The sequence below is a fragment of the Choloepus didactylus genome, chromosome 22 (assembly GCF_015220235.1).
Source record: "Choloepus didactylus isolate mChoDid1 chromosome 22, mChoDid1.pri, whole genome shotgun sequence".
Taxonomy (NCBI): Eukaryota; Metazoa; Chordata; class Mammalia; order Pilosa; family Megalonychidae; genus Choloepus; species Choloepus didactylus.
The window spans coordinates 42,440,126-42,725,869 of NC_051328.1; the positions used below are offsets into that span (position 1 = coordinate 42,440,126).

The 285,744-nt window shown below is 52.5% G+C and overlaps 3 protein-coding genes and 1 long non-coding RNA gene across 7 annotated transcripts; 2 read left to right on the forward strand and 2 right to left on the reverse strand.

Moving 5' to 3' along the window:
* Positions 1 to 10,683: 10,683 nt before the first annotated feature.
* On the forward strand, positions 10,684 to 88,405 carry JPH3 (junctophilin 3). Its single transcript, XM_037816425.1, is given in 7 exon segments — positions 10,684 to 11,110; positions 36,024 to 36,325; positions 36,328 to 36,429; positions 36,431 to 36,807; positions 73,093 to 73,217; positions 80,351 to 81,243; positions 86,906 to 88,405. Coding segments are annotated over 7 exon segments (2,262 nt in total). The 5' UTR covers positions 10,684 to 10,728; the 3' UTR covers positions 86,987 to 88,405.
* An 8,420-nt stretch (positions 88,406 to 96,825) lies between these two features.
* KLHDC4 (kelch domain containing 4) lies at positions 96,826 to 214,006 on the reverse strand. 4 transcript variants are annotated; one of them, XM_037816429.1, is made up of 12 exons: positions 213,822 to 214,006; positions 200,479 to 200,570; positions 198,692 to 198,770; positions 197,745 to 197,843; positions 166,777 to 166,913; positions 127,620 to 127,712; positions 123,194 to 123,353; positions 102,864 to 102,939; positions 100,282 to 100,490; positions 98,462 to 98,864; positions 97,535 to 97,633; positions 96,826 to 97,098 (listed from the first exon to the last, which is right to left on the reverse strand). In XM_037816429.1, the coding sequence occupies exons 2-12, from the start codon at positions 200,508 to 200,510 to the stop codon at positions 97,052 to 97,054; spliced, it is 1,434 nt and encodes a 477-aa protein (XP_037672357.1). In that variant the 5' UTR covers positions 200,511 to 200,570; positions 213,822 to 214,006; the 3' UTR covers positions 96,826 to 97,051. The 4 variants fall into 4 exon arrangements, with proteins under 4 accessions (XP_037672357.1, XP_037672354.1, XP_037672356.1 ...); XM_037816426.1 differs by lacking the exon at positions 213,822 to 214,006 and adding an exon at positions 205,861 to 206,077; XM_037816428.1 differs by lacking the exons at positions 127,620 to 127,712; positions 213,822 to 214,006 and adding an exon at positions 205,861 to 206,079.
* LOC119518965 lies at positions 206,081 to 210,179 on the forward strand. Its single transcript, XR_005213905.1, has 3 exons — positions 206,081 to 206,240; positions 209,618 to 209,696; positions 209,851 to 210,179. It is a non-coding gene; the product is annotated as an uncharacterized LOC119518965 (long non-coding RNA).
* Positions 214,007 to 256,429: 42,423 nt separating the features above from the next.
* SLC7A5 (solute carrier family 7 member 5) lies at positions 256,430 to 283,565 on the reverse strand. Its single transcript, XM_037816164.1, has 10 exons — positions 282,950 to 283,565; positions 272,277 to 272,402; positions 265,305 to 265,410; positions 264,213 to 264,257; positions 262,874 to 262,997; positions 261,830 to 261,933; positions 261,216 to 261,312; positions 260,192 to 260,341; positions 258,308 to 258,485; positions 256,430 to 257,081 (listed from the first exon to the last, which is right to left on the reverse strand). Exons 1-10 carry the CDS (start codon positions 283,479 to 283,481, stop codon positions 257,026 to 257,028), a joined length of 1,518 nt encoding a protein of 505 aa, XP_037672092.1. The 5' UTR covers positions 283,482 to 283,565; the 3' UTR covers positions 256,430 to 257,025.
* Between the last annotated feature and the right edge of the window lie 2,179 nt (positions 283,566 to 285,744).

Genomic DNA, 285,744 nt, shown 5'->3' on the forward strand with positions numbered 1-285,744 from the left:
TGACGGGAGCAGAAGGGAGGAGCATCCTCCCCGGCCCTGCATGGGTGGGGGCTGGGTGGGCTTCCTGGAAGGAGAGTCACTGCGCTGAGCCCTGGAAGAAGGCACCGGGTCGAGGGAACAGAACGTGTGAAGGCAGAGGCCGCCGAGCAGAGTGGGAGGGGGTGAAGAGGGGTGGGGGCTGGGGCGGGATATAAAAAGCCACCAGACGGGACAGGAGGTGGGCACCACATGTGGGGCGGGGCTCGGATGCCCGGCCGTGCCCTCTGGACTCACCTCTGCATCCTCGGAGCCTTTTCCTGCTGGCTTAGACCCTCGGATACACCCGCCAGCCTGCAGAAGCTCACCCCCTTCTCACAGCCCCTGGCCCAGATCCCCCAACTCTCAGCATCTTGGATGAACCCACAGACTCACACTCCCCTTTCTAGCACGCGCCCTGCTCACCCTGGTGGACGAATTGGACAGACAGTTGATAAGAAGAAGCCCGAGGAAACCACTAGCTGCCGTGTCCTGATGAGGTCTAATCACACTTATTAGCCTCGGGAGGCAGACGAGGGGGGAATAATAAAAGCTGCCCGGCTAGGGAGCGCGGTGGTGGATGTTCTCGTGCAGTGGACGCCGTCTGCTGGGCAGGAAGGAGTGAGCTGCCTGTCCACGGCGTCCCCATGTGCCGCGACTGGTGATAACTGGTGTCAAATGAGGTCCAGACAGGGATCAGAAACAGCCGCAGCTGAGCGAGGGGCTAAGAGCCCCTCCAGGCTCCATGATTCATTTTATGTGGCAAGTTTCGATTCAACCAACATCTGGGAACTCCTGCTCATTCCTTGATTCATTTGTTCATTCCCTCCTTTACCCGCATGCAATGCTTGCACCCCTACTATGTGCCAGCCGCTACGCTAGCCGCTGAAGGGGAGGGGAGGGTCCAAAGGTGTCCTGCTTTGCACCCCCGAGACCCCGGTTGGGAGAGGGGTCTGGGCTGTAATGGGGGCGGCATGGGGCCCTGACAAAGTCCGGAGAAGACAACCCTAAACCCGCCTCTGGGATCCAGGAAAGGGAGGTTCAGGGGAGTCCTGAGAGCAAATAAGCCTTCCTGGGTAAAGAGGGGGATGCACACATTCCAGAATACAGACATAAGAAAGTCAGCGCAGTGCCGCTTTTCCTAGCCCCAAACCCAAACGTCCATGTACGGTGGAGCGTACGAGTAACTTTCGGTGTCTTCACGTAATGGAATATTAGACAGCTGAGGGAACGAACAATCCCCTGCAGCACACAGCCATGTGCACGAAGCTCGAGCACCACACTGGGTCCAAAGAATGCATCGAGCGTGATTCCAGCCACATGAAGTTCAGTAATAGGCAAAACTAAACTACAGTGCTTAGGAACGCTTATATAAAAGGAACAAAGCTAAAAAGAAAAAGGAAAAACAAAAGACAATCACAAATTCAGGTTAATGTTTCTGTGCTGGGAAGGAGGAGAAGGTCTGACTGGGGAGGTACACGTACGGTTGGGGATGCTGATAACTTTACATTTGCTTGACCTGGGGGTCGTTCCACAGGCATTTGCTAAACAACTCTTCACTAAATTGTACAAATATGTTCTATGCAGTTTCTGTATGTATGTATATTTCACAATGAAAAATGGATCATCATTTTTCAGGCAAAGGAGTTTGGAGGAGGAGGAGTAGTTTCAGGAACCAGAAACAGGACACTTAAAGACCCGGAGGGGAAAAACAGGTTGGCCTATTTGGGGGAAACTGTACTCAGTTTGGTCTGGTTGAGACTTGCCGTGGGGCAGGGGTGGGAGCGGGGTGGGAGGTGGAAGTGAGAGAGAGAGAGGAGGCTGGAGAGCAGCCAGGCAGCACGGCACAGCGCGCAGGCCATGCAAAGTTACGTGAAGAGCGATGGGGAGCCACTGGAGATCCTGAGCAAGAGAGCAACGTGATCGTGGAATCTTCCGATGCAGGGAGGATCTCTGAAGCCTAACTTTCCAACCTTGTCCTGGCCGCTGGAAACCAGCATGCTCCAGGCCTGATAATGTTCCCAGACCCAGTCCTTCCAAGAGTGGTGCCAGTCTACCCCCTCTTACCCACCCCTCTCAGGGACTTCATTCTGTCCTGATCCTGGCTGGCTGGCTTGATCATACACAACAACTCATCCTCCCCAATGAGGGGACATTTAGACACTTGAGGCAAAAGGATGTGGTGTTTGCAAGCCGTGTTCTGCTGTCAGCTGCTTGGCTCATTTCCCCCTTGGGCAAGTAACTTGCCCTGTCTAACCCCAGGTTTCCTTATCTGAAAAAATGGGGATAATAATAGCACCAGTCTTAAAAAGTTGTTTTAAATTAAGTTATTTTAATTAAATGTGGTAATGAATGTAAAGTACTCAGGACAGAACCAGGCACTCAAATGTAATACTTTGTCATCATCATCATCATCATCACCATCACCACCACCATCAGCATCAGCATCATCATCACCACCATTATCGTCATCATCATCACCATCACTGCCATCATCATCACCATCATCATCGTCATCATTATAATCACATCACCATCACCATCATCTCCATCATCCTCATCATTATCATCACCATCACCACCACCACCATCACCACCATCATCACCCCCACCATTACCATCACCATCATCCTCATCATTACCATCACCATCATCACCATCACCACTATCATCATCACCATCATCATCAATGCCACTATCACCCATCCTCATCACCATCATCACCACCATCATCCACATCACCTGCATTACTATCATCACCACCATCATCACCACCATCCTCATCACGACCATCACCATTATCATAGTCACCATCATCATCACCATAACATCCTCATTGTCACCACCATCCTCATCATCACCATCATCATCATCACCATCATCATTGTCACCAGCACAGCCTTCTTTTCCCTTCTTGATAATCCATCCAAATCACTTCTGCTTTCTCCTCTTCCTCCTTCCTTCCTTCCCCTCTCATTATAACTGACTTCATCTTAAAATTGAATGATCATAGGAAGTAAAATTATGTCCACTATTTTTTGAAACTCTTCAATTGTCAATTTCAAATCATCTCTCCCATCAGCAGAACAGAAGTCCTATTTTTTTTTTTTTTTTTTTGCTTAGAATGTGCTTCCTCAACTGACACTAGAGACGCCAATCATATCTTCTTCCTCTCTTTACAAGGCAGGACCCCATTCTCTAACCACAGCTGATTGGGCCAGGGGGGACGACTAACCCAAGCTGATCCAAGCTGAATGCCTCTCCTAGGAATTAGAAATTGACCCAGAGAATCCAGGCTAGTGGCTGTCAAGTTGCTGGAACTGAGAGGTGTTGGAAAGAGGAGATTGCAGCAGAGAAAGCTGGCGCACAGAGCACAGAAAACATAAGGCAGACAATCAAAAGGAGAGGCTGTAGGGCCCAGGGAAAGGGGGAGACGGGTTCTGATTTTCCAGCTCCTGGTTCTGTTCAGGAAGTGTGCTTTCACTTCCAGGTCTCAGGGACAGAGAGATCCCCCTCTCTTCCAATGACTCGCCACATCCACATCCCTGCTGGCCCGTTATTATATAACACTTTTCTTTAAATGGACCCCAGCTTTATTTTTTTATTTTTACTTGGATAGGTTGGGTTTTAGAGAAAACTTTACATTAGTACTCTAAATAGAAAATCAGTAGCATATGATATTCTCAGACAGAGACTGTAAAAAATAAATACAACAAAAATCAAATAATAATAATAGATACAAACATTAAAAATGAAAACTAAAGTGTGAAATATAAGTAAAATAAACCTAATCTATTCACAAAGTTAAAGTGCCTACCTAAGAAATGCAAATTAAAACCACAATGAGATGCTACTACATCCCCGCTAGTGGCTAAAATTAAAAACACAGATGTTATTGAGTGTTGGCGAGAATGTGGAGCAGCTGGAACGCTCTCCTTCCGCTGGTGGGAGTGCAAACTGGTTCAACCACTTTGGAAAACTATGCACTAAAATTAAATATACAGCTATCTGAGGTCCCAGGAAGTTCACTCTTAGGTACGTACTCAAGAAAAAGGAGTGTCTACTGGAAGACACATAAAAGAATGCTCATACCAGCTTTCTTCAAAACAACTGGACACTAGAAACAACCCAAATGTTCATCAACATTGATGTTTATCTTTATCAACAGAATAGATAAAGAAATTGTAGTGTATTCATACAATGGAATACTACACAGCAATAAAAAGAACCAACTACTGTTCAAACAACATAACAGACCAATCTTAGACATAGTGTTGAATTAAAGAAGCCAGGCAAAAAATCGTGTAAATGGTATGATTCCATCTACATATGAAGTTCAAAACAAGGTGAAACTTATCTCTGGAGATGAAAGTCAGAATAGCTGTTACCCCTTGGTGGGTGGAGGGGAATATTGATGGGACGGGAATATTGATGACCGAGGCTGGCAGGTAAAGCACACAGACACGTAAACGTGTGTCTTCCCAAGAAGACCTTTCACCTTTCTGACTCCGGATTCGTGTTAGTTGAAATTCATGGTACTGTTAAGTGTCAACAATAGCATCATCTTGTTGACATAGAACCTCATCCTTGTCTTAAACTTCCAAACCAGATAGTCCTATAGTGCTGATTGATCAAAAACTTTCCATCTTCTTACTGATCAAGGTACAGAACACACATATTTAAAGTGCACAAATCTTAAGGGTACAGTGCAAGGCATTTCTGTATGTGTAAACACCCCCATAACCACCATCCAGCTCAAAATATAGAGCATCTCCAACATCTCAGAATCAATATACTGGGGGTTCCGGCCCATTGTCTACACATGAGATTTCAATCAGGATTTACTCCCACATGCTTTGTCTGGTGCACTCTGAACAGAGACAGACATGGGTTTATCTTTGGGAGACAAGGAGGTAACACAGCCCCGTGCTTTGCTGTCTGAGCCTCTTTTCTCTGCCTCGGCCAGTTGTCACACTCCTTTCTAAGTTTAGATCGACTCCAACATTTTATCCTTTGCACTTTCAACATTGTGAAATATCTCTCTGTTGCTTGAAGTGGGGCCTGAGAAGATGCTTTTCTCCTGACCCTTTACTTGTGCAATGGAGTTTATAATGCAGAAAAGCTTTGGAAGTGTTTGACATGGGCGAGCTTTAGAAATTAGTCCCAAGCAGATGTACTGGAAGAATGCCAAGAAAGCAATATTCCGGATGAGGAAAGCAATATTCCAGATGAGTCTCCCTGAGGCTTAGGGAGGTTCAGCAAACTTGATTAAGGTTACCAAGCACCGGAAGCACTGGGGTTCCCATAGGCGATGTCTGCTTGCCATGGCACCCAAGGACACAGGTCTGACGGCTTCTCCGGAGCAACAACACAAGAAGACCTGATTTATGCCATTTTCCAATTTCTGTGATAGAAATACGCCCAAGCTCCGGTGTGGCATCAGGAATGGGGAGTTGGGAAGAGATGCAGGCAGTGGCTCTAACTGGCTGGACTGAGCTGTCTGTAGTACACCCTGCCGCCTACCAAAATTTAGAAAGCTGCTCCTGGACACAGAGGTTGTAAAGGTAACAGTTAATATGTTTATAGTATTTACTCCAAGCCAGACACTGCTTTATCACCAAAAATATATACAGGGAGTTCTCATTTTGCACAGTTGTGGGAGCCATAAACATGACCAAACCATCTGAAACCTGGAAAATCACCTTAACTAATGGGAATAATTATGATCATTCTGTGGCACTTACAATTTTTTAGTGAAAATGTTAAAACCTCTCTTACCGTCAGTTACAAATACATATGGAAATAAAATCATTGTAAAGCTAAATTATTTAGTACACTGCCATTTAAAACAGGAACACTGAGAATTAAGGTGTTTATTGCTTTATGAGTTATCAGTAGTTTCAGCAATGTTTGCCCTCTCACTGTATAATTTATGGTACAGGTTGAGCCTCTTTTCTCTGCCTCAGCCAGTTGTCACACTCCTTTCTAAGTTTAGATCGACTTCCAACATTTTATCCTTTGCACTTTCAACGTTGTGAAAGATCTCTGAGAGTTCCTTTCATGTGAGGTTTTGCAGATTCACTTCCTCTGGGACACTGTCATCCTTTTCACCACAACCTCATTTCTCCCTTATGTCGATGGATTCACCTTCACTAAGCTCCTGGGCTGCGTCTCTGGGATCCCTCCCATGCAGCGGTGGTGGTGGGTCAACGTCCCCACAGTCAGCTGTTCCTCCTATAACTCCATATACATTCAATTCTCACTTTTACTTTCTTTGCTGCACTTTCATCTTTACTGGTCGTTTCCCTCTTTCGATTTCCCATTTGGGTGAACTACCATGTGGGTTTACCCCTGGGAGACAAGGAGGTAACACAGCCCCCTGCTTTGCTGTCTGTGCGTGAACTGAGCGGTGTGCCCAGCGGCCAGTCACCAACAGACTTTGAAAGAAGTGGCACAATTGGCCACTGATCATGCTGCGCATCTGTTATTTACATGGTGATTGGGGGACTGAGGAGCACTGGCAGCCAAGCCTGTATTTTGTGCAGTGAGTCACAGTTAATCTACAGTGTCACACTGAAATGTGAACGTGTTGCTGGGGGACTGGAGTTATTTAACTGCAATGCACGCCTATCAGGTATGTGCAAAGCGAGGGCTCCCTGAGCTTATGGAACCCTGTGGGGCAGGAATTACAATTATCCTCATTTGCTTGATGGGGAAACTGAGGCCCAGAGAAGTTGAGGAACCTGGGTTTGAATCTGGGCAGTGATGGCTCTGAGTCCGTGAGCCTTGCACTCTTCTGTGTTGTGCAAGGCCTTCTGTGGTGTTGAATGCACTGGTCCAGTCTGGGATCTGTGAGCTCACACTTAACAATACTAGTTATCCAGGCTCATCCTATAAACCAGTGTTGCCGTGACTGCTGCTGCAGCTCGTGGGGGCGCTGGGCAGGGCGGAGCGGTGGCTGCCACGGTAAAGTGCTGTCACGACGTTACAGATGCTGGCTCTGGGTTGCACGACTCCAGCTGCTGAGCTGGAGAAGGGCAGTTAGGTATGAAGCCGAGGGGACAATGCAGGATGGCAAGTTGGGAATGGGTGTGGCCCTGGGGCCACGTGCCTGGAATCACATCCAAATTCTGCCACTTCCTGGAACACTCACTCATCCACCCCTGCCTCCACTCCCTCCTCTGGAAGAAGGCGCCCGCCCTCGGGGCTGGCATGGGCTCCAGGGAGGTAGAGGTTGCAGGCCCCAAGTAAGCCCCCACTGGCTGTCCTTACGAGGAAGGGGCAGCTGGTAGAGGGTTCTGGCTTCACTAGTGGAGGGGACAAATAGTTTGGATGCATCTAGAAGGACTTGAACTTGTAGCATCAAGCTTGGAGAGCTATATGCCAATCCATATCCATATGCTAATAATTTATCTGCCCTCTGCCTCGGTTTCTTCTTCTGCACAATGGGGATAATAAGACCCTATGGGGCCCACTTCCTGGAGCTGTTGTGAGGAGTCAACAAACCAACAGCTGGGAAGTGCTGGAAGAGAGCCTGGCACCCAGCAGCCCTCAACGTTAGCCACTGTTGGCACCACACCCCTGGGACCTGGCAGCCCAAGGGCAATGGAAGAAGACTTGCCCGGCAGGGTGTCTTAGAGTTGAATTTCCAAGTTTGAATTACCTTTTCCCCCTAGCCAACTTTTTGCCCTGGTGGGCCAGTAACTAATCACGGACAGAGTATTCCTCCATTACAACCATCGCACAGCTCTGTCCCTGCGGTCGCCTGGCCTGAAGGACACTGGAGTGAAAAACAGGACCACTGATGAGCAAGGGTGTCCCCCAGTGTCCTCGCCATTCTGGACCAAGCCCTGGGCTGGCACCCGCTAGCCGCACATGCTCCTGGCTCACTCGCTCCACCTGCTGAGCCCTGGTTTCCCTATCTTCAGCCTTCAGTCCGGAACCCTAAGGTTGAGCTGAGACTTAGATGAAATAAGACCGTCGAGGTCCTAGCTCAAAGAAAGGGGCACACAGATATCCAATAATTCTGATTATTCCTCATTTCGTTGTCACCCGATTTGGCTCCCCAGGGCTGGCTTCTTCTTCCTATGCCTCTGGTTTGGGGAGAAGGAAGAGTCTTCAGGGCCATCTTCAGGTTTCAACCCTCCTGGGCAACTTGGAGCAATAGTCGCCTGTTCCCTGGGGCCTGGGTGCCGGCAGCTAGAGAGCCAAATCGGCAGCTGAATGGTGGCAACGGAGCGCAAGACGCGGGAGGGGTGAGACAGAGCGGGGCACCTCCAGTACCCAGAGGGGTGAACTGTGTGCCGGGTACTGTGGATTCGATAGTGGCTGTGCTAGTTTGAGTCTGGTTTGGTACCCCAGAAAAGGCCGTTCTTTTAATCCATTCCTGTGGGTGCAGATCTGTTGTGGGTGGGACCTTGCAATTAGATTGTTTCAATTGAGACCTAACCCAGCTATTCAAGGTGGGTCTTGATCCCCCGGCTGGAGTCCTTTATAAGAAGATAAAAGACAGAGAAAAGCCCCAGAGAAGTTTAGAATAAAGCCCCACACAGAAGCTAAGAGACACAGAAGCTAAAAGACAGAAACAGGCAGAAGTGCAGAGAGGAAGCCACTGAAGCCAGAAGCCGGAAGCAATGAAACCTGGGACAGAAGGGCCAGCAGATGCCATGTGCCTTGCTATCTGACAGAGGAGCCCAAGCTCGCCGGTAGCCTGTCTTCAGAGAAGGTATCATCCTGTTGCTGCCTTAACTTGGACATTACCACCACCTTAGAACTGTAATCTTTAAGCTAATAAATCCCCATGGTTAAAAGCCAATCCATTTCTGGTATATTGCATTTTGTCATCTTTAGCCAACCAAAACAGTGAGCAAGACAGATGTGGTTCCTTTCTGCATGATGCTTACAGTCTGTTCTGGGTTCTGCTGCCATGTAACAAAACATCCCCAATGGATTCCACCGCTGGGTGGTTGGAGAAACCTCACAGATGAGACACAGGCTGGGAGGTAGTGGAATCATTGTAAATACAAAACAAAACAGCCACCAACAATTGAGAACCCCCTAAACATCCCTCTACAGGGACGTGGGGAAAGCAGGTTCCTGTTCTCTAGCTGGGTGATTATTTAGGAAGGATACTTTGGGAACCAGGGCAAGACAGGAGGCTTTGTGGGGTTTGGTTTAGCTCTGGGACTTGCAGGGGGCTGGGATTCCCAGGCAGGGTCTGTTTAGCCAACAGTGGGTGTGAGCAGGGCCCCAGGCTTCACCTTACACCTTCAGTGTCTTCAATCTCCGGCTCTGAGGCCTAAGGGGTAGTTCCTCGCTCAGCGCCCCCTCCCCCCAGTCACCCTGGCTCCACTCCAGTTAGCCGGGACCCTGGCCCTGGCGGCCTCCCCGTCCGCAGTCCACTGCCCTCCTCGGGTTTACCATGCAGAGTCGGGAGAGCTGGGAATGCGGGCTTCTGCCTGCGGACTGATGGCCCAGGAAATGCATTTCAAACTCGTCCCAGGATGCTTCCACGGAGCAATCACGCGCCACCTCTTGGGGGTGGGGGTGCAGACAGGCCTAGCCCCGGTGGCCTCCTACTTTGCTCCCCTGAAGTGCGGCCGCTCCGGGGTGGGGCTCCCTGTGGTGCGGCCGGACCTTCTGCGCCCCGCTTAATTTTCAGAAGTGTGTGTGGGTGTGTGTGTGGGGGGGGTATTCGCCGAATCAATGTTTTCCGAGGCGAGCCGGCCTCCCCCCGCCAAGTTGGACCCAAACTGCCCCGAAGGAAAAAGGAGGGAATTATCCGCCTGGGAAAAACCACCTGTGGTTTGGAGCCTCCTGGGGCGAGGCGGGGGGAGGGCGGGAAATATTCGGGGCGTCCTGGCGCGGAGGCGGGGGCTCCCCGGCGCGCCCCGGGTGCGCGGCACCTTCCCGTGGCGCAGCTCCTGTCCCTTTAAATCCGAGACCTGGAAATGGGGGGCTGGGGCGCCCTGGCTGCGCCCCTATTTCCAGGCCGGCTGGAGCCGCGGGTGGGCGCCCCGGGGGCGGGGGAGGCGGGCGCGGGGGCGCGCGGGCGGGGGCGCGGGCGGGGACGCGGGCGGGGGCGCGCGCCGCCCCGAGAGCGCGAGCCTGCCCGGTGCGCCCGCCGCCGCCGCCGCCGCCCTCGCCGCCCGGGCCCCGCCGCATTGCTGCTGCCGCCGCCGCCGCCGCCCCGCGGGCCCCGAGATGGTGCGGCCGCCCGCGCCGCCGCCGCCGCCCTGCGGGCCCCGCCGCCGCCCTCGGCCGCCCGCAGCGCGGCAGCCGCAGGTGGGGGGCTGCGGCCCGGGCCTGAGGCGCCCCGCGGGGCTGCCCCGCGCCCCCGCGCCCCCGGCCGCCGCGCCCGCCCGCTCCCAGGGCCCCGGCGCCGCGGCTCTGCCCCCCCGGCGCCCGCCCGCCCCGCGCGCCGCCTCCGCCCCCGCCCCTCCGGTCCCGGCTCCAGCGGGAGCGCGAGACGCTGGCCCGGCCCCGCGGCGCAGCTCGGGCAGGCACGGGCGCCCCGATCCGCTCCGACGCCCCCGAAGCCGGCGCCGCCGCCGCCCGCCGCCCCGCACCCGCCGGCCGCCGGCCCCGCGTCCCCCTCCCTCCCCGGGAGACCCGGCCGCAGCCCACCCGCCCGGCGGCCCGCGTGCGGGGCGCCTGGCTTTTTTTTTTTTTTTCCCCCCACCGTTTGCGGGATTTGCAAACCGAGTTACATGCATGTCCAGTGGGGGTAGGTTTAATTTTGACGATGGAGGCTCCTACTGCGGAGGCTGGGAGGACGGCAAGGCGCACGGCCATGGCATCTGCACCGGCCCCAAGGGTCAAGGCGAATACACCGGCTCGTGGAGCCACGGCTTCGAGGTGCTCGGCGTCTACACCTGGCCCAGCGGCAACACGTACCAGGGCACCTGGGCGCAGGGCAAGCGCCACGGCATCGGCTTGGAGAGCAAGGGGAAGTGGGTGTACAAGGGCGAGTGGACGCACGGATTTAAGGGGCGCTACGGGGTGCGGGAGTGCACGGGCAACGGGGCCAAATATGAAGGCACCTGGAGCAACGGGCTGCAGGACGGCTACGGGACCGAGACGTACTCGGATGGAGGTAGGTGGGCCGCTGGTGGGCGCGCGGGGGGCTCGGCCACAGCCGTCTCCCTCCTCTCTGGTTCCTGCTGTTTATCTCTGGGGAAGTTGAGCTGCTCCCTCCAGCTGGGCCTTGGGCACAGGGGGGCATTTCCTGGGGTTCCTTGGAAGGCCGCCCCTGACCCCGGCCACAGGTTGCCCCACTGCTTGGTGGGGGATGGTGCCCCTGTGCCAGCCAAAGGGTGGCAGGGGGTCTTCCCGGAGCAGAGCTGGCGGGGCCTGGGGAGCTGCCGAGCCCTGCCGAGCTCCGGGGCCTCGGTGCCAGCAGGCCAGAGGCTGCTGGGAAGGCCAAGCTGGGCCAGTGGCTGTGTCCAGGGCCCCCCAAGGGCAGAGTGGATGTGGGAGCAGCCCCCTCCCCTTGTTGGCAGAGCCCCCTTGGTGCTGGTTTGTGAGTCAGGTGCCAGCCTGGCTTGTGTGTTTTCACGCAGTGCCCGAGAGCCTCCCTTAGAACTGATCAATGCAAGCCAATGGACAGGGAGCCACCCGGAGCGCTGAGGGTGGGGGATGCCAACATAAACCAAAACAAGGAGGTGAACTTCTGGGTGGTTGATGCAGGCTCATGCTCGGAAGTGGGCTCCTGGGGTGGGGGCTTGGGGGGCATCTGTTTAGCCAGAGCCCCTAATCTTAGGTTTAAGTGGCTGAATCATTTTCACCAGTGGTTTCGGGAAGCATTCTGTGCCTCCTTTCTAAGATGCCACCACATTTGGGACAGAGCCCAGGGGCTGCAAGCCAATGAGCTGCTGGACTGTCGCTGCCATTAGGTGATTTCTGTGCTGGGAACCGTGGTCGGGTTTGCAGCCGCCCCGTGACCTGGACACCCAGACGTCCACCCCTAGGGACAGCCGAGGCGCACGGAGCGTTTATGGCTCCTGGAAGCCAGACCTGAAGCGAGCTGGCTTTGGAGAGGCCCCCGCCCCGCCCCACCCCCATCCCTGGAGCTGATCCTCAAAAGGGGCTCTCTTGCCTCCCCTTTGGCAGCTCGGCTCTTTTTTAGGCATGGATGCCTGGGAAGGAAACGAGACGCTGCAATTTGTGTATGTACGTGTGGCCCCCTCCTCCGGCTGCCTTCCTCCGAGTCTCGGGAAGAAATCTCCAAACACCTGCTCCTGGCCGCCTTTGGGAGTGACGGAGGGCTGGAGAGTAATTATTATTTTGGCTTATGCAACCGAAAGGCAGGGTTCATTCTTGCCCAAAGAGGAGGCGGAGGCTGGGGCAGTTAATTATATAATGCTCCTGCCTGTCAAGGCCCGGTCGGCCCCAGGCGGCCTTTTCTGAGCTGTTGTTGTTTTCCTAGAGCAGGTTGGGGAGCTTCCCTGACCCTGGGGTGTGGAGGACGGGGCTGGAGCAGACGGCCCTCCCTGGGTTCTGGGCTGTGGGCCTGTGTGTGCATGTGTGTGCGTGTGCGCGCGTGCGGGCGTAGCGAGGCCTGGGGAGCAGATGTGGTTGCCTACAGAGGGCGGTGAGCAGCTTGGCGCGCCCAGCTGGGCTGTTTGTCAGCCCGGGGGCAGTTGCGTCCCCAGGGCTCCGGCCTGGCTGCTCTGTGGAGCCATCTTTCCAGAGGTGTTCCCAGCTCTGCCTGCACCAGGAGAGCTCTGCCCAGCCCTCTGCGGGCTTTCCTCACCTGGGAGCACCTCACCTGGGCCACCCTCATCTGGGAGCATCTCACCTGGGCCACCCTCACCTGGGAGGTCCGTGAAACTTCCCGGGACGTTTAACATGAGGCTGACACCCCAACCTGCCCCTCTCCCGGATGTTTCTGGTGGCCTGCAGAATTCTTGCTTTCGTTCAGCAAATATTGACAGATCACTTACTTCGTGCCGGTGCCCTGGGCTTTGGGCAAGCAGTGGTGAACAAGACAGAGAGAAGTCTGTGCCCTCACGGAGCTTACCTTCTAGTGGAGGTGGGTGGGGGTGATTGTTAGTCAGGTGATTGAGATTCCTATTCTTAATCAAGAAGGAAGGCTCTGATTCTTGGCCGGCCAGTTTAGGTCTGAAATGTCGGTCTGAGAAGTGTTTCTTCGGTGGGTTTGCTTCCTTGGGCTCTCTGCCCTCCATCTTTCCCTCTTTAAAGGCCCCCCACTCCCCCCCACACCAGCCCCTTGTGCGATGGTGGGTCAGGAGTTGTGCCCATTTTACAGGCGAGGTCACTGAGACCCAGGAGCCCCCGGCCCATGGCAGCAGAGCTAGGGTTTGACCCCAAATCGGCCTGGGGCCGAGTCCACTTTCCTCCTCATCACAGGCCCGAAAAGAGCCCAGATTGTCCAGCTTTCCCGTAGGGAACTGAGGCTGGCCTGCAGCCGTGGGGCCCAGCTCAAGCCGTGCCATTTCAGTGGGCAGCGTGGCAGGACAGGAAATCAAATGGCCCCCGGCCTGTGATGATCAGGCCCAGGGATCCGGGGCCGCTTTGCTGGAACACGCCCCCACCGCTCACTTGGAAGAAGGCGACTGAGAGCTGCGGTCCCAGCAGTCCTTCGGGCGGGCAGAGACATACTGGGGTGTCATAATCTGCCAGAACGCAGGTGAATAGTGGCGCCTCGAGCAGGCAGCTGGTGTTGGGGACGGATGGTGCACTGGAGTGGGCAGGCAGAGCTCCGTGGGTCCCTGGTTCTGACTCCAATCTGACTTTTCCTCTGCACGATAGATGGGAAAATCGGGCAGGCATCAGCAAAGCTTCCGAACTTGAGCCCGGCTCCCAGTCTGACTCGGAGAAACAGTGTATCTCACGAATAACGTACCCACAGCAAGTGTACTCGACGTTTAGCAGGAATTGGTGTGGAATCCATGTCAACTGGGGACACTTCTGCCAACTTCTCCCCCAGGTTCACCCTCACCCGGGCAGGTGTGGCTCAGTGATGAGAGCTCAGTGGCTTCCACGGTCTTGGGGTGACACTGCCGAGATGATGAGGCCGGGGGACGTGGGGTGGCAGGAGCATACGCTTTGGAGGTGACCAGCTGGGCCTGAGTCCAGCTCTACCACTGCCCCTGTCTGCGACGGTCGGCGGGTTACTTCACTTCTCTGAGCTCCTGTTTCCTTACCTGTACTTGGGGCTGATGATACCACAAAATGGGTTAGTGTATCTTGCTGTTTCTGTTAGTACAGTTCACATACAACAAATTTCACTTCCAGTGATCATTACTGTAACCAGTAATCCCAATTGGTAATGGTGATAATGAAAATGGTGACAAGTGGCAACATTACGCTCTGGGCCAGGCCTGCAGTGAGTGGTTCCGTGAATCCCAGCACTTGGTTCTTACAGCTCTGTAGGGTTAACTTTACCCTCATTCCCACTTCACACCTTAGGAAGTGGAGGCTCAGAGAGGTGGGACGAGCTGTTGGATGAGCTCTGGGTGGGAGCAGATTCGTGCTCAGGACAGGATTCCAGAGCGTCTCTCTGTTACGTCTCTGTCTAAACTGCCTCGTGGAAAAATACCTCCCTGCTTCTTCCTCTCCTTCCACCCCCATTCTTTGGGGTAAAGCAGCCCAGGGTTGTAGCCAGACGCACCCCGGAGCACACACCCACTGCACACTGCCCACCCCTGCTCTATGTGCCCTCTCTCCCACCCTCAGGACCCCTGCACACTGCCCCGTGGGCAACCAGAGCCCCTCAGACCAAAGGTTACCCCCTCCAAATAAACCCACCTACACCCTGAAAGATGTGAGTCATCTCACACACCCGGCATCTCCCCCTCATACACAGATTCCATCCCCGGCCCAGATCGCTCAGCCCACACGATCACACACACCCACAGGCAAAGTTCAGATCCTCCCCAGGTGCCTGCGCACATGCGCAAAAGACACCTGTCACCCGGAGAGATTTTCTATCCCAGTCCCCAAAACACAGCCACGTGCATCCTCCCAGCTCTGTCCACCCGTTCCCTGATCTCCACGCACTGGGCTCTCAGAGGAGCCCTTCTCCCGAGAAGCCTGGTCATCTGTGGAAACGGAAGCAGGTTCGGATTGTAGACACGACATTATGCTTTGTTTCCATCATAAATACATGTGTAAACTGTTAGTGCCCCTTTTAAGGGCAAAAAAAACCCATCAGAACAAAGTGAACTACCATTGGGCGCGTTTTTGTTGCTTGACTGTGAAGACGTCAAATAGTAGTGTCTTTTTTTATCCAAATACCCAGGTTAGGAGGGGCCAGTCCGTCACCTCAGACGTTACACGGGTAGAAACTCATTTCAGGAGCAAAAAGACGCGAGTGCTCAGCCATTGGAAATAAAGCAGCTCCCTCAGCCACTTGTGGGGAGAAAGGCTCCATAAGGTGAAAGGAGCCCAGAAAAAGCAAATAACTAGTTCTTTGTTGCCAATTATAGCTGAATAAAGAGTGTTACTGAAAAGCGTCCCCTCACCCCAAACGCATTCCTCCATCTACTTGATGTGCTTTATATCAGGAAACCAGCACAGGCTGGTGAGAAAGGAAGGCCAGCGTTCTCCCAGGATAACTGGTCCCTGGGTGGTTAGCGAGCAGGCCTGGCTGATAGTGACGATTAATGCAGGGAACCCCAGGAAAGAGCTGGAGGCCCCTCCTTTTCTGAGAGAAAGGAAGAGAGAGGAAGACTCCAAAAGCAATGGTGATCATGGCAGTAGAGCAAGGGCCAGGGGGCTCTGCCAAGGTCCCTTGAGGCTTTTTCTTCCTCAGTTTCCCCCAGGCCTCCACAGCTCTGCATATAACTGGCCATCAGCTAAGCGGGTGATTTTGTGAGCAGACCAGGCTACAGATAACACTTCTCATGTCCTTAAATGATAAAATGTGAGTCCTGGCAGCAGGAGTGCAGCTGTTTAAGTTTTCCGCCACGGTCCGTTCCTCTTTGTCTCTGCTGTCCCCAGTTTGTGGTTGGGTGGCTTGTGGAGGCCACGTGGGGGGAGGGGCGCAGGGCTTGGGGAGGGGGGTGCTGGCCTTGCGGCCGACGGGTCTGTGGAGGTGGCACAGGGTGGGCTCGGGTCGGCCCCTGGCCCCCTTTTGGGAGAGGGGGCTCCTCTGGCTGCAGAAGTCGGCGCTCTGCATCTTCAGCACCTTGGAGAGCGCCGCCCACCGTACCTTGGAGAGCGCCGCCCACCGTGGCCGGCTCTGCTCCAGCGCCCTCGTGGCACCTGCTTCTAGCCAAACCACATCTCCTGGCGGGGGACCGCCTGGCCAGGAACCCCCAGCACCGGAATATCCCATGTTTGTCCATTCCCGCTCTGTCCCTGCCATTGTTAAAGTTACTTTTGGTCCTTTCACCCCAATATCGCTGCTCCTTTCCAAAAGAGACGAGTGCCTTCCGGGTGCCAAGCCACCTCCCGGGGAGCTGAGAGCCGGAGAGCGTCTCCCAGCCAGTGGGGGCTTCGGTGGGGTTGGGGGGCTTGAGAGAGGTGGGCGGAAGCGTCTCTCGGGTCTCAGGTTTGTTTCCGCCTCGGGTTACGTGTGTTCAGTTCCCATGGTGTGTGACGGGGTTGTAAGTGCACACCCAAGGCAAGCAGAGGAGTGATTACTGTCTGTAGCAGCCAAAGGAAGAGGGTTTTGTTCTAATCACCTAGACCTGTCCTGCCTGGTGCCACGGCCACTGGCCACGCGTGACTGCTTAAATTTAAATTAATAAAAATTAAATATAATTAAAAATTCGGTTCCTCAGTCACACCAGGCATTTTAGGTGCTCAGTAGCCACATGTGACTAGAAGCTACCTCACTGGACAGTGAAGATATAGGATGTTTTCATCCTCACAGGCGTTCTCTTGGACATGCTGGTCTAGAATGTAAGTTTAGGGTCAGAAGTGTTGGTCATTGCTGCCTGTCTAGGGGCTAAAATAGTGCTGGCAGATGGTGGTCACTCAGTTAATAACTGTGGAATGAATGGACAGTGCAATACGTAGAGTGGTATTTGTTAATTTTGTTCACCACCTATCATTTCACGTGTCCGTTTCCTTGCAAGAACTTGGAACTGGACAAGACAGTTAAAGGGAATCTTTTCCCTAAGACCCTCCTGTCAAAAGGTCAACTACACTTTAAAATTCTCTTTAAAGCATCACCATTATGATTTCCTCATCAGCTGTGTTTTGTTGTTGGCTTCATTGTTGCTTGTAAGAGACTCTGCCGAAGTTTTCCGTGAGTGGGACGAGTAGTATAGAATAAAGTGAGTAGTAGTCGTGTTCTGGGAGCTCGTGATCGTGGCCGGGAGGCGCCTGGGGAGCAGGGTTTGGGGAGCAGCCTGCCTTGCAGGGTGCTGCAGAGCCCAGCTAGGGCCCTCCGCTCCAACCAGTTCTCCCTCTACTGCCGCCTTGGTTCGTTCCACCATTCAGGAGGCATTTATTGAGCTTCTACTATGTTCAAAGCCCAAAGACCCGTAAACTGGGACCCAACTTCAGTGACTCAACCATGAATATTTACCAAGCCCTCACTGTGCGTACGCAGGGCACGTAGTGTGGGGTAATAGCGGGAAAACAGTCACAGATGAAAAAGAAAATACTAGACATAAAATGACATAACTTTACCCAAAACACTCTGCAGCCTGGAGAGGGCCACAGAACTAAAATATGTGAAATAATTAGGGGTTTCTTGCGCCAGACCCTGGGGATGCCAGTTGGAACACCACGAGTGAGAGTTCTGAGAAGGGAAGGGAGAGCTCCGGGGGGCGGCATGGCAGAGCTGGGTCTGGGGGTGTCAGCAGAGGGGCTGTTCCCCCGGGACCCGAGCTCCCTTGACTTGGTTTTCTGGCCACTGTGATGGGATCACAGCACTTCTCTCCTTTCTTCTTGTGACATCGTCTTCCTTCCCAGGAATGTCGCAGGTGTTGGATGGAACCCAGAGAGAGTTCCGTGGTGGGAGAGCTCTCCCAAGCATCGAGGGTCGGTGTCTCTGCTGCTGGTGGAGCTTAAGGGTTGGCAGGACGTTGAGCTGTCACTGTCTGTTATTCTTGGCCACTGTGTCCCAAACTTGAGTGTGTATCAAAATTGCTTGGGGGGGCAGGGTTAAAACTCAGATTTTTGCCCCCTGCCCTCACTGGTTCAGGCGCCACACTTGGAGAACCATGCCCTGGGCTCGTCCCTCTTTACTCTGGCTGCACCTTAGAGTCACCAAGTATGGTCCCCAAACAGGCATCCCTGGGAGACTGTTGGAAATGCCGGCCCTCAGGCCCACCCCAGACCTCCAGAATCAGAAGCCGCCAGGTCCAGACACCCGGTGGCTCACATTACGTTCAAGGGGAGGAATGCTGGAGCACACGCCTTTCAGCTCCTGGGGTGATTTGGGGAGGTTTTAAAAACACTGATCCTGACTGAGTGGGTTTGGGGTGCAGCCTGGGCTTTGGGATTTTAAAAAAATCTCTCTGAGTGATTCTGCTGTGTAACTGAGGTTGAGAACATTGCCCCAGAGCTGGGGTCCAGAGCCGCCACTGCACGTTGGGGTCACTTGGAGGGCCCAAAACCTCGAGCGTCGGGGCCCCATCCCTCCCTCTCAGTCCAGAATTGAGCACGGCAGAGGAAGCCTCATTGGAAACGGCCGCTCCTGGCAGACTTTCTCCCCTGTGGGTCAAGCAGCTAGTGCCTCGTTTATAGAAAACGAAATAGGGTGGGACATTTCGAAGCACGGTGCCCCTGTCCAGCAGGGAAGAGAACTGACGTGTGAAACGTTTGTTTCAGTTACACACGCATGTGTGACAATAGCGGTCAGCCACCCAGCCTCCCAGCACCCGGTGGGCGAGGGTATGAGGTGTGTTTCTTCCTAGGAGCTGGGAGGAAAAACTCTGGAGAACGCTGTGTCTGGAATGGGGGACGTGCCTGTGTGTGTTTCCTCTTGCTGCTGGTACAAACTCCCACAGACTCGGTGGCTTAAAGCAGCTGGCATTCATCCTCTCACAGCCCTGGGGCCGGACGTCCGAGGGGCTCCTGGGCGCTCCGAGGAGAGGGTCCCAGGCCTGTCTCCTGGCCCCGGGCCCTCCGTGGGGTCCACGGCTTGTGGCTGCATCGCTGCGCTCTCCGCCTTCACCTGCCCTTCTCCAGGCGTCTCTCGGCCTTTCCCTCCTCTCCTGAGGACGCTGGTTATTGGATTTGGGGCCCACCCTGAGTCCAGGATGATCTCTCTAGAGCCTTAACTTGGTGACGTCTCGGAGACCTTTTCGGCTGATGAGGGTGCGTGCGTGGTACTAGGGTGTGGACACGCCTTTCTGGGGGAGCCACCTTGTCCCACTGCAGTGTCTGAGTGACTTCCGTTTGAAAGTGTCCCAAGCCCGTGTGTGACAACCCACACCTGAGCGCCGGGACCTGCCCTTGCGGGAAGGACGGGCAGGTTTTCTGAGCGTCTGCCCTGATCCGAGCGCTGTGCTCAGCCATTTGGGGCTCCGGGCCGCTTCCTTTAAAGACGAGGACAGCCAGGCTCCCGGGGTTGGGGTTCTCTAGGCCCCCTGGCTGGCGGGCAGCAGGGCTGGGCTGGCTCCAGAACCATCTCCAGTGCCCCAACGATAACATTTCCCAATGGAACAATCATCTTGGCCACCCCTGGCTTTACAGATGGGGAAACTGAGGCGCAGACGGGAGGGGATTTGCCTGCGGCCTCACAGTGAAGCTGAGGCAGGAAGGGATAAAACCATGGTATCTGGGGGCCTGGCCTTTGGGGGGGGCCTCTGCCCAGCAATTCACGAACTTGTGGGGGTATCCTGCACCCCTCAAAGTGTGGCAGAGCTGTGCACCATCGCCAAGGAAAGATGCAAGGCTCTGCATGCACACCATGTTTAGAGAGCACTTCTGGGGGTCCGCAGACACCCTGAAACTCACATCTGTGTTCCCCCAATAAAGAAACCCTCCGTCTCTGTGGGTGCCGAAATGCTGAAACTTGTCAGGATCTGTTGTCAGTTAGCACAGTGAGTTGGACGGTCCGGTGGGTGAGAAGTGAAGGCAGGGAGCAGGAGGGGCCGTTGCTCTCTCCTAGACCCCCCACCAGGAGGACCCCCTCTGCTCTCCAGGGGCCCCAGTGCCCCCATTTCTCCAGGAGGACTCACAAGCCCCCTTCCAGGGAACATTCTGGACTCAGAGCTCCTCTCTGGCTCTGCCCCTCTCCTGGCTGCAGCCCCATGCCCCCCAGTGTCCGGCATGGCCTGGAGCCCCTGTGCTGGGTCCCATTTGGTCCCCCCGTGAAGGGGCGTTGCACCCCATTTTATGAAAGGGGAACTGTGGCTTAGAGAGGCAGCAGCACTCAGAAATGCCAAGACGCTGTGCACATTGGAATCGGCTAGAGTCGGAATGCAGATTCCGGGGTGCTGGCCTGGACCCCCTGACCTGGGTGTTCGGAGGAGAGCCTGGACTCGGCAGTAGGGTCCCACACCCCGGCCCCCCGACACCCGCCGTCCCAAGGGCCACCTCTGAGGAGCACCAGCCTCCCGTCTGCTTCCTGCTACCCCGATTTGTTCCCTGCTCGGGTACCGACGAGGCACTGGGAGGAAACGAGGCCTTTCCGAGTGAGGGTGTGCCCACGTGGAGAGACTCGGAAGGCTCTTCCGTGGGGAGGGGTCTCGAGGGGTGAGGGAGGACCAGGTGCGGCCCACCTTGTGGGCAAGTTTCCTCCACCTCCGTGGCTTCCTCGTGGGTGGTGGCTCTTGGGGCCGTGGAAGCAACGCCCAGGGGCCACGACCTGGGGTCTCGCTGCCCGCCAGGGGCGTCAGGACAGCTCTCGTGCACCGTCCGTTCTGGTGGCCCTGCCCGCTGTTCGGCTGCCTGTCGGTGAGCCCGAAGGTTTGGCAGCTCACGGGTCGCTCGGGGAGATAGTTTTGTGCTAGAAAAAAATCAGTGGATGCTTCCGGTGAGAAGGGCGTGGAGTGACTGGTGGGTGGGCCGGGGGCAAGGCCCCTCCCTCAGCGTCCCGGCCCTCCGTCAGCGTGCAGGCCCCTGTGGTCGCTCACGGCCCTGGCGCTCTCCTCCCCTTAGAAGCTCCGTGAGGGTAGAGGCTGAGTCTGTCAGGGTCGCCCTGGGGTCCCACCCCGGCGTGTGGGTGGAAGTGGGGGCCTGACTGACCTGAGGATGGGAGGGGTCAAGTGGAGCGTGCGAGGAAAAGCATTGCAGGGGGGAACGGTGTGCGCAGAAGCTCAGAGGCCGAGAGGAGCCCGGCATGTTCCGAGAACCCGAGGAAGGCCTGTGCAGCCGGAGCCGACCACGGGGTCCAATCCCGGAGAGCTGACAGGCCTGGGAGAGGCTGTGCCTTCCCCCCCAACCAAGGAGGGTCAGGGAATGATTTTGAGCAGGTCGGCAGCATGGGCGGAGTGTGTTTTTAATTAAACTTTTTACTTTGAGGTGATTGTGGACTGGCATGCCATCGTAGGAAGTAACACAGAGTTCCTCGATGCTTCACCCGGCTCCCCCCATGGAAACATGTCCCACCTAGGACGCAGACGGGGATACAGTGAGGCCACGGAACGTTCCGGCACCGGGAGGGTCCCACCCGTGGCCCCTTTGTAGCCACGCCCCACCCCCGTAACCACTGACAACCACTCACCTGTTCTTCGTTTCTGGGTTTTGTCATTTCAAGAACGTTATATAAGTGGAGTTGCACCGACTGAATTTGGGGGACGGCTTCACGCAGCACCAGTCCCCGGAGAGTCACCCCGGCTGCCCCGCGTGTCGCGTTGCTCCTTTGCTGGGTGCCAGCACGTAGCATGGCAGGCTGCTCACCTGCTGCAGGACACCTGGGTGTTTCCAGTTCAGGGCTATTCTGCCTGGAGCTGCAGCGAGCCTCTGTGCAGAGGTTTTCGTGTGCGTGTGTGCCCATGCACGCCCATGCACGCCCACGCACGCCCACACATGCCCACGCACGCCGTTTCTCTGGGCTGAGTGAGCAGGAGGACAGGCCTGGGTGCGTCTGGTGGTTGGATGGGTGCTGCGTGGAGAAGGAAGTGGGGGGCAGAGCGCAAGCTGGTGGCGCAGCTGGCCAGGGGCGAGGACACGGGGTGGTGGGAGGTGAGCTGGACCCTACAGAGTCTGGGGTGGGCTGAGTGGGGGGAGGGGTGCAGGAGTCGGGGGTGGGGACCCTGGGGGGCATGTGGGCAGTGGGGCCTGCATGTGCCTGCAGTACCCTCTGTGTGGAAGCGGCTTGGCAAGTGGGCAGAGAGCATACTTGGTGTGGGGGGAGGCCTCCAGGAGCCCCAGGCCCAGAAGACGGAGGAGGAGGGCAGGAGGGGCCGGGAGGCAGCTCAGGGGGCTGGGCTGGCAGGATGGAAGCTGCCAACCGGGGCCAGCCCTGCGGTGCACGCCCTCTGGGTCCCCTCACTGTCCCGAGGGGTCTGTCTGCACAGCCTGGGACCCGTTTTACAGGCCGGGGACCTCGGTGGGGGAGGGAGTGCCTCGCCCAGAGCAGCGTAGAAGATTCTGGACCGGCTCACACACGGTCATGGGGCGGCTCAGCCCCAGCTGCCCTCCTGGGGCTCCCCCGGGGTTGCGTGCGGAGTGTTTGGGGGTCTTGTGGCATCTGTGCTGGGGACACGGAGACGCCCGGCGGGCACCAGCTCCGCTTACCTGTGTGTTGGCGCTCTGCCCCGTGCTGCACCTGGGGTTGGAAGTCGGGCTGGGAGCACGGCCGCCACCTCTGAGCAGGACAGATGGCAGCATGCTGAGCCGTAGTTCACCCAGCACACAGTTCACCTGTTGACAGTGTACAATTCCATGTTTGTTTTTTCTCAGTGGTTTTTATTATATTCACAGGGTTGTGCGGCATTCCCCACCAGGTAATTTTAGAACAAATGAGAAGAAACAGCTCAAGCAGGCGCTCGCCCCTGCCCCAGCCCCGGGCAATCCGTGGCCTCTTTTTTTTTTTTTTTTAAATTCAGTTTTATTGAGATATATTCACATACCATACAGTCATCCATGGTGTACAATCAAACGTTCGTAGTACTATCATACAGTTATGCATTCATCACCCCAATCTATTTTTTGAACATTTTCCTTATATAAGAAAGAATAAAAATAAGAATAAAAAATAAAAGTAGAAAAGAACACCCAAATCACCCCCCCCCATCCCATCCTATTTTTCATTTAGTTTTTGTCCCCAGTTTTCTGCTCATCCATCCACACACTAGATAAAGGGGGTGTGATCCACAGAGCTTTCACAATCACACTGTCACCCCTTGTAAGCTACGTGGCTATACGATCGTCTTCAAGAGTCAAGGCCACTGGGTTGGAGTTTGGTAGTTTCAGGTATTTACTTCTAACTATTCCAGTACACTAAAAATGAAAAAGTATTATGTATATAGTGCGTAAGAACGTCCACCAGAGTGACCTCTCGACTCCATTTGGAATCTCTCAGCCACTGAAACTTTATTTCGTTTCATTTCACATCCCCCTTTTGGTCAAGAAGAACAGATGTGGCCTTTTGCACCTGCTTCCTCCCCTCAGCGTCGTGTCCTCGTCCACACTGAACACGCATCGAAACTTCATTCCTTCTCACGGCTGAGTAGTACTCCAGTGTGCACACATCCACGTGTCGCTTTCCGTGCCCCTGTGGACGGACGCTTGCTCTCTCCCTTCCTGGCTGTGGTGAAGGAGCAATGGACATCTGAGCACATGATTCTGCAGACACACGTTTTCATTCCTCTCGGCATCTACCTGGGAACACAGTGTCTGGGCCACGTGCTAGCTCCACGTCTCACTTTTGGAGGAGCCGCCTGACAGTTTTTTATGCAGTTGCCCCGTTTTACATTCCTGTGAGCAGTGGGGAGGGTTTGGGTTTCTCCACATCCTTGCCAACACTTGTTAATTTCTGTTTTTCATTTTGATTTTTTTGTAGCTGGCTAAGTGGTGATTTTGATGTGCATTTCCCTGGTGGCTAACGCTGCCAAGCGTCCTCTCGTGTTCTCGTTGGCCATTTGCGTATCTTCTTTGGAGAAATGTCTCTCCAGGTGTTCGGCTGTTTTCCCACTGGGCTGTTTGTCTTTCGGTTGTGGGCTGTGCGAGTTCTGTGTGTATCACAGTGACCTGTTGGCTGCCCCTCGGCCTCCTGACCAGCCCAGCACCTGCTGTGTGACTGCCTGCCCTGCGTGCCGGGCTCCTCGGACACGGGCCGGCAGAGCAGGGTGCCCTTCTCCTGCCCCCAAGCGAGACCGAGCAGGGACGCTGCCCAGCCCCATTCAGCAGCTCTGGGGGACGGAGCGAGGGGACAGCTTGGCCGTTGGGGGTGGAACAGCTGTGGGGGTGGGGAGGAAGCTGGGACCCACCTGGGTATTTATTGAGCGCCGCCTGTGTGCGGGTATTGGGCTGGCCCTGCTCCCACCCTGTCCCCACCCTGCCCTGTCCGGGAGACCCTCGCCAGTGTCCCGTGACCTGGCTGGTCAGTTAATGCCGTGGGGTCCAGGCTGGGGGTCGTGGAGGGAGTGTGGGTGACGGGGGTTAGGGGGTGGGGGGCTGGGCCGTGGGGCAGCAGGAGGAGGGAGAGGCAGTGTCGCCGGCCCCCCCGGACGAGCCTTGGTGGGTGCAGGAGCAGAGGGAGGGGCCGACGGGGCGGGGAGGCCCGGGAGGCAGCCAGGGGAGCGGAGGCCGCTTGGCCTTTGGGGTCTGCACTTACCAAGTGGTAAGAGAAACGGGAGCCCGGGGGCCGGGCCTGGGTGTCTGTCCCTGTGCCGGGACCCGCGGCCAGCCTGGAGCAAACCGACTGTGCGTTCCCGAGGGAATGCGGCAGAAATACCGCCGAGGTCAGGGATTTCTCGGGGCTGAAATGGGCCGCGGTGACAGCAGCCACGTGGCGCTCACAGGTGCGGGGTGTCTGCTAGCCGGAGCCCGGGCAGGAGGAGAGGTGAGGAGGGAGGAGGAGGGGGACGGGATGGCGGGGTGGGGGGCATAAACTGGGGGAGGGGAGAGAGCCCAGGGTGGGAGTGGATTCCTGGCTCGGGTGCCACGTCGCTTCTCACCCCGCCGTTTGTTTCCTAAGCACTTCTGGGGCACTGGCTGCCAGTAGCTCGCCGAGCCCTTCTGAGACTTGCCGTGAAATCCACACAGGGACCATAGGAGATATCACCCCACGTACTGGGGAGGGCCCAGGTGAGGGGTGGAGAGCCCACCACCCACGGGGCCACCGTGGGGCAGGTTCCGGCCCGGCTGGGCAGACCTGCAGCCCATCAGCACGCCAGGGCCCAGCTGCCCAAATGCTGTGGGCACGTGTCCCCTGCCTCAGTTTCCCCCCATGGCCTGAGAGGAGCGTGAGCTGGAAGCTGGGTCCCCAGGGTGCTGCAAGGTGGCTCTCGGCCCCAACCCCGTCTCTTCCCTCAGCCCCGGTGCCGTCCCATCCCTGGTCCCGACGCGCCTCACCCAGTTTGAGCTTGCTCGTCTGAAACGCCATTGGACAAGCCTCCGACCCGGGGACACCCTGCTGCCCTTTGACCCAGGCGGGATACAGCCATTCTGGAAACCCATTGGGAAGGAGCAGCCAGGGGGCTCGTCTGCGGCGTGTCCGGTGCTGACACAGGCCCCGGGAATGTCCAGCCGGGCACTCAGAGCTTCTGCAGAAAGGCCCGTGTCCCCGTCCTCAGGCCAGGCCACCATGGGGTAGGGGAGACATCCCTGAGGGGACTGTGGGGGTCACAGGAGAGGGTGTGAAGGAGCTGAAAGATTTGGGCCTGGCTGGGTTACCTAGGGGTCAGCCTCTGCCGGGCCATGCTGGACACGACTGGTGCTTCAGGGAAGGCTGAGGCCCTCCTGCTGTCCAGCCCCTTCCCCGGAGATGCCGCGGAGCCCTCCGTGTCCCCCCTGCACAGGCATGACGGCTGGCCGCTCTGAGCATCCTCATCCCCGGCCTGGCTCAAGGCTGGGCCCAGTGTCCAGGGATGTGGCGGGGTGGCCTGGGGGTGCGGGCTCTCATGTCCCCGGCTGGCTGCTCTGACATCCGGCAGGGTGAGTGGAGGTGACTCCTGAGCTGCCAGGCGTTGCCGTGGATCTTGGGGCGTTGCGACCCCAGGATAGTCACGATGACTGTAAAGGGACGTGCGGCTTCTCCTGGTGGCAGGGTCACGGGTCCGGCGAATGGTGCTGTGGTTTGCTGCCAAGAATCGCTGTGAGAATAATGCGAATTTCACGTGCAGTTAGTGCAAGTGAGATGTAACTTTTCCATCTGGTTTATGAGCCCTGATTCCGTCCCTGGGCCCCTTGGGCGTCCACAGACCCCAGGGCGGGAGCCCGGCCCGAGCCTCTCCCTCGCAGAGCCGCCAGGGTCCTCGGGGCAGATTCCGGGGCTCTCTGGAGCTCTGGGACACAACTTGGAGGCAGCCCGGGCTGTGAGGTCACCCCTGGGGCCGTAAAGCCGGACACCTTCCAGGAGGGCCTTGGGATCCGGGGCCGGGCTCCGCCGTGGGGTGATGCTGAGGTGTGGGCTCGGGGCCGACAGGAGCTGGGGTGTGGCCCATCGCCGAGCGTGGACGGGGCGGCCGCGTGCTGCCAGGAGGGGGCTGCTCCCCGTTCCCTCCTGAGCGCAAGGAGGCCGAGGCAGCCCCCCGAGGCCTGGACGGGACTGCCCAGCTCCAGCCCACGAGGGCTCGTCCCCTGTTCCCTGAGAAGGGGTTCCACCCACCCGTGGCGGCTGCTGCTGCTTTTTCTTCTTTTTTATTTTATTGAGATATAATCCACCTGCCACACAGCACCACATTTAAGGTGAACATTCCAGCGGTTTTTAGTATATTCAGAGTTGTGCAGCCATCACCACAACCCATTGTAGAATTTCTTTCTGGATTTTCTAGAATTTCATTCTCTCAGAAAGAGACCCCAGACCCATTAGCAGTCACACCCCATTCCCCCGTCCCCAGCCGCTGGCGACTGCCCATTGGATTTGCCGCTTCCGGACGTTTTCTGTGAGTGGGCTCTGGCAGTACGTGGCCCTGGTGTCTGAGTTTGTCCACTCGGTGAGTCCCCTGGGCCCACCCAAAGCAGACCTCGGCGCATTGACCTGGGCGCATGGTGCCTTCTTAGGCCGAGTAACCATCCCTCGCGTGCACGCGCCGCGTCGTTCACCTGCCCCTGCGCGCTGGGCTCTTGTCCGCTACCCTGCAGGGGGGGGTGAGGATTTTCTTGCAAAATGTGTTCCCTTCCACCCACATTTCAAAACTTGAATCTTTGTCAAGAGAACACGTGCTGCTAATAAGAAGTTCAGATAGTGCTAAAAACAAAATAATGCTTAGAACAAAAAGATCGGCAGGCCCCTGACACCCCCCACTCAGAGCTGCAGCTTTGACCCCTTTGGCTGGGTCTCCGGAGGTTCGCCCCCGTATTTCTAAGTACTGGCACTCGCTGCCTTCTGGGTTTGCCCCTCTCAGCCCTCAGGTGTTGATTTCCGCCCCGTGGTGAACCAAGGTTCTCAGTCTCTTAGAGCCTCTCAATCCATCCCAGTGTCGCTGTGTCACAATTTTTTTTGTTAAATCCATTTTCATGTTTTTCATTATTATGATGATGAAAGTAGTGCGTGTTGCTGTGTCTAGCAGCACACTCTGATTATATACACTTTTCAGATACAACCTGCATCAGTAATTGCCTCATTTTCTTCAACTGCTGAATTTTCTTTAATCACTGGTTAATTCTTTCTCCACTTTCCAGATACTCAGCAAAACACCTCTTAATGCAGCTTTTCACATGATCAAACCCATCCGATTCTCTATCAGTTTTGTATGTGTTTATTGCCCTTCCTCCTGTTCTCCCCCTCCCCCAACACAACAACTTCCTGGAAACTCCTCCTCTCTCCTGTGTCAGCTCTCCCTGTATCTTCCTCTTTCTTGGTTTACTCCCTCATTTTGGTGGAGCACATCCTTTGGTAGCTTCCTGAAAAAGGATGCATGGGACATAAGGTTTCTGTGGCTTGATTCCTTGATTGCTAGATTAGTTGCCTATAGAATCCTGGATTGAAAATCATTTATCCTCGGAGTTTTGGGGTCAGTTTGCCATTGACTTCTAGGTTAGCTGTTGAGAAGTCCAGTGCCATTCTAATTCTTAGTCCTTTGTGTGTGGTCTGGTTTTTCTTTTTCCCTCTGGGGACACTTACGGTCTTTATTCATTGGAGTTCTGAAATTTCTCTGCGCTACGTGTGGTGTGGGAGCCCTTTCAGTCTGCGTATCACATCCTTCAATTTTGGGTCACTTTTCCGTTTTAAATATTTGGTAACTTTCTTCGATGTTTTCCTGAACTCGTAACATTTTGATTTGGGGCCTTCTGGATTAATCCTCTAATTTTCTTTTCACTACTTTCCCCACCTCTTCTTTTTGTTCTAGTTTCTGAAAGATTTTCCTGAATTTGTCTGCCAACCCATTTACCAAAATTTTTATTTTAACCATTGTATTTTTAATTTGAAGAGTTCTTTCTTTTCCTCTAATTTTTCCTTTTTTACTGCATTGTAATCTTGTTTTGTGGGTGATGTGTCCCATCTCCCTGGGGATCTGAATTCTGGTTTCTTTGGTGTCTTCTTCCACTCCCTGTGTTGTTTCATGTTTCCTTAGTCCCTGTTTACTTGTATGTTGGGTCTTTCTCCTTCCAGTGGGAAGTTTTCTCCGAACGTTTGATGATCCCTGGACGTTCACTTTGTTGAAGCAAGGGGCCAAGACGCTGGTTGACGGTTCCCCTCCCAGAACTGGGCGCTTGCAGCTGGCCTCACGTGGTTTCTTTTGAGAAATTCTCTGTCCCCCACTGCCCAGGTCTCGGGATCACGGCTGCCAGCCCTGGGGATGGTGGGGAAGGGGCAGGGTCTCTGTCAGAGTGACGACCACCGGCCACGTGCCACACCCCACCCTCCCTTCCACTGCTCCAGAAACTTCTCTCCTGTGTCCTGCATTCTCTCTTTAGAATGCATTATTCATAGGACTGTCATCTACTTACTTATTTTGTAACATATAAATTTTATGATATTTATAAGTAATCTATAAATTCATAATTTTATAACTGTACATAACGTGTATGGTTTTATATTATTATATAATTTTATTTATACTTTTCAGGAATCTAGCTTTTTATCCTTTTTTCTTTTCTTGGTTTATCCTCCTTTTCTTACTTCTATAGTTATGCCACCTGGCTAGAGATTAAAAATTCCAATAGCCATCGCTATCCAGAGCCCGGCTGAAACAGATTGTTAAAGATGATCCCGTTTGGCGTTGTGAGGATTTTGGGAAATGATCACTCTTGCAGTCTTTTCTGAGGGAAATTTATCAAAAACCAACCCCAGAACCCTTCCTTTTGACCAGTTTCATTCTGGGAATTTGTCCTCAGGAAATAATTTTGTGCACAGAGATCAGCCTGCCCTGGCTGTCCTGCCGAGCAGGATTGGGTGTCGTTGCATGAGTGTGGGAGCTGAGCCCGCGCGGGGATGGCAGGCCCTCGAGGAGGTGGGGCCCCGTCCGGGGGTGGGGGGGTCTCTGCCGTGTTCCTCGGCCGAGGGAGGCCGTGGCCCCCAGGAAGGAAGAAGACGCACTGGCGTGTGGTTCCTGGACTGGCCAGAGTGGGGGGTGCCGTGCGAGGGCGGCTCAGTCTCCCCAGATCTGGACCCCCCAAGTTGGATCATGGCCAGGTGGCTTTGGAGCCACCTCGACCCAGGTGCAAATCCTACCATCCATCTAGGGGCTATTGGGGGGTACTGACTCTCTCTGAGCCTCGGTTTCCCTCCCTGTACCTTGGGGCACAATGAGAGCCCTGGCCTCGCCTGACCCTCTGGGGGCGTGTCCGTCCCGCTCCCCGTCAGTGCCGTGTGGGATGAGGGCTGTGTCCCCCTCAGGTCTGCGGTGGGCTTCCCCCTCCTCCCCAAGGGATGCCCTGTGGAGGTGTCCGGTTCGGCCGGCGGCTCCTTGCTGACACGGTCGAGCCCTGGAGTGGCCGACCACGGTGGGGGCTGCCTTTTCCTCGGGTGGTCCCCTGGGCCTGCAGTCACTGCCTCGGGAGGCCTTCGGCTGACGGCCGGGGCTTCAGCGGAGGGAGATGAAGGTGTACGTGTGCCTGCGTTTAGGTGTGTGCGTGCGCCTGGGTGTGTGTGTGCTCACATGTGTGTGTGTGTGTGTGTGTGTGTGGGGCCTACTAGGCCCTGGCAAGGCGCGGATAACCCGACAGGAGCAGCCTGTCGGTGCCGCCCAAGATGCCAGCAGCCGGGGCAGGGGCAGCGGGAGCCGAGGGGGCGCGGGGCTGGGGCAGCAGGGCTGCAGCTCCTCCCGGGGCTCTGGCTTCCAGACAGCTGCCGGTGCCTGCGGCGACCGGGGCCCGGTGGGTCTCGAGGGGGGACCCAGAGGCAGCGTCAGCATCACCCGGGAACGTGCCGGGAAGGCAGATCCCCAGGCCCTGGCCCTGCTGGGGCAGACCCTCTGCGTTTCCACCCGCCCTCGGGGGCGCTGCGTGCTCAGCCTGAGCCATCGTGTCCTCCCTCTCATCTTCCCAAGAGCTTGCGGAGCTAGCCGGCCTCTCCCAGGTGCGGCTTAGGGAGCAGCTTTCCTCACCTGAGGTCCCGAGGCAGGTGGGGTGGGGCCAGCGCAGACCTCCTGGCTCCAGGTCCCACAGAGCTCAGCCTGGGGAGGGCAGGGCGCTCCATCAACCCCACGCTTGGCTTGCGGCCGGGTGAGGGGCGGGCCAGGTGAGGGGCGGCCAGGTGAGGGGTGGACCAGGTGAGGGGCGGGCCAGGTGAGAGGCCTTGGGGTGAGCACCTGCACTGGGAGGTGGATCCTGACACCTTCCATGACCTGCAGTCCTGGAGGGAAGTGGGGTGCCCCACCTGGCCCCCAACAGGGGAGGGGCCGGGCTGTCTGGCAGGCGTTACCTGGCCCCGGGGGCTGCTCTGACTTGCACACAGCCCTGCAGGTGTCCTCTCTTTCCTTGGCATTCCCTGTCTGGCCTCTGTCTTCACACTCGAGCCACTCGCAGTGTTAGAAAAGCGTTGGATTCCGTGTGCTGCAAATGAGCAGTGGGGTTCAGTCAAACAGCCTCTGCCAGTCCATGTCTTGATTCAACCTTTTGTTTCACCCTCCCCGCCAGCTACTTTGGGTGAGAGCGTCTAGGCCTTAGAGACGGGCCCTCGCCAGCCCTGAGCCCTAGAACTTTCTGCCATCATGCTCTGTGTTTGTGCAGTGCGGCGCCGCGTGGCTGTGGTTCTCCCAAAATGCAGCCGGCACGACCAGGGGACCGAGTCTTACTCGCGTTACTACTGATTTAAGTAGCTGCACGCAGCGAGCGGCGACCGTCCTGGACACCCAGGGGTGTGATCTGAGTGGCCCCTTAGTGATGAAAATGTCATGATTGAGCCGCCCAAGAAGGAAGGAGGGAGGGAGGGAGAGAAAAGAACGCGGAGCCCTGGCTTGGCCTGGGGAGGGTGATGGCTGCGAGGTGCAGGATTTGCTGGCGGGTCCCCCTGGGGCAGTGGGCTCCAGCGCTGAGCTGCTCTGGGTCTTTCACTCTCTCAGCCCTTCCCGTTGGGGTGTCGCGGCCCAGGTGCCCAGGCAAGTCCTTGCAGAACTGATTCTCGGGTGTGTTTCTGAATGTTGAAATCTGCTTTTTGGGTGATGTGTGTTATAAAACCAGAGCTAAGTTCCTGCTGGGCCCCAGATCCAAGTACCCTGAATGGAGAAGTCCAGGCAAGGAGGGTTCGGCCAGCGTGTCTGGCTGTGTGCCGGGAGGCCGTGTGTCCTGGCCCAGCATTCAAACCTGCAGGTGGCTGTGGCTGGCGACCCTGTCACAGACGAGGACCGAGGTCCGAGCAGGCAGTGCAGCGGCAAAGCCAGGGGTTGGACTCGGGGCTGCCCGGCTCCGGTGCACGCTCCCAGCCCTGCCCTGCACCCCCGGCCGCGGGGCAGCCTCAAGGCCCCTGGAGCTTGACCAGCCCTTCTTTTGTCTCGGTGGGGAGATTGTAAAGGGATATTTGTCTCTCTCCTCGCCTCTGCCCTCGTCTGTGCCCTTTACACCACCCAGCTTTGGTAGTCTCTCAGGACTCCGGAGTCCCTGAATATAAGAACAGCCTGTGGAGTGGTCCCCCCACCCCACTGATGTGGAAACTGGGGCTCAGAGTGGGTCTCGATTTGTCCTGGTCACTCGGCTCATGGAGGACGGGTCGGGTGAGACCCGGGGACCCCAGGCCTGCGGCTCTTGCTTCCGGAGGCCTGGACCTCTGAGGGGGCCCTTGGGGCCTCGTGGGGGGCCCCGCGGCCTGTGCATGCTGGTGGGAGGAGGTGGACACCAGTCTCCTGCCAGCCGGGGACCCCAGATGTGGTGCTTCCAGTGCTCCCCACACGGAGCCAGTCCCGCAGCCAAGCAGTAACCCCGGCACCCCCGGGCCACACATGTTGGGGGTCGGGGCTCTGTACAGTCTTCCGGAAGCTGTTCTATTTTTCCACTGGCTCCACGGCCCCCACAGACACAGGTCCTGCCCTCATGGAGCCGGCCAGGGAGGTGATGCAGAAGTGGGCAGCACAGACGAGCCTGAACCCAGTGTGGAGTGTTGAGAAGGGGCAGAGTGAGAATGGGGTGGGGACGCACTCAGTGAGACCCCCAGAGGTGACCACGCCGAGACCTGCGGGCTGCCGAGGCTGAGTCGGGGAAGGGGCAGCGCAGTGTGTGGTCCGCACCTGTAAAGCCCTGAGGCAGGAGCAGCAGGGGCAGCCCCCTGTGGGGAGCCCTGCTCTGCCCACGGGCCGGCCAGGGACAATCTGGGGGCTGCCTCTGGCTCCACGTTCGTCAAGCGTTCTCTGTGCCCCTCTCCTGAAAAATGGGTGCAAGTGTGCCGAGGGTGATCGTGTGGGCTCAGTGGTGGGACATGGGGAGGGTGACACGAGCCCCTGCCCCTTTACCCAGGAGCTGGGAGCTGCCTGCAGAGCAACCAGGACACCAGGGCGGGGTGCCCAGCCCAACCAGCCCCCCGGGCTCTCCAGATCTGGGGTGGGCAGCAGCTCATTCTGCACTAGGCAGGGGTCAGCCTTGCAGCCTGGGGAGGAGGCCCCGGGCCGAGCTCTGCCTCCAGGCCGCGGCCCTTGGTCCGGCTCCCCGTAGCTCTTCTCCCCTGGGGAAGGAGGCGCGTGTGCTCTCCGTGGTCCTGACAGCGGGTCACGGTCGTTACTGCTGGGCCTCAGCCACCTTCAGCGCTTTCGCCAGGTGGATCGTTCAGCTCACACGACTCCCTTCCGCACAGAGATGGCCCAGCAGACGCCCCGAGGCCCCGGGTCCAGGGAGCGTGAGGCTGGGGCTCGCATCTCGGCCACTGGCTCCCGGCTCTGCCCCGAGCCCTGAGCCCTGCTGCCTCCGCCCGTGGGTGTGGGAGCGAGACCCTGCGTTGGGACCCCGTGTTGGGACCCCGCGTTGGGACCCTGCCTTCAGAGTGTCTTCACTTTTTAACTCGTGAGCACGAGCCCTCCTTGAGGTAGAAGGTGGCTGGAGGAGTGAGCGGCTCTTTCCTTCCAGGGGAGACCCTCAGGTGTGCAGGGGGCTGCCCTCCTGGGCTCAGCTGAACCAGGGGTGCCATCCTGGAAGGTCCAGCAAGGTTCCTGGAGGCACCAAAGGGCTGCCCAGCCCAGTCGGAGTTTCACATAGCCAAGGAGCACCTTGTTCATCTGAATCTCACGTTTAGCTGAGCACCCTGTAGCTCACGGGCAGCCCCTCCCCAGCCCACAGAGGGGGTGTCGTGGGTTGCATTTGTTTGCCCTGGTTCCTTGGCGGGTGGCCTTCTTTGGAGATAGTCTTTGCAGATGGAGCTGTTAGGGTTCGGGGGGCTCTGCCTGGGCCCTCGTGAGGAGGGAGAGGAGACCAGGGAAGTTGTCTGTGCGAGTGAGGAGGCAGCCACAAGCCAGGGGACCCCGGGGCGGGCAGCGAGCACCCCAAGTTAGACGAGCCGAGGAGGAGCCACCCTGGAGCCGGGGAGGGGCACACCTGCGCGCCCCTGATTTCAGGCTCAGCCCCGGAGCTGCGAGAGGGTGGACTTCCGGGGCTTTAAGCCGTGCGGTTTGTGGTGCTTTGTCACAGCAGCCCCGGGACGCGGAGACGGGCCGGTGAGCCGAGGGTGAGGGTGTGGGCTGCGAGTCCTGCCGTGGCAGCCCCTTCCTGCCTTCAGCGGCCACACGAAGCCGCTGCCCCAGCAGCCCGGGCCCACACAGGGTGGGAGTGGACGCCATGGGGCCCTCTCCCACTGGGGCTGGAGGAGTGTGTGCAGCCTGGGACAGGCCATGGGGGGTCCCCTCACCTGTCCTCACTCCTGCCCATGCCCCCGGCCACCTGGGCTCCAAGCCGGCATTACCACATCCCCCCCCGGATGCCGGCAGGGAGTGCCGAGGCCTCTGGGGGACAGGGGCCGGGCACCAGCTCCTTCTGGTGGTCCCCCACTGTGGGTGCCCCTCGCCATCTCGAGGGGAGGGCTTGGCTGGTGTTCAGCCTCTGGGGGCAGCAGGCACAGATGAAGGACCGGAGGGTGCATCACCCCTCCCGGTTCTCCCCTCTGAGAACGGAGGCAGCCACCCGTGGCCGAGCGCCCCACCTCCAGAACTGCGCAGGGAGCCGTCAGTCCAGAGCCCCAGCGTGCTCAGCTCCATCCCCCCGCACCCCCTGCTCCTGTGGGGACACCCCCTCCCCCCACAGCAAATCACACCGCCGGGACCCCCACCCGTGGGAGGCTGCCGAGGCCCTGGCTGCATGGGTCACGCGCTGAACGGGGAGGCGGAAGCATGCGGAAGGCACCGTGTGCTCTCGGCGTGAAGGGCTCTCCGGGGTCCTTGTCCGGGGGCTGTGGCCAGTGCGGCGTTTTCTGCACAGCTGGCACATGTCAAGCGGAGACTGAATCGTCTGGGACCAGGGTTAGTTTGCTCTCGGGAGCTCGTGGTCCAGCAAGCAGGGAGGATGCACCCTGGGGTGCAGTGGTCAGGGAGGGCATGGTGGGGGATGGGGTGCAAGCCAGATCGAGTTGGGTGGGAGGTAGTGGGGACCCTGGTGACCCAGAGGGGCCGCCCTGTCTGGGTGGGGCAGCCCCTGGCCTCCCGTCACTTCTGCTGTCTGAAAGGGATGATACAGAGCTTCCGGATCCTCTGATTTTGGGGCTCTCCGGGGTCCTTGTCCGGGGGCTGTGGCCAGCGCGGCATTTTCTGCACAGCTGGCACATGTCAAGCGGAGACTGAATCGTCTGGAACCAGGGTCAGTTCGCTCTCAGGAGCTCATGGTCCAGCAAGCAGGGAGGATGCACCCTGGGGTGCAGTGGTCGGGGAGGGCATGGTGGAAGAAGGGGTGCAAGCCGGCTTGGGTGGGAGGTAGTGGGGAGCGGTGGGGACTCTGGCGACCTGGAGGGACCACCCTGTCTGGGTGGGGCAGCCCCTGGCCTCCCGTCACTTCTGCTGTCTGAAAGGGATGATACAGAGCTGCCGATCCTCTGATTTTGGGGGCACCCTCCAGATCTGAACATTGGTGTGAAATCTCTTGACTTTGAAATGTTGGCTGTTAATTCCAATTTTATATAAAAACTCTGTGGGATGAGTAAAACCTGCCTCCTGGTAAGATCCGGCCTCTGGCCCTGGCCGGCAGCACTGTTGTGAGTTGGAAGCATGAAGTGACAGCCCCCCACACTGCCCCCCCAAGTCCTTACCGGGGTGGTGGGTCCTGTCCCCGCACGGCACCTGCTGACCCTGTTCTGGGCAACAAGTGAGGCTCATTTGGGTTTCACAGTGGCCTGCAGTCCTTTCTGTGGATGGGGTAACGGGGGGCAGAGCAGGCTGGAACCCCAGCTGCTAAACAGGGCAAGTGTGCTGATGTTGGTGCTTCAGAGTGGTTTTCTCACCCCTCGCAATGCACCCGAATCTCTTCTGTGGTGCTCCCACCCCATGGTTTCCAACTGCTCCTTGGATGCCCCTAGAAACAGGGAGCTCACTGCCTCGCAGTGCAGCCTGTTCGGTACCCTTTAGAGCCCAAATCTGTGTCCCGGTCGCTGCCATGCGCTCACCCGTCATTTGTCTCCCCAGGGACGTACCAGGGCCAGTGGGTCGGCGGCATGCGCCAAGGGTACGGCGTGCGGCAGAGTGTCCCGTACGGTATGGCGGCGGTCATCCGGTCGCCCCTGAGGACGTCCATCAACTCGCTGCGCAGCGAGCACACCAACGGCACCGCCCTGCACCCGGAGGCCTCCCCTGCCGTGGCGGGCAGCCCGGCCGTGTCCCGCGGGGGCTTCGTCCTCGTGGCCCACAGCGACGCCGAGATCCTCAAGAGCAAGAAGAAGGGGCTGTTCCGGCGCTCGCTGCTGAGCGGCCTGAAGCTGCGCAAGTCGGAGAGTCCAAGAGCAGCCTGGCCAGCCAGCGCAGCCGGCAGAGCTCCTTCCGCAGCGAGGCGGGCATGAGCACGGTCAGCTCGACGGCCAGCGACGTCCACTCCAACCGTCAGCATGGGTGAGGGGGAGGCCGACCGACGGTCGGTCATCGAGGACGACGTTGACGCCACCACCACCGAGACCTACATGGGCGAGTGGAAGAACGACAAGCGCTCGGGCTTCGGCGTGAGCCAGCGCTCGGACGGGCTCAAGTACGCGGGCGAGTGGGCAGGCAACAAGCGCCACGGCTACGGCTGCATGACCTTCCCCGACGGCACGGAGGAGGAGGGCAAGTACAAGCAGAACGTCCTCGTCAGCGGCAAGCGCAAGAACCTCATCCCGCTGCGGGCCAGCAAGATCCGCGAGAAGGTGGACCGGGCGGTGGAGGCAGCCGAGCGGGCGGCCACCATCGCCAAGCAGAAGGCGGAGATTGCAGCTTCCAGGTAGGGGCAGGGGAGTGGGTGCGGGTGGGGGTGGGAGGACGGGGACTTGGCCGCCCGCCGGCGTTCGCAGTCCCGGCTGGTGACTCCTCCTGGACCTCCAGGCTTGGGCCGTGCCCAGGGCTCAGGCTCCCCGGGTGTTTCTCAGACCTGTGCCCCACGGAACCCTGGGGTTCCTCGGAAAGACTTGGAGGCAGGCAGGGGTGGGACAGATGAGAGTTGATTTGAAGGGTGCTGGGCCCTAAGCGTCTTCCCAACCAAAGAGAGGTCTCTATTGTTTTATTGTTGGTGTTTGATGTAAGTGTTTGGCGGGTGCAACAGTGGACCGGTCTGCTGTAAATCGTCAGGACAGCTGCTGGCTAAGCGCCAGGTGTCGTGCTGCCCTGACTGCGTGCCCAGGCGAGCATGGGACGCCCAGCACTGCCGGCGTGGTGGAGGGTGGACGCTGCCCGGCCTCCCAGATCCGTGGCCACGAGAGGCTGCTGGGGACCCCAGGCGAAGGGCTCACACAAGCCTTGGGGCTTGGTGCCAATAGGTGTTCTGATCGGGATGCGGCACTTTCTGAGTTTGGGGTTCTGCAGGGCCCTGAGCGAAGAGCGCAGAGTAGACAGTTGGTGCGGTGCCACCCTGGGTTCCGAGGCGTCTTTGGGAGCTTGTGCAGGGTGGGAGCTTGCGAGCCAGAGGGAAGACATCTGGCATCTGGCTCGCTGGGAGCTGGGGGGTGAGTGTGGAGCCAGCTTCTGAGCCGAGGCAGTGGACCCGTGAGGTACCAGGGCCAGCCAAGGGCCTCAGCTGGGCCTGTCTCTCGGCCTGAGTCTCTGAGCCACTTGCTGGTTTTGCTGAGACTGAAGGGTGTCCAGACATCTCAGCATCTGTGGCTCCTGCCCTCGGTGTGCTTTCCGGGGTCGGGTCGGGCCTCAGAGGTGGCCTGGAGACTGTGGGGACTTGGGGTGAGGGTCTGGGAACGGCTCTGGGTGTCTCTGGTGGCCCAGACAGGAGGCTCCCCTGGGACAGATCTGGGTCTTTCTCTGTGACTTGTCCCCAGCAGGGGCCAGGCCCTGGGGTCAGCCCAGGCTCGTCACACGCAAATCTTCCCATCCTTGTCACCGATCACCATCTTAGTCCACTTGGTTCTGATTTTAAATGACTTGATCTGCAGTGAAGGAGCAAAAACAGTGGCTGTGGTTTGCTGGCAGAATATCTGCCACTGACATCATCCGAGGGTTTACAGGGAAATGAAAACCGTTCCAAGGAGCTGCAAAAAAGCTGGAATTACTATCTGAACCTGGAGGTCCCCACCTGCTCCACTGACCCCCTCTCTACTCCCCCAAAATGCTCAGACAGGGAGATAAATAGCAGCATGCGTGTCTATTACCTGGTATTTTAAGAACAAATTAAGTTCGATAGTTATTTTTTCCATTATAAGTGTAATACTTGCTCTGTATAGAAAAATTGAGAAATGGAACTTGAAAGCAAGAAGACACCTGGGCAGTGGCCTGGTCTATCTCATCAGCATTTTGACGTATTTTTTTCCTTCCAGTTTTCCTCCTCCTCCTTTTTTTTTAATCTCCCATTTTTCTGGCTGTTGTGCTGACCCTGCGGAAAGAGGCAGCTCAGGGGCCAGGGGACCCGCCAGGGCTCCGAGCCGTGGAGGGTTTGTGAGGCAGAAGCCTGAGGATTTAATGGAGACTCTTGTGCAGAACCAGTTTCATTTTAAAGACCCACCAACCAGGGCCTGAGGACGGGCGAGTTTTCTGACACTTCCCACAAGAATTGGGGGAATCTTGTCCCCATGGGGAGGGACGTGGTGGTGTGGACGGAGCCTTGCATCCACAAGACATGGCGCGCCCTGGGGCTGGTCTGCGCCTCCCAGTGCCTCGGTTTCCTCGTCGGCGAGATGGGGGTGACGGCACCCGTCTGGGAGGCTCGTGAAGGCCTGGGGTAGCTGCCCCAGTGGTGGGTGCTGGGTCTCGGCGCCGCTCGTGGCCTGCCTTCCCCTCTGGGTGGGGGGCACCAGCAGGAGGGGGCTGTGGGGGTGGCCGAGGCGAGAGGGACACCAGCCCCTCCGGGCCATCCGTGGCTTTGGTGTGCTTAGCGGAGGGAGGGACTGGAAGAGCGGGGAAGGGGGAAGGGGCCGGTGTGCATGTGGGGGTGCATGTGCATGTGCAGCTGTAAACAGACTGATAGAAACCCCCAGTTCCCTTCCCAGGTCCCCTCCACACAGGTGCGCCCAGGTGCACAGGTGCGCGTGGTCCCCCCCACCCCGGCCTGCATGGCCTGCCTCCGAGCGGGTTTTCCACAGGGGGCCGTTGGCAGGAGGAAGACACAGGTAGCAGGTGTGGTGGGTGCTGAGTGCGAGTTAAACGGGCTCCTGGTTCCAGACGGCCGGCTGGCTAGGAGGGCCCCACTGTGCACACACACACACGCACACACACACGCCCGCGTCTCACACCCGCACACATGCACACACACGCAGGCACTCCCACACACTCGGCTCTCTCCTTTCTCACCCATGTGTTCACACAAGTCAGACCGTCTGTCATGCAATCACACACATACACGCTCTTGCACACACAGAGACACGGGCAGCCTGGGGGCCGGCTGACCTGAGGCCTGGACACGTGCAGAGCTTGGGAAGGGCTGCAGTGTCCCCGCTGTCCCCTGTCCCCTCCTGGGTGGGCCTCCCGGTCCCTCCCAGTGTCATGCTAAGTTGCATGGCCCAGCAGGTGACGTATGCCCGAGAGGAGGCTGCGGAGCCCTCGCTGCCAAGTTGCTGCACCTCTCTGGGCGCGGGTTTCCCCAGGAGCCGAGCTGTCCTCGTCCCCCTTTCCTCCCAGCCCCAGGGGGGCATGTGGATACCTCACTGGGACCCTGAGCTGTGGCCTGGCCTTCCTGGCGTGGGGGTCATCTGGGTCGCCCGCAGAGCTGAGCAAGCACTTGGCAGTGTCCTCGGCCCCTGCGACAGGTGGTGGCACTGAGCCTCCGTCCCCGGCCGTGCTGGCCAGAGCTACACTCAGCTTCATTTTCCCAATGGGCTTGAAATTTGTAAAAAAGGAAGATAAGGAGAAAAGAGAGGAGCGTGAGGAATGGCTGGGCCAGGGCGGCCGCGAGGGCCAGGGGTTCCTCTGGGCATGGAGGCGGCTGTGGTCACTGTCGTGGCCGAGGTGGGGAGGCGGGAGGGGCCTCGGGTCACCGCGCGGCTGGTGCTTATTCAGCCCAGTGACCGTGAAGCTGCCTGGTGGGTCCTCACCAGAGCCCCCCAGGACCCCACCCTGATTGCAGCAAGGAGGGGGTGTGGGTGGGAGACGGGGTCACCGCAGCTTCCACTGCCCTGGTCACCCGAGAGGTGGTCCGTAGACCCCACTTCACAGGGAAGCCTGAGGCCCAGAGCTGCTTGGGGGCCAGAGCTGGGGCCACACAGCTAGGAGGGGGCTGGGATTCCCTCAGGGAGGGGTCTGCAGCCCACCACACCCTGGAATCCCCGCAGGAGGGGTTTAAAACCTGACAGGTCCAGGCCCACCCCAGAGGTGCTGATTTAATTCCGGGGAGAGCTCTCCAGGGGATTCCAAGGCGCAGGTAGAATTGTCCAGAGAGCTTGTGAAGGTGCAGATGGCTGGGCCCAGCCCAAGTGTTTGATTCAGCTGGTCTCACCGGGACCCGAGACTCTGCATTTCCCGTGTGTTCCTGGGGTGCGGTGCTGCTGGTTCGAGGCCCACTGGCCGTTCCATCTCCCCGTCCTGCTTGGATGCCGTCCTCCAGAAGCCTCCACCCAGGGGGCGATGAAACTCTAACCAAGGCCCAAGATTGGGGGTTGCCCAAGGAGGCACGTCTCCAGTAGGAGATGAGGTGCAGGGACGGAGAAGATGGTTCCAGGCGGGTCTGTCTGGGTGAGACTTGCTGCTGCCAGGAAGGAGAGTGCGGGAGGAGCCGGTGGCCCTGCGAGCGGAGCTCAGTGTACAGGGTGCTGCCGTCCCTCCTTTGTGGCCGGGCGGGAGGCTTTGGGAGGACCCTGAGGAAGTGCTCCTCCTGTAGGGTCCTCGTCCCCCACTGTGACGGACCCTGCCCTGCCACCTCACCTAGCGGTCATCGCAGGAGAAGGGAAGGTGTCGGGGTGTTCTCTCAGTGACCCTTGATCTAGGCAGCTTGCGTTCCGATGGACCACGGGAAACGGGCCTCTCCTGCCTTTGTACACCTGAGACGTTTCTGTCACACGTCCTTCACCAGGGGGCAGACGGGTCACCTCCAGGCCTGGCCTCCGCTTCTCCACCTGCACCTGTGGCAGACATCACTGATCGATCCCAGCACACATTCTCTCAGCAGCCAGAGTCGGCCCTTGATCTGTGGCTGCTCAACAGAGGGCCTTGCTCTTTCCAGGGAGCCCCTGCAGTCTGGTCGGGAGTCAAAATATAAATGCATCCACCCACACTAGAGATCAGAGGGGCTCGGAGAAGTCCTCGTCCAGCACAGACCCCATTGTTTGCACAGACACTTGCACGGTTCCCCAGAGCATAACTCAGATAGAGGTGGGGAGGCCCTCGTGGAAGCCGAGCTGGGGTAGGGGCCTGTTTACCCACTCCTTGTCCCCCTCCCTGTGGGAGCCCCTGGGACGCTTGAGCAGAACTCTGGATTGATTGTTCATGGCTGCCCAGCAGGTGTGGGAGAGTGTGCTGGGATCAACTCGCCATGTCTGCTGAGGGCGAGGGAGGAGCGGGCAGTGGGCTGCTTGAAACTGGTGGCCCCCTGACCTCGGAGACCCGGTGGGCTCCGTGGGGCCCTCTCTCAGCTCAAGTAAATATCGCTGTGAAGAGATGCTGGAGGGTTTCACACAGCACCAGATCGAGCTGGGAGGGGGGGTTTCGTTGACCTGCGTCCTCCTGGGCTGCGGGAGGTGGCGGCCGGCCTGGTCGTTCCTCCCGGTCCCAGGGCCTGGGGCTGTGTGCGGCACCTGTCGTCTCTGCACAGGAACCTCGTGAGTGAGTGAATGCATGCATGAATGAATGAATGCTTAGCCCCCACTCCCTTTCTTCACCAGGCTACCTGGCCCTTCCCGCAGGACCCTGCCAGGTCTCCTCTTTGTCCCAGGGACCAGGAGGCTGTGGGGAAGGGGCTGGCCGAGTTCCCTGGGGACGAGGGAGTGGGGTTGCCCACAGATGCTGTTCCTCGGAAGCACCTGGGGCCACAGCCAGGGGTTCGAGACTTGTGAGGGGGCCCCCTGAGTCCCCCCGAGGCAGCAGCTTCCAGCATTAGTGGAGAGATGCCTGCTGGTCTCCCTGCCTAGTTTTGCAGGGCCGGGGCCCTGGGGTCCCGCAGACGAGGGTGTGGACCCTCGTGCACATTCTCGCCGTGTGGCCTGGGCAGGCCCCTGACTCCTGAGGATGGGGGAGTACATTCCCCTGGGGAGGTTGTGCATTGCACACGGTGGTGTCTGCAAAGCACTTCTACCCGCCCACTGCAGGGGGTGGGGGCTTGCAATGAGGAGGACGACTGGCCTCATGTGACACACGTATGCACATGCACACGGCACATACAAACACACACCTGAAAATGTGTGTGCACATGTGAAACACCAGGCAAACACGTGTGTGCACACCCGGTGACTATGCATGTGTGCACATGCACACAGCACATACAAACGCATACCTGAACACGTGTGCGGACACGTGAAACACCAGACACACGTGTGTAGACACGACGACCATGCATGTGTGCACACACACATGCACCAACTAACACGGGCACACACAGATGTGTATGCATACCCACAGTGCACCTGTGAACACACGTGCACCCCTTGCACATCCGTGCACATGCACATGCGCACACCTGGGCTGAGATGGGCTCAGAGAGACCCTGCAGGGGAGCTGGGTTTGCTCCTAAACGCATCAGGCTGACTGTGACGGGGGAGGGGAGGGGCCCGACCACCTGAGCCCCTGGGCGGGCACCCCACCTTCCACCTCTTGGTGGGTCTCCCCTTTGGTGCTAAATCTGGAACCTTGGACCTGGAGCCAACTCTGCTTCCTGGGGGTGACCTCCACTTGGGGGTGAGGGGCTGTGTGGGCCGGGGGTGGCCGTGGCCTTGTGAGGCTCTCTCGCTGCCTTGGAGCAGCCCTGGTGTGGGGTGATGGGGTGGGCTGGGCTTCCGAGGCTGTGGGGCGCAGCTGGGAGGCCCCTGGGTCGGGCAAGGGCTCTTGTAGGATCTGGGGGGGCAGTGAACAGGCTGCAGTGGGGAGGCGTGTGGGGGCCTTCCCCGAGGGGGTGCAGTGGGGGCTGCCACCTGCTCCTGAGTTGAGACGGTCACCAGGAATGGAGGCAGGTCCCCGGCCAGCAGCTGACAGCCCTGCCTGGGCTGCTTTGCTGAGTGTGGAATTGGGGGCAGGCCGGGGGGGCCACTTCTGGGCACGGAGATCAGTGGTGACAAGTTCTTGGCCCCGTCCTCCCTGCCCGCACCCATGGCAGACATGGCTGATTGATCACCAAGGCCGAGTCAGCCTCAGAATCTTCCCTTGGGGGAGCCTTCGGATCCCTCGGAGTGGTCCCGACGGGCACAGCGGGACAGGGAAACCTGCGGGCAGAGCCTCGACTGGAGACGGGAAGCCACGGCCCCGCGTGCGAAGGAAAGCAGCTCCCCGGTCTCACACCCAGGCTGGGGTGCACACCGGGGGCCCCCTTCTTCCCTGCTCCATCTCTCTGATCCCCGGTCATAAGTGGGGATGGCAGCCGGCATCCCTGAAAGGTCCATTAAATGCAGCGTTGCCCCGGTGAAGATTTGCTGCATAAATCTTCAGACGAGGCCCCTCAGGAAGGGGCGCTCCGAATCCCACCCGTTTATTGAGCGCCTGCTGCGTGTGCACCCTGAGCCGGTGTCTCCAGCTTCCGGGTGACCTCAGGGCTTGGGGCTTATTTCCCTTCCGCTCCCTGTAGAGTGGCTTCCCTGCTCCAGAAGGTTCTGTAGGTTATTGCCCTCCAGCAGACCACTTCCCCAAGTTGTGGGTGGGGGGACATGCAGGGGCCCCCGTGGAAGGAGCCTGGGGTCTCTTACTGGCTGGTTGGGAAACAGCGCCTTTTAACATTATTGTTTGTTACAGTTATAACAGTACATCCTGGTAAAAATTCTGTAGCAAGACAGACTCAGAGAGTAACCCGTGGGCCACCCTGCACCGTCCACCTCAGAGATCATTGCAGCATTTCCACATCTTTCTGGGCGTGTATACGTGTGTCTCACACGCACATCGTCTCCTTTTACACAAAGGGAGTTGTAGCGCGTGCACGATTTGGAGCGTGTGTTTCTGTTTTACCTTTGCTTGTGCCGTGGATGTCTTTCTGTGCCTTGTTTCATAGCAGCTGCGTGATGCTCCGTGGTGTGGACGTGCCCCGTTTGGCCCTTGTTGTTGGTTCACGCGTGTTCCGTGTGTACTGGTCTTTCCGTCTTGCTGGAGAGGCTGCGAAGTCTGTCCTTGCACGCCCAGCTGTGCTGCCGGGTCCGTTTCTGGCGGTGGCATGGCCGGAGGGTGTGTCCGTGCTGGGCCGGTTGACCCTGGGGGGCCGGGGACAGGCACCGGTGGCTTCCTGTGGTCGGCTGAGTAACAGCCCCGAGATGTGCAGCCCCCTCCCCGGGACCCGTGGTGAAGGGGCTTTGCAGAGGGGGTGGAACAAAGGACCCGGGGGACCCTGTCGTCACAGGATTTAGGAGCAGGGGCAGGGGTCAGAGTCGGAGGGGAATGGGAGCGGCTGTGCTGCCGGCTCCGGGGGAGGAGGACGGGCCACGAGCTGCGGGGGACGGGGTCCCCGGGAGCCCCCAGGAGGGACCAGCCAACACCCTGACCTCAGCCTCCATCTCCCCCAGGACTGCTGACGTCCGGAGCCGGCGGGGACAGGTCTGCGTGGTTCTAGGCTCTGGGCATGTGGCATTTGTTACAGCAGCCACGGAAGCTCACACACTCCCTGTCCTGGCCGGGGGGTTCTCCTCTGGGGTCCCCCCAGAAGGCATGTGCCGTCCTGCCCGCCTGGGGGCCTGTGGGGTTGCGCCCCCTGTGCTGGGTGCCCGCCCGGCTTCCTGCGGGCCAGGAGGTGGGCACATACCAGCCCGGGCCTCCCAGTGGGCGACGGTCTCCTGCTCTGACCCCGGCCTTCCCGTGTGAAAAGAAACAGCCAAGGGGGAGCTAGGGAGTGGGGTGCCAGCGTCCCCGGGCTCAGGACCAGCTGAGAGATCTCTGGGGGCGAGAGGTGGCTGCGTCACTTTTGGGGGCTGGCTGCCTTGGGGGTCCCAGGCACCCACACACCCTTGGGCAGCTTCCGAGGGGTCCAGGGGATCTTGGTCAGCAGCTCCCCCACTGCTTCCCAGCGTCCGGCAGCTGAGGGGTGCCCTGGGCTCTGGGAGCCGCCTCCGTCCCGCCCCTCCACAGTCCCCCGTTCCCACCCCACGGGTCCCGCCTTCCTTGCTGACGGGGTCAGGAGGCTGCTGGAGGGGACTGGCCCCTGCTTGCTTCCCTGTGGGCCCCGAACCGAACCTGTCACCTGCCAGACTGGAGAGCAGGGGACCCTCTGCCTCCTCGCCGTGTCCCCACCTGGCACACAGGAAAGCGCCTCGGGCGGCTCGGGGAGCCAGGCACCCAGCCCCGGGCAGCCATGCTGTGACCCGGGGCCCAGGGCAGGCCGGGGCCGGGCGGCTGTGTCACCCATCCCGGGCTGGGAGGCCCGGCCCCCGAAATCGAATTCTTCCAAAGAGAAAGCGGCATCTGCATTTTCAAGTCCCCAGGGAAGGAGAATCCAAATGTTCTCCATGATCCGCCCCAGGATCTGGAGCTGCCAGGAATGGTTTTTCCTCTAAACCTAACCCCAAACCCCCAGTTGCCACAGGAGCCCGTTTCTTCTCTGTCTCGGAGAGAAAGAGGGCGTGAGGGGCTCTGCCATGTGTGAGCCGCATGGCCCGGGCGCTGCCGCCCTGTCTGTAAAGTGGGTTGGTGACAGGGTGCCCAGTGGGTTGTGTGACGAGGAGACGCAGTGACTCGCAGGCCGGGCCGGGCGCTGGGCCGCTCGCTGCATCATGGCCCTTAAGACTAACGATGTCAATGCTAGGTCTGACAAGCCGCATGGGCCTGGGCACCGATCCCGCAGGCCTGGCAGCAACCCACAGGGTCTGCTCGCGTCTCTCTGTCCCGGAGCCCCCGGCATCCGTGAGCACCTGCTGGGTGCCCAGCACTGGTGTGGGAATGCCAGCCTGTCTTACCACAGCCCGGGCTCCATGGTCCTCCCAGGGAGACCCCTCCGTGATGCGGGCCCCTCATTAGGGCAGGCAAGGGAGATGGACATGGGGACAGCATCCTCTGCCCCGTGGCCCCTTGGTGGCAGCCTGTTTCCCATCTGAGGTGGAGTGGAACAAAGCACACCTGGAGCTGGGTGCAGCCGCATGCTCGCCTGGCCGGGTCTGAGGGGCTTGCCTGATGTCACTGAATCACGTTTCGGTCCAGCCTGGAGCCCACGTGTCCACACCCCCTGCCGTGGACTTTGCAGTCCCTCCCACTGGTGACGTGGCCGTGTGGTTGGTTTGGTCGTTGGAATGGGGTGCGAGTGACAACGCACAAGTTCCAGCCCCTCAGAGGCCTCGTGCGGATCTGCTCATCCTCTCGGGCTTCTCCAGATGCCGTGAGAACCGGCCCTGGGACGAGAGACCCCTGGAGAAGATCTGGTCACACGAGTGAGATTAAATGATGGTTTTAAGCCACCGAGTTTGGGGGGCGTAGTTGTTACGCAGCATTGTTGTGGGAATGGCCGACTGATACAGCTCTCAGTGTGTATTTCTTGAAGGAAGAAAGTATCTTCATGGACTGAGCCCCACACCCCATAGCTCCAGCCACGTTGGGCCGTTGGTCCTTTCTGGAACACTCTCGTGGCCCTGCTGCAGCCCAGGCCGTGCCCTTGGTTTGGTATGCCTCTCTTCTTCTTTGCCTCGACTCTGCTGAAAGCTAGAGCCCCCCGGCCTCTGGAGTCGAGCCTGCCCTGCAGATGCTTTGTTCGGGACTCAGCTTGGGTAACCTGGATGTCAGCCGTCGTCCCTAAGCCCACATTTCCCCGCTCTCCGCGTTCCTCCTCGTACTTGTGGGGCACACTCCTGCGTACGCTGTGACGGTCTCGGTTTCCTGGCTTTCTGCTGGTCATGACAGTTTCCCGGGAAAACTGCCTACATAAGGCATGCGTGAGAGACACCCTATCGGGAACCACCTGTCACAGTGGGTGGCGCGACGGGGGTTATCTCATTGACGGAAGGACCAGCCTCTGCTTGTGGGTGTCGCTGTCCCGAGAGGCCTCTGCCCTCCTCCAAGGTGAGCTCCCGCCTTCGGCTGGGCGTCCGGCTTCCCCTCACTCCCACCCAGTGCTGCACCCCCAGACTCAGCCCTGGCCCCCTCTGCATTTCCAAAGATAGGAACGGGCTCCGCCCAGCCATGGGCCACCCCCCAGGCCCCCTCCCCACCAGCCTTCGGTATCGGGGGGAGTCCGTGCCCGCCCCTGCCCCTGGTGGTCGCCCAGCTGACAGGATTTGCCTGTTCTGGGCATTGCACATGGATGGAAAATCTCATACGTGGTTGTTTGTGACCAGCTTTGTTCACTCAGCCTCACGGGTTCAAGATCCATCCATGTCGTAGCAAGTTCCAGACTTCATGCCTTTTTACGGCTGAATGATATTCCATTGTATGGGTAGACCATATTTCAGTTATCCGTTGATGGACCCATGGGCTGTTGTTACTTTTTGACTACTACGAACGAGGCTGCCCTGGACATTTGTATACCTTCTTTGTGTGAGCAGTGTTTTCAGTCCTCTCAGGGATATACCTAGTGTGCTGGTGTGGACGTATTATGCCCTCAAGCGCCATGTTCTTTGATGCAGTCTTGTGCGGGCAGACGTATTAGTGTTGGTTGGGTTGGAATCTTTGGATTAGGTTGTTTCGATGGAGATGTGACCCACCCAACTGTGGGTGATAGCTTTGTTGAGATTATTTCCAGGGAGCTATGGACCCTCCCCCCATTCAGGGTGGGTCTTGGTTTAATCACTGGAGTCCTATAAAAGAGCTCACAGACAGGAGGAGCTCAGAGCAGCTCAGAGGGACGTTCTGGACAGCTGCTCAGAGAGACATTTAGGAGACAGCTGCTGAAAAGACTTTTGCTGACAATTTGGGGATGTGAGCCCAGAATTGCTCCAGAGAAGCAAAAAGAGGACAAAACGCCCCAAGAGCAACATTTTGAAGAACACAGAGGAGCTGAGAGAGGAGCTGGAACACAACCCGGGATCAGCAGACGCCAGCCATGTGCCTTCCCAGCTGACAGGGGTTTTCTGGATGCCATTGGCCTTCCTTTGATGAAGGTAAACTCGTGTTGATGCCTCAGCTTGGACACTTTATGGCCTTCAGACTGTAGCTTTGTAACCAAATAAACCCCTGTTATAAAAGCCAATCCATTTCTGGTGTTTTGCATAATGGCAGCATTAGCAAACTGGGGCAACTAGGTTTGGAGTTGCTGGGTCATATGGTAATTCTATGTTTAACCTTTTGAGGAACCACCAAACTGTTTTCCACAGCGGCGGCACCCTTTCCAGTCCCACCAGCAGTGTGTGAGGGTTCCGATTGCCCACATCCTTGTCAACACTTATTATTGTCTGTTTTTAATTGTTTGTAGCTGTCCTGGTGGGTTTGAAGGGGGATCTCATCATGATTTTGATTTGCATTTCCCTGGTGGCTAACGACCCTGAGCATCTTTTCATGTGCTTAGGGACCATTTGTGTCCTACAAGACACCTACAGTTTGGTTGTTAATAAATATTTTTATCCTGTCCCACAGTAAATATGCTTATTTGCAGGCAGCCAGCCTCCCCTGCCTGAGCCAGGAGCTCCAGGAAGGCAGGGGTCCTCCAAGGACTGTGCTCAGGAGAGAATTTGGGGGGCTGGGGAGCAGTGAGGGGGGGATCTTTGTGGGAGCGGGGCTGTGCCACTGGCCCCCAGTGCTGGCCCGTCCCTCACTGTCTTGCAGGTGAGGTGGAGTCCAGCCCTGGGGACAGGACCTTGGGGTCCACGCTGCTGGGAGGGGGGAGGACTTGGGGAGGACGGGGGAGGCAGTAGGGCCCATGCAGCTGGAAGGGCCGCTGGCTGCTTTTGCCGGCATTACCAGGGAGGCCGTCCCTGCGGCCCCAGAGCCTTCGGTAAGCTTGTGCCCTGGGGGTTGCTGCAGAGCCTGCCCTGGCTCCGGGGAGGGAGAGCCCGGGGAGCAGCAGCATTGCCGGGGAAAGCGGGGGGATGTCTGCGCTCGCCCCGTCCCCACTCCCTGCCCTGGATTCCTGGGGTGGGGGAGGGTGAAAATAGCCTAACACCTGGCCTCAGTTTCCCCACCATCAGGGCTCCCGGGAACCTGGAGCGGGTGGCCTGGTGCCTGTCGTGCTGTGGGCTCGAATCCAGGTCCGTCATCACTGTTGTTACTTCGTTTTTGTTGCCGTGGCTTTCTCCGTCCCGAGGGCCTCGGTTTCCCCCGCCGTGGAGGGGGGTGCTCATCCCTTCCCCTCGGGGACATGGGGCTTGCGACCGGGCAGATCCGTCACCTCTCTCTGTTGGAAACTGCCTTGAATTTTTCTGGGGCAACAGACAATTTAAAAACAAAACAATTCTGTGTGCTCACAAATTTGGTAACTTAGGTTATGTAGATCAATTCTTGGAAGACACAGTCTACCAAAATACACACAAGGAGAGAGACACTGGGATTAGGCCTGTATCTGTTACAGAAATTAAATTAGTTAATAACCATCAAAACCAGATAGCCCCTCCCAGACGGCGTCACGGGTGAATTCAGCAAACACTGAAGGAAGGGATGATGCCGTTTTGTCACAGTCTCCTGCAGAGAACAGAAGCCGAGGGAATGTTTCCTAAGTCACTTTATGAGGCAGCACTACCTTGAAACAAAAACCCAAAGACGTTACCAGAAAGGAAAATTACAGACCAATTCTCTCCTGAACAGAGATGCAGAACTCCTCAACCAAACATGAGCAAATCAAATCTAGCAATGGAAAAGGAATTGTGCACCACGAGCAAATGGGATTTACTCCAGATGCACAAGGCTGGTTCAGTGTTTGAAAACCACCCTATATAATCCTCCACACCCACAGGCAGAAGACGGAGTCATACGAGTGTATCCAGGAGATGCAGGAAAAGCGCTCGGCAAAGTCCAACACCCACTGATGACACAGACGTGCCCGATGGTTGGGGGTTCAGTGTGACCGGGTTGGCGCCAACAGGCTGCCCCCCAGCCGCTTCCATTGCCTCCTGGAGCGTGGGGGTCCCACAGCTGGAGCACAAGGGTCCCACGGCTGGAGCGCAGGGGTTCCCCGCTGGAGTGCAGGGTCCCACGGCCGGAGCGTGGGGTCCCATGGCTGGAGTGCAGGGTCCCACGGTCACCACGGCGTGGCTGAATGCCCGGGCACGAGACGGCAAAGAGTGAGTGCGGGTGAGATGGACCTGCCAGGAGGGCCCAGGAGCTCCCCGGGAATCCCCAGCTCTTTCCCCAGCTTCGCCCAGACACGCGTGGGCGCCTGGGAGGGGGGCGTCGAGGATGGTGGAGCCGCACTCTCACGGCGCTGGGCCCCAGGTCGCCACATGGCAGGGGTCGCCCACCCGCTGGGAACACGCAGGCGCTTCTACTTTACTGTTTATTTAGGGGAAGCTTCAAGCATGGATGGAAGTGGAGGAGAGGGTAGCAAATATCCAGGCTGCTCACCTGGCTCATCTTGTTTCATCTGAACCCCGACCCGCTCCCTCCCCCAGAGGTTATTTTTATTTTTATTTTTATTTTGTGCGTTTTTCATTTCGAATTAACATGTACATAACAGTGATAATTTTCAAAGTACTGTTTAACAAGAAGTTAGAGAGCAAATTTCAAAGAATGTCACAGGTCATAGTTTCACAATTTCAGTTATTTCCTTTATTGTAAAATGTAACATATACAGAAGGATGTTAACTTTCAAAATACAGCTCAACAAGCAGTTTATAGATAATTTAAAAACCAAGATTATTTTGGAAGCAAATCCCAGGCATGATATCATTTTGTCTATAAAAGTAAAAATTATTTTTTAGAAACATAAGCTCAATATCATTGTCCCACCTGAAAAAAACACTGATACCTTAACATCAGGCTTCTTATTCTCCTGTTGCTTCTTTTTAAAATTAGTTTGTTTATTTAAATCAGGATTAAAAGAGGATCTATATGTTGCAACTTCTTGATGTGTCTCTTAAGTCCCTTTTAACCCAGAGGCTCCCCCTCCCCCTCCCTCCCCCTCCCCTCCCCTCCCCCCCTCCCCCTCCCCCTCCCTCCCCTCCCCTCCCTCCCCTCCCTCCCTCCCCTCCCCTCCTCCCTCCCCCTCCCTCCCCCTCCCTCCCCCTCCCTCCCCCCTCCCCCCCCCTCCATCCCTCTTTTCCATTATAGTTCATCGGTGGGCACATCAGATTGTCCTGTAGAATATTCTCAGAGCCCGGAGTTTGCCATGTGTATCCTGGGGTGGGTTTAATATGTTCTCTGATTCCTGTATTTCCTGACATTGGTAATGAGATTGATCAGATGTTGGGTGATGATTATTACCACCTTTTTGGAGGACTCGCAGGTGGTGCTGGGTAATTCTGACGACCGTTGACACTGAAGGCCGTTGTCTCTGTAGCATCCTTCTGTGGCACTGCCTGGAGCCGTTGTTTCAGGAACACCTGGGTTTGACTTTACGAGAATAAGAATGGGACTTTGTTCTGTGTGAGCCCTTATGTGGTGCCGGGTCTGTTTGTTACAGCAGCCAGCGCAGCCTGACTCACACACCGACTGCTCAAACCAGCTGCCCCTGGCCCGGCAGGTGCGGGGACTCCCGGCCCCAGGCCCAGCCCTCGGGGAGGCCGGTGGGCAGCTACGAGGTCACTGACGCTCCCCAGAGTGCTGGAGACGGGCAGCACCTCCCTCTGCTGCCCACCGCCAGGCCCCCTCGGACCCTGGTCTCCCTGGAGCCTTGTACTGGGCCGGGCTGACCCTTTGTTTCAGCAAAGCAGGGGCTTGACCCGTGTGCGCCAGGCCTGCGAGTGCTGGGCAGCGACCCGGGGCAGCCGGGGGGCAGGGGAGAGGCTGGTGGGAACGTGGGGAGGGGGCTCTCCGTCCTCCCAGGCTGAGCACTCCCCCCTCACGGTGGCTCTTGACGTGACTCTTTCTTCTTTTTATCAAATTTGAGAATCAGGTAAACAAACAAAAGTCTCCGAATCCCACCGCCCCAAGAAAGCCACTGGGTATTTTAGGGTAGTGGTTGAAGGTTTTTTCCTGTGCATTTAAATACAGATGCCATCTTAGAAGGAATGCTTGGCAGCGGCTGTGATTCTGAGGATGTAAACACTCTTATTCAGATGCTTTCTGAGTGCTTCTAGGTGCCTGGTGTGGAGACACAAAGACCGATTAGACACACTCCTCCCCAGGGCAGAGGTGCCTTCTGAGACGCTCTGGACGGAAGGCTGAAGTGAAAAATAGGGCTGTAAAAGCGTACGTGTGATATGATCCTATTTTTGAGGAAAAGAAAGGACTTTAAAAAGTGTGTGTGTGTGTGTGTATATCTAGACACTTGAACTCTGGCCGCGTGGCCGAGTGGGTTCTTTTTTCCAGCCCCTGACTTCACCTGCCCGTACCCCGGTGGCCTTGAGCCCACCTGGGCCAATGCCTGCCCGAGAGTGTCCCCTGCACTCGGCCACGCTGTGGTGGAGTGGGGATCTCAGCTCCCCACCGGCGGGGAGCCCCAAGGAGCGCCAGGTGCCCATGCCCTTCCCAGGCTGCACAGTGCAGGTGGGGGCCCAGGGGGCTCAGCCGGGGGCCCTGGAGGCATCTCCTGCCGCTGTGGGTGCCCCAGCTTGGCAGGCTGTGTATCAGGGTCTGCCGGGTGTGCGCCCCGCAAGGCGCTGCATCCCTGTGGGCAGCACGTGGGCAGTCCGGGAGCCATCCTGGTCAAACCCCACAGAGGCCTGTTCTATCCTGCTAAGGCTGGGCTGCCCACTGGCCCTCCTGAGCCCTGATGGAGACCCAGAGGGCCTGGGCCAGCGGTCTGCTCCGTACAGGAAGCAGGGGCCCGAGAGCTTCAGAGCCTGCAGGGTGGGGACCAGCCCAGCCTCTAGGGAGAGGCTGTCCACACAGGTGCAGAGAGGAGAGTGATGGGTGACTGGGTGGGTGGGGGACCCCTGCTCGATGGTGCCCTCCTCTGAGAGCTGCCGTCCTCCATGACTCACCTGGTCATTCTCTGCAGCTGAGCCACTGTGCATAATAGCATGCTGATCGCTTTATTCCAACACTTAAAAGCTTCCCCGGTAACGTCCAGCCTCCCATGTTCTGGCCTTGAAACCCACTGACCCCTGGCCTGGATCTGCCTTGCCACCCCATCACCCTCTGGGCATGAATTCCCTGTGCCTTTGTCTTTGCACACACGTCTTCCCTCTACTTGGAATGCCCTTCCTTCCTCTTAGCTTGGCAAACTCCTGCACATCCCTCAAGACCCTCTTCCTCTTAGCTTCACAAACTCCTACACATCCCTCAAGACCCAATTCAGATGTACCTCTCTAAATTCATCCCAGACTCCAAGAGAATGTTGGCTGCTCCTTTTTTGATCCGAAGGCACTTTCTTTTTCCACTTTGGCATGTGGCACAGGAGTTTTTATTTACTTGTTGGGATTGTGAGCCCCCTGAAGTTACAACAGTCTCCTTCTTGGCACCTAGCAAGTAGAGAAGTGAGGAGGGGGAAGGAGGGGCTCTTTCTAATCAAGATGAATCCAGTTGAGTTCTTAAGTGTTGGGGGCTGCGGGGTGAAACCAGCCTGTGTCTGCTGTGCTCGTGTAAGCCTTCACCTCTCTGAGCCTCAGTTTCCTCACCTGCACTTCAGGAATAATAGCGCCCACCTCCTGGGGCAGCTGGGGAAGGGACGCCCTCGGGATTGTAACAAGCAGCCTCATCATTTTCCCCTCGGGACCCTAAGAGGCAGGTTGTCAGGCCCGACAAACTCAGCAGTCGCTGGCAGGGGCCTTCCGGGGTGCCACCAGCCCCGACCCCTCAGAGCTGCCCTCCGTGAGTTCTGATGCCCGTGCCGCCCTCTCCTTGCCAGAAGCAGTGACCGCCCGGCCCGAGTGTGACCGGATACGCCCACTGGATGTCACGAGGATGCGTGACAAGTTGCCTTCCGAGTTTGGCTCCAGGAAACATTTCACCACCTGCGAGTGGTCTGTTGCTGCCCAGCACCCACAGGGTGGGACCCGGCGGGTCTCCGACGTCCACTTCATTTTCCAGGGGCCGTTCGGTCTGCCTTGGGGGTCAGCGGGAGGCGCCATGAGCTCAGCACTGCACCCCGGGCTCGCTGTTCCTGTGTGGTGGGAGGGGGATGGCCCCCTGGAAGCAGCCGCCAACATGTGGTCCCAGCCTCACGCCCACTCGCCTCGTCACCGCCACCTCGGGAAAGTCGCCTCTCCTCGCCGTTGAGAGAATGGGGATGCTTTTCTGTTTCCATTTTAATTTCCTACTTGTCTGGAAGAGCAGTAACTCTTCCCTGGGGTGATGTTCGAAATATTCTGGAATCGATTGGTGCAGGCCCTGCCTGGACGGCCGGCTCGGCGGCACCAGCTCCCACCTGTTCAGCCTGACGGTGCCCCCTCCCCAAGCTGGTCTCTGCACCTTCCCATCTGGTCCTCTCAGGTGCAAGGGGCCCTTAGACCCATTGCCCAGATGGGCGGACTGAGCCTCCCTCGTTCCCGGAGCCCCGGGTCCCTCTCCCGGTGCACTCGCCCCTGCCCTTGGCCTGGTGGTTTGGGGGATGAGACCAGGGGGGTGTTTGTTTCTCCAGATAAGACCCCAGGCAGGTGCACTCTGCTCCGTGAGGCCGCTGGCCTCCCGCACCGGCGGGGGTGGCCCTCGGAGGTCATTTGGCTGCAGGGCAGCGAGGGGTGCTCAGTGTTCCTTCTGGGGCCTCACGTCCGGCTTGCGGCGGGAGCTGGTGCGGGTGGGAGAGGCGGGCGGCCTGACCGTTCCGCAGCCAACCTTGAGGACCTAATGACGCCTTCCCCTAAATGCTCGGCCGTCGAGGCCCGAGACGCTGCCCGTTTGTTCGCTGCTGGGTCTGCTGTGCCTCGTGCCAAACCCAGACCCAGGAGCTGCTCGGCCGACGTGTGCCGAGACCGGAAGGCTGGAGAGGCCTCGCGGGATCCCGGAGGCGTTGGGCGGGCCACGCGAATTCGAACCCGGTCCCCGGTCTGCTCGGCTCCCGAGCTCAGCGCATCCCGGAGGGAACTCTGTGTTCTCCGCCATCCCGGGTCGAATCGTGTCCCCCGAACAAAACACGTCCAAGCCTCTGACCTTTGGAAATAGAGTCATTGCTGATGGAATTGGTTTAGTTAAAATGGGGTCACACTGGCGTTCGGGGGCCCCAAGTCCATGAGTGCAGGTGTCCTGTAAAGAAGCAGGAAAGACGCGGAGGCAGACGCCCGGGGAGGAGCGCGGGGCGAGGGGCGGCGATGGGGGACGCGGCCGGAGCCCCCACCGGGAGCCCCCCGAGGGACCGCGGCTCTGCTGACACCTGGGTTTCGGACCTCTAGCCCCAGGGCCGAGGGACAGCGGGCTTCTGCTCTTCGCAGCTGCCCGGATTGCTCCGGCAGCCCCAGGAGGAAGTCGGCGCCGTCCAGTGGGAGCTCGGGGAGTCAGGCAAGGCCGCATTCTCGCTCTCCTCCTCCTGTCTCTCTCCACCTCCTGGGGCCCCAGTTGGTCCTGGGAGGCCTGGCCAGGGTGGGCGGTGAGGAGAGAGAGACCCGGATGACTCCCAGGATGTACAGGGGTGGGATGGCCGGAGGGGGTCTCCTGGCGGGAGGAGGGGAAGCAGCTTCTCCCCTGGGTGGGGGGCTGGGGAGCCCCTGAGCCCTGAGCACAGCCTGGGGGAGTCTGGGGCATCCGGGCTGGCGCCAACGCAGCCCCTATGTCTCTGCCTTTCCAGCCTAACAATCCCTGATTGGGTATTTGCCCAGTGCCGCCCGTGGGGTGGTTCGTGAAGCGTCTGAACGAGGAGCTGCTGGCTGCCAGGGTGCCGGGCTCGCTGGGACCTTCCTCCACCCACAGCGGCGCCCACGGTGCCCGTGGGGTGCACCCGTGGCAGAGGACTGCGGGGCGGCTGCGCCTCAGGTCTGGGGCCTGGTGCTTGTTTACACTAGTGACGGGGGCAGCTCTCGGGGCCACTGGGCACTGCTGCCCTTGGCTGACTGGCAGCGGCTGCCGGAGCGTTGCTGGAGCAGGATTCTGAGATGAACCCCAGGCTCGGTGGAAGGAAGCCGTGCTCGGACAGTGACGTCTGCCAAGGGTCCAGGAAGGGCACGTGTGTTTCCACCCCCCGGCTGTATCCGAGGGGTACACTCAGGAGAGCAGAACGCAGGTTTTCCAGTTTGTGGATCTGAAATTCTGTAGAGTGAGTGGCTCACCCTCTAGGCCATGGGGACTGTGGCGTTTTGTTTCAGCCCCGTTACGTCCGGTTTCCCCATCTCCACCTGACCGAGGGCCGGAAACCCGGACACTCCTGGCTGCCCCCTCTTTGCCCACCTCCCCACCATCCAGGGCCAGGTCCCGCCGGTTCCCAGTGCTTCACTGCTCTCCGAGCTCCCCACCTCCCCAGAGCAGCCACACATTGCCGGCCCCCGTGGGCAGCCCCCACCAGACTCTCTGTGCCCCCCCCCGACCCCCAGGCCGTGCTCTACGGGGCCCAAGGCGCCTCTCCAGGCTTAGAGCCTTCCCAGAGGACGGTGCACAGCCCGAGTGAGTGGCCTCTCCCATCGGCCAGCCTCGGCCCAGCCCCACCCTGCCCAGCACTCCCCCAAGCCGCAGCACCCCAGTTCCTCGCAGTTTCCTCCATGAGGTGATTTCCCTGCAGCCCTGCTGAGGTGCTGTCTAATGCTCCTACGTGCAAAAAGGCCTGGGCGCACCTCACAGAGAAAACGCATATGTGAGATGAACTTCCTTCATTCAGATGCTCTGTTAAATCAGGAGTCTCTAAGCAGAAACACACATCAAACACAGTTACATGTCGGTAACAGCTCTCAGGGACCCGGGTCAACATTGGCTCCTTCCGCGGCCCCAGAGGCTTTCCAGCACTTCATTCACTCCTAGGTGGACACTGCTTCTCTCTGCAAACACCGAGGCCGGACGCCGGCGGTTTAGAGGAGCTCTCTTCTCCATACACTCATTCTCCTGGCTTTTGGGGTCTCTCAGGGCTCAGTGGCCGCCTCTGCGTTCTCTAATGTTTCCTTCCTATCCTTCATCCTCTCTCCCTGCTCTGGGCCCTCCCTGCCCTCCTTCCCGTGGCACTGGCCTCTTCACAGCACCGGAGACATTTCAAGACGGGCCCCTCCAGTCTATTGCTTTATCTGACACGTAGCGCCCTGCTGCTCAGTTGATAGTCGATCACGTTGCCACATCTTGCAATCATTTTTTTGCTTGATTTGTGGGTGTTGTCTGGGCCCGTCCATTACACACAAGCTCCTGAAGACAGATTGCTTGTGTCTGTCCCAAACCTCTCTGGAAACGCCCTTCAGTGCAAAGCCTGGCCCTGCTCCTGGGACCTAGGGCAAGTCAGTCTGTCAGTGTGGCTGAGCCCTAATCCCCTGGTTAAACAGAGCCCTAATCCCCTCAGCATACTGGTCCTGCATCCTGTGGAAGAACGACGCCCCGGCCCTGCCGAGTGTCTGGTGAGCAGATGGGGGCCAGAGCCTCGTGGGGTCGGGCCCAGCAGGGTGGGTGGTTTGTTGGACCCGTGCGTTTACCCGTCACAGACCAGAGCACTGGACTCCAGAGCATCCCACCCGCCCACCTTCCTGGAGATGTGGGAAGGGCCTTTCCGAGGAGCCCCAGCTGGGGCCGGGCCTCTGTACCCCTCTCTGAGCCCCTGCCCGGACCCCGATCTCTCCTGCCGCCTCATCCCATGAGCTCAGGGTTGCTTCTCTGGCGGCTTCTTGCCCACTCCTGGAGCTGGTCTCCAGGGAGCTCCAACACTTTACAAACATCTCGTTAATCCTCCCTGCGGACCCAGGGGTGAAGCTCCCGGCGCTGCTGCCCTCGCAGAACTAAAAATCAGCAAGGAAACCTCTCCCAGGATGCCGGGGGTGCGGGGGGGCCTGAAGCTGGGGGATCAGCCCTGGGCCGCGCGGAAAGTCACCCTCACCAGCAGGGGCCAGCCGAGAGCCCCTGCCCCCCAATTCTTTTTTAAACTGTGGTGAAGTTCCCATCACATAAGACTAACCGTACTTTTTCTGAATAATGTTAGAGAACTTGCAGCTTTACAGAAATTATGCATAAAATATATAAAATGCTTAGCTCCCATATACCACCCTGTTATTAACATCTTGTGTTAGTGTGGTATGTTTGTTAGAGTTCATGAAAGAACATTTTTATAATTGTACTACTAGCTGTAGTCCATAGTCTAAATAGGGTTCATTGTATTGTACAGTCCTATGTTTTAATTTTTATTCCAGTAACATGTAAGACCTAAAATTTCTCCCTTTTAATTACATTTACATATATATCTCACTGTTGTTAATTGCACTCACAAAGTTGTGCTACTTTCCCTGTAAAGTTTTAATCCAAATAGAAACTGTACAATTCAAGCCTTAACTCCCCATTCACTACCCCTTCCCAGCCCCTGGTAACCTGTTTTCTAGATTCTGACTCTGAGAGTTTACGTATTCTAATTATTTTGTATTAGTGAGGTCGTACAGTGTTTGTCCTTCTGTGCGGGCTTATTTCACTCAGCATAATGTCCTCAAAGTTCATCTGTGTAGTCGCACAAACCAGAACTTCATTCCTTCTAAATACTGGATAATATTCCATCGAGTGTGTGTACTACATTTATCCATTCATCAGTTGATGGACACTCAGGTTGTTCCCCTCTTTGCGCTATTGTGATTGATGCCGCTAAGGACATCAGGGTGCAAATACCTGTTCGAGTCCCTGCTTTCAATTCTTCTGGTTTCTACCTGGAAGAGGGGTTGCTGGCCCACATGGCAGCTCTGTGCTTGGCTTCCTGAGGAACCGCCAAACCGTCCTCCACGGTGGCTGCACTGCGTTACGTCGCCACCGGCAGCGAATGAGGGATTCTGTTTCTCCACATCCTCTCCGAGACTTGTAGCTTCCTGTTTGTTTAATAGTAGCCATTCTGGTGGATGGGAAATGGTAGCTTATTGTGGTTTTGATTTGCATTTCCCTAATAACTGGTGATGTTGAGCATCTTTTCCTATGCATTTAGCCATCTGTATTTCCTCTTTGGAGAAATGTCTATTCAAGTCTTTTGCTCATTTTTAAACTGGGTTGTTTGTCTTTTTATTGTTGAGTTGTGAGGATTTCTTTATAAATTCTGCATAAACTCTTACTGGATATGTCGCATCCAAATAATTTCTCCACTGAGAGATTGCTGTTTCACTTTTGTAATAAAGTCCTTTGCACAAAAGCTTTAAGTTTCAATGAGATCCCATTTATTTATTTTTTCTTTTATTGTTTGTGCTTAGGGTGTAAAGTCTAGGAAACCATGGCCTAATACTAGATCCTCAAGGTGCTTCCCTGCATTTTCTTCTAGGAGTTTTATAGTTATGGTTCTTATAGTTAGGTCTTTGATCCATTTGGAGTTAATTTTTGTGTATGCTGTGAGATAAGGGGCCTCCTCCATTCTTTTACATATGGAAATCCAGTTCTCCCAGCACCATTTGTTGGAGAGGCTATTCTTTCCTGGTTGAGTGTTTTTGGCAGCCTTGTCAAAAATCAGTTGGTCATAGATTGATGGTCTACTTCTGAAGTGTCATTGTGAATTCATTGATCTGTAGATCTGTCCTTGTGCCAGTGCCATGATGTTTTGACCACTGTAGCCTTGTAATAAATTTTAGAGTCAGAAGTGTGAGTCCTCCACTTTCTTCTTCTTCAAAATGGTTTTGGTTGTTCAGGGCCCCTTACACTCTAAATAAATTTGATGATTGACTTTTCCATTTCTGCAAAGTAGGCTGTTTGATTTTTGATTGGCATTGTGTTGAATCTTTAAATTATTTTGGTTAGAAATGACATCTTAACATAGAATGTACTTCCATTTATTTAGATCTTCTCTGATTTCTTTTAGCAAATTTTGTAATTTTCCCTGTATAAGTCAATTACATCTTTGGTTAAATTTATTTCTAGTTATTTGATTCTTTTAGTTGCTATTGTAAATGGAATTTTTTTTCTTGATATCCTCTTTAGATTGCTCATTACTAGTGTATAGAAACACTAATGATTTTTGCATGTTATTCTTGTATTGTGTCACTTTGCTGAACTCATTTATTAGTTCTAGAAGCTTTCTCATATTTTTTTCAGTGCTTTCTAAATATAGGATCATGTCATCTGCAAACAGTAAAATTTTTACTTCTTCCTTTCTGATTTGGATGTGTTTCATTTCTTTTTCTTGCCTAGTTGCTCTAGTTAGAACTTTCAGTACAATATTGAATAACAGTGGTGACAGTGGGCATCCTTGTCTTGTTGCTGATCTTAAAGGGAAGACTTTCAGTCTTTCACTATTGAGTATGATGTTAGCTGTGGGTTTTCATATATGTACTTTATCATGTTGAAAAGGTTTCCTTTTATTCCTATTTCTATAAGTGTTTTTATCAAGAAAAATGCTGGATTGTGTCAAATGCCTTTTCTGCATTAAATGAGATGATCATGTGGTTTTTTTCCTTTCCTTTTGTTAGTGTACTGTAATACATTACTTGATTTTCTTATGTTGAACCACCCTTGCATACCTGAGTTAAATCCACTTGATCATGTGTAAACTTCTTTTAATGTGCAGTTGGATTTGATATGCAAATATTTTGTTGAGGATTTTTGCATCTATATTCGTAAGAGGTACTGGTCTGTAATTTTATTTTCTTATAGTGTCTTTATCTGGCTTTGGTATGGGAGAGTTCTATTTTGCTAATGCTGCAGGAATGCAAAACACCAGAAATGGATTGGCTTGTATAAAAGGGGTTTATTTGGTTACAAACTTACAGTCTTAAGGCCATAAAGTGTCCAAGGTAACGCATTAACAATTGGGTACCTTCACTGGAGGATGGCCAATGGTGTTCGGAAAACCTCTGTTAGCTGGGAAGGCATGTGGCTGGCGTCTGCTCCAGAGTTCTGGTTTCAAAATGGCTTTCTCCCAGGACGTTCCTCTCTAGGCTGCAGTTCCTCAAAAATGTCACTCTTAGTTGCTCTTGGGGTGTTTGTCCTCTCATAGCTTCTTCAGAGCAAAAGTCTGCTTTCAACGGCCATCTTCAAACTATCTCTCATCTGCAGCTACTCTCTCAGCTTCTGCGCGTTCTTCAAAGTGTCCCTCTTGGCTGTAGCAAGCTCACTCCTTCTGTATGATCTTATATGGTGCTCCAGTAAACTAATCAAGGCCCATGCTGAATGGGTGGGGCCACACCTCCATGGAGATTATCCAATCAGAGTTATCACCCACAGTTGGGTGGGGCACATCTCCATGGAAACCACCTAATCCAAACATTCCAACTTAATCCACACTGAAATGTCTGCCCCCACAAGACTGCATCAAAGAACTTGGCGTTTTGGGAGAAAATAATACATCCAAACCAGCACAGGGAGTGATGTTGGCCTCAGAATGATTTAGGTAGTTTTCCCTCCTTTTTTGGAAGCGTTTAAGCAGGATTTGTGTTAATTCTTCTTGGAATGATCAGTAAAATTCCCCTGTGAAGCCACCTGGTCCTGGGCTTTGCTTTGTTGGGAGGTTTTTCATGACTGATTCAATCTCGTTACTTGTAATTGGTCTGTTGAGGTCCTCTATTTCTTCTAGACTTTTTTGCGTTTCTAGGAATTTTGTCTAGTTCATCTATGTTGTCTAATTTGTCGGCATGCATTTGTTTATTGTATCTTCTTATGATCTTTTTTATTTCTGTGGGGTCAGTAGTAATGTCCCCCTCTCATTTCTGATTTTATTTATTTTTGTCTTCTCTTTTTCTCTGTCAGTCTGAAACTAATCATTTTAAAGTGAATAATTTGGTGGCATTTAGTAGTCTCACAATGTTGTGCAACTATCATGTCTATCTGGTTCTACATTTTTGTCACCCCCAAAGGAAGCCCCTTGGCCATCAGCTGTCTTCTCCCTCCCCGACTCCCACCCCCTCTCCTGGTGACCACCCATCTGCCTTCTGTCTCTGTGGATTCACCTGTTCTTATGGACTCACATAAATGGAAACATACAACATTTGTCCTTTGGGTTTGGCTTATTTCACTTAGCATAATATTTCAGGGTTCATATATGTAGCATGTATCAGAATTTCATTCCTGCTTTTTAAATTAAATTAAATTAAATTAAATTTTTTTATTTTCCCTGTGTTTTTATTGTGGTAAAATATAACAGATTTTGCCATTTCAGGCATTTTTAAGTTTATGACTCAGTGGCATTAATTACATTCACAATGTTGTGCAACCACCACCCCATTTCCAAAAGGTTCCTTCCCCCCAAGTAGAGGCTCTGCCCCCCTTAGAAACTGCTCCACCCCACCCCGCCCCAGCCCCTGGTAACCTCTGGTTGACTTTCTGTCTCTGTGGGTTTCCCTGTTCTAGTTATTTCACGTGCATGAGATCGTACGTGTCTTGGCCATTTGCATCTGGCTTATTTCCCTTGATGTGACATCAGGATTCATCCAGGTTGTGGTGAGCCTTGGGGCTCCGTCCCTTTGTGTGGCTGTGTCGTCATCCATGGTGTGGGGGGAGCAGTGTGTGCTTCTCCCCCATCCTCTGATGGACCCAGGGGTCTCTGCCTTTTGGCTGCTGTGAGCCCCTTCTCTGCCCTTGCGGGGACCCTGCCGAGGCCGGGGTTGGGGTGCAGGGACTCGGGATGCCTGCCTGCGGGGTGGACGGGCAGCATGAGGCTGAAGCCTCAGACCTCGCTCGTGCAGGAGCCCCACCGAGGAAGGGGAGTTGGTCACGTTGGGCTGAAACCTGCCCCCCAATGGGGGGATGGACAGGGAGGGTCGTCCTCATTGCGTCTTCATCTTGGTGTGCTGTGTGGTCCACTGGGTTGAAGGAGCCGGCACCAGAGGCTCCGAGCCTTGGGTCACCGTGTTCCCAACCCCTGGCAGGGTCTCGGCTGCTCGCCCTGGCACCCCAGGGCCCAGCTGGCCTCCCCTTTGTTGTCCGGGGCGCTGTGCCGGGTAGGGCCTGGGTCACGTGAGTGGAGGGATGTCCCGCTCCACGGGTGCCCTCACCTTGGGTCACCAACCTGGGGGGCTGGAGGGTTGGGGGGGCTCGCCTGTCTGGCTGGCAGGGCCACAGCAAGCTCGTGGGCAATGTCAGGCACCCCTCAGCCAGCACATTGGGTCGTGGCCTGGAGGTCGCCATTCCTGGGTTGCCTGTCAACGTGGGAAGGGAAATCAACTCCCAGGGCCATGTTTTCATCTGGTGCGGGGCCCCGCACAGTCCGCGCTGGCCCTGGTGTGAGGTGACAGCCCCTGCCCCGCAGCCCACCCGGCACGCCCCTCCCAGGCCGCTCTCCCTGGAAACTCCCAGTTCTGTGGGCTCCTCCCCTCGGCCTCCCGCTGGCCCAGACCCCCTAGAGACTCGCCGGATCCTTCCCCCCTTCCCCATGTTCTGGGCACTGTGGAGCTGAACGTCCTTTCTAGATGGAATCGAGTGGAGTTATCTCACGATAACTGTCGGGGTGGACCAGGTGGGGCGCGAACCTGCTTCTTAGGTAACCGTGAGACCGCGTTCCACCCCAGCCTTGTGCCTGAGCACGGTCTCCGCAGCCAGGTTTGTCTGTCCTGCCCTTGGGCCAGTCGCCACTGGCCGCGCACAGGCCCCCCACATCCACCAGCTCCTGCCGTGCCCCGTGGGCGCCACGGCTACTCCTGGGCACCGTTCGCTATTCCCGGTGTCTGGGGGCATGGGGTGTGGGGTGCGAGTGGAGAAGAGGGCAGTGTTCATAATCCTTTGTTAAATCCTATCTTGTGTGTTGCTGCCCCTTCCTCTTGTTTAATCACTTTCTCAATCTTCAGGGGGTCTAGGCAGTGACCACCCTAACTTGTTCATATTGAAAAGGGGTGTTGACTTTATGGGGAAAGGGGCTGCATCTGTTTGTTGTTCCTCAAGAGGCTGTTGCCTCTGGGATTTGGGACTTAGCCGGCATAGGAACACTCTGGAGGAGTTAAGTTTCTGAAAAATAAATTTACTGACTGAAACTTTTATAGAGTCTCAGATAGGGACGTAGGTATTTTGGGACTCCTGTTGGTTAGGGCTTGGCGTACCATGGCCATTTCGGATATCTAGCTGGAACTTGCATGAAAGTAACCTCCAGGACAGCCTCTCGACTCGATTTGAGATCTCCAAGCCACTGAAACCTTATTTTGTTACCTTTATTTTCTTTCTTTTGGTCAAGAAGGCATTTTCAATACCTCAAATGCCAGGGCCAGGCTCGTTCCTGGGAGATATGCTGCACGTCACCAGGGAGATTCACTCCCCTGGGAGTCATGTCCCACATAAGGGGGAGGGTGATGAATTTATTTGCAGAGTTGGACTTAGAGAGAGAAAGGCCACATCTGAGCAACAAAAGAGGTTCTCTGGAGGTGCCTCTTAGGCATAATTATAGGAAGGTTCAGACTCCCAATTACAGCCCTGAGTTTCATAAGAGCACGGCTCAAGATCGAGGGCTTGACTTATTAAGAAGGGGGTTCCTAATTTCACATAGCGTAAATTCTGTCCAAGATAAACAATCAGTGACTCATGTTATCTTCCCTTAGTTGTATGATCATCATCACTCTCAACTTTAAACAATTATCATAACACAAAACACCCCAAAGCTCTTATCAGTCCCTGATTATTCATCCCTAGTATTAGTTGTGGTGCTATTAAAGTATTCCTGTTAGATATAGCCTATAATATGCAATGGGTAGCTTTTTCATATACTACTCCGTTGTTAACTCTTTGTACCGGTGTCATACCTTAGAAGATCATGCAAGCACCTGTCTACATTTGTAGTGCTACTCTGTGGGATACATGCCTTTAAACTACCACTTTTGATCATGTTCACCTTCAGTGCAGCTCTGATACTTATAATCCCATTAACGAACATCACCACCCCTGTCCGTTCCCAAACCTTTAAGTTCACCTTCATTGACATGTCTGTACCCATTAGATGATTATTCCCCTTTTACTAGCTTCTATCCCTAGGTCCTCTACATTCTGCATTATAATTTACGTTGTTAGGAAGCTCCTATTGGTGGTAACATACAACATCTCTCCTTTTGTGTCTCACCTATCTCACTCAGCATTATGTCTTCAGGTTTCATCCATGTTGTCATGTTTCACACCTAGTTCCTTCATACTGCTGTGTAGTATTCTATCGTGTGTGTAAACCACATTTTGTTTATCCACTCATCTGTTGAAGGACATTTGGATTGTTTCCGTCCCTTGGCAATTGTGAATAATGCTGCTGTGAACATCGGTGTGCAGATATCTGTCCGTGTCACTGCTTTCAAATCTTCTGGGTATATGCTGAGAAGTGAAATTGCTGGATCGAAGGGTAACTCTATATCTAGTTGTTTAAGGAACCGCCAGACTGTCCTCCAGAGTGGCTGAACCATTGTACAGTCCCACCACCAGTGAATAAGAGTTCTGGTTTCTCCACATCCCCTCCAGCATTTATAGTTTCCTGTTTGTTTGATGGCAGCCATTCTAATCGGTGTGAGGTGATACCTCATTGTGGTCCTGATTTGCATTTCCCTAATAGCTAGTGAAGATGAGCATTTTTTCATGAAAACATAGGAAATTATCCTCTCAGCTCTGAAACCCTGAGTTGTGGGGCCTGCTCCCTCTGGGGGCCCAGGGAGCCCCTTCCTCTCTCTTCCGCTTTCGGCGGCTCCGGCCATCCTGGGCATCCCTGGTCCCCACGTCCCACTCCTGGTGCCGCCGTCTCTGTGTCCTCTTCTCACAGGGACCCCAGCCCCGGCTGGGGCCCATCCTCATCCACCACGACCCTATTGTGCCCGGGTCTCACCTGCAGAGGCCCCATCTCTGAGGCTCCGGGGGCCGTGGTGACCCCACGAGGCCGCCCCCCCACCTCCCTATATACCCTCTGCCCCCCACTTCCCCAGTGCATGAACCCCTCTCTCACCCAGGGCCTTTTGCACTTGCCGTCCCTTCAGCCCGGGACCCTCCCCCTCCAGGACCCTTGGGCTTTGGCCCACACCTGCCTCCCTGGGATGCCCTGGACGTGTTCGGATCCACTGGGTCCACCCCAGAGTTCTGCTGACACCGTGGCTCCCACGATGCCGTGCAGAACAGCCCCCCGTGGCCCACGCTTTCCCTGGTGCCCACATGTGCCCAGCTCGCCGTCCTGCTCAGCCCTGGGGTCTCTGCATGCCCCTTCGGTGTGCATTTTCTTAAATGCAGCTTTACTGAGATATATTCACACACCATACAATCCACCTTACAATCACCGGCTCGTAGTATCAGCTCATGGTTGTGCATTCATTGCCATGGTCAATTTTAGAACATTTCACTACTTCAGAAAAAAATAAAAATGAAAAAGAAAACCCAAAACATCCCTTACCCCTTATCCCCCATTCTTTTTTTAAAAAACAGCTTTATTCACACACCCCACAATCCATCCTGAGTGAGCAGCCAGTGGCTCTTGGCATGATCACATAGTTAGGCTCTCACCACCACAATCTCCATGAGGATGTTTCCCTTTCTTCCACAGAGAAAGGAGGAAAAAAAGAAAAAGAATTTAGAAAAAGTATGCAAAAAGGAGAAACAACCACAAAAACACCAAGAACCCCACACCCCTCCCTTGTATCCCCCTTACTGACATTTAGCTTTGGTATTTTGCCTTTGCTACAACTGGTGGAAGATATTACAGCGTTATGTTCACTACAGACCTGGGTTTGCATTGATTGTATTTTTCCACATACTGTCCCATTTTCAACACCTTGCTGGGGTGATAGTCGCTTTTTCTCCCTCATGTAAAAACGTGTATTTGCACATTTACTCACCATCATTGTCCACTCCAGGCTTCACTAAGGTACACAGCCCCTGTTCTTATCTTCTGTTTTTCCTTCTGGTGTCACACGTGCCCCAGCCTTCCCCTTTCAGCTCCGTTAACTACCCTCACGGCGCCGTGCCCTGTCACACAGCATCGTGCGCTCCATTCATGCACCTTTGCAGTCCACCTTATCGAACATTCTGTGCCCCTGAAGCATCGGTTGCCCGATCTCTACCTTCTTCCGCTCTACTGTAGCTGTGCTCTTGAATCTAACTCTCAGTGCTTGCTCATTATCCCTTCTGTGTGTTTTACTTTTTTTTTTTTTTTAACCCCAGAGGGTTGTTTCCTAGAGTTTCATCCTTTTTTTTTTTTTTTCAAATCAGAGATGTTAATAGGTTTACAGAAAAATCATGCAGAAAATAGAGTTGCCATGTTACCCCCATTAGGAACACCTTGCGTTTGTGTGGGACATTTGTTTCAGTCAATGAAAGATCATTATGGTAATTTGATAACTGTACCACGACCCGTAGTCCGTGTTTACATTAGGGCCCACCGAGTCGGACAGTCCTTGGACTTTTAAATTGTTTTTTATTCTAGTAACATGTGAGAAACAAACACTATTTTTAAAAAGGAATAAACACTCACCCAGTTGTGGAGAAGAAAAGAATTTATTCACGGTCTTGCAAGAACGGGCACCCAACCAAAATGTGGGGGTTGGCGCACAGAACAATAGACCCAGCAGCATTTATTCCCTAACCCTAACCGCAAGTCCCTCCCCTGTTTCTCCATTGGCTGATACTCCAGAGGTTACGTTCTATTCGACAAGCCTAACTAGCCCACCCAAATTTGAAACATGCAGCCCGCCCAAATTGGAAACATTTGAAATACTTTTCCAGCACAAATTTGCAACATTAGGAACCTTTGGAACAAATCTCCACCCCTGACTATAATGGTTATGCCCAGGCCTCTTTAGAGCCAGTGGGGGCTAGTTTGGTAACAAGTTATGAGGCTATTTTGAGAACCTCTATTCCAAGGCTCCACCCTGCAAGGATAATAGACAGTGGGCGGATAAGCAGGGGGACTGACTGTGGATAGTGGGCGGATAAGCAGGGGGACTTACTGTGGCTTACAGTTTGTCTTTTTAACCTTCTACCAATTTCTTAACTGCCCCACCCTGCTAGGCACACCTGTCCTGTGTGAAAGCTGAACTTAACCTCATTCTCGCACATATATGCCACCTACGATTTCCCTTTTACCCACTCTACGTATACAATTCAGTGCTGACTGTGTTCTCAGTGTTGTGTTCCCGTCACCCAAGGGGAACCCCGTCTGCCTTATGCTTCATCCGCAGGATCTGAGGGCAGGAGCACGGGCGGGTGAGCTGGGCTGCGGGGCTGGCACTGGCCCTTGAGGGCCCCTCTGGCCTCGGCTCTGTGCACGTCCACACCTCCCCAGAGGATGCAGACTTGGCGGCTCGAGCCCCCCAGCCCCCGCTCCCTCGATCCTCTGGAGGAAACGCTTTAAATCCTGCAGCGAGCGGCAGGCAGGGGTGCGGGTGCCAGGGGCCAGCGGTGAGGGGCGAGCCGCTGCGGGTGGGTGCGGGGTTTCTTTCTGGGGCTGTGAAAATCTTCTAAAATTAGATCACAGTTGCACAGCTCTGTGAGTATACTGAAAACCTTTGAATTGTACCCTTTACATGGGAGAATTTTATGGTGTGAAAATATCTTAATAAAGCTGTAAAAAATTAAACTCACCCACGAAATACCCAGTAAGAGCAGCACGGGCCGCGGGGTGCAGCTGCCATCTCTCGTGAGTCTTGGCGACGGCCCTGACAGCCCTCGTCCCCACATGTGCTTTGTGAAAGCCGCACACCCTGATTTCCACAGACCTGGTGGCTGCTGGACCGTGCACCCCGAGGCCTGACAGTGTGGGGGTGCTCAGTGAACATGACAGTGCCAGGCCCATCCCCACCCTCCAGATCACTGAGGCTGGGTGCACAGGGCAGGGGGCGTTTGTGGGGGGCTGGGGGGTGTGTGAGGGGTGAGCCATGAAGCGGGCACAGGGGACCCAGCTGCAGGGCCAAGACCCTCCCTCGGGAGCTTCTGCAAAGGGGTGACGTGGCCACCGCTGCACCCCAAGAGGCTCGTTAGAGTCACCCTTCCAGCACGCTGGGAGCTTTTTCTGTATTAAATGCGTGTTGCTGACTTGTTTTATTTTAGGGCTGGCACAGCATATTCTTTTTATAGATGTGTGAACATACATATGTAAATATATGTATGATGTTGGTGAATTAGCGTTTGTGGTATTTTTACTAAGCAAGAAGGTGGGAACCAAACAGTGGCCCCTCCAGGGAGCCTCCCCCAGGCACACGGGGGCAGTCGGCGCGGCCGAGGGTGCGGTAGGCCGGAGGACACGCGTGGGGACGCCGTCTCGGGACTGTGTGTGGCCGTGACGGTCAGTCCAGGGTGAGCTCCACAGAAGGTGCCACGGGACGGTGGTGGACGAGAGCAGGTGAGGGGCCGGCCTGCAGGGTCTCTGGGTGTGGGGTGACCGGCCGCCTCCACCTCGCTCGGGGGGGCCACAAGGACCGAGGTTGAGGGGCTGCAGGGATGGTGTCCACTCTGTGAATGGCAGGTGCCCTCCCTGGGAGCGGGTCCCCCTGCCGGGTGGTTTGTCTCACCCCCCAGCTCCCCAGGCAGGCGGTTCTGGGGCACCCAGAGGCCAGAGGGCAGAGGGAGTTGGCGTTTGTTCCCTGCGGGCTCAGAGCTTTCCCGAAGCACCAGCCTCGGGCAGCGGGGCCAGATCCCTCCCGGGAGAGCTGTGGTGGTGGGGCAGGGCCATGGGCACACGGGCTCTCAGGGCTCAAGAGGGACAGTGGACAGGGGACAGCGGGAGCCCAGTTATTTCACGCGGCAGCTCGTACAGCGGGAGCCCGTGGTGGGCAGATAGGAGTGTGTTCAACTCGGAAACCAAAACCCCCAGGACTGGGATGGGGCATGAGGGGTGATGGCTGGTGGGTGCAGGGCTTCCTTCTGGGGTGCTGAGAATGTTCTAGAACTAGATAGAGGTGGTGGATCTACTAAATGCCACTGAATTGTTCATTTAAAATTGCTTAGTGTTATGTGAATTCAACTGAAAAAAGAAAAAAAGGAAAGGAAAACTAGAAAGAAAGCAGCTGGGCCTGCAACTTCCAGATTAGCCAAATTTATCGATTTGGGAGGCAGACTAGTGGTTGTCTGGAGCTGCTGGGGGTGGGGGGAGATGGGGAACGATGCCGGATATGGGTTTCTCCTTGGGGTGGGGAGATGGGCAGTCGCTGTGCCGAGTTGGCCCGACTGAAAACACTGCAGCCGCTGGACCGGACGCCCCGGTGAGTGAGTTCTGGGGTGCGTGGGTTCTGGGTGCCACCTCGGGGGCTTGGACCCCGGTGCAGCTCTCGCCGACGGCCGGGGCCGCACACCCCACCCTGGCAGGTGAGGGGGAAAGGCTGAGAGACTGCGCAGGGCCTGGGCCCACCGGCCTCTGCAGGGCTTCTGGAAGCTTCCTCAGGAAGGAGCCTGTTCCCCGCGGACAGTGCAGGGGCCCGAGCACCGCCTTGGAGGCTCGGCTTTCTGCTTGGCCAGACGCCAGCCCCCCGTCCTTCCCTCTTCCGTCTCCAGCTGCGCGTCTGTCCCCAGGAGGGGCAGGGACTTGGGGGGCAGGAAGGTGAACTGTTAACCGGTGAACTGTGTCCCCCAAAAGATACTTTGTTCCGACGGGGACCTTTCTTGGCTTTGGGGCCTGGGTGGATGGACTCAGCGGGGAAGAGGGTCTCACGCCAGCGGACGGGGTCCTCCTGGAACGGGCACAGGGGGCCGCGTGGCGAGGGCAGAGCGCCGAGGTCGCCGGGAGGGGCCGGGATGCCCTGGCTTTTGGGTCCCAGCCTCCGCCCCCACGAGAGCAGCGTCGCTGGCTTTCAGCCCGTCCGTGGCGCTCTCTGACGTCCCGGGACCCGGCAGTGCCGGCCGGGGTGCTGCTGACCAGGGGTCGGGTCGGGATCTGCTGGAAGGTCTGTTTCCCGAGGTGCCCCTGCTGCTGGGGCGGGGGGTGCCGGGGGCTCCAAGGACCCCATTCAGGGGATCCTGTCGCATGCCTGGGTGCAGCGCGGGTCTGCAGCTAGACTGGGTGGCGGTGGCTTCTCCCCAATTTCCAGAAAATGAAACTTATGTGAAGGACAGAATTTCCTCAGTGTTGAAATTTTGCACATGCGTTTTTCTTAAAGCGTTTGGGCGGCCGATGATGGGATGGACGGACAGACGCCTGGAAAGCGAACCTGAGAGGGAGCCTGGGCGCCGTCGACGGGCCCCGTGGCCCTCACGTCCATTCCTGGGCCGTGTGCATGGTTGCGGCTTCCGTGGTCCTGCTTCACGCCGCAGGCCTGTTGCCTTCTAGTGAAATTGCTCCCGGTGGGTGCGGTGGGCTCTCGAGGAGCTCGGGGGTCTCCAGGTTGAGCACGTGGGTGTCACTGGAGATGAGATGGGGTGTCTTGGGTGGAGGTTCCCCTGTTGTCTCGGGAGCCCCCTGTTGTACCCCGTTTTCCTCAGTGTCTGGGGACAGGGACACCGGGTATCAAGAAACGCAAAAGCGCAGGTGGGGGGATGCTCAGAACCCTCGTGTCGAGACCCCGTTTTACAAAGGGGGAGGGTCTCTTGCAGGGACTCAGCCAGGGGAGGCATGAGTGACCCCTGTCACTGTCTCCGCTCTGCCTCCCAGGCCCAGGTTCCATCTCGGAGTCACTGGGCCCGTCCTGCTGGGCACCGTCAGGGCCGGTCACCCAGGCCCGGGGTTGCCGGACGGCCAGCTGGGGTGTGGCGTCTCCGGGGGCCTGTGTGCTGGGTGCTTGCCCACGAGAGCAGACCTGCTTTCCAGGGCCCTGTGCTACACGACCCCATCGTGTGCCCCCGCCCCACCCCAGGAGGACACCGAGGCAGGAGGGGTCACGTGACCTGGGGCGCCCGGCCCCCACGCTCAGATGTGGGCTCGGACCTCGGACCTGCGCCAGGGGCCACAAGGTCATGTCTGGCCCATCTTCGGGGCTGGGGCCCGTGGGAAAGCCCACACCTTTCTCAGCAACCCGGAGAATGCAGTTCTGGTGGCTTCTGGAAGCTTCTCAGGCTCCCTGAACTTGGTGCCTCCTCCTCAGTGGGCAGGGATTCCAGGTCCCAATGGCGCTGGCGAGGGCCGGAGGAGACGGTGGCCGTGCCCCCCAGTCAGCACCCAGCTCAGAGGGAGCGGGTCGTGACCCCAGACAGGTCCGGCCCCCATCCCCTGCCCTGGAAGATGCTGTTGGTTAAAACGAGGCTGGACCTAACTGTGGGGGGCTCAGTCCCGTCTGACTGGGGCCATAAGCCGAGGAAACTCGGACATGGATGCAGAAGCCCGGGAGGGGGTGGCCGCTGGGGGACAGCCCGATGGCCAGCAACCACCCCCAGAAGCCAGGCTTTGGAGAAGGCGCCTCCATTTTGGACTCTTGATGCTGAACTGCAGCCAGTAATTCCTGGACGTTGAAGCCAGCCGGGGCGGGTGTCGGTCCCAGCACTTTCGTCAGGCGTCACCAGCAGCCACCTCAGGACTCTGCTCGTGCCTCCTTCCCGCCCCCAGGAACGGGGCTCTGGGGCGCCTCTGCTCACGGGTGCTGCCCTCGGACCCGACGCCCAGCGGGAGGCTTTCCTGCTGCGCTGAGCTAGGCCACACTCACGGCTGGGAGGATGGAGGCTCGGGGCTCACGGGCGTCTGCAGGCTCCCTTGGGGGGACCCCGGATTGGTGAGGGAGCAGGCCTGAGTCCTCCACAGGCTGCACACAGCTGGCCGAGGGCCCCTTCTTCGGGTCTGAGTCGAGCTGGGCATCGGGGAGGCGGGTGTCATTCTTCAGGGCCCCCCCCCCCGGGCCCTCCATGGTGAGCTCAGCGTCCCCCGATGGTCCCACAGAGGCCTGGCCCTGATCGTCCACCCTGGAGAGGGGCCGCAGGAGCAGCTCCCGCCCAGCCGTGCAGACCTGGCCGGGCCCAAGGACGCCACTCGGCCTCCGCTCCGGGTGGGGAGGGTGGGCCAGGCAGCCGGGCCCTGGATGGCACGAAGATGCAGCCCCCAGCCCCTCAGTGGACTGTCCCATCCCCGAGTGGGGGCTGCCCTCGGGCTCTGTCACCTGCGACCCTCGTGCCCCCTGCTGCTCACGCTCCCCCTCTCTCCGTCCAGGACCTCCCACTCCCGGGCCAAGGCTGAGGCGGCCCTCACGGCGGCTCAGAAGGCCCAGGAGGAAGCCCGCATCGCCAGGATCACTGCCAAAGAGTTCTCCCCCTCCTTCCAGCACAGGGAAAATGGTGAGTGCGTGGGGCGGGGGCTCTGCCGAGGGGCTGGGGTGGCCGTCAGGCGTGCCCCGAGGACCTCACCTGGCCGGCTCGGGCGTCCCCGGCCATCGGGCGCTGCCTGCCTCCCTGCCCCCTGGAGGCCCTTGTCCCTGTCTCGGGCGCCTTGGCATTTCTCCGTCCTGCTCTCCCGGAGGTGTCTGCCGGTGCGTGTGGCTCCTCTCCTGATCCTGGCCCTTCCCTGGTGCTGTTCCAGAACGTTCTGTGATGACAGAATATCTGTACCTGCCCAGTCCCACATGGCGGGTGCCAGCCACACAAGACAGAGGAGCGGAGTCTGTAGCTTTATTTGGTTACTCTACATTTAAGTGCAAACGGCTCTGTGTGGCTGCGTTGGACAGCGATGCCCGGCACGGTGACAGGAAGGAGCGGGAAGGAGCTGGAAGAGCCGGGTGCTGTGGCCCATCAGCCCTGTTTGCCTCTTCCCCTCCTCCAGGGGGACGGGGCCACAGCTGTGCGGTGCTTTCCTGGAATTTGGGCGAGGACGGAGATGGACAGTGTGTGGGGCTTGAGAGGGCTCGGGCTGTGGTGACGGGGTTGGGGGCAGTGGGGGCCATCGCTGTGGTCGGCTGGAGGTGTCCCTCTGCCATCTGCCCATTGGCATCCTGCGTCCCCTTCCCCTCGGACTCTGCCCAGACGGGTCTCATCGTGAGCCGGGTTCCGAGGTGGAGCAGGTATGCACACGGTGCAGCGGGGCCACGGGGCGGATGGGGCTGTCCAGGACGGCCGAGTGTAACCAGAGGTGCCTGGCCCCCTCCAGGCCGGCAGCAGAGTGCGTGGGGACAGGTGGGTCCTGGGTCCGGCCCCAGGCAAGAGCCGCACGTTCTCATGCTGGCCCTGCCCCAGCCGACCCCACTCCCTCAGGCCTGTCCCGGCGCCTCTCGGAGCCTCAGTTTCCCCACCTATAAAGGAAGGGGCCTAAAGCGGCAATCCCAGTCCACGGTGAACCCCAACAGAACTGTAGAGAGGCACAGGCACACACACGGACACCTGCATTCATCGCAGCGCTGTTTGTGGCAGACGGCGGGAGCAGCCCAGGGTCCATCAGCCAGCGGAGCACAAACATCACACGGCGGATCCACGCGGCAGGTGCTGCTCAGCCGGAAAAGGAGCGAAGCCCGGCTCGTGCCAGGGGGGACGCGCCCTAAGACGCCACGGGCACGAGACGAGCCGCCCGCGGCAGGACAAGCACTGCAGGACTTCTCTCCTTGAAACACGCAGAGCAGCAGGTTCACGGAGGCAGGACACACAACGGCGGCCAGGGCCGGGCGGGGGCTGCTGTTGGGAGAGGAAGTGTGGGTTTGGGATGACGAAGTAGTGGAATTTACACAGGATTGTTGATGTACTTCACATCAGACTTGTCCGCTTCAAATGGGTAAACTGGGTTTATTAGGAATATTGTACCACAATTAAAATACATTTCAGAAAGATGCAGTGGGGCGACTTGTGCTCCTGGAGACACAGCCCCCAGCAGCCCACGTGGACAGAAGCCTTTGCAAGAGCTGGTTAAGGATCTCGAGAGGAGCTCATCGTGGTCTAGGGCCCCTGAATCTAGTGAGAGTCCTCGTGAGAGACAGAAGAGGAAAAGCACAACACGGGGAGACGGGAGCTGAGGAGCGTGGGGCTCCCGGAGCCATGGGGGGAGCCGTCCACGTGTGCGGCCCCAGGCCTCGGCCCCTCGCTGGGCAGTGCAGTGGTATTGGCTCCCTCCAGCCCCCGTCGAGAGCCAGGCCGTGGAGTGGGGCCCGCTGGGCCGCGCTCGTGGCCAAGGGTCCCGCACAGATGCCTCGAGCTGATGTTTTAAATGCACAAGCTGCCTCCTTGAAAAGTCTCTTCTTGATTTAAAGAGTGGCGTCTCCATTTGGGTGATGAAGGGCACCCATCTCCACGAAGGCCATGGAGGGCGAGATGAGTGCTGGGGGACGGGCAGAGGCTACCGCGTCGGGACCACTGGGCAGTCGGCCGCGGGCTTGGAGACGGTTGGCCCCGCTGCCAGCCTGATGTGTCCTCGGGACCTTGCCCACTCCAAGGAGCTCCGGGTGCCCCGGCTCCCAGCTCCTGTTTGCTCACCTCCCGGGAGGCCGGCCCTCCACAGCGTCTCCTCCAAGAGAGCTGAGCTCACGTGTCGTGTTAGCTGATGCTGGCAGTCGACCTGTTCTGAGATTTGTCTTCCCGACATATGGGCATGTTCTAGTTGCTAATGCTGCAGAATGCAAAACACCAGAGATGGATTGGCTTTTATAAAAAGGGGGTTTATTTGGCTATACAGTTACAGTCTTAAGGCCATAAAGTGTCCAAGGTAACACATCAGTAATCGGGTACCTTCACTGGAGGATGGCCAATGGCGTCCGGAAAACCTCTGTTATCCGGGAAGGCACGTGGCTGGTGACTGCTCCAAAGTTCTGGTTTCAAAATGGCTTTCTCCCAGGACATTCCTCTCTAGCAAGCTTGCTCCTCTTCAAAACGTCACTCACAGCTGTACTCCCTTCAGTCTCTTTGAGTCAGCTCATTTATATGGCTCCACTGATCAAGGCCCACCCTGAATGGGTGGGATCACACCTCCATGGGAGTATCCCACCAGAGTCACCACCCACAGCTGGGTGGGGCACATTCCAAGCAAATCTAACCAGCACCAAAACGTCTGTCCCACAAGACCACAAAGATAATGGCATTTGGGGGACACAATACATTCAAACCGGCACATTCCACCCCCTGGACGCCAAAATGACATTATCTTTCCAAATACAAAATACATTCATTCCATCACAATATCACAAAAACCCAAATCATTTCAGTAACAAAAGTTAAGTACAAAATCCCATCAAAATCAATTTAGGCATGGCCAGTCCTAAGGCATAATTTTTCTTTAGCTGTGGATCTGTGAAAGTAGAACAAATTATGTGCTCCCAATATACAAAGGACAGACATTCATAGGATAAACATTCCCATTGCCATAAGGAGAAACAGTAAGGAAAACAGGGTTAACAGGAACAAAACAGTTCCTAAACCCACAGGACAAACTCCATTAGATTTCAAAGTCTGAGAGTCATTAACAGAACAACATTGCATCCTTGGGGCTTGAGAGAGTGGGAGCCTAACCCTTCCTAAGGGCCTTTTCGGCAGCCGTTTCCTCTCCAAATGCTTGGGTGAGTGCTCCAACATATCCACACATTGGGGAGACCACCTTCTCAGCCCCACCCTCCTCAAACATCGGGGCAGCTCCTGGATTCCCTTCCATCTCCAGGGCACACACTCAACACCTTCAGAACAGTGTGGTGGCAGCCAGGCTCTCCCCAATTCCCTGGGAATGTGCTCCACCCTCTTTGGGACCTCGGGTGGCAAAACTCTTCCAGAGCATCGAGGCGGAAAGCCCGCCCTCGACCTCCGGGGCAAACTCACCCTTTCCATGTGTGTGGGCTGCTCCGCTCTCCCAGCCCCAAACCTCTTGACTCCAGACCTCAACCTCCATGGCTCTGTCTTTGAAGAAATTTTTCCTGCAATTTGTTCCTTGTCTGTCTCCTCCAGTCCAGACTGGCAGCGGCTCTGTCTATAAAGTTCTCGCAAAAATTCTGTTGGCTTTGCATGAAGCACACAGGCGTCAAAGCCATCAGACAATAGGAGTTTCCACAAATCCTTTCTGGATAATTCCATCTCCAATCTTGGCTTGTACTGAAATGGTGCCTGGGTTCCATGTTTGGTTACATCCTCACGTTGGGCTGTAGCTTCTGGGATTCCACCCCCTGGAAGCTCATAATTTTCCAAGCCATCAGCTTCTGGTTTCTTTGAACCCAAGAGTTCAGTCCTAAGTTTATCTCTCTCTGCTTGCATTTTACTATAAGCTGCAAGGAGAAGCCAGGATACATCCTCCACACGTAGTCTGGAGATCTCCTCAGCTAAGTATTCCAGGTTGTCACTTTTAAATTCTTCCTTCCATCTGACACCAGGACTCAATTTTGACAAATTCTCTGCCACTTTAAAACAAGGTTCGCCTTTCTTCCAGTTCTCAACAACACATTGATCATCTCTGTTCAAGGCCTCATCAGAAGTATCTTTAGAGTCCGTATTTCCACAAACAGTCTCTTTAAAGCAGTTTTGGCCTTTTCTATCAAGCTCCTCACAATTCTTCCAGAAACTTCCCCTTATCCATTTAAAAAGCCATTCCAACATGTTTGGTATCTGCAAACTCAGCAGCAAAAGCACCCCACTTCTCTGGTAACAAAATCTGTTTTAGTTTGCTAATGCTGCAGAATGCAAAACACCAGAGATGGACTGGCTTTTACAAAAAGGGGGTTTATTTGGCTACACAGTTACAGTCTAAAGGCCATAAAGTGTCCAAGGTAACACGTCAGTAATCAGGTACCTTCACTGGAGGATGGCAAATGACGTCCAGAAAACCTCTGTTAGCTGGGAAGGCACGTGGCTGGCGTCTGCTCCAAAGTTCTGGTTTCAAAATGGCTTTCTCCCAGGATGTTCCTCTCTATCAAGCTTGATCCTCTTCAAAACGTCACTCACAGCTGCACTCCGTCCGGTCTCTTTGAGTCAGCATGTTTTATATGGCTCCACTGATCAAGGCCCACCCTGAATGGGTGGGGTCACACCTCCATGGGAGTATCCCACCAAAGTCACCACCCACAGCTGGGTGGGGCACATTCCAAGCAAATCTAACCAGCACCAAAACGTCTGTCCCACAAGACCACAAAGATAATGGCATTTGGGGGACACAATACATTCAAACCGGCACAGGGCATTTTCCACTTCTGCTGAGGATGCACTAAGGCAAGCCTTCCCAAACCAGGAATAGCAGAGGCGACTTGGCCACCTGGGGAGGGGCGGGGATGGGACAGTGCACCCAGCATCCTGCTCTTCAGGGCTGGGAGCTTTTGTCCCCTCCTGACAGATAACAAAAATGCAGCAGAACTGGGCCGGCTCCAAAGCCCGCGTGTGGTGCCCGTTTCCAAAGGTGAACTTTTACATGATGTTTCAGTGGGGAGAGCGTCGTGGCCTCGAGGGCCCGTGGCAGTTTCTGGAGGCCAAGTGCAGGCCACACGGCCACATCCTGGGGGCCTCAGAGCCCCATTCCCGCCTAGCACCACCTCACTCCTCCTGGGGTCGCTAGGGCCAGGACTCAGCCAGGGGGGCCGTGCCCACTTCCAGAAGGCAGCAGGACTCAGGGGGCCTGGGCCTGGCCTCAGAAACCCCACAACCCGAGCCGGGGAGCAAAGCCCTGGAGTCTAGCCACGATGCTCCATGTTCCGCTCTGCATTTCACCAGGATTCTTCCAGGAAGGCCACATGCTCAGGAGCTAATTTTATCTGGGAACAATCTCCAGCGCAGGGGGGTGCTGATGGCTGGTGCTGGGGACCAGTGGGAGGCCTGGACCCCCCGGAAGGAGGAACGCAGGGCCTGGCTGGGGCTCACAGAGGGGCCAGGGGCCGGGCTCCCCAGTGCACCTGGCGTCTGGGTTTGGGGACCCAGATCTCGGACATCCCAGTCCCAACCAAGGGGCCAGTGGTGGGGAATTGGCAGGAAGTACCAAGCAGAGCAGAACGGGGTTCATGGGGGGGTCTCATCTCCCTATCGGGTACCAGAGGGGTCCTGTCGTGGGGTGGACTATGTCCCCCGAAGAGACGTTCGAGTCCTGACCCCCACCCGTGGGGGGACCATATTTGGAAACTGAGTCTTGGACGATGTGAGGTGGTAAGATGAGGCCACATTGGACTGGGGGTGGATCCGATAGTGGGGAGAGAAGGACAGACAGCCTGGGAGACGGCCTGTATGACGGAGAAGGTGGGAGGCTGGGAGAGGAGGCAGCTCGGCCCACACCTTGATTCTGGACGCCTCCAGGGCCGTGAAAACAGTTTTCCCTTGCTCCACCCAGTCTGTCACTTTGCTGTAGCAACGCCCAGGGAACCAGGCGGCCTGGGGAGGCCGGTGCGGTGGCAGCCTGGGTCTCCATCCCTCGGCTGTGGGGAGGCGGGAATGGAGAGGACCCCAGCCCCTGGCCACACCCCGCATCACTGAGGAGGGTGCAGTCACGAGCGCTGACCGCTGGTGCGAGCCTCCACTGCATGCCCAGCCCAGCCCTGCCCTCCTCGTGGGTGGCTCTGAGCCCAGGATGGGGCCTTGTGCAGGGTCAGCAGGGACAAGGACATGGATTTCTGGAAGCTTCCCTGCAGGATCACCGTGGCCCCCCTGCGTCCACGGGCAGCTCCACGGCACGGGAGCAGCAGGTGCAGGAGCCGCTCTGCCTTCCGGGCCCCGGGCACACAGTGGGCTCCAGGAGGGCAGTGCCAGGCAGGTGGAGGCGCCCGTCCTCTGCGACCCCAGGGAGACCCCAGTGGCTGCTCAGCTCGGGCAGGACAGGGTTAGGGTCCTACGGGCCGGGATGCTCAATTTGGGGACAGATGCAACCCCTAAAAATTAATAAGATGTGAAGGAAGTGCCAGGTGCTTCAGTTTTTCCAAATTGAGTGAACTCTGGCCCAGCCCCGTTCCCCTGGGCTCGGTTGTTTTTTGGGGAGTTCTCCCCTCTCCCCAAGGGGGGTTGCCGCAGCTGGGCCCCTCCTCAGCCACGTGGCACGGGGACCAGGCTTGGGTTGAGAGCTGGAGCCAAGCCACCCCCTCCAGGCTGGACAGGAGCCGCTTACAGGGACCCCACCTGTGACGCCCGCTCTCTTGGCTGCCTGTTCTGTTTCCGGAATCAAGCTCCTTAAGCCCCTTGCAGGTGGGGGGAGAAGGACCAACTCGGGGTTCACTGGAGACTTCTGCCCCGGACAGGGTTCCCGGGTGGTAGGTCAGCTGCCGCTGTGATACTCTGGTCCTCAACCTCCTGTCCCCACCCGCAGAGGGTCTCCCGGGCGGCCGTGGGCCTGGGGCTGGGGGGCTGAGAGCACACAGAGCAGGCAGCTGGCCCCTGCTGCCCACCAGGACCTGGGGGCCACCGGTCATCCCGTGTGGGCAGCAGGGCCTCGGCTGCCACGGTTTCTGCCTGTGGCCGGATGATCTAGTCCTGACTCACGGCCCCATTTAAGACGGGCCCACTGTGGTCTGTGCCCAGTAATCCCAACTCTGCTTTCTCCTCCCTCCAAGGGCTTGAGTGCCAGAGGCCCAAGCGCCAGAACTCCAGCGGGGACGTGGAGGTGCTCTCGGCGGGCACGCCCCTGCAGCAGGAGAGCCCCGAGCTCTACCGGAAGGGCACCACCCCGTCCGACGCGACCCCTGACGACAGCCCCCTGCAGAGCTTCCCCGCCAGCCCCTCGGCCAGCCCGCCGCCTGCCCCCCGGAACAGGGCTGCCCACTTCTCCCGGCAGGTCTCAGTGGACGAGGAGCGGGGCAGGGACATCCAGATGCTTCTGGAAGGCAGGGGAGGGGACCACGCCCGCAACAGCTGGGGCGAGGAGAAGGCCGGCGGCTCGAGGGGCATCCGTGGGGGGGCCCTGCGCAGCTGCCAGGCCGCGGACGAGCACCGGGTCCGGGGCTCAGGCCACAGGCAGCCCGGGAACCCCAGGCCGCGGGAGTGGCGGACGGGGTCCCCCCCGACGTTCTCGTGGACTTCGCGCCCCCGGGCCGGCAACCCCGGCTCAGGGAGCACCAGGCTGGCCGAGCTGGACGAGGAGAAGCTCAGCAACTACGAGATGGAGATGCGGCCCCTCCTGAGGATGGACTCCTACCTGCAGGAGGTGCAGCCCCCAAAGAGACGCTTCGGCAAGGGGGGGCCCTGCCGGGGCCTGGTGGAGGAGCACCCCCCCGAGGACCGGGCCTTCGGGCTGCAGCGGCTGCGGGCTAAGGCCCAGAACAAGGAGGGCCTGCGGCCGGTGGTGCCCACGGAGCCCGCCGTGCAGAAGCTGGAGAGCCTGCGGCGGGCGGCCCCGGCCGGGTCCCGGCTGCTGCGCTGGGACCTGACACTGTCACCGCCCCAGAGGTCCTCGCCCGTGGCCCCGGAGCCCGACGAGGAGAACGGGCGTGAGCTCAAGCCGAGCGTGGTGAGTGGGTGCGCGGGCGGGGAGGGCGGGCAGGGCCCCCAGGCCACCCCCAGGACGGTGAGGGCCACGCGCCCTTCAGACTTGCTCCTTTCAGGGGAGGGCTTTGGGTGGTCTTGAAAGCTCCTAAAAAGACACTGGCCCTTTTAGCAGCGCAAACCTTCCCCGACTTGCTAAAACCACCCAGCTCCTCAGGAGGGTCCCCCCTTCCCTGGAGAGCTTCGCCCCAGAACAAGGCTGTTCGCTCACCCATGCTTACAGGCCTGTAGGCAGGGTCTTGGGCAAGGACCCCGGCACTGGGCCCGGTGCTGGGGGTCCCGCCGCCTCACAAAGCTAGTGTGTGCCCCAAGCCGTTCCAGGGGAGACCCGGGGGCGTGGTCCGCAGGCTTCCGCCCGTGACCTCCTGGCCCATGAGGGTTTGTCAGGTCTGGGGTGCTCCTAGGGACTTGTCAGAAATGCCGGTTCTCAGGCCTTCTGGGGTGGGGCCCAGCAACCTGGATTTTATCACGGCCCCCGGGGGTGCTGGGGCTCACATGGGGGACCCCACATTAGACTTGCTGAGCCTCACCCAGCCATCCCTAGATTCACTCCCCGGGCAGACGGAGCGTGCGGGCTGTGGTGTCCTGCTGTCACGCGGGGCCGGGCGGGGCCGGGGAGAGCCCGAGCCGGAGTCACTGACCTCAGGGGCCCCCCGTCGCCCACTGGCTGCCCCTGGGAGAGACCCGTGGCTTCCAGGTGCCTTGTTCCCGCTTGTAGGAAGGAAGTGAGGATGGTGCTTGTCAGAATTCGTGCCCTTGGACACTGGGGGCACGTGGAGGGCACTCAGAGCTCTGGCTTTGCCGCCGGGGCCCGAGACCCTTCACCCTTGCTCCCGGCCAGGCCAAGGCATGCAGGGGCCCTTGGGGGATTTACTGTTCTCGCAGCACTGGGCCTGGGGCCCTGTGATTCTGCGCGCCCTGGGGTGCCCCTGGGGAAAGGTGCCGGGCCTGGGACACCTGCTCCCGCCCCCCCTGGAAACCACCGCGTCTGTCTCGTTTGCGGGTTGGCTCATTCCTAAAATGCTCCCCACCCAATACTCACCCCAGAAAGTGGCCCCGTGTGCTCCTGCTGGGACCAAAACACCAGCTTACTTTTACAACTTATTTTTCCTCATCGCAGCAGTCAGACCATGCATGTGTGCCTGCGGGCAGGCGGTTATCTTAGGAACCGCCGGGCGAGGATGGGGGCGGGATGCAGGAATGCACGCCATTCTGCCCTCCGTGACGGTGCTGGCATTTCGGGGTGCTTTAAATGAGGCTCGCTGGGGTGGATGTAGTGAGCGGACAGATGCACCACCCGGTGGCCTTCGGGGGGCAGCTGCAAATGTGTAGCGTGCGGCTGTCACTGGGGAGAACAAGGAGCTGCCAGCAGGATCCCGTCCCCTCCAGAGAGCTCTGGCCAGGGCTGAGGTCAGGGGTCCCCGCCACTCCCAACCTGAGGGCTGAGGCCAAGGCCAGCACCCAGCCCCTTCCTCTTGGCCTGTGCGGGGCCATCTGGGCTCAGTGGGAGCTTGGCGGCAGCTGCTGCTCTTGAGTGTGGTCTCAGGCACCCATTCGTGCACTTGTCACGCTGATGGGGTCGTGGTGTCTGCTGGTCTTCTTGGGGGCCCAGGAAGAGGCATGTACCCCACCCTGCTCTGCACCCCCAGCGGGGTTTGGGCCATTCAGGTGGAGGGTGGGGGTCTCGCCTGTCTGTTGCTGTCACCCGTCAACACAGGGTCAGGAGAGGGGTGCTCTGGGTGGCATCAGGCCATTTCCACCTCCTGGTGGGAGCAGGGTCTGTGGGCTGGGCATGCCAAGAGCCCTTCCCCGCTGTTGCTGCCTGCTGCAGAGCCGAGGGGTGTCGCCCCAGCCCCAGCCCTGGGAGCAGGTCCCCACCGTGGGGCAGCCGAGGAAGAAAGAAACCCTAAGGGGCAGGCAGTGGCCCCAATGTGCAGAGTCCATGGGTTACTGGTTCCGAGACCTGGCTGCTCCAACCCAGACACAGTTCCATCTCCGGCTCTGCCAGCAGACAAGCCTTTGCCCCCGCCTGGGACACCAGAATCCGGCCCACCAGAATCCGGCCTACCCAGTGAGGGGGGTTTCAGGCCTGGGTGGGACCCTGTGCCCCCAGGGACGTTCAGGCCCATGCTGTCCCCATCCTGAGGCTGCTGGGGCCGATCGGCAGAGCCCATTCCCTGCTGCCAGCTCCCAGTGGCACAGCCTGCAGGGCCTGTGCTTTCTGGAGACCAGCTCCTCTGTTGTGCAAACTTGGTTCTCTTGAATCATTTCTGAAGCCAGTGTTCTGGCAGGGAGTTAACTAACCCCCACGTAATGGGTGTTGCTCAGCCCGGGAACTGCTGATGGCAGGGACGTGGGCCAGGAGGGGTGGGAGCCTGGCCGGTGGGGCCACCCAGTGGCTCATGGGCCGCCTGAGCCTCGGTTTCCCCCGGTACTGGAGGTGGGGAGGGACACTCTGGCTTGCTGCTTAGGCAGAATGTGCCAGGCCCGGCCAGCTGATGGGGTCTGCAATGGGGCTGCCGTCTTTGAAGGGAGCCGTGTGGAAGCAGGGAGCGTGGCACAGCCTTGCAAGGCAGCGGAGTAGCAACGCTGCAGGAGGGCACTGTGTGTCACAGGTTCCAGCAGGAGGGAGGTGGCCGTGGGCTGGAGTCTTCACGGGACAGGAATGAGCCGAGGGGGGCTTCCAGGGTTGGGGGAGATGTGAGGTGGGGACGTGGAGGGAGGTGTGCTGTCGGGGTCCATGTGTCATCCCTGTGCGGGAGAGGGAGAGGCACGCCCGGCTGCTGAGGGCTGAGCTGGTGGCATCCTTGGTTCCTGGAGCACCCGCATGTTTTCATTATCACACTGAGACGGAACTCACACCATCCTGGTCGGCTTCCTCTCGGTGTACAGCTCAGGGGCTTTTATGTATTCACAGAGCTATGCGAGCATCACCTCTGTCAAGTTTTAGAACATTTTCATCGCTCCAAAAAGAAACCCTGTACCCCCTAGCATCACAGCCCAGAGCCCTCCTCGCTGTGCGGACTTGCCTGTCCTCACGCTCTGGTCTCTGTGACTGACGGCATCACGTCTCCCAGGTCAGCCGCGGTGTGGCCTGTACGGGAGCTGATCCGTTTTGATGGCTGAGTAATAGTCCACTGTAGGGACAGATCACGTTTGCTTTACCTACTCGTCCATTCACAGACACTTGTGTTGCTCCCACTTTTCGGCTGTTCTGCAGAATGCTGTGAACTGGAGCATACAGTACTGAGCACACAGTGTGAGTAGCTGAGTCCCTGCTTTCACCTCTGCGCGGTGTCTAGTTAGGAGTCGAGTTGCTCAGTGTAACTTTTCATTAAACTTCCAGACTGTTCTCTGAAGTGGCTGCACCTGCTTATATTCCCACATAAACAAGAGGCTCTGATTGTGCCTGTAGCCATCCTGGTGGGGATGAAGTGGGACCTCACAGTGGGTGGGGATTGCATTTCCCTGATGGCTTTTCATGTGCTTTTTGGCTTGTTGTGTGTCTGCTTTGCCCATTTGTGGATTGGCTGTTCTGTCTTCTGGATGCTCGACCCTTATCAGATACGTGGGTTGCAAATATTTGCTTCCAGTCTGTGGGTCCTGTCTTCACTGCCTGTGCCATTTGCAGCACAAAAGTGTATTTCCATGAAGCGCGAAGGCTCTCCTCCTCTGGGTCCCCGTGCTGAGCCTCTGCCCTGGCAGGCTGTTTTCGGGGGGCCCTCGGGGCTCCTCCCATGCTGAAGGTGGCACGGAAACTAGCAATGGGGGCTCCAGGGCTTTCTCTCTGTGCTGTCTGTGTCGCTATGGAAATAGTCACCGCTCTGGCGGTGACAGACATCCCCGGGCATGATGCACACCGCACAGCCAGTTTCTGGAAGGGACTCCAGTGTACGGATTCCTGGCAGTAGGAGTTGCCTTCTGGGGAGGGGCAGGGAGGGGGGTTTGAGGTGTCTCTCACTCCCTCTGTGGCTTCGGGGGCCCTTTCCCTAAACAAACAGTCCAATCCATAGGCGCAGGTCGCTGAACTGTGCCACCAGAAACCAGCATGCCCAGCTCAGAGAACAGGGCTTAGAAGTTTTCATAAACTGGGGGGGCCCTCGGCCCTGAGGTCCCTCACGTGCTCCAGGGAGGGGTCTCCGCTCCCACGCCCACCTGGTAACTGGCCGCAGGGCCTGGCACAAGGCCATTGGCCTTCTCAGGTCAGAGCAGCCCTCGGCACCTTGGTTTTCAGAGATGATGTTGGGACTCTGAAGTGACCCACCATAACCACGGTCCCTTCCCCGGGACCGAGGGCTGAGAGTGGGGGCAGGACACAGCCTCTCCGCATCCTGCTGGGCTCCCCACCCCAGTGTGGTGGGACGACCCCCTTGGAAAAGCCTAGGCTGGTTCCTGGCGATCCCCGGCTAGCTGTGACTGTCCTCTCGCCTTCCACGGACTTGCTGCTGCCTGACGCTACAGCTCGATCGAGTCTGCAAAAACTAGCCAAGCAGTGAGGTCTTTGAAATTGGCCATAAGGGGACCGGGTTTGGGGGGACTAAAAGAGGGTGAACTGAAAACCACCCTCCAGTGTGCGGTTCCGGGATCCAGGTGGGGCAGTGGTTGCCCCCAGACAGTGCATCCTGTGACCTTCAATCCAAGCCCCTGCTCCCTTCCATGGGCCTCGCTCCCCTGTGGCAGCCCCAGGGCCCAGCGGGGGCACCTGCCAGACACTGCTCCTTCTCTGTAAGTGGCTGCTGGGTCAGCCGAGCCCCCCCCCCCCCCGGAGCTGCTGGGCTGCCTTGTGACCGAGGCCCGGGCGAATGAGCCTCGGGGGCAGCCGAGCCGAGGTGGCCGGCCCATCCACAGTCCCCAGGCACGCCACCAGGTGCAGAAGGCAAGCCCAGATCAGGGCACCCGAGCTCCTGGTGCACTGTGGCCTGGGCCAGCCACCCCAGTCCTTGCTGGGGAGAAGGTATGGGCCCTCTCTGGTCTGCAGCCCACACACCCATCTTCGTCCGGGTGTGTGTATGTGTTGGGGGGGGGTGTAGGCCTCACAGCCAGCTCCGGAGGTTGTGGCACCTGGCCCCCGGGGTCATCTCTGCCGTGGCACGTGTGCCTGGCTGCACACTTCTGCGGGGCCCATCTCAGAGGTCTCGCCGTCCAACAGCAGCCGCCAGGGAGGGGAGGCTGTGGCTGGAGTGCCCGCAGCAGGGGTCTGGCACTTTGCTCCAGGGAGGAAGCCGGGAACCCTGGTGGGAAGGTGCTTCTGCTTGTTCCGGGAGGGTGGGTGGGAGACAGCGGCAGCGGTGTGCAAGCACCGGGCCCTCGAGTGCAAACCCTGGTGGCTGGGCGGGAGGGCGGCAGGTCTGTCCCGGGTGGGGGCTCAGTGACCGTGCGCAGCAGTGCCTGGCAGGGATGGGGCAGGCGTGCACAGGCCGTCTCTGTAACAACCTGCCTTGTTCTTGACAAGCCCCAAGGAATTCCAGACCTGCAGCTTGAGACTTCTGAGCAAGCGGGGGGCTCCTCTCCGTTTAAGCTCTGAAGAGTATCTGACGGTTTATTAAATGATCTGTTCCCCTTCCCTCTCTGGGGGTGGGGTGTGGCCACCGGTGACCTTACAACCCACCTCTCCTTTTCTCTCCTAGGGCTCGGCCCCCGTGCTGGTGGCCATGGTGATTTTGCTGAACATCGGAGTCGCCATCTTGTTTATTAACTTTTTCATCTGAGATTGTCACGGTAGCAAAATCAACAGTGTGTACAAAAGGGGGAAATAATGCAAAACAACAAGAAGGGAACAGTCCAACAAAACTTCCAAGTCTTTTCACAGGAGAACATGATTGGGTATTACTCACAGTTTGCCTTTTTTTCTGGGTAATGTTTTTTGGATTTTAGCCAAAATTCTCTGCTTGTGTAACCCTCCGCTGTGTGGCATGGCAGAAGGTGGCCAGCACGCCGACCCTCCCAGCTTGACGAGGAGAGAGAAGGGATCCGGCACGTCACCGTCATCCTCACGGTCCCTGTCTGGGACATGGAAGGAGGCAGCAGCCAGTGCAGAAGCTCAGGAAACCTGCATCCAGCTGTGCCAGGCACAGATGTGAAAAGTCGACTGTTTTCCTCTGCGTTCTGGAATGGTCCGGTGACATGTCTGGGCATAAGGCAGGGGGCAGGGGCTGTCCCTCCCAGCCGGTGGCAGACCAGGCCTTCTGGGTTCATTCTGCCCTGCAGATTTCCGGCGGAGAGAGAAACACGCCTTCTCTTCCCCATCCAACCAGATGTTCGCCAGGCCCTGTCTTTCCTCAAGAAGCCCAATCCCCACCCTTGGGTTTTTAAACAAAGCAAAATCCTGATTTGTCCCAGGTCTTTCTCCAACTCGTGTGTCTGCCCCGTCCCATCTGCCACCAGCCACTGGGGGAGCTGTGCCGTGAGGCCAGCGGGCTGTCCGAGGTCAGGCCAGGTGTGGGGGCAGGTGGGGCTCACCTGGCCACAGCCAGCCTCCGCTCTCATCCCTGGGCTCTGAGCATGTGGCACTTCTGCACTTTGTATGCAGGATGTAATGCAGGCTTCCCGAGGCCCCGGGTAGACGGCAGCCCCTTGGTGATGCATTTCTTCCTGCGGAGTCGCTGGACTCTGCCAGTTTTAATTTCTTTGTACCGTGCCTGCCTGGCCCTGCCCGTGACAGGCACATGCCATTCAGGTGCCTCGTTCCCACCCCATGCCAGAGGACAGGAACGTGGTTGACACTCAGTGGCCTGAAACTTCCTGAGCAACTGTGGCGTACCCCTCCCCACCCCCAGATTGTCCATCATAACTCATTTCAGTCAGATGAAAACAGATTCCTTCTGTACCAGCGCTGTCCCACCCTCCCGCCGAAACGAGGCATGCCAGAATGTCTGCGTGGCCTGCGTGCCGAGCCGTGGGGACAGCTGGCCCCGGTGTGTGCTCAGTGCCCAAGCCCACGCCCGGGAAGGCCCTCAGGGCGGTTTCTCACAGTCTTTGGGTGCAGCCCGGCTCACAGATCTGCCTTGCTTTGCTTATGTTTAGCTGTTTCTCTGCTACCTTTCGAGCAGATTTCTTTACCACACTGCACTGGATTGCTATATTTTTAACCAGAAATAAACTAAAGATTAGAGCATGTTCCAGTTAAATTCAGTTTTTTTTTTTTTCGTTATACGTTCAACTCCCCGTCTCTTCTTGGTTTTAGCTGGAGGGTCTTTTTTGGGAGGCGGGGGACACAGGCAAGGGAGGCTCAGTGGGTGATGCAGATACGCTTTCTAAAGGGATATTTTTTTGTACATCTTTTCTGTTCTTTTTTAATACTGAGTGGTTGCTGCAGACCTGAAGTGAACCAAATGCAGATCCCTGTTCCCTGCAGCTCTAAGAACCACCCGTGCTGGGAGACTTTGTAATTCTGTTTGCAACTCTTTGTAAAGATTCTAGAGACTTCTTTTGTACATTCCGGTACTGCATGACACAAAACTGCACTGCAGACACAGGTCACACATTTACTTGCAAACACACCAGGAGAGACCAAGATGTCCACAAGCCACAGCACAAAATGCATCTTGTTAAATAGAGGCTCTAGTGGTTTCATGGCTAGGGGTCACCCAGTACCAGCCAGGTCCCCTCACACCTTGCCCAGCGGCCAGTAGGTACAGCGGTGACAGCCAAGTTGGCCCCAGCTGCCCCTCCTGCTGGCAGAGCTGCTACCCCACGCTCCCAGCACACGCGGATAGGTTCAGTCGAGACTAAGATGCCAGGGAGTGTTTGCAGATGGTGTGACGACAGGTGGGCTTTGCTCCGCTCTCCTGCCCTCCCTACCTTGCAGGACCCGACAAGCGTGTGGCCGCCTTCTCCTGCTGCCCTGCTTCTCTCCGTCAGCCTTCCCGGTGGGCACCAGGTGGAGCTGGACAGGGAACCAGGACGGTCAGGCAGATCGGATGTGCTCAACGCAGCTCCCAGTTCATGAGTTCTAATTAACACCCAAAGCCGTACTGTAACAGTCATGTTCTCCCCGAGCAGTCTCCTCTGGGTTCCAGGCTTGATACACTGAGAGGCAGAGAAATTAAGGGGCTTCTCAAAGTGCCCAACTGCAGCCCAGGCCCCTGGGCACTCACCTCCCACCACCCTCCAGTCTGGGAAACCCGCACGCACACTTTGTCCTAAGAGCTGGAAAAGCCCCTGGGCCCCAAGGGCCTCGGGTAACGTCGTACCTGTGGTTTACCTGTTTCATTCATGAAACACTGAGGACACTACAAATGTCAGGTTTACTTCTGCTTTCTGAGGGTCATTTAGTGCATATGAAATGCTTGGATAATTCCTGACAACTGAAAAATTCCCCTTATCCATTCTTTTGTGTTTAAGTTTTGTGATCATTGGCACACAAGCTCCCCGGAGATTTAGGGCTGCATGAATACCTCAACTGCAACAACGGACAAGTAAAACTGTACATGTAGAAAAATGTAGTGGAGCCACAGAAATGCAACGCCAGTTCCCCAAATCATGAGCAGGGGGAAGACTCAGACCCCCGGGGCTTCCATGCAGCGTCCCGCCTCCACAACCACGTCTTCCTACTGACAATGAGGGTTCTTTCTTTTTTTAAACTCCATTTTCTGAGGTATGAATAAACACACACATACTAGGGGAATGGGCCATTTCCTATGGCCCAAACCCTAGATTCCCCAGGAGCATGAATAAGGCCCCGGATCGGGGCTCCCCAGCCCTCAGACTCCCCGATTTCGAGCCCCGGCTTGCAGTTGTCCCGGCGTGACTGCTAACTGCCCTCTCCCTCCCAGAAGCCCAGGTTTGGACAATAGGTTACATGGCCGCCTACTTAGAAACCAAAGCCCGGCCTGTGAGTCCCTGTGGGGATGTTTGGACCAAGCCATCACAGAATCGTCAGAATGGAGGAATGTTTTGGAGTAAGTGAAAGAAAATGAGTTGTTGGTTTTTATATTTGGGTTTCGGACCCTTGTTTAAAGACTCCGAGGCATCTTGGAGTTGCTGCAGTGTCACTTCAGCAGGGTCTTGCCTCCCGAAGTAGCTCGTGTCAGGGCCCGTGGGGACAGAAGAGCCCCCGGGAGCCCCCAGCCCAAGTCCCCTCAGGCGCCGAGGGCACCGGCCTCCCTCCCGAGCTGTTCTAGGGTAACACACCCCCGGCCACTGCCCCCTCCCATGTGTCTGTGGAGCAGCTGCTTGTCTCACTTTCAAATGCAACATAAAACACTTTTCAAGGTTAAGGCTGAGGCGCAACCTTCTCTTTTCTAGATTAAGCTCAGTTTCTTCAGCTCCTTAGAGCTCTTGTCTTCCAACCTTTCTTGCCTCTGGTCTCAGAAACTCACCCCCCAGGTGCCCACTCCATGTGCAGACTCGGTCTCCACAGCCGCCTCTGCGACCTGATTCCTCTTTGACGGTTTATTGGGTGCAGCCAACAAAAGTCTACGTTTCTGCCTCTGCGTACACGCCACAACGGACGCACTTCTGTGCTCATCTCCAGGCCCTCCTGGGGTGACCACTTGCCTTTATTCAGTTAAGCATGGAAGTGAAGTAACAGGGTCAAGATTTCAGTTGAAGAAAAAGGTGTAAGGCCGGAACTCCGACGTTAGTGAATTCCAGTCGTCCTGCCTGTCCTGCTCCCTTACCAGGGCCAGCCACACATGAGGCGATGCTGTCACTAGGCAGAGAGACCGAAAATGACACTCTGACCCACAAGTGCCAAGAAATGTTGCTGACAGCCTTAAAAGCAGTCATGCAGATGCCTTTGTTCAAAAAAAAAAGAAAAACAAAAAAACAGCTAAGCTGTATTTTTAGTGTCCGTATGCCTGGAAAACGTGAACTAAAGAAATACATGGCGTGTCTCAAAGGTATGAAAACGTAAGGTAAAGCCCAAAACGTGGGGCACAAACCTCGAGGACCCGGCAAGCGTGGGGTGGCCTGCACCTATGGGAGGCTCTGGAGGGAAGGCCTCACCCGTGTGGCTCGTGGAGGGCGGAGCTGACAGGAATCGCCCAGCCAGGCCAGGGCGTCGGTGCTTTAGGGGCAGGTGAAAATCCCCAAGGGCCACCGCAGCTATTGCTTGGAGGATGGTTAAACATTCCCCAGAACTTTAGCCCGGCCAGTTTCAGTTTCTGCACGAAACCCCCAAGGCGAAGTGCTGAGATACAAATGGGGCAGAACAGGCTTGGTTCCAGCTTGTTCGGAAGCCCTGGGTGAGCAGGCGGTCCACGGCCGAGAACCAAAGCACGGCTCTGGACGTGCGTCGGGGCGTTCCCGGGGCCCAGGATGGCAGAGGGCGGCGAGGTGGGCTGTGGCAGCCAATCTCGCCCACTACCTCAGTGCTGGCCTCACCGGCCCACACAACACCCCCTGCCAGGCCCACCATGTAACAGAAAGGTGGTGTATGTCAGACAAAAACGTCACTGTACTTTCTGTACACACACCCTCATCACACATAGTCCTCCCAGTCCCACTGCACCAGGCCACTGCCGGCAGCAGCTGTGACACAGAGACAGGCCTCTCTGGCCAGAAGACGCCTCTCCCTGTGGGTGTCTGCCCTTTGGCCGCTGCCCACGCCTGCCAGAAAGGCACCAGCAAGCCCGTCGGGTCCCAGGTACCGCCCATCCTAGTTCTTCCAGCTGGATGACACCAGAGCACCCGACCCCGTGTCCATCCCTGTGCGGTAACATCACGTACGCAACTAAAGTGTCTTCCCCTCTAAGACACACCCAGATGATTTCAAATGGGCAGGTATCTTACCCAGCCCGCTCATCTTCAATAGCGACTCTCCCGTACCAGACTGAGTCTGTAAAAAGGCAGGACGGTGGTCAAAGAGGTCAGTCGCCCAGCAGGTTCTTCCAGAGACTGGGAAGAGGCAGGTGTGGGGGCGCAGGGGGAGAAGAGCTGGGCCCTGCAGGGGCTGCGCCTGAGGGCAGAAGCGTCCCTTGAAGCTCCTGGGCCCCCCGTGTGCCAACACAGCCCCTGCTGACCCTACACCTCCTCGGAAGGGGCACCTGCCCTGTCCAGCACCGTCACTGCCACAATCAGAACAGCTTTGAGCTGTACCTTCACCCCCCAGGCGGTGGCCGGGGTGCCCTCCCCAGGGCCATGCGGTGGCGCCCCTTGCTCGCCCAGCAGGGCTCCCCTCGGAAGGTCTTGGCTGCAGGCGCGGCCCACGGAAAGTGGCACCTCTCGTGCCTGCTGGTGCACCACGACAGCTGGTCTACAGGTTCCCTGCCACTCGCCGAGCTAATCCTCATTCTATAGCTGGACTTCGCTTATTTGCACCATTCACCCATTTCCAAAGAAACACCACCCGATGTAGCCTGATGGAAATAAACAAAACTCCAATATGCACACTCATGGTTCAGGTGAGGGCCACGTGAGCACCTGCCCTTACTCTAGACATGAAACCACTAACTCTGACGTCGATGCCTTTTTGTGAATTCTAACGTAAAATAGTCTTAATCTGCATTTTACTTTTTAAAAAAAATTTTTTTCCTGGTGCATGCTAATACGGTGCAATTACTTTGTGCATTGATGAAAAGGGAATGTTTAATATATTCTGATTTTTTTTATTGATGATCAAGTAGCTGAAAGAGTTACCTCGGCCTTTTTGTTTGTTTAGCTTGGTTACTTACAAAATGAAAATAAAATAATTTTCGTTAATGAATGTAACTGTTTCAATCATACCATTACTAGATACTTCATTATTGGCGTGTAAGGGACACTGTCGAGATTCAACCACATTTTTGCTCCCTTTAGTAATAAAAGCTTCATTTGAAACTTTGCAGAATTTGGATCATCTCATTATAAATCCAGTTTTGTTGTGTTTTTTTACTGGAAGTTCCTTCTATTGCCAAAACTACAAGATGGATAAATGCAAATTCCTTTTTCGGGCACTGAGCTTATGCTACCCGACAGCATCTCTGCACCTCGTGGAGAGGCTTGTTAATGTCCGAGCAGGAAAAGCCGGGTGGCACCAACCTCCAGGGGCCCCCCACCTCCCCCCGTGCTGGCATTCTCTACACAATTCCGTGGTCTCACTCGCCCATCACGGGGTAAAGGAACCCCCACCCCAGGCCTCACCTGCCTTACCTGGAACTTGCCAGGGGGGCTGAGTCCTGTCCAGCACCGCAGGCCCCGGCTGTGGGATCTGCATACCGCTGTCAACTAACAGAGGACACGGGGAATTGGGTGTACACTGCCCTGGAGACCTCGCAGTACAGGATTTTAAAAACTGGTTTCAACGTCGTAACTTCGTTTTCATGGGGTCCTACCCAGTGTCTTTCTTTTCAACTCAAGTCACTCCTTCCATCCCTGCCCCGCCCTGCCTGCCTAAGTCCCCCGCCCCACCTCCCTCAGGGAGAAACTCACCCACCCCTGCCTCTGGAGGGAGGCCCCTCACCTGAGTCCACAGCCAGCCCCCTCCCTGCTCCTGGCTCTGCTCCCACTCTTCCAACTGGCCCCCAATCCAACGGTCACACCAGCCGCGGCTCTCAGGCACCTGCTGGCCTGCACCCGGTGGGAGGGTCCGGGGGCTGCTGCCCAGTGGCGGGTCCCCGCGTCTGCAGCAGCTGCCATGCCAGTCAACACCTCGGCTGCCTCGGGACACCCCCTCAGATGCTGGTGGGGAGCGGGCTCAGCCTCAATTAGAGTGGCACTGCTGGAGTATTTTTTTGAAGTAGAAATGTTGACTGTAATCTGTAATCATTACACAATTAACCCATCTGGGCTGATAAAAGGCGGCTTGGTCCCTGACAGCCGTGGCTGACACACGCAGCTTCGCTTCCTGATTTATGACGCCCGGGAAGCAGCACTGACTGGGATGCCCCCGCGAGGTGTGTGAGGATTCGGGCCACCCCTTTCCTAAGGGACAGCGGTGTCCCCGACACAGTCTTCTGACAAAAGCTTCCACGCTTGTCACCTTGTCCCCTCCGCAGGAGGCCTGAGTGGTGTTCCGAGTGGGAGCCCTGTCCTACGTGCACTCTGTCTCTTGCCAGCCGGGGCCTCACTCTCTGGCGCAGGCTTCCGGGGGGCTCGCCCATCAGCGAGGTCACCCTTCACCAATTGCAACTCAGGCCCCTTCTTCTAGCACTTGGTCTCTCAATCCTTCTCCAGTTGTCCCTTAGCCACTGACTTCTGCTCATATCAATTCAGTAAAAAGTCTGAAACTGAATTGCAATAACCACCATCATCACATCCAAAAAAGGGAAAAATCTTTGAATGATGAAGACTTCGCCACGGAACTGGTGGTTCCCTTGATTTTGTGCAACTCAGCCCAACTCCCTGAAGTCAGCGTCTCTGGACAAGCCCCTAGGATCCACCGTCCCCCATGTGGCCTGCGTGGCCAGCTCCACAACTGCGGGAGGCAGAGGTAGACACGGGGCCGGAGCCTCCCCTTCTCTCCCCTTACTGCAGTCTGGGGACGTGTTGAGGGTGTGCATGTGCCCGTGTGCAGTCACAGATATGCGTGGTGGAGGGGGGCAGCTCACAGCACCAAGGAGAGAGGGCAGAGCCCATCAAATGGGTTGGAGATGAGGGCTGGGCTCACCAGAGCCGGGAAGCGGGCCAGAACTGGTGTCACTGCCCGGAGCCCCTCCCAGACGCGAAGGCAGCATTTCCCAGCGGTTCTGGCTTCGGCAACACCCGGGCATGTTAACTTCCAACTGGCCACTCGTTGCTACGGTGACAGCCCAGCATCCCAGCTATGCAGTGCAGCAGCCCCAGAAGCACCCGGTGCTTTCCGCGCTGATGGCCCCAGCTCCGTCCCCACCTGTCCCCGGCTGCTGTACATTTGAGGTTTGCCTTTGTGGTGTTTTCATCACAGCAGGGACAGCAGAGGCAGCTTCTTTCCAGAATCCTCCGTCCTGCTTTTCACGCAAACTGCACCTTCAGCAATAGCCCTCAGGCCATGGTAGCAAAATACAGAGACTTGTTCGTGCAAGAAGTTCCTTCTTTCGGTTTCATTTTATCTCTTTCAGCTTAGTTGATTCCAAAATTTCTTCTTCCTTCCAATCTCACCTGGCGACCAGCTCCTCTGAAAAAAACATCGTCTCTGATGAGACAGGCACCCGTTAGCAGACAAGCTCTGGGTCACTTCCTCCTCCGGAAGCAGCAGCACGAGAAAGCAGCGGCTGCACACTCTGGCACGTGGCCCGAGGTCAGAGGTGCCCTCCTGCGCTTGCCTTCGCCGACTTCCTAGCCCTGCCCAGAACCCCCACCCAGACTGAGCCTGGGCATCTTAGAAGACACGGCCTGCCCCGGCCCTCAGGGCAAGGAGCCACAAACACAGACGCTGGAGTCGCCGTGCCCACTCCCCAAATTCCCATCGCACTCAGTCTGTGTGCTCGCCATCGGGGGGCTAAAGCTGCCGGTCCCCCGACCTCCGACCCAGCACTGCGTTTGGGAGAGCCACCAGGAGGATGACGCAGCAGGCAAGTATCCCCTTTGAGGGGCACACCATGACAGCCACCACGAGGGTCCCCTGTCCAAGCAGCTTTCGAGCGCCCCGGTTCCCCTCCCAGGTGAGGGAGAGGGAAGTGCAGCGTGCGGGGCCTTGGGCTGTGCTGGTCCCCTTGGCCTTGCCGATGCCCGGGCTCTGCCTGCGGACGCTGGGGGTCTGCCTGCTGCCTTGGAGCAGGAGGGTGGGGGTCCCTGGGAGGCGACCCCGAGGAGCCTGCACGTCAGGACGCCCAGCCCCTGGGTCCTGGGGGAGAGCTTGGCTCCAGGTGCCCTCCTGGTGAGTGCAGGCGGCTTCTGGGGACACTCAGCGCCTCGGCCCTAAAGAGGGGCTCACTCTTCTCTTGGCCAAGGTTTGCTTTCCTATTTAACTTCAAGGTAATGAACACAGCCCCAAAACTGAAAACCAGGCATTCCCCCATTCTCACTGATTGTGAGGATCAAGGAAGAGGAAGTGCCCAACTTGGACACCAATTATGTGAATGGAAACTGGCCTCGGGTCCCTCACCTCGGGGCAGTCCCCAGCCACCGCGAGATCACGCACACAGCCATCCACAGCAAGCGGAGCTGGGCCCCACGCCGTGTGAGGACACGGGGCTGGCTCTGTCCCTCTCTAAGTGACAACCCGAACCCCTGCGAGGAAAGGAACAGAGACGAGTCCACTGTCCCTGCCGTAAGGACACTCTGGAACAAACAGAGTCCCGAGGAGCTGGGCAAGCACCCGAAGGGCACGGTCAAGTGGGGGGGCAGGGAGAGCAGACTGTTCCCACCAAAGGGCTCTAATTTAGAGTGAACGAAGAAAGGGTTTACACAAACTGGTCTGCTGTTGCCAATTTTCACAAAGCAGAGAAGAGACACTCCCCAATCGATGTACGGTTAAACAGAACTTTTCTGTGAAAACTCCTTGTTTTGTAGAAACTGTGCCCCACAAAGCCTAACATATTCCAGTTTTTCTAGACCAGGGAAGTCCTTCCTGCAGGTTCGTATCCTTGGGGTCTCAGCCGCCTGTGGGGTGATCTCACCCGGGGCCCGCCCCACAAGGAGACTGGACTCTGCGCACTGGAGCTCCTGCCGTGACCTGGGGCTGCACACACACAACCACCTTTGCGGCCACCTTGTTACAAATCCAATTTATTTCAGTTACACCCAGAAAGCCAAAGGAAATCAGCCACACTTTCTCAACTTAATTACTTTTGTCTCCACGTAGCATCTGAAACTGAATTGTCAAAAAAAGTTCTCGCCGTGGCGTGGGCTGCTCTCAGCACCGTCCTCCCCTTCACACCCAGCCCCGCGCTGTCCCGGACGAGTTGCGCTGTGGGCAGCTCCATGCGTGTCAGCTACTCAGCAAGCTGCTCACCAGGCTCTGCCGGCGAGGGCTGCTCCTCTTTTGACAGGAGCGCAGCGGGGGAAAGAAAGAGAAATGCCTTCAGTCCAGGAAGACGCTGCGGAAGGCAGGGCAGGGGGCACATGACCTAATGGGGAGCCCAGTTTACAGTGATGGTGGCCAGAGACGCATCGTGATGGTAGCACTGCAAGCAGCCAGCAGCCCAGTGCGCTAGTCATAAATATATCTTAAAAAAAAGTAAGCTGGCCTAGAGAGCACACAGTCAAGTTTTAACACAAATTTAACTAAACCATAGTCTCTTGTGTGCAATACGAGTTGGCTGTGGGGAGAGGAGCATCGCACGGGCTCTGAGGTGGGGCGGGCGTGCTAGTGCTGGACGTGCCAGGCCAGGGGCCCCAGTCCCCCATCCCCCCTCCAGCCCGGCCTGGCAGGCATCCCCTTGGCAGCACCAGCACCCCCGCACATCGCCCCTCACCTGTGTCCTCCTCGTCCTCCTCGGAGTCCTCCTCGTCCCCTTCCTCCACCTCATTGCTGTCATCTTCCGAGTCTGTCTCCTCCAGCCAGTCCTGGGTTTCTTTAAAAGCAAGAACGAGCACACGTGGGTTTCCAGTGAAGCCCGGGAACCCCAGGGGAAGACTGCAAACGCCACTGCTGCCCGTGGGGGCTCCATCTCCCCCCACAAAGACATACCACGGGCGCCAGCTCCCCCAACCCCAGAGCACAGGGGGACCCTCGAAGCAAACAGCTCATGTTTTCCCAAATTTTGAAGCCGAGAGGCGGGACGGAAGGTACTGAGACTGGCGGAAACACAGCCCCAGCCTGCCCACTTAGAAGGAGCGGCACTCTGAGATTTTCTGCTTCTGCTCAGAACTTTACTAGTTACTGTCGTTATATTAAGCAATTTCCCCTTGTGCGGATGTGCACTGCCTTCCCGGAACACGGGCTTTGCTTCTCTTTACTCTCTCGTCTTAAAAGGAGCAGTTACTTGCATCATAGTGGTCTGCTTCTTTCACAAAATGGTAAAATGTGAAAGGAAGGACTAAAGGAAAAAGATGCACTTTTAGATCAGAGCATAAACTAGGCCCAAAGGTTTGAAATCAGAAGGTCCCTGAGATGCGAGAGAAATGGGCTCCTGGTCTGGTTCTTGCACACGAGTGGGCTCTGGCGGCCTGAGGAGGACACTCCTGTTGGATCCACGTGCAGTGACCCCCACCCCCACCCCGCCCAGGAAGGCTCCCCCGGGCCCGTCACCGCCCCGCCAGGCCACTCCACAGTCAGGGCCTATGCCCATCCTCCCTAGACCCTCCACCCCCACCTGACTACAGAGGCAGGGAGGCGAGGGTCCTCTGCATGGGCAGACGCGGTCAAGGGGTGACCCCGCCTGGAGCCCCAGCCCGCTTACTCGGGTCCATCTCCATCAGGGCCTTCCACGCCTCCATCTTGTGCAGGTCGAGGCAGTAGAAGTCGCTGAGGGTGAACTGGCGGTCGCCAGCCTCGAACATGCCGCCGTACAGGTAGAGCACCCCGTGCTTCACGGCCAGCAGGGCGTTGGAGCGGGGGCTCGGCTCCACCACGGGCCCACCAGCCTCCGCAGAGCCGCCCTCATCTTGGCAGTGCGCCCCTTCCATGGGGCTGGGCGCCGCGAGCACTTGTCTGATGGTGACCACGGTCCCATCCTCCGTGACCACCTCCTTGACCACCTCCAGGGGCTGCTGGGTGCTGGTGTCCTCACGGTGCTGCTGGCCACCTGCCTCGGGCTCCTCCTCCTTGCCTCGCCGGCACTTCCTCTTCTCGGACCTTGGTCCCTGTTGGCAGAAGGAAAAAGCAGGGCGAGGCTGAAGGGCAGGGCCTGCTCTCTAGGCATACGGAGGGCCGGGCCCACACGGCAAGTGTGTGCTCTCGAGGGCCTGGAGCTCTGGGCCAGCCGCATCGCCAGTCACGGGACCAGAGGGCCACAGCCGCTGCAGTGTCCACAGCAGAGCCATGGGACCAGGGCGGAAGGATGGGCCACTGCCGGCTGCCTGGGGCCTCACTCTGCCACCCCCTCCTCACAGAGCCAAGACCAAGTCACTGAGTGCTGAACGCAGGCCACTACTGGGAAACATCACTCCATCACTAAGAGGCTGGGAAGGGCACACCAGAAACCAGAAGCAAAGCACTGGGCCTTGAAAGGCTTGTCTTGGGAAACTCAAACGAACCCCCAAGGGCCGACTCACAGCAGTTTGGAAAATTAAGACACGTCACAGGAACTTGTGCCATTGGCCTGGCAGCAGCGACACACTCAACAGCCACAGCTCCCGAGAAACGCCCTGCCGGGACGCGTGGCCTTCCTGATCAGAAAGCTGACAGCAGCGAGCTCCTCCGTTTGCCTTCTGTAGGCAGAGGCCCTCCCACTTTCTGCACATTGTCAGCCTCTCCAGCATGCTCCCTGGCAGTGTCATGGGGAGACTCTGCAGGTCCTGCCCCCTCTTCATGTTCTCAGAGTGCTGGTCTCAAGATCATACTGCCCAGCTATTCCCAAGTTTTCCGACCCCACCATCTCCAGGCCACCACCACCACCTGAAGCCAGATCTGAAGCCCAGGCCTCTACAAGCCGAGCTGCGTCTCCGACACTGAGCAATTGTGAACGTCAAAGAACACTCTCTGGGTCCTCGATGAACGGCTGCACAAATCCACCTGCTGGAGTTTGCCTCTCTCTGAGAGAAGCCATAAAACAGAATCCTCCGCAGCCTTTGTTTGGTGTCATTTCTTAAAAGTAAAAACCTAGAGAGGACAGTGAATCTGGAAAGAGGCCCTACTGTGTTATCAATTTGCAGCCCACCCAGGGAGCTTACTGCAGGGGGTCTCGCCTGGGCTGCCTCCGAGGCTGGCCAGCCTGAGCACTACCCAAACCCCACGGCCTGCTGGGGGACTCTGCCCCGGGGCCACCCTGTGCCGTGCTGCCTGCTTTGGCTGGTCCTGGGCAGCAGGGCGGGTCACGTGGAACCTTGGCTCTTCTGACAATGACAGTAAATGGGGACAGGAAACTAGAGAGCAGTTCAAGTTTATGTCAGCACCTCGAACAAACCCTCACCACACTAGACACAGAGGGACTGACGGGGAAGCTGTCGGAAGGAAGCATCCGGCCCGCAGCAGGACAGGCCAGAGAATGCCCCGGCAGGACGGCTTGCCCAGGGCACGCGGCGCCCATGGCCGAGGGGCTCTGTGCGGACACACCCGCACCTTCAGCTGTCCTGCAAACCAGCGGCTCTTGGTGGCGTCGTAGAAGTGCAGGTCGTTGAAGAAGTCGCCCTCCAGGCTCTCCTCATCCTCCTCGTCACAAACGCCCCCGAAGAGCAGCACCTGGTGGCCAGGGGCCACGGCCACAGAAAAGCCCGTGCGGGGTGGGGGCCTGGCCCCAGAGGGGTTCACGCGTGTCCACGAGCACCTGCCTGCGGGAGGAAAACCAGGAGACAGGGTGAGGCGGGGAGCACAGGGAGCCGCTTGGGGCAGGAGCACCAACCCCTCTCGCTCTGCTCCCTCCGAAGATGGACAAACAGCTCAGCGCACCCTCCAACAGCTGATCCTGCCCCTCAAAGTTCAGGCTGCCTTCAGGTAACTTCCCCACCCATGCACCCTCCAAACACCTCGACCTGAGGGCAAGTTCAGCTGTTGTTAGAGGAGGGGGGATGAGCTGGGAGAGGCCTGACGGCAGCGTGTCCTTAAAACAGGTGCCACCGAGGGCCAGGCGGTCTCAGAGCAGGAGCAGCTTCTACACAGAAGGGCAGGGGTGGCTCCGTCTCCCCCTTGTCCCTCTGATGCCTGCAGCTGCATGAGCTGACCAGTCCTGCTGCTGGCGACATCTCTGCTATGGATTTCTTTCTTGGCAAGAGCCAATTTCCACCACTTCTAGAAAAAAGAACTAAATTTTCCACCCATGAACTTTAAAAGAATCACAACAGAAGCAGCAGATGGCCAGAGTCTCCCAGGGGCCACCCAAGGCCCAGATGACCCCACCCCGGGGGCCTCCCATTCACCAGCAGCACAGCGCAGCCACAACTCCGGGCTTCACCCCATAAGTGAGCCATGGGATGGACTCACCACAACCAGCACTGTATGTTTTTAAGGAAACAGAAAAGGACAGAACATCAGAGGGCCCTGCACACAGTCAGGCACAGTACACTGTTTCCACACACAGTGTGTCTCGGCTCACAGGGTGCCAGGTACTTCATACCATGGGCATGGCGAGCCAGGGCCGTGGGGGCCGAGCCCCGCTTTCCACTGTGCTTTCCGCTGTGCGCTTGCTCACGCATATCCTGGGCAAGCTCCTCCATGCTCACTCCCACCTGAGGACAGGGGGGTGTCCCCAGCAGCCAGCCCTGTCACCCCGGCCGGGGCTCCCCAAGAGGCCCTGAAGAACTCTGGAGTGGGACCAGGAGCTGCGGGCAGTGAGAGCCAACCAGTGAGGGGAGCGACTGGACCCACGAACAGAACTGGCAGCAGCCCCCAAGCCCCTAGCTGCCGGCCCAGGCCTCTGTCCCCAAGACATGGCAGCTGGGCCATGAGAATCTATCACTCCCTTCTACATATATGTTTTGAAAGGGAGGTTTATGTTTTTTTTTTAAATGAACACTGGGGATTTCAACCCCATAATAAGTATTGCAGAATCTACATCCTAATATTATTCACAGTTCTTGAGAAAGAACAAATAAAAGTTTTTAAAAAAGTAAGTGACTCAAAAGCAGCCTCTCCCTCCCTCTCCAACCCCCCTCTGCTACGTGCCTGCAGGGCTCCCCCAATTTCAGATGATCCTTGAGAAAGAGTGAAAAGAGGCCACTGAGCATCCATCTCTAGGGCTTCCGGCACGACCCCACGCAGCCGGGTGACAGGGAGGGGCCGGCAGGGAGCCCAGGCAGGTGCTTCCAGGAGGGTGGTCCCAGCTGCTCCTTTAAAAATCCCAGGGAAACAAGTATTGTTGCCCCATTTTTAGGAAGCAAGCAAATTTTGGATGAAAACTTTTAGAAATCTGAATGCTCGGAAGGGTTCTGAACTCAATAAATCAAGTCCTTTGAGGACACGCGTTTCGCTCCCAACTGCACAAAGCGCGTGGCTGTTTCCAGAGCCTGCCAGGACCGGCCACCCCTCTGCCCTCCCCTCCCCATTCCCCGACAGTGGCAGGCCCGTCATCCCCAGGGCCCTGACAAACTCCCAACAAGTTTCTGAAATGCATTTTTTGAGAGAACTGCAAAAGTCACCCTTCCATTAAAAAGCCACTTGGTGGCCCCAGGCTGGCCTGTCCCTGCCACGCTGTCCCCGCCCCAGGCACAGCAGCTGGCCGGCTGCATTCGAAGAACACGCTCGCCTGCAACCGCCGTCTGCCTTCCGCACTCGGGAGCCTGTGTTTGGCTTTCACCTGTTGGTGGGACTCCTACTGCCCATGCATGCCGCAGCGGGAACCACTCCCTCCGTCCCAGCGGCTCTCCAGAAAGGCGTTTCAAGCACTGGCATCACCTGCATCTAAGTCAGCTTGCCCAGAACATTCACGCGGGCAGGGTGACGCTCACCCAGCCGTTTCTGCATCCACGGTTCACTTATAAAGAGCATCCTGCGCACCATATACGACGGCATCTTGATATTGTCTAGGGGGTGGGGGCTGCTGCTCTGGGGTGCAGAGAGAGCCCCCGGCTCCCGGCACAGGGCTCCTGGGCTTTCTGCCAGGGAGGGAAGATGTGCTTTCATTTCTCGGCCCATGGGTGGGAAACAAAGGCCCAGCCTCTCACCACCGCAGCAGGTGGCCCACTGTCCGCTCCGCCCAGTGCGCGCACCTGCTTTGTCCTCCTCGCACCTGAGCTGGAACATGTCCGCATGCAGGATGCCTCTGTCCACGTCCTTCTTGACTCTCTGCAAAAGGAAAGGGGGTCAGGGCTGCCCTGGGCACTGGGCACTTAGCCCCCCAGCTGTGGCTCTCGCTTCTTAGGGAAGTGACTCAGGAGCCTTTCCTCGGATGCCAGCCTCAAAGAACACCTGAAACACTGGAGCTGTGCCTTCAGTCCGTCCGGTTCTGACCTCACCTTCATGGATATAATAAAAAAACTGTGGTTTGATTTAACTAAGAATGAAGAAATTAAAAAGAAAAAAAAAAGTCCACCAACCCGATGGCCCCAGGCTCCTGAGAAGCCCTGGCCCTCAGAGCTGCCTGCGGCCTCCACAGGGACCCGGCTCTGGGCCAAGGGGCTCCCCTGGTGCCACACAGGGGCCTCTTCATCCCCGAGACCCACCCTCCACCTCAGACCCTGCCGGCTGTCGGAGTTCCCGCCACCTTCCCAACACATGGGATGAAGGCTGCCGGGCAGGAATCAGGTAGCGCTTTGCCCAGGAGCGTTGTCACAAGATGAGCTCACTTTCCTGAGATTCTGAAACAAGGCCCAGGGCCGTGAGCCTTCGTTGTCGTCGCCACAGACCAGCTTTACAAAACCCAGCCAGCTGCATGCTCTATTTTTTGAGGCAAACATCCCACAACTCTCACATCACACCTTTCTTAGACCAAACATGTCTAGAAAGCTGCCCTGAGAAATGACCCTTGGATGAAGAGGTCTCTGTAAATTTTAATTTCTTCTTGTAGTTTTCTGTGCCTTAAATTCCTTTTCTGGTCTTAATAAACTTAAAATTATTTTAGAATAGTTTTACAGAAAAGTTGCAAAGATGGAACACAGCTCCCATATACCCACACCCAGCTCCCCCTTTAAAGTCTTACATTAATTAGTGTGGTACATTTGTCACAGTTCATGAAGCAGTGAGGACACACTGTTGCTAACTGAACTCCACTCTTCACTCAGATCTCCTCAGTTTCCCCTAATGTCCTTTCCCGGTCCCACGACCCCATCTAGGACCCCACGTTACAATGAGTTGCCACGTCTCCTTCGGCTCCTCTTCGCTGGGACAGTTTCTCGGCCTCTTCTTGACCGTCTGGGGGAGTGCTGGGCACATGTTTTGTAGGACACCCCTCAGCTGGGATTTCTCTGCTGTTTTTCCTCACGCCTGGGCTGGGGTTATGGGTTTGGGGAGGAAAAGAGAAGGAACGCGCCCTTCTCATCCCATGCCATCAAGGACCCGCACCGTGGTCACTGCTGACGTTGACCTTGGCCTCCTGGCTGAAGTCACGGCTGCCGGTTTTCTCTCTTTCCACACTGTGCTCTTTGGAAGGAAGTCACCAAGTGAAGCCGACACCTAAGGCTGGGGGTGGAGTACCTGCACACATTACTTGGGAGTCTTCTGTGTGGCAGATTTGTCTCTTCTTCCTGAGGTACGTAGTAATTCAATCATTTATTTATGTCAGTATGGACTCAGGGAAATTTTATATTTTGGATTACAATCCAATACCACTTGATTTTCTTGCTCAAATGGTTCCAGTTTTGGCTAACGGGAGCTCTTTAACTTGGCTGCTGGGTCTGTCTGATACCCCACCCCTGTACTTCCTTTGCTGAGCACCCCCTTGGTGTCTGGCACTACGGGATGCTCCGGGTTCTGCACACTTCCTGCCCACTCCCGGGCACAGCCATGCTCAGGGTCCTGGCTCCCACTGGACAGTGGTGGTTAGGGACCAGGACCTGGGTGCCGGGTGTGCTCGGAGCTCCTGGGGCGTCACTGCTCCCAGGCCCCTCAGCTGACAGAGCAAGTACAGGGAATTCTTTCTCTTTCAAACAAGAGCATATATCCTACCCCCCACCATATACAAAAATCAACTCAAAATGGATCAAACACCGAAATATTCAGGCTAGAATTATCAAACTCTTCAGGACCTTGTGTTAGGCAATGGTTTCTCAGACTTTACACCCAAAGCACCAGCATCAAAAGAAAAAATGGATAAATGAAACCTTTACCAAAATTAAAAACTTCTGTGCCTCAAAGGACTTTATCATGAGAGTAAAACAACAACCTACACAATGGAAGAAAATACCTGGAAACCACAAATCTGATGAAGGTTTAATATTCAGAATATTTAAAGAAATCCTTCAGCTTAACAACAAAAAGAAAAACATCCCAATTTAAAAATGGGCAAAGGACTTGAACAGACATCTGTCCTAAGAAGATATTAAAATGGACAGATGGCACTTGAAAACATGCTCATCATTAGCCATCCGGGAAATGCAAATCAAAACAACAATAAAATACCATTTCATACCCATTAAAACGGCTGCCATTTAAAAAATGAAAAATTAAATATGTTAGAGAGGATGTGGAGAAATAGGAACACTCACTCATTGCTGGCGACAATGTAAAATGGTGCAGCACTGTGGAAGAGTTTGGTGCTTTCTCAGAAAGCTCAGTTTAGAACGATCCCGTGCCCCAGCAAGCCCACTACTAGGTATATGCCCCAAAGAATTGAAAGCAGAGGCTCAAACAGATATTTGCACACCAATGTTCACCGCAGCATTATTCACAACTGCCAAAAGATGGAAGCAACCCAAGCGTCCACCAACTGACGAATGGAGAAACAAAATGTGGTATGTGCACACAGTGGAATACTATTCAGTCGTAAAGAAGGATAAGTCCTGATACACGCGACAACATGGATGAACCCTGAAAACATCATATGGGGTGAAATAAGCCACACACAAAGGGACAAATATTCTATGAGCTCACTGATTTGAAACAATCAGAATAAGAGAACTCATGGGGGTCAGAATCTAGAATATATGTTACCAGGGTGGGGCTCGGGAATAGGACGTTAAGGCTCACAAAGGGCAGGGTTCCTATTTGGAACGATGGAAATGTTTTGGTAATGGATGGTGGTGAGGGTAGCACAATATTGTGAACACAATTAACATCCCTGAAATATGTATCTGAATATGATTAAAAGGGAAAGTGTTAGATTATATATCGTGACAGACTAAATATTAAAAAAAAAAATCAATGGAGCTACAGTACACAGTAAACCCTAAGTTAAACCATGGGCTTCAATTATTAGCACAATTACAAAAATGTGCTATCATCAATTGTAACATGATCTACGCCAATGCAAGGTGCTGGGGGTAGGGCGATGTATGCGAATCGTGTATTTTATGCCTGATTGTTCTGTAAACCCACAATTTCTCTAATAAAAAAACATGAGTATGCACTGTGCTTACTGTAAGGGAAAATGAAGGTGCTACTTCCCTTTGGGAAAACCATACAAAATCAATTTAATTGTCAATGCATACTTCAGCTTTCCATTCGGGCCTGAATATCCTAAAACCAGGAGGGCTGATCTATATTCAACATCTAGTCATGGGAAGCAGTCTGAATCTTACGGAAATAAAAGCGGGGATGGGTGGAGGTGTATGTGTCCCCTTTTGTTTTCTTTTTTTTAAATATTTGCACAATTTAAATGATGCAATTTGTGCTCCGCATATTACAGACTATCATTACGACTGGATCTCTTCACCATTCCAGCAGGTTAACACAAAGGAAATGGTTATCATTTCCACACCTTCCCAACAGAAAGGCTCAGAATTACTGGGAACTGCACCCACCCCAGAAGGCCTCACCGGTGAAGGGTTACTGAAGGAACGCAAGGATGCCTTCCTCGGCCACTAGAAACTCGGTGACAGCTCAGCTGCAGCAAATCGTCCTTCCACCACCCCCGAGGTCTCACTGCACCTGCCACCATCGGCTCTTCTGTCTGTTTTTCCTTCTTGGAACCAGAGGGTAAGGGGAGGGCCCTGGATGCTATGAACTGAAATCTTCTGCTCAGGACCTGGGCAGCAGGCTGTCAGCTCAGTCCTGGAGGACACTCCACTCCACAGGCCGTGACCCCAGCTGCAGTGCCCACTGCCCCTCAGAGCACAAGCCACGTTTCCAACTGGAGCTGACCAGTTACCAGGCCCCCCCCACCCCAACAGCTTTCTGACTCCTTTTGTAGCACAGTTCTTTCTCTCGAAATGCTGGGCCATCCCCCAAAATCCAATTCACTTGTCTTTAAAGGGAGTAACAGAAAGTGCCCTTTGTGATTCTTTGTTAGCTGCACCACAAATTCATTCTTTCAATGCAGATCTGCTAAGTTTAAGTGCACGCAGCTAGTCTTTTCACAGGAATGGATTCAACCGTATTAGAAGAGAAAACAATTTGCGCGAATTTTTGGAAATGTTAAAACTTCCATGTAGAGGGTATGACACTAGGAGAAGGGTATCTGCTTTAAGTCTGGCCCATTCCCTCAGAGGCTCAGGAGAGCGGACGTCAACGCCAGCTGATAGCAACTCAGACAGTCACTCTATAGAAAGAATCTACTCCTCTAGTTACAAATTTTGATCTAGTACAGTACTAACCCAGAGACACCTGAGAGAGAGATAAGTGCTATAAGGCTATTTTAAAAACAAAATTGCCTCTGAAATTGTCTGCGGAGCCTGGAGAGAGCCAGACCCCCCGACCTTATGGGTCAGGTGAGCTCCGGCCAGGCCAGAAGCTCCGCTCTCAGCCTGCGGGCGAGTTCTGAGGACACGGGCCCTCGAGCCGCCAGCTTCAGTGCACTCAGGCCACACCATGGACGGACAGGGACTCATTCCAGCACAAGGAGAGCAGAAGGGCCCGTGTGGGCACCGGAGGGCTGCACGCCTCCGACACGGCCCCCGAGCAGCACGGCCTGTTCCTGGGAGGGGCGGCAGGAGCGCCTCATGCGTTGGCAAGAATTTTACCATAAGCTCAGACCCTGCCCTGCAGCAGACCCTGCCCTCAGACACCCCCTGCGGAATGCAGAAGTGCCTCTCCAGGTAACACACAGGCCTCCCCAAGTCAGTGTCAGCACCCCAGGACCTTCCTAAGCTCAGCCCCAAAGAGGTGGTCCATAGAAAGCAGCCACAACCACCCGGCCAAGAGTCAAAACAAAATGAAAAAGGCTGGAAGGGAGCAACCCACCAAGGAACTGCTTTCCAAGGGCCCATTAAACCGGCCTCAGCCAACACATCAAAACCAGAGACTGCATAAAAACAGAGAAGGCTCAGCACTGGCTGATTGTTCCTTCCGGTCACTTCTAAGTGAACTGTACTGGGTGTGAGTGGAAGAGGGGTTCAGGAGACAGAGCTCCGAGACCACAGCAATCTCTGCATCCCCGACCACGTGCCCGCCTGCCTGCCTGCGGTCGAGGGACTCCTCTCCCAAAGCAAGTGACGCGAGGTGAGAACGGGGGTCTGATGCCCTTCACACAGGGGCGGCAGGCATGCGGGTGTGTGTGTCTCTGTGAACTTTTTAAAGGACAGGACACTCAACACTTGCATGAAGATCTAGGTGTGAAAGAGACCCGGGCCTCATGGTCCCTGACCCTTGGCTGACCAAGCCTGTATCCATGGAAACAGACCCCTGGAGGGTCACCCGAGTGCCACCCCCCCAGCCCGCCACCCAGACGCCACTTCTCAGGCCACAGCCCTGCATCTTCTCCAGGGCCTGGTTCTCATGCCCCTTGTCTCCTTCAGGAGAACCTCCCGAGCCCCCTTAGGAAGCCTGGCTCCCCCTCCTCCGGAACCTCCTGGACAACTGACAACCCACTCTCGTGGGCAAGCAAACCAATGCGAGCACAAGCACCTCCGCTAAGATGCCAGTCGGAGTCAGCGACAGGAAGGACTGGGGCAGGCACAGTCTGCAGCTCCCATCGCTCTAGAGCAGGGCACACGTGAAGGGTCTACACGGCTGGCAGAAGGATGCCTGAAGCCCTGGAAAGTCATCCGACATGTTCGTGGAACCCGAGCACAGGCTCCGGGGCATCAGACAAGAGGAAGCAGCCAGGTGAGCAGTCAGGTCTGAGGCTGGCTCCAGGCGCCTAGCGATCACTGTGAATTACAACATGAAACAACCTCCTGAAGCCTCCCCATCTGGAATCTTATCTCTCTTCACCTAAACCAGCTTTACTTGGCAAGGCACATGGTCAAGGTCAAAATATAAAATGCAGTCCTGCCCCCGGGGGACCAAGACCCCCAGGAGGAATAAGATGACTCCAATAGGGCGGATGATGATGTGGAGCACAAGGAAGGGGGTCCCCACTTTACATAAGAACTGGGAAGCCTTCCCTATAAAGCACTTCGAGCAGAGACCCAGAGAAAGCGGGGGCGAGAGCCACCAGCAGAGATCCTAGGAGTGGGGGAATGTTCAGCGAGAACCAGGAAGCCGGTGAGGAGGGGTAGAATGTGCTGGATGCAGGGTGGACCAGGAGGCAGAGGGTGGGAGGAGCTGGGACCTGGAGGTCACCCAGGCCTTGAGGAGAGTTCTGCACTGCCGAGGGAGGTGACAGCCCATCGGGAGGTGCGAACACAGGAGTGATGCGACTTGACCTACTCTGAGAAGCGCACGCGGGCTGCCACACTGAGAGGCGATCGTGAGGGCTAAAGACAGAAGTGGGGCCAGTGAGGGGGTGGCAGGTGACCAGCCAGTGGCCGTGGACGTAGGGGGAGGACAGGGCTGCTGTGAAGTGCCGGGAGCAGCTGCTGATAGACATGCGTCAGAGTGTCCAGGACACTGGTGCTGGCAGGGGCTGTGAAGAGCCAGGGCGGGCACACGTCCAGCGCTCATCCCCATGCGTCTGCCTCTCGGAGAAACATGAGTTAGGGGCAACAGCACAGGGCAGTGAGGCAGGAGCTGTCGGTCTGAGGAAACAGGAAAGAAGGCCGGATGGGCAGCCAGCTAGAGAGGCTAAGCCCGAGACGCGTGCTCGTGGACCGAGCGTACACCCACTGCCATGCGGACGCCTTCTGCAGCCCGGCTCCACCACACAGCTGCAGCTACAGACCAGGCAAAGGGCTGGACATAACCAAGGTTTGGGACTGACCAACAGAGCACAAAGGACAGACGGGGTGATGGTGACGATGAGGAAGCCGGAGCAAGGAAGCCTGTGCCTCCTGTCCAAAGCGCCAGGAACTTTAAAGAAACTCCAGGAAGGTGCATTCGGCCACCCACTTCAACTGCTTGTGTTTAACATTCCATAACATTCACAACTCAAATCTTTCATCAGTTCTGGTAAATCCCCACAAATCCAAAACAGACTAGCTTTTCACCACAACGGAAACGCCGCAGGCGTGAGGTAAGGGGCCTCTGAATGAGGTGGGTTCGGATCCGAAGCTGAAGAACAGCCGTGTGGCTGGCTGCAGTGCGGTCCACGCCCTCAGCTCAGCGAGGTGCACTCACCTGTCCCCGTCCTCCAGAACCACCTGCCAGGAGCAAGCCCGAGAGCCGGGACATTCCATGGAGCTCCCAGCCACGCTAGCCGCTGCCCAGTGCCCTCCCAGCGGTCACCACGTCTGGACAGGGCTTACCAGCGCCAACCCCCCGGCAGGTCACAACACCAGAAAGTGAGCTGATCTTCTCTTTCCAGAACAAAGGTTGACCTAGAAAAATGTAAGAGGATGTCCCATCTCAGGTCAACACCCTTCATTCCCACAAGTCCAGGATCTAGCTGGGGGGGACAGGGTGCAGGGGAGAGGACACGGAGACCAACGGTGCAGGAGGGCCCGCAGGCCACCTGGGGACATTGAAGCCACGGTGCATTCACTGGTCACAGTCACAAGAATGCTCCAAAATGCTCCGGAACAGAGAGCTCTCCTCCCTGACTCCACGCCAGGCCCTGCTCATTTATTCAGAGAAAGAACATCATGTCGTCTTCTGGTGCCATATGCTGGGAGTGGTGCTTCTTCATGGAACTTTCAAAAATAATAAGAATTGAAACCATGATCCTGTAGTTACCATCTTCATTGTAACTATTTTAAGCAATTGAAAAAACCTGTTTAATACTGCCCACAAATATTTCTTCCCTTCTTCTAGCCTGGAGCCAAGGAAAACTGCTCTCGAAGTCCCCGGGTGAAAGACCACCAGCAGAAGCTCTCGGCCTGGAGAGCAAGAGGGGCTCGGCACTGCAGAGGACCCGCGGCCGCTCTGCAGGGCGGGCGGGAGCAGGCCTGGCATGGACAATGCCTGAAATTCCCTGGGAGGCCCCCAAGGAACAACAACCAGCGTGCCCAGCCTCCTGTTCCAGGCAGCCTCCCAGTCCCAGTCACCCCGACTGCCTAGAATGGAGCCACCCCTCTCAAGCCCCCTGTGGGGCAGGCCCTGTGGGCACACTGTGTGCAGGACAAACGCGCCCACTCACAGTTCCTCAACTCACCTCCTTCCAACCTCTCTCTAACCCTGAGCCCTGCACAGGGGACAGGGGTTAAGTATCTCACAGACTTGTAATTGGAGTTCAGAAAAGGAGAGGAAGAAAAAAATCAGAGAAAAAAAAAAAAAGGCTGAAAATTACCCAAATTTGGTAGGTGAAAGATAAATTTTGAGATTCAAGAAGTTCACTGAATGCCACGTCTTGTGACTAAGAAGGAATCCACAGCCAGGCATGTCACAAACTGCTGGAAACAGAGATATTCAGAAAGTCTTGCCAGCAGCCAGGGACAAATGACATGTTACACAGAGAGGAAAAACAATTCCCGTTTAGGAATACACGGGTCAGAGGCAGGAAGGACTAATCACAAAGGTGCTGAACCAAAGAAGAGAGAACTGCAGACCCAGAATCACACATCAGTGAAAATATCCTTTAAGAATAATGAAAATAAGGACGAAAGAAAACTAAGACAGTTCCTCATGAGTCCTGCACTTCAGGAGAGGGAAAAGGGAATGATACAAGAGAGGAAATCGGATTCTCAGTGAGGAATGAAGAGTGCAGAGGGGTAAATACCTGGGTGTGCTGGTTTGGAACGGTGGTGTACCCCAGAGAAGGCCCTGTTCTTTTAGTCCACTCTCATGGGTGCAGACCTGCTGGGGGTGGGACCTTCTGATTAGGTTATCTCAGTCTGAGATGTGACCCAGCCCATTCAGGATGGGTCTTAAGCCTTTTACTGGAGTCCTTTGTAAGAGACTCAGAGAGAAACACTCAGAGAAGTCTGGAGGAAGCTTGGAGAGAGAAAAGCCCTGGAGATGCTGAGAGAGGACCCACAGAAGCAAAGAGAGGAGGCCACTGGGACTAGGAGCTGAAAACAACAAAACCCAGGAGCTTAGGCCCAGCAGACGCCGCCACGTTCCTTCCCAGGTGACAGAGGAGCGCCGGATGCCGCAGCCTTTCTTCAGAGCCCAGGAATCATCTTGCTGATGCATTAATTTGGACATTTCCATGGTCTTAGAACTGTAAAGTGTAAGTTAACAAATCCCCAGTGTAAAAGCCAGCCCCTTTCTGGTATGTTGCATTCTGGCAGCTTAGCAAACTGAAACACTGGATAAATATGAGTTTTTTTCCCCTTTCGTTATTTCTTTAAATACATATGATATTGTGTTATATAAATAGCATATCACAATTTAAAAATTGGAAAAAAGGCATGAAGGTCCAACCACATTGCCGTGTGGGATTTATAACGTATGTGGATGCAATTCTCACAGAAGCTACCTGTGAAGGACGGCCAGTGGGTGAGCAGCAAGGTTCCTACGTTACCCGGCAGTTACTATATCATAGCACTGAGACACAGTCCTCTGAAGAGTTAAGGATGCATACTGAAATCCTAGATCACTTAAAAAAAATAAACAAAAACCAATGCCAAGAGGTACAGCTAAAAAACAAAAAGAAAAATGGAACCTGAAAAAATATTCAAAATATCCAAAAGAAGAAAGGCAAAGAAGAACCAAGGAACAGATAACAGAGGGGGAAACAAAAAGCAAATAATAAAACAATAGACTCAATCCAATCATATGGATGAGAGAGAATGTTAATGTCTTAACTCTTCAGTTAAAAGGCAGTTGTCAGGCTGGACAGAAGAGCAAGGCTCAACCATGCTTCCTACGAGAGGTACATTTTAAATACAGAAACATAGCATGAAAGTAAATGGATAAAAAACAATAAACCATGCAATAAAGTGGCTGGAGTGGCTGTATTAGCAGATAAACAGACTTCAAGACAAAGAGCATGACCAAGGAGAAAGGAAAAAAGGGCTAATTTCATTAGGAGACAAATACATGGCTCCAAGAAACTGAGCTGCAAAAAACAAGCAGCAAAAATTGACAGAATTGTGGGAGAAGCAGACAACACCAAAATCACAGCTGGAGATCTGAGTTCCCCTCTTCCTAAAAGGAAAAAACAACCCAAGTAAAAGAGCAGGAACTAACTTGGCAGGTGAACTCACTGCCCTTCCCCCTACGTGGGACCTGACTCCCAGGGGTGTAAATCTCCCTGGCAACGCAGGATATGACTCCCGGGGATGAATCTGGAACCAGCACCATGGGATTGAGAACATCTTGACCAAAAGGGGGATGTGAAATGAAATGAAATAAAGCTTCAGTGGCTGAGAGATTTCAAATGGAGTTGAGAGGTCACTATGGTGGACATTCTTACGCACTATACAGATAATACTTTTTAGGTTTTAACGTATTAGAATAGCTAGAAGTAAATACCCGAAACTACCGAACTCCAACCCAGTAGCCTTGACTCTTGAAGACAATTGTATCACAATGAAGCTCACAAGGGGTGACAGTGTGATTGTGAAAGCTCTGTGGATCCCACTCCCTTTATCCAATGGATGAAGGATGAATAGAAAAATGGGGACAAAAACTAAATGAAAAATAGGGTGGGATGGGGGGGATGGTTTAGGTGTTCTTTTTTATTTTTATTTTTTATTCTTATTCTTTCTGGTATAAGGAAAATGTTCAAAAATAGATAGGGGTGATGAATGATGGCACTCTGAACAGTTGACTGTACACCATGGATGACTGTATGGTATGTGAATATATCTCAATAAAACTGAAAACAAAGCAAAACAAAACAAACAAACAAAAAACAAACTACAATGCTCCAAACTATAAACAGCTCAACTATAGAACAATGGGGAGACAGTTGAATATAACACAATTCATTCCAAAAAACAAAAAACAACAGCAGTAACCCAGATGGGCAGCGCTGTCGGCTACCCCAGTGAAGCGGTCCTGACAGGACACTGTGCCACCAAGGGCGGGGCACAGCCTCCTCTCCAGGGCATGGGGGCTGGGTCATAAAACAATATAGATGCACTTAAAAGGACTGAATTTGCCAAGGGGATGTTCCCTAGCCGCAATGGAAGTAAATTAGATGTCACTAGCAAAAAAAGGTCTAGGAAAATCTCAAATGCTTGAAAATGAAACAACACTCTTAACTAAGTCATAGTTTAAAGAAAAAACCACAAGGGAAGTCAAAAAGTAATTTGAGTTGATTGATAAAATCTGTGGCATGCAACTAAAGCAGCTTTTATTAAAGAGAAATAACTACATTCAAGAAGATCTAAAATTAGTTCAACTTAAGTGAGAAAGAGCAAAGTGAAACAGGGAAAACAACAGGGAAGGTTATCAAGAAATCTAATATATGGTGGGGAAGAAATCAAACAGCATTTGCCTCTGGACAGGGTGGGGTGGGGCTGAGTGGGAAAGGGGGCAAGAAAACTAGGGCTTTGGAGCACACTGTGCATGCATTTGTCAAAACCTGTAGGTCTGTATTTAAAATGGGTGCATTTCACCATTTGTACATTTTATAATAAAAAACTTAAACATGAAACGATGACAATAAGCGTGCTCTAGTATTTTAGGGGGAAGTACCTCAGAAAAGACACCTGACAGGTGGGTGGGGCATAGACCTAAGAACAGATAGCTTCTCACTGTGCTTGTTGGTCGCCTAACAGCAGAAATGCTCCCCAAGGTCAATGCTGGGCCAATGTGAGGCCATGGGGAAAATAAAGAACCACTGGACTTGACAAGAAAGTCTGAATAACTAAGTGAATGGTAGGGGAGGCGGGGCAAGATGGCGGACTGGTGAGCTGTATGTTTTAGTTACTCCTCCAGGAAAGTAGGTAGAAAGCCAGGAACTGCGTGGACTGGACACCACAGAGCAATCTGACTTTGGGCATACTTCATACAACACTCATGAAAACGTGGAACTGCTGAGATCAGCGAAATCTGTAAGTTTTTGCGGCCAGGGGTGCCGCGCCCCTCCCTGCCAGGCTCAGTCCCGTGGGAGGAGGGGCTGTCAGCTCCGGGAAGGAGAAGGGAGAACTGCAGTGGCAGCCCTTATCAGAAACTCATTCTACTGATCCAAACTCCAACCATAGATAGACTGAGACCAGACACCAGAGAATCTGAGAGCAGCCAGCCCAGCAGAGAGGAGACAGGCATAGAAAAAAACAACACGAAAAACTCCAAAATAAAAGCAGAGGATTTTTGGAGTTCTGGTGAACATAGAAAGTGGAAGGGCAGAGCTCAGGCCCTGAGGCTCATATGCAAATCCCGAAGAAAAGCTGATCTCTCTGCCCTGTGGACCTTTCCTTAATGGCCCTAACTGCTTTGTCTCTTAGCATTTCAATAACCCATTAGATCTGCCAGGAGGGCCCTTTTTTTTTTTTTTTTTTTTAATCCTTTTTTCTTTTTCTAAAACAATTACTCTAAGAAGCCCAATACAGAAAGCTTCAAAGACTTGCAATTTGGGCAGGTCAAGACAAGAGCAGAACTAAGAGAGCTCTGAGACAAAAGGCAATAATCCAGTGGCTGAGAAAATTCACTAAACACCACAACTTCCCAAGAAAAGGGGGGTGTCCGCTCACAGCCATCATCCTGGTGGACAGGAAACACTCCTGCCCATCGCCAGCCCCATAGCCCAGAGCTGCCCCAGACAACCCAGTGTGACGGAAGCACTTCAAATAACAGGCACACACCACAAAACTGGGCGTGGACATTAGCCTTCCCTGCAACCTCAGCTGATTGTCCCAGAGTTGGGAAGGTGGAGCAGTGTGAATTAACAAAGCCCCATTCAGTCATCATTTCAGTAGACTGGGAGCCTCCCTACACATCCCAGCAGCCCAGAACCGCCCTGGGGGGACGGCACTCACCTGTGACATAGCACAGTCATCCCTCAACAGAGGACCCGGGGTGCACAGCCGGGAAGAGGGGCCCACTTGCAAGTCTCAGGAGCCATACGCAATACCAAGGACTTGTGGGTCAGTGGCAGAGACAAACTGTGGCAGGACTGAACTGAAGGATTAGACTATTGCAGCAGCTTTAAAACTCTAGGATCACCAGGGAGATTTGATTGTTAGAGCCAAACCCCCTCCCTGACTGCCCAGAAACATGCCCCATATACAGGGCAGGCAACACCAACTACACAAGCAAGCTTGGTACACCAATTGGACCCCACAAGACTCACTCCCCCACTCACCAAAAAGGCTAAGCAGGGGAGAACTGGCTTGTGGAGAACAGGTGGCTCGTGGACGCCACCTGCTGGTTAGTTAGAGAAAGTGTACTCCACGAAGCTGCAGATCTGATAAATTAGAGATAAGGACTTCAATTGGTCTACAAATCCTAAAAGAACCCTATCAAGTTCAGCAAATGCAAAGAGCCCAAAAACAACAGAAAATTATAAAGCATATGAAAAAACCAGACGATATGGATAACCCAAGCCGAAGCACCCAAATCAAAAGATCGGAAGAGACACAGCACCTAGAGCAGCTACTCAAAGAACTAAAGATGAACAATGAGACCATAGTACGGAATACAAAGGAGATCAAGAAGACCCTAGAAGAGCATAAAGAAGACATTGCAAGACTAAATAAAAAAATGGATGATCTTACGGAAATTAAAGAAACTGTTGACCAAATTAAAAAGATTCTGGACACTCATAGTACAAGACTAGAGGAAGTTGAACAACAAATCAGGGACCTGGAAGATGACAGAATGGAAAATGAAAGCATAAAAGAAAGAATGGGGAAAAAAATTGAAAAAGTCGAAATGGATCTCAGGGATATGATAGATAACATGAAACGTCCGAATGTAAGACTCATTGGTGTTCCAGAAGGGGAAGAAAAGGGTAAAGGTCTAGGAAGAGTATTCAAAGAAATTGTTGGGGAAAACTTCCCAAATCTTCTAAACAACATAAATACACAAATCATAAATGCTCAGCGAACTCCAAATAGAATAAATCCAAATAAACTCACTCCGAGACATATTCTGATCACACTGTCAAACACAGAAGAGAAGGAGCAAGTTCTGAAAGCAGCAAGAGAAAAGCAATTCACCACATACAAAGGAAACAGCATAAGACTAAGTAGTGACTACTCAGCAGCCACCATGGAGGCAAGAAGGCAGTGGCATGATATATTTAAAATTCTGAGTGAGAAAAATTTCCAGCCAAGAATACTTTATCCAGCAAAGCTCTCCTTCAAATTTGAGGGAGAGCTTAAATTTTTCACAGACAAACAAATGCTGAGAGAATTTGCTAACAAGAGACCTGCCCTACTGGAGATACTAAAGGGAGCCCTACACACAGAGAAACAAAGAAAGGACAGAGAGACCTGGAGAAAGGTTCAGTACTAAAGAGATTCGGTATGGGTACAATAAAGGATATTAATAGACACAGGGGAAAAATATGACAAACATAAACCAAAGGATAAGATGGCTGATTCAAGAAATGCCTTCACGGTTATAACGTTGAATGTAAATGGATTAAACTCCCCAATTAAAAGATATAGATTCACAGAATGGATCAAAAAAAATGAACCATCAATATGTTGCATACAAGAGACTCATCTTAGACACAGGGACACAAAGAAACAGAAAGTGAAAAGGATGGAAAAAAATATTTCATGCAAGCTACAGCCAAAAGAAAGCAGGTGTAGCAATATTAATATCAGACAAAATAGACTTCAAATGCAGGGATGTTTTGAGAGACAAAGAAGGCCACTACGTACTAATAAAAGGGGCAATTCAGCAAGAAGAAATAACAATCGTAAATGTCTATGCACCCAACCAAGGTGCCACAAAATACATGAGAGAAACACTGGCAAAACTAAAGGAAGCAATTGATGTTTCCACAATAATTGTGGGAGACTTCAACACATCACTCTCTCCTACAGATAGATCAACCAGACAGAAGACCAATAAGGAAATTGAAAACCTAAACAATCTGATAAATGAATTAGATTTAACAGACATATACAGGACATTACATCCCAAATCACCAGGATACACATACTTTTCTAGTGCTCATGGAACTTTCTCCAGAATAGATCATATACTGGGACATAAAACAAGCCTCAATAAATTTAAAAAGATTGAAATTATTCAAAGCACATTCTCTGACCACAATGGAATACAATTAGAAGTCAATAACCATCAGAGACTTAGAAAATTCACAAATACCTGGAGGTTAAACAACACACTCCTAAACAATCAGTGGGTTAACGAAGAAATAGCAAGAGAAATTGCTAAATATATAGAGACGAATGAAAATGAGAACACAACACACCAAAACATATGGGATGCAGCAAAAGCAGTGCTAAGGGGGAAATTTACAGCACTAAACGCATATATTAAAAAGGAAGAAAGAGCTAAAATCAAAGAACTAATGGATCAACTGAAGAAGCTAGAAAATGAACAGCAAACCAATCCTAAACCAAGTAGAAGAAAAGAAATAACAAGGATTAAAGCAGAAATAAATGACATAGAGAACAAAAAAAACAATAGAGAGGATAAATATCACCAAAAGTTGGTTCTTTGAGAAGATCAACAAGATTGACAAACCCCTAGCTAGACTGACAAAATCAAAAAGAGAGAAGACCCATATAAACAAAATAATGAATGAAAAAGGTGACATAACTGCAGATCCTGAAAAAATTTAAAAAACTATAAGAGGATATTATGAACAACTGTATGGCAACAAACTGGATAATGTAGAAGAAATGGACAATTTCCTGGAAACATATGAACAACCTAGACTGACCAGAGAAGAAATAGAAGACCTCAACCAACCCATCACAAGCAAAGAGATCCAATCAGTCATCAAAAATCTTCCCACAAATAAATGCCCAGGGCCAGATGGCTTCACAGGGGAATTCTACCAAACTTTCCAGAAAGAACTGACACCAATCTTACTCAAACTCTTTCAAAACATTGAAGAAAATGGAACACTACCTAACTCATTTTATGAAGCTAACATCAATCTAATACCAAAACCAGGCAAAGATGCTACAAAAAAGGAAAACTACCGGCCAATCTCCCTAATGAATATAGATGCAAAAATCCTCAACAAAATACTTGCAAATCGAATCCAAAGACACATTACAAAAATCATACACCATGACCAAGTGGGGTTTATTCCAGGCATGCAAGGATGGTTCAACATAAGAAAATCAATCAATGTATTACAACACATTAACAAGTCAAAAAGGAAAAATCAATTGATCATCTCAATAGATGCTGAAAAAGCATTTGACAAAATCCAACATCCGTTTTTGATAAAAACACTTCAAAAGGTAGGAATTGAAGGAAACTTTCTCAACATGATAAAGAGCACATATGAAAACCCACAGCCAGCATAGTACTCAATGGTGAGAGACTGAAAGCCTTCCCTCTAAGATCAGGAACAAGACAAGGATGTCCGCTGTCACCACTGTTATTCAACATTGTGCTGGAAGTGCTAGCCAGGGCAATCCGGCAAGACAAAGAAATAAAAGGCATCCAAATTGGAAAAGAAGAAGCTAAACTGTCATTGTTTGCAGATGATATGATCTTATATCTAGAAAACCCTGAGAAATCGACAATACAGCTACTAGAGCTAATAAACAAATTCAGCAAAGTAGTGGGATACAAGATTAATGCACATAAGTCAGCAATGTTTCTATATGCTAGAAATGAACAAACTGAAGAGACACTCAAGAAAAAGATACCATTTTCAATAGCAACTAAAAAAATCAAGTACCTAGGAATAAACTTAACCAAAGATGTAAAAGACCTATACAAAGAAAACTACGTAACTCTACTAAAAGAAATAGAAGGGGAACTTAAAAGATGGAAAAATATTCCATGTTCATGGATAGGAAGACTAAATGTCATTAAGATGTCAATTCTACCCAAACTCATCTACAGAGTCAATGCAATCCCAATCAAAATTCCAACAACTTACTTTGCAGACTTGGAAAAGCTAGTTATCACATTTATTTGGAAAGGGAAGATGCCTCGAATTGCTAAAGACACTCTAAAAAAGAAAAACGAAGTGGGAGGACTTACACTCCCTGACTCTGAAGCTTATTATAAAGCCACAGTTGCCAAAACAGCATGGTACTGGCACAAAGATAGACATATAGATCAATGGAATCGAGTTGAGAATTCAGAGATAGACCCTCAGATCTATGGCCGACTGATCTTTGATAAGGCCCCCAAAGTCACTGAACTGAGTCATAATGGTCTTTTCAACAAATGGGGCTGGGAGAGTTGGATATCCATATCCAAAAGAATGAAAGTGGACCCCTACCTCACCCCCTACACAAAAATTAACTCAAAATGGACCAAAGATCTCAATATAAAAGAAAGTACCATAAAACTCCTAGAAGATAATGTAGGAAAACATCTTCAAGACGTTGTATTAGGCAGCCACTTCCTAGACTTTACACCCAAAGCACAAGCAACAAAAGAAAAAATAGATAAATGGGAACTCCTCAAGCTTAGAAGTTTCTGCACCTCAAAGGAATTTCTCAAAAAGGTAAAGAGGCAGCCAACTCAATGGGAAAATATTTTTGGAAACTATGTATCTGACAAAAGACTGATAATCTTGCATATATAAAGAAATCCTACAACTCAATGACAATAGTACAGACAGCCCAATTATAAAATGGGCAAAAGATATGAAAAGACAGTTCTCTGAAGAGGAAATACAAATAGCCAAGAAACACATGAAAAAATGTTCAGCTTCACTAGCTATTAGAGAGATGCAAATTAAGACCACAATGAGATACCATCTAACACCGATTAGAATGGCTGCCATTAAACAAACAGGAAACTACAAATGCTGGAGGGGATGTGGAGAAATTGGAACTCTTATTCATTGTTGGTGGGACTGTATAATGGTTCAGCCACTCTGGAAGTCAGTCTGGCAGTTCCTTAGAAAACTAGATATAGAGTTACCATTCGATCCAGTGATTGCACTTCTCGGTATATACCCGGAAGATCAGAAAGCAGTGACACGAACAGATATCTGCACGCCAATGTTCATAGCAGCATTATTCACAATTGCCAAGAGATGGGAACAACCCAAATGTCCTTCAACAGATGAGTGGATAAATAAAATGTGGTATATACACACGATGGAATACTACATGGCAGTAAGAAGGAACGATCTCGTGAAACATATGACAACATGGATGAACCTTGAAGACATAATGCTGAGCGAAATAAGCCAGGCACAAAAAGAGAAATATTATATGCTACCACTAATGTGAACTTTGAAAAATGTAAAACAAATGGTTTATAATGTAGAATGTAGGGGAACTAGCAGTAGAGAGCAATTAAGGAAGGGGGAACAATAATCCAAGAAGAACAGATAAGCTATTTAACGTTCTGGGGATGCCCAGGAATGACTAAGGTCTGTTAATTTCTGATGGATATAGTAGGAACAAGTTCACAGAAATGTTGCTATATTAGGTAACTTTCTTGGGGTAAAGTAGGAACATGTTGGAAGTAAAGCAGTTATCTTAGGTTAGTTGTCTTTTTCTTACTCCCTTGTTATGGTCTCTTTGAAATGTTCTTTTATTGTATGTTTGTTTTCTTTTTAACTTTTTTTTCATACAGTTGATTTAAAAAAGAAGGGAAAGTTAAAAAAAAAATAAAAACAAGGGAAAAAAAAAAATGTAGTGCCCCCTTGAGGAGCCTGTGGAGAATGCAGGGGTATTCGCCTACCCCACCTCCATGGTTGCTAACATGACCACAGACATAGGGGACTGGTGGTTTGATGGGTTGAGCCCTCTACCGTAGGTTTTACCCTTGGGAAGACGGTTGCTGCAAAGGAGAGGCTAGGCCTCCCCATGGTTGTGCCTAAGAGCCTCCTCCCGAATGCCTCTTTGTTGCTCAGATGTGGCCCTCTCTCTCTAGCTAAGCCAACTTGAAAGGTGAAATCACTGCCCTCCCCCCTACGTGGGATCGGACACCCAGGGGAGTGAATCTCCCTGGCAACGTGGAATATGACTCCCGGGGAGGAATGCAGACCTGGCACCGTGGGACGGAGAACATCTTCTTGACCAAAAGGGGGATGTTAAAGGAAATGAAATAAGCTTCAGTGGCAGAGAGATTCCAAAAGGAGCCGAGAGGTCACTCTGGTGGGCACTCTTACGCACACTTTAGACAACCCTTTTTAGGTTCTAAAGAATTGGGGTAGCTGGTGGATACCTGAAACTATCAAACTACAACCCAGAACCCATGAATCTCGAAGACAGTTGTATAAAAATGTAGCTTATGAGGGATGACAATGCGATTGGGAAAGACATAAGGACCACACTCCACTTTGTCTAGTTTATGGATGGATGCGTAGAAAAATAGGGGAAGGAAACAAACAGACAAAGGTACCCAGTGTTCTTTTTTACTTCAATTGCTCTTTTTCACTCTAATTATTATTCTTGTTATTTTTGTGTGTGTGCTAATGAAGGTGTCAGGGATTGATTTAGGTGATGAATGTACAACTATGTCATGGTACTGTGAACAATCGAAAGTGCGATTTGTTTTGTATAACTGCGTGGTATGTGAATATATCTCAATAAAATGAAGATTTAAAAAAAAAAAAAAAAGTGAATGGTAGGATCTACGTAGTGAGTGCAAATGTCCCCTGTAAAATTCTTTCAAGTTAGCAGGTTTGAAAATTTTCGAAATAAACAGCATAAAAATACCCCACACTGAGATGCTGTCCCACACTTCTGAGAGCCGTGAGAACTTCCGAGTTGGTGAAACCGAGCGCTGACGAGGAGATGGGGCAGAGGCACCCCCTGGGTGCGGACGTGTGTGCCAGCACGCCTTCACAGGGGAGCACCCCAGGGCCACCAGGAGGCGCAGATCAGCACCGCCGGCAGACCCAAGAGGCAAGTTCCTGGCAGCAGAGCCGAGAAGCACATCCTGCTGTGGTCGGACAGAGGAGCACCAGGCGGCAGTCAGGGTCTGTGGCCCCGAGACAGAGGCCCCTGAAAGGAGGAACTAGCACCAGGCAGGTTTTGCGTGGCCATGGATTAGGACATGGCGTGGCCTTCAAGTGCTCTGACGACGTGTGTAGAGGAACAGTTAGACTCTCTCTCCACCCAGTCCTGACTCGGCCCCAGAATTTAATGAGAGACTTGTCCTGCCATTGCTGGCAGTGGAGTGCGCGGAGAGTGGGACCTCTGTCCCCACCATGCCTCACCTGTTTCGAGTAGCCTCCGTAGACGGTGATGCAACCCTGTGGGGTGACGGACAGCAGGCAGCCTGAACGCGGGGAGGGCCCGGTACCTGCTGGGGACAGCTTCGTCCACGTGAGCGTGTCCAGGCTGAAGGCGTACACATCGTTGTAATAAATGTAGTCTCTGGTCAACAATATCAGGAAAAGGAAGGGACATGAAAAGGTGAACCTTGAAAACATGAACCTGATTTAAAATTAATTTTCTACCCTTTTCACTAAGTTACCTGTAATTCATATGAAAGGACTTGCAAGCATTTGAGTTTGCATCTGAAAATGAGAAATAATGCCAGCTCACAGAAGCGCAGGCATGAACCTGGATGTGAAATCCTTCTTAGCTGAAAGTAATACTGCAATTCCTTATGCCGTTTACAAAGTCACAATCTTGCAAATCATTACCCCTTAGGCTCCTAAGTCTGTAATTTTAAGACCCACTGTGAATTACAGATATAACTGAACAATCAGAATGGAGATATTCACAGCTTGTCAAGGCACGTTATGAGACCCTTGGCTGAGCTGGAGAACAAAGAAAGGGGAGACGGGCCACAGGGACCTGGAAGGCGAGGCGGGAGAGCACATGCCCCGGAAGCTGGAGGACACGAGACGCAAAGCCTGTAACGCCAAATGCAAGCAAAGGCACAGGGGGCCTGGCCTCGGGCTTCCAGGAGGCATCAGTGCCTCTGCCCAGCGCCAGGGCTCCAGGTGAAGTGGACCAGAGTTGGAAGCAGACGGGGCTGGGGAAGAACAACCTGTGGGCAGAGCAGCAGCTCCCCCCAAGTCCGCGGAGAAGCCCCAGCTCACGGGAACGTCACGTGAGTGTCACAGGGGACCACAGGCAAAACCCCGGGGGCCTAGGGTCAGCACGACACTGTGCTGCTAAGGAACAGTCTATTCCAAGAGGAGAGCTGAAACCTGGAAGAAGTGAGAAACGTTACCAGAAGTTTGAAGTGCTTTTTCTTTCATATTGCAGGCAAATACTTCAGCTTTGGCACTCTAAACTACACATGCACAGTCATCATCACTAAAACAGAGCTGGAACAAGGCTGTTCTCTGCAACCCCGGCCAGGACTGTGCAGGAAGCGTCAGGGCGTGCACTCGGCGTGCTGTACCATCTGGCCCGAAGAAAGGGCAGAGGACCAGGCGGTGTGAACGTTTCCTATCACTGCTCACTGTCAACCACGCCCTCCGCGGGAGGACAGCTCTCAGAACCTAAAATCCAGGAACTCAGAGGCTTGTCATCTTTCAAAGGACTTCACAATACGCCACTGTTCTCTTAGAATTTCAGTTAAGAAACTCTACTCTACAAGCAAGATTCAGCAACTGTTTCAAGGAAATCTCAGAAAGTTGACCTTTAAAAGTCAAACTCATTTGATTAACATGGATGGTGACTATACAAATATCTGTTTCAGTATTATTTTTCTGCATATTTCATAAATAATGATTTTTAAAAAGATGATAACCAATACCAATAGCTCTCAAAAAACTTCTTGTTTTGAAGGAGTTGCAAGTTAAAACTACTTTACACTTGACTCCATGTGTGAGCTGTCAGTTTAAAGAGGGAAGGGACCATGCCAGCCTCACTCACCGTCCCATGCAGAGCAGGTGCTGAATTAGGGAACCGAAAAGCCCATTAATAACCATATCTGCGTTTTGACAAGTAATTATATTTGTTAAAAAAAGAAGAAGAAAAGAAAAGAAACCAACCATTTAAAAAATGAATCTAAATGACAGTCTCTTAGGTGTGCATTTTAAGACGGCCGAGACAGTCTTTTTCAAACTCCAGCCAAACACCTACAGGGCCAGGTGGGGCCACGGGCTGAGGAGCAGAAAGCGCGGTCAACTGGGCCTGGGTGCCTGAGCTTGCAGACAAGTGCTGCTCATCAGTGACCTCGGTTTCCTCAGATTTCATTGGAGGCAATACCCGCCCTACCCATAGTTTGGTCTTCAAGAGAGTGTGTGTAAAAACCACTTTGAGGAAGCCAGAAGTGAAGGCAGAAAAGAGTCAGATATGACCATATAACAGAGGGAAAGATGAAGCTAACCAGAGCACTACAGACTCCAGGAGAAAGTATGGGCTGGTGACACCTTGATTTAGGACTGCTTTCATAAGTTTTCCTGACACTTCCCAGCCTCACTTCCAGCAGCTCCTCCAGACATTCACCCTATGCTGTACCTCCTCACAGTTTCCGAGGAAAGCCCCAAGTACTTCTGGCCCCATTCCTAAACACATTCTGCATTCTCCACATGAAGTGGACCCACTTTTTATGGAAATCTCCTAGTGATCATTATTTCAGTTTATTCAACAAATCATTCCACACCAATAATGGGCCAAGCAGCAAAGATTCAGAGGTGAAGAAGACAGACAAGTCCCAACCTAGAATGCAAAGTTGTACTTTGGGGGCTGCTACTTACCTAGAATCATCCAGACTTTGGGACACGCACTGATGTCCAAGCATTGATAACTGTGGGTGTTGATCATTCTGAGTGAAAGGGGAACCCCAAAGAAGACCGAGGGGGTACATTCAGAGGAGGAGGAGGACGAGGAGAGACAAGGACAAAGCAACCAGAGGAGGAACGAGTTTCAGGGAAAAGGGTGGTCAACAGTGCAACTGCCGTGGAAAGGTCCAAGGAGAACACGAATAAAACATGCCCATTTGTTTTGTCAACTGCCCTTTGCAGAGCGTTTTGGTGGGAAGGTGGCTGCAGAGGCATTGTCCTCTGGCCTACAGAATGCCAGAGGGTTGTGAAAATAGAGAGACTGAGTGTAGTGTTTTCTTTTGAAGAAATAGGGATTCTGTTGTGGAGCTAAAAAGGATAGGAAGGTGGGAGGAGCGTGGATACAGCTAAGTCATTACCCAAAGAAGAGATGGCTATATTGTGTGAAATAAATTAAGTGGGCCTAAGACGGAACCCTTCATGCTAAGCCCCCTGTCAGCAAACTGAAGCACAAGTGCCTATCTCTTGCAAGGGCTCATGCTTCCAGAACCTGGACCCTGAAAACAACCAATCATAACTCACCAGCTCCTTTCTTCCTATGTAGCTTAGTGCTTCTAACTCAAGGCTTAGCCAAATAAGGAAAACTATCCTGTACCAACCAACAAGATTTTTGTTTTTAGGAATCCCTTGCCCTGCCTGTATAAGTCTTGTTCTTGCTCTTTGGAGCTCCCCTCCACTTTATGGATTGGGGGCTGCTCGATTCATGAATCACTTAATAAAGCCGTGAGATCCACAAACAAAACAAAACAAAACAAAACAAAAAAAACTGCTCTGATATGGCAGGTACAAATTTTAAGCATCAGCATCAATACACCTGAGTGACACTTCCAAGGATATACAATCATCCCTTGTTTAATTTACATTATCCTTATTAAAATGCCCCCCTGAAAAGCATTTAAGAATTTACATCCCCTTTTCCCAATTAACAAAATTATTTTGTACCATAAATCTTGATTGGGCCAAATCTACCCCACTCTGTCTCGGCATGGTTATTTTCATGAACCAGTAATTTTCAAGAAGACATCTGTGCAGATGGATTCAGAATATAACAAAAATGTGTGTGGTGCCACCACAACTAGTAAATTGACCGCACAGTTATTTTTAAAAGGACTGGAAGTGAAGGAAGAGAGCCTAAGACCTAAGAAGGCACAAAGAGAGGAAAGGCATCCGATTTCTTTGACATCACATGTGGTGAGATGAAACGTGCTTTAAAGATGGCCCTCCTCGGGTTAAAACCGTCTAAGACATCTGACCTGACACATGACCGTAAGACGGATGGCGGCGGTGACAACCCGTCTGTCCTAAGTCTGCTTTTTCTGGACGGAACTGAGGACGCTCAAGGTGGTGCTATACAGATACCAGGCTCAGAACGATGAGAGACCTACTGCTTGCCCTGGGACTACGTGCAGTTTCATGAATGCAAACTGGAAATCAAAGAGAGCTGGAGGCCTCCTTCGTCCACAGGGCGGAAACTATTTCAGACCAGCAGTTCTCAGTGAGGACCCCTGGCCAGCAGCAGCAGTGTCCCCTGGGAACGTGTCAGAGATGCAAATTCCCAGGCCCCACCCTGGGCTGACTGGGCCGGAAACCAAGGGCGTGGGACAGTCAGGCCCCAGATGACCGTGAACTGGGCGGACATCTGAGAACCTCGTTTTAGACATGACCGTTACACAGCTGTGTGGCCCAGGGCAACATGAAACGCGGGGTCCTTTGTTCAACAATTACTAAGAATTTCAAGACGGCGGCAGCAGAGCACTGGGCCAAGCGTGGGGCTCTTCTGAAAGGACACCAGTCGTCTGCCCTGGGCCCTGGATCTGCAGGATGGATGGCATTTTCAGGTATTCCTACCCCTTTTAATGCTCCAGGAAAGAAAGATTTCTCCACTAGCAGTACCAACCTTGCACTCTCATGGAAACCACCAAACAGAATCAACTGCCTCTTCCAGGCTACCATCCGATGTCCGCTACGACTGGAAGGCCCCCCTGTTGATCTAAAAGGAAAATATGATTAGGAAAAAAAGCGGTGGACTCAGTTTCTACTTGCTTTAAGAAAAAAAAAGACAACACGATAAAGGGCGTTTATGAAAAGCCCAGGGCAAATATACTCAGACGTGAGAGACTGAAAGCTTTCTGTCAGGGAAGTCACAGGCACCCCTGAAGCGGCCAGCACCCAGACCTCACCTGGCCCAGCTCCTTCTCTGGGGGCATCAGGAACGACACACACTCAGCAGCCATCCTCTAGCCTTCCGCTACCCCACCCCTTTTTGTGTGCCATTCCACAGCGGGGGGAGATGTTAGGTTGAATGAAAAGCCCAACCGAAACCCAGAATCTGGGATCAAGCAGCCCCAGATGCTTAGCAGGAATCTTCAGTGGCAGCCCCCCACCATACCACACCCCGAGGTGGGTAACACCCACATTCAAACATGTAGATGGGTCTCTTCTCCGACGCACGCAGATAGGGGGTGCAGAGCTGCCATCCATTGACTCCAACCCAGAGCAGTTTTGGCTACTCCGGGGAACAGGCCATGATGGGAAACTTCCCCTGCTCTCAGTATTCTTTATACTGTGCAAGTAGTAAAGAGATCATCTGCTGGAAGTTTCTGTCATGCCCTGAACCTGTGCTCCCACAAAGAACCTTTGTAGCAACTCGCTCCATACTTGACCCCTTGACAAGTGAAGGATGCCCGCCCGCTGCCACCACTGTTAATCAACACCGTACTGGAAGTTCCCGCCAGAGCAAGTAGGCAAGAAAAAGAAATAAAAGGCATCCAAAGTAGAAATGAAGAAGTAAAAATTTCCCTGTTTGCAAGTGACATGAGAATCCACAAGAAAGCTACTAGAAAAAATAAACGAATTCAGCAAAGCTGCAGGGTACAAAAAAAACATGCAGACATCAGTTGGGTTCCTATACACCAGTAACGAACAATCTGAAAAGGAAATGAAGAAAACAATTCCATTTACAATAGCATCTAGAAGAACAAATACCCAGGAAGAAATTAACCAAGGAGGCAAGAGTCTTGTACACTGAAAACTACAAAACATTGCTGAAAGAAATAAAAGACTACCTAAATAAACAGAAAGACATCCTGTCTTCAAGGAGTGGAAGACGCAATCCAACTAAGAGGTCAATTCTGCCTAAAGCAATCTATAAATTCGATGCACTCTCTATCAAGATCCCAGCAGCCTTTTTTGCAGGAATGGAAAAGCTGATCCCCAAATTCAAATGCAATTGCAAGGGGCCCCAAACAGTCAAAACAATCTTGAAAAAGAATAACAATCTAGGAAGACTCACATTTCCTGATTTCATAACTTACCTCAAAGCTACAGTAATTCAAATAGTGGTGGTCCTGGCATAAAGATACACATATAGACCAAGGGGAGAGAACTGAGAGCCCAGAGATAAATCCACACATCTATGGCCAGAAGATTTTCAACAGAGTGCCAAGTCCACTGAATGGGAAATAATCATCTCTTCAACAAATGGTACTGGGACAACTGGAAATCCACATGCAGAAGAATGAATGTGGACCCCCATCTCTCACCATGTACAAAACTAATTCAAAACAAATCAAAGATCTAAATGTAAGCACTAAGACTATAAAACTATTACAAGAAAACAGTGAAATATCTTCAGGATCTTGTGCTAGGCAATGGATTTTTAGATTTTACACCAAAGCATGAGCAACAACAATAACAAAATAGATAAAATGGACTTCATCAAAATTAAAAACTTTCGTAAATCAAAGATCATCATCAAGAAAGTGAAGACAACCTACAGAATGGGAGAAAATATTTGAAAAACATATATGATAAGGGTTTAATATCTAGCATTCATTAAAAAAACTCTAATTCAACAGCAAACAACCCAATTTAAAAAACGTTCCAAGGATTTGAACAGACCTTTCTCCAAAGAAGATACTCAAGTAGCCGATAACTATATGAAAATATGCTCAGCATCATTAGCCACTAAAGAAATGCATATTAAAACTACAAGATACCACTTCACACCCACTAGACGGTTATTGAAAAAAAAAAACCTGAAAATAACAAGTGTTGGCTAGAACATGGAGAAATAAGAAAACTTATACACTGAGGGTGGGAACGTAAAGTGGTACAGCCACTGTAGGAAACCCTTTGGTGATTCCTTAGAAGGTTAAACACAGAACTACCACATGACCTGGGAATTCCACTTTCAGGGATATACCTAAAAGAACTGAAGCCAGGCACAGGTACAGACAGATACCTGTACATCAATACACGTCACAGTTTCACTCACAATAACCAAAAGGTGGAGACAACCCAAGTGATCATCAACAGGTGAATGGATAAACAAATGTGCTCTATCCATACAAGGAATGCAATTCAGGAATAAAAAGAAGTGATGTGCTGGTGCATGCAACAACATGGATGAACTCTGAACACATCATGTTGAGTGATACTAACCAGACACAAAAGGACAAACATTGTATGATTTCTCTTATAGGAAATAATCAAAATCAGCAAATTCCTTGAGACAGAAAGCAGAATAGTGGTTACGAGGGGTGGCGGGAGGGAGCAATGGGGAGTTAGTGCTAAATGAGTATGAGAGTTTGGGTTTAGGATGATGAAAATAGCCTGGAAATAGTAGTGAAAACTACACATTATCAAGGTACTTAATGGCAAAGAATTGTCCACACAAAATTATTTTTATATTATGTATATTTTACCACAATTGAAAATAAATTTTTCAAAAGACCATCTTTTTATACCGATTTCTGTCTTCTAAGCGTTAACTGACTACCATTTAATTTGATCCACAAGCCACCAAAACCACTAATAGAGTCTAGCTAGCTACTGTTTTCAAAATTCCACTGAAGGTTCAAACCAATATTTTAAAAAATTAATAACCCCGTTTTCCAATATGAAAGTTCAAATTTTTAAAAATATACTACATTACAGTAGAAAGTTTGTGCCTCTAATCTTAATAACTTGGCTCCAAAGGGACAGGGATACTAACCACTGGCCCAAATTTGACTCTTAACAAATGAATCACTGTCTTTACATCCCCAAGTCCTAGCATACCAAACATTTTCTGATCTTCATGACATCTTCGAAGTCAGTAGACAGCTTTCTTAATCTTCTCTGTTTAATTTCTGGTCTGAATAATTACATACAGAGTTAGACCTCACATGAGTGCCCTCTCTGGAAGGATACAGGGAGGAAATCCTTCAGGCTCAGCCCCAGATGCCATCTTACCCCCTCGGATCAGCTAACATCAACCAGATGTGCAACTACAGTGGAGGAATGATCACCAAGGATGCACTGAAGGGTGGAATCCCACCTTTACCAATCCAGCACCTGCTCCCCTGCCCTCTGCCCACCCCCACCCCCTCCAGGGAATGCTAATTTGCATTACATGGGTGTATAAAGCAGTGTGCTGATGGGAACTTGAAAACTGAAAGGTGCCACTCCTTACTTGGTCACGGAGAGTCAGAGGCCGCAATGCTTTCTCAAGCATTTTCATCCTATACCCTGGATCCAAACACATTTTGTTCTTACACACTCCCTTCCTTCTGGAAGAGCAGAACAGCCGTCCACATACCTCTGCCACACTTCTGGCATCCCTGCTGCCCCAGGGGTGGAAGCAAGCACTCCCGTTAACCTCTTTCCCAGGAGTGCCCACTCCTTTCTGGACGCACAAGGCCCAGGGACAGCACTGAGCTACAGGTGGCCCCAGAGGATGGCAAGCTGAAGAAATCCATGACCTTGCTTGGGGGGCAAAGCATCCTCTGCTGAGATGTGTCATGAAGTACACAACACCATCTACAATACACTCCAGCCAAAAAGATTAGGGGGAAACTAAAGGGCACCACCAGGAGGGGCCAAGCAGACCAGGAGGAGATTCTGGACCACTGGCCCAGCTTTTTCAACCACTCAGTGCTGAAAAGGGGACACTGCTCCGTTAAAAGGAATGTAAGGGCTAAAAGGAGCCGATGCAATGTGTCATCCTACCTGAGTGCTGGACAACCAGAGAAACCAGTGGGTCAATCAGATGATGTGGATGTAATAAGAAAAAAGACTTACCAAAATGGGATAACCAAGATGAGTGACTGAAAGAGTTTTTAAAAAGAAATAGGCACAGAAAAGTAGCTACAAGGACATGCACTAAGCTGTTAGCAGTAGCTCACAATAATGAGCCAACAGCCAACAGCTGGGTGAGTACGAAGCGCGTCATGCCCAAACCCAAGTGTCCAAATAAATTTAACTCCATTAACCCAGAGAACTCTGTTGCCAGCCACAGAATGACAGTGCAGCTGGATTAGAGCTACAAAGGGAACTCTTTGGTTAGGATAAACACTTAGGTTTAACAAACGTCAGCACCTTTTGAGGCTTTAGAAGAAGGGAAAAAAAACAAACAAAAAAAAAAACCAAGTTTGTCAAAATGAGAAATCTTTGCATCCAGGAAAGCTTTAGTTCCAAAGATGTATTTCAAATATAAATATAAATGCTAATTTTGACAAAAGTCTTGTATCATATTGTAAAGACCAAAACAGGTTTCATTCACTTGTTCTCGTTACCTTTATGTGTGTGTGTGTGTGTGGGGGGGCAGGATACAACCCACTAAATACATTATTTTCTAGGTCTACTAATCCTGTAGGTCACATGCAAACCTTATTTTACCTTGCAAATGCATGTGCACCCACACACACTCACACAATGTCAGGGTGCAAGTCTACGTATGCTTGGCAATGCCTGAGATCTCCAAGATAACCAAGTAAAGTCGAATCTTTGATGAGGCAGCTACTACTCAAAGCCATCCAGCTGTCAGTGGTGGAGTGGAGACTTGACCTGAGTTATTTGCCCCTGAAGTGCCTGCTATACAGCTAACACATCCTCTTGCCCTTAAAACAAATACTGGGGTTATGTCCAATTTCATGATCATCAATAGCACAATGAGTATCTATAATCTTTTATCATCTACATTATTGCCTTAGGCTCATAATGACCAGGTCAAAGGTGTAATATTTTTATGACTCTTAAATATATTACCAGATTACTCTTCAGAAAGACTGGCAAATAAACTTCATATGATGTGGAAAATACTATAAAGGTTCATTGTAAATTTCTACAGAAACTTCATACCATACATAAAAACCAACTCAAAATGGATCATAAACCAAAGCATAAAACACAGGAGAAAATCTTCATGACTTTGAAGTAAAGTTAGAGCATAATAAACTGGACTTCATCAAAATAAGAGATTTCAGTTCTTCAAAACACATCACTAAAAAAAAGGAAAGGAAAAGAAATAAAAGGAAGCCAAAGACTGGGAGAAAGGCTTGCAAACATACATCTGACAAAGGACTTGTATCCAGAATATATAAAGAACTCTTGACATGTAAGATAATTATCTTAAGAAAAACAGCCCCAATAAAAATAGGATCAAGTGATTTGAATAGAGACTTCAGAAAAGATATAAAAATGGCCAATAAAAACATGAAATGATGCTCAACATTAGTCATCAGGGAAATACAAATTAAAACCACCATAAGTTCCTACCATACACCATTAGAGACACCAAGTGTTGATAAGGACATGAAACAGCTGGAATTCAAACACTCACTATTGGTGAGAACAGAAAATGGTACAACCACTTGGGTGATTTCTTATACTGCTAAACATATGCTTACCATATGTGCTGGTATGTATTTGTTATGAAGATTAAAAAAGACCATATTCTCTTAATCCACTCTGTGAGGGCAGACCTGCTGTGGACGGGATATTTTGATTAGGGTGTTTCCATGGAGATGTGACCCTGCTCATTCAAGGTGGGTCTTAATTAGTTTACTAGAGTCCTTAAGAGAAGCTAAGAGAGGCATTTTGGAGAGAAGCTAAGATATGTAATCCAGCATTTCCCCCGGAAAAAGCTAAGAGGGAAGCTAAGAAAGACAAAAGCCCAGAGACATCTGGAGAAAGCCATTTTGAAACCAGAATCCAGGAGAAGAATGACCAGCAGACGTCACCATGTGCCTTCCCATGTGACAGAGGAACCCCGGATGCCATCGGCCTTTCCTCAGAGAAGGTATCTTCCTCCTGATGTCTTAATTTGGACGTTTTCATGGCCTTAGAACGGTAAATTTGTGAACTAATAAACCCCCACTGTAAAACCAATCCATTTTTGGTATTTGCATTCTGGCAGCTTTAGCAAATCAGGACACCATACAACCCAACAATTCGACTCCCAGATGTTTATTCAGAAGAAATGAATACACAGGTTCACACAGAGGCCTGCATACACATCTGTTTTATGGCTTTACTTATCATCGTCAGAAACCTGAAGCAGCACAGATGCCCTTCCACGTGGACGAGCAAATGTGGTGCAGGCACAGCACGGGAACGTCCCACAGTAAAGAGGAACCACCTGCCAGAACACGCAACAACAGGATGCTTGTGAACGCCGTGAGCAGTAGCAGGCAGGCCAGTGTACACACTAAACATCTTAAAAAGGCAAAATTAATCCATGGTGACAGGTGCTGACAGGAGTCCCTAGGGCCAGGCAAGGGGGTGACCCCAAAAGGGCAGGAAGGAACTTCTGGGGGTCACGGAGACGTTTTACGCCTCAGTTGCGGTGGCAGCTACATGGTGTACATACATGTCGAAACTCCTCTACCCGTATGTTTGAAAGGCATATGTTTTACTGACTAAAATTATACCTCAATAAAACTGTGATAAAAATACATGGCAACAGAAAAAAGTAGAAGAACAAGCAAAATTGAAACCTTAAGACAGACCACCAAATAACCAAAATAAAATATAATCAAACTCACTAGTAATTAAAGAATTATAAATAAAAGTGGAGATACCATTTTTTTCGACTTATTTGGCAAAGATTAAAAAATTGGGTTAAGAATAATCACAGTATGGGAAGGTGCTCATAAAACAGTAAGAGAAATGGATGAGTTATGGAGCAAATTATTTATTACATGATTCTAAACTCTGGGGGTATAGTGGTTTTACTGACGTCTTTTTAATTTTCCCCACATTTTCCAAATCTTCTCCAACAAACATTTATTAATTTTATAACCAGAGAAAGGAAAAACAACAAAACAACCTGGGGCACCAGCCAGAAGCTGTCAAATGGGGCGGCGTTTGCTACAGGCGCAGGCAGGGCCTGGTGTGTGCCGGGACCGACTGGGAGGTGTCCTGGAACACTGCCTTAACGAGAGCCACATGGTCCCTTGGGCCCCTCCCTGACTACAAGCCTCCGCGCCAACTAGAAACCAAATGCCCCCACAGTCACTCTGCTCGCCGGATTCTGCGCTTATTGCTCTCTGTCTGGCCTTCTCACCTCCAGAAATCCAACCCAGGCTTCCACGTCCACCTTGTCCACAACCTCCACGTCTCCAGGGTGGACAGGCTCGTTACAATCTGAATCCCTCACCTCGGTCCCTGTTTATATAATACAATATTTCCCCTTCATTTATTTTCATGCATACCAGACAGCTTCCCCTATAGCCCAGGTTAACACACAGAATCTCAGAACTGGAAGGAAGCCCACGTTTTCCAATCCCAGTGTCTCTCCTTTACCACACTTCAGCTGGGCACTCATCACACATCTCCCCTCACTCCACCCTCAAACCCATTCCCGTCTTCTCTCTGTTCTCCAGGGCTGAGTCATAGCGGTCTCTCTCCCCCCAGGACCCCCGAGAAGAGCCAGCCGGCAGCAGTCCCTTCCTCTGGACGTCCTACTCCGTGAATTCAATGCTGCAGCATCGGCCTTTGCGTAGGAGCCTTGTCGCCTACTGATGCCCACCGGGAATCCAACCGTCCAACCACTCTCTCCTACTGGCAAGCACAGTTTTTTCATTGTAAAATCTCCTTCATCCTCTATTTAGATCAACCTACAGGAGCAATTATCCCACTGAAATTTCACCTTGCCAGATTTGGTCCAAGAAGTTAATTCTGGATGTTGAGTTTATCAACCAGCTTAAAAGTTGGTATCATCCATGAATTTAATAAACATAGATTCTTACCCAAATTCACAACAGAACACTGTGCCAGTGTGGATGTATTATGTCCCCCAAAACACCATGTTCTTTCATGCCATCTTGTGGGGGCACATGTATTAGTGTTGATTACGTTGGAATGCGATTGAGTGTTTCCTTGGAGATGTGACTCAATCGACTGAGTGGAACGTTTGATTGGATAATTTCCATGAAGGTGTTACCCCGCCCATTCAGGGTGTCTGTTAATTGGATCACTGGAGTGGTATAAAGGAATTCACAGACAGAAAGACTTCAGAGCAAGTGAGAGTGACATTTTGAAGAGGAGCTGTTGAAAGCTGACATCTTGGAGAAAGCCACTCTGAAACACAACCTGGGAGCAAAGGAAGAAAACGCCAGCCACGTGCTTTCCCAGACAACAGAGGTGTTCCAGACGCCCCTGGCCGTCCTGCAGTGAAGGTACTCTGTTGTTGACACCTTAGCTTGGATACTTTTATGGCCTTAAGACTGTAACTGTGTAACCAAATAAACCCCCTTTATAAAAGCCAGTCCATTTCTGGTGTTTTACATAATGGGCAGTATTAGCAAACCAGAACAAACAGCAAGCGGACAAGGCTAAGAAGAGTCTGTGGCCTGCCTTTCAACCCACCGCCCAGGGTCAGGAGGCACTGGGAGAATCCGCCGGGCACAACCAGCTCAACACCAGGCTTTGGTGTCTACCTTGACTGTCCACCACTCTCCACAGGAGCAGGTAAGCCCTCTCATGGCCACAGGCCTCACATCCAAGACAGAGTGGACCTGCTCCATGCTAGGGGCCAAGGGACAGAGACATACGCCGTACAAGTCGCACACTGAAGAAATCTGAATAAGAAGGAAGACGCCACAAAGTACAGCAAGAAGCAAATTCCCACCTTGAGAAATTCTGACATAGCACCTTACAAGAACAGTCAGAGGAACAGAGTTTCATTCGATAACTAAACTAGTGTATTTGCTTCAAGAAAAGATACATTGGAGAACCCAAATGCTACTGAGGCCAGTCTACCAACCATGAACTTAAGGCCTGGTGACCCGCAAAGGTGGAGCTGCGAGCTCTGCCATCCTCCAGCCGCTCCCCAGGGCCTGCGGCTCCTGGGCAGGGCCCTGCCGGGCAGTGTCTGCAGGGTCTGCCAAGCCAGGCACAAAGCACCCATTCACTTTCTGTGGCAGCAGCCAAGTACCACTGTGCTCTGTAACTAAAAATGGCAACGTTCCCCATAAAATGATTCCACAGACCCCTTTAAAGAAACATTACCCAAAAAACCCAACAGTTTATATTTGAACCTCCAAAAGGCTTTTCAACTGCTGTCACTCCTAAATATGGAGTCTTAAAAAATTAGCATGTCCTCTGCAGCCTGAAGCCTTTATACACAGCACAAAACCGAGTGCAGAGCTGTAGGAGTTGGGGCTTCTAGGCGCCTTGGAGTTATATGCAGAATGGGTTCCCATCAGGGCAGGCTGCCATTCCGGGACAGCCCCCCACAGCAACTCAGCACCCCTGACCAGCTCTGGTGACATTTACGGGAAATGTGTGTGCCTGATGCAACTCTGCAGGCTCAGGGCACAAACAGATCATCAGCGTTTAACTGGGTAAGGCAAATGCTCCTGAGTTATTTTCAAGCTGTTCCAAGTGGCCGAGAGACAATCTTTCTGAAGGATCAACATCTACCCTAATCCTTGAGATTCGCACACACGGAGATCGACATGACGGGCAACTGGGCAGCAGCTCATTCTTGGAAAAGAAAAGCTCTCCTGGCCAAGGAGGGCTCCAGACAGTCCCGGTGGGAAGCGTGTGGAAGGAGCGCCATCCGTTTCCAAGCAGCATGCTCTGGAATGCGGCCCATGCTTCCAAGCGGCAAACTAACCAACAACTTGGCCTTCGTAAGTACAGGGTGTTTAGTCATCATATGGAAGGATGAGCAGAACTGTGTTGTCTTATTCCTATTTAAACTCTTACTATTAGTAATAAAACTACTTCTGGTGGACTCTGTTCTGTGCTGGCACTGTCCGCAGCGCACAACCGTTTCTCGCGACAATCTCATGGCACAGGCCATATGGTGGCCATTTGGGTAATTATAAAGTAAAAGTAACAGTAAATCTCACTCCCATTCCACACGTGAGAAAACAAGGCTCCTCAGTCAAGAATCATACTCGGCTCGTCCACAGCAGGCTGGCTCCAGAGCCGACACTTCAGTTAAGATAGCAAATTGAAAGCCAGAGTTCTCAGCACTTAGAAAACCTAGGCACTAATGGTGGTGATGAACACACAACTTTAAGATGATACCGTGAACAACTGACTGTTCACTGTGGGTGACTATATGGTATGTGAATATCTCAATAAAATTGAATTTAAAAAAACTAAAAAAAAAGACAGGTTGCCATAGAAGACATAGAAGATGGGGGAGCAGGGAGCCCCAGGACTCAGTCCTTCCACCAAAACAATTCAACAGGCAGAACTGTCTGAAATTCCAGAGGCCAGAAGAACACTGTGCAGCACCCAGGGAAGAGTGGGAGGAAGAGGCGGATAAATTCCAGTAAAGAACCGTAGACTGCTCTCTCCACATGGTGGCTACCAGCACCCGTCTGCCACTCTCACGGGTGCTGCCAAAAGAAAGGGACACAAACCCTCTTCCCGAAGAATAGGGGTGAGCATGGCTGACAGCAGATGACAGATCTGATTAGCGACTTTGGTTCCTAGGGTGCTGGCTCTGAGGGCAGCTATTGTCTCAGACCTCCCTGGACAGGGGTGCAGGCAGCGGAGATTCAGAGACAAAGGGCTTCCTCGGGGCTGCGGGGGACAGTTAGCTGAAGGGCTGCATTTGCTGAGCAGGCCAGGAGAGCGGAGCTTTGCGAGCCATCAGAGAAGATCTTGGCATCCTTCCCGATCCCTTCCCCAGGGCACTCTGGAGCCAGCCTGTGACCCCTTTGTGGGCCCCGGCCCTGTTTTGGCTGAGAAAGACTGACTTGGGAAAGTCCTCTTGGGGTGATTCACCTCCCAGAATTTTCCCTCCAAGCAAAAGCAGCATGAGACAATGATCTGCCTGCATCAGACACCTGGGAGAAGAAGGTCTGTCTCCTGGGAAACAAAGGACAACCAAACTCCTGTAAACAAGGGAACTACAAAACAACTAACAAGCAAAAGCCTAGGGCAAGACTCAAGCCCAGGAAGACAAGGAAAACCCTGCACACCGCATTCCCCTTGGGCAGGCCTTCCTGTTAGGAGGACTGAAGCGCAAGAAGATCTCTGTCTTATCACCAAAACAGGTTTCAAAACCAAGAAACACACAACAGAGAGTCAAACCCAGAGTTAACAATTGTTTCAAACTTTTTTGAAAAGTTTTACTGAGATATATTCACATACCAGTGTGAGAATGAGGTTAAGTTTAGCTTTCACACAGGACAGGTGTGCCTTGCAGGGTGGGGCAGTTAAGGAATTGGCAGAAGATTAAAAAAAACTGTAATCCATAGTCAGTCCCCCTGCTTATCCACCCACTATCTACTATCTTTGCAAGGTGGAGACTCAGAATAGAGGTTCCCCAAATAGCCTCATAACCTGTTACCAAACTAGCCCAGACTGGCTCCAAAGAGGCCTGGGCATAACCATTATAGTCAGGGGTGGAGATTTGTTCCAACAGTTCCTAATGTTGCAAATTTGCATGGGAAACATATTTCGAATGTTTCCAATTTGGGCTGTTTTAAATTTGTGCAGGCTAGTTAGGCTTGTCAAATAGAATGTAACCTCTGGAGTATCCAGCCAATGGAGAAACAGGGGAGGGACTTGCGGTTAGGGATAGGGAATAAATACTGCTGAGTCTATTTTTCGGGGTGCCAACCCCCACATTTTGGTTGGGCGCCCGTTCTTACAAGACCGTGAATAAATTCTTTTCTTCTCCACAATCGGGTGAACATTTATTCCTTTTTAGGAATAGTGCTTGTTTCTCACACCAGGATAAACATGAAGAAAAATACACCGTGTCATATACTGATCACACTATCAAACGCAAAGGACAAGAGAGTTCCGGAAGCTGCCTGAGAAGAGCAATGTTAGGTACGAGGGGGTCCCAGTTAGATCGAGTGCCGACTTCTCATCAGAAACCACAGAGGCGGGAGGGCAGTGGGCTGACACACTTAAAGTGCTGAAGGAAAACAACTGCCAGCCAAGAATTCTATATCCAGTGAGACTCTCTCTCAAAAACGAGGGAGATTAAGACATTCGCAGGTAAACAGAGGCTGAGGGAGCTCGTCACCACCAGCCCTGCCCTACGAGCACTGCTAATGGCAGTTCTTCAGACTGGAAGGAAAGGGCACTGGGCAGTGGTGGAAAGCAGCATAAAGAATACAGACCTGCGGTTACAGTGGCCATTTGGGTAATCATAAATGCCAGGATTATTGTAGTGTATTGTTCGGTGTTATCTCCACTTCTTACTTCCTATGGGTGCTAAAATGCAAATGCATAAAAAGTAACAGTAAATCTAGGTTTTCGGGCATACAGTGTACACAGATAGAAGGGGTACAAGTACAAAAACAAAGGTGGCAGTTGCCTTTCGGCCTCGTTGGCTGGCCACTACCACAACGCTCCCGTCCTTAGACCTGTGGGGCCCTCAGAACTTAGCGGAAGCCCCGGCCGGGGTGACTCCAGAAGGGTCTTTTTCTGTTGAAAGGAGCTCACATTTTATAAACACCTCATAAATAAAGTACAACATCTAAGTTTCCATCGATCTGCAAAAGCTGCTATCTATTTCACAAACTCATCTGCATGTTTGTATTGAGCTTTTTGTTCTAGATGAATAGCATGAAGAGAAAATCTTTACACTTAGTTCTCCGTCTATTGTTTTCTCTCAGGGTAGTCAGTATTTTGACTTATTTATCCTGCTTGAAAGTGGTTTGAAATGTGCACTGCTATTCTGAACGAGTGATTCTGGTTTCTTTGTCTCTGGCATAAGATTATATATAACAGTGTTAAGATGCGGCTTCTTTTAAGATCTTTTTATCTAGGTCTCCTGTATCCATTATTGTGAGAAGCAGACATAGCTGTGCATCTCTACTGCCCACTGCCAGTTGGTTTCATTTAAATCCATCGACAATGCTTATTTCCTGTGTCTCAGAGGAAAATCACTTTAGGGGAGGGGATTTATTGTGTTTAGAGCAAGAGTAAGTACTAAATTAAAAGACTGCCCCATCTGCAAGTGGAAGACTCCATTCTGTGAGAAGAAACACTTCCTGATTAACTTGACAAGTATCTATCCATTTTAGCATTATGATATCTATAATTTAAAAAAGTTTAGATGCCTTCTCCTTTTGAGGAAAAAAAAATGTGCTTTTTATTGTATAAAGCAGCGTCTTCTGGATTTTGATACACCACTGTTTGAACTTCCATCTTTAGCTGATAGTTCTCAAATAACCTTAATTTTGGATGTTCAGTATGTTTGTGAGAGGTTTCTAGAAACAATCTCTTTTTGCCCTAGCGAAGAAAGCAAAATATCAATGTTTGGATGATTGTGTGAGGCTCAATGTATACGAACATCTTTTTGTCTAATTTTAATTTTTGCTCCTTATTGAAGACAAACATCCACCAAAAAAAGAAAAACTTTTGAGAGAAACTAATTTTCTTTGGCAAGGGTATTATTACTCAATATTTTGGCCTTAATTATTAAAGTTTCCCTAGGTCATAGCTGGATTCTCTGTACTAATTGTTCAGCTTACATAGATTATTATAGGGATGTGCTGTTTATTCTGTAAGAAATTGATTTCAACACTGAAAATAAATTAGTAATTTAGTGACTTTTTCTTCATAAAGTTCTCTGTTGGCATCTTCCCATTTTTCAGACTGTATATCAGAAGTGTCACTATTTCAAGAGTCTTTTTAGTATGCCTTCCTTTTAATGTTGTACATACATTACCTTTGTTTTATGGTAATAAGTAATAAAAATGTAGACTTCATATTTTGTACAAAATGTCCTATGTACAGAATTAAAAAGTTCACAGAAATAGCAAAACAAAACAAAACAAAACAAAAAAAAAACATACAAACACAAAGGTGGGGGGACATAGGGAAATAAATGTATATGTGTATGCTACTGAAGTTAAGTTGGTATCAAATCAAATGATTGTTATATATTTAGGAAGTTAAATTTTAACCCCATGGTAACCACAAAGAAAATAGATAAAAAATATATGCAGATAGAAATGAGAAAGCACTCACTATGGTACAATGCAAAAAAGCAAATAATACTAAAGTAAGCTTTAATAGAAGTGAGAGACAAAAAAAGGTATAAGACTTACAAAGGCTAAACAGCAAAATGGCAGAAGCAAGTCCTGTATTATCAGCAGTGACTTTAAAGGTAGATGGATTAAAAGGCAGACACTGACAGAATGGATTTAAAAGAACAGGACCAAATATCATTAAGATGTCAATTCTACCCAAATTGATCTACAGATTCAAATGCAATACTAACCAAAATTCCTAAACAACCTAACACTTTGCAGAGTTGGAAAAGTTAGTTTATCAAATTTATTTTGAAGGGCCTTGAACAGCCAAAAACCTGAAAAAGAATAAAGTGGGAGGACTCACACTTCCTGATTTCAAAACTTATTATGAAGCCATAGTGGTCAAAACAGCATGGTACTGGCATAAAGACAGACATATTGAGGAACAGCTTTGAATTGAGAGTTCAAAGAGACCCTGAGACTATGGTCAATTCGTTGTTGACAAGGCCAAAAATCCACTGCACTAGGACAGAATAGTCTCTTCAATATGGTGCTGGGAGATATCCACATTCAAAGGAATGAAAGAGGACCCCTACCTGACACCCTACACAAAATTAACTTAATCAAAGTCATCAATATAAGAGCCAATACCCTAAAACTCCTAGAAGAAAATACAGGGAAACATCTTCAAGACCTAATGACAGGAGGTAGCTTCTTAGACCTTACACCCAAAGCACAAGCAATGGGGAAAAAAAAAAAGATAAATGGGAACTCCTCAAGATTGAATACTTCTGTGCTTCAAAGGACTTTGTTAAAAGGGTGAAAAGGCAACCAACTCTCCTGGAAAAAATATTTGATAACCACATATCTGATAAGAGTTTGATATCCAGTATATATAAAGAAATCCTATAACTCAACAATAAAAAGACAAATAACCCAGTTATAAAATAGGCAAAAAACATGAATAGATATTTTTCCAAAGTGGAAATATAAATGGCTAAAAAGCACATGAAAAGATTTCATCTTCACCGGCTATTAGGGAAATACACATCAAAACCACATTGAGATATCATCTTACACTTATAAGAATGGCTACTACTAACCAAACAGGAAACTATAAATATTGGGGAGGATGTGGAGAAACACGAACTCTTACTGCTCGTGGGAATATAAAGTGGTGTGACCCCTGTGGAAGATGGTTTGGCAGTTCCTCAGAAAACTAAATATTGAGTTGCCATATGACCCGGCAAGTCCACAACTCACTATATACCCAGAAGATCTGACGGGGAGACACAAACAGACATTTGCACACCAATGTTCATAGCAACACTATTCACAATTGCTAAAAGATGGATAAAATCCAAGTGTCCATCAACAGATGAATGGATAAACAAAATGTGGCATATACATACGATGGAATATTATGCAGCAGTGAGAAGGAATGAGGTCCTGGTGCATACAACAACATGAGTGAACACTGAGGACATAATGCTGAATGAAATAAGTCAGACACAGAAGGGCAGATATTATATATAAGTTCACTAATATGAACTAACTAGAATATGTAAACTCATAGTCATAAAACAGAATATCAGTTACCAAGAGACAGACTGAAGCTAGAAAATGAGGAGGGTTGCCTATTATGTACAGAATTTTTAACAAGGTTGAACTTAAATGTTTTCAAACTGATAGAGGTGAGGGTAGCTCATTATTGGGAATATAAGTAATAGCACTAAATTGTAGGTGAGTTTAGTTGAAAGGAGTTGTTTAGAGACATATATGTCACCAGGAGAGCTAAAGTTTAAAATATGGGCCTGCATAACACAGTGAACCTGGAGGTGGACATTGTTTAAGATTAACACTACAAATATAAATAAGTGCTTTCATGAACTATTCAAATGTAGGACACTTGTACAAAGAGTTAATAATAGATTGGTATGTAGGGGAAAAGTACCTATTGCAAGCTACTGACTATAGTTAACAGTAATATTTTAATATCCCTTCATCAATAGTAACAAGTGTACCACACCAATAATAGGGGTCAATAATACAGGGGGATAAGGGGTATGGGGTGTTTTAGGTTCTTTCTTTTATGTCTGTTATTCTTTTTTGGAGCAATGAAAATGGTTTAAAATTTAATGTGATGATGATTGCACAACTAGGTGATAACATTGTGAGACACTAATTGTATACTTTGGATGTATTACATGCTATGTGAATATATCTCAATAAAATTTGCAGTTAAAAAAAAAAAAAAAACAACACATGGCCCAACTATAGGCTGTCTGCAAGAGATCCACCTTAAATTCAAAGAAACAAGTAGACTGAGGGTTAAAGGATGGAAAGAATGCAAGTAGGAACCAAAAGAGAGCTGGGGTGGCTATACTAATGTCAGATAAAACTGACTTTAAGTCAAAAACAGTTACGAGGGACAAAGATGGTCAATACATACTGCTAAAGGGGACAATTCAACAGGAGGATGTAACAGTTATAAACATATATGCACCTAACAGCAGAGCCCCCAAATATATGAAGTACTGACAGATATGAAGGGAGAAACTGATGGTTCTACATTAATAGTAGGAGACTAACACACCACTCTCCATAACAGACAGAATATCTAGTCAGAAGGTCAATAAGGAAGTACAGAACTTGAATGATTCACTAAACCAACTGAACTTAACAGACATAAATAGAACACTCCACCCAAAGAAAATAGAATGCACATTCTTCTCAAGTGCACATGGATGATTCTCCAGGATAGACCATATTTGGGTCACAAAACAAGTCTCAAGAAATTCAAAAATATTGAAATCATGTAATTTATATTCTCTAATCACAACAGAATGAAGCTAGAAATCAACAGAAGGAGAAAAGGAAAATACACAAATACATGGAAATTAAACAACATACTCTTAAACACCCAAAGAGTTAAAGAGGAAATCACAAGGGAAATTAGGAACTATCTAGAGGCAAATGAAAACTAAAAAACGTATCAAAACCTATAGGACGGAGTGAAGGAAGTGCTAAGAGGGAAATTTACAGCTATACATACTTACATTAAAAAAGAAGAAAGACTTCAGAGATCTTACCTCAAAACTGGAAGTACCAGAAAAAGAAAAGCAAACTAAACCCAAAGTGAGTAGAAGGAAGGAAATAACGAAGACTCGAGAAGAGATAAATGAAACAAAAAACAAAGAAACCAGAGAGAGAATCAACAAAGTGAATCTCTTTGAAAAGATCAATAAAATTGACAGTCAATAAACCTGTAGCTAGACTGACAAAGAAAGAGAGGATATAAATAACAAAAATCAGAAATGAAAGGGAGACATTACTACTGACCCTGCCGAAAGAAAAAGGACCATAAAAGAATACTATGAACTGTTTGCCAGTAACTTAGATAATCTAGATGAAATGAACAAATTCTTAGAAACAAATTACCTACATCAACTCAAGAAGAAAGAGAAGATCTCAACAAACCAATTACTAGTAAAGAGATTGAATCAGTAATCCAAAACCTCCCAATAAAGAAAAGCCCAAGACCAGGCGGCTTCATAGGGGAATTCTACCAAACATTCCAACAAGACTTAACTCCAATTCTGCTCAAACCCTTCCAAAAAAAATTGAAGAGAAGGGAATAATCCACAATTCATTCCATGAGTCCAACATCAACCTCATACCAAAGACAAATAAAAATACCACAAGAAAAGAAAATTATAGAACAATATCTCTTAGAGATATAGACGCAAAAATCCTCTACAAAACTCTAGCAAACCAAATCCAACAGCATTTAAAAGACTTACACACCATGACCAAGTGAGATTTATACCAGGTATGCAATGGTGGTTCAACACAAGCAAGCCAATTAATGGAATACACCACATTAACAGAATAAAGGGGAAAAAAAACACATGATCTCAATTGATGCAGAAAAGGCATTTGACAAAATCCAGCAACATTCTTGATAAAAACACCTAGAAAACTAGGAATAGAAGGAAACTTCCTCAACACGATAAAGGGCATACAAGAAAAGCCTATAGCTAACATCCTACTTAATGGTAAAAAACTGAAAGCTTTCCATCTAAGTTCAAGAAGACAAGGATGCCCCACTGTCACCACTGTTTTTCAACATTGTACTGGAAATTGTTGCCAGAGCAATTAGGAAAAAAAAAGAAGTAAAAGGCATCCAAATTGGAAAAGAAGAAAAACTTACCCTTTTGTTTATGACATAATCCTATATATATAAAATCCTGAAAAATACACAAAAAACCTCTTAGAGCTAATAAAAAAACTCAGCAAAGTGGCGGAGTACAAGGTCAACACCCCAAAATCAAGAGATCAGGCAGCCTGCCTTCGGCCATTTGGCTGGCAAGTGGCAGAGTCAGGACTTGAATCCCTTCCTATCTAACTCCAAACCCTGGCTGGGAAATTCTGAATGATGCTGCCCCCCAAATCTAAAGACACTTCTGCTGTACTTAAGTCCTGTTTATCTCTCTTAAACCTTGTCCCAAGAGCTGCTAAGTGCTGTTTATTCCATAAGCTCAACCAGCAGCTCCGTCAGTCCACCAACTCTGCAGAAGTAGTTTGGGAAAGTGAGTCAAATAAGCACACAGACTTACCTGGGTGCCTGGCCTGGGTGGTGCTGGTGACACCTGTGCACGTCTGTGCTTAGCAGTGGCAGTATTTTCATGGGATAAATCACCTTGTACAATCTTGGATGCCATTTCTAACTCATTCCCACACTCGAAGCCTGGGTCTCCCAGCCTTCCTGGAGATACTGAGAACTACCTATACTGTCTAATATGTTGTTTTTATGTCTAAATTACTCAGGGGAAAGAACGATGTCGTGGAACACATGACAACATGGATGAACCCTGAAGACATAATACTGAGCGAAATAAGCCAGGCACAAAAAGAGAAATATTATATGCTGCCACTAATGTGAACAATGAAAAATGTAAAATAAATGGTTTATAATGTATAATGTAGGGGAATTAGTGATAGAGAGCAATTAATGAAGGGGGAATGATAACCCAGTAAGAACGGATAAGCTATCATCGATAAATTTAACATTCTAGGAATGCCCAGGAATGACTACGGTTTGTTAATTTCTGATGGGTATGGTAGGAACAAGTTCACAGAAATGCTGCTATGTTAGGTTATTTTCTCAGGGTAGAATAGGAACATGCTGGAAGTAAAGTAGTTATTTTAGGTTGTCTTTTTCTTACTCCCTTGTTATGTTCTGGTTTGTCTGAAATGTTGTGTTTTTTTTTTTGTTTTTTTTTTTTTATATAGTACATTTAAAAAAAATATGCAGAGCCCCCTTGAGGAGCTGGTGGAGAATGCAGGGGTGTTGGGCTACCCCATCTCGATGGTTGCTGATGTGCTCACAGACATAGGGGACTGGTGGTTTGATGGGCAGAGCCCTCTACCACGGGACTTGCCCTCGGCAAGACTGTTGCTGCAAAGAAGAGGCTAGGCCTGCCTGTAATTGTGCCTAAGAGCCTCCTCCCGAATGCCTCTCTGTTGCTCAGATGTGACCCTCTCTCTCTAGCTAAGCCAACTTGGCAGATGAAATCACTGCCCTCCCCTCTACGTGGGATCAGACACCCAGGGCAGTTAATCTCCCTGGCAACGTGGACTATGACTCCCAGGGAAGAATCTAGACCCAGGATCGTGGGATGGAGAACATCTTCTTGACCAAAAGGGGGATGTGAAAGGAAATGAAATAAGTTTCAATGGCTGAGAAATTCCAAAAGGAGCTGAGAGGTCACTCTGGTGGGCACTGTTAAGCACAATAGAGACAACCCTTTTTAGGTTCTAATGAATTGGGGTAGCTAGCAGTAAATACCTGAAACTATCAAACTACAACCCAGAACCCATGAATCTTGAAGATGATTGTATAAAAACATAGCTTATGAGGGGTGACAATGTGATTACGAAAGCCATATGGACCACACTCCCCTTTGTACAGTTTATGGATGAATGAATAGAAAAATGGAAGCAAAAAAAAAAAAAAAAACCAAAAAAGGCACCCAGTGTTCTTTTTTACTTTGTTCTTTTTCACTTCAATTTTTATTCTTATTATTTGTATGTGTGTGGTAATGAAAATGTTCAAAAATTAATTTTGGTGATGAACACACAACTATATAATGGTACGGTGAACAACTGAATGTATGCTTTATATGACTACATGGTATGTGAATATATCTCAATAAAAATGAATTAAAAAGAATTACTCAGGGTTCTTGTATCCAAGAATCCTGACTGACACAAGGACAGCTGGAGGATGTATGAGTGGTGGAATATTTCTGAAATGCTGACCATTTCTCCCCATTTGCTCTAGCCCTATTCAAGCATCTCTGTTGTTGCATGCCTATCTTTTCTGGGAAGGAATATGATAGGATGAATGCAATGGAGATGAAAAGGACAACTTTTGGCCTTCAAAGGCTGGTTCTCTTAGGGGAAGGTAACAAAACTCCAGCTGACAAAATCTTTGGGAGCTATCACAAGAATGAGACTGCTGGGGTTCTCTTCTTCATGCTCCTAACCAGGAAAATTATTTCCCCAGGGTGGGATGAAAAAGGAAATATGAGAACCTTGGACTGCCTGAGATTATATTTCTGCCCTCGTAAGAGAATGGGGCCTCAAAGCAGACATTAACTTGATTTATATAGAAAAAGAGGCCTATTTATACCAGAAACAAACAAACAAACAAACCAGCACGGTACTGGCACAAGGACAGACATATAGACCAATGGAATCTAATTAACACTCAGAAATGAGCCCTCACACTTATGGCCAACTGATTTTTGACAAGGTAGCAAAAATGACAACTGGGAAAGATAGTCTCTTCAACAAATGTTGCTGGGAAAACGGAATCTCCATTTGCAAAAAACAAAAACAAAAAAACAAAACAACAATAACAAAAAGACAGCCCCTGCCTCCCACCAAATACAAAAATCAACCCAAAATGGATCAAAGACTTAAATATATGAGCTAGCACTATCAAATTCCCAGAAGAAAACATGGGGATGCATCTTCAGGACCTTGAGTTAGGCAATGGTTTCTCAGACTTTACATCCAAATCACAAGCAACAAAAGAAAAAAAAAACAGATAAATGGGGCCTCATCAAAATTTAAAACTTTTGTCCCTCAAAGGACTTTATCATGGAAGTAAAATAACAACCTACACAATGGGAGAAAATATTTGGAAACCACATATCTGAGAAAGGTTTAATAACCAGAATATACAAAGAACTCCTTCAACTTAACAGAAAGGCAAACAATCCAGTTAGAAAGTGGGCAAAAGACTTGAACAGACATCTCTCCAAAGACGATAAACAAATGGCCAGAGAACACATGAAAAGATACTCAATATCATTAGACATCATGGAAATACAAATCAAAACCACAATGAGATACCATTTCACACCCTCTAGAATGGCTACTATTAAAAAAATGGAAAATTACAAGTGTTGAAGAAGATGCGGAGAAACAAGAACAATCACTCACTGCTGGTGACGATGTAAAACGGTGCAGCCACTGTGGAAGATGGTTTGGGCGTTCCTCAGAAAGCTAAGCAGAGGACTATCCTATGACCCAGCAATCCCACTACTACGTATATACCCAAAAGAATTGAAAGCAGGAACTCGAACAGATATTTGCACATCAATGTTCATAGCAGCATTATTCACAACTGCGGCATTATTCCAAAAAGATGGAGGCAACCCGTGTCAACCAACTGATAAATGGATAAACAAAATGTGGTATATGCACACAATGGAATATTATTCAGTCATACAAAGGAACAAAGTCCTAATACATGTGACAACATGGATGACCCTTGAAGGCATCATACTGAATGAAGAGCCAGACACAAAATATTGTATAATCTCACAGATGTGAATAATCAGAATATGCAAATTAACGGAATCAGAACCTAGAATATAGGTTACCAGGGCACAGGGTGGGGACAGGGAATGGGAAGTTAAGGCTCAAAATGTACGGGGTTCCTATTTGGAACAGGGAAGTGTTTTGGTAAAGGATGGTTGTAGTGGCAGCACAACATTGTGAGCACAATAAACAGCAGTGAAATATATATCTGAATATGATTAAAAGGGGGAAATGTTACTTTGTATACACAGTAACAGAATAAAAATTAAAAAAAAAAAAAATTCCATGCAAGTACACTACACAAAAAAGAGAACCTAAGTTAAACCATGGACTTTAATTAATAGTACAATTATGAAAATGTGCTATCATCAGCTGTAACAAACGTCCCACACCAATGCAAGGTTTGCTGGTGGGGTGGTGTACAGGAATCCTGTATTTTATGCACGATTGTTCTGTACACCCACACCTTCTCCAATGGAAATAACAATAATAATAAATTAAGAGTGGTTATCTCCGAATGTAAAAAAAAAAAAAAAAAAAAAGTGAGCAGTCAGCAAACTAGCCACAGGGGACCCACACACACCCCCAGGTCCAGTGATGCTGGGGGGTGCTTTCCCTACACTGGTCGTTACCGCTTTCCAGTTAAAATGCAGATCAATTTGGATCAAGAGATCTTCTGGTCATTTACCAACCAGCTCGTTTCAGAAATGAGGACACTGAAGCCCAGAGAGTAGAGCTGGCTAAAATAGTTCAATATCCACACATACGGAATTTATACCCCAAAACTTAGCTTTCTCACGTGATTACAATGAAGATGCATTGTCTTATTTCAGCTTACTTGTTACTGCCCTTTGCAACAGGATCATAAACATAATTCTGAATCATTCTGCTAATTGTTCTTCTAAGAGATTAATTTCTACTTAGACGCGGCTTTAAGATACATACACCAAGAAGCTGGGTTTATTGTCCAAAGACCAAATGTTGACTCCTTCCTCAAATCCAGAGAAAACAGTGCAAACCACATGCGCAAACACATTTACACACACACACACACACACACACATATAGTTTTTTTATTCAAACTATTTTTATCAATAGTCTGTTAAGGGCTTCTATGCGTACAGAGCGGTATTTGTTATACACACGTGTTCACGGCAGCATTACTCATATGGGCCAAAAAGTGGAAACAAGCTGTGCCTGTTTGAATGTATTATGTCCCCCAGAAAAAGCCATATTCTTTGATGCAATCTTGTGCGGCAGACATAATAGTGGGAATTAAGTTGGAGCGTTTGGATTAGGTTGTTTGCATGGAGATGCGCCCCACCCAACTGTAGATGATAACTGATGGGATATTTCCATGGAGGCATGGCCCCACCCATTCAGGGTGGGCCTTGATCAGTGGAGCCATAGAAATGAGCCGACTCAAAGAGAAGGAACACAGTGCAGCTGTGAGTGATGTTTTGAAGAGGCGCAAGCTTGCTAGAGAGGAATGTCCTGGGAGAAAGTCATTTTGAAACCAGAACTTTGGAGCAGACGCAGCCACATGCCTTCCCAGCTAACAGCGGTTTTCCGGATGCCATTGGCCATCTTCCAGTAAAGGTACCCAATTACTGATGTGTTACCTTGGACACTTTATGGCCTTAAGACTGTAACTGTGTAGCCAAATAAACCCCTTTTTATAAAAGCCAATCCATATCTGGTGTTTTGCATTCTGCAGCATTAGCAAACTAGAACAGATTTTGGTACCAGAAGTGGGGTGCTTTTGCTGCTGAGTTTGCAAATACCAAACATGTTGGAATGGCTTTTTAAATGGATAAGGGGAAGATTCTGGAAGAATTGTGAGGAGCTTGATAAAAAAAGGCCTAAACTGCTTTGAAGAGACTGTTTGTGGAAATATGGACTCTAAAGATACTTCTGACAAGGCCTTGAACAGAAATGATGAATGTGTTGTTGAGAACTGGAAGAAAGGCGATCCTTGTTTTAAAGTGGCAGAGAATTTGGTAAAATTGAGTCCTGGTGTCAGATGGAAGGAAGAATTTGGAAACAACAACCTGGAATACTTAGCTGAGGAGATCTCCAGACTACGTGTGGAGGATGTACCCTGGCTTCTCCTTGCAGCTTATACTAAAATGCGAGTGGAGAGAGATAAACTTAAAACTGAACTCTTGGATTCAAAGAAACCAAAAGCTGATGGCTTGGAAAATTACAGGTTTCCAGGGGGTGGAATCCCAGAAGCTACAGCCCAAAGTGAGGATGTAACCAAACACGGAACCCAGCCACCATTTCACTACAAGCCAAGATTGGAGATGGAATTATCCAGAAAGGATTTGTGGAAAGTCCTATTGTCTGATGGCTTTGACCCCTGCATCCTTCATGCGAAGCCAACAGAATTTTTGCGAGATCTTTACAGACAGAGCCGTTGCCAGTCTGGACTGGAGGAGACAGACAAGGAACAAACTGAAGGAAAAATTCCTTCAAAGACAGAGCCATGGAGGTTGAGGTCTGGAGTCAAGAGGTCTTGGGCTGGGAGAGCGGAGCAGCCCACACGCATGGAGAGGGTGAGTTTGCCCTGGAGGTCAAGGGTGGGCATTCCACCTCAATGCTCAGGGAATGCTTTGCCACCTCAAGTCCCAAAGAGGGTGGAGCACATTCCCAGGGAATTGGGGAGAGCCTGGCTGCCACCACACTGTTCGGAAGGGGTTGAGCATGTGCCCCGGAGATGGAAGGGAATCCGGGAGCTGCCCCGATGTTTGAGGAGAGTGGGGCCGAGAAGGTGGTCTCCCCAATGTGTGGATATGTTGGAGCACTCACCCAAGTGTTTAGAGAGGAAAGGGCTGCCACAAAGGCCCTTAGGAAGGGTTAGACTCCCGCTCTCTAAAGCCCCAAGGATGCAACGTCGTTCTGTTAATGACTCTCAGACTTTGAAATCTAATGGAGTTTGTCCTGCAGGTTTTAGGAACTGTTTTGGTCCTGTTAACCCTGTTTTCCTTACTCTTTCTCCTTATGGCAATGGGAATGTTTATACTATGAATGTCCCTACTTTGTATATTGGAAGCATATAACTTGTTCCAAGTCCACAGATCCAAAGCTAAAGGAAAAGTATGCCTTAGGACTGACCATGCCTATATTTGATTTTGATGGGATCTTGTACTTAACTATTGTTACTGAAATGATTAAAGTTTCTGTGGTATTGTGGGATGAATGTATTTTGTATTTGGAAAGAATATGTTTTTCTGGGGTCCAGGGGGTGGAATGTGCCGGTTTGAATGCATGATGTCCCCCAGAAAAAGCCATATTCTTTGATGCAATCTTGTGGGGCAGACATAATAGTGGGGATTAAGCTGGAGCGTTTGGATTAGGTTGTTTGCATGGAGATGCACCCCACCCAACTGTAAATAATAACTGATGGGATATTTCCATGGAGGCGTGGCCCCACCCATTCAGGGTGGGCCTTGATCAGTGCAGCCATATAAATGAGCTGACTCAAAGAGAAGGAACGCGGTGCAGCTGTGAGTGACGTTCTGAAGAGGAGCAAGCTTGCTAGAGAGAAACGTCCTGGGAGAAAGCCATTTTGAAACCAGAACTTTGGAGCAGACGCCAGCCACGTGCCTTCCCAGCTAACAGAGGTTTTCCGGACGCCATTGGCCATCCTCCAGTGAAGGTACCCAATTACTGATGTGTTACCTTGGACACTTTATGGCCTTAAGACTGTAACTGTGTAGCCAAATAAACTCCTTTTTATAAAAGCCAATCCATCTCTGGTGTTTTGCGTTCTGCAGCATTAGCAAACTAGAACACAAGCGAATGCCCACCAGCTCTGAAAAGATGAGTAAATGTGGTCTGTCCAGTCAGTGGATGTTACTCAGCCACTGAAAAGGAGCTAAGTGCTGGCAGAGGCTACAACGCGGAGGAGCCCTGAAAACACAACGCTGAGTGAAAGCAGCCGGACACAGGAGGACGTGTCATCAGGGACCCCACTCACCTGAACTATCCAGTGCATTTCCTACACCGGATCCACAGAGAAACACAACGCTGAGTGAAAGCAGCCGGACACAGGAGGACGTGTCATCAGGGACCCCACTCACCTGAACTATCCAGTGCATTTCCTACACCGGATCCACAGAGACACGAGGCAGGTCAGCGAGTGGCTGCTCATGGGCACAGGGTTTCTTTTGGGGGTGAACGTTCTAAAATTAGATTGCACGGACAGTGGCACCATTCTCCGAACATGCTAAGATCACTCAACCATACATGTTTAAGGGTAACATTATGCTGTGTGAATTACATCTCAACAAGGCTACTATTGTGAGAATTAGATTAAGTTTAGCTTTCACACAGGGTGGGGGCAGCTCAGGGGAATGGCTGAGGGTCAAGAAGCCAAGCTGTAATCAGTGGCCAGTCCTCCTGTTTATCCGTCCACTGTCCTTGAAAGGTGGAGACTGGGGGGGGGGGGTGTAGAGGTTCCTAAAATAGCTTCAGAAGTTGTTACCAAACTAGCTCAGACTGGTTCTGCAGTTAAAGAACAAAGGAAAGAAGGGTGGAGACTTGTTTCAAATGTTCCTTGTTTCAAATGTTTCAAGTTTGCCCAGGACTTTTTTCAAATGTTTCTAATTTGGGCAGGCTGCATGTTTCAAATTTGCAGGGGGCTAGTTAGGCCTGTCTAATAGAATGTAACCTCTGAAGTATCCAGCCACTGGAGAAACAGGGGAGGGATTTGCCAGTTAGGTGAATGGAATAAATAGTGCTGGGTCTATTGTTCTGTGTGCCAACCCCCCACATTTGGGGTGTGTGCCCGGTCTTGCAAGATCGTGAATAAATTCTTTTCTTCTCCGCAATCGAGTGAGCGTTTATTCCTTTTTAGGAATAGTGCTTGTTTCTCACACTATAAAAACCCTCCCGGCTCAGTCCACTCGTGATGTGCGAGTCACAAAGGCCTATCTACGACGGTACCAGCTTCAGATACCAATGGACAAAGGAGGCCAAAATCCACACACACACACCCAGCCTCTCCGCCAGGAGGTAGGAAGCAGCGTGGGGCTCGGTTTTAGAAATGCTGGCGCTGAAGTGTGGCAGACTGACCTATCCAGACAGCCTCCAGCGGAAGGAAAGGACAGTGGGACCGTGGGACCATGGGACCGAAGGGCGGTGCTCCAGCTCTCCACCAGGCCTCTCCTTCGGCTTCCCCAGCTCTGAGATCAGCCCAGCGAGAACTCCACTGGGAGACGGGAGGGTGAGTCAGGGCACATCCCCTTCCCTGCCTCGGGCAGCTTTCCTCAGGAGCCTCAGCATCTCCCCCAGCCCAGAACCTGCAGCGGGGGTGACCCCACACACACACACACACACAACACACACAAGCCTCCCCAACTGGCAGTGGTTCCAGCGGCCTGAATCTCTGGGTTCCCTCCAGTGCCTTCTCCCTTGCAGGTGCAACAAGCCTCCTTCGGTTTTCCTGATTAAACCCTCAGTGAGGCCCCCCACCTTCATCAAAGGAAAGATCTTTGCAAAACCCAGATGTTACCCTTCCTAGTTCTTTCTAGCATTTCACTGGTTCCAGTTTGTGCTGGCTGATAATCACAGATAAACCTTCAATTGTCAGCCACTCATTTGTTTACACCGGAGGGAAGTGATGATTCTTTCGTTGCCATTTTCCTCCCCAGCCCCTGCCATGCCTTCCACCCTTCCACACTGAATACGCTGCTGTATGAGCAGCGGGAGCAGAAGGTCAAATGCTGAGCCCTGCTTTTGGCGTTTAACTTCCTTCTAACTTACACAAGTGCACACACATTGAAAATGAACAAAAAAGAAAAGTAAAACAGGCTGCTTGTGTATAGAAACTGTTTGCAAAATCAGGGCAGTTTTGCGGGCCCTTCCCACACAAGATAAAGACTGAAGCAAATCTCAGAATGGCCGCGATGCTGGTCCTGGATGTGGAAGGTAAGACGCAGACACACCCTCCACACTTCGGCATCTCCTTGGCATTAGGAACGCTGTGATCTTCCCCCTCAGCTTCACACCGTGAGGATGTCGAGTAAATGTCTCCACTGCTAGAACGCAGCGTGTGCATAAATGAAGACAGTGAAAAAGTCTCCTAGGAAGTGTCCAGCTACAGAAACACCCACCAGAGGGGCTGAAATGAGACAGACCGGAAATACCAAGTGCCAGCCAGGAATGGAGCCAGGGCTGACGGAGATCTGTGGCTCACTTTGAAAAACTGCATGCTGTGTGTGCTAGACCTCAAGAGGCGCAAACCTGACAGCCAGCAACTCTACCCTGGGCATGTGTTCACATGTGTGTGTTCACCATAAGACACACACGAATGTGGACAGTGGCACCCCTTGGAGTGATGCCAGCCTGGTAACTTCCAAAGTCACTGCCAGCCAAAGGGACAGTGACACATCTCGCAGCTACGAGGATAAGCAAACTGCCGCTAGATGCGACGGGGATGAACCACACAAAAACAAGCTCGGCGAGAAAAGCCAGACAAGAGTATGTTCTGTAGGAGTCCATTTATATAATGCTCAAAACCAAGCAAATGGAGGACCGTGTGGTGGTTCCACAAGAAGCTAAGTATGGGGTTGCCATAAGGTCCTACAACCTCATTACTGGATGTATACTTGGAAGATCTGAGAGCAGGTACATGAATGGACATTTGTACACCGCTGTTTATGGCGGCAGTATTCACGATTTGCAATGGATGGAGCTGGCCTAAGGGTATATCAACTGATGAACAGAATGGTGAACTGTGGTGTATGCATACAATAGAATACTGAGCAGCTGCAAGAAAGAATGAAGCTGTGAGACATGCAACTAGCTGAATGGATTTTGAGCGAAATAAATCAGAACAAAAAGACAAACATTGTAACACCTAACTAATATGGACTAATTATAATGTGTAAACTCTGAGAATTGAATCTGAGAGCATAGGTTATCAGGGGAAGGCTTATTGTAAAGGTCCCTAGATTGTAAGCTCTCACAGCACTCACATCTATTCCTGAGTTGTAATGGTTATCTCCAAATTCTGAGATGCTGAGCTCTTTGTGTATAACCTGGTCGATCCCTGGAAGTTTGGGTATCTGTGTGACACCTGAGACTCAGAGCTAGAATTTGATAGCTGTGAAAGTCAGTATTACCCCATACAGCAGCTGTTTAAAAAGCTAAAAAAGAGTTCAGACTTCAATTAGGGATATGAATGAAGCAGATCTGGTAAGACTAAGGCAAATCAGGCCAAAAGGTAAAGGACAATACTGACTGTGTTTTAAAACTTCAACTTCTGTGTGAGACCAAGAAAAAAGATGTTTATTTGGTGCAGGATCTATATTTTCTGAGGCACACTAAATGATTTAACTTAGACAATCAGCTTATCAAACACCATAATTACATGGAACTTAAACTAGGAAGTGAGATCCGGTAGGTTTATACAGGTTAGTGTGAAATCCCAACACCTCCCAAAGTAATTTAAGCAGAGAATAAAAATGTATTTGCAGGACCCCCCCTGAGGAACTGTAGAAAAATGCAGAATGTTGGACTTCCCCACCTGGGTTATTACTGATATTCTCACAAACATTGAGGACTACCAATTTAGTAGGCTGAGCCCTCTATTTTGGGGCTTGCCCTTATGAAGCTTGTTACTGCCAAGGAGAGACTAAACCTGCTTATAATTGTGCCTAAGAGTCTTCCCCAGAGAACCTCCTTGTTGCTCAAATGTGGCCTCTCTCTCTAAACCACTTGGCAGGTGAACTCACTGCCCTCCCCCAGTACATGGGACACAACTCCCAGGGGTGTAAATCTCCCTGGCAACATGGGACATGACTCCCAGGGATGAGCCTATACCCGGCATCATGGGATTGAGAAAGCCTTCTTGACCAAAAGGGGAAAGAGAAATGAAAAGAAAGTTTCAGTGGCTAAGAGATTTACAATGGAGTCAAGAGGTCATTCTGGAGGTAACTCTTATGCATTATATAGATATCTTTTTTTAGTTTTCAGTGTATTGGAATAGCTAGAAGGAAATACCTGAAACTGTTGAACTGTAACCCCATTAGCCTTGATTCTTGAAAACAATTGTATAACTATGTATGTTACACAGTGTGCCTGTGTGATTGTGAAAACGCTATGGCTCATACTCCCTTTATCCACTGTATGGAGAAATAAATAGAAAAATGGGGACAAAAATTAAATGAAAAAATTGGGTGGGATGGGGGTGGTGGAATGCTTTGGTGTTCTTTTTTACTTTTATTTATTTTTTTTTTTTTGAAGGAAAATTTTCAAAAATTAATTGTGGTGATGAAGCACAACTATTGATGGTACTGTGAACTGACTGTATACTGTGGATGACTGTATGGTATGTGAACATATCTCAATAAAAATGAATTTTAAAAAAAAAGCAAAAGTAATCAATGGTCGGGGTGGGCGACAGGGAGTGTCTGTAGGGCACAAAGGGGGCTTCTGGGATGTGGAGAAGTTTCCTTCCGGGACCTGAGCACCCAGGTGTGTATACTTTGGAAAATCCATCCAGCTGCATGGAGTCGTGTATTTTTTAACTTTATTAAAGTTTACTCCAAAAAAAAATCCAAACAAGCCTACTCAGGCACGTGGCCCCCGTAGGGTCGTCAGCACACTAGGAGAAATTGTCTGTGGAAGAGAGCCCCAGAGGCCTCAGCCTGCCAGACTCCGTCCTGAGCCGGCTCGCGGTACTGTCCTCAATCGTGTCATGGCCTTCCTTCTACAACCACACGTGGGCTCCGACTCCACTCGAGGGCGTCCTTCCGGCATCTGACCTCGGCCTGGACTCATTCCCTCTGCATCACTATCTCCAGACTAAGCATCCACGGGCACCCACGGCCACCTGGGTAACGAAACTCGCCGACACGGCGTGCCACGGCCCCTTCAGTGAAGTGATGTGAGAATGAAATTAAGTTTAGCTTTCACACAGAATAGGTGTGCCTTGCAGGGTGGGACAGTTAAGAAACTGGCAGAAGGTTAAAAAAGACAAACTGTAATCCACAGTCAGCCCCCCCCCCCCCCCCCCCCCCCCCCCGCTTATCCGCCCACTATCTACTATCCTTGCAAGGTGGAGACTCAGGGTAGAGGTTCCCAAAATAGCCTCATAACTTGTTACCAAACTAGCCCCCACTGGCTCTAAAGAGGCCTGGGCATACCCATTATAGTCAGGGGCAGAGATTTGTTCCAAGGGTTCCTAATGTTGCAAATTTGTGTGTATGGGAGGATGTATTTCAAATTGTTTCCAATTTGGGTGGGCTGCATGTTTCAAATTTGTGCAGGCTAGTTAGGCTTGTCAAATAGAATGTAACCTCTGGAGTATCAGCCAATGGAGAAACAGGAGGGACTTAAGGTCAGGTTTAGGGGATAAATACTGCTGGGTCTATTGTTCTGCGCACCAACCCCCACATTTGGTTGGGCACCCCTTCCTGCAAGACCATAAATAAATTCTTTTCTTCTCCACAATCAAGCCAGCGTTTGTTCCTTTTTAGGAACTGTGCTTGTTTCTCACAGTGACGATGCGCTAATGCGACCTTAACAACAGACTCAAAGGACAGCTCTTACCTCAGCGCTACACGCATGACCAGGCTTTCCCTGCTGGCAGGTTTCTCCGAGACACTTTCTTCAGATCAGCGTAAGCAAGAATTGGCTGGTTGCACTTGTACATTCAGAAATCTAACTCAAATCAGAACATCAACATGGAAAAAAATATATATATTTAAAAAAATCACAAGATAAAGAGAAGGAATCCACCTTGACCGTCCATGAGAAAAAAAACTAAAAGCCAAGAAAGGAACTAAATACTACAAGAGATCCATTTAACTCAGTCTCTACTGGCCTATACCAACGTTTAAATGTTCTCAAGCTCCGTCACAACTGAAAACCAACTACCCTCATGGGAGCAAAAATATTTAGTGAAAGATGAATGCAGAGTGCCTGGCCAAATCAGGTTAACAAAAATCCAGTTTTGTGACAAACTCTTCCTGTGCTTTTCAAATTAGAGTCCACGCCGCATGGCCTCCCAGGCCCAGTAATGGTATCTGGCCGGGCAAAGACCCCAGAAACTTCTTCATTTTGGCTTATGTGGCAACCCATGGCCTGAGCAAAACAGGCCTGCAGACCTTTGGAGCACAGCTGTCTGCATGAGCTAGGCAGCTAAATGTTTAACCTATTCTCTTGCTAAGCCAATAAAGAGAAAAAGAGCAAAATTAACCTTAAAATGTAACTTTATGCAAGCAGGCAGGAAATGAGAGGCTCTTAGTCTCACAAAAAGAGCAAAATGTAATTGTTCAAATGTTATTCTAGTCCTTCCTGCACCACCCCCCAGGTCAGAGTGACCTATTCCTGCATCTATGCTCCCCCCACCCTTAGGAAGGCCTTTGTCTTAAAACCCGTATAAAAGGTTTGCTGTCCTTGGCATCGCTTGGTCGCCTTCCCTGCGAATGTGATGCCTGCCTGGCCTGAGAGAGCCGTCATGATCTCTCCACGACTTCTCACCCTGTAAGTAAACCCTGAATACAAGTTCATGTGTCAGAAAATGCTCGTCGTCTTCTTTGGCCTCTGGACTGGCATGGCCCTCTTGGGCTGCGACAGCTTACTCTTTACCTTTTCTTTTAGACAAATCGGGGAAAAAAAAAATTTACAGGGGAAACCTGCCCCCATGCCTTCAATACTGTCACTGGCCCGGGGCACCCACAGCCATAGCCAATTAGGACCAGTAGCAGCTGGGAATCAGACCCTATGCCTGGAGCCACCTCGTGAAATCAGCAGACCTCCTATACAAGGACGAGTCTGCCTGCACTTCCCCATGGATCCACCAGTCCGCGCCAGCGAGAACCACACAGGCTGTGAAGCGAGCCTGCAACCAAGGCAGGACTTTCTTTTGGGAGTCATTAGAAAACAACAACGTCCACTTCATTTCAGTTGTTAATTTACGAATCTAAGAGGCATTTTACATGGATTTTCCTACTTCTTAAAAAGGAACAGCTAGAAACGTTCATATCAGTAGGATACTGTCTAAAATAAACAGGAACTCTCCACCGTCCTGGCCGTCCCAGGGCCTCCGACTGTGGTCCAGAACCACGTGGCCAAGATGAGGCAGGTGTTTAGGGGGCAGGACTAATTTAAAACGCAGACTCCAAGCCCCATTTCAAAGCTGCCCAAATCAGATTTGATGCCTGGGGTGGTGTGCCAGTTTGGATGTACTATGTACCCCTGAAAAAACCATGTTCTTTAATACAATTGTGTGGGGGGAAGAGTTATTAATCTTTGTATTAGGGTGTGACCTCTTGATTGAATGTTTCCACAGAGATTTACCACCCATTCAGGGTAGGTCTTGATTAGATCACTGCAGTCCTTTAAAGGGAGCTCACACGGAGAGCAGAGAGGACAAAACGCCCCAACAGAAGCTGAGAGGTGTTAGATCCCAGAAGAAGAAACTAACAAGAGGGATTTTTGGAGACATGCTTGGGAGCTGATGCTTAGAGATGCTTGGAGACATTTGGAGATGCTAGCCCAGAGTTTGCTCTGGAGAAGCTAAGAGAGACAAGCCCAGAGACATTTTGGAGAAAGCCATTTTGAAACAGAACCTGTGAGCAGAGGACCAGCAGATGCCAGCCACGTGCCTTCCCAGCTGACAGAGATGTTCCAGACGCCATCTGCCGTTCTTCAGTGAAAGTATCCTCTTGTTGATGCCTTAGTTTGGATGCTTTTATGGCCTTAGGACTGTAAATTTGTAACCAAATAACCCCCATTTATAAAAGCAATCGGTTTCTGGTATTAATTATTAGCAAACCCGAACAGGTGGGGAAGGCAGGAAAGTGCATCTCAAGGAGCTCCCAGGGTGCCATGTGGTGTATAAAAAATGTGAGAATCCCTAAGAGGTACTCCTTCAGCTCTCAGCCCTCTCCACAGGCTGACAACCCTCTCCTATCCTCTAAACTGTCTGCTCTTGCTGGAAAAAACCCCAATCATTCTTTAAGGAGCCCCACCCCAAGTATAGATGTGTCCAGAATCAGACACATAGAGCCTGCAGCGAACCACAAGGCCTTTCCATTAAGTGAGGCAAAGAAACCTTCTTTACCCCCCACAGCAGGGACCCCCACAGCCTCAGGTCTGCTCCAGCGGAGAAGTGGGGGTGAGACGCAGGGCCAGGCCAAGGAAAACGGAAAACAGCAGGACTCTGGCTGGCAAGGGGCTGGGACACCAGGTGTGGAAGAGCTCACCAGCATTGCTCGCAGGCAGCAGCCAGGCATGAGGTAAGGCCCGAAAAACACATGTGGCCTTTGGCTGGCCATTTTACTTCTAGGCAGTTTAGACTTCACTGAAGGATAAAAAATAAATCTAACTAAATGCAGATATGTACAGTGTTCCCAACTGGGAAGATTATATGATGTCAACTCCCTGCAGATGTACTCTATAAAATAAGGCAATCCAATCAAAATCTCATTGGAATTTTAAAAAATAGAACTTGACAATCTAAAGCTAATTTGGAAAAATAAGTACATGAAAAAAGCAAATAAATATTTTCAATAAGTAAGAAAAAATCTCCAGCTATCAAAAAAAAGGAGTGACACTAGAACAGGTGCAAGCAAATCATCACTGAATCAAAAGAAAACTAGAATAGATGCATTATAAATCATTATTTAAAAGACCATAAAAGTGGTAGTTCGTATGAGAAGAGAAAGGAGAGACTGACAATCTTTGAAAGCTGCTGGGAGAAAATAAGACCAACTCTTTCTATACACCAAAAATATTCCAGATGAATTCAAGAGCTAGGTGAATAAACCTATACATCACAGAAAACGGATTCTTTTTTAAACCTTGATGTGGAAAGGTTTCCTAAGCAAGACGCTACGCCAAAAGCCACACAGGAAGAGAGGACAGATCTGATTACAAAACATCAAGTGATGCCTTAAGGAAAATTGAGAGTAGCATCAGGTGGGTAGACTGTCCCTGCCACACAAAGCAGAGCTGATGTTCAAAACAGAGAACTTGTACAAAGGAGAACCTGCTGCAAAGGACATCAAGGGGCAGGCTGCGGACGCGAACCCAAATTAGACGCGAAGAGAGGCTCGACGGCCTCAGTAATGAGGGAAACGTTGAGTCAAAACCATGAGACGCCCTTTCACTCCCAGTAGACGGCAAAGGTGTCGGCCAGGGTGCAGGCCAGCGGGAGCTCCCCACACTGCCGTGGGAGTGTGAGCTGGTGTGCCAGCACCCTTGGGAACCAATTCAGCCCCAAAACTGGAGATGACCAGCTCAGCCCCAAAACCCTCTCGAGGCACATGTGTGCCAGAAGATACTGTGTGTTCACCAGAAACAGCACTGTTCAAGTGGGCACAAAATGGGACATGCTGTCAATGTCCCTCAAGGGGCATCAGATAAAATAAATTACTGTTCACATGATGGGATTCACACAGTGAACATCAAAGAGCTACAGCTCCAGACGGCGACAAGGATGAATCTCACATCATGTAAAAGGTTTGCAGAAGAATGCATTATGTTGACCAAAAGGGGGATGCAAAATGAGATGAAATAGTTTCAGTGGCTGAGAGATTCCAAATGGAGTCGAGAGGTCACTCTGGTGAACATTCTTATGCACTATATAGATAACACCTCTTAGGCTTTAATGTATTGGAATAGCTAGAAGTAAATACCTGAAACTACCAAACTCCAACCCAGCAGTCTGGACTCCTGAAGACAATTATATAATAATGTAGATTACAAGGGGTGACAGTGTGATTGTGAAGACCTTGTGGATCACACCCCCTTTATCTAGTGTATGGATGAGTGGAGGAATGGGGATAAAAACTAAAGGACAAACGGGGTGGGATGGGGGGATGATTTGGGTGTTCTTTTTTCACTTTTATTTTTTATATTTTTTATTCTTGTTCTGGTTCTTTCTGATGTAAGGAAAATGTTCAGAGATAGATTGTGGTGATGAACACATAACTATGTTATACTGTGGACAGTGGATTGTATATCATGGATGATTGTACGGTGTGTGAATGTATTTCAATAAAACTGAATTTAATAAAAAAAAATGCATTATGGTATGATACTGTTTATATATGAAATTTAAAAAAAAAAAAACCTCCAAGAATATCCTGTTAGGGATACATGCACACGTGCAACATGATGAAGAAACCGAGAACGAGAAGTGCAGAAGCCAGGAGAGTGGTGATAACTGAGGAGGGAAGACGACGAAAGAGGGTGAGCTAGCACCCAGGGGCTGGCAAAGTGCTGGTGCAGGTCTTAGTTTTTGAGCTGAGTGCTAGCATAAGGATGTTTTATCACTGAAGTGTAACACGTGGTACACACATCTGTGAGTACGAAATATCTTGCAGTCAGACGGAGAAGATGGACACGAGAAGGGTGGACACGACCCTGCTGGGGAAGCCCTGCGCCGGGCTGAGCTGTGACTCGCAGGGCCCATGCCTGCCTTGGTCACAGCCACCAGCTGTGCTCAGTCACGGACGTCGCTGCCGACACTTGTGCACCTCCGAGGCCTTTACTCAAACGAGACCTTCACAGCACACGTGTTTTAGAGGCTTCCTACGTAAAACAGAAGAAGAAAAGACATGCCTGCGTCCTATATACGATGGGGTGCAGACAACTGTAAGCAAGAGAAAGGGCTAAGTGAGTCCTAAAGACAGTATTTGGGGGAGGCTGGGGAGAAGAAGAGGGGGCCTGGGATGGTCGAGACCACCGAGAATTCTGTGAGGGCCGGAACCTAACACCAAGATGACCAAAGGGAGGTGACCACACCAAAAAGGAAACGGACTTTTCTCAAACTCCCACGTCCCATTTATTACTTTTATATCTCATCAGGGGCCTTAAAAAGGGAACAAGCCTCAAACATAAGGCATCTTATATCCACAGACATGAGCAGCAGAACAAAGAAATTAAAGTGTTCATTTAAAATCTCCAGGCTAACAAAATAAAAGGCAAAGCTGGGAGCAGACCCTCAACCTTCTGACTTTCAAATCTGTACTCAAAAGGGCTGCACCTTCTCAATCCGACAGCACCTTCCACAGGAGCCTCAGAGACCAATGATTACTTAATGACGCGCATTCCTGACACCCGGCTTCCGTGGCGGCCGCCCCAGAAACAACAAACGCCGGGCGGGCTCTCCACCGCCCCTGCCCATCTTCCTCACCAACGGAAGGCCAAACAGAGCTAGAACTCACTGCCAGAGACAAGGCTCAATAAGCAGCTATTTAGGAAAAGAACAAAACAAGTAAAACCATACTACTTTTTCCAGCCCACCACTTTATCTATAGCCGAAGTTGAGGGATAAAATACAAACAGCCAATCAAATTCTAGTTTTGCAGTGTCACATTAGTTCTTTTAATAGCTTCTTTGAAAAGTCCCACACAGTTTAATTCTTAGTGTTCGAGAATGACTGATTAGTGTTGTCTGAGCATCATCAAGCCGGCAGCACTGCAGGCAGTGTGCTGTGCACCGTCCACGGCGGGCGCCCCGGGGCTGCCCCTCAAGAGGCCCCGCGTGAACACTGCATCCATGCATCCCTGGAACAACGAGCTACAACGTGTTCTAGAGCTGGAAAGACCTGAAGACCGGGAGAGACAGTCCATGTGTCAAAGCGGTGCACCACAGTCCACTGCACCACGTCCCACACGAGGGCTTCATCACGACGGCCCCACACCCAGGCCCCCAAAACCGACTCTCTCACAGGCCGTTCCCCCCTGCTCACCTGAAAATCCTGGACAGGAAGCTACCTCGGCTGATGAAATGAAATTATGAAAATACCAAAGGCAGGTTACCAGAAATGAACAAATGAGCAAACAGATAACTGGGCTTCAAAAGGAACAATCACAGTGAAGCAAGAGGGACAACAAAAATTATCTGCTCCAGACCTAAATACTTTGTAAGTTGAGAGGAGAATGACTAAGTCTCAACAAACACATGAAATCAATTTTAACATAAAAACCAGTCCTGACTGCTGTGCCTGAGAGCAGGCACCTCTCCTGGGCAAGAAGGAAGGGGGCGCAGGCAGCAGTCGGGGCACAGCGCCTGGACCAGGTTCCGCGCGGCTGTGACCGCAATAGAGCCCTCCTGCAGCAGGCCGCCGAAGCCCGGTGAAGGGGCAGGCACTGTGTGAGCGCACGATGGATGTCTGCACCATCAGTGTGGTGCTCCAGGTTGCCACCCCAAGAGGCTCATCGCTCAAACCCGAGCAGTCTCCAGGGAGCCCCCACCCCACCCCCATTAAGGCCCAGGGCCTTGACAAAGTCTCGGCACCATGTTCTTCCCCACGACAGCCCGTCTCCCTGCCACAAAGGGGCTTCTGGCCGTGGCTGGAATAGCACAGCAGGTGCCAGCCCAGGCAGTCAGTCCCGGCAAACCCTAGAAGCAATCATGCCAAACCTTCCACTCTACTCAGGTTCTGCTACTTCTCCTCTTAAATCACTTGCAGGCAAACAGACTGTCAGAGGCAGCCTGCAGCTCTGCCCGAGGCCCTGGGTGCAGCTGCTGCAGATGACCGCATCATTGGCAGAGGCAGAGATCCAGTGAGTGGCTCAGCCCGGTCACTGAAGACAGACGCCAAGACCTGCCCGTGCCCCCCTCCCCAGCTCCACCATCTGGGCCTCCTTTAGACGCAGGAAGGGCACTTCTGGTAAACGCCGCCGCTCTGTGGGGAACAGCTCCACCTCGAGCAAGCTCAGAACCCAGCAGGCCCTCGGGGGTGAGGGCAGGGGACAGCACCACAACACGACCTCCCTGCTCCGCCTGCAGGCAAGCCAGGCAGCAGCCAGCCCACCGCAGCGCAGATGCGGGCACCAGGCACCCAGAAGCGAGTGCCTCCCTGACTTCTCGGTCTCCTGGGGAGCCTGCGTCCTGCCCTGCATGGCGCTCCACCTGGACACAAGGACACAACACACGGGGCTGGGCTTGTGCCCAGCATCTTACCTGACTTGCTCCCAGGTCTTGGTGGCCAAATGCAGGACCCAGAGATCCCGGTAGTGGTGGAACCGCTCTCCATCTGGGGACGCAAACTCCCCTCCAAAGACCCACAGCTGTCCGCCACCTTGGGGCACCGCCACAGCCTGTTGTAAGAAAGGTGACACAGTGAGGGCACAGCCACGCTCCTGCCTGCAGCACAGCCCTTGTTTGGCCAGCTAAGGACCAGCGTCTGCACCGTCCTTCCAGAGAATATAACCCCGTGGCCTCAGCAAGCACCCAGGCTCGCTTATCACCAAACAGAGCTCACCTGGAAACCTGGCCTCTAAGAGGAAGAGGCTGAACATTCTACGGCCTTCTGTGAGCACCATCAGCCAGGCTGAGGAACCCGCCGCCTCCCCACCCCCTCTGGGGCTCCCTCCCTCCCTTGCCCCACGAGCACCTGTGGGGTGGGTGCCGTGGTGGGGGGTTGGCGTCGCCGGGCAGCTCCGCAGAGAAGCAGGCAGGGGCAGTGCGACTGTGCACAGCACAGGATGCAGTAAAGCACAGCGGCTGCAGGGCCGGGGTGTGAGCTGGGGAGAAGTGGTCCCGGGTGTGGACAGGCAGAGCCACCACCCTCTACCAAAACACGTCTAAGCCCTGGTCGTAGCACCAGCCCGGGGAGAGCCAGGCCAGCACCTCAGAGGCAAGAAGTGGCCCCCACCTGCTCGGGGCCCCTCAGCAGAGCGGCAGGGCCGGGCGCTGGGACTGCACCCCAGAGCCTGCTCTCCCCAGGCTGAGGGCTCTGCATTTCCTTCTGATACAAGAGGAGGAGCCATTGAGAGGCGGTCATGGGGGAGTGATGGCACCCCAGCTCCCCCACCGGGCCCTCCCTGCACCCCAGCCAGGGCCTCGCAGGGCCCCCAGGGAGGAGCTGTCTCCACCCCAGCAAGCACCCCTTCTCCCAGGCCTTCCTGGCCCAGTGGGCACGTTTCTGACAGAAGCTGCCGCTCAGCACTTGCCCTACCCTGTGATGCCCACGTGCCGCACACCCGCCACAGCCCCAGGTGTGTGGGAGCACGAGGTGACCCCACGAGGTGACCCCACGAGGTGACCCAGCCCCTTCCAGCTCCAGAGATCTTGGCAACACACGATGATCCAGCTGCAGCAGCTGACTCCTGAGATCCCAAGCCACAACGAGGGTTTATATTCCTATGAACTGTGTATTTCTCAGCACACAGAGGACCCAACAGACACTTGAGTCTCCTTCCTCCAGACTCACGACCGCCCAGTGCGTCCGAGGAGTGGAGACAGCCTGGCTGCCCCCACAGTCTGCACGGACCAGCACCTCCATGCACCTCCAGTGCAGGGCCCTGTCCTGTACCATGAAACCCGTTTCTCCAGACTTTGGATGACCAGAAGGTCAGGACGAGGATTAATGTGCCACACAGCCCTTCTGGGAGGGATCAGTGAGGACTGAAAAACGTCCACCCCAGACCCAGGCCAGAAAGCAATGCCCTGGCACGGTGTGCAGGCCCAGGGAGCAGGCCAGGCCGTGGGTTCTCTCTCCCTGACAGCATAGAGCAGACTGTCTCCTTGTAATCAGATCTCATCGTGGAGGCTTTACGTGGCCCCAGTCCCAGGGAGCGGATGCTCTGCGTGTCACAGGTGGCCCCCACCTACTGGCACAACCACTCAGTGGACAGCTCAGCTCCCTCCTTGGTGCTCTGGGTGCCGCCCAAGAGCCGACCCAGCCTGGTGTCCAGCAGCCGTACTGGCCACACGCCTAGTGCTGCCTGTTCCCACTCTCAGCCGGCCACAGGACAGTCTGGGAAGTGACTCCTCCTTGCTACTTTACTAAAAGACACTAAGCATTAGGTGGCATGGCCCTCCCACCTCCCCAAGAAACAAACATGCCCCCTCCATTAAACCAGAGAGGAAAGGAGAGCTGCAGCGTGCCAATGGGCAGGGAGGGAGGGAGGGAGGGCACCAGGACTAGAGAGGCTGAAAGTGGGGCACCCCCACCCCACCCACCAGCAGAGGCCAGGCTGGCTGACCCCGACCCCCTAGATGAAGGTCACTCAGGCCAAAATGGACCCCTGGCCTGCCCTGAGAGCAGGCCCAGTCATTCCAGAAACCAACAGACACAGGTAAAGAACAAGCCCATCCAGGCACCCCAAGGATGGGGGCCCTGAGGACTCCCAGGGCCCCTGCAGCCCAGCCTGTCACGCTTGCCAACCCACCGCTCAGCCCCAAGGAAAGACCACGGGCTGGGCAGCCCTCTGCAGTGACAGGCTGCGGGGCTGTGAGGTGTTGTCTCCTCAGCCAGGGCTGAGATGGGCACATGGGGCATGGAAAGCTGCTCCTGGCTTTCACTGTACCCTGGGCCATTTTTCCAGAGACCTGCCTCAATTCTAAAAGGTCTCGACTTCCTCCTTCCACTATTTTTTTGTTTGCATTTGAAGACAAATGAGCATTTTTCAAATCTGTAGTTCTCATTTTTGTGATGGATAACACTTTTCTCCTTTTTAAAAGGAGATATTCTTGTTCTTCAACATTTTTCTTGATATTTTCCTTTAAATGATTGTCAGTGTCAAGTTTTTTGTTTTGTTTTTTTTGTTTTTCACTTCGATTAGCTTACAACTGTACACTTAAAAGCGACGGAACCTGTCTTTCCCATTCCATCCTTTCTCTACAGGAACAGTGGTGGCCATGAATGTCTGCATTGCACTTTCAGGGGAAAAAAACTTCTTTAGGTTTCAAGATTTAATTGAACATACAGCAGTTCATTTATATACGTAGTTTCTTAAAGAACACAAAATCCTTGAGACTTCCCTCGCCTGAAAATACTTAAGAGCCAATTCAACTAGGAAAGGGCTTGAAAGTTACTTATTTTTCATGCAATTATGTGCCTGAAAAAATCTAAACTCTGTAGCTGTATATGTTCAATGCCAGTCTAAAGAGTGCCTGTAGCTTGGGGGAAAAGCATAAATAATAAAGTTCTAGTTAGATAATCTTCACCTCATACATTTTCCTTCCTGCTAACTATGTGATTATGCAGGCAGAAATGTGAAATTGAGATCTGGGAAATTAAGGCTACAGATTGCTTCGGGTCCCTGCAATAGTAAATCACCTATCACTGTTCACTCTAGCACTGGATTTGCTGGAAAGAAGGGGCAGTATATAGCACGTAATTTTAAAGATGAAAACAACTCATTATAAATCAGTTTTCCCTAATCTGTATAAATAAATTAGAATAAAGTATATAGAAAAATACCTAAAAGTCACATTCAATTAGGGGGAAACATGGATAAATTCAGTTGGTTGTGTTTCACTTTCTGGTGTACAACTTTTTAGCAAACAGCAGTTTGTGGTATTTTTCATTTCCTTATTAAAATATTTACAAAATGTAATTTAGCATTAGAAATAAAACACTTGAGAAAAAGATGCCTCAATTATCTGTGGTTTTATGAAGCAGAGTTCAAAGTGCGAAGTGTAAAATCAGATTTGTGTTTATTTTGTTTGACTAGTTAGCTGCTAATTATATCCTCAAAAGTATATGAAAGTTCTTTGATATTTTATTGTTGCCTTGTGTTTTCTAAATAGCCATTGCTTTTGAAAATCTGATAGTATCAACATTTTCAAAAGTTTTATATGAAGTATTTATGTATTTTAAGAAATGACAGCGGTATCATTTTGATTAGTCTGAATGTTTAAGGCACTGAAATAAATCTTGACTGACATTTTAAAAAAGAAGAAGAAGAAGAACAGCTAGAGAAAAGAAAGGAAAAATATGAACAAGGGCTCAGGGAACTGAATGACAACATGAAGCATATGAATATATGTGTCATGGGTGTCCCAGAAGGAGAAGAGAAGGGGAAAGGGGCAGAAAGAATAATGGAGGAAATAATCACTGAAAATATCCCTTCTCTTATGAAAGACATAAAATTACAGAGACACAGCATACCACAAACACAATAGATCCAAACAGACCTACTCCAAGACACTTAATAATCAGATTATCAAATGTCAAAGACAGAGAATTCTGAAAGCAGCAAGAAAAAAGCGATCCATCACATACAAGGAAAGCTTGATAAGACTGTGCAGAATTCACAGCAGAAACCATGGAAGCAAGAAGGCAGTGGTCTGATATATTTAAGATACTGAAAGAAAAAAACTGCCAACCAAGATTTCTATAGGGAGCATTACAGGCAGATAGGAAAAGACAGGAGAGAGAGGCTTGGAGACGAGTGTAGAAATGAAGACTACCAGTAAGGGTAAAAAGAGAAAAAAATAAAATAAAAATAAAATAAGATCATGACATACAAAATACAAAGGACAAAATGGTAAACAGTAGACATTATGCTGAGAGGAATTAGCCAGAAACAAAAAGACAAATACTGTATGGTCTCACTAATATGAACTGATATTAATGAGTGAACTTTGAGAGTTAAAGTTGAGAAAACAGGTTATCAGGAGACAGATAGAGGGTAGAGATTGAGCATTTGATGGCGAAGGAGTACAGTGTGTTCAACAGGAGTGATTGTATAGATCCAGAAATGGATAGCATAATACTGTGTGATGGTGGCACAACATTTATAAGTACTCTGAACAAAGATGAGTGTGCATAGGTTGAAAGAGGAAGGCTAGGGGCACATATGAAACTAGAAGGAAAGATAAAAGATAAAGACTGTGACTGAATAACTTAGGAAAACACAGAGTGGTCAATGATGGTGATTAATTGTACAAATAGAATGTTTTTACAAGAGGGAGAACAAATGAATGTCAACACTGCAAGGTGCTGAAAATTGGATGATACAGGGGGAAAAATACAATGAATACAAACTACAGTCTATAGTTAACAGTAGCATTGTAACATGCCTCCATTAATTGTAAGAAAGGCATACACCAAAGCTAAGAGGGGGATATAAGGGAGGGATATGCGATTCTTGGCATTGGTAGTGTTGTCTGACAACTTCATTGTATTTTATTTTATTTTATCTTCTATCTTTAATTGTTTTATTCTTTTTTTTTCTTCCTCTTTTTCTTTGCAGAAAAAGATGGAAATGTTCTCATGTAGATGGTAGTGGTGAATGCAAAACTATATGATTATACCAGGAATCATTTAGTGTTTACTTAGGATGGTTGTGTGGTATGTGACTAAAACTGTTTAAAAATTTAAAAAAAAAAAGGAAGAAAGAACTAAAATCAAAGACCTAACTGAACAACTGAAGAAGCCAGAGAATGATCAGCAAATTAACCCTAAAGGAAGTAGAGCAAAAGAAAAACAAGGATTGAAGCAGAAATAAATGATATGGAGGAAAAAAAATAGAATAAATAAAACCAAAAGTTGGTTCTTTGAGACAATCAACAAGATTGGCAAACCCTTAGCTAGAATGACAAAATTCAAAAAGAAAGAAGACCCAAATAAACAAAATCAGAAATAGGAAGGGGGACATTACTGTGGATCCCAAAGAAATTTTAAAAATCGAAAGATTTTTGCCAACAAACTAGACAATTTAGAGGAAATGGATAATTTTCTAGAAACACATGAACAGCCCAGACTGACCCAAGAAGAAATAGAAGAACCTCAACAAACCAATCACAAGCAAAGAGATCCAATCAATCACCAAAAAGCTTCTTATAAATAAAAGCCCAGGGTCAGATGGCTTCACAGGGGAATTTTACCTAACTTCCCAAAAAGAACTGACACCATTCCTGCTCAAACTCTTCCAAAAAACTGAAGAAAAAGGAACACTACCTAACTCATTTTATGAAGCTAACCTAACTCTAGTAACCAAAACCAAATAAAGATAACTATAGGAAAGGAAAACTACAAGCCAATCTCCCTAATGAATATAGATGCAAAAATTCACAACAAAATACTCCAAATCAATTCCAAAGACACATTAAAAAAATCATACACCATGACCAAGTGGGGTTCATTCCAGGCATGCAAGTGTTTCAAAATAAGAAAATCAATCAAAGTAACACAACACATTAACAAATTGAAAGGGAAAAATAAAATGACCATCTCAATAGATGCTGAAAAGGCATTCGACAAAATTCAGCATCCTTTTTTGATGAAATCACTTCAAAAGGTAGGAACTGAAGGAAACTTCCTCAATAAGATAAAGGGAATAAATGAAAAACCCACAGTCAGCACAGTACATAACAGTGAGAGACTGAAAGCCTTCCCCTAAGATCAGGAACAAGACAAGGATGCCCGCTGTCAGCTCTACTACTCAACACTGTGCTAGAAGCTCTAGCCAGAACAATTTGCCAAGACAAAGAAAGAAAAGGCATCCAAATTGGAAAGGAAGACCTAAAACTGTCATTATTTGCAGATGATATGATTGTTTATTTGGAAAATCCTGAGAAATCGACAACAAAGCTACTTGAGCTAATAAATTCAGCAAAGTGGCAGAATACAAGATTAATGCACAAAAGTCAGTAATGTTCCTACACACTAGAAATGACCTAACTGAAGAGACACTCAAGAAAAAAATTCCATTCACAAAGCAACTAAAAAAATCAAGCACCCAGGAATAAACTTAACCAAGGACGCAGAAGACCTCTATAGAGAAAATTACAAAACTTTACTAAAAGAAATCAAAGAGGACTTAAATAGGTAGAAAGATACTCTGTGCTCATGGCTCAATGTCGTTAAGCGATCAATTCTACTCAAACTGATCTACAGATTCAATGCAATTCCAATCAAAATTCCAACAACCTACTGTGCAGACATGGAAAAGCTAGTTATCAAATTTATTTGGAAAGGAAAGGGGATTCGAATTGCTAAAAACATTCTGAAAAAGAAAAACGAAGTGGGAGGACATATACTTCCTGACTTTGAAGCCTACTACAAAGCTACAGCAGTCAAAATAGCATGGTACTGGTACAAAGATAGACATATCGATCAATGGAATCGAATTGAGAGTTCAGAGACAGACTTGCAGATCTACGGTTGACTGATCTTTGACTAGGCCCCCAAATCCACTGAACTGGAACAGAACAGTCTCTTCAACAAATGGGGCTGGGAGAACTGGATATTCATATCCAAAAGAATGAAAGAGGACCCCTACACCTCACACCCTATAAAAAATTAACTCAAAGTGAATCAAAGACCTCAATATAAGAAACAGTACCATAAAACTCATAGAAGGTAATGTAGGGAAACATCTTCAAGACCTAGTATTAGGAGGTAGCTTCTTAGACCTTACACCCAAAGCACAAGCAGCAAAAGAAAAAATAGATAAACGGGAACCCCTCAAAATCAAAAGCTTGTGTACCTCAAAGGACTTGGTCAAAAGGTGAAGAGGCAACCAACTCAATGGGAGAAAATATTTGGAAACCATGTGTTCCGGCTTTCTAAAGTTGCCTTTATACAAAGTAAGAGAAATGGATTTGCTTTTATAAAGGGGGCCTATTAGGTTTCAAATTTACAGTTCTAAGGCCATAAAAGTGTCCAAACTAAGACATCATCAAGAGGAATCTTCACTGAAGAAAAGCCAATGGCGTCTGGAACACCTTTGTCAGCTGGGAAGGCACGTGGCTGGCATCTGCTGGTCCTCTGTTCCCAGGCTGCATTTCAAAACGGCTTTCCCCAAAATGTCTCTGTGCTTCTGTCTCCACTCCTCTCTCTCAGCTCCTGTGTGTCCCTGCTTTTTTCTGCCAGAGCATTTCTCTCTAAGCATCTAGGGATCCTCTCTTAGCTTTTCCAGGACAAACTCTGGGCTTCATCCCTTAGCTTAGCATCTCCAAACGTCTTTCCGTCTGCATCTCCAAGCATCTCTAAGCATCTCTGTCGACTCTGGCTCTTGTCTCTCTTCCTAAGCCTCTTAAAAGACTCCAGTGATCTAATTGAAACCTACCCTGAATGGGCAGGCCACATCTCCACATGGAAATAATCTAATCAAAACGTCTCACCAACAGTTGGTGAGACACATCAACATGGAAACAACCTAGTCAAAAAGTCACACCTTAATCAAAAAGATTAGTAAGTCTGCCCCCACAAGACTGCATTAAGGAACAAGGCTTTTCTAGGGGACATAATAGATCCAAACCAGCACACCATATATCTGATGAGAAACTGTACAACAACATTAGTAAAAACAGCCCAATTGTAAAACGAGCAAAAAATATGAAAAGGCATTTTTCCAAAGAGGAAATACAAATGGCTAAAAAACACATGAAAAAACGTTCATCTTCACTAGCTATTAGGGAGATGCAAATCAAAACCAGAATGAGATATCACCTCACACCAATAAGAATGACTGCCACTAAACAAACAGGAAACTACAAATTCTGGAGAGGATGTGGAGAAATTGGAACACTTATTCCTTGCTGGTGGGAATGTATAATGGTACAGCTGCTGTGGAAGACAGTTTGGCAGTTGCTCATCGGTTCCTCAGAAAACTAGGTATCGAGTTACCCCATGTCCGGCAATTTCACTTCTCAGTATATACCCAGAAGATCTGAAAGCAGTGACACAAACTGATATTTGCACACCGATGTTTACAGTGGCATTGTTCACAACTGCCAAGAGATGGAAACGATCCAAGTGTCCTTTAACATTCAAATGGATAAACAAAATGTGGTATATCCATACAATGGAATACTATGCAGCCGTAAGAAGGAATGAGGTCCTGAAACATATGACAACATGGATGAACCTTGAAGACATAATGCTGAGTGAAATAACTCAGACACAAAAGGAGAGATGTTACCACTACTATGAACTTCCTGAACAACATAAAACCACTGTCTTACAATGTAGAACATAGGGGACCTAGAGACAGAGAGAAGCTAGTGAAGGGGATGATTACCTAATATGTTCAGACAAGTTAATAAGGGTGAACTTAAAGGTATGGGAATGGATGGGGTGAGCACTGTTCACTTATGGGATTATAAGTATCAGAGCTGCATTGAAGGCAAGCATGATTGAAAATGTTTGTTTAAAGGCATGTATTCCACAGATTAGCACTACAAATGTAATTAACTGTTTACATGATATAGTCCTAAGGTATGACACTGGTACAGAGTTAAGAACAGAGTGCTGTATGGGAAAAACCACCCATTGCATATTATAGACTATAGTTAATAGGAATACCTTACCAATACTACAACAATACTAGGGATGAATAATCAAGGGCTGATAAGAGCTTTGGGGTATTTTGTGTTACAATAATTGTTTAAAATTGAGAGTGATGATTGTAAGAAAGGAATAAGTTTCGTTTTCACATAGAGACAGCATGGAATAAGGGAAATGGAGGCAAAACCAGTTTAAACAAGCCCCAGACAAAGAGAAGAGAGAATCTGCCTGATGTAAAGAGACATGAGGTAGTATCAGAGGCGGGAACTCACAGCAAAAAAATAAAAATTTGGGGGGGGGCATTGGCTAATCAGTTCAAAATCTCAATAATGAGCTAGTTGGCTCTCTGGGATTGGCTGTACAAATTAAAATCTCAAAAGATGAATTAGTTAGTGTTCTCGGATAGGCTGTAACCTCTGTAGTACCCAGTCAATGGGGAAACAGGGGAGGGACTTGCGAATTAGGAGTAGGAGATTTAAACATCGCCATTCTCTTCCTCTGGCGCGCCAGCCTTCCGCGTGTTTGGCTGGACGCCCCATCTTGCAAGATCGTAAATAAATTCTTTTCTCCTCCAGAACCGAGAGAGCGTTTATTCCCTTACAGGTACCACTTTATTTCCGACAATGATGATTGTACAACTAAGTGAAGATAATGCGAGACATTGTTTATCTTGGACAGAATATGTGCTATGTGAAATGAACTCCTTTTTTAATAAGTCAAGCCTTCGATCGTGAGCCTTGCTCTTGTGAAACTTAGGACTATAAAAGGGATGCTAAGATTCTTTGTTGCTCAGATGTGGCCCTCTCTCTCTAGCTAAGCCAACTTGAAAGGTGAAATCACTGCCCTCCCCCCTACATGGGATTAGACACCCAGGGGAGTGAATCTCCCTGGCAACGTGGAATATGACTCCCGGGGAGGAATGTAGACCCGGCATCGTGGGATGGAGAACATCTTCTTAACCAAAAGGGGGATGTGAAAGGAAATGAAATAAGCTTCAGTGGCAGAGAGATTCCAAAAGGAGCCGAGAGGTCACTCTGGTGGGCACTCTTACGCACACTTTAGACAACCCTTTTTAGGTTCTAAAGAATTGGGGTAGCTGGTGGTGGATACCTGAAACTATCAAACTACAACCCAGAACCCATGAATCTTGAAGACAATTGTATAAAAATGTGGCTTATGAGGGGGGACAGTGGGACTGGGCGGGGGGGGCGATAGGGATCACACTCCCGTTTGTCTAGTTTGTGGATGGATGAGTGGAAAGGTGGGGGAAGGAAACAAACAAACAAACAGACAAGGGCGCCCAGTGTTCTTTTTTACTTTAGTTGCTCCTTTTCACTTTAATAATTATTCTGGTTATTTTTGTGTGTGTGGTAATGAGGGTGTCGGGGATTGATTTTGGTAATGAATGTACAACTACGTAATGGTACTGTGAACAATCAAATGTACGATTTGTTTTGTATGACTGCGTGGTATGTGAATATATCTCACTAAAATGAATAAAAAAAAAAAAAAAAAGGGAGGCTAAGCCCACCAACAATTAAGCCTAAGAGGCACCTCCAGGGAATCTTTTTTTGTTGCTCAGATGTGTGTGGCCTTTCTCTGTCTAAGCCCGACTCTGCAAATAAATTCATTAACCTCCCCACTTCATGGACATGACTCCCAGGAGAGTGAGTGAGTCCCCCTGGTGACATGGGACACAACTCCCAAGAATGAGCCTGGCCCTGGCATCAAGGGACTAAAAATGCCTTCTTGACCAAAAGGCAGAAAAGAAGGTAACAAAATAAGTTTATAGTGACTAAGAGATCTCAAATAGTAGAGAGACTATCCTGGAGGTTACTCTTATGCAAGCTCCAGCTAGATATCCCAAATGGCCACAGTATGCCAAGCCCTAACAGTAGTCCCAAAATACCCAAAATACCTGGGTTCTTATGTGAGATTCTATAAAAGTATCACTCATTAAGTTTATTTTTCAGAAACTTAATCCTCCAGAGTGCTCCTATGCCAGGTAAGTCCCAAAACCCAGACACAAAGTCCTCTCCAAGAACATCATCCAGATGCAGCTCCCTTCCCCATAATGTTGACACCCCTTTCCAACATGAACAAGTAAGGGTGGTCACTGCCTAGACATCCCTGAAGATCGAGAAAGTGATTAAACGAGAGGAAGGGGTAGCAACTGACAAGATAGGATTTAACAAAAGATTACGAATACTGAATTTTTATATAATTTTTTAGATGCTAGGGTATTAGAATAGCTAGAAGGAAATAACAGAAATAGTAGAACTGTAATCCATAACATTCACTGAAATTTGCTCTACAGCTACTTGCTAAATTGTACTTGAAAGTTATCACCTTTCTGTATATATATATTTTTCAATAAGAAACAACTGAAACTGTGGAACTGTAACCCATTACATTCTGTGAAATTACCTATATAACTGCTTGTTAAATCGTACCTTGAAACTTATCACTGTCCAATATACATATTTCACAATAAAAAAAAAAACGAAGGAGCAATTAAGACATTTACAGATAAACAAAAGCTGAAAGAGTTCATTACCAGAAGGACTGCCCTACAAGAAATACTGAAGGGAGCATTTCTTGCAGTAAAATAAAGGGACACCAGACAGTAACTTGAAGCCATAAGAAGAAATAAAGAACACTAGTAAAGATAACTACATAGGTAAATATAAATCCTGTAACACTGTACTTATGATTTATAAGTCCCCCCCAATACGGCTCAACAGGCAAATGTGTAAAATAACATTTAAAATCTACGTTAATGGTCAGACAATGTATAAAAGTAACATGAGACAATAACAATAGAAAGGAAGAGGGACAGAGGAGTAGAGAGTTTGTAAACCAAAATAGTTTGGTACTAGTTAAACTAGGTTGTTATTAGTTTAAGATGCTCCTTGTAATTAAAGGTAACCACTAGGAAAATAACTAAAAAATACAGGGAAAAGGAAAGAAGATGGGAACCAAAATAATATACTACAATAAAAGCACCTAAATGCAAAAAAATGCAGTAATGGAATAACAGTGGGGCGAAAAAAATGCAAGACATACAGAAAACAAATAGCTACATGGCAGAAGTAATAACTCCTTCTCAGTTATTACCTTAAATATCAATGGTTTAAATTCTCCTATTAAAATACTGAAACCATAGAAAGTATCTTCTCAAAACCACAGTGGAATAAAGCTAGAAATCAATAACAAAAGGAAAACCAGAAAATCTACAAATATGTGGAAATCTGTAACACACCATTAAACAACCAGGGGGTCAAAGAAGAAATCACAAGAAAAATATGGAAATATTTTGAGATCAATGAAAGCAAAAACACAGTGTACCAAAACTTAAGGGATGCAGCAAAGCAGTTCTCAGAAGGAAATTCACAGCTCTAAACGCCTACATTAAAAAGACAGACCACAAATCAATATTCTAGCTTCTCACCTAAAGAAACCAGAACAATTAGAGCAAACTAAACCCAAAATTAGTAAAAGGAAGGAAATAGTAAAGATTAAAGGAATAGAGAATACAAAAAAATAGGGAGAATCAACAAAACCAAGTTGGTTTTTTTAAAAGATCAATAAAATCAACTAACCTTTAGCAAGACTGACAGAGAGAGAGGACGCAAACTAAAATCAGGAATGAAAATGGGGACATTACTACTGACCTTACTGAAATTAAAAGGTTTATAAGAGAGTACTATGAACAATTATATGCCAACAAATTAGAAAACCTGGATGAAACAAATTCTTTGAAACATACAAATTACCTAATCTGATGCAAGAAGAGAAATCTCAACAAACCTATAAAAAGTAAAGAGATTAAATTAGTAATTAAAACTTCCCAACAAAGAAAAGTCCAGGACCTAATGGTTTCACAGCTGAAATCTACCAAACATTTCAAGAAGACTTAACAGTAAAACCTTCCAAACTCTTATAAAACATAAAAGGAGGGATCACTTCCTAACTTATTCTATGAGACCAGCATTATCCTGATACCAAAGCCAGATAAAGACAGCATGAGAAAGGAAAATTACAGACCAATATCCCTTATGAATATAGATGCAAAAATCCTCAACAAAATACCCGCAAACCAAATCCAACACTATATTGAAACACCAGGACCAAGTAGAATTTATTTCAAGAAAAGAATTAACATCAGAAAATCAAAGTATTACACCACATTCATAGAATGAAGTAAAAAAAAAAAAAACATGATCATCTGAAATTATGCAGAGAAGGAATCTGACAAAATCCAGCACCCAATCTTGATAAAAACACTTAGAAAACTAAAAATGGAAGGAAACTTCCTCAGCATGTTAAAGGGCATATATGAAAAACTCACAGTTAACATCATACTCAATGGTGAGAGACTGTAAGCTTTCCCTCTAAGATCAGGAACAAGGCAAGGATGCCCAATGTCACCACTGTTATTCAACATTGTACTGGAAGTTCTAGCCAGAGAAATTATGCAAGAAAAAGGAATAAAAGGCATCCAAATTGGAAAGGAAGAAGTCAAATAAACCCTATTTGCAGATGACATGATTCTATAGATAGAAAATCCAACTAATCCACAAGAAAGCTACTGGAACTAACAAACGAACTCAACAGAACTGCAGGGCACAAGATAAATACGCAGAAGTCAGCTGGATTTCCTTCACCAGTAATGAACAATCTGAAAAGGAAATCAAGAAAGCAATTCCATTTAGAATACCTAGGAAAAATTTAACAAAGGAAATGAAAGACTTGTACACTGAGAACTACAAAACATTGCTAAAAGAAAATTACAAACACCTAAATAAATGGAAAGATCCTATATTTAAGGATTGGAAGAATTAATTCTGTTAAGAAGTCAGTTTTGCCTAAAGTGATCTACAAAGTCAATGCAATCCCCGTCAAAATTCCAGCAGCCTTTTTTGTAGAAATGGAAAAGCCAATCTTCAAATTCATTTGGAATTACAAGGGACCCCAGATAACCAAAACAATCTTGAATAAGACAAACAAAATTGGAGAGCTCATAGTTCTTGATTTCAAAACTCGCTACAAAGCTGCAGTAATTAAAACAGTGTGGTACAGACATAAGATAGGCATACAGACCAACTTGAGAATCCAGAGACAAATCCACACATCTATGGCCAGCTGATTTTCAACAAGGTATCAAGTTCACTCAATGGGGAAAGAATGGTCTCTTCAACAACCAGAAATCCACATGCGAAAGCATGAACCATACCTCAGACCATGTACAAAATTAATTCAAAATGGATCAACGACCTAAATGTTAAGCACTAATGCTACAAAACTTTTACAAGAAAACATGCAGCAATAACTTCAGGATCTTGTAGTAGCAACAGATTTTTAGATTTTACATCAAAGCATGAGCAACAAAAGAAAAAATAGATTAAATGGACTTGATTAATATTAAAAACATTTTGTGCAAAGGACACTATCAAGAAGGTTAAAAGATAACTTACAGAATCGGAGAAAATATTTGGAAACCATATATCCAATAAGGGTTTAATATCCAGAATATAAAAAGAACTCTTACAACTCAACAACAAAAGACAACTCAATTTTATTTTTAATGGGCTGAGATGGTGCAAGATGGCTGCATAGGGGAGTGTGGAATTTAGTTAGACCCTTAGAGCAACTAGTAAATAGCCAGGAGCAACCAGAAAGTAGTCCGTAACAACTGAAGGGGGGGACATCCGTGACCAGACAACATCGTACACCAGTCAGGAATGGGTGGAACAGCTGATACTGCAGCATAGAACTGTAAGTAAAGCTCCCCAAACTGCAGAGCTCCCGCCCCTTCCCCACCAGCACAACAGGCATTGAGTTGCAAACCTCTGCTGTGGGAAAAAGCAGTGCCTGCTGGGAGCAAGGGAATGTAGTTCAACAAAGCACCAACTGCAGTTTTAATTAACAAATTTGGACTACTGAATACAGGCTATGAGCACAGAAAAACCCAGAGCAAGCAGGAAAGGAACCCAGAGGTTTAACCTGGCAGAGAGGAGGCAGGGCTGATGGAAAAAAAAAAAAAACAAACATAAATTAAAACACAGGATTTTGCAGCTCGATGAGATCAGAATACTGGAAAAAGGCTGTGTCCAAAGAAAAGGGGCACACAGAACCAGGTACCAACTCCAACTCTTGCCTGGTGAACTGGAAGGCTGGGGTCTGGCTCTGAAAAAGGGATTTCTTGCTTTTTTCCTTTTTTCTCTCTCTCATTCTAAGTAGCGCATTAGAGAAAGTCTCAGGGATTTTCAGTTGTCAGCACTGACCCAGGCAAGGGTGAAGTTAAGATAGAGATTCAAAGGAAAAACTAAAGTGTAGGAGACAATTCCCTAAAGAGCTTGTCTTCCCTAAGAAAAGAGGGGGGCGGGGCCCAGCTCGTGTGGCAGCTCATTGTCAGAGAACTCAGACCCCAGGACCTGGGGCAGGGCAGGGGGAGGGGGACACATAAAAACAGCTTAAGCTTGGCTGCTGACACCCTGGGTCCCTGGCCGGGACAGGGCCCACTGAGAATTAAATACACCACAACTCTTTATGGTAGTGGGGAGCTGCAGGCTGACAAGCACCACCTGAAGGGCAGAATAGGAAAAACAAAGAGTCTAGGGGCCTCCCAGGAAAAGTTTCAAAATCTAGGTCTCACCCTCAGGAAAACCTGAAACTGAATACAGCCTCCTCCTGAGACCTGGGCCCATCTGGTCTGGGAAAATCTGATTGGGGTAATCAAGGAAACCAGATGCCTAGACAACAAATCACACTAGGAAAAATGAATTTATGGACCAGTCAAAGGAACAAACTTACACTTCAAATGAGATACAGGAGTTGAAACAACTAATTATTAATCAAACAAATCTCCTAAAACAATTCAAAATTCAAATCAGTGAGTTGAGGGAAGATATGGCAAAAGAGACGAAAAATATAAAGAAAACATTGGGCGAACATAAGGAAGAACTCGAAAGTTTGAAAACAATCGGCAGAACTTAAGGGAATGAAAGGCACAATAGAAGAGATGAAAAACACAATGGAGACATACAACAGCACACTTGGAGAGGCACAAAAAGGATTCATGAACTAGAGGACAGGACATCTAAAATCCTATACACAAAAGAACAGATAGGGAAAAGAATGGAAAAATATGAAAAGGGGCTCAGGGAATTGAATGACAACATGAAGCTCATGAATATGCATGTTATAGGTGTCCCAGAAGGCAAAGAGAAGGGAAAGGGGGCAGAAAGAATAGTAGGGGAAATAATCAATGAAAATTTCCCAACTCTTACGAAAGACATAAAATTACAGTTCCAAGAAGCGCAGCATACCCCAAACAGAACTGATCTAAATAGACCTACTCCAAGACACTTAGTAACCAGATTGTCAAATTTCAAAGACAGAGAAAATTCTGAAAGCAGCAAGAAAAAAGCAATCTATCACATACAAGGGATGCTCAATAAATGCTGATTTCTCAGTAGAAACCATGGAGGTGAGAAGGCAGTGGTATGACATAATCAAGGTATTGAAAAAGAAAAATTCCCAACCAAGAATTCTATATCCAGCAAAACTATCCTTCAAAAATAAGGGAGAATTTAAAATAGTTACAGACAAACAGACACTGAGAGAAGAAATAAAGGGAGTGCTACAGACAGATAGGAAAAGCCAGGAGAGAGAGATTTAGAGAAGAGACTAGAAATGAAGATAACCACGAGACAGAAAGAGGGTAAAGATTGGGCATTTGATGCTGAAGGAGAACAGAATTTTCAACAGGATTGATTGTATAGATCCAGAAATGGATAGCATAATATTGGGTGATGGTAGCACAATATTGTAAGTACATTGAACAAAGATGACTGTGAGTATGGTTGAAAAAGGACGTTAGGGGTATGTAGGACACCAGAAGGAAAGATAGAAGATAAAGACTGGGGCAGTATAACTTAGTGAAACCTAGACTGGTCAATAATTGTGATTAAATATACAAATATAAGAATGTTTTTACATGAGGGAGAACAAATGAATGTCAACTTTCCAAGGTGTTGAAAATGGGATGGTATGGGGAAAAATGCAATCAATGCAAACAAGAGTCTCTAGTTAACAATAACATTGTAACATGCTTCCATTAATTGTAACAAAGGCAATATACCACAGCAAAATGTCATTAGGAAGGGGATATAAGGGAGGGGTATGGGATTCTGACCATTCTATTGTATTTTATTTTTATTTTTTACTTTTTCAGCTCTTCCTCTTTGTTTGAGGAAGAAATGGAAATGTCCTCATACATAGAGTGGTGGTGAATGTGTAACTGTGCTGGTTTGAATGTATTATGTCCCCCAAAAAGTCATTTATCTTTAATGTAATCTTGTGTGGGCAGATGTATTAGTGTTGATTAGATTGTAAATCTTTGAGTGTTTCTACAGAGATGTGCCCCACCCAACTGTGGGTGATAACTCTGACTAGATAATTTCCATGGAGGTGTGGCCCCGCCCATTCAGCTTGGGCCTTGATTAGTTTACTAGCACACTCTATAAGCTCAGACAGAAAGAGCGAGCTTGCCGTTCTAGTTTGCTAATGCTGCTGGAATGCAAAACACCAGAGATGGACTGGCTTTTATAAAAGGGGGGGTTATTTGGTTACACAGTTACAGTCTTAAGGCCATAAAGTATCCAAGGTAAGGCATTAACAATTGGGTACCTTCACTGGAGGATGGCCAATGGCATCCAGAAAACCTCTGTTAGCCGGGAAGGCACGTGGCTGGTGTCTGCTCCAAAGTTCTGGTTTCAAAATGGCTTTCTCCCAGGACGTTCCTCTCTAAGCTGCAGTTCCTCAAAAATGTCACTCTTAGTTGCACTTGGGGTATTTGTCCTCTCTCAGCTTCTCTGGAGCAAGGGTCTGCTTTCAACGGCTGTCTTCAAACTGCAGCTCCTCTCTCAGATTCTGGGCTTCTTCAGAGTGTCCCTCTTGGCTGTAGCTCCTCTTCAAATGTTGCTCTCAGCTGCACTGAGTTCCTTCTGTTTGTCAGCTCATTTATATGCCTCCAGTGATTTAATTTAGACCCACCCTGAATGGGGGAGCCAACACCTCCATGGAAATTATTCAGAGTCATCACCCACAGTTGGGTGGGGCACATCTCCATGGAAACACTCAAAGAATTATAATCTAATTAACACTGATAGGTCTGCCCACACAAGATTACATCAAAGATAATGGCGTTTGGGGGGAACATAATGCATTCAAACTGACACACTTGCTATAGCCAAGAGGGACAGTTTGAAGAACACACAGGAGCTGACAGAGAAGCTGCAACTTATAGAGACATTTTGAAGATGGCCATTGAAAGCCGAGTTTTGCTGTCACTTTGGAGGTACTAGCCCAGAGTTTGCCCCAAGAAGCTACAGCCTAGAGAGGAACATCCTGGGAGAAAGCCATTTTGAAACCAGAACTCCAGAGCAGATGCCAGCCACGTGCCTTCCCAACTAACAGAGGTTTTCCAGGCACCACTGGCCATCCTCCAGTGAAGGTACCCAATTGTTAATGCCTTACCTTGGATACTTTATGGCCTTAAGACTGTAACTGTGTAACCACATAAACCCCCTTTATAAAAGCCAATCCATTTCTGGTATTTTGCTTAATGGCAGCATTAGCAAACTGGAACAATAACTATGTGATTATACAGGGAACCACTGATTGTTTACTTATGAGGGTATGTATGGTGTGTGAATAAAACTGTCCAAAAAATAAACAGAGGGATATAAGTGTTGGAGAAAATGTGGAGAAAGGAATATACCTAATCATTGTTGGCGGGGAAGTAGAATGGTGCAGCCGATCTGGAGGGCAGTGTGGTGGTTCCACAGAAAGCTAAGCATGGGGTTGCCATATGGTCCAGCAACTCAGTTATTGGGTATATACATGGAAGAAATGAAAAGAGGGACACAAATGGACATTTGCACAGTGGGTATGATGTGGTATTCATGATTGGCAGTGGATGGAGGTGGCTTAAGGGTACATCAACTGATGACGGAATGGTGAACTGTGGTGTACACATACAGTGGAATACTGAGCTGCTACAAGAAGGAATGAAGTTGTGAAGAATGCAACTAGGTGAACGGACATTTAGGACAGCATGTTGAGTGAAATAAACCAGAAATGAAAAGACAAACATCATAATGCCTCACAAATATGGACTCTCAGTATTGAATCTGAGAACACAGGTTATGAGGGAAAGGCTTATTGTAAAGGTTCTAGACTAGAAGCTCTTATAGCAGTTATATCTATTCCTGAGTTGTGATGGTTATTTCTAAATTCTGAGATGCTGAGCTCTTTATGTGTACCCTGTTTGGTCCCTGGAACTTCGGGTATCTGTGTGACACCTGAGACTCAGAACCAGAGTCTGGCAGCTATGAATGTCAGCATTACCCCATACAGCAACTGTTAAAGAATATGAAGAAGAGATCAGACTTCAATTAGAGATATGAACGATCAGACTAAAGAGTAAAGGATGATATTTACAGTGTTTTAAAACTTCAACTTCTGTGTGAGTTCAAAGGAAGAGATGTTTATTAGGTGCAAAATCTATATTTTTTGGTAGCACATTATATAATTTAATTTGAATGGTCAGTTTATTCCAACACCATAATTACATGAAACCTTGAATAGGGAGTGATTTCTGGTTGGTTTGTACAGGTTAGTGTGAAACCCTGATACATCCCAGAGTAATTTGGGCAGAGAATAAAAATGTATTTGCAAAGCCCCTTGAGGGTCTAGGGGAGAATGCGGAATTATTAAACTTCCTCACCTGGGAATTACCAATACTCTCACAAGCATGGGAGACCACCATTGTAGTAGGCCAGTCCTCGATCTTGGGGCTTGCCCTTATGAAGTCTGTTACTGCAAAGGGGAGGATAAGCCTACCTATCACTGTGCCTTAGAGCCACCCACAGAGAACCTCTTATGTTGCTCAGATGTTGCCTCTCTCTCTAAGCCAACTCTGCAGGTAAACTCACTGCCCTCCCCCAACCTCCACATGGGACATGACTCCCAGGGGTGTAAATCTCCCTGGCAATGTGGGATATGACTCCCGGGATGAGCCTGGATCCACCATTGTGGGATTGAGAAGGCCTTCCTCACCAAAACGGGAAGAGAAATGAAAGAAAATAAAGTTTCAACAGCTAAGAGATTTCAAATGGGGTAAAGAGGTTACTCTGGGGTTATTCTTATGCATTATATAGATATCCTTTTTTAGTTTTTAGTGTATTGGAATAGCCAGCAGGAAATACCTGAAATTGCTGAACTGCAACCCAGTATCCTTGATTCTTGAAGACGATCATATAATGATATAGCTTACGAGGTGTGACCATGTGACTGTGAAAACCTTGGGGTCCCACTCCCTTTATCCAGTGTATGAACAGATGAGTAGAAAAATGGGGACAAAAAAGCAAATGAATAATAGGGAGGGATGGGGAGTATGGGATGTTTTCGGTGTTCTTTTTAATTTTTATTCTTATTCTTTTTTTGTTTGGTAATGAAAACGTCCAAAAATTGATTGTGGTGATAAATGTACAACTATATAATGATATTGTGAACAACAGATTGTACACTGTGGATGATTATATGGTTTGTGAATATATCTCAATAAAATTGAATTTTTAAAAAGTTACTATAAATATATTCAAAGATTTATGTGAAATGAAAACTATAATCAAGAACCAAACAACTGAAGATCTGAGAGCAGAGACATGAATGGACATTTGCAAACTGTTGTTCATGGAGACAGTAATCATGATCTGCAATGGGTGGAGGTGACCTAAGGGTATACACACTGAGGGACAGAATGGTGAACTGTGGCATATGCATACAATGGAACATTGAGCAATTACCAGAAGGAGTGAATCTGTGAAACAAACAATGAGGTGAATGGATCCTGTACACAGTATTTTAGTGAAGTATGCCAGAAATAAAGGCAAACACTATAATGCCTGTTCTAGTTTGCTAATGCTGCAGAATGCAAAACACCAGAGATGGATAGGCTTTTATAAAACGGGGGTTTATTTCACTACACAATTACAGTCTTAAGGCCACAAAGCGTCCAAGGTAACACATCAGCAATCCGGTACCCTCACCGGAGGATGGCCAATGGCGTCCGGAAAACCTCTGCTAGCTAGGAAGGCAGCTGGCATCTGCTCCAAAGCTCTGGCCTCCAAATGGCTTTCTCCCAGGACGTTCCTCTCTAGCAAGCTTGCGCCTCTTCAAAACATCACTCCCAGCTGCACTCTCTTTCCTCTTTGAGTCAGCTCATTTATATAGCTCCACCGATCAAGGCCCACCCTGAATGGGCGGGGCCACACCTCCATGGGAACACCTCATCAAAATTATCACCGACAGCTGGGTAGGGCACACTCCAAGCAAATCCAACCAGCACCAAAACTTCTGCCCCACACAAGACTACAAAGATAATGGCATTTGGGGGACACAATACACTCAAACTGGCACAATGCCTCACCAATATGGACTAACTGCAATGTATAAACTCAGAATTGAATCTTAGAACATAGCCTAACATGGACATGATTATTGTAATAGTCCCTAAATTGTAAGCTCTTACAGCAGTCAACTCTATTCCTGAATTATAATGCCTGTCTCTAAACTTTGAGATGCTGATCCCTTAGTGTATAACCTGATTGGTCTCTGGAACAATGCGTATCTCTGAGACACTGAAACTCAGAGCTAGAGCTTGGCAAATATGAATGTCAGTATTAGTGCATACAGCAACTGTTAAAAAAAGGCTGAAAAAGAGCCCAGACTTCAATTAGTGATATGAATGAAGCAGATCCAGTTAAGACTAAGGCAAACCAGCCCAAAGGGTAAAGGTCAAACTGTGTTTTAAAACTTCAACTTCCATGTGAGACCAAGGGAAGAGATGTCTATTTGGTGCAGGATCTGTATTTTCTGAACAGTATAACTTTACAGTCAGTTTGTTCAAACACAACAATTACATGGAACTTTGAATAGGAAATGAGATACAGTAGGTTAGTATAGGTTAGAGTGAAATAGTGACACGTCCCAAAGTAATTTGGGCAGGGAATAAAAAACACAATTACAGCCCCCCCTCGCCCCGCCCTGAGGAGCTGGGGGAAGGTGCAGAAGTGTTGGACTTCCTCACCTGGACTGGTGTTGATGTTGTCACAAACACTGGGACTGGTGGCTTGATATGCCGAGCCCTCTATTGTGGGACTTGTCCTTATGAAGCTCGTTACTGCAAAGGAGAGGCTAAACTTGCATATAATTGTGCCTAAGAGTCTCCCCCTGAGTACCTCTCTGTTGCTCAGATGTGGCCCTCTCTCTCTCTAACTGAGCAACCTCAGCAGGTGAACTCACTGCCCCCCCCCCCCCCAACATGGGACCTGACTCCCAGAGGTGTAAATCTCCCTGGCAACGCAGGATATGACTCCCGGGGATGAATCTGGACCCGGCATCGTGGAATTGAGAATATCTTCTTGACTAAAAGGGGGATGCAAAATAAGACAAAATAGTTTCAGTGGCTGAGAGATTTCAAATGGAGTCGAGAGGTCACTCTGGTGGACATTCTTAGGCACTATATAGATTAACACTTCTTAGGTTTTAATATATTGGAATAGCTAGAAGTAAATACCTGAAACTACCAAACTCCAACTCAGTGGTCTGGACTCCTGAAGACAATTATATAATAATGTAGATTACAAGGGGTGACAGTGTGATTGTGAAAACCTTGTGGATCACACTACCTTTATCTAGTGTATGGATAGATGAGTAGAAAAATGGGGATAAAAACTAAATGACAAATAGGGTAGGATGGGGGGATGGTTTTGGTGTTCTCTTTTTTAATTTTATTTTTTATTCTTATTCTGATTCTTTCTGATGTAAGGAAAATGTTCAGAAATAGATTGTGGTGATGAATGCATAACTATATGATCGTACTGTGAACAGTTGATTGTATACAATGGATGATTGTATGGTATGTGAATATATTTCAATAAACCTGAATTTAAAAAAAAAAAAAACAACTTCTAGAGATGAAAAACGCCACATATAAAATGAAAAAAAATGAAAAATTCACTGAGAAATTTCCAGGTTCACAGCACATCCAGTGAACTCGAAGGCAGCAACAGAAACTCTCCAAAATGAAGCAGAGAGGGAAAAAAATGCTGAAAAATTAAAGTTAAAAAGAACAGAGCCTCACTGATCTGCTAAACAATATTAACAGTCTAACATACATGCAATTGGACCCTGTGCCAGTTTGAATCTATTATGTCCTTCACAAAAGGCATGTTCTTTAATGCAGTCTTGTGGGGGCAGACTTATTAGCCTTTTGATTAGGGTGGAACCTTTTGATTGAGCGTTTCCATGGAGATGTAACTCACCCAACTGTGGATGAGGCCTTTGATTGGGTTATTTCCATGGAGGTGTGGCCCCTGCCCATTCAGGGTGGGTCTGGATTAGTTCACTGGAGCATTTAACAGAGCTAAGAGCCCACACAGATGTTAATACTTGGAGATGCTTGGAGATGCAGAAAGATGCTAATGCTAATGCTTCGAGATATTTGGAGATGAGAGATGAAGTACAGAGTTTCTCCTGAGAGGACCCCTAGATGCTTAGAGAGATACACCCTGGGAGAAAGAAGCAAGGACGTGCAGGAGCTGAGAGAGGAGTGAAGACAGAAGCCCAGAGACATTTTGGAGAAAGCCATTTTGAAAAGCAACCCAGGAGCAAAGAACCAGCAGACACCAGCCACGTGCTCTCCCAGCTCACAGAGGTGTTCCAGATGCCATCGGCCTTTCTTCAGTGAAGGTATTCTCTTGTTGATGGCTTAGCCTGGACACTTCTATGGCCTTAGAACTGTAACTTTGTAACCTAATAAATCCCCTTTATACAAGCCAATCCACTTCTGAAATGTTGCATAATGGCAGCATTAGCTAATGGAACAGACCCCCAGAAAATCAGAGAAAGGTACACCAAAATCAAACTGCTGAAAAACCAACGACACAAAATCTTTTAAAGAGCCTTAGAGAAAGAAAAGGACAGGAGATTAAAGATAGCCCATTTATCTCTCCTTAGGAACAATGTTTGCCAGAAAACAACATCTTCCAAGTGCTAAAAGAAAACAACCGAAAATTCAATATCATCAAACAGCATTCAAAATGAATGCGAAAGGAAACCATTTTTACTTAGAAACCGGCTGAGAAGACATGCTGTCGGCAGAGCTGCCCTTCTGGGAATGAAACAGTGTAAATCTGTAAGTAAATATAAAATATTTTTTTCCCCATTTAAAATGTCTGTAAAAAGTAACCATTTCAAGTAAAACAGTAACATTGCACTGCAGCATTGAAGACAAATAGGGAAATAAAATATATGTTAAATATAAAGATAAAAATAAGTTAAAAGTCAAAGACTGGCAAACGCATGCTAAGCACACAGGAGTCATAAGGAACCTGGGTGACGATGTCAGTGTCAGAGCAAGGACACTTCTGGTCAGGAAGGCTATCAGGGCTGCCCACGGAGGAGACAGAGGCCTGAGCACCACTGGCCATGTGGACCTGGGAGGACGCGACAGCCCACAGGCACACGCAGGACTGCGCCAGGCCGGCTTGCACCAGGCCCTACAGAAGGTCTCCACAAATTTAAAAGGACTGAAACAATACGAAGAGTTCTTTGATGGCAACAGAATTAGAAATGAATAACAAAAATGTCTGGAAAAAAACTTTCAAGGAAATACATTAAAAAGGAAACCTGGAAACCTGTTTTCACTTCCTACCCCAAAACACTTAAAAGAGCATGGACTGTAAGACAAGATAAATTACTTCATCTTGTTTTCTTCCCTTCCACAAAAAAAAAAGCCTGTTTATTTCTCATCTGGTTAGCACTTTTTTTCCTAGAGCTAACAATGGCACTTGACCTAAATATCTTTACTAGGATTTTCTATGGAAAACCCGTTTGCATGAGTATGGCCCCAAGAGTCATTCACACTTCTTCACAGCATGTCTTAAAATTCTAGTTACTTCAAATAATAGGAATGAAACGGCTAACTTAACTTGGAAACTAACAGTATGAATTTATCATTCAAACTCAAAGGCTTCAATCTAATTCAAGTTGAATGTTATTTCCAAATCATTTTTATTTCCCAATTAAGTGAATGGAATGGAATACAGTGGTAAGAAGGTGATAGATAGATCACAAATCAGTGTCCAACTGCTCCCTGCTCCAGGAACTTGTTTTTATCAGTCTTTATCACTTAAAACTAATCTTACAGGCTAACAGGCGCCACCTGCTGGGCAGAAAAGCACAGTGACCCGAGGCATCACAGGGTGGAGCAATTTTCTAAAACACACCCTCAGGGAAACCAGATACTGAATATTTCTTCCCTCTGGGACCTGAGCCTGTTCTGGTCTGGGAAAACCTGATTGAGGTAACCAAGGAAACCATGCCTAGACAACAGAAAATTACAACCTACACTAAGAAAAATGAAGTTATGGCCCAGTCAAAGGAACAAACATACACCTCAACTGAGATACAGGAATTTAAACAACTAATGCTAAATCAATTCAAAAAGTTTAGAGACTATTTCGCAAAAGAGATAGTCTGTAAAGAAAACACTGGGCATACATGAGGCAGAAATCTAAAGTTTAAAAAAACAACTAGTAGAATTGATGTAAATGAAAGGCACAACACAACAGACAAAAGACACAATGGAAACATACAACAGCAGATCTCAAAGGCAGAAGAAAACACTCAGGAACCGGAGAACAAAACACCTGAAAGCCTACACGCAAAGGAGCAGGAGGAGAAAAGAATGAAAAAATATGAGCAATGTCTCCGGGAACTTAAGGATGAAACAAAGTACAAGAATGTATGTATCATTGGTGTCCCAGAAGGAGAAGAGAAGGGAAAAGGGGCAGAAGCAATAATAGAGGAAATAATTAATGAAAATTTCCCATCTCTTACGAAAGACATAAAATTACAGATCCAAGAAGCGCAGCGTACTCCAAACAGAAGAGATATGAAGAGGCCTATGCCAAGACACTGAATAATCAGATTATCAAATATCAAAGACAGAGAGAATCCTGAAAGCAGCAAGAGAAAAGCAATCCATCACATACAAAGGAAGCTTAATAAGACTATGTGCAGATCTCTCAGCAGAAACCACAGAGGCAAGAAGGAAGTGGTGTGATATATTTAAGATACTGAAAGAGGAAAACTGCCAACCAAGAATCCTATATCCAGGAAAGCTGTCCTTTAAATATGAGGGAGAGCTCAAAATATTTTCTGACAAACCGAAAATGACTTTGTGAACAAGACAACCGCCCTACAGGAAATACTAAAGGGAGCACAACAGAGTGATAGGAGAAGACAGGACTGCATGGTGTGGAACACAATTTTGAGAGATGGTAGTACAGCAATGTAAGTACACTGAACAAAGATAACTATGAATACAGTTGAGAGAGGAAGGTGGGGAGCATGTGAGACACCAGAAGAAGAAAGGAGGAAAGATAAAGACTGGGACTGTGTAACTTGGTGAAATCTAGAGTATTCAACAATTGTGATAAAATGTACAAATATGTTCTTTTACGAGGGAGAACAAGCAAATGTCAACCTTGCAAGGTGTTCAAAATGGGGAGGCATTGGGGGAGGGAAGCAATCAACGTAAACGAGAGACTGTAACTAACAGAATCATTGTATTATGCTTCCTTTGACGTAACAAAGGCGATATACTAAGGCAAATGCAGATAAAAGGGGGGCTAGGGGAGGCATATTAGACACTTGACATTGGTAGTGTTGTCTGACTCTTTACTCGATTTAAGGTTATTTTTCCTTTTGCTGCTTCCTAGCTGTCATTTTTTTTCCCTCTTTCTTTTGCCTCTCTACCTTCTTTGACTCTCCCTCCTGCCTTGTGGAAGAAATGTGGATGCTCTTATACAGATAGTGGTGAAGGTGGTGAACACATAAACATGTGACCATACAGAGAACCATCAATTATTTACTTAGGGTGGAATGTATGGTGTGTGAACAAAACCATCTTAAAAAAAAAAAAAATGGGTTGATGGCAAAACCTCGAGGGCAGTATACTGAATGAAATAAGCCAGACACATAAGGACAAATATTGCAGGGTCTCACTGATAGGAACTAATTATAACATGTAAACTCATAGACATGAAATATAAGGTACTAAGATATAGGACGAGGCTTACGAATGGGGAGTGGTTGCTTAGTATGAGCAGAATGTTCAACTAGGATGAACTTAAATGTTTGGAAATGAACAGGGGTGTCGGTAGCAAGTTGTAAGAATAACTAACAGCGCCAAATGGCATGTGAATGAGGTGGAAAGGGGAAGCTCAGAGTCATATATGTCACCAGAAGGAAAGTTGGAGGTCAAAAGATGGGAATGTATAAAACTGAATCCTATGGTGGGCAATGTCCATGATTAACTGTACAAATACTAGAAATCTCTTCCATGAACCAGAACAAATGTATGACAATACAATTAGAAGTTAATAATAGAGGAGTATATAGGGAAGAAATATATACCTATTGTAAACTATATACTACAGTTAGTAGTATGTCACCATTCTTTCATGAACAGTAACAAATGTACTATACCAACACTATGACTCAACAATTGAGAGGGGTTGGTTAGAGATATGGGAGGATTCGAGTTTCCTTTTATTTCTTGTCTGGAGTAATGAAAAGTTTCTAAAAATTGAACAAAAATTAAGTGTGGTGATGGATGCACAGCTGTATGAGGGTACAAGGGGCAACTGACTGTACACTTTGGATCTTTGGATAATTGTATGGTATCTGAACAATCCCAATAAAAATTAAAAAGGAAAAAAAAAAAAACCCTAATCTTATGATAAACGTGCAGTACTCCAAAATGTCCTGCAATATAAGGGAAAAAATCATCTCATTGAAGATATTAATGAAGTGCTAATTCATCTCAAAATACAACACAGAAGCAGATTTAAGACCAATAAGGCAATCTTAGAGTCTACCCCAAAAGAAAGCAAAGCACTTCACAAAAATTACTTCTTATAATACCCTGATAAGATACAGATCCTTCTCAGACAGGAGACGGGAGCTATACAGAGCCTTTGAGAAAACTTCCTGGGACCACATACTCTGACGGGACGGGTGGGACCACCACACACCTTCAGGAGTACCCGGGCTTCCACCTCCCCAGAGCCCAGGACGTATGAGGTCATCAGGCTGGACTCGCCAGGCGCCTGGCTTTCCCCCCGGTCGTCTCCACACTCCTCCCGCACTGTCAAAGTTACCAAAGGCGTTTTCACCTCCTCCAAGCAAGCACAATAAATTAACTAACATGTGCATCATTTATGTATCTTGTAAGCAAAGCAAGGGACAAGTGTCTCAAAAATACACAAAGAGAGAGACACCTTCACACGCTGGTTTGGAAATAGGTTTTCCTCCCAGGCTTAGGAAGGCGAAGCCCTGAGGCCGACCAGCGGACAGAGGACAGCACTGCGCGCTCAGCAGGACCACCTCAGAAGGGCCCATCTTCCTAGCTGTCCCAGGATGCTGCTGCATGCTGCCTGGGCATGTGGCTCACTTTTTATAGTTATTTTAATTGGAAAAAAATCATACCTGGAAAACCTTGAGTTCACAGCTGTTTCCCCCATCCACCTCCAAATACCAAAAATGGAACCAATGGAGTCCAAATAAACAGAGCCTATGAATGGATTCCGACACCGGCTGCCTGCTTCAGCTGGTGACAGCAGAGCCCCGACAAAGCAGGCACCCCCAGGACCAAAGAAAGACCAGACCAAGGGACATCCCTGGGGGTGGCAAGTCCATCTCTGTGTTCCTCTCTCCCCAGCACTGGATGGGGCCCGCATGTGAAAGGTCCTCACAAACGCTTCCTGAGGGAACGAGTGTGGAAGGACTCTACCACGCCCCATCAGATGGACACAGGACACCATTATTTGGTTTACTCCGTCACTTTCACTCTCTGCAGCTCAAATGGACAGTCAGTGAAATTTTCTTTCATGAACAAACATTTGGTATATATTAACTCTTCCCATACAACTTATTGTTCATTAATGTGGTCAGGTCAATAAGAACACAGGTGACACCTCTGAACCATCCAGAACTTTTTTCTGTTCTATTCATTCTTAAGAGAAATGCATTTTGTTTTGAGTGTTAATTAGTGACACTGTGGTGAAACACAAGCCACCAAGTTAATAAACAGACTGATGAGCTTAATATTTACACTTCTTTCCCAATTCTCAAGTCTCCCCACATCAGCCGACCCATGCCCTCACCCAGTCTCCCCATTCAGCCGACCGTGCCCTCTCCCAGTCTCCCCATTCAGCCGACCGTGCCCTCTCCCAGTCTCCCCCACATCAGCCGACCTGCACCCTCTCCCAGTCTCCCCAGGTCAGCTGACCTGTGCCCTCTCCCAGTCTCCCCCACATCAGCCGACCTGCACCCTCATTCACAGCCTCCCATATTAAATTAGTCCATAATGAAGGAACCTTTTTATGCCCAGTGAGTTTAATGTAGAACTTGTATGGTAATGATCTCGAGCAAAAGACTTTACAGGCAACTCTGCTCCCTTCTCTCTGCCTCATGTGGAATTCATGGTGCAAACAGCAAAGCACCCAAACTACAAGGACACGAGCAGCCCGCGCTGATAAACCTTCATACGGCGTCCCCACAAGTTAGCGCCTGTTGAGCATCCTGCCAAAATAACTGAATTAATCCCCAAGATTTTTATGATGGTAATTCTTCATGAATGCAGTAACAACTGTGATTGAAATTGATAGGAAAATAAACACAAAAGAACCTCTGAAGCCCGCATTACCTGAGAAGACCGCAGAGGAGGAGTGTGGCTGCTAAATCAGTGGAGGGCGGGCTCTGGGCCCACGTGTCTGACCAGTGTCAGAGCCTCAGGGCAGGCTTCAGCAAACCCATTCGAGTGGATCAGGATCCATCTGTTTATCAAAATCCCAGCTTGTGAAGGGCTGACTTCCGAGGCAGAAAGAAAACGCACCCCTTTATTCTGCAAGATGAGCTGGTCCAAATGTTCACTAGCCTTCCTCTGCATGAGCCTCTCGGGCAGACCCAGTGTCGGACCCGCCGGCTACTTCTGAGCACGGAGCCAAAAGTGGGGGGGGAGCATCGTGGAGGCCCTCTCCCCACGCTCAGGCAGCCTCACCCAAGGATCCTGCTCCTGCAGGAGAGGCTGTCACTCACTCTCACCGGCAAATGAGCCCTGGCACTAAGCACAGGGAGATAATGATGGAGAGAGAACAAGCACTTGCCCTTTCATGGGGCTTCCACAACACCCAGAACCAAGACCCTTCCCAGATAGGAACATGACATCTCTGACAAATCTCCCTGTGCGTCACAGAATGCTCGTGCCACACTAACTCAATGCTACTTCTTCACTATTCCTTGTTTATAATTCCTATCATTCAGAAATAATTATTTACTCTGGACCATTCACATTTACCTCTTAATATTCCATTTTCTCATGTCCATCTCTCTGGCCATCTGAGACCTTAGGTGCATGTAACTGTCCTTTCACTCTAACGGGGAAGACACATTTTGCTAAGTGGCCATTAAAGGCCAGATGCCACACTAGATTTCTTCACTTGGATTCTTTCATAAAACCTGCATGAAGCTGGAGGAGTAGGTGCTCGTCACCCTATTTTATAGATGAAGAAGCTGAAGTGCAAAGACATTTAGTAGCTAGTCCAGGCCAGCAAGCAGCAGACCAGGACAATCTGCAAGGCCTGGTCACTTTGCACCACGCTGCCGCTCACTTACAAGCTCTCGAGTTTAAACCAGAATTCCCACATGCACGACCCAATGTGAAATGGTGGACGGAAGCTGCTCGTCAGTGCTAACACATTACCTGATGTGCACAGCGCCTTGGAGGTGGGTTGGGGATTTCCACTTTAGTCCAAGCATCCTTTCGAATATTGTAGATATAGAGCTCATTATACATGAAAGTCTGCGAAAGCAAAAAGAACTTTAGTGTTGCAAATGACATGCTTCCATGTAAAGGACACCAAGTGGAGGGAATCGTCTTAATCACTAGATGTGCCTGGGAGAGGTTTTCCAAAAGCAGTGGCACTCACACCCACTCTATCCCAGGGATAGACTCCTGGGAAAAACCACCCATCCACCAACACCCACTGACATGCAAGTTACTGAAGACCTGTGTGGCTCACTTACTCTAACTCAAGCCTAGCTTTTACACATATGGAAATTCAGAGGAAGAAGGATGAGTTAAGCCAATCTCACAGGGCTCCTCCTGGGTTGGAGGGAAGATGAGCTCCTGGTTTTGTGACCAGTTCACATACAACTCTGAAACACAAGTATTTCAGGCCTATCAAAAAATAAAAATTAGCTCTACAATTTACCAGCACTGGCCATATTCAAAACAATTTTGAAAAAGACTATGGGTCAGAAATTTGAAAACTCCATCATGAGGAAGGATGGACACCATGGATGGATGGATAGACAACTGACCAAGCAACGTGCTGGGCAACTTCAAGCTGGTGGTACGCAGTGACGGAGTGGGAGAACTGGGCTCCCACGGCAGCCAAGGGTGCAGGCAGCTCGGCCAGGACCCACAAGAGACTGCAAGCTCCTGCAGCACAGCCAGCAGCACAGGGCAGCTCGGCCAGAACTCACAGGAGGTTGCGAGCCCTCAGAGCCCTGGCCCACGCTGCGCATCAGCCCTGACAGCTCGGGCGGCAAGGTGAACAGAAAGGGAGGTGGAGGGAGGTGCCTTAGATAAATTCTACTTCTGAGACCCATGAAAATTTGAGGGGAAAAAAAAACTGTATACTTTACTTTTTGGCCATTGAAATATTCACCTCCGAAAAGGATCAATTCGTCTTTCTCAGGATGAGCAGAGAGTGATGCATTTAACCTACAAGAGGCAAAAGCAGGTCAGCACTGAATCCAACTCCAGGTGTCCTTACTCCTTCCCACCAGAGGCTCCCTCTCCAGGGGCCACCCTGAGAGTGACCTTTTGGCCACTGTCCTAAAGTCCAGGTTCACACTCCCAGGGGAGTCCTGGGATGAGCTATGTTACAAACCTCCTGGCTTAAAAATCATCAGGCAGTGAGAAGGTCCTGTCTACATGCTCCTACTTACAAGCCAAATTTTCCTGAACTGCCCTCTTTGAAAGGTCTACTCTGTCAAATCAAAATCAAAACTGTTCTAAAAAGTCCAGTATTTAAGCATTTCCATATATTCCCCAGATACCTTGCATCTGGAAAATGGAAATAATTCTTCCACATATCTCACATGAGGAATAGCTATAAGGAAATTACAAACACCTTCTGGCCATTTCAGCAGAAAAGAACAAAAGACAGAGTGACTGTGAGTGAAGAAAGACACCTTCTTTACCCCGAAGGATGTTCCATTTAACACCAACACCAAAAGATGATGCTCAAAGGAAAAAAAGTTTCAGGATCAAATAAGTTTGGGAAATCTGAAAACTCTACTTCCCTTTTGGGGAACACTTTATAGGCTAAGAAATCTTGAAGTTAAGAAACCAGTGTTTCCCAAAATTCTTTGACCCTTGACACTTTTTTTTACCCAATACCAATTAATTTTCAGTGGAAAAGTACCAGACAATTTAGGAAACAACAACCGATATTAGGCCCAAAGTACTGAAATCCTGCCAAAGTGCCCCATGCCACAAGCCTCACGGAAGGTAAAGGCATCACGATGCTCTCGTCCTCACTTCCAGGGAAACCACATGTGAGCCAGTATGTGGGTACAGATGCGCTTCTACAAACTGGCAGTTTTCATGCTTTGTTTCATATGATCAAGAGATACAAGATAAAAAGTCACAAAGGTTTCCAAGTAAAAGGCCTCAATCGCATTCCACCTCAGTTTCAGCGTCCCTGCTATCGGGAAGCACCCTGCTGACCAGGGAACCACGAGCTGCCAGGTCACATCCGGGCACCACACCTGATACCCGGGCAACGGTACCCATGGGAAACGTCGTCCAAAAAGCCCCACACTCAAAGTGGCTGCCCTCAGGGTGCTGGCATATGCATACTAAACCTAAAAATCTCGTGGATTTGCCTCAACAATTCAAATGGAAATATACTTTTTAAACATCTACCACACGTATAGTTTATGTTTTGCAACAACAATAACATGCCAATCCTAAGGGAAAAATAAGACAGATCCCTAACAGAATTTATTAAACAAAGTACAAGAGTCTGAAATCCTGCAGAACACTTGATTTGTCACATATTTATTAATGCATTTAAAATGGCTTATACACAATTTATGTTTAACAATCATGTTTCACATACGAACCTAAAAGCATTCCACATGTGATACATACACTTCAAAATACCTTAAGAACCAAAGAAAAGCCCACTGGGATGCCATGTCTGTCAAATGGCTACCAGCTGGAGAGCTTCCAAACCTCTGCATAATTCCCCCAACTTAATCTCCACGTTTCTGTGCGACAATCAAACGGAAGTCTTAACTCCAGTTCTTCAGAAAACCCTGGGTAAAGGCTGCGGTTCCGCACAGGCTTTAAGGATGGAGATGCTCCAGTTACACGGGAGGTAACCGTCAGACCCAGGGATGGAGACCCCTTGCCTCCTTACCTTGGGGAGGGTGGGGCACACGGCGTCTCCATGGTCCGTGTCTCCCTGGCATCGAGGGTCTGGAAGTGGGCGATCAGGGCTTCAAGGTCCTCCTAGGAGAGAAAAGAAGTTGCATGTGAGGCAGCCAAGAGCTGGGATAGCTTTCCTACTCTGTAATCGTGTAAGTGAACGGGTTCCTCTCACTGAAACGTGCAGAACACATGGAGCCTGGCTTTCACGGCAGCTGTTTCACTCTCTCATCCCAACCCCTCTGTCACCAGGGGCCTTACCCTTCAAGTCCACCTGAACTCCTGCCAGAAGCCTAGTCCCATGCCACCACAGTGCCCTGTTTTATCTTCTCTATAGCAGGGGCTGATTTTTTTCTTGCTCTTGTATTTGTTTATTCTGTTTCCACCCCTCCGCCAAAATAATTAAATACAAGCTCCAAGAGGGCAAGACTCGAGTGCCTGCACCCAGGGGCTCAGTGAGCATCTGCCCCAGTAGCTGTGAGCGGGCCCGTTTCAGCTGTGCAAACAGCTTGGAAGACATGCACTGACCAAGAGACTCAGGTGGGCAGGGCTGAGATCCACTGACCTCGCCTGTCCCAGGACCATCACTCGGTGCTGACTGGTGGCCACCGAGTGACACACGACCTGTCATCAGGAAAGTTCCCTCCATCCTTAATCCCTCCTCTGAACCCTCATTCCCATCACCATGTACAAGCCGAGGCCTGAGATGTGCCTCACTGTCTCTCTCACACACACGTGGGACCCTGCTCTCCCCAGAGTCTCAGGCGGGGGCTGTTTTTCACTCCCAATCCTGCAATCCACAGGGCCTGGAGGCAGGTGAGATGTCCTGGCTCCTACCAACCCATCAGGTCCCCTCACCCCCAGCCTCTCTTCCTGCCCATCCTCCACACTCTCCAAGCCACACTCCCTTTCATTAGAACACCACATCCCCTCAGCCTGGGAAGTCCTCCTCCTCACCCACACTCCCGTCCCTGAGTGTCTCAGTGTAAATGACATCTCCTCTGGGAAGCCAGCCAAGAGTACATCTCTCCCAGCAGTCTGTGCTGTTCATCACACTGCCTTTGTGATATTTAAATTATGCAATATTTAAGACATACAAAAAAGCCCAAAACCTACTTCCAGGTGCTCCTGTGTACCCATCCCCCAGACTAGGGAATAAGGCATCTCTGATACAGTTGACGCCCACATGTACCTACCCCACTGCATCCTGATTCCTCCACCCCCAGTGCAAACACCATCCAGAATGTGGTGCTGACTCTTCTTGAGCATTTATTTATCCTTTTACTGCATCTGTAGGTATTCCTAAGCAAATCTCCCATTGGTTCACATTCCTAGATTTCGTGTAAACAGCACTGGACTGTACAGCTGTGCAACTTGCTATTCTGCTAAACGCTGTTGGTGAAGTTTGATCCCCGACAGCTCTATATCTGCTCACCTTCATGGCTGCACACTTACATCTCAACCACAGCTTACTTAGCCATTCTCCACAGATGAGCAGCTGGTTCAGATCCAATTTTTTGCCTTTATAAGCAATACCTCGTTGGCCATTCTTGTCCCTGTCTGTGCAGATGGGGTGAGCTTCCCCAAGGTACCTCCACAGGTGTCTAACAGCTAGGCTGTGGTGTCCACTTTTCTTGATATTGACAAATTAGGTTCCCAAATGAGTTCTACAATCTACATTTCCACAGCAGTCCACCAAAGCATCCGATAGCCTTGCACCCCACGTAGGGAGTAATTTATTCTAACAGCTGCCTATTGACTGCCACATCCCTGACTCAGAACACATACATCAGGTACTCAAACTACTTCCTAAATGGACGGAACTTTACAAAAGACCTAAGGATGGAGAAGTGACTACAGGAGTCATGACTAGGTGAGAGGTCCTGGCTCCTGGTCCTGCATCTCTTCCCTCACGGCGGGGAGGAAAGAACGGACTGGAGTGAGGACACAGGTTTCAAAGGTGAGAGTCTTGATTCGTCCTGGTGGGCGGGGACCCTGACATCCACCAGGCTGAGCCCATCCCTGTCACGCAGCCAACCTTGTTCGCGAAGGGACCTCTGATGGGAGCTTTCGTGTGTCTCTCGGGTGGGATTTCCTAAGCATGTATGGTGAAACTGAGGTCGTCCCAGAAGGGGTACTCATTCCTCAGGAGTAGAGGCTCTGGCTTCAAATCCCCCCTCTTCTACTTCTCACCCATGATTTGGGCAGCCTGTCCCCAGTGCCTTCATGCTGAAGAAACACGAGGCTGTGACGACATCTGTGAGCTTGGGAGCGCCATTCCTCCACTACCAGAGCTGGCTGAGCATCATAATCGCTGGGTGGGGTGACACAAGGCATAGGCAGCAGAGCAGATTGATGGCCTCACCAAGCTGACAATGAGCTGGAAGATTAGAAAGGAGCCAGTAGGAGAGGGTGGTTGGGTAGAGGTGAAGACCATGAATGGAAAGAACTCAGTGTTTCTGAGGCACCAAACTCAAGTCCGCATGACTGGAGTGGAGTTGGTCAGGGTGGAGGGGAAGAGAGCTGGATGGTGGGCAAGCAGGAGAGGCAAACAGAGGCCAATCACACTGGGTCTTAATTAGGCCAAGGTAAAGAACTCAGACTTCAACACACAGAGTGCCAAGGAGAATTATGTCTGTCAGATGGCCGAATGAAAAAAATGTCAAGTGGGTAATCTGATGAATTTTATGATAGACTTCCAAGCTGTCCCCCAAGATACCCCATCCTCATCCCCAAATACACAAGCTTCACTCCAATGAGGCTTATGCTATACAGCAGAGCTGCCTTTAAGAAAGGGGGATTATTCTTGGTGGGCCTGACCTGATCAGGTGAACCTTAAAAGGGAACAGATTTTCCTGAAGAAAAAGAGACCTGAAGCTTGAGGGATTAAACATGAGGGAAAGTCTCCACTGCTGGCTTTGAAGATGGAGAGGGCCACATGGTGAGGAATGCCAGGGGTTTCCACAAGTGAGCAACCCCCAGCTGACAGCCAGCAGGGAAACAGACCTACACCCACAGGAGGTGAATTCTGCTGGGGATGTGGAGGAGCCTGGAAGAAGACCCTGTAGCCTCAGATGAGATCCAAGGCCCAGCTGGCACCTTGACTTCAGTCTTGTGAGACCCTGAGCAGAGGACTCAGACTTCTGGCCTACTGTGAGCCAACAAATGGGTGTGGTTTTAAGCCACTAAGCTGGTAACTGGTTACGCAGCACAGAGAAGATACACAAATGTGGAGTTCAGCGTCCAGGCCAGGGTTAGAGATGAAAATCTGAGAGTTGTCCGTATGTAGGCCGAGCTCCCACGGGAGGGATAAAGGGCAGTAAATGAGGAGGCAGCTCAGGACGGAGCCTGAGGAGACGTGGCGGAGGGAGCTGTCACAGAGGAAGAAGAACCAAGGGGCTGGGTGCTCACAGCCAAGGGATGAATTCAGTGACCACAGGCAGAAGAGTAGAACAGACGAGCACTGTAGTGTTTGCTGGAAGCAAAGGAGCAGGAGAGCCTACAACGCAGCAGCCCCCACCCTGGCAGTGGAGTCAGCTCCCCTCCACCGGGTGAGGCCAGGGTATCGAACACTTGTTCTGATTACAGAAGTCACAGGAAATCGTCACACTTCCTACGACTCAACACCAATGTGGTATCATGTGGGAAGAGTAAGGAAACAGACATAGTAGGTTTAAATCCTTGTTCTACTAATTACTGGCTAAGTAATTACTCTAGGAATGACTACACTGCCTCACTGGTCAAGAATCTTAGAATGTCAGAGCCCAAAGAGAGTTAGAGGGAAAAGTCCAATCCCATTATTTTACAAACAAGGAAACGGAGAGGGGAGAGACTGAGGAAGAGACGAGGCAAGGGCTGTGGTCACGAGCGCTGGACTGGGGATGTCCTCCACCAGTTCACGGCTCTGTGGCCCTGAATTGTATAATCTGTCAGCCTATGGCTTCTGACTTTCCCACTGTGAAAAAGGAATGCTGACGCAGCCTAACTCACTGAACTGTGAGCACCATGGCCGGGAAAAAGCAAGCAGTCTGTACACCAGCCATTGTAACTGTCCCAGATTATAGCACCGTGAGCAGTGGTCAACAGAATGCAAAACACCGAAGTCTCAGTTCAGCACGGATCCACTTGGGGAAGGGAGTGGAAGGGAGGGGTAAGGAAGGGAAAACAAAACAAGACAGTACTAATAACCATCAACTTCTATGGACTGTCCTTCAGTTTCAGCGAGTTTTTATTTTCACTTACTTAATCCCACTTGAGGCTCACCCCTCTGGATGGCTGTGAGGATTTTAAAGATGAGAGAAGTGCGGCTCAGTCAGTTTCAGATCACACATCTTACATGAGGTGAGTCCAAAACTCACCTCCAGGCTCTCTGTGCCAGTTTGAATGTATTATGTCCCCCAAAACGCCATTATCTTTGATGTAATCTTGTGTGGTCAGACGTATCAGTACTGATTAGATTGTAATTCTTTGAGTGCTCCCCTGGAGATGCGCCCCACCCAACTGTGGGTGATGACTCTGACTGGATAATTTCCATGGAGGTGTTGCACCACCCATTCAGGGTGGGTCTAAATTAAATCACTGAATCCCTATAAATGAGCTGACAAACAGAAGGAACTCAGTGCAGCTGAGAGCAACATTTGAAGAGGAGCTACAGCCAAGAGGGACACTCTGAAGAAAGCACAGGAGGTGCAGATGAGAGACAGTTTGAAGACAGCCGTTGAAAGCAGACTCTTGCTCTGGAGACGCTAAGAAAGGACAAACACCCCAAGTGCAACTAAGAGTGACATTTTTGAGGAACTGCAGCCTAGAGAGGTATGTCCTGGGAGAAAACCATTATGAAACCAGAACTTTGGAGCAGACACCAGCCATGTGCCTTCCCAGCTAACAGAGGTTTTCTGGACACCATTGGCCATCCTCCAGTGAAGGTGCCCTTTGTTGATGGACGCTTTATGGCCTTAAGACTGTAACTGTGTAACCAAATAAACCCCCTTTTATAAAAGCCAATCCATATCTGGTGTTTTGCATTTCGGCAGCATTAACAAACTAGAACACCCTCTTACATTAACTCCCAGCCTCTTCCCACCATGTCCCACTGTAGTGGGAGAAGAAGAGAGCAGGACAATAAAGGGCACAGAAACGCCTGGCTCAGGACATGAAGAAAAGCAGGCGCTTCAAAAGGGGCAGCTTCTTGGGCACCGGAGACGAGGCGCGGGGTGAGGGCAGGGGACCCGGGAGCGGCGGGCACGCCTACAACTCGGCGCCGCGCTCGGCAGCACCCAACGCTTCCACTTCTTCCGAGAATTTGCCCGCGGGGCGATCGCTCCTCCACCGCGCAGACCCGGAGCAGCGACCCGGGTCGGACGCCCCCACTCACCTCCTCCTTCCGCGAGCGCTTGGCCACCTTCTTCTCCAGCTTGGCGGCCGTCTTCTCCGCCCCGCGGCCCTTCTCCTTCTTGCCCTTCTTGCCCATCGCGCCGGGAAGCCTGGCCGCGCGGGAGACACAGGGAGACAGCGGGCCGCGCCGTCGCCCGGAAGTAGGTGCTTGCGGGGGCGGGCCCGGCGCGCGGTGATGGCGTCACTTCCGGCCCCGCCCCGCGAGCCCCGACCTGGCCCTAGGACGCCTCTCTGCAAAGCCTTTTTAGGGAACGGCCTTCGCTGTTCAGAGCCCTCGAGAGGGCCTGTAATGACTTTGGATTAGGTGTTCTGTGGCTGCCTCAAGGTTACCTGTAGGCGAGAAACGGGCCGGAGGACAAGGTGCGTTCTTAAAGCCCCATCGCCCCGGGGCCGCCGTTTCCCCTGGGCAGTGGGTGGATTCGAGAATTCCACCTTGTGTCCCGTTCGGTGGGAGATCGGACGCCTGGAGGCCGAGGACCCGGATTTCTTGGAGATGTTCCGGCTCCTTTCCGATTAGCTTCTGACTCGTTCTCTTTTTTCCCAGTCGTCGCCCCTGCTCTCCTGGCAAAGTGCTTGAGGTTGCAGTAGTCCCTTTACTTCCATCGTTTCCCCAAATTGTATTTCCCTTACAAAAGAACGAAGTTTATGGACAAGGCCTGAGGTTGATTGGAAAATTATTTCTCCGTGGCTGCTCAGTGATCAGTAACTAATTGGATCTATGGTAATTTCTTCAATTTCCTTTTGGCAATTCACCCACAAATTTCCTGACTTGTTGTCATGGCCCAGGAGGGCTTTTGTAGCCAAAGGACTAAAGAAAGCACCGGACATGATCCGAGACGTGAGCTTTTATCATAGGGCTTACCTACAGAGTAGGGAAGTCAAGCCACATTGCCCTGAAATCAGGAGCTTCTATGGATGGATTCAGGAGCTGCTCTGAATGGCAGCCAGTTCAGAGCAGGAGGTGGAAATAGTCTGCATTTGGGGGGCTGAATAAGCTGCTTATAAGGGCTCGACATTCCAATGGGTATGACAACATAAGGCAGGGAGCGGGGTCGTGCAATGTAGGGAGGGGTTGATTGTAATCAGCAGGGAGGAGGAGAGGATTATAGAGATAACAGTATCTCAGGGAATCTCAGGGAGGAGGTAGTTTCGGGTATAGATTACAGTTAGCATCTGATATTACAAGGAGAAAAGGTCAAACCTCAACTCACCTAAGTCAAGAAGCTGCTGTGTGCAGTCTTCAAGGCCCTTGGTGAATGCCCTGTGCCCAGGGTTCCCACTTGTGCTTTCCCGTTGCCAAATTTTTGCTTGTCCTTTGTCCTTAAATGGTCCTATTTCCTTTATCACAAGTCCAAAGATGACATCGTCTAAGTAATAATAAGCTAAGCTTGTTCACTCTGCCGTGACCAAACCATAGCACTTCATGCTTTACAAATCAATCCCCCATTTATCATGTTGAGTCAAATCCTTGAGTACAGTTTCCTAGCAGCGGAGGAATCTTACCTTCGTTTCTCTCGATAATTTGACGACTCTTGGAGGTGGTATCATTAGCCCTTTTTAACAGAAGAAAAAATATACACTAATTTAGAACATTTGAGGAAAATCACCTAGCAAGCAGAATGGCAAGAACTGTTCTTGTTTAGCATGACATCCTTACCACGAAACATAGTCTCTGGCACATTTTATGTGGGCTGAGGGAGCAGATTGTCTCAGCCTCAAATCTGCAAATCCTTTTAAGTGTATTAACATTTTTCTGGGGAGTGAGGTCACATCATTTATTTCATTTTCAAAAGGGAGAAGGGAGAGAGGGAGGGAGGGAGGAAAGAAAGAAAGGGAGGGAGGAAAGAGAAAGAAGGAAGGAAAAAAAAATGAAAGGAAAACAAGAGGGAAAAGGGGAGGGAGAGAAGCAGAAGACCTCCAGTTATACCATCTTCTACAATAAAAAACAAAAGCCAAAAACTCAAATATGACTACTGCCCAGAGGAAACTGTTGCTTGCCCTCTAGTGCGATGTGACTTTGAGAACATACCTAATCCTCTGATAACTTTTCTAAGAATACTGGTAACCTCGAGGCAACACACTTGAAGCAAATTGGCCCTTCAGTCATAGAGCAGCTATCCATAAGACATTACCATCTCCTCTTAAAGGCTGTGAAAAAGAAAGTGTGTTGAAGACTGAAGATCTAGAAAGATCCAGTAGATGCAGAGTTTAATGCTTTTATTATCCAAAACAATCTTGAAGCTAAATTAGAAGGCTCTTGGATTATATGTGACATGATGATTTACATGAGGTTGAAATTCTCATCACCGAGAAAGAGAACATCTTAAATAAGAATGGATTCCCAAAATAGTAAAGAGATTAAGTATAAGGTCCTATTTTGATGAAATTCACCTTTTTGAAACATAACTGATTATCTTAACACGTCATTAAATTTAGGCCGTATCTTTTGTATAGTCAGGCGCCCTCTGCTGCCTTTGAGTTGAAGTACAGAAGAGAAAAAAATCTGTTAATAATGCACCAAATTGAGGAAATGTGTGCTACCTTCTAATAACCCTCACGACAGATAATCACTATGATTGGGGAGTTCTCCCAAGTGTGGTATAGATGAGGTGGTTCCTTCTGGACAGTGGGAATAAGAAAAACTACACAGAATTCTTGGGAAAATCAAGTGCAATAATTTTTAAAAAAAGCTTTAGAAAAGCTAAAAGCAATGTATGTATTATTCATCCATGAAAGGAACGATACATGCTACCACATGGATGAAGCTTGAAGACATCATGCTGTGTGAAATAAAGCAGATGCAAACAGACAAATATTGTATGATCTCCGTTACATGAAATAATCAGAATATGCAAATGCAGAGTCAGAAAACAGAATACAGGTTATCAGAGTCAAGGGTGGGGATGGGGAATATGGAGTTGTTGGTACAGAGTTTTTGTTTGGGGTGCTGGGAAAGTTTTGGCGATGAATGGTTCTGATGGTGGCACAACATTGTGAACGTAATTAACACCACCAGATGGAATATACTTGTGGTCAAAACTGGAAATTCTATGTTGTATGTATGTTACCACAGAAGAAATTTTGTTCAAAATACAAATATGAGATTCTCCATGCTCTGAAGTGAGGTCATCATTTTGAATTGGCTGACAATCATTTCATTAAAAAACACTCATTGGATGCCCATTGCCCAGAGCGTCGGGCTAGTCCACGGCGGGGGGGGGGGGGGGGTACAAAACAAGACCCAGGCTTCATCCCCAGGGAGAGTTTATTCTACTGAGAAAGAGAAACAAATTAATGATGGCATTCCTCAAACACTTTATGAAATGAATCAAGGAATAAATGAAGGAATGGAGGGAGGCAAGCAGGGAGGGGGCAAGGAGAGATCAGTATACATTTTCTAGGATTTTACATAAATGGAATCATTTTCTTTGGGGGGATGTCTGGCTTCTTTCACTAAGCAAAATTATTTTGCGAGTCATTCATCAATGTTGTTGCATGAATCCATAGTTCATTTCTTTTCATTGCTAAGTAGTATTCCATTGTATGAACATACTATGGCTTGTTTATGGGTTCACCTGTTGATGGACATTTTGGTTGCTTCCAGTTTGAAGCGATTACAAATAAAGATTTTTTTGGAATATTCTTTCATTTTTCTTGGGTAAATACCTGCGAGTGGGATGGCTGGGTTATACATATACTTATTTAACTTTAAAGGAAACTGCAAAACTGTTTTCCAGAATGGTTGTCCTGTTTCCATTCCTGCCAGTGACGTACGGAAGTTCCAGTGATTCCACACACTCACCAATAACTGATACGGTGAGACTTTTAAATTTTAGATATTCTAATGGGTTGTATTTCATAGTTGTAGCTCATTGTGGATGATATTGAGCATCTTTTCATGTGCTTATTTGCCATCTGTATATCCTCTTAAGTGAAGTCTCACTTCAAATATTTTGCCCGCTTTTATTAGGTTGTTTTCTTTTAATGGAGTTTTGAGAGTATTTAATATATTCTGCATACAACACCTTTCTCAGGTATGTGATTTTACAAGTATTTTATCCCAGTCTATGGTCTGACTTTTCATTCTCTCAAGAGTGAAATTAATATGGATTGGGTCCAATTTATCAATTTTCCCTTTAAGGATCATGTTTTCGGGGTCATATCTAAGGAATATCTGCCTAGTGTAGCTGAGATTTTCTCCTATACTTGCTTTTAAAAGTTTGACAGTTGTATATTTACAAATAGATCTATGATCCATTTTGAGCTCATTTTGTATGGGGTGTGTTTTACTTTGCTAATGCTGCCATCATTCAAAATACCAGAAATGGATTGGCTTTTATAAAAGGGGTTTATTTGCTTACAAAGTTACAGTTTTAAGGCCATAAAGTGTCCAAGGTAAGGCATCAACAATAGGGTACCTTCACTGGAGGATGGCCATTGGCATCCAGAAAACCTCTGTTAGCCAGGAAGGCACGTAGCTGGCATCTGCTCCAGATTTTCTGGTTTCAAAATTCCTTTCTCCCAGGACGTTCCTCTCTAGGCATCTGGGGGTGTTCTCTTAGTTTCTTCCAGGCAAACTCTGGAATAGCAAAAGTCTACTTTCAACGGCTGTCTCCAAAATGTTTCTCTCAGTTGCAGCAACACTGAGTTCCTTCTGTTTGTCAGCTCTTTTATATGGCTCCAGTGATTTAATTAAGACCCACCCTAAATGGGTGGGGTAACGCCTCCATGGAAATTATCCAATCAAAGGTCTTGCCCACAGTTGATTGAGTCACATCTCCATGGAAACACTCAATCAAAGGATTCCAACCCCATCTACACTAATACGTCTGCCTCCACAAGATTACATCAAAGAACATGGCATTTTGGGGAACATAATACATCCAAACTGACACAAGGTGCAAGGTATGGATCAAACCGTTGTGTTTGTTTTGTTTATTTGGCATATGGATAGTCATTGTTCCAATAGTGTCTGTTGAAAAGACTATCCTTTATCCAGTGAATTGCCTTTTTACCTTTGTAAAAAAAAAAAAAAAAAAAATGCACATATAAGTAAGAGTCTCTTTCTGGTTCCATTGATCTGTTTGTCCATCTTGTTGCCAGTACTGCAGCTGTATAAGGCAGCTTGAAATCGGGAGTGTAGTCCTCAAACTTTGCTCTTTTGTTTTAGCTATGCTAGGTCCTTTCCATTTCCATGTGAACTTTAGAACCAGCCTGTCAAATTCTATTCAAACAACCTCCTAGGATTCTGATTGGGATTATGTTGAATCTATAGATCAATTTGAGAAAAACTGGTACCTTACCAATGTTGAGTCTTTCAGTCCATGAACACGAGACTGCTCTCCAATTCTGCTGGCCTCTTTTAAAGTTCCCTGAGCAAGGTTGCGTAGTTCCCAGGGTACAGGTCTTGAACGTCATTTGTCAGATTCATCACTTAGTATTTTATTTCTGTCGATGCTATTATAAATGTTCATTTAATTTTAATTTCTGATTGTGCATTGTAGTTAGAGAAATACAATTGGTTTTTGTACATTGACCAAGCCTCCTGAAATCTTGCTAAACTAACTCATTAGTTCTAGTAGCTTTTTTGGAGATTCCACGGGCTTGGTGGAATTATAATCATCGACTATGTTGTCTATGCACAGAACAGTTTAACTTTTCCTTTCAATCTGGATGCTTTCTAATGATTTTTTCGTGCCTTACTGCTCTGTATAGAACCTCCAGTATTATGGCAAATAGAAGAGGTGAGAGGGGACAGTCTTGCCTTATTCCTGATTTCAGGGGAAAAAATTCACTCTGGTAGACAAAATTCTAGGAGGTACCCCAAGTGTGCTGGTTTGAATGTATTACGTCCCCCAGAAAAAGGCATATTCTTTGATGCAATCTTGTGGGGCAGACATATTAGTGGGGATTAAGTTGGAACGTTTGAATTAGGTTGTTTGCATGGAAATGCGCCCACCCAACTGTAGGTGATAACTCTGATGAGATATTTCCATGGAGGCGTGGCCCCACCCATTCAGGGTGGGCCTTGATCAGTGGAGCCATATAAATGAGCTGATGGGCAGAGAGAACTCAGTGCAGCTGTGAGTGATGTTTTGAAGAGGAGCTACAGCCAAGAGGGACACTTTGAAGAAAGCACAGGAGCTGCAGATGAGAGACAGTTTGAAAATGGCCATTGAAAGCAGACTCTTGCTCCGGAGAAGCTAAGAGAGGACAAATACCCCAAGTGCATCTAAGAGTGACATTTTTGAGGAACTGAAGCCTAGAGAGGAACGTCCTGGGAGAAAGCCATTTTGAAACCAGAACTTTGGAGCAGACACCAGCCACGTACCTTCCCAGCTAACAGAGGTTTTCCAGACACTATTGGCCATCCTCCAGTGAAGGTACCTGATTGCTAATGTGTTACCTTGGACACTTTATGGCCTTAAGACTGCAACTGTGTAACCAAATAAACCCCCTTTTATAAAAGCCAATCCATCTCTGGTGTTTTGCATTCCGGCAGCATTAGCAAACTGGAACACCAAGATTCCTGCCCCCTGGTATGCCTGCCTGTATAATCCCAGGACAGTGAATACTATGGATCTCTCTCCCTTGATCGGGTGGGCCTGATTTAGTCAGGTGGGCTCTTCATGGTGAGAGATATTTGAAGCAGGGAAGGATCAGACACAAGAGAGACTGTCCCTTGCTGGATTTGAAGGTGGCAGGGCCATGTGACAAGGAAAAGGCAGCCCCTAGGAGCCGCAGTGCCCTTGGCTGACAGCCAGCAAGGAAATGGAAACCTCAGTCCTTCCATCCCAAGGAACCAGATTCCACCACAAGCACATGAGCTTTGCATGCTCTCCAAACCCCACTTGGGCAGGATGTATTACTCTTAAAAAAAAAAAAAAAGAAAAAATTCATTTTGAAATAATTTCAAACTTATAGGAAAGTTGCAAAAACCACACAGAGACAACACAGGCAGCTGCACACCCCCCACTCAGACACCCAGATCCTCCAGCAGTCAGCATTTTGCCACATCTGTGTCTTAATTACCCTTTTAATATATTGTTGGATTTGATTCCCCAAAATTTTGTTAAGAAATTTTGTGTCAATGTTCAAGAGGGATATACGGTTCTATTGTTTCTTTCCTTGTAACATCGGCATTTGGTTTTGGTAACGGAGTCATGCTTTTCTCATAGAAGAAGCTTGGAAGTATTCCCTCCTCTCCACTTTTCTGGAAGAGCTGGTCTAGAATTGGTATTATAAATGTTTGTGAACAGCAGGGTGTGGTGGGGTGACTGGCACCCCCCCCAAAATGTTCCGGCCTAGTCCTAGCCCCTGGTCCCTGTGATTGTGGCCTTCTCTGGAAAGGGGGTCTTTGCAGAGATAATGAAGTTAAACGTCCCGAGATGGGATCATCCCAGGTTGGGGGACCCTGACAGTGATGGCATCTGTGACAGAAAGGAAAGGGAGCACTGGGACACACGGACAGAAGAGGAACGTGGGAGGGCAGCCAACTGATGATGGAGGCAGACACGGGAGGGATGCGGCCACAAGCCAAAGAGCAGCAGGGATGCCGGGGCCACCCGCAGCTATAAGAGGCAGCAGGGAGCCACCCCTGGAGCCCTGGGAGGGAGCACAGCCCAGCCACCACCCTGATTTTCAACTCCTGCCCTCCTAACTGGGAGAGAAGAAACGTCTGTTGTTTGAAGCCACCCAGCCCGTTTGTTACATCAGCCTCAGGAAACAAATACAAAGGTTAGTCCAAATAACCTACTCTCACATATTCCTAAATGCAACACTGCTTTGTTTTTAAATGGTGTTTTCCAGTGTGTGATATGTATGAATTTAAATTTTGGAAAATACAGGCATGTATAATGAAGAAAACCTCAAAATCACCTATAGTCTTCTCTCCCCTGCACAATCACTCTTAACAATTGGGGGTAGTTCCTTCTGACGGACCTTAAACCGAGTTCTGTGTTGTGGGAGTTCTGTGTCGTGGTTGTACGGCTGCCTGGTGCACACACACAGGGACCCACGTGTTGTCTTGATCACCGGAACTCAGAGGTGCCCGTGAGGGTCCAGGACTATTGCTGAGTCATCAGATGCAAATAGAGCGGAGAAGGCTACACCGAAGCCTGGAAAACAGAACAGAAAATGGAACAAAAGGCAGAAGCTAGGTGGGTGAAGAAACAGCCTTTATATCAACCTGACAACAACTAGTAGCTGGTAATGAAACATGAGCCTTGTGCGCCGCTCACGGGAGCCCGCAGACTCACCTCCGTTTCCCAGCTAGTTTGTCCCCTAAACCTTGTCCAAAGTCTCAGATTTCCTGTAGGCAGTGATCACAGGCACCAGACTAGAGAGGACACAGTATAGAAGCAGTGCAGTTCTGCCCGAGTGCTGAATTAAAAAAAGCAGCAGCAGCAGCAAAACTCCCTGACCAACTAGTTAAAGATGTTGATGACAGTCAAAGTGAAATGACTACAAAACATCCCCGTGTTTTAAGGGCCTGGCTAGCTAATGCTGCCTGACCCAGGAACAAGCTCAATTTTCAAGTCCAATCACCCACAGTCGACAACGCCTACTCAGGGTTCATAGCGCTAGCCCCTTAAACTCCAGTTGCCTGGCTTTGGAAATGATGGTCCTAAGACCCCCAAATTCTCCGAGGCTTTCTTCTCCCCGGCCATCCACGTGGCCCTGCTCACAGGCCATCTGGAGGAGATAGGTGTCAACCCTTCATGGAAATGTGGCTCTGAAACCTACACTCTGGGCACAAAGCTAACCACATCCTCCTATTCTTGGCCATGCTGGCAAATGATGCAATTAACACAGAACATGTGAAATGCAACAAAGATGCCTTCTGCACCAGAATCTGAGGGTTGGCATGTTTAAGAGACACTCCCAACTTCATCCTCAAAACCTGGGCTGGAGAATTGGTGAAATGTGGCCCAGTATTTCAAAGAGGTACCAAGAATAACATTCAGCTTCTATGATTTCCAAGTAAGTCAAGACTTTCCCATTAACAGCATTTCCTCTAATGGAAGTTAGAGATTACTCTAGAAACGTATTGCTTTATATTTTAATCATCCATGTGCTATTTCTCTCTTCTGCTACATTTTAATATCCCTCAGCCCTTGTCCTATTCACCTTTGTATCCCACGACAAGGATTTTGCACTGTTTGTTAAATCTTCGTAAGTTAAGAACAAACAGTGAATGAATAAAAACCCCAAATGAGTCACAAACGAATGCAGTGAACTCTTTTATCTGGCATGGTCAGTGAAGGGGCCAAATATTTTAGTTAGTATAACATCCTGTACGTGGGCATCCATTTCCAAAGACTAAGCCCCATTCACATTTGCTACTAAAACTTAAGTGAGACAAACCTGAAGATTTAGAAAGAGCTGACACAGGCACGTGGCTCACATGAATTAACTTAGAGTTGCTAGAACAACAGCCTTTTGAGAGCCTTTTGAGAGCCTTGCAAGTCCTGTTTTCCGTGTGAATGGTCTTTGGCTGCATGAGACGTGAAAGGCTCCTTGCAAACCTTTAATTTTGACCTTTAACATCCCCATTTAAGAATTTGGCGTTGGGCTCTGGTGTGGGCTGAATTACATCCTCCCAAAATTCACGTCCACCTGGAACCTCAGAACGTGGCCTTACTTGGAAATGGGGCTGTTGCAGGTGAAATTAGTTAAGGCTCTTGAGATGAAATTTAGGGTGGGCCCTAAGTCCGATAGCTGGCCCTGTGAGAAGAGGAGAGGACACAGAGACACACAGCAGGGATGGGTGAGGGCCAAGGCAGATGCTGGAGGCCTGCAGCCCCCAGCCAGGGACCTTCTGGGAACGCCAGAAGCTGGAAGAGGCAGGGAAGGAGTCTCTCCTAGAAACTCTGATGGGAACATGGCCCTCACACCTTCATTCCTGACTTCTAGCCCCCAAAACCACGAGGGAATAAATGCTTGTGGTCTTAAGACCCCCTTAGGTTGTGGTGCTTTAAGAGGCCCCAGGACCCAGACATGACACCCTCTTCCTATCTTCCCGCCCCAAGGAACTGGTCTTTTTCCTTTACGGTTTGGAGTGGGGTAGAGTGGAATTCTGCAGAGGCGGATTCCCAGGGCTCTGGAAGAGTCAAAGAGCTAGACGGGCTTTCCCAGGGAATCAGTTGGAGCTGACCGGAGCTGACCAAGGCAAAATCATGACCCATGGGCAATGGCCACGAGGTCGTGCGAGGCCCTCTGCTCTCCTTGTGTGGCCTGGAGAGTCTCCCAGTGGGACCCCACTCCAGTCCTTGTGGTCCATCAAAATGTGCCAGGGGTCCCAGGCTCTGAAATCACTTCTCCCTACTGAGACAGTTAATGAACGATTTGTCAGGTTACACACATAACGGTATCCTCAATTCATAAACAAACAAAAAACCCCACAACCCTGTAAGAGCAACCCTGCTGTGAAGAAGTTGGGGTGGAGTGGGGGGGTCTCGGGAGCCCAGGGCAGGCCCCCGGCAGAACCGCAGGGACTCGCCGCGGCGGCCAGCAGGGGGCAACACTCTCACGCGTTTCCTCTGCTTTGCTCTTGGACGTGCAGAAAATTTTTGCCTCAAAAGCCTGTTTCATACAAATAACCTTTCCCAAAACCCAGAGGCAACAGCCTCTTCAAGAACATCAACCAGATGTGTCCCCTTTTGCCGTAATGTCAACACCCCTCTTCAACATGAACAAGTTAGGGTGGTCACTCCCTGAAGATTGGAAAGTGATTGAAAAGAGCAAGGGGTAGCAACAGAGAAGATGGAATTTAACAAAGGATTACGAATACTGAATCTCTATATAATTTTCTTCTTCTTAGTTGCTGGGGTATTAGATTCTAGCTGAAATGGTGGAACTGTAACTCATAGCATCCTTTGAAATCTGCTCTATAGCTGCTTGTTAGGTTGTAATTTGGAGGTCATCACCTTTTTGAAAATACGTTATATTTCACAATAAGGAAGCAACTGAAACTATAGTACTGTATCTCACAACGTTTTTGGAAATTTCCTATATGACTACCTGTTGAATCATACTTTGAGAGATGTTACCTTTTCCATATATGTTATGTTTCACAGAAACTGTGGAACTGTAACCCACAACATTCTTTGAAATTTGCTCTCTACTTGTTAAATTGCACTTGGAAAGTTATCACTTCTATGTAAATATGTTATATTCCACAATAAAACAATGATAAAAAATAATAATCTTAAAAAGATCAAGCAAAAAGGATACAGGCCAGGTCACTGGCTCAGGGCCTTCAAGGATGCCCAGATACGCCGGGACGGCACCCCCGGGCGCCTGGGGGGCCCCTCCGGCCCGCGCCGTGGGGACGCTGTTCTCCAAACGGAACCTGGTCTCCTCCCGCCCCCAGCGCCGGACCCTCGGGCGCCGTCCAGGGCCGCTGCTGGGACGGCGGGGCCCCGAGCCCCGGGCGAGGGCAGCCCCGAGGAGGAGGCCCGGCTTCCCGGGGACGCCGGGTCCCGGGGGTTGTGGCGGCGGCGGCGCGCGGGGTCGGCGCCCGGGGCTCGGCAGTGCGCCCCCGGGGCAGCCAGCGCGCCCGCCCCGCGCCCCGCGCCCCGCGCCCCGGCCCCGGCCCCGGCCCGGCTGACGCAACCCGGCCTGGAACTTCGTCAGCGCGCGGGCCGCGGCCGCCAGGGGGCGCCCCTCGCCCGCCCTCCCGCCGGCGCCCCTGGCGAGCAACGCGGCGGCGCCATTGCGTCAGCCGGGCGGGAGGGCGCGCCGGGGAGCGCCGCCGTCCTTCCTGCGCCAGGGGCCCGCGCGCCGGCCTGCCCGCTTCCCCTCGGGCCACGCGGCGGCCCTTCTCCCCAGGGAGCCCGGGACCCCGCGCCCCCGCCGCCCCCCGCCCCCGGCGGCCCGGGAGCCCCCGCCGCCCCCCCGGTGCCCGCGGACACCTGTGCGCAACCGTCCTGAAAATGAACGGGCCGGAGGGCAGCCTGCTCGCTTTCTCGTGCCCCTGCCCTTCCACGCTGCCACCTCCTCATCGAGGTGCCCCGGGGCGCGGGAGCTCGCCGACCCCTGGGGCCCTCTCAGCGGGGGCCGCCCTCCCCCCGGGGCTGACCCCGGCCCCGCGGCCTCCCCGAGCTCCTGCAGCCCGGCGCGCGTGCGCTCTCAGATAAACTTGTTCTTTTGGAATAATTCGATTCCCAGGAAAATTGCAGAGATGGTTCCCAGAGGCCTAACCTGGTTATCTTACATCACCTGGGTGCATTTGTCAACACAGACGGAAACCAGCATTGCTGGTTAACTAAACGCCAGACTTCCTTTGGATTTTCACCGTTTTTTCCCCTCCAGCCTTATTTTTTTCTGTTCCAGGACCCCCCTCCCCCAGGATGCAATGCTGCCTTCGGGTGTGGCTCATTTTCCAGCCTGTGGACTTGAGATCCTGAAATATCCCACCTCTGGCCCCAGGGGCTCCTCCTGCTGCTGCTTGGGGACAGCTGGGGGACCCGCGCATGCCCTCCCCACCCACCCCCACCCCGGTAGGGTCTGCACTGGCCTCCTCTCTCCGGTTGCCCTGTTCTCAGAGGTTCCAAGTCTGAGTCTTTACCACCACTCCACATAAATCCCAGACTTGGCTGCAACCACCCCATTGCTGAGGACTGAAGATGCCCAGTTGTCTGGGACACAGTCATCTAGAATCCCAGCAGTCATGGACAGTAAAGCCTTTCCGAGCATCGGATGACTTACAGGAGTCCCCAAACTCATCCTGTGACTGCGGCCCTTCCCGACCCCCGGGGCGCCTGGAATGGCATTTTGAAGCTTCCACCGCAGGGCGGCCACTTAGGTGTGTTCGTGGACGCCACCACCCCAGGTTCTTCCCAGTCCCCACGGCAGAAGCACCCACACTGGAGGGCATCTGAGACTCACCTGCCTGAGGCCTCGAGAGGCTGGCCAGGTGGGTTCTTTACTCTGGAAAACGGGAGAGAAATCTCAGAAAATCGTGCAGCTCACCGGCCATGACTGCCCTCATCCAAGGCTTGGCTCCTGGCAAGCCAGAAACCGTTGTCCACATGCTTACAGATGATCCAGTTTCCATTCAGAAAGGAACCAAATAAACCCAACAAGGGATCCAGAAAGCAAAACATCTTCCATCAGCAAGCCAAAGGGGAAGGCTGAGTTTTGTTTTTCCTGTAGGGCCACTGGGCACACAGAAGGCCGCAAATTCACGGTTTCATTCACTGACTGGACCGTGTTTTCTTGCCATTATAAAATAAGGCCAAAGCGCTTCAGGCCCCGAGACCTGCCGGTGATTCAAGAAAGGCACGCCTTTTCTGAGTTAGTGACCACAACAAAAGCCACAATTGGAGCTTCTCCCTACCTGAGACCCTGCTCCTTCTTCCACGCTTCCCCGCCCCGCTGGGAGAGCACCCAGACCTGCAAGCCGTGTCCCTGCTGTGCCTTCAGACTTCAGGGCAAAGCTGCCGGAGAGGACAAGCCCCTTCCCCAGTTCTGATTCAGCCACCGAGGGCCGGGGTTATGAGCGAGCCTCCAGAGCCACTGGCTGGGATTTGAATCCTGGGCAAACTCCTGCACTTCTCAGTGTGTCCATTTCCTCATCTGTAAAATGGGACACTTTTGTTAACAGCAGCCACTTCTAGGGTTGCAGTGAGGATTAAATAGTTTGGTAAGCGTGAGGTGCTTACTACGCCGTGGGGGCCGTAGGAGCCAGCTGCTCTCTTCCCCTGCCCTGGGCCCGCTGCTAACCCCCTCCCCACTCTTCCCTGGTTCTCGTAGATGTGATTCTAGACTAATATCCCGTTAGTCTTCCTCCATGCTTTCTCTCTGACACACTAGGGTTGCAGAATTCCCTTGGCTCTATTCTGCACACCCGGCAGAGCAGCCATAACCCCACGTCTGCACTGCCTCCGAGCCGCCCCGTATGGATGCTTGGGCTGCTGTGCCAAACCAGCCCGGCCACCTTTCCAATCCTGTGGGATGCAGGAAGGACAGTTCTATCCAAAAGCCCAGAGGGGGTCCTGCCATCTCTGTGTCCCCTGGACCCTGTGCCAACACCCAGCCCCTCTGCTTCTCCCTCAGCTCAGTCCCCAGCATTCAGCATTCCGCCCTTTCTCTTGGTTCTCATGGCCGTTTCTCCACTATTCCTGCCCTGTCTCTGCAGGACAGTGAGACCAAAACAGACTCCCTCCTGCCACCGCACCCAGCCCAAGAGAATAAACGTGTTTTGAAAAGCAATAAGCACCTTGGCCGGCCCTCTGAGCAATTTGGAAATCGCCTGGTTCTTGTCCCCTTGGTAGCAAGTGTCCCGAATTTTGCGCTCGCATCCCGCACACTCACCCCTTCCATCAAAGCCTCCTCTCAGGGCCTTGTGTGGGGCAATTTGCATTTGCAGAGCAGATGCTGAGGTCTCGGCAGCCCCCACCGACAAGGCAGGTCCTACAGGGCGATTCTTGGCTTTCAGAATCCCCCTTTTAAAGAAACAAAACCTAAGCTTTTCGTTGTAAAAACAAAACAGATACAGAAAACCAGCAAAGCCAAGGGTGTGGCTTAGTGAATCATGATTCAGGGAAACCCCCCGGCAACCCCAACCTGAATGAAGAAATTGCACTTTGCCAGCCCCCAGAAGCCCCTCCAGGGCCCCCATCCTAGTTGCAATCCCTCTCTCCAAAGGTAACCACTCTCCTGGTTTTTCTAGTCATCACTCCCTGGCGCTGATCTGTGACTTTATAATCCAGTTGTGCCTCCCTGAACACTGCAGTTTAGACTGCCAAGTTTAAACTTGATGCATCTTTTAAATCTTTTAATCTACATGTTCTCTTTCAACCCCTATGTTTCTTTGCAGTTTATCTGCTGAAGCACTCAGGTCTTTCAACCTGAGGACTCCCACAATGGAGATTTTGCAGATTGCACTTTGACAGTGCAGCTCAGCAGGTTCTTCTGTGCTTGGTGTTTACTGCAAATTGGCAGCTGGATCTGGAGGCAGGACTCCTTACCTCAAATGGCATGTGTCTGGTGGCCTCTCTTTTTGTGATGTTGGCAGCTGTCAGTACTCAGGGCCTAGAACGATTATTCATTGGGGATGGCAAAATGGTAATATCTCTTTGTATCATTTTGTTTTCCTCTAGTAGTTGGAAAAATTTTATAAGGAGATGCTTGCAGTTGTCTACTAGGTGGTTACAGTGGTACGGTTCTAAAAAAGGCTGGATAAATGCTTTTTCCTTTACTTCACCTGGTTTTCAAGATAATGAATTGGTTCTCTGTCATCCTCCAAGTCTTACTGATTATTTTCCTTCCAAATGTCATTATGAACACATGGATTTAAACATATTTGATGGGTTTCTAATTCATTGCAATTCCTAACCTTATCATAACTCAAGTCCCCCATCTTTGGCCAGCGGGAGCCTCCGCAGGTTGGCCCCCAAGTCCTTTGACATGACATTGGTAGTCTTTGGTGGACCTGGTGTGTCAAGACTTCCAGGCTCATCTTGTACATTTCCCATCCTTACCTGGAATCCACCTTTTTGCTAAGCCCTGGATATTTGGTGGGAAACGGTATTTTAAGACCTCAATATGAACCCTAGGGATGCTTGTTGTCCCTGGGGTTTTTCCTTGACCTCCTCCGTGTTAGATCTGTGTCTTCTGTCTTCCACATGGAGAATCGTGGATCTCAAGAACACAGGAGGGGGTAGAATTAGGATATCCCCTGATTGCTCGTGAGCTTTATCCCATGTTACACATACAATAATCACAGAATAGTGTTAGTAACACTACTACCACCAGATGTGAAAGCATTTCCCCCTATTTTTTATATTTGTGTAGTATCTCCATTGTCAGCTCATGGAGCCATTGCATGTTATAATCTCTCTCAATTCCTCATTTAGTCTTAGTTCTTCAAATAACTGTGTATTTTCTCTGGCCAGCAGCCCTTACCTTGACTTCTCTCTGGTCACTCTGGTGGCCTGACACCTGTTCCTCAGTGGGCTTTTAGAAGGGCTTATGGGGCAATGAGTTCTTGCATGCTGGTAACAGTCTCTCTATGCCATTTTTACTTGAAGATCAGTTTTTCTGCATATCAAATGTTTCACTCACATTTTCTTTCCTTGAGTGTATTAAATACATTGCTCCATTTTCTTCTGGCATGAAGTGCTGCTCTTGAAAATCTGATGATAATCCTCTTTCCTTCCTCCTCCTCTAAGTCATGTGCCCTGTTTGTCTACACACCCAAAGGACTTTTTGTTCTTCTTTAAAGAACAGTCACTTTAGTAAAATATGTCTTGATCTTGGTCATTCTGGGTTAATATTCTGAGGTACACAGTGTGCTCTTTCAATATGTAATTTTGAGTCATTTTGTTTCAGAAAAGTTTTCTTGAATATAGTTTTTATTATTTGTTCTCTTCCCCTGCTTTGGCTCTCTTCCTCAAAGACTCCTTTTTTCTGTGTGCAGGATCTTACTGACCTATCGCCAATATTTTTCACTGTCTTGCAAATCCTTTTAATCTCCTTCATTTCCTTTTTTTTTAATTAAATTCAGTTTTATTGAAATATGCCTTCATTTCCTTTTGATTTTTAAAATGTTTCTCCTTTTCATTTTCTGTTTTTTCTGCTCTTTTACTCCTCCTAGTTTAGTCTTCATTTATGAAATGATTTTTTACTTTAACTCTTTTCTTGGATTCTGTCACTGATTTCTGAGTTTTTAAAATTATGATTTATGGTGGGTTTCTTTCATGTATTGTATTATTTTCTTTAAAATGTTTAGCTTATTTTTAAATAATATGTTGCAGTTTTAATGTTGCCTTTTTAAACTCGTCTTTCTGAATTGCTTCCTTTATCTGTAGGGATGTCATGCTCCTTATTCTCATTCTTCTTATGGGGACGTGGTATGGGGTTTCACCTCGATACTTCTTTGTGGCTAACTTTTATGTGAATATAATGTCCATGAGTCTTTAACAGGAGGCTTGGTGCAGATAACTTTTTTTTCTTTTTCTTTTTTAATTCAGTTTTATTGAGATGTATTCACGTAACATACAATCATCCATGGTGTACAATCAGCTGTTCACAGTGCCATCATATAGTTGTACATTCATCACTACAATCTATTTTTGAACATTTTCCTTTCACCAGAAAGAATCAGAATAAGAATAAAAAATAAAAGTAAAAAAGAACACCCAAATCATCCCCCCCCATCCCACCCCAACCTTCATTTAGTTTTTGTCCCCATTTTTCTACTCATCCATCCATACACTGGATAAACGGAGCGTGATCCACAAAGTTTTCACAATCGCACTGTCACCCCTTGTAAGCTACATTGTTATACAATCTTCTTCAAGAGTCAAGGCTATCAATGGCTGAGAGATTCCAAATGGAGTCGAGAGGTCACTCTGGTGGACATTCTTATGCACTATGTAGATAACACCTCTTAGGTTTTAATGTATTGGAATAGCTAGAAGTAAATACCTGAAACTACCAAACTCCAACCCAGCAGTCTGGACTCCTGAAGACGATTGAATAATAATGTAGCTTACAAGGGGTGACAGTGTGATTGTGAAGACCTTGTGGATCACACCCCCTTTATCTAGTGTATGGATGGATGAGTAGGAAAAAGGGACAAAAACTAAATGACAAATAGGGTGGGATGGGGGGGATGGTTTAGGTGTTCTTTTTTTACTTTTATTTTTTATTGTTATTCTGATTCTTTCTGATGTAAGGAAAATGGAGTTTAGTAGTTTCAGGTATTTACTTCTAGCTATTCCAATACATTAAAACCTAAAAAGTGTTATCTATATAGTGCGTAAGAATGTCCACCAGAGTGACCTCTCGACTCCATTTGAAATCTGCCAGCCACTGAAGCTTTATTTCACTTCATTTCTCTTCCCCCTTTTGGTCAAGAAGAGATTCTCAATCCCACGATGCCGGGTCCACATTCATCCCCAGGAGTCATATCCTGCGTTGTTAGGGAGATTATACCCTGGGAGTCAGGTCCCACATAGGGGGAGGACAGTGAGATCACCTGCCGAGGTGGCTTACAGATAACTTTTTTTTATTTCATAGAAATCCCTCTTCTGTTGCTTTTGAATGCATATGGGGACTGGCCTTCTGCGATTTCTTGGCTCCGTGCTCTCCCCCTTTTACCTGTGCATGATCTTCCTTTGTTGTCCCTGACCTGCTCAATTCTGGCCACATCAACTGCTTCTCCTCCGCGTGGGGCCCCGTCATTTCCAGAGCTGACAGGGGCCAGCCTGCCCCAGCACCTTCAGGCATGACCAGGCCCCTCGCGCCCACCCACTGCGGCAGCGGGCACACCCACCGCCACCTGCACCTGCCCTTCTCTGACTGGCCACCCTTTACGGGAATACCTGGTGATTACCTGGGAGACCCTATCCCCTGTCTTCCTCTGCCCCCAACGCTCTCCCACGTAGACCCCAACACCACAAAGGTTGAGGGCCCGGCGGAGGCTCGATCCCACCCACTTGCATTTTGGGCTGAGCGAGGATACCTTATCTCCTAGTTTTATTGTAAATGTTGTCCATGGAATTTTTTTTAATTTTAAAGATTTTTAAATTCATTTAAAATAACAACAATAAACCCATTGCATGTTTAATAGTCTGCTTTCGTGAGAAGGAACTTAATTTCTGGAAACACAAAATTTGGTGAGAAAACTGGCATTGGTTTATGTTTTTATAAATGTCCTTCACATGTGGCTTATTAGCAAACAGCTAGGCTCTGGTATCTGCTTCTGGATTTAATCTGCTGGTCTGCAGCACATCACAGAGCCTCTGGAAAACTCCACTGGACACTCGTGAGGGAGCCCCCGGGTAACTCTGTTACCTGGTTGCGCTATCAGTTTTTAGGTGGGGATTTTGGATAACTGAAAGCAGTGCTGCCATGGCCATCTTCCCAGAACCCCTTGTAAGCTTTCTGATGCAGGGAGGGGGTGTTAAGAAAGAAAGAGTGACGCAGTGATGTCCCGTGTGGCCCCTGTGTGGTCTCTGTCTCTTCCCCATGGGGGCTGCAGGCTTCTCCTGGAGGCAGCACAGGTCTTTGGCAGAGTTTTGCCTGGGCACCAGGAAGTCTCGATTCGGTCCAGAAGGCAAAGCCACACAGACTGTTCTTTGTCATTTTCATAAAAAGCATGATGGGTGGATAATTTGGACCAAAGTGCAGAGTCTGGAGTTGGCAAGGTTCTCTGCTCGGGGAGGTGTCGCAAGTCTGCATTTGACTGTTCTCCTCATTTCTGCCCCAACTCATGCAGGGCTGCCCGGGCACTGCCCAGAGGCATTGGCAAACTACTGAAAAACGGCAGGAGGAACAAAGGCCCACGAGCAACGTCAAGGGAGGAGGAAGCCGTTCCTCAGACGAGTTTGAGCAGGTCTGAAAAGTCATTAATCCCTTGGAGTGAGATCCCCGCAATTTCTGGGGCCCTTCAGCTATTTCATTCCATGGGAATGAACACACAGCATCCTGCAGTACATTAAAAAAGAGAAAACGGGTGGGACGTGCTGGAAGCACCCAAGGGCACCGTCCGAGGGACACAGGGAGCAGGTGCTGCTTTGCCTGTGGGAGACAAGAGAGGACTTGCACGATCAGCAAATGCACAGGAGGTGAAGGGGTCAATTCGACTCACATTGTGTTCTACAAACCGTGCTTCGCCAGGGCGCAAGACTGCAGCCCTCAAAACGCGGCTCACCGTGTTCTCTGCGGGTGGCAGTGAGGGTGGGGGCTCCTGGTTCTGAACTTCCCTCCTTGGGCTCTGCTTTGGGGCTCTATGTTCTGTTCTTGAGGCTCTCCATGATCTCCAGAGGAACCCTTCTTGGGAGGAGCAAGTGAAAATAAACTCTGTTGGGTCTGTCTTCTGTTTTAACCCCAAGAAGACTCTTGCCTCGCTGACCTTCCCTCTACTTGGCTGTTAGATGCATCTTTTCAGCCCTGGGCAATATTCACCCAAGCTCACATTCTCTAAACATAAAGATAATCGCATGTTTTGCTGTCGTTAGCAGCCACATGGAAACCTCGTGAAGCTCCCTGCCCGCACGGAGCAAGAGTGTCAAACAGGCTGAGACTTGGCTTTGCTTATTGCCCCCTACCCAGCATCTACCACCATTTGTTTCTGAATACACCCGCCTTCCAGGCGCCCCAAGGCCTTCCCTCTCGGAAAGAAGCAAGCCATGTTCTTCTGCCAAGATCCGCAGTACAACTTATCCAGTTGGCGATTACCCGGAGTCAGCCAGTGAGTGCCCTTGTCTGACACTGGTTTGCTGGCGGCGGGTTAAGTAAACGAGAGGTACAGATCAAGGGTGGAAAAGACCCAGCAGGGGCTCCGAGCGTCAGCTCCTTATTCTGCCGCCTAACTTCATCAGAGCCGTGGCTAACTTCATCTGTTCTAGTGGAATCACATGTGCACGGAGGCCAGAAGAGCCAAGTGTCCACACGATACACTGTCCCTCCTGTTCCTGCCCAGCCGAGGCCAAGTGCTCTTTGTGTGTCTCAGCAGCTCTGCCCAGGACCCGGACAGCAAGCCCGCGGCCCCGAAGCAGAGGACAGGGCTGGCTCCAGCTCCTCGGCCTCTGCTGCAATTATTCGTCCAGTCCACAAATATTTGCTGAGTGCCTGCTGTTTGCTAGGCCTGCTGTGGGCACAGGCAGGGCCCTGCTCTCCTCGAGTTTATATGCTGCGGAGACGAGACAGGCAGAAAACAAGTGAACAAACACACAGGAGAGCTTCATATAATGATAAATGTGTGACAGAGGGCCAGATACGAGGGTTCAAGTGTAACACTCCTGATGTAATAGAATATGACGGGAGGAGTGGCTGTAAGTACTGCAGCATTCCCAAGGAGAAGGGCCTTGGTAGGAACCGGGGAAGGCAGGGAGCCTCCTGGAGTGGGCAGGAGACCCTGAAGGCGGCCTTAAAGGGTGAGGTGTCTTCAGGTGATGAGAAGGGGGTTCCCAGACACCGGGGGACGGTTCTGGCTAGAGGAGGGTGCTGCTGGCGAGGAGCGGTGGTGCAGGTCAGCTGGTAAACAGGTGCCTCCATCTGCAAACCCTGGCTAAAGACGCAGGTGTCCTTCAGGAAAAAGCAGGGGCTCCCTCAGGACTTCCGAAGCAAGGTCCGGTCTGGGCCTGCAGAGACTTCCCTCGTCCTTTTGGACCAGCGCTGCGGAGAACTGGCTCACGGCTGAAAAACACTCGACCCTGCCGTCCTGTAGAGTCTCAGGTTTCCACAGAGGAAGAAAGGACTTAGCTTTCCATGTGTCATAAGTCTGCGTCTTTGAAACGGAACCACTTTAGGGCTGTACTTGTTTTCGTGAGATGAACTTGACCTGGTACTTCACGGGTGGATGTCTGATCAGATTCGTGGTTGCCTCTTGCTGATGCTGTGTTTATCTGAAATCACAGTTTCAAGTTATTCTTACCCACCCAGAACCCCGAGGACACTAGGACTGAGGTGGGAAGCAGGAGGCTCTGCATTTCTGAGACGAAGGCTCTGAGGTTGTGGGCATGCATGGGAGGGTGGTAAGGTGGGGAGGAAGATTTGGGGAGAAGGGGGCCTAGAGCCCAGAGGTAAGGGCTTAGAATCTGGAGTCAGTCTGCTGCTTACTTGCTGTGAGACCCAAAGTAAGTTCCTACCCTCTCTGAGCCTCCATCTCCTCCCCGGTAAAATGAGAGTAAAAATAGATCCCACGCCATGGGCTGTCGGGGAGACTGAATGGGGCAAAGCGCCCTCCTGGTGATATGAATGATGATAAATACATCTTTTCGGGATCAGTGTCTGTCGAGTGCTAGGGCTGGGGGCCTTGCTGATGAGGTGGGAGAGTGGTGCAGTTTAAAACTTGGAGGGGACTGAACCACAATTGTCCTTTATCTGTGAAAACCATCCACTTCTTTGCTTTCATTCTCACTTCCCATCAGAGTTTCTCGTCTCATACCAGCTGTGGAGATGCGACAATAGAGGTTGGATGTATTTGGGCCTTAATAGACACAAAAGAGCCTTAAAATATTTTACCCACTGCCATTGGTAAGGAAAAGTATTGTTTTACGGGGTGATGGTTGCATAGGGACAAGCTTTGCTTAATTGATACACAAAGGTTTACATAAGATTGATTATCTCAAGGCTCAGTTACACTTATAAAAAGATAGTGGGGCAGCCTAATAGTCACCTTAAGATGGGAGTAAGGAAAGGACCAAGGATGTGAAGTGATGAGTCTACATTCATAGATGAAAATGCAAATAAGTTTGTAATGAATGAAAACAAAGGAAAACTTAGCAAAGAGATAGCAACTATAGAACAGACCCAAATGCAAATCCTGGAACTGAAAAAGTAAATCTGAATTAAAAAATTTACTGGAGGGACCTAACAGAAGAGAGGAGAGAGGAAAGAGTCAGTGACCCTGAAGAGAGAGCAATAGGAATTATTTGATCTGAAGAACAGAGAGAAAAAATATTGAAAAAATGAGCTGTTGCATCAGGTCCTGCAGGATAATATCAAAAGTTCTAGCATGTGTGCAACTGGAAACTTAGACGGTTAGAAGAGAAAGAGATTGGGGCAGGAAATAGAATTTGCAGGAATACTGTCTGATAATTTCCCCAATTTGGTGAAAGATGTATGTTTACACTTTTCAGAAGCTCAGCAAACCCCAAGTATGATAAGTACCAAGAAAACCATGCCCAAGCACGTCACAGTCAGATCCCTGAAAACCAAAGGTCAGGAGAAAATCTCAAAAGCAACCAGGGAAAAATGACATCAGCTGCAGGGAACGGCGATTTAAACGATGCTGAAACGCTGAAGGTCAGAAGACATCAGAGCCACGTTACGAAATTCCTAAGAGAAAAACAGTCAACCCAGAACTCTCTATCCAGGGGTCAAGGTGAAATGGGACATTTTCAGATAAAGGAAAACAAAGAGAATTCATCACCAACAGACATGCCCTGCACACACACAAAAGGTAAAATGCTAAAGGAAGTTCTTCGGGCTGAAGGGAAATGACACTGGAGGAAAACTTGTTTCTTGGGAAAAATAACTAGCATTGGAAATGCTAAATATCTGGGGAAGCACCAAAGAACTTTTCCTTTTTAATTTATTTGAAATGCACATGGCCATTTTAAGACAAAAACTATGGGTTTATGATGTATTTAGATGCAATATGTGTGGATACTATTCGATAAAAGGTGGTGGGTGAATATGTTGCAAGATTTCTGCTTTTTATGTGGCATTAGTTTATAGTATGAACTCTAAGTAGGCTGTGAAAAACTAGGAGTATATGTTGTAATCTTTAGGGCAACCACCTGGGGGAAAAAAATGCAAAGAGGAAGAGCTGAAAAGCACCAATTGTTGTTTCAGAATGCCTCGGCTTGGAATAAAACTCCTGGGTTTGGGTCCCAACCTGACCACTTCGCAGCTGTCCTCCATCTCCCTGAGCTTCATATCTGCTGTGTGTGATGGGGACAGGAAAGCCTGCTGTGTTTCCTTCTTGGGATTGCTTTTAGGATCAAATGAGACGGTGAAGATCGTGCACTGCCTTTTGAGAAGCATGAAGCATTGTTTCCAAGTAAGGGATTATTTTGAGACGGCAGCTTTGGCACCCTATGGGGGATTGCAGGCCACTCCCTTTCCACAAGAAGAGACTGTTCTCTCTCTGATTTCTGGCCAGGAGCCACGTGCTGGTTGTGACCTGGCTAAACTGTCAGGGCCCTGGTTTCCCCCCGGGGGCTCAAGATCAGGCACGTGGTTCTTGTTCCCAAGAAGAGCAATCAAAGGCCCCGGATATTGTGTCATCACCAGAGCAGACTGTCTACCACCAGGCTACCCACACGGAACCACCAACACCGTCCTTCCGGGATTGACAACTAACCCTCCTTTGAGGTTTTAAATACCAGGTGGGTTCCCTTAGCAACCACGACCCAGAGCCGGCCCAGACACCCACGGTGAGCTGCTGGTTGAGACCTCAGACAAGCAGGCAGTTCCCACAGGCCGGGTCACCAGGGAGCCCGGGCGAGGCCGGCTCTCCGGCTCAGCCTCCCAGCGCAGCTGGGATACCCAGTGGCTTAGCTGAGGGGGCCCCTCAGCTCGCCTGCCCGCCTGGGTGCCGCCTGCTCTCCCTCGGGGGTGCAGAAGCAAGCGCCCCAGGGAGGAGCTGCCGGGCAGTGGCCTGCTGCGGCCCCCAGGCCCTTGGCTTCCCACGGGAGGCCCGATGGGCCTTCCATCTCCTCGGCTCAGTTAGATGTTTTGGAAATTAGACATGAACACATTTGCTTTAAAGGTCTGGCCTCACACTGGCCCCCTCCAGCTGGGAGCCCCCAGGCCCCCTCGGGCCAAACACCAAGAGGCTGCTGTTTCCAGGCCCCCAGGGCGCAGTGGGTTCCAGAATGCCGGCCATGGGGGTCCCCCAAACTGCCGCCCCAGGGGGCGTCTGAGGGTCGCTGCTGGGAGGGAAGGGACGGAGGCGGCCTCTGCAAAGCCGCTGCCTGTGAGGCCGAGGTGCCAGCTTCAGAGCTGCTCTGCTGTGCTCGGGGGCCTGCTCCGGGGCCGTCTGGGAGGCAGCCAGCCAGTGAGGTCGACTCTGGCTCAGCCCCAGCCCTCTCGGCTCTCACACGCGCCCTGAAGACGCTGAGCACGTTGGTCCCAGCGTGGAGGGGAGAGCGCAGCTCTGTGTGGACCGGCCACGGGGCCCAACTCACGGACGTGGCCAGCTCGCCGCCTCTGCACCCCGGACAAGGCTGGTCCCCACTTCTCAGCCGTCCTCTCCTGCCCACATCCCGTCTCCTCGCTGCCCATCTGGGGAGCCCTCAGGCTTCCCCCTGGTGCTCCGCAGGAAAGTTGACCAGGCGGGGGCGGAGGAAGGGCCCCTGGACCGGCCTCTGCCATGGGTGCCCTGGTGCCCCCCCAGACCCCCTTCAGGACTGCAGTTCTCTGTCCCAGCTGTGGGCAGCTCTCAGCTGGGTTGCACCCCCACGGGTGCCCTCCGTTAAAGCAAAGCCCCTGGCACACGGGCACAGGCCCTCGCTGTGGAATAACTGGTCCACTGTCCTGGGCAGGGGAGGGCCCAGCCCTAACTCAAGGCAGGTCCAATCTGAGGGGCCATCGCAGCTCCCAGACGCCCTCCCCTCAGGATCCCCTGAGATCCTCCGAGATCCACCGTCCCCAGCACGCCTGCTCCCAATAGGCTCATCGCTGCTGGTTCCAGGTCCCAGCCTGTTTCCCTCCCGGCCTGCCCCAAAGCTGCAAGGCTGGGATGCCCTCCCCGTCCACCAGGAAAGGCTGGGAGGTGCTGCAACCAGAAACAAAGGTTTATTCCTCCGCTCAAGACACCCACCTTGGGGCCAGGCGGCGACGGGGGCTGCACCCCCAGGCCCACACCTGCCTCTGCTCGCGGAGGGTGAGGGGGCTGGGCTGGGAGCCCGGCAAGTCCTCTTTCCACCTGGAAGTGACCACAGCCCTTCTGCACACATTACGTTGCCAAGGCAAGTCGCACGGCCTCACCTGCCCCAGGAGTCCGGGGATAGAATCCCCATCTGCTCCCGCGGGAGCGAGAGGTGGGAAATGGGGTGCAGGGTCCCATCTGCCAGGAGCAGAGTGAGCCTGGGTGGTCTGTCCCAGCGCTGCCACCTCCCTCCAGAGCTCAGTCCCCTCAGAGCCATCACTCTCCTTTTAGAACAAGTATTTCCAACGCGCCCTCTATTTTCCTGGAATGAAATGCATAGAGAATATGACTTACCAATACTCAGAATTTTAAAAACTCGATATAATGTTCTCACTGAAGGATAAACCAAGCATAACAAGAAAGCCATTGGATTTCAGTAGCTAGACACCCAGGGGTGGCTACACCCTAGAGGCACGAGGAAGCCACAGGCGCTTGCGTCCACGTGCAAGTGCACACGGCCAAGCGGGAGCAGCCACAGGGGCCCGGAAGTCCCAATCGGAAGAAAACGCAGGGTAGCTGCAGCCCTCGGAACTTCAGAGTTCATTGCAATTGGAAAAAACCACTTGGTGTCATTGGCAAACCAAAACAAAAACAAAAACGAAACAAAAAACCAAGTTAGATTTCAGGATCAGGTAATTGTACATAGGTTTTCCTCTTATCAAAACTCACACAGGGGCCAGGGCAGCTCATTGTCTGAAAACCTTACGCGTGGCACAGCCCTTAGCCGCCGGCTCTCACGCCGGGGTCGTGAGGAAGCCACAAGCATCCCCACAGTTTTCCAAACTGCCCCCCAAAGAGGGTACCACATCCTGTGTGAAAACCCCGAAAAAGCAGAGGGAATTGCGAACCCATATTATTGAATCATTTCGGTGCCAGGAATTCTGTGCAATAAAGGCGTGTGGAAACTGACTATGAGCAAGACCGACTGAGGACTTAGAAACGAGGCCCCAAAAGGCACAGAAAAGACTACTAGGGAATAAAAAAAATAAAGGAATTCCCAAGGGCCTATTTTCCTTCTTCTTGAAACAAAGTAAAAACAAACAAAACAAACTTGGAAGAGAGGAAATACCCAAATATTTAGTGGAATTTTCTCTAGAAACCTAACTCTTCTGAAATCCAAATCTACCCACCTGCAGGTATAATTCTGAGGCCGGGGGTCCTCACCCTCGTGGCCCCCCGGCTGCAGGACCAGGGTGCTCGTTTCCCCCGACCCCCAGAGGAGCTGCTGGGAGGGAAACGGGGCGGCCTGAGGACTGTAACTGGAGGAAATGCAGAGGAGGCGAGAGAAGATGGTCACTGCGTACGATCTGTATTTTCTGTATTTCTGTGTCGTGTGGATTTTAACAAGCCTCCAAGCAGTACAGGGAGACTCGGCGAGAGCTCTAACCCAGCTTCCAGACTCTCCGGGGAGGATGGGGGAACATGCACGGCCCCCAACCCTGGGCCTCTGGCTCTCCATCCTTCCAATGAGAGTGTCAGTTACGATGGCTCAGGCCCCAGGAGGCAGTGATCCTGAGATCCAGCATCGTGGAGAGATGCCAGGCCAGGAAAATTCCTCTGGGGTGCGCTGGGCACAGAGCTGTCTGCAGGGTCCCTACTGGGTCCACCTGGAGTGGGTGGGAGAAGGCGGGGGGCTCCACGCACAGCCCCTTCCAACCGATTTCCACCCCCAAGGGCTCCGAGCTTCCTCTCCGGGCCTCGCCGCACTAGAAGATCATCAGGGCTCCATCCGGCCTGGACTTTGTCCTCTCGGGGTCTGAGGGGCCTGCTGGGATGTCCCTTAGACCTCACCATGGCCGGTGGCTCTCTTGGGCTCCCAGGGATGGCCAGATATGTACCCAACAAAAGCTGTATTCTCTCAGCCATTTCTTCTCCAGAAGGAGCTGGCTGAGGGTCCCTTCCCCGCTGACAAAAGCTACGTGCTCCCTGGGACCACTCACTGCCACCTCCACCATGAAGCCCCCCCAGGATCACAGTCAGCCTTGAAGCCACCGTCCCCACCACTCCCAGGGAAGGCTCTGCCCCACCCGACCCGGGGAGGCTGCTGCCCCCCACGGCCAGTGCACACACGTGGGGTCCAGCAGCGGGAGACTCTCCCTGCGCCCCCAGCCCCAGGCAGTCAGCACCTGCAGCCTCCCCCCACCTCGGACCTGTCGCTGTTTGCTGTGCCTCTCACCTCACCCTCACCCCACAGGTCCCAGCTCGGTGCCGGGGGTCCCGGGGGGTCCCTCGGCTTCTCCGCCCCAACGCCTGCTTCCTTCGACGCCATCACTGCCCCTCACGGCGTCACCGCGGCGTGCCGGGTGCCTGTGCCCGCCCAGTCTCTGTCTTTGTTTCTCTCTTTTGACAAAACCCTGTCTCGTCAGGGCCACCCCTCCGGGGCGGGGGTCAGGGCCCTCGTCCTGTGCAGCTGCACCCCACGTGTGACTAGGGGGGGCGCTCCGGGTCCGCCCCCTGCCCGCCCACCCGGAGGCTCCGGGAAGCAGGTGGGAGGGTCTCTCGCTTCTGGGTCCTGCGTGGGGTCTCCGGCAGCCAGGGCGGCCCTGCGGCAGGTTAAAGGGAGCCACGAAAGTCGGTGACCATCCTTGACCGGCTGGGGAGTCGACAGCCCTGGGGGATCCACGACCGCTGGTCCAACTGCACCCCTCGAGGTGACTCCAGACTCAGCGCCACCCGGCCGCCCGCGAGACCCGGGCGAGGGCCACCCAGCGGGGTCCACCCTGCCCCGGAGCCCGAGGCGGCGGCACAGACGGTGGCTGTGGCCCCTGGAGCAGGGGCTGGGTGGGGTGTTTTTGAAAAGCCCTCACGGAGGGGGCACCCGAGGGTCTGGGGGCTTGGGTGGGACCCGCAGCTGTGGGAAGCGGAAGCCGGGTCACCCCACAGCTCCCCCATCCCCACCCAACACTCACTTTTCCAGCAGACGGCCCTGCAATAAAAGTTTGCAATAAAAAGGCTTTGAGGGGCTCCACATCACAGAGGAGACAGACGGGCTGTGAGGGGCAGGAAGCTGGCGGGGGCGGGATCCTCCAGGAGCCTGTGAGCCTACAGGGCCTGCCGGCCGCTGAGTCTGCACCAGGCGAGCTGGCCCCTATCTTTGTTTACCTGGTGCTTATCTGGTTCTGAGTGAAAACCTAAAGGGAGACAGTTGTCAGCTGAGCTATTGACAATGCAACTGCTGGGGTTAGTCAACTTGAAAGACATAGTTATATCTTCACCCAGGAAGAGGGTCCTGTTGGACATCGGAGCCGGGGAACATGTAATTATATCTTCACCCAGGAAGAGGGGCCTGCTGGAGGCCTCCCGGAGAAGGCTGTCCAGGCCTCAGAGCCGGGGAACATCCATCATCTGGTGTCGGTGGGCGCCGTGTTGACATGAAGGCATGGTTTGGAAAATGACAAGTCATGGCCACAGGGAGAAAATCCATTGCCTATCAGAGAACATTCTCCAGACGGCTGTCAACGTCCGGGTTGCCGTGAGGCTTGGGGTCCGGGGCTTAGGCCTGCCGCCAGCCCCATTCTCTGCTGTTATCAATATCACATATTGCATTTCAGTTGTGTAAGGAGCACTGTTCCTGATCTCTTTATTTTACATAAGAGCTGGAAGCTTAAAGAAAGACTGATCTGATCCTTCTCCTTTCTTGTCATGTGAAGAAACGTGCACAAACGGGTTCAGTCCTTATCTCCAAATCAAAAGGCTGAAAAGGCAGAACAGCGCCAGGGCCTGGGCTCACATTGATCTAATGGTCTTAGACAGTGATATATGTTTTTATGTCTGTGTACACAATTTGCAGGCGAAGAACTGACACATGGGAAAAAATATCACTATAAACTATGCTTAAATAGAATTGAATACAACCATATACAGGATTAACACCCAAAATATCAGAAAGTAACGGGACATTTAGCTCAGTGAAAACAGAAATTAAATTATGTACCTTGCTAGGTTTATATCAGTTTATTCCTGACTTTTGTAGACTGTGATTTGATACTAATAAATGCGGTGTCCTTACAATAACTTGGTTCTGTAGAGAAGTGTGTTCTGTCTGCACAGTCTCCCCTCTAGGACACCACTTCAGTCGTAACTGCGGAACACAATACGTTGTCTACAGTGATTTGCTGAAAATATTTGGTCAAAATTTAATTTCCCCAATACAGCCATCTTCCACATTCACTGGGATCTTACCATTTATTTTTGTCAATCATAAAGTGAATTTTTAAGGCAAATAATGTGTATATGGGGTGGTTTTTAATACTTTTAAGGATTGCTGGAAATAGAAGTTGACAGTTTCTATTTTGTTTAATGAACAAAAGTATTGGATGGCTGTCAGAGTGGTTTAATGTTGTAATAAACACAATATTTATCTAGAAAAAAAGAAGCGCTCCCTCTGGGTGGGCACACCCTCAGGAGGCCCAGCTGGCGGGCAGCTTTGTGCAGACAGAGGGAGCCCACTGGCGCTGGGGGAAGCTTGGGTCGGGGTGCGTGGCCTGGCGGTGGAACGGGGGTGACGCAGGGGGCAGCCGAGCAACATGGGGGCCACCTGCCTCGGAGGCCTCGGTGCTGAGGGGGGCAGTTGGGACCAGAGCCCTGTGTCCACCCTTGTGCCTCTGCCCTCCTCCCAGCCCCCTCCATCCACAGCCGGGCCCTGCGCTGCACCGCCACGCCAGGCTGCTGGGATGCTCCCGAGCGGGGTCCCAGAGAAGGAGGTGGACGGCTAAGGATCCTGCAGCGGGTGCTGCACTCTGGCAAAGGCGGCCCAGACACCCAGGGGCACGGGGAGGGCACAGAGTCGGCACAGGCTGGCTCCGCTCCCAGGTTGGGATGCTACTGGGCCTCTGGGCCAGGTGTGCCATCCCTGTCCCAGCTGCATGTCTGGACCCGTGAGCTCTTTTGAAATCACCCCCTAGGCAGATGAGTGGGTGCACGGACCCAGCATCGGCCCCGGCCTGCCCCTCGGGATGTCGGAGGCTTCTACCGCAGACCCTCCCCGCTGCCCGGCTGCCCCTCACCTGCCCACCCTGGGCCCTGGGAGGCTGATCCCGGGAGCTCTTGCCCACCGGCTTCCTGTCAGGTGTGGCCAAGGGGACATCACTGCCGGAGTCTGGAGACTGGAGAGTGGGGTGGAAGGAGAGTGAGGCCCCAACGTAGCAGCCCCAGTTCCTCCCTGCAGCTTCCCCCGAGCCCCCACCCCAATGGGGCAGACCCCGCAGTCACAAGAGGGGCTGGTGCCTGCAGCCCTCCCACCTGGAGACCTCAACAGTGGCCCCAGCTCCAGCCAGATTCACCCTGGGTCCAGCCCTTGCCCGGTGGACAGTCCCCGAGGTGCATTCTCCTCAGTTGCCTCCAGGGGCCACCTGTCCCCTCCAGGACCCCGGAGGAAGGGGAGACACCCTGGCCCACCATTGGCCAGGACAGTCCTCCACCCCCACCTGGCTCAGAAAGACCCAGAATTACATTGAGGGGAAGAGGCTCCAGCAGGCATCGCCCACTGTCCATGACCCCACACCGTGGAGCTCGGCGGGAAGGGGCAGCACTGGCAGCAAAAGGAAGCAGCCCCCTCCCCGGACGCAGCCAACTGGCTATTCTGGGGCCTCGGGCTGGTGCCCACCCTCTCCGAGCCCCAGGCCCCCAGGCGAGTAAACAAGTAACAACATCAGCCCCTCGCGTGGGAACGAGCTGAAGTGACAGGTGCAGCCGGCAGCAGCCGCGTCCCCTCCCCTCCTTCTCAGGCGGCTGCACCTCCAGGCTCGGGACACCAGAGAGGAGCTCCTCGCCTGGCTTCTGGGGTCACCAGGACCTCGGACCCTCTCAGCAGACCTCTGGGAAGACCCCAAGGAGCCCGCCCGGCCTCTACGCTTCATTCTCTCATCTGATGGGCGGGCTGAGCTGCTCCCTGTGAATGCCTGGGTGGGCGCCCCTTCCCACGGGCTCAACCGGAGGGGCAGCCGGAGCCGAGGGAGCGGGCAGCCAGCACCCGGGACACGGGCGGGGAGGTGACGGTGCACTCGCCCCAGTGCACGCCCTCTCCCCCTTCCCAATGGCGTGCTGCTCCAGCAACGAGCCACGGGCGTCTGCTACATATGTGAGGGCCTTCCAGGAGCCCCGGGGTGACAAATACAGCCAAGGTGCCAGGAGAGCCTCAAAAGGATCTTATGTTCCAGGATGTTGCTTTTCACTCTTTTTGACCTCACCATGTTGAGAAATCCCTTGGCATGTGTGCCGTAGCCTTGGCAGGAACCCTGCACTGGTTTTCTTCTTTCCTGTTCTCTATTTATATTGTGAGATGGGGGCAGGTGGCCCCGCAGTTGGAAACGGGCGGGTGGGGGGACAGGCAGTGCCGTGGGTAGCCCGTGGCCTGTCCCTCTCAGCCCCCGAAGCAGCTGCCGGGCAGCAGGTGCAGCGGGGAGTGGGCAGAGCCCAGGGTGTAGTGGAGCTGCGTCTTGGTCGGATGGTGAGAGAACGGCAGGTTCCCGGATATTTGTTCTGAATGGCCCCTGGAGCTGGCTCAGCTTCCCGTCCTGCAGAGGGAGGGGCCCTGAATTCGAGAGGGCTCTGGGTCAGCCCAAGGAATTAGGTCTGTGGATGTCCATTTCCCCCAGTCCAATCTCAGAACCTTTCTCAGCACCCACCTGGGCTCGGCCGACTGCCCAGAATCTCCGGGGCCCAGCAGATGCCCACTCACGACGACCCAGAGGCCCTCAGCCAGGGAGACTGTGCCCCCAGGGGCAGCCGGCAATTCTGGGGACATTTCAATTGCCATGACTGGAGTTGGAGGTGAGCTGTGGCATCAAGGACAGCCTGCCCACCCCCAAGAATGACCCAGCCTGAGTGTCAGGTGGGTGAAAGCCCTGTGACCCCTCCTCGCTTTTCACCTCTTCACTCTAAGTGATGTGAGGGTCCCCAGAGCCACCCACCAAACACAGAGCTAAGTAAACACGTGTCTGTGCCATGCAAATGTGGCCTCAAAATCAGCCTCCCAACTGCCCCCTCCCCTCAATTGGCAGCCCAGTCACCACCCAACCACCCACAAGTCCCAGGAAAGCTCTCTGCTCCCCGTCTGTCTCATTCCGGGGCCTCGAAGCCTGCCTGGCACCTCAGGGTGAAATCCCCTGCTCAGGCTGGAGGCTGCAGGCCGGGGGTGGGGGGTGCCATTTCCCCAGCACCCCCTAACCCCCACCCCCAGCTGATGGGGTCAGACCTCAGGAGCTGCAGGTGCTTTCGCTGAGTTTTCTTTCTCCCTCCTGCACCCACAAGCATCTCTGAGGGCTCCAGGAGCGGGGAGAGCCTTTTCTTGTGGGTTTCTTTCAAGGCCTCCTTGGTGAAGCTCCACCAATGCTCTCCAATTCTAGCTGCCCTGCCAGGTGCCCCTGTAAGAAGGGGTGCAGGAGGGAAGGGGGTGGACTTGGCTGGGCACCTGCAAGGGGCAGACCCTGCCATGTAATCCTTGCAGGGACCCTGGGGGCCGTTGCATTTTGATATGATGCAAACGAGGCTTTGGAAGGGGCTGCGTCACTCGGCACAGATCCGTAAGCCAGGCAGGCGCACGCTGCCCTCCAGCAGGGACGGCAAAGAGCTTTCACCCCGGGCCGGCTCTCAGCAACTGATGTGGACTGTCCCAACCACAGGGTCGTAGCCGGCTTAATTCTCCCCCGGGGACACTGGCAACGTCTGCAGATGATTTGGGTATCACCACGGGGGGTTCCACTGGAATCTAGTGAGGAGAAGCCAGAAGCATCGCTAAATGTCCACAATGCACAAGACAGCCCCCCGCGACACAGTTACCCAGTCCAAAATGTCAATAGCCGAGACCGAGAGCCCCAGGCTCAGGAGTGCTGCTGTTGATTAGCTATGTCTGCCACTGGCACAGAGGGGACGTCCTGAATGAACACGGCGACCGTCCACCTCATCCCACCTTCTCTCTGGAACTTTCCACCTACAGTCTCCTTTGCCCCACTAGCCCCGGGCAGGCTCCAGGTGGTGGGGAGCTGCTTGTATCTGTCCCCAGAGGTTCTGTGAGGCAGCCCCCATTCGGATTGGTGTTTTCTTGGTGACAGTTTTTATACAGCTCAGGAATTAAAATCTCAAACACCCGTCAGGGCCACACAGGGAAGAGGATATGTGAAGCGGGCAGGGAAGACAATGGGCAGACGCCAAACCACAGGGGGCAACTGCTAGCCGCTGGGGGACGGTAAGACCCAAATCGCTAGATTCTTGAATTTTTTAAAAATGAAAGTCAGATGCGTGTGTGCGTTTTAGATGTGAAATGTCCCAATTTTAAATATTAGTGCAGATTATTTGAACAGACCGCATGTGTGGGGAGACGTGTGTGTGTCCGTGCCAGCCCCCAGCCGGCCCGTGGCGGCCTCTGACACGGGTGGTTGTCAGGCAGGTGACTGCAAACGACTGTTACAGCCCCAGGGGCAAAGGCACCTGGTCAAATGACAGCGAATTCCCACGTGTTCCTGATCCAGGGACTCACGCCTGAAGGAGGGGTTCACTCCCAGAGCTCAGGGCAGGAGCTGGCCGTGCAGGAGAGAGCAGGGCCCGAGGGGAACACCACAGCTGAGTGCAGACTCAGGACCCCCCAAACTGGGCCTCCCCACACCACCCCTTGGGAACCCCTTAAAACCTGGGGTGCTGGGCTCTGCCAAGATCCACCAAGTCAGAATCTTTGCAGGTTTGACCCAGAAATCTATTTTTTTTTTTAATTTTTATTGGGATTGTTCAGATACCATACAATTATCCAAAGATCCAAAGTGTACAGTCAGTTGCCCCTGGTACCCTCATACAGCTGTGCATCCATCACCACACTTAATTTTTGTTCAATTTTTAGAAACTTTTCATTACTCCAGAGAAGAAATAAAGCAAAAGAAAAAAAAAGAAAAAAAAAGGAAAAAAGAAAAAAAGGAAATTTGAATCCTCCCATATCCCTAACCAACCCCCCCTCAATTGTTGACTCGTAGTGTTGGTATAGTACATTTGTTACTGTTCATGAAAGAATGGTGACATACTACAAACTGTAGTATATAGTTTGCAATAGGTATATATTTCTTCCCTATATGCCCCTCTATTATTAACTTCTAGTTGTACTGTCATACATTTGTTCTGGTTCATGGAAGCGATTTCTAGTGTTTGTACAGTTGATCATGGACATTGCCCACCATAGGATTCAGTTTTCTACATTCCCATCTTTTGACCTCCAGCTTTCCTTCTGGTGACATATATGACTCTGAACTTCCCCTTTCCACCTCATTCACACACCATTCGGCGCTGTTAGTTATTCTCACATCTTGCTACCAACACACCTGTTCATTTCCAAACATTTAAGTTCATCCTAGTTGAACATTCTGCTCATACTAAGCAACCACTCCCCATTCTTAAGCCTCGTCCTGTATCTTGGTACCTTGTATTTCATGTCTATGAATTTATATATTATAATTAATTCTTATCAGTGAGACCCTGCAACATTTGTCCTTATGTTTCTGGCTTATTTCACTCAGTATATTGCCCTTGAGGTTTTGTGAGCAATACTTTTTTTTTTTTTTTTAAGATGGTTTTGTTCACACACCATACATTCCATCCCAAGTAAATAATCGATGGTTCTCTGTATGGTCATACATTTATGTGTTCACCACCTTCACCACTATCTATATGAGAGCATCTACATTTCTTCCACAAGGCAGAAGGGAGAGTCAAAGAAGGTAGAGAGGCTAAAGAAAGAGGAAAAAAAAATGACAGCTAGGAAGTAGCAAAAGGAAAAGTAACCTTAAATCAAAGTAGGGTAAAGAGTCAGACAACACCACCAATGTCGAGTGTCTAATATGCCTCCCCTATCCCCTCTCTTATCTGCATTTGCCTTGGTATATCGCCCTTGTTACGTTAAAGGAAGCATAATACAATGATTCTGTTAGTTATAGTCTCTAGTTTACATTAATTGCCTCCCTCCCCCAATGCCTCCCCATTTTTAACACCTTGCAAGGTTGACATTTGCTTGTTCTCCCTCATAAAAGAACATATTTGTACATTTTATCACAATTGTTGAACACTCTAGATTTCACCAAGTTACACAGTCCCAGTCTTTATCTTTCCTCCTTTCTTGTGGTGTCTCACATGCTCCCCACCTTCCTCTCTCATTCATATTCATAGTTATCTTTGTTCAGTGTACTTACATTGCTGTGCACCATCTCCCAAAATTGTGTTCCAAACCACGCACTCCTGTCTTCTATCACCCTGTAGTGCTCCCTTTAGTATTTCCTGTAGGGCAGGTGTCTTGTTCACAAAGTCTCTCATTGTCTGTTTGTCGGAAAACATTTTGAGCTCTCCCTCATATTTGAAGGACAGCTTTGCTGGATACAGGATTCTTGGTGGGCGGTTTTTCTCTTTCAGTATCTTAAATATATCACACCACGACCTTCTTGCCTCCATGGTTTCTGCTGAGAGATCCGCACATAGTCTTATGAAGCTTCCTTTGTATGTAATGGATTGCTTTTCTCTTGCTGCTTCCAGGATTCTCTCTTTGTCTTTGACATTTGGTAATCTGATTATTAAGTGTCTTGGCGTAGGCCTATTCATATCTCTTCTGTTTGGAGTACGCTGCGCTTCTTGGATCTGTAATTTTATGTCTTTCGTAAGAGATGGGAAATTTTCATTGATTATTTCCTCTATTATTGCCTCTGCCCCTTTTCCCTTCTCTTCTCCTTCTGGGATACCAGTGATACATACTTTCTTGTACTTTGTTTCATCCTTGAGTTCCCGGAGACATTGCTCATATTTTTTCATTCTTTTCTCCTTCTGCTCCTTTGCGTGTAGACTTTCAGGTGTTTTGTTCTCCAGTTCTTGAGTGTTTTCTTCTGCCTCCTGAGATCTGCTGTTGTATGTTTCCATTGTGTCTTTCATCTCTTGTGTTGTGTCTTTCATTTCCATAGTTTCTACTAGTTGTTTTTTTGAACTTTCTATTTCTGCCTTATGTATGACCAGTGTTTTCTTTACAGCCTCTATCTCTTTTGTGAAATATTCTCTAAATTTTTTGAATTGATTTAGCATTAGTTGTTTAAATTCCTGTATTTCAGTTGAAGTGTAAGTTTGTTCCTTTGACTGGGCCATAGCTTTGTTTTTCTTAGTGTAGGTTGTAGTTTTCTGTTGTCTAAGCATCTGACCTCCTAGGCCACCCCTATCAGGTTTCCCCATATGAAAACAGGTTCAGGTCACAGAAGGAGGAAATATTCAGTATCTGGTTTCCCTGATGGTTTTTCTTAGAGGATCGATAGACCTCTGCTTTTCTGCCTGGCAGGTGCACCTGTCAGCCTGTCACTGGCTGGTGTAAGAAGGTGTGGCCTGTGGCTCTCCTCCCCCAGGCTTTGGGGTCTGGTTCCAGAAAGGCAGGCAGTAGAGCTGGGCCCCTCCCTTTCCTCTTGGGAAGCTATGCCCCCTCCAGAGAGGTCAACTGCATATCAATAAGTTCTTTGTTTCTCTGACTCTGCTGATTAAAGTGTTTTGATTTTAAAATGGCTGAGGCTGTCTTTACTGCAAAGTGCTGTTGGCTGAAAACGGCTGAGGTTTTCTCCACAGAGAGAGAGAGGGGCAGAAAAGCTCCCAGGTTCACCCATCAGCCAGAGATAGCACCCGATCCTCTGGGCTCCCCGTCCTGAGACAGATATGTCCCCCGACTCTCCCAAGGTCAGTTGTCACCAAAAGCCTCTGCTTGTTGGGGATTCACTGTCTGTATTGAGCAGTTAACATTAAAACCCCAGTTGGAGCTGGGCTGAGAGAATGTTGTTCTCTAGCACCGTGCGGCTTCCGTGAGGGAGGGGCTCTCAGCTCTCGGCTCTCAGCGCAGATCCGCAGTTTTACTTACAGATTTTGTGCTGCCATCTCGGGCATTCCTCCCAATTCAAGTTGGTGGCTGATGAGTGAACAGTCACGTTTGTCTCCCCACAGTTATTCCAGGTTATTTAGTAGTTTTTTGGTCATTTATGGATTGTTCTTGAGGGGGCACTAACTGTCTTCCACTCCTCTCTATGCTGCCATCTTAGCTCCTCTCAGAAATCTATTTTTTACAAAGCTTTTTATATTCTACATCCTGGCAGGTGTTTGGAGTTACAAAATGTATGCCTTTGTCAAAACTCTCCGGGTGTGCACGGAAGACTGTGCTCGTCACTGTGCAGAAGGCAGGCGGGGAGGGAGGGGGCCAGGCCCTAAACCGACACTGAACGCCGCTGAGCCCAAGACCCCCGCTCCTCCGCCCCGTGGCTTCCTGGGGGTTCCCACCCCTCGGCCATCACCTGACCGATCGACCATTTTACCACAGCCTGTCCGCTCGGACGACTGCTCAAACTGATGCAGCTTATTTTCTTAGACGGCCAACTCTGGTGCCGCACACCAGCATCTCTTGCCACAAACAGCAGTAACCTGAAAAAGAAAGTGGGTCAGAAAAAAGGATCCAACCAAGGTCTGTGGAAACGGCCGTGCACAGGTGCTGGGAGGGCGTTGAACACCAGCCCTGATGGGGCTTTCTCCCCGAAGCCGTCACCAGCACTGAGGGGGCACCAAGAAGGGACACGTGTCTCAGGACAGGAGTCAGGAGTCACGTCCAGACACCTCCGGGCTCCGGGGCTGGTGGCATGTGGGAGAGGAGGCTCTCCACCTGTCTGCACGGGGGCGAGGGGGTTCAGGGGAGGCAGCTCAGGTGAGCACGAGGACGAGCCCAGAACCTTCTGTTGGTGAAAGGAACTCAGGTGAGGAAGGGCCCATGGCTGGGGAAGCCTCCTGCCCCCACCTGCTTCTGTGTGCACCTCAGGCCCCGGGACCTGGGACTCCTTCCAGCCCCCCACCCCTTTTGTCCTCCGACCTGACGCTACGCTGGCCGGCACTGCAGCCACTGAGTGACGAAGCAGGGGACAGAGCCCCGTGCACCTCCGGTCACAGCACAGACGCGTTGGGAGTCTTGCCCTCTCCAGGGACCCACAGGTGCTTCCAGACACTGAACAAAATCAGTGAAACACCTGCCACCCACGTGGCACCATGGTTCCTCATTTCACCAGAATCGGGGACCCCCTTGTGTCCCGCTGCCGATGGGCACGGTGGACCCGCATGAAAAAGCCACCTGCCAGGGAACAATGAGGAGCTGAGGCTTGGCAGGGAGGGACGCCCCACGTCCTGTGGCTGGATTTGAACGCAGCTTTGCAGAACCCGAGACGCAGTCTGTGCTTCCCAAGGAGTGGTCCAGGGCCCCCTGCCTCCAAGACCCCAGGAGCCACCACGATCTTCGAGTCTCATCGATCCGCAGTCCCAGGGCAGGGGCTGTTTGCAATGGCTTCTTGGCTGAGCCTGGGGTGTCCTGAGGCCCCCCACAGCTTCCTCCTCCTCTTCTCACATCCCCAGGGGAGCAAACAGGTACTCCTCCCCTCAACAGCAGCCCAGAGTCCCCAGCGCCCTGAGGAGAGAAGCCACAGACGCCCCTCAAAGTGCCACCTCCATGCTGCACTGATGAGGTGGCCCCAATCAGACACACGACACCGAGACCCAAAGACAGCTTGCCCGTCACACTCGGCCCTCCTCGCCCCGTGGTCCCATGATGTCTTCTCTGTCCTTCTCCGTCCACCCCAGAAGAATCTGACCCCGTCGCTGCCCCCATAGGCAGGTGTGTCAGCCGTGGCCCCGCAGTGGAGCCGGGACCCTTGGGGGCGAGGAGCAGGTCGTTCCCCTCTGGGGTGCCGGCAAGGGTGACGGCGCCCCCAGGACCTGCTGAGAGCTGTGGTCAGAATCCCGGGGCCGCCCAACGAAACACCACAACCCGGGGGCTTCAAGCAGCAGACACGTGTCCTTGGACAGTTCTGCGGCCCGGGAGCCTGAATTCAAGGTGTCACAGGGTCACGTGTCCCCCGAGGACTCTGGGGGGCTCCTTCCTCCTCCTCCAGCTCCAGGGGCTCCCCTGGCCTCGGTGTCCTCTGGTTTGTGGCTGCATCACCCCAGGCCACCTCCGTCATCACGTGGCCCCTTCTGCCTCCTCCTACAGGACAGCCGTCACTGGATTCAGGGCCTCCAATCCAGGGGGACCCTCTCTTCACTAATTCTACCTGCGAAGACCCTGTTTCCAAATGGGGCTCCGTCGCAGACACGGGCCGAGGACTTCAGCCTCTCTTTCTGGGGGTTGTGGTCCCACCCACAACTGCCGTGGAAGAGCGGCCCCCCCAGGGCTGTGGCCAGCAGGGCAGGGGTCATGGACGGAACCCCGGCTCCCCTGCTCAGGGGCCTCCCATTCCTGACCCCGAATGGATGTCCCCAGACGCAGGCCAGCGAGTGCGGCTACGGGTGCCGAGACGGGCAGCAGGGGCCGGGACAGCACCCAGAGCGAGCAGCCGTGGCCCAGGGCCGCAAACACGGGGGCACAGCCCCGGCCCCCCGGCCTCTCCAGACCCCACTCTGCCCACCGCAGGCCTTGGGAGCAGCTCTGACATGCGACACAGGCCACCGCTCTGGGTGCCATGTCACCGTGGTTTGGGTCTTCCCCGGCCATGGCACAGCTCTCCTCTGGCCACAACCCTCAGCTCCACGGAGTCAGCCTGAATGGGGAGTAATTCTTTCCGGGCTGCGGGGACCTGGGACTGGAGCGTGGGGCAGGCCGGTGGGTGCTGCCCGGGGGAATTCCCAGGCTCGGAAGCCAGCGGTTCGTCTCCCAGCCATCATGGAAGCTCCTCGGCAGCTGGCGGAGACACTCGCTGTGGGCAACGCACGGGTCTGGGGCTGGGTCTAAATTAGAGAGCACGGCGGGCACGCGCCTTCCTTCTGCCGAGCTCTGCATCCAGGGTTTGCTCTGGAGAAGAAACCGTAGAGGCCAGGGAGAACCACGCGCCCCCACTGCACACCCACGGGGATGGCTGTTAGTGACCAAACGGAAAGCAAGTGCCGGAGAGGATGTGGCGAAACCTCAGACATGGCTGGTGGGAGAGTGAAACGGTGCAGTCGTGGTGGAAAGCAGGAAGGTAGGTCCTCAGAGCTGAATATAGAATTACTGCATGACCCGGCAGCGCCACGCCCACGTGTATGCACGAAAGGACGGAAGGCAGGGACTCGAACACGTTTGTACCCGGGTGTTCACCCCAGCCCTGTTTACTACTGCCGAAAAGCCCAGATGCCCTTCTCCTGACCGGTGGGTAAGCACAATGGGGTCTATCCAAATAATAAGCCGCTACATTGGAATCTTATATGCCATGAAACCAATGAAGTACCTGCCACGCTACAGCATGGGTGAACCTTGAAAACACTAGGCTAAGTGAGAGAAGGACACGAAAGTTGTGTATTGTAGGATTCCTCGTATGTGAAATGTCCAGAACGGCAAATTGAAGAGACAGAGGGCGGACGGGTGGGAGGTGGCCAGGGCCGGGGGAGGGGTGCACGGGGCTGAGGGCAGATGGGGTCAGGTCTCCTTTCGGGGTGATGAAAGTGTTTGGGGCCCGCTAGAGTGGTGGCTGCACGGCGCTGGGAACGTACCAAATGCCTCTGAATTCCCCACCTCAAAGGGTTAACGTTACATGATGTGCATTTCATCTTGATACAGTTTTTTTTTTAAAGGTGATGAGAAAATAGAACAGAACCCTGTGGGAATGAGCGGTGGGCAGCAATGCACACACGTGGCCCAGAATGTTCCAGAAGGCTTCGCTGAGGACGTGATGTGGGAGCCAGCACCACGAGGCCGAGCAGCGGCAGGTGCAGGGAGATGTGCGCAGAGCACGGCCCCGCGGCTGAGCCCCTCTGCAGACCCCCGTGGGGCCACCAAGGGCCAGGAGGACGGTGACCCTGAGAGGCGGGAGGGGACGGGGCTGTGGGAAGCTCGACGGGAGCACTGGTGTGAGACTCACCTCCGACCCGGACGTGGGCTCTGCCACCCGCCAAGGAGTGCGCAGGCCCCTTCTTCGGAGGTGGTTCGAGATGGTCGAGTCCCAGCAAGGGGGAAGGCCTGGGCCCAGCTTCCTCCTGGGCCTGTGGTTCCGCAGTGAACTTACCCGATCAGTGCTAATCCAGAATCGGAAGCAACTGGAATATTGTTTGCATGTGAGGTTGGCTCCTGCTTCATTTATCCCCGCGGCCACCCGTGAGCCTTGAGTGGAGGACACAGGCTTTGTGAGGTGGACACCCTTGCCGAGAGCTCGTGGTCAGGCCTGGAGCGGGGTGCTGTCCCCAAAGTCTCCTTGCCGTCACCGTCATCCGGGACGGTCACTGCGGGGCGGTGAGGGCAGGGGCAGAGCAGGAGCCGGGGTGTCGAGCGAAAACACACGCCCTGATCAGCGTGTCTGCATCTGTCCTGCAACAAGCCCACCGAGCCCACGCAGCTCCTGGGAGCCCCCGGCAGCGAGGCCCGCACGCATCCCCTTCCAGCTCCGGGGGTCTCCGACTGTTGGACACGAGTCCTTGGCTGACCCTCAGATCCGGCCCTCGGCCTTCCCTGCACACCCCGCAAGGGGACCTCGCCTGCCCACGGGTCTTTGGACACGTCCAAGGTCCCCTGCCTTCGTGGCAGCCCGGCTTGCTCCTCTAGGGGTGTCCGTGTTTGGGGGTCTCCTCAGGGTACAGCCCAGAATAGGAAGATGAGAACAAGGTGTAGAGATGAGGCGAGGGGGGCCCTGTCCCCACCACGCAGGTGCCGAGGATCCTCCCTTCGAGCGCCCCCACAGCCCCCACCAAGAGCACCTCCCCCCAGCTCGCCCCGGTCCTTCAAGTTCAACCATCAAGCTTTAGGGCTTTGGGTCCACGGACCTGAAACTGACAGGCAGGTAGAGCCCAAAGGGTGGCAGGCCAGGCCCGCGCCAAAGAGCTGTTCTGGATAAAGGGGGGCAGGCCTGTGTGCCGGCCGTGCTCAGCATAGCCTGGAATCTCCAGCCCCTTTCGCAAGAAGAGAACCCAAGAGCCCGAGGGGTGACATGGGGTTGGGGTCCCACGGGTCAGGGTTGCCCGCTGTTGGGGCGTGTGAGCACTACAGGCTCGCTGCAGCCCAGGGCTCCACCTGACCTCGTCCCCAGGGCCAACGAGGGTGACAGGGTAAGGAGTCAATGTCTCTTTGGGGGGCCATGGCTCAGCTTTGGGGGCCGTGGCTCAGCCGGGCTCCATCCTGTTGGGGTCTCGGCCATGTGTCCAGTGCGTGTTCCAGTGGCCAGGCCCAGGCCCGGTGTCCCCAGGAGGACGGCAACCCCCAGCTGGCCTGTTGGAGTTGCCCCAGATCCTGGGTGTCATGCTGAATGCTGCACACACCGGGCCTCGGGGTCGCCCAGGGGACAGAAAACCCACAGCTTCCCGGGCTGTGGCTCCAGGCCTCGGGCAGTGCTGGAAGGAGAAGACCCATCTCTGCTGGGCGCTCGTGCTGCCCAAGAGGGTGCTTTCCCCAGGAGTCACTGCGCCAAACGTCTGCTGGGGCCCAGGCACCGCTGGCAGGGGGTATGTGTTTGCCCCTGGAACAACGTGTGTCCCCCTGGGGTGGGCAGTGGACTCAGGGTCCTGGAAACACCTGGGATCAAGAAGGGGCAGCAGATCTGGGCGACAGTGGGTACCTTGGGGAGGGGGCACCAGGCAGAGCCGCCCCCTCCATCCTCGCCCCCTCGCAGGGGAGAACCCGGGGGCTTGGAGGGGGCACAAGGCCGCGGGGTGGGGTCCCGCATAAAGGTCCCTCGCAGACCCTAGGGGGACGAGCAGGTTAGCCCTTCCCACCCCTCCAGCTCCAGGAATCCTCAGTTTTCAAAACGTCCTCACAGATGAGCAGGGGGGAGAGAAGCCGTGAGGCATTCACACTGCTGCAGTAAACCTCAAGGTGAGGCGGGGGCTCCCCAGAGCCCGGAGGAGAGGGACAGTGGGTCAGTGGACAGCACAGCGCGGGTTAGGGAGGTGGGGAGGGGGTACCAGGCCCCTCAGGGAGCGGCACCTGCTAACACCCTGGGTGTGTCCCAGGCATGGAATGTTCTAGAAACCAAAGGAAGGCCATGGGAGCCTGGGGTACAGGGGTTGCAAAAACCCTCCACAAAGGTTGCAAAAGCAGGTGGGGGTGGACAGGCAGGCCCTGGGTACGTGTCAAGGAGTCTGAGCTTGACTCAGAGGCGGCCTCGTGCGCTGGCTCCCGGCCCTTCCGGCACTTTCCCCAGCCGGGGAGGGGAGCGGCGAGTGGGCCCTGGGCGCGGCCGGCCATTCGCTGGTCAGCTCCTGCCGGCGACGGTTCTCACAGTTCACTCCCATCCAGGAACAGGGACCCTGTGGAAGCTTCTCAAACGCCCTCTAGGAACCCACATGCCACGTGCTGGCTGCGTTTTTTCCGGATCTCTCAATTTAACAGATTCTAGCCAAAACAAAGCAAAACAGAAACAAAACAAAACAAAAAAACAACCCCGGCCAGCCCGACAGGCATTCTCTGGGGGGCCGCTGAGGGCATCACTCCCTTTTGTCGGAGCTCACCGTCTTCTGTGACTCTGTTCTAGACGTTGGGTAGCATTTGTTCTAGATGTTTCCCCGGGGAAGTGTGGGTTTATGGGGCCTCCTTCGTGCTTTTCCAAGGAGCAGCCAAGGGGGCTCTTTTTCCAGCACTTCCCTGTCTTCACCGTCCTCCCGAGTTTGCTGTCACCGGTTCTGCGATGTCCTTTCCCCGGCTCCTGCTGCACCCAGGAGGTGATCTGTCAGGGCCCAGGGACGTGAGCCCACCACGCTCCTCGCAGGCCAAAGGCCTCGGGTCCCCTTGTGCTCTGAGTCCCCCCGGGAACCTGGGAGTCCTGGGAGGGAGCTGGGGAGGATCTGCTCTGCAGCAGCTTTCTTTGACCTTTGGCATTGTGACATTCGCATGTAATACCTATTCAAAAATTAGACAATATTTCAAACAAAGAGATCCTTCCCTCCAATAAAGGAGGCAAAATCAACGGGGCTCAGACATCACTTTTTCATCTCATCCCTTTGGGGTCTCTCTCTCCTCTGGCTCAGCGCCTCCATCTGTGGGTGGCGGGGCGGCCCGGTGGTCTCGGTGCCCCTGTTCCGCTCCCCAGTTTGTGGGTCTCCCTCCCCGTGAAGGTGTGGGGACTCCTGGGAGGGTTGTTGTCACCGCAGGTGTGAGCTTGTGGATCCCCGAGGCTGGCAGCCCAGACCAGGGCGGAGGCGCGGCCCCTGGGACTGCAGGGCTGGGGGGCCCTGGGGCTCCCCCCACAGAACACCAGCACCCACGCCTGGGCCGAGAGCCGTCAGGATGGAATCAGTGAGTCGGGGCTTCACCCACCCGAGCCCAGGCGCTGGCCCGGGGAGCTGATCCCCCCGGCGTCCCTGCCTGAGGCTCCCCGGAGCATGTCCCCGAGGCCGCGAGCCTCAGAAGGTGGGAAAATGCCCAGGTTGGTGGAGGGGCCCAAGAGGCTGCCCCCAGGTTTCTCACTAACCAGGGAGTCTGCAGAGACAAAGAGGGACCCCCGGCGGCACCAGGGGACACTGCGGGAGAGCGAGCCCGCCCCGTCCCCGCCGTCACGCCTGGAGCATCGTCTGCTGCTCGATCAGCAGGAGCCCAGGGCTGGAGACGGAGGGCGCCCCACAGCTCCCCATCTTCAGAAACCCAGAGGCGGGCTGGAGCCTGGGCACATCAAAAACGCACAGCAAGGCTGAGCCAAGGCCGGCGGCAGGGCCTGGTCCACGGCTTTACAAACACGCAAAGCAAAATGCAGAAATCCATGGACAGCCAAGGAAGTGGCACAGGAGTATAGGCCCCGAAGCCGCCACCAGACCCCCGAGCTGCCCAAGAGCCCAAAACGAGTTTAAAAAGTATGGTTTTGGTGAACGGGTCAAATTCCAGAGGAGCCACAGCTACCCGGGAAGCTCCCCCCACCCCGCCTGGAGCCGACCGAGGTTGCTGGTTCCTGAGACTGTTCCAGAGACTTTCCACACGCTGCCAGCCGAAGCTGTTTGTAGAGTCTCCTTTTTCCTTTTTCATGAAAACGGCAGCCCCCTGCAGATACCATCCTGCATCTCCCGGTTCAAAGGCTACTTTCGGTCTTTTTTTTTTTTTTATAACAGCTTTATTTATTGAGATACAACTCACACACCACACAACACACCCATTTAAATCTTATGATCAGTGGCTTCTCCTACACCCAGAGTTGTGCAGCCATCACCAGGGTCCATTTTAGAACGTTTTCTCATTTTGGTCCTTTTTTTATAGCTGTATTCCATCCTGTGGATGAGCCAATTCCTTTAACCAGCCTCCCATAAGCCAATAATTTTTTCTTTTGGGTGACAACAGTTTTAATCTTTTAATTTTTCTTGCAATGTCGTAAGTTTTGATACATTCATGAACTGTTCCCCTCGGTCAAGACAGTGAACACATCCGTCGCCCCCAAAGCTCCTCAGGCCCCCGACGGCCCCTCCCTGCCCCTCCCCCCACCTCGAGGTGCCTGACCTGCTTCCTGCCACCGTGGATTAGTTTGCATTTTCCAGGGTTTCATATGAATGGACTCATATAATAAGTGTACTCTTACATCTGGCCTTTTTTAAACAGCTTTGATGAGACATAATTTACACAACAATTTGCCCATTTGAAGTGTGCAATTCAATGGTTTTTAGTAAATTCACAGTTGTGCAGCCACCAGCACAGTTAGCTTTAGAACACTTTCAGGAGCCCCAAAAAGAAACTCATACCCTTAGTTATCACCCCCCAGCCCCTGGCAGCCCCTCATCCACTCTGTCTGCACAGACTTCCCCGCTCGGCCTCTGGGTGGACGGAACGTGCTCCATGTGGGCTTTAGTGTCCGGCTTCTCGCGCTGAGCACCACATTTTCGAGGCCCATCCGTGTCGTGGCCGTTTCTTTTTGTAGCTGAGTGCTGGCTCATCACCCGGATCCCGATGGGCATTTGGGTTGTCTCCACGTTTAGGCCGTCAGGAATGGGCTAAGGATCTGAAGGAAGATCTACAAATGGCCAATAAGCACAAGAAAAGATGCTCCATGAGAGAAACAAGTCAAAACCAGCCTGCGACCCCACCTCGCACCCACAGGAGGGTGATGGTCACGCCAAGGGGACGCTATGTGCAGCCAGGACCCCGCGCACGGCTGCTGGGAAGCAACCACGTGCAGCCGCTTCGGAGAACCGTCGGGAATTCCTCAGAGGGTCAAATGTGAGTTACCTTGTGACCCAGGAACCCCACGCCAGGTGTCCCCCCAGGAGGAGTGAAAGCACACGTCCACACACGGATCTGCACAGGCACGTGGGCCGCAGCCTCTGACTCTAAGCACACCCGGGGGTCAGGGGCTGCCAACCATTGCCTGCTCCCTGCAGGGGGGCGCGGGCTAATTTAAAGCCCGGGGCACTCATTGCCCCAGGAATGTGCCCTCCCCCGGGGTCCTTGCAGGAATGTCGCCGGCCCCCACCCCACCCTGGGACAGAAGGCTCCCGAGGCAGGGGCCGGGCCTGTGGGCCCAGGGTACTCACGGTACCACCGGGCGCGGCGGGCGGCGAGCTCCCCAACAGGAAGCAAGGCTGGGGGCGGGCGGCGGGAGAGGCTGCAGGTGGCCCAGGTGGGGAGCCCCAGGTGCGGCCCCCGCATCCCCGCCCCGGGGGCCGAGCCCCGTCTGGGAGAAACCGAGGAGCGGCCTCGCGGACAGTGGGAGTGGGAGGGGGCTGCTCGCGAGGGAGCCAGCGTGGGGAGCAGGACGGACGGGCCGCTGGGGATGGGGGCGGGGAGGCAGTGCCCCAAGGGGCTCCGCTCCCCTCGCTTCCCAGAAGGAACACAGCGTTGCCCTTGGAAACATCTGAAAAGTGTTCATGCATTAGGAAAATCGGCTTAGTAAATTGTGCAACGGGGCGGACGCGTAAAATCTTCCCCCGGCAGAGGAGCAGCCCGGGGCCGCCTGGGATGGGGGCGTCCAGCCCGGGGCCCTCCGCCCTGGCCCTGCCCAGGCGCCCCTCCCGACCGAGGCAGGCGCTGGGGAGGGGCCAGGCAGCTTCTCGCAGCAGCTCAGGGCTCAGCAGGATCCGCGGCGCCCTCCTGCCCACGGGGCGGCCCAGGCTCCCCAGGCTCAGGGGCTTAGGAGCTCTCGGGAGGCCCAAGGGTGGCTGGGGGCAGGGAAGGAGGCGTGAGACCCCCGCCCTGCGGAGAGGCCTGGGGCCAGCGCCCAGTCTCCCGCCAGCCTACGCGGTGGCAACGAGGGGAGGAAACTTTGACCCGGAGAGGATGTTCTCAAGGAGACCAGTAGAGACTAGTTTTGCTAATGGCACATTCACCCAAGGCGGGGTGTGTGTGCGCGCGTGTGTGCGTGTGTGCGTGTGTGGAGCGTCTAGCTTTAACAGCTTTAATTACACAGTTGGGTTCCTACTTGCAGAATTTAGTCCCTCTGGCTGGAAGGAAAGAACAGGGTCTTGTTGGGTGGGAGCTGCAGGCGTGGACGGGCAGCCCGTGGCTTGAGCTGCGAGACCGGGCACCCGAGGGGGCTGGGCAGCCCCGGGCGGGCTGCACGAGGACAGGAAAGAGCCTTTGGGGGTGGAGATGCCTGGGGCTTGGGCTGCAGCTGCAGGATGGATGTGAATGTGAGGCTGGAGGTCTGGTGGTCCTCCAGGTATGGACTAGGCCCTTGTGCATCACAGTAGGTGGGTCCAGTACCCCCCTCTGGACCCCTCGGATCACCCTGGACCGGCAAGGGACCCTCCCAGGGCCCCGGGACCTCCCCGACCATCACCCGTCCGCTTCTGCGGCTTCTTTCTCCCCTCTGCATCGGGGTGGGGAGCTCAAGCCCCAGGGAGCCTCAAATCGCCTGGGGAAGCGCATTCAAATTCTGATCGGGGATGTTTTGGGGAGGTTTCGGGTGGGCCCCGCCCTCGGGGACAGGACAGGGAAGTTAACACCTCAGCCAGGTGGCCTGGGGGAGGGGGGGCACAGCAGGTCCTTCGCCACCCTGAGGGCGGTGGCCTTGGGGGCTGCGCTGGGCCGGCAGGCGGGGGCGGAAACAGCAGCTCCTGTCAAGCTCTCCACCTGCCCGACCTGCATGACCCCCACCCCCACCTCTGGAGACTTTCGGGGGGGCGGGCAGGGGCTCAGGAGCTCTTCAGTGCGCGGCTGCCGGAGGGGATTCCGCCCAGTGACGTCGGAGGCTGGACCCCTGCTTCCCTCACCGGCTCCCAGCCCCCCCCACTCAGCTGCAGTCTCCGCGACCCCCAACCCGCAGCTGCCAGGATCCCAGGCCCCCTGCCCCTGGCTGCTGATGGCCGGACGCGGTCGACTCCTTCACCGCTTCACACACACGTGCACACTCGCACGCAGCCCTTCACACACTCGGACGCACACACCACTCAGCCGTCTGGTGAGCTGAGACTTCCAGGGATTTGGGGCCCTGAGGAAGGGTCACCCCAGCCCTCCCCGTCTGCTCTGCACCCTCGCCCTTGCCCCTCCCTGTCTGCAGGGCCTCCCCTCCCTGCTTGATGGCCGCTGGACGTGCCCCTGCAGCTGCCCCTCCACGACGAGGGACCGTCGCCCTCCCCTCTTTTTAGGACGGGCTGGACTCACCCGGCTCCGCCCTGACCCCAGGGGTGGGCACGCCACGTCCGCACATCCCTGGGGACTGGGGCACCCTTGTCTCAAACCGTCCTCGCAGGCACCCAGAGCCCAGGCCCGGCTCTGGGCAAGGACAACCAGGCTCTGCGCTCCGGCCCGGGAAGCAAGGGGTGATGCTGCCACCACCGAGCCGAGGCCCCAGCCTGTCACTGTGTCCCTCCCCTTCCTCCAGGCCAACGGAATTAGGACTGACAGGTCTCTCGGTGCGTTAGGGCCCGTGGGCCCTGTGGCACTGCCCCTTGGCATCCGCCCAGCTGGGCCGCGGGGACATGACAGGCTCCCACAGCAAGTGGAGAAAGTGAGGCTCCGGGGTGCTAAGTTGGTGGGCAGGGCAGCCCTGGGCCTTCCGGAACACGGGGTGCAGATGCTGTCAGGGGAGCACAGCCGGCTGAGCGTGTACCTGGGGCTCTCCCCACCCCATCCTTTCCTGGGGGTGGTGGGCACCGATTCACAGACCCCTCTCCAGCATGCTCCTTCCCCAGCCAAAGCACCAACCCAAGTTTCATAGGGTGGGGGGTGAATGACTTGTTTTCTTCTTCTAAAATGTGTTTTAAACATGTAAGATTGGAAAATTGTGGTAAGCTCATACAGCAGAATTCTATACAACCCTGGAAACCTGTGCACTGGCATTTTGATTCTCTCAGAACTAAAATGTTGAATTAAAAGGACAGTGTAGAAGTGCGCGCACACACACACACACGCCAGCACATTCTGCAGCACGCGTGCACAGTAACTGTATGTGCACGATGTCCAAAACCAGGCCAAGCCAAACAATGTCCTGTATACGACACCTATGGATGTGGTGACACTAGAAGGACACAACTCAGGGTCCGGGGGGCCTCTGGCTACAGGTCTGGTTGGATCAGGGCTCGGACTGAGGCTGCAGGATTATTGGGGGGCAGGATGCCAGGGTCTCCCCACAGGGAAAACCTGACGGAAACAAACAGGGAGTCCAGCCTTCCACGTGGCGTCCAGAGGGGAGTGTGAGGTGGAGGGGAGTGTGCCCACTGGGGGATCAGGGCGGCCTCCAGAAGGTGCAGCAGCCGAGTCAGGGAGGGGCGAGGGGCACTTGGCCACCACTGTCCAGGCCGCTGGAATCACGACCAGGTCAGCCGAGCAGGTGACGGGGAGGGGGGCCTCTGTCTGGGGCTGGCGGGAGCCCGGAGGCTGGTTCTCTGAGGCCCATGTCCAGCAGGACCCGGAGGGACACTGTCTCCCACGAGTCCAAGCAGAGCCCACCAGGGCCCAGCCATGGCCTTTGTGCTTTTCCTGCCTGGCCATTTCTAGAAGATTCCAAGGGTAGAGCTTTGCCTAATAAACCAGAACTCTGCGTCCCCTGCTGGCTGCAGAACGGGTGAAGGTGTGCGTCTGAGGGCTGCTGGGGCCCCTGCGTTTGTGCCTTGGGTTGATGTGGCAAGTACAGGGTCTGTAGTCCAGGGGAGCCAGGGTGAGGGCTGAGCACCCCACCCCCCCACCCCGGCCTCAGCTGGGGCATCCGGGAGGAGCGACAGCTCCCCAAGGCCTTCGTCTGCACCATGACTTTCTCTCAGATGACGTGTATGTGGTGTGTGTCCACTTCAGGACTTTAAGACAGAGACAAAGGCCAGAGCATTCACTTTAACTCAGGTCACTACGTTTATAACAAAAAATAAGAAAATAAAACACACGCATATCGCCCGACCCCACGGGTTAGCAGCCGGGGTGTGGGGCGTCTGCCGCAAACAGCAAGGCCCCGGGGCTCAGTAGTGTTGCTCGTGGGGGGCTGGAGTGTCCTGGAATCTGCCCCCCGAGGGGCGGCGGCTCGGTGCCTTCCAGAGGCCCAGTGTGCTCAGGCAGTGGGGGGAGAGACGACCCCTCTCTCCCCACCCCACCCTCACCCATCGCTCTAAAACTAATCACCCTCGTGGCATCTACCTAACCCAAAATTCAAGTTATAAAAATAATACAAATAAACTAGGGTGGGAAGGAAAAGACCCAAAAACAAAATAAAATAAAAGTCCATCCGCTCGTCGGAAACAGGCCCTTCCGCCGTCTGCCTGCTCCCCCAGGACGGGACTCGTACGGCGCCTGCTCGCCGGGGCGGCGGGGGCACGGGCAGCACTCGGCACGGCTGTCTGCATGAGGGGGCACCGGAGTTGCTTGCCAAGGGGTGGGTGTTTCAGAATGAGGTTCGTGTGTTTGCTCCCCTGCAGCGCCCCGTGTCTTGCTTACGTCTCCTGGGGGACCACCTCCATGAGCTTCTGGCAGAGGACGGTGGTGGAAACTGGGGGGGACAGGAAAACTGGGTTAGCACAAGGGCCACCAATTCCAAGTTCCCGGGGGGCTGGGTGGGACCCTCTGGCGGGCGGCTGCAGGCGGCTCCTCCCGGCCCACCTCGCCTTCCGCGGCTGTGAGAGCAGCTGGGACCCTGGTGACTGGTGAAGCCTCCTGGGTCTGTGTGTTTAACACGCGCGTGTGCAGCGTGAGCCCCCCTCCCGGGGCCCCGCCGGCCGCGCCAGCTCAGACGCAGAGGAACGGAGCTGTGCTCTGCCACGACCGCGCCACCCGTGAGGCGGGGCCGAGGACTCTGGTTCAAGGTGGGCGCTGAGCCCACCCTGCTCCTGCAGCACAACCCCAGGATGCACCCCCTGCCCTCCCCTGCTTGGTGACACCTGACCCTGCTGTCCTGTGGACAGGGTCAGCAAAAGGGCTGACCCCAAATCCCAGAACCTCAGAACATGACATTGTGGGCCCGAAGCCGACAGGACACATGGGGGTGACCACGTGATTATGGGGTGGGAGTGGAGTGCTGTGGCCACCCAGCGAGGGACACCGGGATGGCCGGAGCCATAAAGCCGGGAGAGGGAAGGGCCTCCGATGGAGCCCCCCGAGCTGAGAATGGGTTCTGGCCTGTCGGGCCACCAGCAAGGGACAAGCCTCAGAGCAGCCCCCAGAGATGCAGGCAGGAGCCCCCGGGACAACGGGCTTTTTCTGCTTGAGGCTCTTGGGGCACCTGGGGTGATTTACGGGGACCCCACAATCCCAGTCACCAGGCAGGCGGTCAGAATTCAGGGCCTGGAGCAGCCTTGCCCGCGGCACTGCCACCCACGGGTTTTCAAAGCTGCTTTCGGGGGTGAGTGCCAGGTCCCGATAGGTCCAGTCGCACAGCCTGTGCCCCCCGCCTGGGGGCAGCTACCTCCGGCTCTGGAGCTGCCTGCTGAGCGTGAGCCGGGGACCGCTGGGGCTTCTGTTTCCCGGCGGGCGCCCCTGTGCCGAGACTAACGGGAGCCAGGCTGGGCATTTTCTCCCTGAACTATGAGGGCCGGACACTGCTGGACACTGCGTGGGAGTGAGGCCCTGGGCCGGCCCAACACCAGGCGCTTGCCCTGCCCAGCAGCCCACTGTCCCGACCGTGGCCAGGGGCCGAGGAGCTGGGTCTGCAGCACGGGTGGGGGGTCCCAGCAGGGACCGCGGGGGCGGGATGCTCAGCCACCAACGGGAGCCACTCACAGATGCCCTGCAGGAGCCACTTGGGCTTGTCCTTCCAGCAGACGCCAACGAAGTACACGGGCAGGCCGCTGAGGATGATGGCGAAGCCAATGCCGCACTCCACGGGCGTCTTCCAGAAGGACACGGCGATGAGGAAGAGGCAGGCGAGGGTGAAGAACACCGGCAGGAGCAGGTTCACCTGCGGCAGGGGTGGGGCGTCGGGCCACAGGGCAGCGCCCAGGGGTGGCTCCCCCACAGCCGCCCCGGCCCGAGAGCACCTGACTCCCTGCCCCTGGGCCGGACGCCCTCACTGCAGCCGTCCCTGCCGCGCCGTCCAGCCGATGGCCCGTGTGGCCCTGAAGCCCGCCGGACCCCACCCCCCAGATGCTCCCTGCTCACCCTGCACGCCTCATACAGCTCCCCCGTCCCTCCGAGGTCCTCAGCTCTGCCTGACCGGAAACCCCACTGTCCTCTCGTGACGGGCCTTGCTTGCCTCTATTCTAGCGTTTACTGGAACCTGACTTACACGGGTCTGTCTCATCCCCGCTCCCCGGCACGTATCCCACCTGCGGCCAAGCCGTGATTAGAAGGAGAAAGTGCAAAACCCCAGCCAAGGAGGGGCACGTGCGGTAACTGGGAAGTCCTTGGGTGCCCCCGAGAGAGCTGCCTGCTTGGAGACCCCTCTGCAGACGAGAGGGGCCAATGGCGCCCGAGTGAGCAGCTGTAGCTGCCCCTTGGCAGGGAACACAGAGAACATGGGCCGTGAGGCGTGGGCAGGCCGAGCCGGGCGCAGGCACGAGGGGTCTCCCCTGGCCTTGGCGTCCCAGTGCGTGGGCTGGGTCCCCGTCCACAGGTGGGTTCACCCTGGGTCACATGGGGGCCGAGTACCCCACGACTGAGGGTTGGGTGGAGGAGCAGGCTGTCTGTGGACAGTGGGCAAGCCTAGGGCTCTCCAGTGGGCACCGAGCACCAGGAGCCAATGCCGGCCCCGCAGGGCAGACGCCCCCACGGCCCCGCTGACCCCCGTGAGCCCATGGGTTGTCTGCTGGGGCTCGGGAAGGAACCCTTCCTGCTAACTCGGCCGCAGGTGTCAGCGCTGAGGTGAGGCACCCATCGGGCAACCCCTCAAGGGGGAGGCGCGTGGAGCGCAGGGGCCCGGCCACACCTTTTCACGACAGCGTCTCTCTGGGGCTCATCTGGTTTCTCACGCTGCCCAGCTTTTGGAGCGGACGCCACGTGGGCGCACAGGAGGACGGGCAGCTCCACCCCCCCCCCCCCACTGCTGACGGGAACAGGCAGGGGCCAAGGCAACCCCCTTGTTCCCTCCCCGGGGACCCCACCCGAGGGGCCTTGGCAGGGAATGAGGAGTGGGCAGTCAGGGGCACCGGAGAGCAGCAGGACCAGCCGCAGCTGGGCCGCCTTCTCCCGCTGTCAGAGGAGCCCTCGGGTTGGGTTCCCAGGCTACGAGTCACTAGCCGCCTCCCCAGGACAGACGCGACGAGGAGGGGGTGGCCGCCTCAGCTGAGGCCCAGCTGCACCCCAGCCTCCTCCCGGGCAGTCTGAACTGCCCAACAGCCCACCCTAAAACTCGAGTCGCGCCACGCACCTGGAAGCCCCGTTCCAGCCAGGTAGAGCCGGTCCTCGAGGGCCCGACTGGCCCACACACCGCGTCGGGGCCCACCCGCCTCCGTCCCCCCACCACCCGCCCTCCACACCCCTGCTCCCCTCTCCACCCCCATCCACCTCCTCGCCCGCATTTCCAGGCGAGCACCGGCCTGGATGCTGTCCTGGCCCTGCCCCTCCCGGGACATCGGCTCTGGGCAGCAGAGGCTCCCGGGCTGTGAGGGGTGGGGGGCACACACCAGGGAGCCCTGCGGCCGCTGGCCCCAGCCCGGGCGCCCTCACCTTGATGGGCCGCTCCAGCTCGGGCTTCTTGAAACGCAGCCAGATCAAGCCGACGATGGCCAGTGCCACGCACAGCCAGTTGAAGAAGCTGAAGAAGTTGATGACGGAGAAGATGTCTTTGGAGAAGGCGTAGAGCAGGGTCATGACGCACTGGGGAGAGAGGGGCCGGTGAGCCCGGGCTGGGCGGGCGGGGAGCAGGCAGGGCCCTGCGCCTCTGGGGACGCCCCGGGACGGCCGCCCGCGCTGGCAGCTCCTGTTTGGGGACAGGCCCAGCCCGAGCAACGCAGCTCTGGTCACAGAGGTGTGGTGCTCGGTGCGGGAAGCCGGGCGCGGGGGCCATGGCTCCTGACCCCACTAACAGGCAGTGTCCAGGGCCAGTCAATCCCCAAGGGCACGGGGTATTTTCTGGGGGAGTGAAAGTGTTCAAAAACGGACCGGGACGATGAGTGCACAGCTCTGTGGCCACACTGAAAAGCACTGAATTATGCCCTTGAAGCGGGTAAACTACAGCTCAGCAGAGTTGCTAAAAAGAAGAAAGAGGTAAAGGTGACCCCCGAGAGGGGGGTGGAAACCGACACCACGGAGGTCCAGACAGGCACACACCGAACCCAGCGACCCACAGACCGCGGCTCCCCTGGGGAGCGCCCCCGTTATCAGGAATTACACACACACACCGATGCCATTTGCATCTTTTTTTTTTTTCCACAACCACCACATCTCATTGGAATGAAACGCTCTGAAGACCTGGCGCTTTGTGGCGCCCCGTGAGCGGGACGTGACGTGTGGACACGAGGAAATGCTGGGTTAGCACGTCTGCGCCTCAACCAGGTGCCGGCTGAGCTGGCTCTGCTCGCCGCCCGGTGCAGCCCCCACCCCGCCCTGCGCCGGCTCACGATGGGGCACCTCCACTGCCTTCTGGGGAGCCCTCTGGGGTCGGAGCCGCCACACGGACAATCCCGAGGGACACGTCCTTGTGCCTCTGAACGTCCTGGGGAGGGAGGAGCACGCCGGGCCGCGGGCTTACCGTGAACACGAGGGAGGGCACGGGGGTCAGGAGCCGCGGGTGGATCATGGAGAGGATGGAGGGCAGGTGGCCCTCCCGGGACCCCACGAAGAACAGCCTGTGGGAGCGCAGCGGGGTCAGCCTCGTGTCCGCTCCAGGGAAAAGCCGCCCACCCTGCGCCCACGGACAGAGCCCAGGGGGGACGTGAGCGTTTGCTGCGCCCGCCTGGGAGGCCTCAGGCCATGGCCCTCGGTGCCCTCGCCCGACCCGGCCGGCAGGGAGGAAAACGCAGGCCCGTGGCTCAGCCCAGCACCCCTCTGGGGAGTGGTCTGGGTGGTGGCCTTTCAGAAAAGTCTGGAAGGTCACACCAGCAGTCGGGCTACCTCTGGTGGGCTGTGGCAGGGTGAGGGGGAATTCACCTTTCATTGAGATACTTCAGCATTACTTGAACTTTAAAACAACTGTGTTTTACTCAATTGAGCAAAAACAAGCTTTCCAGACCGAGGCAAGAAGCGCTTGGCCTTCCACAATGGGTCTGAGCTGGCGCCCGTGTGGGCAGGTGGATGTGGAGAGACCCGGAGGCCCTGGGTACCCACCCGAGCACATGGAGAGACCCGGAGGCCCCGGGCACTCACCTCGAGGATGTGAAGAGGGACCCGTTGACGGAGCCGAAGCAGGACAAGCCCACAAAGACAGGGATGATCCAGGACATGACCCCCAGGTGATAGATCCCGAAGTCCTGGGAGGATGCGACCGAGGTAAGCCCCTTGCCCAGACGGCCCATGGGGCACAGTGCTGAGTGGGGAGGGCAGACACTGGGCCCTCCTCAGCCCCCCACGTCTCCCCCAGAGGGTGGAGGCCCCGTCACTGCAACCTGGCCGTGCCTGCACCACCCGTCACCCGCGGGGATAAGGAGGTCGCAGGGTGTGCCCGGGAAGCGGGTAAAGCCGTCCCAAAACCCCTGGTGCCCTGGACGGGAGCCCTCGCTGCCCCTGGCCGGGAGGGATGGGCCAGGCTGGGCTACCAGCTCACTGCCACCACGCTGTGCCACCTCAGTCCCAGCCACTGCCCAGCAGCCATCACGGCTCGCAGGACCTGGCTCCCGGTGACACTGCTCGGGAACGGCCAGCCCCAGCCCTTGGCAAACCCTCTTCTGGGTTTCAGCGCCTGGGCTGCCTCCCTCCCCTTGGAAGCCGGCGACGCTGGAAGGCCTTCGAGGCCGGTTCCATCACACGCTGCTTCTCGACCCTCCCACGCCCACGTCAGCAGCCCCAAGGGCACTCGCGGTCCACCCGGGCGGGGCAGGCCAGGAATGCGTCCCCACTCCACGCAGAGCGAGGCCACTCCCAACCTCTCCTGGGCTCGACCTGCTGGTTCTTTCCTTACACGTCCCTGAGGACGAGTCCCCTTCACCCCCCTCACCAGGGCCTCACCCGGGACCTCAAACAGCCGACACCCCCGGGGGCCGACTTAAAGCTGTCTGGGGTGGGCCTCGGGAGGGGGCTCTGCAGCCCCCATGACTGGCATGCACAGCCCGGGCTGAGGCCCACCGGCTCCAGCGTTCAGTCGGCTCGGCCCAGTGTGCCGCAGCCGTTTCCAGCAGGCGCTGATCACAGTGGAGTCAGGGGAGCCGGAGACGAGGTGGCTCTGCCCACCGGCCACCCCGGGCAAGGCCTTACCACGGCCACGGCCTCCGACTTCAGCATCTGCTCGGGGGACAGTGTGGTGAAGTAGGCCAGGTTTGTCAGCACGTACACCAGCGTGACGATGGGCATGGAGATGATGATGGCCAAGGGCAGGTTTCTGGAAGGCACGGAGGACACACACCATTAACTTGCAGCCTGGGGTGCAGGGGTGTCCCCAAGGCACAGGGAAAGGGCCGCAGTGGAGTGGCGACAGCACGGGCCTGGGCCCAGCCCTTGACTGCCCGCCTCAGCTTCCACAAGTTAGAAGGTTCCGGAGAGGCCCTGGCGCCCTGAACCTTCCACAATGGGCCCCCAGCATCCCCACAGCCTGCTTTGGAAGGTGGGGCACAGAGGCGTCTTGGGAAATCAGAGAGGCAGGAAGTTGCTGTTAAAATGTTATTTAGGTGTTCTCACCCCCCCAACACCTTGTCTTAATCCAAATTTAACGAGGTTTGTTAAGTGACAGGATCTGCACTTTGGAGAAAATGGAACAGAAGATCCCAGCCCCTCCCCCCAGCTGGGTGGCTGCGGCAACTTCTGTTTCTCTTTGCCGCTACCAGATCCCTCTTGGTCCTCAAAGCTGGGGGCAAGCCCCGTGGAGGGAGGCCTGCGTGGGGAAGTGGGTCCTTGGCAGATGAACTTGAGTTTGGGGTCAGGCCCTAGTCCCCCAATTAGAAAGCAGGAAGGCCAGTGCGGGGAGGGACGCCGGGACGGAGCTCCACGGTGGACAGCCGTGTCTGCCGCGGGCCCTGCGTTTGGGAGCAGAGGCCTGTGTGCCTGGCCTTGCCGGCTGCTAGACAAGTCCAAGAGCCGGCCAGGGGCACAGGAGAGTGTTTCCCCTCGGACGGCCGGGCCGTGCTGTCCTGTCCCAGGGGGACCTCAGCCAGCGGCAAACACCCCTCCCTTCCTGAACCTGAAACGAGGCCGCCCGAGCCGCCATGCTCCTGGCGATGGTCCCGCGTGTGCAGGCTTGACCCCCGCAGGTCCCTTCTGGTCCTCACCACCAACACGGTGGGGTGGGGGCACGAGCACCCCGGTTGTTCAGATGAGGAAAGCAGGGCTCAGGGAGGGGAGGGGTTGCCCTAGGAGCCTGTGCCGGGGGTCCTGGGCTGGGACTGGGCCCTGACCTGGGCTTGAGGCCCCATGCAGACGTGCTCCCGGGTCAGGAGGAGGCCGCACGACACTCCAGGGTCCTGTGGCCACTGCCGGCTCCTCAAAGCCCCCTCCTCGAGGCCACACCACCCAGAACCGCGCCTGTTGAGGCTGGGCCAACCCCAAGGACTACGCCCCCTCCTGCGTTCATGGAAAGGAACGTCTCCGTCTGTGCACGTACCTGTAGGGGTTTATCATCTCCTCTGTGACAAAATTCAAGTAATTCCTATAACAAAAAGCAGAGTTTAAACACACCTTCCTTCAATGATCACCAGGGACAAAATGAAAGCAGATTAATGGGGAGCCCCTGGCTGTCTTCGGTGCCCACCCCCCCGCCCGGGCCTCATCATCAGCTAGCAGTCAGGGGACGAGGCCTCTGCTGGAACAGCAGCAAATCCCTGCAAGAACCCTGATGCTGAGCCCCCCACATTCCCCTCCTTCCTCCTCCCCCTGCAGGGGCAGCTAACCCCGCCTCAGAGGCGGATGAGTAGCTCAGGCCGAGCTGGCCTCACCCTCCCTCCCTCTCTGTCCTTGGATACCGGCTGGGGATGTAGCTCAAGTCCCAGTGACCACTGAGTTTTGGGTGTTGGCTTCCAGATCTCCTGCGGGCTAAAGGCTACAGGGAAAGAAACTCAGAGGGCAGCCACGGGGGTCCCTGAGCAATTCTGCTCGTCCAGGAGGACCTGAACGCAAAGGCGGATTTGGCGGGCAATTTGGGATGTGGATAATCGAGTGTCTGCTCTGAGGCTCTGCTACTCCCACTGTGTAGGCCCTGGGGTGTCCCTCTCCACTGGCTGGCCTGCCTTCCGGCATCTTCCCTCACCTGCTGGCCACGGCAGCAGTTCTCGTGTCCCTGTGCTCTCACCCTGCCCTGTGTAGCCTGGCCGTAGGGCAGAGGCCACACGGTTAGGGACCCAGAGGGACAGGAGTGCTGAGGACGGCCGCAGCCCCCTGCTCCCGGCACTGCCTCTGAAGGCTGGAAGAGGTTTAGAACCACCGGGTCCCAGCTTCCTAAGCCCAGTGCTTCCTGTCAGCGAAGGCAGGAGTGTATGGGCGGGGCCCATGGGGCTCAGAAGAGCACCCAGGGTGGCTTCGGGCTCCCTCAGTCCTTTCTCGGGATGACTAGCTCAGAGCAGCTCCCGGAGAGAGCACCTGCTGCTCCAGCCTATACGCTCTCTCTGAACCGCCCGAGGGTGTCCAAGAGGTGAGATTTCTGGACACTTCAGGGCCTGTATATTCCAAGGCTGACAGACCTAGACATTCCAGAACCTACCATCCTCCATAGGCAAAGAGGCCGCTGTATAACGCCAACACAATGTTCCCCACGTCCAACTTGGTGCCTTCAAATGAGAACTTGGGATCCAGATTTGACACGTCCCCTGGCAGAGATCAAAGAGTAAGGAATGTGGGGTCAGAGAGCTCTGCTGAGGTCACCCTACAAGTTCCAGAATATTCTTAGCGCAAAACACATTAACAAACAAAAATGCTGGGGTGAGGGTTTTTCATTGCCACAAATTAAATGCACCTGCTGATGTGCTGGCCCCAAACTCTTCCCAGATGTGTCCTGGGTGGGAATGGGCAGTAACGGGGTGGGTGGGCTCCTCCCAAGACGGCAGGAGTGTGGCCCCGAGAGAGGCCCTGGGCCATAACCCCAAGGAGTTTGGGGGAGAAAACAGCCCCTGGGTTAGCCTCAGCCCCCCGTGGTGAGCCGGAGCACCCCTCACCCATCCCGTCTACAGAGCGAGGGCCAAAGCTCCCTGCCCTTAGGGCCCCCACCCAGAGACCAGGACGGGCGCTGTTTCGGTGGCTCCGGGCGTGGACACCGGGCAGTGCTGTCCTCACAGCCCGGACGAGCCCAGGGCTCTTGCTCATGTGCGGGACTGTGCGGTCGCCGGGCCTGGCTCTGGAGTGCGGTTCTCAGCCCCAGGTGCCAGCTCTGCTCCCCCCTCCGGGGGCATTTGTGATGTCTGGAGGTGTTCCTGTGCTGGGTGGGGGCTGCTGGCATTGAGTGGGTGGAGCCCCACAAAGCCCAGGACGGCTGTGGGCCAAGGTTGGGGGTCTTCACACCACCCCATGGCCTCCCCTGCCTCGCTGCCCAGGAGAAGGCCACGACCCCGTCACGGAGGACCCCAAGAAAGAAGAGAACAGAGGGGACGGCCGGTTCTCCACCTGGCACCCCTGCTTCCTGGTGCACAGGGAACGGCTCAGCCCGGAGACGACCTGCTGTGACCTGACGACAGGCCCAAGCGCTCACGTCACCTAAGCTCGGGGACCAGCAGGGCCACCTCCCACCGCCCGGGCCCCCTGGAATCCGGGGAGCTGGGCAGGGAGAATTCAAAGGTCCTGGGAGCCGATTTCACTCAGACACGACCCCCGGGTGGCGAGACATCACGGCCTCTGGGGAGAGCTCCCGAGCTGCCAGCGAGGCTGGGGGCGGGGCTGGAGGCAATGGCGGAAAGTGCCAGAAGGTCAGGTACGCTCCCCCGACAAGGCTCAGAGGGTGGGCTGCGAGCAAGCTCCTCCCTGTGCATCCACCACGCCGGAACCTTCTGCCCTCAGTCCCCTTTGACCCTTCAGGAGTCTCCGAGACAATATTCAAGGACCAGAGCCCACGGTGCCACTGCCCTCTCCACCCGCCCTGGCTGCACCGTCCTGGCGAGCACGTAACGTGCCATGGCCATCAGGAGGAGACGGCTTGGAGGCTGAGCGCCATGGCACGGGCACCGAGTTCCCACCTCTTGGCAAGCAGCCACGCGGGAGGCACGTGGCCCCGGACTCTTCCCTGTTGAGCGTGTGGGGCCAGTGCGGTGGCGTGGTGCTGCCGGACGATGCCATGTGGCTCTGGGGCGCCGCCCCACCCTGCACCTGCCCTGGCCCGTGCCTGTGGCATCAGGGCAGAGGCCGCCCCTCCCCACCCCCCATGGGGTGCACAGGACCGGAGCCGCCACCAGGGGAACGTGTCCCCAGCTCCCTCCCTGCCCGGGCACGCGGCTGGCTGCTGGGACGCCTGTGCCGTTCCACCCTGCCTGCTGCCCGGGAACGGTGACGGGTGAGGATTTGGGTTCAGAGGGGAAGGCCGAGGCAAGGACATGCCTGCTCACCATGGCCAACGTCTGTCCATCAGGTCTGTCGGTCTTTGTTTTTAACTCCTTATTTCTAAACCTGCCCCTCTGCTTTGAGATTAGCCATGAGCCTCAAATCCTGGCCAGAAAGCGGCTTTTGGAGTCCCACTGGCTCTAAGAGACCCTGAGGCCTGTCCCCCCAGCCCGGGCTCGGCTGCCGCCCCCTCACATCCTCCCACACCCAGGCCCGGCAGCATGGGGGCGGCGGGAAAAGCCCAGATTCCTGCCTCTTGGCTACCCCCCGGAGCAGGCACCAAGCAGGTGGTTTCGGAACCTGCTGTAACGCTGGAGGCTGAACCAGCACACACTGTGGCAGGCCTGGCAGAAGGACTCAGCTAAAAACTATCAAAGAGCCAGAGAAATAAAGAGCCAGCCCTCCCTCAAACGCTACTTTATCACCAAAGCTCCGTCACAAGCCCTTCCCGGCACAGAACACTCTGCCACGGCTGCTGCAAACAAATACCACGTGCCCGCTGGTGACATCCAGGCAAAGCCCCTGACGGCCCCGGGACAGGCAGGAGCGGGGCGGGAGGGGAGGCCCCAGGGCACGGGCAGCAGGTGCTGGGCGCACAGAACCCTCCTGGTTCCAGCAGCCTGAGCTCCCGAGGGCGCGTCCTCCCAGGGCCCCGGAGGTCGGGAAATCTGTTGGCACATTTTTATTGGCGGCTGGAGGCAGCACCGCTGCTTTTTTTTCTTTCTTGGCTGAACCCAAAGGGGGTCCCCTAGGATCCAGTGTTGGGGGGAAGCCTCCCCTCCTTGGGCCCCTATGGCCTGGCTGGGAAAGTCTGCGGTGGGCTGGGGAGGTGGTGGGGTCCCCCAGGCTCTCCTGGGCAGCAGCACGCCTCTCCTTTCAGCCCCCCACATGCCCCGTCCCCGAGACAGCAGTGTCCTTCACGTCTAACCCCCGTGCCCCTCCACCCCCAGGCCGGTCGGCTCTGGGCCCCCCAGTGGGCGTCTCCAGGCAAGGCGCTCATGGGCTTCAGTAGGAGCCAGCAGGAGAAGTAGAAAAAGGGGTGTTTCTGCGAGGCCCCCCAGAAACTTCCATTGTAACAACAGCCTCCCCGTGCCAGGCACGCAAGGGGCCTCATGTCCTTCCAGGGGAGGAAACCGAGGCTCAGAGACAGCCCCGGCCCGGGCCAGGGTCCCAGGCAGGATGGGGGCCTGGGCCTCGTTGCCTCCTGTGCCCCTCCCCGCTCTCCTCTGCTCGTGCTCCCTGTGAAAGCTCAGCCGCCCGCCTGCATCTGAGCATTAGGTGAGGATTCCAGGGGATTCCAGGGGATTGTGGAGGATTCTGACCACTCAGCAGGGCGGGTCTGAGGCTCGGGGCCTTGTGGCCAGGAAGGGGGCTGGGGGCTGGGAGGTGAGCCCTCCACGTCCTCCTGGTGCCCAGGGCCCGACGCCGGCACAGCCCAAGAACCAAGGTTTTCTGTCCATTTGGGACAAAATGTAAAGAGCACATCTCGCTCCTGCGTGGGAGGGACAGCGAGCACTTGCAAGCTCTTTTATCTGCCCCACTGTCCCGTCCACCTGCAGCTCCTCGGGGACAGCTCAGTCTGTTCCCACTGCCGTCCACGTGGCTGGGATGCTCCCTCCTGTGTCCTGCACCCCAAGGCCAGGCCTCACGGGTGCGGGGGAGCCCTCAGCAAGGCCGAGAGCAGGGCAGCCCGGGCGGGGCGCCTACACAAGGGTCCTCGGGCTCCGTCTGCCACACGGCCCAGCTGGCTGTGCCCCCAGCCTCACCTGCCCACTCTGGCCGCCCCACAGGCCCACCCATGCATAACAGGACATCCAACTGGCCCCGAAACGGTGAAGCATATGCAGTCCATCCCCCCACCCTGTCCCGAGAACGCAAGATGGACCTGAAGCTCCTGTAACCCGAGGCCCCGCAGGCCCGGCCCCCGCCCCAGCCGCAAGCTCCCCAAGCCCAGCTCTGCCCATGCAGGCCTGGGTGCCGCCATCCCCATCCGAGCTGACCCTCAGCTCCCAGACAGGTGCCTCCTCCTCACCCTACAAGCTTGACAGCCCTGCAGGGACTGCCCTGCTCTGGTCTCAAAGCCCATCCACACCCTCCCCACTGGACTTGACGTGCCATGAGACGCCTGCTCAAGGGTGGCTGGGCCCTCTGCCCTCTGCCCAGTTCTCCACTCAGTGCCAGCATGCAGATCCGGAAGAAAGAGCAGATGATGCTCACGGCTACCAGCGGAGGTCCTATGACCCTCTCTTGACCAATGGGGAAACTGAGGCAGCAAAGCCATGGGTGCTGCCCAAGGTGTGTAGCTGACAAACAGCAGTGCTGGACCTGAACCTGAGTGGTGACCCCCACAGCCCAAGGCCTTTCTGAGCCCCCGGGGTCTGCCAGGGGCAGGCTGAGCCGGAAAGCAGCTGGCCCCGGGTGAGGGCACCCAGGTGAGAGAGAAGCAAAGGGGGTGGGCTGAATGGGTGTGCGAGCATGGCTGCCCTCCCCAACCCAGGCAGCAGCCACGGCCGGGCTGCGCGCAGTTGGAGCAAAGAGTCTGCTCTGCCCTGGGGGCTCGGTGCCGTCCCACTGGTGATTGGCGTGGGGGGTGGGCAGGGTGCCCTGGGAGAAATGCCCGACGCTTGCCCGGGGAGGAAGTGGTCAGCGTTTCCCACAATGCACCTTCTTTAGGCAAAGGCACTCATCTGGGAGCAAACAAGCAGATCTCCCAGACAAAAAGGGAGCAGGAATTTTGCAGACTGTGCTGAGTCCCCAAGATTAGAAAGGAATGGTATGAGGGGGGTTTGGGGGGAGCCAACAGAATTACAAACACATTATGCATTCAAGCGGAACAAAAGGTCTTTGCTGTCCCAACTGAAACTTGTTTTTACAAAAAGATCCGTCCCCCACTCCTCAATTCCTCTTCTGTCTTTTATCTACTCGTTCCAGCCAGCAAATACTTCACGAGCAAATCGCCCACCAGACGCCTGTCCTGGCCGCACAGGCCTGGGGGACATAGGATGGATTCCTTCATTTGCCCATAAAAATCCAACCATCGGACCCAAGCGGCTCGAGACTCTGAGTGGGGGGCAGGGGGGGGGCATGTCTGGGTCTGTGGGGGCCTAACCCGGCTGGGGTCTTCAGAGAATGTGCTGGAACGTAGAGTCCCAGGAAGGCCCTCCGAGCACAGTGAGGGCACAGTGCACCGAGCCACAGGTCAGGGGCAGCTTACATCCGGCCCAGGCCTCCTTGGGGTGCCTGGGTGGCACCTCACCCCCCAGTCCGGGGCTCCTGACGCCCCTCGGCTCACAGACCCCGCCAGGTGCGGCCTGTGGGGTGCAGTGGGAGCGTGGATGCCCGCAGTGCCGTCCACAGAGGCCAGTCGGGTGTTGAGACGTTTCTCTCTTCAATGACGATGATGAAGGCAGCAGCTGACCAGTGTCGGGGCGGGCAGGTGCCAGTGTCCTGCAAACGCCTCTGCTGAGGGAAGGCCGCCCGAGCCTGGGAAGGCTGCTTCTGACACCCAGGTCTGTGCCCGAGGCAGGAACCGCAGTGCCCACGGCTACTCCAGTGCCCCCAACCCGTAGTGGCCGCGTCTCTGCGCAGGCACATTGCTCCTCGGGGGCCTCCCCGGGGCTCCCACCGACGGGCCAGGCTCCTCAGGCAGCCCCTGGTCTGAACGGTGCCCGTCCCAGCCATGGGGCCTTCAGTGGGGAGAGTGAGGCATGAGGCCCGGCTTTGGACGCGGGGCCTACACGGGCGAGGGAAGGTGCTGGCAGGCGGCAGGCCCAGCTCAGCCTTCCTCTCCCTGGGAGCCCGGGGCGGGGGCAGGTTCCCTCCCTCACCGAGCCACGGAGGGCAAGGACCCCATCCGAGGGCCACTGTGAGGATGAGCTGCTCAGGCAGGCAGCGGGCCCTGTGTGCTGGGCTGTTGGCCAGGCTCCCACCTGCCCCCTCGGCTTGCTGCGCCCTCCCTGCCGGGCCTCTGCCTGGGACCGGACCGAGGATGGTGGTGCTCTGAGGTGGAGGCGCCTGCTCCAGGGCACACATGGCCACTTGGCAGGGACAGCTCGGCCCTGACCCCCACAGGAGCCCGTGCTAGGGGCCCAGCCCTCCCTCCTGGAGGGGCTCCCAGTGCCCTCGCTGGGCCGAATGGACCCCCCCCCCCACAACACTGTGGCCTTGAATCAGCTGCTTGGGCACTGGGGGAGGTGGTGGGGTGAGAAGTCTGTCCCACGGGGACTCCGTCCTGCCTGCCGGGGACTCGGGAGGCTGCTGGCCAGGGCAGCCACTCGCACTGCCCGCAGCTGCCCCATGTGGGGGGCGGCCTCCCCAGAGAGAGGGGCTGCAGGCCAGGCCCCAGAAGAGGGTGGCCAGATCGGGGTGCTGTGGCGGGCCCAGCTGCCCACACTGGGATGGTACTAAATAAACAGACACAGACGCCGCAGGGCAGGACCCGCTGAAGCCAGGCGGGTACCCGGCAAGACGGGCCACCCCACCTGGACACACGCCCACGAGAAACAGGAACTCAGGTCCATTGTCTGTAAAGACAAGGAACATGGAAACGGCCACACGCCCACCCACGAACGACAAGTAAAACTGGGTGTGGTCCCGTGACCCAGCTCCAAGCGGCACGGCCCTGCGGACGGTGACGTGGACCGAAGCAGACAAAGGGGAGGGCAGCCCGGTGGTGGCTTCAGTTCATGGAGTCAGGCACAGGGATCCCCGCGGGTCACCCAGGCACAGGGACCCCCCCCCCCCCATGGCCTCTTGGGTGGCCTCAGGGACGAGGCCCATGGTGGGGCTGAGCTCGGGGGGCGAGTCCCCACTCATACGGAGACCAGGCCGGCCCCTCATCGACACGAGCCTGAGCTTGGGGGGCTGACGGGCCAGATCCGCTGCTCCCTGTCCCCCTGACACATGTGCTGATGTGATGTCTTCATGTTCCGAAGGCCTTGCCCTCCAGGTCCCCAGGGAGACTCCAGGACGTGCAGGATAAGGACCCAGGACAGCGTGACCCGGCTTGAACCCCCCGACAGTCAAACGAGAGCCCCGGGCACTAGGGCGGCAGGCCCAGCAGCCCCCCACTATTTGCCAGGATGCAGGCCGGGGGCGGCAGGCTGTCCGGCCTCTGGACACAGGGTGCAGCCGAGCCGCGCGCACTTACCCCTCCCGATCTGCACGAAGCCCAGCAGGATGATCAGGGCCAGCGCCAGGAGCTTGGCGGCAGCGAAGGCGTCCTGGACGCGGGTGGCGGCCTTCACGCTGTAGCAGTTCACAGCCGTGAGCAGCACTGGGGAGAGAGACGGGGGGCGGCGAGTCAGCAGACGAGCACATGGCAACGCGATGGCCAAGCTCGCCCTCGGGGCTTGTGGACGAGCGGCCGGCCTCACACCCACCTGCTCTGCAACCGGGGGCTGCTCCCCTGCCCACCTGCTGGCCCCAGGTAACGCCCAGGTGTCCTCGGCGCGGGGAGGAGAGCGGCGCATGCCAACACCTGCTGTTCCAACAGCGCACACTGAGACTCAAAACTCGCCCCCCACGTTCTACAGACGCCCGCCCGATGCGACACAGTGGTCCGAGACCAGAGGGGACGCTCGGGGACAGAGACCAGCAACCGGCCGAGGCCCCAGGTGAGGGTGTCTTGGTGCAGACGGCACTGGGCAGGGGCGAGGGGGTGGGCAAGGGTGGCTGGCACCCCAGGGGCTTCGGGAGCATGGGTGGGGGCACCAAACCGAGACTAGCCAACAGCAGGCCACGGGCCCTCCTGACCGCCTCAGAGGGTGCAGACCACCCCAGGAAGGGCACCCCAGCCTGGACCCAAGCAGAGACTGTTGGTAAGAATGGGGGGTGGGTGGGGAGGGAGACACAGACACACAGTTGTCCTTGTGAGCCGGGGGGCAGCACACGGGCCGGGTTGGCACCAAGAAGGCCCAGGACTCAGAGGCAGCACCGCAGGGGGGCCCAGGAGCCAGGCTCAAGCTCAGAAGAATGGAACCGACCCCAGGCAGGCAACCAGGCACAAGCTGCCCCATCAGACCTGCTCCCAGGCCTCAGTTTCCCCTCCTGGGAAAGGATGGGCTGGGCTGGGCAGCTCTCCAAGTCCCAGCACGGGCACGTCCTCCAGCTGGATGGACCTGGGACACCCGGCCCCAGCGCTCCCGCCTGGTCCTGCCACCCCCTCCCCAGCCCCACACATCCCCCCTCCCCAAGCATCAGCCAAGGAAGACCAGGCTCCGATCTCCTGGGATGGAGGTGAGCGGTCGGAAATGGACCTCACACCCCCCAGGGCCCAGTCCGGGCTCAACAAATGCTCCAGGGCACGGGCGGGACCCTTGGGCACCCGTAGGAGCCCACCCAGAGCTGGGGAGGGGTCTGAGGAGAGCCAGAGGGGGAGGGAGGGGCTGGTCCTTAGGGGCTCAGCCGGACAGGATGCAACTTCCATGAAAACAAAACCTCCGTGAACACGAAGCCGTCTTGGCTTCCTGGAACCTTCCACAGCCCCCCGGGCCGATCCAAGTGGCCAGCCGGGTGGGAGCACTCTCACCAACAATCAGTGGGCCGGGGGCACTGGGACGGACAGGGCACCCACCCAGCCCCGCTCCCCCAACAGAAGTGACCCTTGGCAAGGGTAGTGTGGCCTCGCGGGCCCCTGGCCACATCCTGACGCCTACAATTACAGTTTGAGAATCGGCTTCAAGAAATGTACTCGCATGAATGAGCCGGACGAGAGCCAGGTGGAAGGCAAGGGGTGTCCTGCATGTGCTCAGCTCTCCCCGAAGGTGACCGACGCCTCGCGGCTCTGTCCGTGGACAGCTCTAGGGGTGTGTGATCACAGGCCGAGGCGGGACCGGCACCAAGAAAGTTTAGGAAGAAGGTTTGCGAGGTGGTCACTAGAGCCGCTGCTGATGGCCGAGGCCAGGCTGTGTGGCCCTGGGGTGCACTGGGGGGGGATGGCCCTTAGGATGGACGTGGTGGGCGCTGTCACCCGCCCCGCAGAGGGGCTCGGAGGCCCAGAGGGGTGCTGGCCAAGGCCCCCAGACTGTGTCCCTGGATCTCTGGGGCCACCTGGAGCCCCCAACCCCTAGCACTGAGAGTCAAGGGCACAGGGGAGAGGGAGGGTCAGGCCTCCAGGGCCACCCAAAGCTCTGTTGGGGCTGGGACCCAACCAGGGGCCCTGGAGGGGCCTGAGGTTCAGAGACTGTCTTCCCCACCAGCCGACAGGTGCTGCGGGTGGGGGCAGGGCTGGGCCAACAGGTGCCCGGGGCTGGGTGCTGGGGTCGGGTGTGGGGCTGACGGGTGCCCGGGGCTCACTGTCCGCTCGGGGCTGAAGACCCCTGGACCCTGACACACACAGGCCCTGCCATAAACGCCCACCATGGGGGAGGTCAGGGCCGCCCGGTGAGGGGTGGGACGGGCTCCAGGTCACAGAACAACGGGGGCTTTGTCACATTCCATTTCCTTCATGACAAGAACTGAAACACACAACAAGGTTTTCACAGTCACCGACTCTGGGAGATGGGTAAACAGGCAGTTTGTTATCCTCCCTGGTGTTCTTTTTTAAAAAGTTCCTAAACAGAAGATAACCTTAAGACATCAATTCCTCTGGACCCGGGGCTTTCTCAGCCTTAGAAGTGAGCCACGGCGGGGGGGCCCAGCTGCTGAGCCCCCCAGCCTGTCCACCCTGCCGAGCGGGCACCGCGTATGCCTCCGATATGGACCCCAAGGGTGGGCAGCTGTGGCCAGAGGCTGAGGGACTCACAGCCCCCCTGCAGGACATGGGGGACAGGGGCACCCCGATGTGGCCGGTGGCGGCACTGGCTGGAAGCCAGCCCTCTCCTGCACCCCCAGATAAGCACAGCTGCTGCGGGAGATAAAGGCAGTGCTGTCACAGAAGAGCTGTGCCCAGGCCGGGTGAGACGGTCGGGGCCAGCCGGGGACCCTGCCACGCAGGCATCGCCCCGGCCCCCCCACCCTAAGGGTTCACCGGAACCCCTACCCCAAGAACAGCGTCATTTTCTGGGGGTGCCTTGGTGGTGGGAAGTGCTGCATCATGATGGCAGGAGCCCCTCGCAGACACCCTCGCCCCTGCCGCAGCCCCAGGGGGATCTGGTCATGTGCCCCCCACACCCACCCTGGCTGAGCTGAGGCGGCCACCGCTGGGGCACAGCACCAGGGGGCTCTTCCACCAGTGAGGCCTGGACTCCCTCCCTCTGCTCTCTGATGCCGACTTCACAGGGTGCCCAGGAGGCGCCCCAAGGAGCACAGGGTGCCCAGACATGGGGGGCATGCACCCCACATCCCTGGACAAAATGCTCACCTGCTCCTGGCTGTGCAGACTTGTCCCTAAAGCTCCCGAGTCCGGGCCCTGCATCCCGGTGGACCCCCCTCCAGCCCAGTTTCCCCAGCTGCACCCCTGGTCCTCCCCACTCCCCAGGACCCCCCCCCCACCCAGGGCCGCTGCACCCAGACCCCCGCGGCCCGGCCGGCCCATGACGTGGGTGCCGAGTCCCCAGCACAGCCACCTCAGGCCACCGTCCTTGCATGTTTCCGCTGAGTCTCAGATCCGCCGCCTCCTGCCCCGTCTCCCTGGCAGGGGAGGCTGGAAGGGCAAGGACGGGCTGCTTTCATTTCACTGACTTCCCCGACTCGGGCATTCAGAGGCCTCGTGGGGACCCGGCTGCACTGCCTCAGGATTTGGGGGCCCCCAGCCCATGGAGAAGGGGTGCCGGGCCGTGCAGGGCTGCCTCTGAAGACCCCGTCTCGCCAACGATAACGCCGTCACCTTGAGCTCAGGAGGTGGTGCCAGCCCCAGGAGCCCTCTGGAGCCACGGCATCCTGCCCAGCTGCCCCCCACTCCCGACACGCACCCCAGCCCCCCACCTGGACGCAAGAACTCCTGGGCTGCGATGGCCGCCACCCGTCCCTGGGCACAAAGGTCAGCGCTGGGCACAACGGGGACGAGCCTGCACCAGATGGAAGGGTGCGTGCATGTGCACACGTGTGTGTCGCTGGGAGGGCCAGCCCAGGCACAGCCAGGGACCCTCCCGCACGACGGCATGTGGGCAGGTGGGCTCAGCCCTGCCCCGAGCACAACCCTCCCTCAGGCCGAGGCCCCCAACCCCGCAGCCCGCCCCGCCCACCCGGGCCCTGCTGGACGGAACAAGCCTCGTCAGTAAACCCGGAGGGGGTCGCTCTGCCCACTGCCCCCGGACGGGGCACCCGGCACACTCACAAGTTCCGCAAAAGGGTCTTTCAAAAGCACAGGGCGCTCCAGCCAGCTGTGAACACCCTCCGGGACTGACTGGTCCTTCTCGGCTGTTCGTTAGTGAAAATGTTCTCTTATACCCAAGGAAGGCAGTGACCAATGCCCTCCCCGAGACTCGCTGAGACACCCCAAAGGTGCTGGGAAGCTGGCGGGACAGCACCTCATATACAAAGGAACCCCCTGGTCCCAAGAGACCAGGACGCAACTTCTGAAAACCGCAGTCAAAGCCCCCAGTGGGAAAAGCGTTTCAAGGCACAAGGGCCTGGGAGCCAGTGACCGGCCGTGGCCTGCTGCCTGCCAGCCCCAGGTCCGAGCCCCTCGGTGACAGCACCGGATGCCTGAACGGTCCATCCTGTGCTGTTTAATGTCTCCTCTTCCTCCAGTACCAGATGATTATGAAATCCAAACGAACTTCTTACATGGGGGAAAAAAAAGAACAGGGAGCTCTCTCAGTCTTCTAGGGGATCTCAACAAAAAGCCCATCCTCGGGGCAGGTGGGCCCGGCCGCCACGCCAGGCTGGGGAGGGCCGGGGGAGGTGGCGGGGGGCTTCGTGAGCCCCAGGAAGCATGGCCGAGCTCAGGGCCGCCGACCACGGCTTCACTGCAGCCCGGGGACCAGGGCCAGGGCAGGGCGGCCAGAGAGAGCCAGGCTAACCCGGCCAGAGCCGGCCCCACACACGCAACTCCTGGAAGGCGCAGCCTGTGGACACGGGCCCAGGGCTCCACTCTCAGCGAGGGAGGGAGAGAGACAGAAAGACAGGGAGAGACGGAGGGAGAGAAAAGGAGAGAGAGAGACTGGCTCTGCGTTGTTTTCTGCCCCGGATTCATCGTCCACTAGGCACGGGAGCCCTGAGCCCAGTGGGTACTCAATAAACATGGGTTTTCTTGGGGTCTGTGCCTCCCTGCTGGCTCCCCAAAAATCTAAATGTGCCCTGGGGCTTGGCGCAGGGCTTCCTCCTGCCTGCTCCACTACAGCCCCCCCCCCCCCCCCCGCCTTCCCCAGCAGTGGGGCCCTATCCTCTCCGGAAACACCTCCACGGGTCTCTCCCGGCCAGGGCGCGTCGGGGCCCCTTAGAACCCAGGTTCTGACCCGGCTGACAAAGCCATCGGCACCGCCAGGGGCAGCAACAAGGCCGCCTCTTTCCAGAAGGGCCAGATGCTCGTCCCCCGCCCTCGGGGGCCCGCTCGCACCACCTTCCAACCCCCTCAGCCTTCCAGCCCCCTCACACCCATCAGCAGAGATCCTCACAAAACGGGGCGAAAGGAGGCGATGCCCAGGGCGGGGGTTGGAAGGGGCCCGGAGGCTCCGAGGAAGCGGGGGCCACCTCTCCACTTGTGGAGGGGCCGGAAGGGACCCTCAAGCTCCCGCCCCCACCTCTCGTCCTCCCCTGGCTTTCCGCAGAAATTGCTGGAAGGCCAGTGCCACTGTTTCCTGCTCCCTGCACCCAGCGCTGAGCCCCCCGGCCCCTCGGCTCGCCCGGGGAAGGGGCAGAAGCGCCGACACCCTCATTTCCCAGCAGGCCCAAAGAGGCCCAATTAGGAAACCCTGCACCCGCCCTGCCGAGCCCCGGGGTAGGCAGGAAACCAGAGGGCAGCTCTGCTGCTTTACGCGCTTTCTGAGGCGGGTGCCCTGCTGGGAACAGGCTTCCCGGGGGCTGTGGCGCCAGGAAACAGCCCCACAGGAAGGAGGACCCCCCCCAGCTCTGAAACCAGGCCCCCGTCTCCTGACAGGCAAGTTTCCCAACTCATCGAAGCCCCCGCTCACCAGGGTCCGGGGGGGCACGTGCCACGGCCTGCGGAGCCTATCGCCCGGGCCCAGGCAGCTGGCACGTGGGAGGCACTCGGCGATAAGGGGCCTCCACCTCCACTAAACGGGGCAGTGTGCAGCCGTGGCCGGAACGCCCTGCCCCACACATCCTTGAATCCTCCATCCCTCCAAGGGCTACGGTTTTGTGAACAGAGAAGAACAGGAGAGGGAGCCAAGGTTGGAGCAACTAATCCAATGCCCATGGGGCTCAGAGAGGCTGTCCCACTTGCCCAAAGTCACACAGCAAGAGCCCAGCTCTGGCTGCCCATCAGAACCATCAGGCACCCCCTGTACCCCGATTCTGCCTTAATAGGTCGGGGGTAGGCCTGGGTCTCAGCCTGAGTGAGGCAGGGCTGGGACACCAGTGAGGGGCAACTCCCACAGGGCCACAGCTCCCCTCCCTGGCTCCCCCAATGGGCCCCGCAGCCCCTGGCCAGGTGTGGCTCGGTGGCGCCTGCTGGCCTCTGCTTCCCAGCAGCCCCTCCGCTAACTGACCCCTGGCCACAACAGGTTACCAGTTCCCATGCCGCCTGCTGCCGCCACCCCCTGCTGCCCCAAATCACGCAGCTGGAGGGCCGGCGCCGGCCCGACCAGGCCTTCCCAGGGCTCCAGGCTCTCTCCAGCTGCCTCAGGCTCTTGGGGTGCCTTTGAAGGGGCCAGATGGAAGCCAGGCCAGGGGGCACGAGGGTTCCCGGAGCTGAGGTCCACACTGGCCTGTGCTCGGGGACAAAGCACGGGGCTGGCTACAGTCCCCAGTGGATGCGAACCTCAGCCCCGCAGCGCTCACCGCACTTCTGTGCCAGCCCCGCGTGAGCAGCTCCCACACGGCACGTTCCAGCAGCAGCAGATGCCAATGCACTGAGCCCAGGGTGACGCACAGCACGCACTTGGTCGCATGCCAACCCAGAGAGCCCAGGTGGGCAGTCCAGCGAGCAAACCTCGGCACCGTGCTCATGGCGGATGGGGAAGGTGTAGCTTCCCTGGTACCCGGGTGGCTGGCCCAGGGAACATGGGTGCAGTGGCCTGGGGCTGCAGGGGTCCTCGGAGGCTGCTGGACAGGGCCGCTCAGCGAGCACATTCGCAGAGAGATTTCCAGGGAGATGAAAGGCCTCTTGGGGCCTCCCTTTAAGACCACTCGCCAGGGGCAGGCTGAGGGGTGCTGCTCCTGGCTCCCAGGGGGGCTGTCCCCGAAGCTCGGCCGCAGACCAGACTCTGGATGCACGCATCCTCACCCCGGGCCGACCAGGCACCTGCCACCCTCGCAGGAGACGCGGCCTTGTGTCCCACGCCAAAGACTGCAAACAGCGGCTCAGCGGGCAGGCGCGTGCCCAGGACCAGCACACAGCCCCGGGCCCCAAGCCCACCGCTGCCTCAGTCTCCCTGAACCGTAAACGTGGGCAAGGACAGCGCCTATTTCAAAAGCTGTGATGGGGCTATGTCAGGGCCTCCATCTGGACCGAGGCCAGGGGTGGGGGGCCGTGAGCCCCAAGTGACTCATGCAATCTGGTCTGATCGCACCTTTGCACACGTTCCTGCAGATTCCGGACATACCATGGGATCGCCAAAGGGGGCTGTGATCCAGGAAGGACACGGTGCCCAGAATCTGGCTCCTCTGGAGTCATGTGGGCTGTGGCCCACCTCCCGTGGGTCTCAGCTCCTACCCCATGACTCGGCGTGACTGCCCGATGGCCGGTGGCACTGTCAGTCTGGCCGGAAGCGGATACGGCACCGACGGCTCCAGGCTGCTGACTGCACTCAGCTCACCCTGGGCTGCAAGGGTGCCCGGGGCCTCTGCCACAGGTGGCACGTGTCTACAAAGCCTACAGTGCTCACCGGTTTGCCAAGGCCCCACCGTGCCAGCCTGGCTGGAGGCACAGGGCCCAGTGTGGGCACCCCGCAGGGACCCCCCTCGAGGTCCCCTCCACTCTCCTCCCCTCTCCGCTCACGAGGGCGGGTTCTAGGGCTGGCCGAGGCATCAGGACAGGCGCGGCACTGCGAGAAGGGCTCTCACACACGCAGAACGCGTCAAACACGTGGCCTCCCGGAACCCTCACCGACACCCGTTTACAGGAACGGACACAGGCTCGGGAGGGTCTGGGTGCAACAGAGCCCGGGTCTGCCCACCTGCTGCCCATGCTCCTCACCCGGACACAGGGAGGGAAGCCCCGTCCAAGGTCATCTGCCTGTAGGCACACAGCCGCCGAGGCCACCCCACACCCCAGTCTGGACACACCAGCCCGAGGCACGGTCGGCGTGGGTGAGGAGGCTGCATCGTGGGTCCGCGGCAGCCGCATCAGAGCCCACGAGGTGCTTCTGGACCCCACGCCACCTGCCGGAAGGGCGCTCCAGGACCACATGGCCCCTGCACAGCCAGCAGCCTGCCCCGGTTCTGAAAGATGGGTGCACGGTGGCTGCCCACCCACCGGACAGGGGCGGGGGAGAGCGGAGGGGGGCGACCCCGCAGGCCCCAGCCCCAGACACCTCCTGTCTCGACAACAGTGGCCGCAACTCAGACAGGTCCAGATCCCTTTCCTACAACTTGGCAGAGTCTGGGAAGGAGAGCCTGTCCAGGCCCCTTCTTCCGACGGCTCCCGTCTCTAGCGAAGGACTCGAGCAGGTCCGGGGCTGCGTTCCCGAGCCCCAAGAGCTGCCGCCGTGCAGAGCTCGCCCTGGGCCAGGCCTTCGGCCGCGCCCTTACATACGCGACCCTGAGACGATGCTACTGTGCCCATTTCACAGAGGGGAACGCTAAGGCCCCAGACCAAATCCCAGACCCAAAAGGACCGTTTGGAAGCTACTTACAAGGTCTGAATCATAATTAAAAGCCACGTCATCAAAAAAGAAATCTCAGGAACGTGCTAACTGGTTCAGTATCTTTGGAAAGTTTGGAAAGTGCTCTGGCTGTCAGATCCAAGCCCACGCACCTTGGCTCCAGAGGCCCCCCTCTGGGTACGCAACCGATGGCCAAGTTCTAGAAGTTCCGCCCCTGCCCATTTGCAGGAAGCCGGGTGTGTGGTGGTCTTCACAGCAATGCTGGGTTAGACAAAGCAAGGATGAGGACCCCCAGTGCCCTCCATGGGGCAGCGAGCAGATCTCTGTACTGCTGCGGAAACTTCAAAATCATTTTAGGCTTAAAGAAGGGGGGAGGCAGAAAACCATTTGTACGTTATGATCCATTTAGATTTAATAAAAATAAGCAAACTCTGTATTTGTAGCAGAGAAAAGCTCTGGGAAGCTGCATTCCACCCTGTGAGCAGGAGTGATGGGGCAGGACGGGGTGCGTGGGGGGCAGCCACGAGGAGCAATGGGGGCTCCTGCGTTCCAACTTCCACGGGGATTTTTATAGGATGATGTAGTCATGCATTATTTGTTTTTGTGTTTTTTTTAATTAGAAAAAGAAAACTAGAAAACCCCTACCCTAAAGGTCCCTTCCGCCGGCCAAAGCAGCATTGCCCACGGCATCGTCAGGAGACAGAGGCTGGGAACCCGGTGTTCCGTTTTAAATACGTTACCTATGTCATCACATACTGGCTAAAACATTAAACAGCACCTAGCAGCGATGGAGACTGGACAGTTTTGTCTCGTCACGACTCTCTTTTAGAGGCTCTCTTTTCCTTGCTCAGTCTGATGCACCATCCAACGCATTCACAGTGGGACAGACACATGCAGGCCGCTCACCCCAACTGCTTAGCTTGTCAAGTGTCCCAGCACCCACGCCTCTGCCAATCGGAAGCCCCCCCCATATACCCCAAGGAACTGCAATCCTCTTTCATAAAACCACCCCCAAACCATAAACTCAGCTCTGCTGGCCCTGTATTTATGCATGCTAGGAAGATCCAGGCAAAGCCCTAAATCAGGTGGCAGCTCTTGATGCAAATAAATAAATCTGGTCTCAGATGTGGGCAGGGCTCCAACGCAAACCGCAGCCCTTCACGGCTCCTTAGAGGCTGGCCAAGAGGGAGGCTTGAAAACCGCCAAGTGCTCCCCAACCACCCAAAATACGAAATCACGTGGATTTGTTAGGAGTGAAGTTTTTCCGAATCCCCCAGGAGAAAACTGCAAAAAGTAGCCATGTGCCCTGGCCCGGCCCACTCTTCTGCTGACATATCAGGGCCCTCCCTGCCCGTGCCCTGTCAGAGCCGTGTCCAGCAAGAGGACCGTGCCCTGTGGCTGCTTCTGGGCACCCCTTAGGGCCCCTGCACCCGCATTTGACTGCCTGCAGCCAGGCACCCCGCTCCTTAGGGCCCAGCCCCCTTCAGGGGAGCAAACACTGCCGTTTGTCGGAGCCACCATGACCAAGATCCGGGGAAAATTGCATCACTTTTAGTATGAATAAGCCCGCCTCACCCATTCCTGGCTAGCCGGTCTGGAGATGGCAACGAATGAATGAAAAATTAAAAAAAAAGTTAGCTGCCCTTTCCGGCTCCAAGTCCCCGAGTCCTGAGGGCCCCGGGGGGTTGGGGGGTTGGGGCAACGCCGGATGGTCCACGTGGGCAAGGGGCTGCGCTCATGGCGCAGGGCCCACGGCTGGCGCCTCCGCTCACAAAGATCAGCCCAGCGCCCCCCGGGGGGCTCTGGGGGCTCTGAGCGGGGACCCTGCTGCCTGTTTCTCTGCGGCCTCCCCGGGGCCGCCGGGACCCCCGGGAACGAACGAATGGAACCCACGCGGGAGCTCGCGCGCAGGTCTCCAGCCCAGAAACGCGGGGACGCGGGGCGGCCAGGGGGTGTCCGGGGCGCGCCCTCCCTCCCCCGCGGCCCCACTCACACACGCAGAGGCAGGCCACGAGCTTGGCGGCCTCCTCGGGCACCGGGCAGGTGGGGAAGAGCGGCTTGAGCAGGTAGGTGGCGAAGACGAGCGCCACGATGTACTGCGAGGAGGGCCGGATGATGAGCAGCTCGATCCAGAGCTTGAGGAAGGCGGGCAGCGAGCCGTAGACCTCCAGCATGTAGGCGTAGTCGCCGCCCGACTTGGAGATGGTGGTGCCCAGCTCGGCGTAGCAGAGCGCGCCCACGATGGAGAAGACGCCGCACGCGGCCCACACCACCAGCGCCAGCCCCGGCGAGCCCGCCTCCTTGAGCACGCCGGTGGGCGTCACGAAGATGCCCGAGCCGATGATGGTGCCCACGATGATGGCCACGCCGTTGAGCAGCGTGAGGGAGCGCTGCAGGCTCACACCCGCGTCCCCCGCCGCGCCGCCCGCGCGCCGCGCCGCCAGCATCCGCTCGCGCGCCTGCCGCTCCTCCTCCCCGGCCGCCGGCGCCGCCGCCGCGTGCCGCTTCAGGGCCGCGCCCGCCATGGCGCCGCGCTCGGCCGGAGCCTCGGGCCTGGGACGCGGCGCGGCTGCGCGCGGACGGGGAGAAGCGGCCGCGGGCCCAGACCCCGGCGTCAGCGCCCGCGCGCTTTATGGCCGCCGGCCGGCCGGCCCCGCCCCGCCCCGGACACGCCCACCGCGGGCCACGCCCACCGCAGGCCCCGCCCCGGTCCCTCCGGCCCCGCCCCCGGCCCGCCTCCGCGCACGTGGGCGGGCGGCGTGGCCCCCAAAGCCCCTCGCCCCGGCCGCGCCCCACGATGCCCCGGGCCCCGCGCGCCCTCAGCGGCTGCCCTCCTCCCGGCGCGGCGCAGGGACCCGGCCGCCCGGGTAGGCCTGAAGGGGCGGTGCGGCAGGGCGGGCCTGGGGCAGAGCGCGCGAGCAGGGGGCCCGGCCGCCCCCCGCTCACCGGATCCCCTGCAGCCTGCTCCTTCCGGCGCCCCCAACCCCGTGGGAGCCGCTGGTCGGCGCGAAGACACGCGTGGGTCGGCGCTCTGGGTCCTGGGGCGATGTGCGGGGCCGGGCCTTGCCCTGGGGCCATTCTTGTGCAGGAAATCCCAGTTTTATCCCGGGATCGGGGGCGGGGGCCGGGGGTGTCCCCTTGCCAAAGAGCCGCCGTCGAGGGCCAGACAGCTCTGAGGTTTCTGCTTAACAGGGGCTTGGGAAACAGGAATGTGGGGAGGTCTCCAGGAAGCAGGGGCCGTGAGGCCTCCCCAGCCCCACCCAGGCTGGCTCTGGAATTTCGGGTGACAGCTGTGGCTGTCGTCTGGAGAGAGGGAGCCCCTCCTTAGGGGACAGGGGCTGGAATCAGGAAGCAGTCTACAAACCAAGAGGAAGAAATGGAGGCAAGAAGGAGGCCCAGGCTCCCGGGGATGCCCCTGTTTACTTCACATCTGCCCCGAATAGTACTTGTCAAAGGCTCATTAATAAATGGAAACCGGGAATGAATTGGGGGGTGGGGGCGGCCTCCCTGGGCAAACTCTACCAGGTGGAAAGGCCTGGCCGGGGTGGGCCTCCCGTGCAGCCGACAGTGCCCAGCCTGTCCCCACAGTCCCTCTCGGGGGTGTTAGCCAAGGAGACAAAGCCAGGCCAGCCCCTTGCCCTGGACACCAGGCACTCATCTGTGATGTTCTAGAAGAGCTGAAAGGTCACCAGGAGATGCTGATCTCAACTTACCCAGGGCTCATAAGGTGCCTGGCACTGTGGGGGCAACACACCAGTCCACCGGGTGGGTGTCGTTTCCACGGCCCTTTCGTGGGGGCAGAAACAGGGACTGAGCAGGAGTTTGTAACTTGTCCGACCAGCAATGGGTCCCTTTGACCCGCAAACTTATACAGCACCTTTCAGTCCCCCTCTGCCCCTGGATTTATTTACCTTTGGACTCTTAGGCTTCCAGGTCCGGAATTCACAGGGCAAAGGGCTGAGGCTCCACGACCTCCAGGCCTAGTCCACAATCCGGGCAAAGGCGAAGCTCCGCGTCAGGTCTGTTCCCAACACCTGCGGCGTGTGCGCTCTGTGCCAGCTTCAGGGTCAGTCCCGAACACAGGGTGCAGGGTGACAGTCGTGAGAAGCCAAGGGCAGCAGCAGCGGCGGAAAAGACTGTGTGCAGGGAGCCGGGCAGCGCCTCGGGCTGCGAGCAGAAGGCGAGCGGGGCAGAGGCAACAGTGGGTGACCGGGAAGGCCCCGGGCAGCTGGCGAAACTCGGTGCCACTTGGCACCAGATCCGGGAAGCTGCTGAGATACGCGGGGGGATGACAGCGCCGGACGAGTGCTCTCGGGATCCCAGTAGGGCTGCTGCCGAGCTCTCCTTGTTTCCATAATCGTGTCCCAGATTTCCGTGTGCAAATTTGCTTTGATTTGTGTCTCGCAGCCTTCCCCCATGCAAGCTGAACCAAGTCCTAAAACGGGTTCCCTGAGGTCCAGGACTCAAATCTTAGCAGAGCCTGCCACCTCCTGGTGGCATCTGCGAAGGAGCTTTTTGGTTTTGATGTAGACTGACTCAGCCAACAGCCCTTCTCTTTGTAGACTTTTCCGTTCTTGCGGGGGCGTATTAAAAATGGCATCATTCATTCTCACGGGGCTGGCGGGGAGAATGACAGAGGCAGTTTGGGGATTTCTACCAGAAAAGGCTAGCCGTGTGCTGTCCACTTCTAGGAAGTCCACCCAAGGACATGTCCTGTGTTTTGGCCACTTGGTTGTTTATTAGCCCCTTGCAAAGAATAGCCAATTGGAAATGAACCAGATATCCAGC

What these genes read in the sequence shown, in the direction of transcription:
- KLHDC4 (XM_037816426.1), bottom strand. Translation starts at nt 205,956, where the DNA reads ATGGGCAAGAAGGGCAAGAAGGAGAAGGGCCGCGGGGCGGAGAAGACG. An exon ending in AATATTTCAATGGCCAAAAA is followed by an intron (nt 197,844 to 198,691) that starts GTAAAGTATACA and finishes TTGCTTTCGCAG; the next exon opens with ACTTTCATGTATAATGAGCT. An exon ending in ACGGAGGCTACTCGAAACAG is followed by an intron (nt 102,940 to 123,193) that starts GTGAGGCATGGT and finishes TTCCTTTTGCAG; the next exon opens with AGAGTCAAGAAGGACGTGGA.
- SLC7A5 (XM_037816164.1), bottom strand. Translation starts at nt 283,481, where the DNA reads ATGGCGGGCGCGGCCCTGAAGCGGCACGCGGCGGCGGCGCCGGCGGCC. An exon ending in CGTGGCCTGCCTCTGCGTGT is followed by an intron (nt 272,403 to 282,949) that starts GTGAGTGGGGCC and finishes CTCTCTCCCCAG; the next exon opens with TGCTGCTCACGGCTGTGAAC. An exon ending in GAGATGATAAACCCCTACAG is followed by an intron (nt 262,998 to 264,212) that starts GTACGTGCACAG and finishes CGTGCCTTCCAG; the next exon opens with AAACCTGCCCTTGGCCATCA.